This window comes from Catharus ustulatus, chromosome 4 (assembly GCF_009819885.2).
Source record: "Catharus ustulatus isolate bCatUst1 chromosome 4, bCatUst1.pri.v2, whole genome shotgun sequence".
NCBI lineage: Eukaryota > Metazoa > Chordata > Aves > Passeriformes > Turdidae > Catharus > Catharus ustulatus.
Window position 1 is genome coordinate 62,318,657 of NC_046224.1, and position 273,922 is coordinate 62,592,578.

General features: G+C 43.1%; 5 protein-coding genes and 1 long non-coding RNA gene across 28 annotated transcripts; 2 read left to right on the forward strand and 4 right to left on the reverse strand.

Annotated features, from left to right (window-relative positions):
- Positions 1-1,176: 1,176 nt before the first annotated feature.
- Positions 1,177-121,930, reverse strand: LOC116995813 (von Willebrand factor-like). The gene is made up of 52 exons (XM_033058812.1): positions 121,823-121,930; positions 120,259-120,313; positions 119,574-119,738; positions 118,830-118,932; positions 118,532-118,740; positions 110,323-110,447; positions 102,888-103,104; positions 100,746-100,868; positions 98,176-98,287; positions 96,380-96,426; positions 93,343-93,479; positions 91,855-91,993; positions 91,158-91,258; positions 88,466-88,661; positions 87,667-87,882; positions 81,540-81,780; positions 80,668-80,762; positions 78,827-78,987; positions 72,155-72,258; positions 68,901-69,039; positions 67,289-67,423; positions 63,941-64,090; positions 63,189-63,329; positions 61,481-61,600; positions 60,287-60,443; positions 59,586-59,744; positions 58,535-58,670; positions 54,096-55,438; positions 53,217-53,336; positions 51,949-52,092; positions 44,801-44,944; positions 43,503-43,667; positions 41,196-41,239; positions 36,827-37,004; positions 33,729-33,949; positions 32,617-32,809; positions 30,909-31,250; positions 27,545-27,750; positions 25,149-25,251; positions 24,977-25,051; positions 24,349-24,453; positions 23,684-23,889; positions 22,276-22,425; positions 19,320-19,430; positions 17,871-18,054; positions 16,821-16,861; positions 12,044-12,154; positions 9,001-9,099; positions 7,451-7,579; positions 5,827-5,866; positions 2,971-3,068; positions 1,177-1,513 (listed from the first exon to the last, which is right to left on the reverse strand). The coding sequence occupies exons 1-52, from the start codon at positions 121,847-121,849 to the stop codon at positions 1,325-1,327; spliced, it is 8,451 nt and encodes a 2,816-aa protein (XP_032914703.1). The 5' UTR covers positions 121,850-121,930; the 3' UTR covers positions 1,177-1,324.
- Positions 121,931-150,507: 28,577 nt separating this feature from the next.
- Positions 150,508-169,055, forward strand: LOC116995992 (CD9 antigen-like). The gene is made up of 8 exons (XM_033059141.1): positions 150,508-150,659; positions 160,630-160,729; positions 163,452-163,549; positions 164,718-164,792; positions 165,736-165,828; positions 166,341-166,430; positions 167,882-167,965; positions 168,701-169,055. The coding sequence occupies exons 1-8, from the start codon at positions 150,594-150,596 to the stop codon at positions 168,764-168,766; spliced, it is 672 nt and encodes a 223-aa protein (XP_032915032.1). The 5' UTR covers positions 150,508-150,593; the 3' UTR covers positions 168,767-169,055.
- A 16,864-nt stretch (positions 169,056-185,919) lies between these two features.
- On the reverse strand, positions 185,920-200,561 carry LOC116995617 (homeobox protein NOBOX). The gene is made up of 10 exons (XM_042779206.1): positions 200,507-200,561; positions 197,810-198,139; positions 197,531-197,656; positions 197,045-197,151; positions 196,795-196,910; positions 195,798-195,931; positions 189,605-189,878; positions 188,818-189,125; positions 186,494-186,802; positions 185,920-185,945 (listed from the first exon to the last, which is right to left on the reverse strand). Exons 1-10 carry the CDS (start codon positions 200,559-200,561, stop codon positions 185,920-185,922), a joined length of 1,785 nt encoding a protein of 594 aa, XP_042635140.1.
- A 3,182-nt stretch (positions 200,562-203,743) lies between these two features.
- Positions 203,744-237,064, reverse strand: ARHGEF5 (Rho guanine nucleotide exchange factor 5). Of its 8 annotated transcripts, XM_033058928.2 has the most exons (16): positions 235,979-236,435; positions 222,398-222,446; positions 214,812-218,352; positions 213,365-213,446; positions 212,932-212,996; positions 212,392-212,651; positions 211,356-211,516; positions 210,375-210,527; positions 209,605-209,734; positions 208,596-208,670; positions 207,702-207,791; positions 207,232-207,386; positions 206,408-206,569; positions 205,963-206,033; positions 205,528-205,632; positions 203,744-205,320 (listed from the first exon to the last, which is right to left on the reverse strand). In XM_033058928.2, the coding sequence occupies exons 3-16, from the start codon at positions 218,335-218,337 to the stop codon at positions 205,166-205,168; spliced, it is 5,190 nt and encodes a 1,729-aa protein (XP_032914819.1). In that variant the 5' UTR covers positions 218,338-218,352; positions 222,398-222,446; positions 235,979-236,435; the 3' UTR covers positions 203,744-205,165. The 8 variants fall into 8 exon arrangements, with proteins under 8 accessions (XP_032914819.1, XP_032914820.1, XP_042635166.1 ...); XM_033058929.2 differs by lacking the exons at positions 222,398-222,446; positions 235,979-236,435 and adding an exon at positions 237,006-237,064; XM_042779232.1 differs by lacking the exons at positions 222,398-222,446; positions 235,979-236,435 and adding an exon at positions 237,006-237,058 and having other exon boundaries at positions 214,812-218,349.
- Positions 237,065-237,254: 190 nt separating this feature from the next.
- On the forward strand, positions 237,255-259,561 carry LOC116995862. Of its 16 annotated transcripts, none has more exons than XR_004417795.1 (5): positions 237,255-244,496; positions 246,042-246,208; positions 248,696-248,771; positions 251,860-254,912; positions 258,997-259,561. It is a non-coding gene; the product is annotated as an uncharacterized LOC116995862 (long non-coding RNA). The 16 variants fall into 16 exon arrangements; XR_004417802.1 differs by lacking the exon at positions 258,997-259,561 and adding an exon at positions 255,362-255,821; XR_004417804.1 differs by lacking the exon at positions 258,997-259,561 and adding an exon at positions 255,365-255,821.
- A 1,290-nt stretch (positions 259,562-260,851) lies between these two features.
- LOC116995618 (zinc finger and SCAN domain-containing protein 2-like) lies at positions 260,852-266,561 on the reverse strand. Its single transcript, XM_033058473.1, has 4 exons — positions 266,498-266,561; positions 264,211-264,837; positions 262,709-262,810; positions 260,852-262,632 (listed from the first exon to the last, which is right to left on the reverse strand). The coding sequence occupies exons 1-4, from the start codon at positions 266,559-266,561 to the stop codon at positions 262,277-262,279; spliced, it is 1,149 nt and encodes a 382-aa protein (XP_032914364.1). The 3' UTR covers positions 260,852-262,276.
- Positions 266,562-273,922: the final 7,361 nt, after the last annotated feature.

Consider the following 273,922-nt stretch of genomic DNA (forward strand, 5'->3'; position numbering starts at 1 on the left):
ATTGTGGGGGATAGCAGAACACACAGAGATGCATGGAAGGCCTCCACTTCTACCACTGTGCAGCAATAAAGGATGTCTTGAAAGAATAATAAAAACAAAAAGGGCTCACAATTCAGGGTGTGTTGAGTCCACAGCTGACTGGCAAGAGAGAAGCAGCAGGGATCTGCCTGGCTCCTCTAAGAAAGGAGTACAGCTTACCTTTTTAGCACAGGAGTTTTTGTTTCTTCCCAAAGGAAGGTTTCCTTGCAGATGAGGAAATGCTTTGACCTATTTAATCCTGTCACACTACCATTCATTATTTTTATATTGTTAGTTAAACAAGGAGCTTAAATAATTCTTGTCTTTCAAAAACATGCATGAAATAACAGTCCTCCCTCTCTTATAGTATTGAGAAATTAGTACTTCCCAATGAAACTGCTTCACTGATACAAAATCCCTCCACGACCAACAGCACTCTAGAAAATCTTTTGTTTTCCACGGCCCAACTAAACAAAGTAGATTTTAAATCCTTACAAATATATGCCTGGCAGCAGTAACTAAATTAAACCTGCCACTTCAAATTCTGCATCTAAATTAATTCCAACTTTTGGAACAAATGTGAACAAATGCAACAGGTGAAGTTCAGGTACCTGGAAATAAGGGAGATAACCACTGAGCCTTCTCTTCGAGTTGGTCTGGGCAAGGGCTGAAGTAAGAGCTGTCCTTAAGCCCGTACACAAGTCCTGAGGACTTGCAGAATTTACACAGCCTGTCCTCAACACACAGTTTCTTTGCATTCAGCTTCAGGACAAACATGTATAAGCTCTGCAGAAAGACATTTGATTGTCTGAGTCACAACCAGTATTGTTTGTGTACCAGGAACATCCTACTCTTACTCTGAAGCCTTATGCCATAATTACTGTACTCCCTGAAAAAAAATGGGAGGAAAAAAGAGCAAAAAATGATAAGTCCACAGTGTGTCACTAAGGACTGAAGTGGGGAATGAAAGTGTAATGTCTCTGCAGATAATACTAAATTATATGGGAAACGTTCTTCAAGTATAAGCAACTGCTTCTGAGCATGATTTGTGATTGTCCTTTTGGGTTTTTTTTCAATAATGTGGATTAATTTCCACAGTGAAATGAAGGGAATCTCTCTCCTACAATCCACCCCAAGATGAATCAGACTGTGTTCTGTTGTGCTGGTAAGCTTTATTGTTTGCTGTGTCAATACAATTATTCAGAATCCTAATGGATAAGGCAGTGTACAGAGAAAATGAGGCTTGCATTGTGAAGTTCCTCCATCATAAAGCTTCAGATTAAGCAACTGGGCTTCTGGGCAATATTCACAGCGTGCACTTGTGAGCACGGCATTCGCACAGCGAGGCGGAGGGGATGGAGTGCTGCACCACGGTCCCGTTGGGACACCGCAGGGGGATGGTCACCATGGTGGTCTGAGTGGCTGTACAGCAGTTGCACTGGTCTTCCCACTGCCCTGTCTGAGCAGAGTACCTGGTGGTGCTTCTGCACTTGCCCTAAATGGAAAAAAGAAGAGCGCTGAAGTTTGAACAGAGCCTCATCGCACTCAGCATCCTGGTTCTTTCCTTCAAAACATCTGTGGGTGACTTTATCCAGCTTCTGTACTGTGGTGTAAAACATGAACTCAGAAACAGGTGCCTGACCCCAAAATAAACTGGGGTGCTGCTCAAAGAGTAACTTATGAGCATAAGCAGAGCAAAGGAGAGGTGATGAAACTGCTCACCCACACATACAAAAAAGCCTGGAATTTAAAATCTCATAGAGAATGTCCAAAATTATGGTGTTGGCTTCTGAGCAAACATAGTTATCATGCATTCAGAAAGTGCTTTAGCCCAAATTCTGCAACCCACACACCCACTGTTGACCTGCTCGTGCTATTTTTTCTTGGTCTGCTTGTCTGGCCACTTAACTAATTTAGACCAAGCTGTCAGTGCCTGTAGCTATAAGCCTTCAGGATGTAAAAACAAGCAGCCCCACGTAACACTCTGTCAGAGTCCATTTCCTTTGGTGGCTTTGTGCTCTTATTTTCTAGTCTAATTAAATTAAAATATCCTATTATTATCAGGGAGGACTTTAGAAAAAATGTACTTAATACTGTTTATTCCCAATATAAAATCTGGACTTCTGCAGGAGAAACATCAATACTCATAACTTCATGGCTAAGGAGTATTAACTTTGTAGACAGGACAAGAGGTCAAGAATTATTAGTTATGCCATAGCTTGGATTGTACACAAGGGTTGATTAAAATCCTTGTATGTGGCTTGGTTATCTTGGAAAGAGCAGAGACAGGAAGACCCAGAAGTGAAGTTGTGCTCCTGTTTCAAAATGATGCTGCCAGATAAGGTGTAAGCAGTGATGGGCAGGAAATTAAACTTTTAATCTGATTGTGGAAGATACAAGACATGTAGAACACAACAGCTTGGAGCTAAGGCTAACGGAGGAATCCCGGAGCTTATGGGGAGGAATTCCAGAGCTTATAGGGCATGCAAGTCAAATCTCGGCACCCAGGTTTAAAAGCCTTTTAAAATGTCATTTATCTAAATAGCTATTTCAATTCCCCTAATCAACCCAGAGGCTCAGTGCTTAACTACAGACTCAGAGCTGAAAATCAGCTTCACAATGTGAAGAAGATAAATATTCCTTTTATTTTTATGTAGAAAATCCTAACAGAGCTACTTCAGAGTCATTAATTTCTGATGGAAGCAAGAGAGTGGGATAAAAAAAGCCTTTGTGTCTAACATGTGCCTTTTTTCATGCTGGTTTGACTAGGGAAAATTCATCATAATCAAATTACTTCAGGAAATAAGTGCCAATGAGGTTAACACCAAGTCAATCAATGAGAAACTGATGCTCCATTTACTGAAGTGAAACCATGGTGGAGGAAAAGATTTACTTTTGGGAAAGAGAAAGGGGAGGTCTTGGGGCAGAGGGAGGTGGATTTTTGTTATTTACCTCACAATGAGAAATGGGCACCTCCTTTTCAGCCACACATCCATTGATATTCCCATACTGCAGTCTGGTACTTACAGTATGACATTCCACCTCCACACCTACCAAGGGAAAACAAAAACAAAAAAATTGTTTGACACTGCTGCTTTTTGTGTAACTCACTTCCCCTTACTCCTGAAATTGCTGTCAGTGAAATGTTATTCCTGGTAAAATCCATAGCTGGGTGTGATCCTTAGAGTGATTCATGTATAGTTGTATGGCTATTTCACTCTACAGCCCTAAAATTCCACTAGAGGAGGGTTTCCCTCATGTTTCTTCTAATTGACAGTTTTGTTTTAAAGTCACTTTTGCCATCTAACACCAGCCTCTTCCCCGGTCTTTGACAACTCTCCTATTAGCTCTGGTAATGAACAGGGACTCTGTTCCCCAGCTTTCAAAGAGAACCTCATCATTAATATTCTCAAACATAAACTAATCCAGAATATTTTCTTCTGAACTCCCATGTGTTTTGTTCTGCATCCAAAGACTTGTGAAGGAGCCAATGCTTTTTCCAGTGGGTATTTTGGGCACAGACAGCAGCAGCTCTGTGTAGTGTTATTATAGTTTTATGTCTCTGTGAAAAGACAGGCTCCTACTCATACCCATTTCTAGCTACCCAATGAAATTTCCATGTTGAACAGAATATTGGACTGATTTTTAGGTACTACACAAAAGCATTTCAGAACATTGAAGGAATTCAGCAGGGCAACTGCACAACTAAGTACATACACAAAGGGAAGAGAAAGGTATCCTTCTTCCTACCAGCAAACACAGCTTTCCATTGGAATGTTGGTACCAAATTAACTCTGTGCCTTGCTAAAACCTTAAATTTCATTAAAAAAAAAATGTAGCTCGTTTCTGGTTCCAAGACTGGAAATTCCCTTTCTCTTTAAATGATTTCATCACTCATATATAAAAATTGTCCACCTGAAAGGACAGTTGTGTTCACACAATTGAAAAGCACAAAAAAATAAAGGCATCAGCCTCAACTCAGTTTCATCCCCTTTTTGATTCTGACTTATCAACTTGTTCTCTAGTTACTTTACCTCTGTTATTTACTTTTTTTGTTGACTGTGCCTCCTCTGCAAAGGCAAGTGCTTGTGACTTAACAAGACAGGTGAGACTGAGAACAACAGATAAAAGAGGTGAGAAGCAGAGACACAACTTCTTTCTTAAGTGGGAAAATAAGGAATATCCTTTTCCAATTATCAAGCTGTGGTTAATACCACAAAAACCTCATGAGAAAATATGACTGTTCACTTGTGTGCTCCCACAAACTGGGACAATGCCCTCAGACACACTAAAAAACTCCAGTTGTGAAGGCACAACATAAAAAGGGAAACTGGCTCCTCAACCAACTCCTTTGCCCAAGGACTTGTAGACTCTGCTGAGCCAAAGGTTTGAGAGAAGTTCTTTGCCCAACTCTTTATGGCAGAGAGACATCTGAAAGACTCTCTCAAGACCTTGGAAGATAATGAAATCTATGTCCATGAGAATCTGAGCTACATCCAGGCAAAACATCATTGGGAATAAGGATTTGAAGGTCCATCCAATATGGGAGGTTTTAGGCACGCAGTACTGCACTTAGATCAGTCTGCCTTTGCTGCTGCAGGGAGGTATAATTTTTTAATTACTCTAACTGTTAAATAAATCTATGCATTGATCTATGCTCATTTGGAACTAGTTTCTCCTCAATTACAGTGATTGGCACTCACTCACAATTAGTAGAGCTACCCATCACTCTGTCTTTTAAATCTCAAAATCTGCTTTTGTTAATAAATAATTTTGAGTATTCCTTTCTTGTAGCCTGGTGGATTAAAGCTCCCTTAACCAAATTACCTGTTTGATCCATTTGATGACAGTCTTTCAATAGCTTTCTGACTTCTATCTCTCAAGCCAGAGCTCAGTGATTATCCAGATAGGCAAAGGCTGCAAACTCTCTAGGAGTTACCATCCTTCATCAGGGGTATTATTGCAGCAGCTCCTGTGCCAGTGTGGTGTTGGGCTGCTATGCTAGCCATCTTTTATTTATGAGCACATGCATAGCAAAAATAAGAAAATTAAAAGACATAACAGACAAGATGTTGATATTCTGACCTTAAAAGAGAATTTCAATAATTTATTATCTTTTTTAAATTTTTTATAACCCACAGTATCACTTTTTACGACAGAAGAGAAAACTAAGAGGCTATTGCTCACAAATGCATCAGAGATTCATTTTAGAAATGAGAACCCAACCCTGCAATCCTTCCTTATGTAAGCAAACCCTTCCTATTCTCACAGCCTGACTGATATTTGGATTATCCACACAAAGATGCATGAAATTAAGAGTTGCAGGATTGACCCCTAAACTGACAAATTTAAGCAGCAGTCAGGCTGTTCTATAGGAATGGATTTCCCCTACTATTTTTGGTGAATATGTTATCAGTCTCACCATGGTTGGGCTTTTTTGATTAATTAATTTTAAGTTGATTGATTATTCATGAAGTGTTTTCCTCAGTAGTATCGGGTTATGTGACTTGTCTGTGCAGGACCGTTCCTGTGATCACCAGATGAACAATAAAATAAAACATTCATAATTAACATCTGCATAAAATGTGGAGAGTATCTATTTCTTTCTAAGCACTTGGGAATACTGTCAAAACACGTGTTCTAGATGACAAAACATGACAGCAGCATCCCAGAGACAGGGTGGGCTTCTTTGATGGTTTATTATAACCACATTGCTAAGCTCTGTCTCATTACACTGCATACCATGGGAAATGTAGGTACTTACACACTCTGCCTTCTCCATACAAGATTTCTGGATTATTTACTTACATGTGTCACAGCAAGTGTCGCCAATTTTTGCAATTCTGCCCTAAAATTATTAAAAAAAAAAGAAAACTCAAATTTTGGCACAAGTGATAGACTTCTGTTGAAAAAAGATGTATAAAGCAGAGTACTAGGCAAAAATAAACCCCAAACCCAGGATTTCTCTATTATACAGAATCATAAATCTAAATGAATAAGCTTCTCTTTATCAATTTGAAGATTTTGAACTTTTGATGGTATTTGCTGGTAGCTAACTGGAAGTAATTTGCTTATTAGCAAGTTCAACACCTGAAAAATATCGCTCTCACCTTCTATTAGGAGCTTTCTAAAATAAAGACACTAAATACAAATAAATTCCTGGAAACCAGAAGGATAAACCCACTAGCATTCAAGTCTCATATCTGTTTAAGAAATATCACAACTGTCAAGTAAGTTTTAAAAGCCATAAAACTTGATGTTTCTTGTTTCATTGCTACCATCCAGAAAATAATTCTCAGAAATAGAGGTATGGTGCAAATTATTGAAAAACTATAGTGGAAAGGGAAAAAATGAGAAAGACTTACACTGCAGGATGGTGCCATTGTTACACTAAACCCCTGGGCTTACATGCAAAGGTTTGGAGACTTTTTTAATTAAAAAACTAAAATTTTTATCTCCAACAAGATGAAAACCACCAATTTAATAGCTGAAATAGTTCTAGTTGGGGGGCATAGGAGAAGAATAAATGCAGTTTGAGAAATTCTGTTTAAAAAGTAAATTGTTTTTCACTGATTTTCCATTAATATCATTTGAGTCCCCAAGCCTGTGCTTAATTATTAAGTATAATAATGCTGCATTATTTTCTAAATCTTTGTTTGAATAACAAAACTATGCATTATCATTTCACAAAGTGAGAAATGCCCAATTGGATCTTTAGCTTTCCCACATTATAAATAACAAATCCTCCATTTGTTACATGTGTATGAGCTGAGTGGTTTGGCCACAAACTTTACTAAAGTTTCTCTGCCTCCTTCCATGCCCAACAAAATGGGAATAGGTGGATATAAACACCTGTAAGATGTGTAAAACCTGACAGAGAAGCAAAAGCAGGGGCCCATGTGCTACACACACCTCCCTCTGCTCCTCAGTGTTTAATTAACCACCAATCACAAGAAAGATGGGTGGATGCTTCGTGCAGGGTTTTTATTTCTGCTAAACAACTGCAGTTGTGGAAGTTTAGTCTTCCTAGAGGAATGTGAAAATGCCTTTTCCTAACCTCACATCATGGCAGAGAAAAAAACATCCTGGCATTTCATATGTATATTTCTCAGTTTGTGTCACTGTCCACACAGTTTTGCTCTGGATTCCAAACTAAGAACATTGCTAGAAGCATCACTTGCAAAGGTTTGATACTTTAAATATTCAGCTTCATATTCATAACAGAATTATGGTCAGCACAGTCCCACAAAAAGCCAGCTTATATTTTAAAACAGAGAAAACCTACATCTTCCTGAATTTCAGAGAAATTTCCAATCCAGTTAGCCAAGGTGTTGGGAGAGGGTTGGGGCTCCCCACCCAGTACACAGAAATTACCAGACACATGACAGAGTCCATTAGGAAACCTGGACACAGGATCTGTTTCACTACTTACTCCTTCAGCCAAGCATCTTCTGGCATCAAATGGAGGACAGCCAGTGATTCTCCTTTCCCAGATAAATTCCCCTCTCTCATTTACTCTACAGGAGTGACTGTCACAGCCATCCTGAAGGGATGTGTTTGCCTGGAAAGATTGCAGGGCTATTAGCTTTACACAGAAACAGAGGGGACACTTCTCAGGATATTCTTTTGCTGATGTCTCAATTCAAGTACCATGGTGGTGACAATTATAACAGAGAAATCTTTAGTAAGTAGCATTGTTTATCAACAAAGTCATCATCTTCTGTTAGTTCCATGGCCATATTGATCACAGCTCTGCCCAGACTGCCAAAACCTGACCTTTTTCAGCTTTTAACAGGGAGGAAATTTCCATTAACTTAGGAAAAAATTTCTCACAGTGAGAGATTTGGGGGTCTGGGCTATGATCTGTTTTTTATTACATATATACAATTATTTAGCTTCTGGATGAGTCAGGAACTTCTTTATAAAATACATATAAAACCACACCCCCCAGCCCCACACCAAATCTTTTAGGTTGGAATAAACCCTTACGAACAAGTCCAGCCATAAACTTCCCACTGCCAACCAAGTCCCTCACAAAACGACATCCACACATTTTTAAAATCCCTCCATGGCTGGTGACTTAACCACTGCCCTGGGCAGGCTGTGCCAAAGCTGGACAATCCTTCCAGTGAAGAAAAAATTTAATATTCAACCTGAACTTCTCCTGGCACAGCTTGAGGCTGTTTGCTCTCATCCTGTCCCTGTTCCCTGGGAGCAGAGCCCGACCCCGCCAGCTGTCCCCTCCTGTCAGGGAGTTGTGCAGAGCCAGAAGGTTCCCCCTGAGCCTCCTTTTCTCCAGGCTGAGCCCCTTTCCCAGCTCCCTCAGCCCCTCCTGCTGCTCCAGACCCTTCCCCAGCTTCATGGCTTTTCCCATACTCTCCCCATCTAAGACTTCTCACAGGAATGAAATAAAAGAAAATTTTAGATGCTGTCTCTTGCAACAGAGGATGGGGTTTAACCAGAAAAATATCCACTCCTGTTTAAGAACATATCATGCATTAAGGCCATGTTAGATGTGGCTCTGAGCAACCTGTTCTACTGGAAAGTGTTCTTGCCCATGGCACGGCATTGGGACAAGATGATCTTTGAGGTCCCTTCCAACCCAATCTATTCTATGATTCTAAACTGGAGAAGTTTCTCAAAATTCACATTTTCAATTTAACTATTTCACATTTAAAATTAGGGTTTTCATTTCCTCTAAATACCTGTTTGAGGTCATATTCTAGTTAAAGTTCCTTGATAACATTCCTGAATTTAGAATGCCCCTCTAGAATTTTGCACTGTGGTATGAAGTCTCCTATTTTTTCATTTACAAACAAATTAACTTCCTTGATCAATTATTCTGAGATACAAAAAAAAAAAACCCTAATGGTAATGCCATGCTACCTAATCAAAAAAGAAGAAAAATGCACTTCTCTGGGGATGAACAGAAGTTGATGATATATTTGCATTCACTCATAAATAAGAGTGCTTAAAACTTACCTGAAGATATTGAACCCTTCCATCTCTCAGCCTGACGCTACATGAAGTTGGCACGCATTTTCCACAGCAGGAGCCAGGGATTTCCTGCCTTCTGTAGTTCTAGAAAGTGAAGGACATTTTTCTAGGTTTATTTTGTCTTAAGAATGCATCCTATATTTATTTTAAGAAGGTTTAATAAAAAAAAAAAAAAGATTCAGTGGACAAAATGATAGCCAGCAAAATACTTTTCAGTAAAACCAATAAATTCTACACATTGTGAAATGGAAAAGTGGTTGGAAGTGCTGAAACTGGAGAAAAGAGGGCAAAATATCCAGTAAGCATTGGGCAGAGAAAGGGCAGAATGTGACTAAGCTGCAAAATTTGGAGTACAGAAAAAAAAAAATGGCTTGATAATACAAGAGAATAAAAGAGCATCACAGAAGGTACAATATAACAAAAGGGAAAAGGAGATAAAGAAAGCAAAGGAGAATAATGGAGCCCCTCAAACAGCATTGAAAGAAAAACAGTGGCAGGAAAAAGAGCATGGGAAAATGAGCAGCACTACGTGGAGAGGCAGAAAGGCATAGAGTGGATAATGGAAAGGAAAAAACCAAACCAAGCAGAAAGGGCTAACACATGAAGTGTTCCACAGTAACGTCCCCAGCTGCTCCAGAAAACCAGCAGCTGGTTATGATGAGATGAACATTTTTAAGAAAACAAACACTTTTTGGTTTAGTGAAGGCATGCATGTCATCCATATGTTTTTTATAGAAAGAGAATTTGGGGAGGTGGGGGTTACTATTAAATCATTGTGGGGAAACATAGTTTATTGTTATTTAGGTGAACTTTCCCTACTAGCAAAAATATAAGCACCTAAAGCAGGTCATAAAATGACCCAGAAAATGTCCCTCCTGAGCAGAATATCCTGGAGTTGGTTGCACTTCAATTGCCAGAGCTTTTCCTCACACAACTTCAACATACAGGAGAAAGCAGGTGCTCCTGAGAGAATTGGTGCTCTTAGCCCATCTGCACTGTTAAATTTTATCCATTAGCAAGGAACTGCTTTTAATCTGGGTAAACCATGAAGTCAAAAGCTTTGAGACAGGAAAGATCCTGTAAAGTGTGTGAATCCTACTAGCCTTATAGGGATGAAGATATATTCTGTATCTTACTTAATTTTTTTTTCCCCCCTCAAGCTCCACAAATTCATTACAATGGCTAGGAAAGGATATATTCTCCTAGACCTGCAACTTCCCTTGGGTAGCTGCACATCTCCCAAACACAAGTTCACAGTCCTTAATAAGCCCAACTGGAAATAGCCCTTTCTGCAGGGTTTTCTGTCTAGTCTGTACTTTTGGGTCACATGGGGAAAATGAGCTGTTTGGGAAATGTGTGGGTGGTGAAAGAAGCAGGAGAAGAGTGTTACCCTTTTTTTTTTTTTTTTCTAATCATGTATTATATTGATTCCTTTACCTTTAATTTCTAGAGCTGGCTCCTTTCATTGAGCAGCAGGAATGGATATTTGTGTATCTTTGTGTGGGAACATATACATGCACACAAATTCAATCTGTTTGGGTTGTTTTCATGGATATGCCAGGTTATATTTTGTGGAAGTTATATTTTGAGAAAGATGCTCAGCACTGAGGTTGGCCATTTATTTCCCCTTCAGAAGCCTGTGTCTGTAATCAAACCTTACAGTAGGGGTGGTATTAGGGTTTAGAAGCACAAAAAGTAATCCAGATTGTCATTTTTTCACAGGCTACACCACCAAATAAAAGGGGTCAAGGCCATTTTTATGGCCCAGGTGACAAGTGGAACACTTATGAATTATCTGAGCTGCATTCTCCACATGAAACTGGCTGGCCTTGGGTTGTCCTAACCACTGACCTGTCTCTGGATGTCATTTGGAAGTCACAATATCATTTTTCTACTCACAACAGGTCAGCTGGGACACTGTTGATAATTCTTCAAGAAAAAGGGTTGCAGGAAATAATTTGAGCCTGCAGTCTTGCTGTGTTTTTTTACTGGTAGAGAGTACTCTCTACAGAAACTTAACTACATTTGCAGTCTTTTCCAGCTCTACTTCAGGATGGGAGATTTGACTCATCAAAAACTCTGCCCCTCTCTGTTCCAGGAACTCTATTAGTATGTGCCTCTCCTGGACATCAGCCAGGAATCCCTCATGATCATGTTAGGGATGTGGATTTGGGGTGCCATGGCCACCACTTGCAGAGGCCCTGGGTTTGGTTGGGCCCATTGGGTTCCATCCACTATCCAGGGAAAGGATGAAAAAGAGGAAGAGGCATTTAAGTTTTTTTTCTGTGAAACTTAATTGCTGGTCTGTGCTCTTTGGACTCAGGCAGATCAGACACAGTTGCAGCCTCTGCAACTCATTGAGGTCTCCTTCTACTCAAGGTATTGGTGCTAAGCGAGAAAACAACTCAATTGAGCAGACCTAATCAGGCAATCCTGCCACACTGTTGTGTGGAAGCTATATCCCTCTGGCTCTCTCGGCCAAAGTCATTCCTTGCAAGTGATGGCACCAAAGTAGCAGCAAAGACCAAAAACCAGTGAGAACTGATGGAAACAATAACTTCAAATCACCAAAGGCATGGGCTGGGAACCAAACAAATGCTACTAAGCCCAGCTTTTAGACAATTTGAAAGAGTCATAGGAAAGGCCTGAAGCATAGAGATCTGGCTGAAATGTCAGTCCCTGGAGACACAGATAACACTGTAGAAAAGAGAATTCAGCAGTTCCTATTGCAAATTATTTGCCAAACCTTATATTGTCGTAAGGGCAAGTAATCTATAATAAGCAATTAAATGTGCCTGTGAAGCTGAGTACCATGTAAAGTTATCTTTGCTGTGCTCAGGATCTAGATCAGATTTGGTGTTTATCATCCAATCCATGGAAAGAACACAGAGCCAAGACTTCTCAGAAGAACCTGAATAAAGGCCAAAAGCCCCAGAGTTGTACCAGACGTGAGCTGGTGTGTATGTTGAAGAACACGACCCTCACCGGACACATCCCAGAACAGAGCCCCCAGAGGGCTGGCACTCACCCCTGGGCAGGCCTGGCAGTTCACTTTGCTGCACTTCAGGGTGTATTTCCGAGGGGCTGACTGGAAGCAGTCACACGTCGTGCACTGATCCACCATCATGCGCCTCCCGTGCTGAAACACCAGAAACACTTTGTCATTAGTGACCATCTCACCAGCAAAACTCAGATCAACAAGTGACTTCAGGTCAACTCTCCTTCATTCAATTTTGCACTGCGATTCTTTTCTAGAGAAACAAAAAACCCATGCTGCCAAGTTTCCAGAGACCCCAATTTTTTTCATCTCTAATTCCAGACCAAGAAGCATAGCATGAGATTATTTTTCAAGAAAGTCCTTTAGAAGTCCTTAATCTGAGAAATGGCATTGGCATTTCTTTGCTGCTTACAAATCTAGTAAGCAAGAATGGGATCCTTGAAAGTCATGAGGAAGATTTTTTATTCTGACTACATGGTTGCCCAGAGTTCCTTTTTTAAGTGTAATTAATTCATTTGGCAACAAGTTATTTATTCTAGAGCCGTCACAACCACAGATTATGGAAATTGTTTGTTATTAGTTTTGCAAAAAAAGACAAATCTAAAAAATTACTGATTGAAGAACTCTACTTGTCCATAGTTATAAGTAAATCAGGCTGAGCACAATTCAAATTCCCTGAGCTCTTTCCCAGTACCTTGTTTTCTGGACCCCATCACCATTTCAAAGCAAACAAAAATGATATTTAAAATGCAGAGCAGAAATGCCAAACTATTAAGAAACAAAAATATGTGGAGTCAGTAATTGGTTACTCTGCACTGAAAGGACTTCTAAAGACAAATTCTTCCTTCCTCCCAAGTGCAAAGCCCTCCATTTCAACCCCAAAATAACAAACCACAAAGGTTGAAGGGACAAAGCAGGAGCAGCTCATTCAAGATTTTCACAAACTTCTGAATGCTAATAAATAAGGTAAATAGATAAATAAGGTAAATAGACAATTTTGGTAGACTATGAAAGGTTTGAATTGTGCTTCAGATATTAATGGAATGCCACCATTGATTTGACTTGGAGCTGTGCATATCTTCAGATTCCTTTTTGAATTAAATGCTCATGAAACAAATGGAGCAAAAACAAGAGGCTGGCCACAGTAACAGTGTAAAAACAATGCATTTATGGGTAGTTTAGGGCCAATACTCTGAAAGACAAATGTTTTGAGCACAGAATTGTTACTGCATTATTATTCTGTGCCCCAGGACAATCAAGGTCCTCAGGCTTCTCTAACCAGTAACAAACAGAATGACTCCCGAGGTCTAGGAAAAAGGATCCTCCAAATAAAATATGATGAAAGAGGAAATTCCAAGGGGGGAGATCCCTGTCTTTTAATAGCATAGAGACTTTAACATGGGATTCCTCAGCTTTCCAGATTTAACCTTTTGTAGTGACTATCATTAATCTGGAGGGCTAAAAAAACCTCAGTTGATGCAGGCATGGGGATACACTCAAAATTTTCCTGCTGGGAGAGGGAGAGCGAGCTGGTTGTGCCTGGGGTACAGACAATTTCCTTCCCAGGGGCTGGAATGGGGCTGTGGTTTGGATCTGTGCTACACACAGCGCTGATAACACAGAAATGTTGTTGTTACTCCTGAGCAGGGATTACACAGACCTTTTCTGCTTTTCCTACTGCCAGGCTGCTGAAGAGACTGGGGATACATGGGAGGCTGGAGCAGACACAGCTGGGACAGGTGACCCCAACCGACCAAAAGGACATTCCAGACCTTACGGCATCATGATAAAGTGGGGAGAAGGAGGAGGAAGGGAGGATGTTTGGAGTGATGGCATTTGACTTCCCAAGCCACCATTCTGCTTGTCTGGGAAGGCTGAACACCTGCCTAACCATGGCAAGGAGTTAAGGAATTCCTTGGTTTTGCTTTGCTTGCACAGCTTTTACTTTCACCTTCTTTATCCCAACCCAGGAGTTTTCCCACTTTCATCCTTCCCATTCTCTCCTTGATCTTGCAGGTGGGGAGTGAGCGAGTGGCTGCTGGCTGGGGTTACACCACAACAGATGGAGAGAAAGCATCCTATGAAACTCCAGATTTCTTGTTTGATCTCAACACTTGAAAGCAGTCAGACACCAGAGGGACAGTTCTGGTGCAGACCACATGACATAGTTTATCAAAGAATGCCTCTAGGCATCCTAGTGGCTCTAGGCTTTAACATCATAAAGAAAGGGTCTACAGAGCCACAGCTAGTATCACTGATATCATCATGGATAACATTCTAACATTCCAGTCAAGGACAAAATAGATAAAGTTGAATTCATATGACAATCACTGTGAGAGGCAGGAACATAGGGATTACTAGAGACAGGTTAAAATGAAATCTTCACACACAAGTGCCTTGAACTTCTGTGGGAAGGTCTTGTCTCATTCTCAAATTTGCTTAGCACGACAGAACTGAACAAAATCATGGACTGATAATGGGCAATGGATGATAGGTACGTTATATAAAGGGAAAAGATATATAACACACCTATCATGTGCTTTCTTGGCTAGCTTGGAATGAAATGTCAACACCTGCTAAGCCAGTGCCACCAACATAACCTGCATAAAGCTCAAATCTGCTCAGATCACCTTCAAAAACGCCACTCAGTAAAAGCCAGAGAAAACAGATGAGACATAAAAATAATCCTTTTGGTAAATATGGCCACCTGCTTGGAAGTTTGCTGTTAAAACACACAGCATTGTTAAGAGCAGCAGAGTGGATGCAATTCACCAGATTACTGAAATAAAATATTGGTAACCAGATACATGACAATAAAGTAAAGGGATTAAGGATGCAGTCAATTACCAGAAATGCACCAAAAGTCTCAAATCTTGGAATTATTCAGGGAAGGAGTTAATGTAGAAAAGTTTTCCCTTGATATAAAATGAAACTTGAAGCCTATTCTTAAAGGACCCAACATAAAGGGTTGAAAATCCAGGAAGTGTAAACTTCTGTGGACACCACATCTTCCTTCCTGACCAGGACTCTGGAACCAGTCACTGAAGCAGGGAATAGTGCAAGACAAATCTGTAGTGCCTCCAGGTGCTCAAAATATGTTAGACATACAGCTAATTAATTTATGGTAAGTCATTAAATGAAGCTAGTTTAAGAAATTTTAGGATTTTTTTCAATATTGCAGAAGCTGAGACATTTTATTTTGATGTTTTCAAAACACAGACATTTCTCATTTTGCCTTCAACATGACATTTTGTTTCAAAATTTGTTATTTTAGATTATTTGTAAATATTTTGAAATGCATAAAGGGAAAAAATTACTTGACAGATCAGGTGAACATTTTGTTGGAAGAGAAAAAAATTATTTGGTCATGGCAGAACAGCACACAGCTTTGGAAAGAGCTCTGGTTTGCAAACTATATATATCTACACACACACATAAAATTTATATATGTGTGTATATAATTTATATATATAATTTATACATATATATAATTAATATATAATTCAATGTATATATATCTGGAATATATAATCCTATATAAGAGAAGGTGGCAAGAGCTGCTTGACATTCCCTACAAATATTGTCTTTATAGGATGCCAACTAGGTCTGACAATACACAATAGAGGAAACAAATATTCAAAGAGAAAGATTATTCCAGAATTTATCACTTTTAAACCAGTGTTCTGACAAGAAAGCTTTTCTTTTCCAACCAGAAAAACAAGAATTTTTCCTTGAATTTAATTCTACAGGGAAGTCATCTCTACACATAATGATGGATGCTTGATGACATGGCTTTAGCTCTAAAAACTGATAAATTTATGTCTTTGGACTATGACAAAAATATCTAAACCCTAACACATAGATGGAGAAAGGCTATTTCTGTCTCACCACTAAAATATAAAGAGATTTGAGTAATTTTACTTTTAAATAAATGAAAAAGGAAGACACATGTTGACAAAGCAGGAATGAGTAGGTTAAAGTTAGGTTAAATGACTAAAGAGAAACTGTTTCCCTGGGGGATGGTGAGAATATTTAGAGCTCTTTGACACCAGAGGTGCTGCCAGAATATGGATTTAGTGAAACAATGGACAATTGACAGAGCTCTCCAAAGATAAATTTGGCATAAATGAGGTCAGATGCTTAACTCCCATCATTCCCACTGTCATGGGCTGGGTTAAACATGTCTTAATCTATCCATTAAATACGCAGTTGAGAAAAAATTTCCTCACAGGGCATATCAGGAGGGAAGTTGAAAGGGAAAAGAGGTCAAACAGGGAGGAAGCTCAGCTTTCCTGTTCCTGCTAATAGCCAAGGAGGGATACCTCTCCTTCCACACAGGTGGAGGAAGTCTCCATCCTTGCTTTAATCTGCCTTATCCTCCAAACAGAATATGGGAAGGTTTCACTTCCCCAAAGTGGGCAAGGATCACTTGGGAGATTAACCCTCATAGAGAGTTTCCTGTGTGTTTGGTAGTCTGCAAGCCATTACAAAATGCAGATAACCACAGTTTCTAAGCACTCTTTTCAAGCATCCTTCAAGATAAGGAAACATTGCTATCCCCATTTTGCAGAGATGCTCATTATCATAGAGGAAGACCCTGGCAGAGTCAGAAGCTGGACACAGATGTGCTGAGCCCCCTGGCACTGCTCTTACTCGAAGGTCTTGCCTGCAGAGATTCTATATGGAAAAAAAGCTGTCCTGTATTCTGTGTGTGTCTAATTCTGACAACTGTGTGTCTATCAAAAGCTCATTCATATATTTAAATACAGCTTGCTGTCTCAACAAGTAAAAGGAATTTGTGTCTTACCCCAATAACAGTGCCATTCAAAGGACAGCCATTCAGGGGTACTGAAAAAGAACAAAGTATTCCATTTAGCATTACCATTATAATGACAATTCCAAGATTTAATCAACCACAGTTATGCTTTTTTGACTCAATACAGTTTCAGCTTGAAGAAATTTTTATCCAGTTTCCCTGTAAAGAGGCATAACTGAGCTCCCTTACATTATACCTTGAGAGGCATCACTTTGTCAGAGCTATACTTGATGCTACATAAAAATACCTCTGGCTGAGATATTTTTTTAACAAGTACATGGCAGAACATAAACTTTCCCCTCCAGTTTGAGCCTCACACTCTCAAGATGAACTCAGGTTTTCTGCAAATTAGAGAGCATATATCCTCTCCTCCTCCTACTGCTCCCTCCTCACCCTGTGGTTGCACACACATTCATCAAATAAACATCACTGAGAGTCTTCTCTGACTGAGGCCAATTACCCAAATGTTTTGATTTAGACTTTTGAGCCAAAAGGAGGAACATTAGGAGTCACAGAATCATAAAATGGCTTGGAAGAGACCTTAAAGATCATCTCGTTCCAACCCCCTGCCATGGGCAGGGACATCTTCCCCCATCCCAGGTTGCTCAGAGCCCCATCCAACCTGGCCTTGGACACTTCCAGGGATGGGGCAGCCACAGCTTCTCTGGGCACCCTGTGCCAGAGACTCACCACCCTCACAGGGAAGAATTTCTTCCCAATATCCAATCTAACCCTGTTCTCTGTCAGTGTGAAGCCATTGTCCCTTGCCCTCCAGGCCCTTTCCAAGAGTCTCTCTCCATCTTTCCTGTAGGTTCCCTTCAGGCACTGCAAGGCAGAATCCCCACCTCCCCTTTTGCCCATGGGGCTTTGGATGCAGCAGCAGGTGCTTCTGTACTCAGTGTCTGAATTACACAGGAGCCCTTCAAAGTGGGGCTATGCTTCCAAAACACACTCTTTTAAAATTGTTGTTGCAAAACAGAAAATCACCCCACGAAACAATTAATGCTGGAGTGATCCCATTTGTCATCCCCCAAACTTTACCACATCTACAGGAAGGACAGCAGTCTATCACTTGGTCACAGTGCAGCTCAGTTCCCTCTGGACAGTCAGGCACATCCATGTGGGAGCAAGAAACATTCTTTTGCTGCACAAAAACCTCGTTGTTCACCCGGACACACTCGTTGACGACGCAGCGGTTCCAGGGAGATCGCCACTCCGTGCCGACCTGAGGGGAAGTTGTGAGAGGATGAAACACAAGCAGCAGTATTTGTGCCCCTGGACAGAGGGAAGGCCACCCCAGCCAGATGCTGGCTTGCCCAAAGAACATTTGCTGCATAAGGAACAGTGTCACTCAACAGCTCTCCACAAACCCTTACCGTAACAATTAGTTTATAGAGCATGCTGAGTTTGTAGAGAAGAGGAATTACAGGAGCATTCCTCAAATGGGACAGGTCAAATAAGATGTGAAGAAGAAAAAGCACTCCTAACTGGAGTTAAATCTGCATTTATTCCCTGGCTGCACTGCAGCTGAGCAGCCCCTGTTTCTGCTGCAACCTGCTGCAAATCAGCTCTGCTAAGCCCAAAGGAGGCTTTAGCAATAGGCTCCAGACCTTGCAAATGTAGAAAAGACAAGATCCTGTTGACAGTTCTCTTACTATCATCACCCAAGGTCAGACAAAGCAGGAACTTCAAGTGCTCTTTATGGGAACAAACATCAACAGAGGCCAGTTGGAAGATGCTGCCACAGTTCAGTGCTGGGAGGAGCTGCTCACTGCTTTGTGGTTTTATTCCTTCACTGATACCACTCTGATACACTTCAAGAGCAGCAAAACTGAAGATCAGATCCCCAACTGCAGCCAATTCAAACATCTTTGCTCAGAAAGTAAGGGAACACATTCTTCTAGTGAATTAAATGCTTAGTTCTTCACTGATGATGGAAGAGTTACAAGACGACGTAGTAAGGAAGAGACTGCTGAGCATTATTAACGTGTTAGGACAAAAATAAGTCAGAGAAAGACAGTGGGACAAAAATAGGCCTTCTGAAGGCTTGTTTGATGAAGCAGAAAAGAATAGTGATTCATATTAATAAATCCCTTTGTTAAAACCAGGAAAAAGGCAGGATGCAAAATGACACTTTACCAAGCTTTTTTTTTTTTAAGACGGCAGTAGATTGCAATTCAAATTAGCTGGGATATTTTAAACAAATAGCTGACAGCCAGGGAGGCATTATACCCAATGACCATTCTTTCAAGCTACTATGGCTGAAATTAGTAACTGTACACAAAATGTCTGGCCCAGAAAAGAGTGGGGAAGGATTTGCACGTGGGAATTGACTGGGTAGGTCACAGGACACCCAAAACATTGTCGCTCTCAGTGCTGCTTGATGTGTAGAACAAAAAGTTGCTATCATCCTCATCTCCTTCCATGGAACACAAAATAATTCCCAGGGGCTTTTGCTAGGAGGGAAAGTGCATCCCACTGGTGCCTCACCTCATGCAAAGGAGGATCTTCATCACCCCGAGGCCAAAAGTGCAGCTCCTCACAGGCAGTTTTCTGACATTTCCCACAGCACTCCCCTTCTGGCACAATGTACTTGTAGCCCTAGAGGAGGAAAGAAAAGGAACGGACTTTCTTATCCAGGAAGAGGAGGCAAACAAATAGATCAATCCCAGTGTTTTCTTTTAGGATCGATGTTTAATGTTAGCAGCCTTTTAAGAAAAGCAAAGTTTGAAAAACGACTGATATAATCATGAGGGATTTTTTAAATGATTTTTTTTTTATATATATAACAGTATTTTACAAAGGAAAATTGAAGATAAAACTTGCTCTTGTGGAATCTTGGAGGTTAATCAGCACTCACAACTGCCCTTCCCACTCCAGAAAATTCACGAGTGGGATTCAGTCTGATCACATTCATACATCTCTGCTAAAGCAGAGGGAGGATGCAGGTTGCTAAGAGTTATAATCCAGGGACAGGTTTTGACTGATCACTTCATCTTTTCATAGAATGATTTAGGTTAAAAAAATCCCTTTAAGACCAAGTTGAACCATTAACCCAGCACTGTCAGGTCCAACACAGTTTAAGCCAACAGTTTACCTGCAAAAGGCATTTGAAAAAATTCTACAAATTAAGATAATAAAATGAAACTACTATGCAACATTAGAGATCAAGTGTCTTAAAGTCTAACACTTAATTATGGAAAACTAAATAAACAGCATGAAAATTGAATAGTAGGCACTCTTACTAAAGAAAAATCTTACAAATCCAGAAAAATAGCTCAAAAAAAACCCCCAACCCACAGAAACAAGAATCCCAATTCTCACTTTTCATACATATTTATCTGCTAAACCAAGCAGCCAAATACTGAAACAGTGAAATATCTAAGTGCAAGAAAGTTAAAAGTTTTAATCTAATTAGAAATAAAATATTCTATATGTAATAGCTAGGCAGTCTCCAAGGGACAAAACATAAGTCTGATCTCAGTACAGAGCTGAAGGAAAGATTATGTGCCACATAGCATTGTTTATGTGAAAAATGCCTGTAAAATAAGCATAATTTTATTTTGGTCAAACTGAATTACTGAAGGATTCCCAACTGCTCCTTCCCTTCATGAACTGTCCCTGATTTGCAATATGAAGCACATCAGCAAACCTCAAAAATCAATGGACTTTGATATGTTATATTTCATATAACATCCTAAAATGTGATGCCAGACCTTGACCCAGCTTTTTGAGAAAAGTTGTGCTGTTGAGCATTTGGTTTTACATTACTTTTATCTCCTAAATGCATGTCGGAAGCATCAGATGCACTTTCTGCATGGCAAACTCAAGAGAAGGAAAAATCCAAAAGCCAGTATATGCTATGGGGTTTTCAGGGTTTTTTTTTTTTTTGTGTGTGTGTAGCAAGATAAAACAAAACTCCAAGCTGTTATCACAGAAGTCAGATGACACTGTCAGAAATTACACTGCACAACTTTAACACCTGGCAATGAAATTAAGAACCAGGAGTAGCAGAGAGTCTAAATATCATCCTATCAATGATTCATAATTAAAGTATGCATTTGATACTAATAAAATTTATAATGTCATCTACTCTGCCCTAAAAAATAAGTTTAAAGTCAATTCAAACTGGATGACAGTGCTGCTGATGTCCTTGATATGTATATCCACTGAATCAGGAGTAAGCAAAGGAAAAAAAATCTGGGCTATCCAGGTAGTGTAACAGTCACAGTTTTGGTTGTACAGCCTTGAGAACCATTAAAGGAGCTGAAGACAATTTCCCATAAAAAACTGGCATCATTTCCACAAGTCTTTTTATGTGTTTTTCACCAGATTTTTTTTTTTTGATGTTGCAATGTCAGGGAACTGTAACTCTGCATTAATGAGATTTTATTGGAATAACAAATTATTGATAAATTATTGGTATGAGTTGAAATACACCCAGATACTTTAGACCTACTATTGCATAAAAATTGCCATAATAGAGACAAGACTTTTCTACACATGGAAACTGAAGGGATTCTCTTGCAACAGGTAAAAACTCCCATATCCTACTCCCATGGTTTTTATTCCATTTGGCATCCTCAGACTTTCTCACCAAACTCTGCCATTGCTTTGTTGGTTTTTTTCCTAATGGATTGGGGTTTTTTGGTTGGTCCTAAAGAATGATGCAGTATTGAAGATATACAAGGATCATTGAGTCCAGTTCCTGGCCCTTAACAGGACACCCCAACAATCCCACCCTGTCCCAATACACTTCTTGAGCTCTGTCACGCTTTGAGTCATGACATTCCCTGGGGAGCTGTTCCAGTGCATGACTCTCTGGGAGAAGAACCTTTTCCTAATATCTGCCTTAAAACACATTCCTCTATCAACTCTTTGTAGCAATTGTCTGTCTATTCCTGTTTCAAGCATCTAAATCAATACAACAAAGTGGCTCATACTTCCTTTGCAGGCTTCCAAAAGTAAACCACAGGGTTTTATAGGATGTAGCAGATGTCTGAGCACAATAAAGGTCCCAGCATGAGGTGTTATTACTGCTACAATAGGCTGAGCAACAGACAGAGCTGAAATGGGAACTTCAGAAAGTGAACTTGAGCTAGAACAGACATCTGCAATTGAACTTCAGCCATCATGAGCACTTATTGTGCAAGTGGTGTAAATGACAGACACTTCAGGATGCAGTTTTTCTTCTATCAAAATGTAAAATAAATTTGTCACTGATTTTCTTGGCAGCAGGATGCAATCCTAAAACAATAACCCCAAAATAAAGTCAATAATGCTCAGACTCATGCTCTTAGATTCTGCTCCCAAGATAATCCGTTGCTACAACACTTATTTTTCTAATTTTCTGTGGTAACTCTCTAAACAAGGAGGCTCAAAAAGGATCATTGCAGGTCCCCACCAGGGCTCTGCTAGTTATTGCCCTGGTTTAAGCGTTACTCACCCGAGAGCAGAACGTGTCACATTGTTTGTCACGACACTCCATCATCTGAAGTCCTGTAACATCATCCCTCACACCAGTGCAAGAGCATTCCCTGCATCCATCTTCCCAGGTTGTCCCAACAGGATAGACTATGTTGTTGTGCACACACACCTATTAAATGCAATAATTAGTACATAAAAGAGCACGCTGCTGCTGTCAGGGCACACTGCTGGTTCCAAAAAGGCTGCATTTAAAGGTGTGAAACCAACCATAAATTCAATGGAATATTTTGAATCCCTTAGAAATGCTACAGGTCTTAAAATTGTGGCCAGTCTGTTGAGGAACAAAAATAAGTACAAACAAAGCTACTGTTTTATACAAAATAATTTGGAGAGTTTTATCTGCACTTGGTGGAGTTCCCCAGGGTCTCAGTTTCCCTGTAAGTATAATGTGAAATATTTTAGGATAATAAACAATAAGTCCTCTAGAAGAAGCCTTGAAAACAAAACTGCTTCCAGTTAAACCATCTGATCTGAAGAGATCCTACTTGGAGCTAAAAGCTTTCATCCTCTGGTATCCTCAGGCCACCACAGCTAGCCCTAAAAAGCAGAGCCATCCCTTATATTGCACTTTCTATTAGTAAATTTTACAGCTTGGTATTAAAGAGAGAATATAATTTATTTTTATAGCTAGAGCAAGTAAGTCCCAGAGACATAAAATGAATTATGCAAGGTCATGAATTACTTAGAAATGGACAATAAAAGGTAGATGTTCTGAGCTGCAAGACAATATAACCCTATGTTCAGGTTTAATGAAAAAGTTACATTGCCCTGCAACCTGTCCTCGAAGCAACTTTATCTTAAAGGTTAACATAACATAACTTAATAAAAGGTTGGCAAAATGAGAAAAATATACCCTAGTAAAGCTTTAGCAGAGTCATAATTTGTTGAAAACTTAAAAGTGGCAATATAGTTCTTAAAAGACACACCACCTTCTCAGGCAGACACAAAGGAAATCAATGAGCACAAGGGATTTTATGTCTAAGGTGTACCAAATATGTCAGTAATTTTAGTATGAGATTGGAAGAATATATAGTAATGGTAGTGGTCCCAAAGTATCTTTAACCTGAAAACAAAAATCACCTCTGAAATTCCTGATGTTTGAGTGACCTTTAAGTTTCAAATAGTTCTTTAATATTATCTCAAAGTTACAAAAAAATGGACCGGTTATATAAAAATAAATTACTGTAATAAAAGAAGCAATAGTATGAAATAATAATGTGTTTCTTTCAAGCACTTGCAAATTAAAAAAGCCCTGGCATCACTTTCCAGCATCACTGGAGGTTTATTCACATCTAGTTGTCTGCCTGCTGCCACTCCATGTGGAAAAGACACTGTCATCTGTGGAAAAGACATTGCACTTCCCTTACCCGGTCTGGAATGCAGGTGGTGGATACACAGCCACAGTCATTGGTCAGAGACTGGGAGAGATACCCCAGAGGGCAGCTGACTGTGGAGTTCCTACAGCTGCAGGCGCACTCATATTTATCACAGCACTCTGTCTTGACAACAGTCAGCGTCCGGTGCGATGGGCAGGAGAGTCTTGGGGTGGAGCTGCACATTTCCCTGTTGCAGGCTGGCAGGAGAAGGTGGGCACCGTGTCAAGCTCATGGATTTTCAGAGTGCTGCCAGTGAACAGGACAGTTCTCTGGCAGCAAGGCATTAATCACCACCTCAAAGCACTATAAATCTGCTTAAAGCCTGAGGAGTAATGCAGATATAAAAAGCTGTGGTTCAGGAACTCAGAAAAGTCCCCGCCCTGCCAAAAAAAATTCTTGTCTCATACACAAACAAGAAGATTTATAAAATAAGCATCAAGGTCAGAGAACACATGTCCAATTTCTCTTGTCCTTAATTTGAAAGTGTACTCAAAGTGCCAGCAATACACTTCTGCCAAGTCTGGGAAATCATTACATGTCTGCTGGCACCAAAATTAAACCTTTCAGGGGGGGAAAAATAATGCCTAAAGGAAGTTGTCAGTGTTGCTCAAAGGCAGTGTTCCAGTGTCACTCCCTGCTAGGAAAAATGATCTTACCACATGTGTAATTTGGTCTGCATTCTCCAGGGTTGGTCAGGGCAAGCTGCAGGCCAAACTCACAGACAGGGGCAGGAGGCAAATCACAGGAAACCAGGTCACACACTAAGAGCAGAAATTCAGAGAGTGCTTAAAACCACGCCTACTTAGTCCTCAAGAAAAGACACACACACACATGCACACCCCCATTAAACTCACACTCAATTGCTGTCTTAAAATATGAAGTACATTAGAGTTCAACAGGTCAGAGTTTGTTTTCAAAATAGCTTAGAGAAGAGTTCAAGCTCGGGTTATGGGGATTAAGGTTCTAATGTTAAATTTAATGGGCAAATATAGATGATGCAAAAATAAATGCTTGAGAAAAAAGCCATTCTAATGTCATTTAGACAAAAACAAATTGCTCCATTCCTTTCTCATCTACTACAGAAAGAGGGACAAAGTTGGAAGTGAATGGAGACTCCTATCCTTAGGAGCTGTTTCGTTTTCCACATGGATGATTGTACAACCATTCAGTGGTATCAAAAGTGCAATACTGAATTATTTTATTTTTTTTTAAAGGGACTGTATGCTTAGAAATATCTGGTCAAAGTACAGACCAAGAAGATTCCAAGAGTTTACAAGAACCTACCACATTCGTACTCAGGGCAGCACTGGCCAGGGCCCCTGCGCAGGCGAGCGACTTCACACGGACCACACTGGGCAGCTGGAAAAAACACCCATAAAACAAGTTTGGATAAGAACTAGGAAGCCAGGAACCAAAACATCAGTTCAAGTCCAATCACAGAGCTGAATGAATTTACGTTTGACAGTCGGGCAGGGTCGGACCGTGCAGTTTATCTTCTTGTTATCGAGACACGTGCAGATGTTGCAGGGCTCATTCTCGGGAATCCACGTTTCCAAGTGCTGAAGGAAAAAAACCCAACAGAGTGTTAGACAGAAATTCCATGCTCTGGTCACTGATATGATGGGAGGATGGGAGTGGGTGAGGGGGAGTAACATTAACCTGGAAAATCAGAAGATTTATGAGGAGTTATCCATGGAGAGTTGGTTGCTCTGATAACAGTAAAAAACTTAGGAGATACATAATTCTGCAATGATTGTAGTGTGCCAATTTAGCAAAACATGTAGAGAATGTATGGATGGGATAAAGAATTACTATTGTTTGAAGAATAAAAAATGCTCAGATATAAATGCAAGTGCAGGTTATTTTCAGTAACAGTGGGCTGGTGCAACTACATACCACGATTGCATGTTCAGTGGTAATAAGGGAAACAGCATTATTTTGGGAAATACAGAGAAGTGCCTGTTTCCCCTAATTAGTAAGTCTTCAACACAGAGAAATAAATAGTGCATATTTTTATATTAAGACTATTTGGAGTGTCATCACTTGACTCTTTAGTGGACTGAATAGTGGAGAAGCACTATATCACCTCTAAAGTCAAAATCATCACTGTAGTGACTACCTGGGGGTCATGAGCCCATTCAGAAACCACCAGTAAAGAGAATAAGTTTTGAATCACTGCTCCTTCCCATGAGAGCAGAAATCATTGATATTAAAGTTGCAGTTAACCACACAGAACCATGCACATTTAACACCCATGTGAGCAGGGAGGTAAGAGTGAAGGATGCGTTATCAGAGATTTTAATTTGCACAACCAATCCAGGTTCTGGGTGAGAACATGTAGAGCAGGTTAGGATGCCACAAAGAAAATGCTGTCATCTGGAAAACTCTGAAGCATGGTATAAACTAATACTCTGCTGAGTCCTTTAGAGATATGAAGACAAAAAAAAAAAAGATCTATGCATATTGCATCTATACTGAGAGATAGTTTCATGTTTTAAGCCACTGTGCGTGAGTGTTGGGACTAAAATCCCTTAAACCCCAACACAGTCTAGGGTAGAAAGAACAGAGGAATGAACACTAGAAGAGAAGAAGGAGGTTAAGGAAATCCTGACCCAAGTGCCTGTTGTGGTGCTCACAAAGCTAAGCCTGCAATGATGGAGAGGCAGAATGGCTTCATGAGCTGATCCTCCCCTGTCCTCCACCTCCCGAAAAATCTCATTAAGGATCTAAAGCCCATAAAACACTGCAATTAAAGTCTCTTCTTCAAATCCTATAACAAAAATGTGGATTGAAGAGGACTGGCTGATTTTAGAGTGCAAACTTTCAGAGCTGAGTAGCTGGGGGTAAAGAGGAACCACCCCTATTACTTGGAACAGGGGATACAGGGAAGAATTTGGGATAGGGGACACACCCACTGTGTGATGCTGGAATCAAGAGTCTTTAACTGTAGTCTGGTACCCAGCATCCACAGCTTTTCCCAACCCCATGCTGCCACAGAGAGGGCTGCCTTAACTAAGCAAAGTAGATTTTCAGTAAAACCAAAATGAGGAATTTCATCAAAGGACTAATTCTCCACAAAAAAAAAAAAAAATAGACAAATACCATTTGACATAAGGTTGACTTGGTCTCACCCCTCCCCACCAACCACTGGAAATATTTCATACATTAATTGGAAAGGACCCACAAGGATCATCCATCCTGACTCCTGGCCCTGCACAGACACCCCAACAGTCCCACCCTGTGCATCCCTGAGAGAGTTCTCCAAACACTCCTGGAGCTCTGGCAGCCTTGGGGCTGTGACCTTTCCCTAGGGAGCCTGGGCAGTGCCCGACACCCTCTGGGGGAAGAACCTTTCCCTGATATCCACCCTAACCCTCTCCTGACACAGCTCCAGCCGTTCCCTCAGATCCTGTCCCTGGTCACAGGGAAAAGAGTTTGATGCTGCTCTCTCCACTGCCCCTCATGAGGATTTCAGTGAGCTTTGCAAAGACAATACAACACTTTTTTTTTTGTAAAGGATTCAGATATATGATTAAATTGTCATTACTCATAAAAATCTGCTGAATGGAGATGTTTATCTTGGTAAATATTCACTTATGCCATCACTCTTCCTCCCTTCCCTCTAGATCCCCCTCCACATGGAATTGTTATGCCTTGCCAGGTCTATACAGTCCCAGCTGTGATCTTTATATCCAGTCCCAGCCAATTTCACACTAGGGGAGCTAAATGGGGCTGACAGCCAGCAGATTAGGAGGAACTGAGCTAGAAAATAAAGTATCCAAAGGGAGAACAGATTTGCTTTCAAAGGTGTGAACTCCAACCACTGCCAGAGGTTGCTGTGCATGTAGTTACCTGATGGTGTGTGCCATCCTCACTGACACACTGAGTGCAGACTTCTTCACTAACACAGCTGTCACCAAAAATCACCTTTCCCTCTGGGCAGAAGCAGCCTTCCATGGGATAATCCTTGCAGACACTGACTTTGGTATTATTCTCACAGCTCTTCACACAGGTTGTGTGGCAGTGGTCGTACGTCAGATGTGGGGCACATTTCATTGCTGAACAAGACAGAGAAGAAAACACCACCTTTGTTTAAAAAGATCTAAGGAAATGCAGATCAATCTTTCCACTCAAGCTTTCTTTAGAATTTTTCCAATTTTAGAAAGCCATCACCCAATGAATGCATCTGGTCCCTTGCAGCACAAATCAGCAAACCACATTTTTAGGTCACATCAACCAGCAGCAACATATGACTCACCCCAATAATGATACAATAGGTGAGTGTTCACTTGTCAAATTTTGTTTCCAACACTGGGCCACAGACATAAGATTTTAGAACTTCGTCTATGGTAACAGTGCATGGTTAAAAGACAGTCAGGACAGACAGAATCATTGAAGAAAGCTTTGGGTTTTTTGTTTTTTTTGGTTTTTTTTTTAACTTCATAGACTGGAGTATTCCCATAGAACTAAAGAAAATTAACAAACAGAACATTTTGGTACTTCAAAACTGAACCTGCTGGATATCTGCATCTTTTTAACTGAATTGCCTTATTAACATAATTAATTGAATCAAGGAAAGTTGCATAATGTTGTAAGCCAATAGAAAAGTTTTACTGATGTGTTCATAAACCTGAGGATATTATCTCTAAGGGCAAACACAAAATTATGGCTACAGCTATTCAAAAAACCTTTGGACACAGCTTCCATACTATATATTCCCTTAAGTCTATTTTCTCTACAGCTTCAATTAGAAAAAGTGTTTCTTATTTCCCAGCCTGTGACTGCTGTGAGGTTTATAAAACTTCCTTTCAGTCCCCTGACAAAAAACATTGAAAGAAAACCTGAGCTCCCAAACAAACAAACAAGAAAACATTCATCAGCTAAACTGTCTACACACACTCTTCTAGCAGCCAATGGAGACAGAAAAAAAAATACTTTAACATTAACCCTTTCCACGTTAAAGCCAGTTATTTCATATAATCATAGAATAGCTTGGTCTGGAAGGACCTAAAGTTCTACCCCTGCCATGGGCAGGGACACCTTCCACTAGCCCAGGTTGCTCAGAGCCCCATCCAGCCTGGTCTGGAACACTTCCAGGGATGGGGCAGCCACAGCTTCTCTGGGCAACCTGTGCCAGGGCCCCAGTACCCTCGCTGGGAAGAATTTCTTCCTCGTATCCAATCTACCCTCTGTCACTGTGAAGCCCTCCCCCCTTGTCAAGAGTCTCTCTCCATCTTTCCTGTGCTCTCCCTTCAGACTCTGGAAGGCCACAATGAGGTCACCCCAAAGCCTTCTCTTTTACAGGCTGAATACATCTGAATTACAGAGTATATTCACCCATCCAGGAAGAGTAATCAGGAAGGATTTGTAGTGCTTGGAATGTCCCAATATGGCATGACAAGGCCTCAAGTAAAATTCTACAAGAATGACAGGGATTCAATGCACTAGGAGGAAGGAAGCAAGGTAATCCAGAACTGTGCTACTGTTATTAAACATACAGTGGTAGAGTGATTATTAAGCTGTAGTGTCTGCTTAGTGATTAATGCAACTTGGATAAATCAAATGTTGACAATTTAAATTTTTGGCAGTTGCACTTGCTGGAAGAAGGACGATGATGTTTTTGCTAGGACACTTAAGAATTTAATGCAATTAGTGTTAAAATGAGCAACTCTGTCTATCCTTGTACAGGCTGTGTAACCAGACAGGAATTTGAAAACTGCACAGAGTTATTAAGGTAATCTGCTGACATCCAGCTTTGGACATTACAATTTGCAAAGTCTGGCTGAAGCACTGAATTTGGAAAATGGCTGGCAATGTTCTGCTTCTGCTTTCTGGGACTATACTCCAACCAGACTGTGTTCAATAACCTATGATCCTGGAAAGATATTTCAAACATTAACTGGAGGCTCAGGCCAAACTCACACTTCATATCCCATCATTCCTTCAGTCTGTGTTCAAAACATGAATAAAAGCATTTGTTTTGCACATTTTTTGGTAACATGTCTTTAGGATGCTGGTTCTCCAATTCTGAAATTAAAAGTATCCAGGGAAAGAAAGCAAAGCAACAAAAAACAATTCAATTAGAGAGGCAGGAGGTGAGAAAACCAACTGGGACATCAAGGCACTCTGTGAGAAGGTAGCTGAGAAAGAAAATGCCTACACACATCCACATTTAAGGCATTTGACTAAAGCAGACATACTGTGGGACAACCTGAATGTCTGCAACCATCACTGCAAAAGGTTAACTAGAGAAAGTGGAGAATAAGCCACCTCAAGAGTTATTTGTTTGTGCTTAACGAGACCTCACATTTTTGGTAGATCTTTAGATATGCCTCCTAATAGGGTTTTCAGGAGAAAAAGGGACCAAAAAAAAGGGAAAAAAAAACAGGAAGAGAAAGCAGACCTACTTGTCTATGAGAAGTTAGGAGAGAAGATACACAAAGCAATAGCTGTCTGGGTTTGGCTCTGGCATGGGGGTATTGCTTGCCTTGGTTGGGTTCTGGTAATGTGCAATACACTCTCTGCTACACTGCTTTCCCACAGCACAAGCTTTATACCTCCAAAACACAAGTAAAACCCAGGCAGAAGGGGAACCAGATTTGCAAAGCAAATTACAGCTTGTTCATTTAGCCTAGCTGGCATGTCCTGGCAAGAAATGACACCACAGAGAGAGGCCTTTCTCCCATTTTTCCCTGTAGCAGAAACTTAAAATCACACTGGCTCTGCCACCACATTCTCAAAATTTTTGGTTTTGAGGGAAATGGGAGGAATTTGTGAAACTGTTACAAAGAAAAGTCTTATTTTGTGCCAGGTATGTCAGTGACAGGCTGGGAAGCAGTTCCACTAGTCCAAAGCACGAGTTTCTCTGTCCACCTCAGAAAGGTTGCATCAAAGCAATGATATCTGCTGCTAAAAGAGCCCTGCAGACTCTCAGCTCAAACCTGATGCCACAAAGGTTCAGTGGCTGCAGAGCCAGGCCCTGTCACATAGCTGCGAGTCCCCTTCACAGTACCTTTATTCCCCTTTAGCCTGCAATTCCACCAGTTAGCAGTTTACCAAGAAACACTTCCTTCATAACTTCCAGCTTAGCAGGTGACCAACCAGTTACTCGTACAACAAACCTGATCTGGAACATTCAAAAAATTAACATTACCAGATGAGATGCCCCAAAGCAGGGCAATTTCTTTATCATTTTTAGCACAGAGTGAACCCTTACGGCAAAACTCAGGCGTTCTCCAGTCCACACAGACGCCGTTCTCCTGGCAGATGTGAACGTAGGACGCGATAATCTCGCAGGCCTCCTCCTCGTAGCAGCTATTCTCCATGCAGGCCTCGTAGAACAAGCTGGGGGTGAAGATTTTGTGGCACTCCTCAAAGCGGTCCGAGAGCAGGAGGCGGCAGTGGCCGGGCACGTGCTCGGAGCAGCGCTCGTCCCTGCGGCTGTCACAGACCTTGCCCGGCTCTGGCACTGTCCAGTCCTGGATGAACACGCTGCTGTCCGCAGTGACCGAGCCATTGCGCAGCGTGAAGTCATTGGCATGGTTCTGGTCACACAGCCCTGGGCGAGTAAAGGGAGAAAAAAATCTCTGAGTAATCAGCACTAAAATAAACCTAGAGGAAAAACAGGGATGGGATGGATGACGCTGGTCGGGGCAGCTTGAGGAATTCATTATACGCCTTATAGCTGTTGTCAATAGAGACATAAATACCCTGGGTCTTGTTTCACATTTCCTCACTAAAGGAGGTACAGGCTATGCCACAGAGGTGCAATCTCTATATAGACTACACCACTGAGGGTGCTGTAGAATTAACTCACCCAGGTAGCACTTGCCCCCTCAAATTTTTCACCTTCACTGCAAGCACTGGTCATACTTCTCACAGGGGGGAATTTGTAAGAATGTAAAATTAAACCCTCATCTAAAAAAAAAAGCACTGTCTTGGGCTACAATACAGGGTGTGATAAAAGGTTTCTATTCTATCACCATCTGTTGAGGGTGGGGGCAGTGATCCTTATCTCCATGGCAGATATTCTGCTAATGGGCCATCCATTGAAACCAGGCAGGGCATTGTTCTTTATCTTTTCACAACCCATCCTTCCTCCAGCCAGTCATTTTCTGCTAATGGCCCATTGAGTCCCACTGTGGGACTGATAAAATTACTGCATCCCATTGGAAGTTGCTCCAGCCAGGGGGAAGAGTCCAACATTTCTTACCAAAATAAAAACAGAGGTTTTGGGACACTAAGGGAGCCCCTTTCTCCACTGGACGCCAGAGGAAAACCGGATTTCTCCACATCACCACTGGACCTCCGGAGGGAAACTGCACCTTGTACAGGAGCACTGCTCCAACTGAGCCACATCTGTCACTGCAGGAGGATGCAGCCACCATTTAATGGGACTGCTACCAACACCCTGCCTGACGGGGTGTCAGGTTGTACTCTGACTTTGTCAGGGCTTGGGGTTTGTTTCTTTGTAGTGCTGTATTTCTATTTTAATTTCCCTAGTAAAGAACTGTTATTCCTAATTCCCATATCTTTGCCTGAGAGCTGTTTGATTTCAAAATTGTAATAATTTGGAGGGAGGGGGTTTACATTCTCCATTTTCAAAGAGAAGCTCCTGCCTTTCTTAGCAGGCACCTGTCCTCCAAAGTAAGACAAGCACGAAACTCCTTGAAAAGATAACTTGAAGCAAGAAAAAACAGAAAGCCATCTTTGCTGTTCTTTCTAAAGTATTACTGGGCATCAGTGGGTTGTGACATTGGGGATGAGAGTAGAAAAACTTAGACAGATTTCCAATATTCCCCCAAAAGCATGAGATCAGTTCATCCAGAGAGTTTACAGACTTAGAGATTCACAAATAGCAGTAAAATAAATACAAGTTCAAGCCCAAGTAGGAAGCTGTTAAAAGTGCTAACTTTCAAACTTACCACAAAGCCCTTTCGTTCCCGAAGAAAAGCTCTTTGAATTAAGTCTAAGAATAAATTCATTGTTTCTTGGAGTAAATGTGAGATTATGTCCGAGATGAGAGAACTTGATTTCATGCATTATGTCTCCGTAGGCAGTGATTTCAAACAAGCTGCTGGAATAGGGGATAAGAACCCTTTCACCATTAACAGCCACCTGTTTAAGAAATAAAGGTGAGATGGTCACATCAATTCTATCAAGCAGTTCCAAATCGAGCCAATTTTACAGCTGAAGCAGATTTTGACTTGACAAATACCTGAAGATCCAACTGAACATAAGAAATAATTTTGCCAGCTGGAGGTTTCTATTGAGTCTAAAAACATACAGAAGTACTTGATCTTCATCCTGTGAATTGCATGAAAAACTCTTCCAACATTTTCTTATATAAGTGCCCTCTTTGAGCACCACATGTTTATAGACTAACAACCTCATGCTGTGAGGTGATGCCTCAGTGGAAGTCAAGGCTGTCCAGCACCATGCAGAACTTGATGTAGGTGTTTTGGTCCACTCTAATTTGCTACATGATTCAGAAGAGATCATTTTAGCAAGCTGGCTGACTCTTGTATGTCTGAGCAGCCAGAGGCTGAAAAATGGGTTGAGTTTTAATATTCTCTGCCTATAAAACCGAAGCCATGCATACTAAGCTGCACTTTCTTCTAATGATGAGGTCCAGTTGCATAAAAAGTGAGAAGCAAGACTTAGACCTTCAGCTGGCCAGTCAGGCACATCTCTGTGAGGAACAGAGAGCTCTCCCATGGACCAAACATAGCATGAAGGACCTCTACCAAAAGAGGGGAATCAGAGTGCAGTATGTCCTGTCTGTAATCCTGCCTTTCTGGGAGAAGTGTCAGGGACACACAGCCAAATCTCACACTCTTGACATTGGCAAAACAGAGAGAAAAAGATGAGAAAAGTTTCTGGCTCATTCTGTGAAAACTGATTGTATCTTAAAATGGAGATGTTAAAAACAGGTTGAAACTGGATCAAGGGAAGAAATTCTGCCCCCCGCCCCCCATAACCTGAATTCTGCAGCAGGAGCAGACAATGCACAGATGAGTTCCTGGAGTTTGCTTACTGCCATGTCACTGAAGAGCTGCACTGCCACACCACGATGCTTCACTTCGATGGAGTCCATGCAGTTCATCCTGGGTGCTGTTCTGCACGACCCTTCATGGAGCACGACTTCAACATCGTGGTGCAAGTCTTCAAATAAGGTGTAGGAACAGTTGCCAGTCAGCTTAAAATTCAGCCCATCAAAAGTGACAATATGTTGAGATGAACTTCCTATACAGACACCTAAAAATAAAAAACAAAAAAACATGTAGGCATTTGCTTTTAAATTTTACTATTTCCTCACAACTTTTGTGGGCATGGGGAACCAACTAATTGGGAAAGAGGAAGGTAATGAACTGCAAATGCTGTAGCAAACATTAATAAATGTATAAACTTCATAATATGTACATAAATGTAAATACTTCATCATGTGTGGAGGTTTTTTGCAATATCTTTTTCTGGGAACAGTTAGTATTATAAAAGATTTGGATAAACTCGCAGAAAATCCCTTTGCCTGAAACTTATTCCCATTCAATATGATTTAGCAATAGATTTCATGCAAAAATGAAACAGGGAAAATCCCTTTCCTGTTTGTAGAAAGATTGGAATACACTGTTCAACCTTTATATTGCATTATATATTATATAATTAATATAATAATATATTATTATATATTGTACAGTGATTCCAAATAACACTATTTCACCCTGCTCAGACACATCACAAGTTGATACCCAGGAACTTTTTTTCAAACAGGAAGAAGGGAAACTGCAGAAAAATAAAACGCACAGGATAAAACAATGGTCAGCTGACAGCCTAGTCATTGGGTTATAAACACTTCCTCATCTTCAAAAACTGGAAAACAAGGAAGATTACAATCCCAGAAGAACCGAAACAAAACCTGATGCCTCTAGCTCATATTTTTTTTCAAATCTGTTGCTTAAAGGATAATAAGGACAATAAAATCAATGCCAGCAAAACATGTAAGGAGGAGGATTGCCATTGTTAATAATTCAGTACTTTGCTTCTAGCTGAGAATAATCTTTTTCTTACTCAATGACCTTCAAATTTAATTTCTGAGGAAAAAACAGCATCCAGAGGGAGGGAGGGAGGGGGAGAGGAATCCCTTTGGAGCACAGGAGCATCTTCAGCTATTTTACTGTAAATGCATATAAAGTTCATATATAAATAACAATGAAATGAGTTAGCAGTAAAACCACATTTCTCAATCTTTACTCGTTCATGGGTATTTAAAAAAATTAAGGATAATGGGAATCCTTTTAAATTTCTCATAGGTTTCTGTAGCACAAAATGCACTAATGCGATCCATTTCAAAGTAGTCCAAGAGCACACAACAGCCATGAATCACATTGCAAATCATGCTGCTGTTAAAATATGAAACTAGCTCAGCAAGCAAGCACCTTTGCAGGGTAGCTCCTGAACCATCCTCTGAACTCAGATGACCCAAGAAGACTTTTTCAAGGACTTCCTCTTTGTTACATCACCCACGCTGTCAAGCCATGGTTGGAAATTATGTTTTAGCTCTCTAAATGAGTAAATAATGAGTCAATTTAGCAGCATTTTCACAGGTGGCCTAACCAGATGCTGCCTCACACTGAGTTCCCATTCAGCACCACCTCTGTTATGCCCACCTCTGCTTCTCTGATTGCTGTGAATTTCGTTTCACACAGCATCAGAATCAACCATTCCAGCTGCTACAGATGCTGCTTTAGTTGGCACAGAATCACCATGGTTGTACTGAGTAGACATTAAAAGAGGACTTGTTTCATGGGGTGTTTTAATCAGCTGGGGGAGGGTGGGGATTTTTTGTTCCCTCCCTCTGCAACATGAAATCTTTCTATTTTTCCCTCACAAGTTGTACAACATTAGGGAAAAAAAATTGAGGTATCATAGCTCATTAAATTCATAAAGAGATAAACAGTTTTCAGCTCATCTTTACTCAAGTGAACTATAGGACTCTTCATGATAATCAGGTAATGGTATGAAAGGTTCTTTTCATTTCATCCTTTTAGAAGTTTTTTTTTTAATGAAGGTATGTCTTGCATCCCAAAAGTAATGGCCTCATGTTGCTATCTATGTGTTTAGGATCAAGAAATTTAATAAAGATGCACTTCTTATGGGTAGGTATCATTAAGACTATCTTTTAAACATTATAAAATAGCTATGACTATCCATCTAAAATATTTCTCCTTTTTCAAAATCCTTGTAGCAAAACCAGAAATGTTAGATTTGAAGTGTTTAGGTCATCGAATATCCCTTTAGAAAATGCTAAAACTCAGGGTATAAATAATTTTGTATGTCTAAGAGTTCAGGGATCAAAATCCAGCCACGAGCTTTGGTATCTCAAGCAGAGGCTGGTACTTAAATCAGCCAGCTCAGCAGAGAACATTTTAAACTGAGATCAGATGTTGTGAAGAAGAGGTGTGTGTATACATACACAGTTCTGATCTACTTTTAAGAAGTAAGCATATGAATTTAGATTTAAACCCACTTATGTTTTACTAAATGGATCACCAACCTCAGGGCTGCAACCCTGAAACCCTGTAAATGTGAGTGAATGCACTTAATTCCTGTTCCAGTCATCCCAGCCCATACACCACTCACACAGTGTTCAGACTTTCTGCTCAGACGCTCTGGATTAGGTTATCTGGAGGTAGGGAGAATTTCTTGTTGATGTTTTTGTACTACACTTGCTTGACTGAGGGCAGGCCAAACCCTCCAGCCCCAAGATGGATCAAGAATCCATGGCTTGCTTACAGCTTATCGAGATAAATTCCTGGTTGCTCCCACACTTCCTCCTTCCCAGCTTTGGAAATTGAGTGTGAAATTCCCTGATAAAACACTGTCACTCTAGAAATGCAAAAAATAAGCTCAGAGTGGCCCTGAACTTGGCAAGAAGCATTAGGCATTCCAGCATCAGTGAGGCTCTCACAAGCCTAATTATTTGTTTAAATCACTGTACAACAATTAAACAGCAATTCCTCCCATCCTGGTCAGCTTTGAAGTGTTCAGTGGCTGAGAAGCTCCACACAGCAGTACATTTGTGATCAAACATTTCAGGTGATGGGGAGGGAGAGGCACACATGGACAGATACTCACATGGGCACATCCATCGGCATCCGCACGTTTCCTCCACCTTAACAGCAGGGAGGTTGCTGTGACACACAGGCTTTGGCATCCTCTCACAGTTGATGTGGTGGCTCTCTAAAACTGTGTAATCTCCTGGGAAGCAGGTCACAGTGTGGCACTGGTCTGATAATGTCCATTTATCACCAGGCTAGGGAGAGGAACACAGATATGCAACAATTGAAACCAAAAATGCAAAGTTTGGCTGGTGTCATGGAGCTACAGCCAGAAAGTGAAGTGACCCCAACAGTAGTGCTACTCACATTAGCCTTGGAAAAATAAATAATGGAATGCACTGTATTAAGGACTTCATGAGGATGAGAAAGTTTAAATTAGAAACACTAAGAAGCAGGTTGAATTCCAAGCTAAAGATAACAGTCTACAATAGGAGATATTTTGTTCCAGCCACCTATAGTTAGAGCTTAACCATCATACAACATGCACTGAGAGTAGAGTCAATAAAGAATTGCCCTCAGCTTTATTTTAAATTTTAAATCCTTTAGTTTTCATTAGCCACAGATGGTCAGAGCACTGCAGGAATTAATATTTGTTCCAAACTAGGAAAGCATGGCATATTGCAGTTGTTTTATCAACAACTCTGAAACTTTAAAACAGCTCCTTTCTTCCCAAAGCGAAATTGCTCCTTTACCAGATCAGTGTTATTAGCTGTACACAGTGGATTTCTAGAGTTGAAGAATTAAATGTAAAATATATTCCTGTTTTCTAAAGGACAGTCTGAGTTCTAAGGCACCAGGATTATGTACTAATAAATGACAGAGAAATAGATGTGGAATATCTCAAGATTCCTGCCTGCAGAAAGCTAGGCTCTCTGGTCTCAATCCTGCAGAGCTCTAAAGTCCATGAGTAGTCTGAATGAGTTTTAAAACAGTGCTTAACCCTGAGATGTCCATTCCCAGGAACATCCCCAAATGTGGGAAACAGCACTCCCAGAGCTCCCTCTGCAAAGGGGAGTCCAGAAACACCAGTACAAGTGAAACAGTGCTTCTGTGAGCTGGGTAACATTCCCTGCTATTCACAAGCAGAAATGTAGGGAAGAGAATTGATACTGGGCATGGCCATCTCCCACCTGCCCTTCAGAGCTTAACCATCATTCCCATAGAAGAGAAGGAAAAAAGGGACAAAATACCTAGGTAGCAACACAATTCACAGATTATCTTGTCATTATGAGAGTATTTCTCTATATCTCTGAGCTATGGGATGCTATCAAGTCTAAACAAGAGCTGCCAGATTTGCAGCCACAAAAAAATTACATATTAAATACAGGTTGATTTACTTGTTTTATATGTTTCAGGACTTTGAGTAGGCAACTGGAAGTTGCTTAATACTTTTTTCAGGCTTGTGAGCCTAGAGGAGGCTGTGAAAAAGAAACAAGAGGAGTTTTAAGGACAGCCAAAGTATTTATATAGGAAGAGATAGAATGCTTTTTAATTACAGTTGTCTCTCCTACAGCTCACTGAAACTGGAGCACCTGGAAGGGTACATATACAGCTGTGCAAGTCTGACTTCCATACATATTTAATTGGTTTTATTTCACTCTTTAATAGGACATTTATTAGAAAACATCTCAGACTTGGACAAGAAAGGCAAAGCACAAGACATTAAAAAAAAAAAGTTGAGGGAGGAAAAAAACCCCAAGAATGCTAGTGCAGAGAAAACACAGGGACTCTAAGACAAAGCCTAAATCCCAACTGATATGAAACTGTAGGAACAAAAGCAGGACAGAAAGGAAAGCAAAACCAGTGTTTCCAAGCTGTGAAGGTTAAGTCTGCCAGGACACTGCAGGAAGCCTCAGACTTCCTCTCTGAGGGAGCTCTGAACCTACAGACCTGGATGTGCACACTCCATGTCTCACTGTGCATCTGCAGGAGAGAGACCCACGCACCTCAGCAGCTCCCTTGGCTCCTAGCTCATAGATTAGGTTCGGTTATTTGTTTGTTTGTCTGCTCTTTAAGCCAAGAGTGGAACAATACTAGAAAAGCCATGGTAATAACTCAGGAATTTGGGGTTTGCCACCTCAAACAGCCTAGAAATGCAAATTACTCTACAGATCACTTCTTGGGAAAAAAAATCACTATTGTAAGACAAAAACCTACACTTTTATTATCACCTTTATTCCTGCTTCTAAATTTTCAAATTTAAAAAATTTCAAGGCTAATGAAAATTAACTATGCTTTAAAAAAAATTCTCATAATTTCTCATAATTGTTCTGATATTCTCCCAGGTGGCAAATTAAAATATCAAACCAGTGGTTCTTTACACATCCTATGTTTGGCACTCCTGCAACCCTTTGCCACTGTATCTGAGGAGCACTAAAAACTTCCAAGGATTCAAAGAACAGCTGAACAAACTCACAGAGGACAAAACTGCACTATCAAATACACAAAGGTGTCACTTGCAGCTCAGGGTGTCCCTGAGTAACAAATTGTTTATGGCCAGGGTAATTCAGGGAATTTTTATATGTATTTATTAACATTGCTTCCCTGGTTCTTATATTCAGCCACACAATACAGGGGATTGGACAGATTTTTGGCCTGACCCAGCACCTTTGATCTGCTACTAACAATGACCTTAATCAAGAATATTCCTTCTACAGTCGCTTGCAGGGTAGGGTAATAACAAACCAAAACCTGGAAAAGTAACAAATCATAATATTCCCCACACTGATAGGATTTAGACTGAGATTTTTTGATCCTGAGAACTCAGATTTCCTTGCAAACTGCAAGAGATCAGTTCCCACAATCTCCAGGTGCATGACAGACATCCCGGCTGGGGAGCTGAGCCTCCTGCAAGAATTCTCTGAGCAACGCCTGAAAGATTATGAAGCCGATATAAAAGGCTGTGTTTTCTGAATCAGGGAAGGAAGAGCCTTGATTCTTCCTCCCTGTGGATTTGTGGGCTGTGCTGGAGGAGGGGAACAGAACGGTGGCACCTAAGAGCCAGTGAGGCACAGCAGAGGATGCTGCACCACAGAGGCAGGAATTTCCACAGTGAACTGTAGGTTCCATGCGATGCTCCAGAGGCTGTGGCCTCACAGTGCCTTCTAACACCTATTTTTCCTGGCTGACAGAAGAGACAACTCCAAATCCCCCTAAAGGTTGCCATTTGAAAGTGTGGTTCATTTTTATATGGACTGGAGCCCGGTCTGTTTCCTTCGAAAAGCATTTTAGCCAGAACGGAAATTGTGCTTTAGGTTTATCACCCCAAAAATGAAACCTGACATGTCTGAAATTCAAGTTTACTTATCTGCATGTACCTGTGTCTGCTGCTAGGAGCCCAGAGGCCTGGACACATGCAGTAAAAACTGCAGATAAGAATCTGATTTTTTTTTTTGTTTTAATAAAGTTTTTCAAGTTTAGCTTTTGTTTGTTGTTGTTGTTTGGGTTTTTTTCTTCATTAAGCTGTCAGCCTCAAAGCCATGAGATTATACTCAGTGTCTAACTTAGCTAAAGCCTTCCTGTGTTCTGACCAGCTGATTGAGACTAACCATGTAAGGCAGCTTTGATATACTTCCTGTGTTCAGATAATTTGTATTTACTTATTAGCCACCCCCTTCCTCACATTCATGTCTTCACAAGGGAAAAACCAAAGAAATATGGAAAATGCAAGATAAATCCTAGAGCAGAACTCATAACTGATCCCTACTAGAAAACATGGCACAAGCTTATGCTAATATTTTTAAATGTATGAAGTATCATACACTCTGAAAAACCCTGACATTTCACTTGAGATGAAGAATCTGAACCATTTACAATACCTGGAACATCAATTTCTTAGAATGGGATCACTTTTGAGAGATCAGACAAGTTCACTAACATTTCTGAGCATTTTCTCAGGACTAATGAGAATTTTTGCACATACAAACTCCAAGAAATTTTATTCCATTGCTAAAGAGATGATTTTCCCTAGAGGCAGACAATCACACAATAATTATCTTCCTGTAAAATTTTCACAGGGACAAGATATTTGTAATTTCAGCAGAAGGACAGGGGCTGGACAATGACCCTGTACATGCACCTTTATTTTGGCCATGTGTAGCTGTCCCAGAAGTCCTCTCACCAGGAGATGGAAATGCATTTTTGTTGTCAGGGAAGACAAACACTGTCACAACTTTTGGTTCTGCACTGACTTCAGTAAGATTCAGCACTCCCCAAGATGAGGTGATGCTAGAGGAAAGTTATCCCACCAGTTCAAAAGCCAACATTTTCCTCCTCCAAGATAATTCTTTATATTGTCCCACACTTTTTTGTTTCAGGTTATCTGTGAAGAAATTCATGTTTTTGCAACTTAAAAGCCAGATGGTCAATCCAGGCAATGTACTTACTCTCTTTTTGTTTCCATCCTCATCTATGCATTCTCTGACTGGGTCTGAAAGAGAAGCAAACTTGCTTTAGTCATCCCACTCCCTTATCCAGCCTTTTAAGTGGTGGTCACCAAAATACAGATTGCTTACTTAAAAACTTGATTTAAGCTGTGAGAAGTTAGGGGGTTTTTTATGCTAGAGTGTGTGAATCCTTACCTGAAGTCTGCAGACCTTTATCCAAAGGGTACAAGAATAAGTCACAAAAGGCATAAACATTGACCATGGTCCCAAAATACCCCGTGAGCAATAACTGGGTGCAATTCTACAGCACTCCTTGTACAGACACAGCTCTGCCCAGATGGTGCTTAAAGGATGAGCTTTGGCTCTGAGTCACAGCCCAGCCTTACCTCAGAATCTTGTGATCAGTTGAGAATATTCCTGGAATTTGGCAGGTAATGAGAATTTCCACACCCACACCCATATTTATTAAATGCAGAAAGATCAGTAGAGCATACCTATGCAAACAGCAGCAATAAGAACACTCAAATTCCATTTCCTTACATTCAGGCATTACTGTGATGAGCATTTTTTTCATATAATCAGTTAAATGGCCACAGGGTACCCACTGAATTGCAGTTTCTATTTTTGTGTGCTCTCACTACACACCTAAAGATCTTTTGGAAGCAATTTCATTTCTGTACTGTGGCATGATGAAGTGTCTAGGAAATTAAAACACTGACTAGCAAGTTCTTCATAGATACCAGACTATGCTAGCCTATATACACACTGTGCTCTGTCTTTTCCTGGATAAGTAATGTATTTTAAAATAATTTAGGAACTCTTTTAAATCTTTTTTAATGGTATTATTTTTGGTATACTTCCATACAAAAAGCAAGACTCCCTCTGCACAAGAAATCCAACTGTATGAGTCTAGTGGGGAAAATAATACTTTACAGATTGTATGAAATTTATACAAAACAAAACAAACAGAAAAATATTCCAAACAAAAAATAAATCCCCACCCCCAAAAAAAAAAAAAAATATATATATATATATCTATAGAGCTTTTCACCCCCTGGCAGTCTTCACTATTAGCACAAGGATGAACTAAATTTCTCAGATTTTAGGTGTTGAAGACATCTATAGTTCAAGGCTTTTTGAGCTGTTGGAAAAGCTTTCACAAAAAATGCAAAGCTTTTACCTCTAGTACTCATAGGTTATAGCACAGATTGCAATAAGAAAACAGTTACTGGTTCCAAATTCTTGCTCCCCATCCTATATCTTGGATCAATGTAATTTACAGCAAGAAAAGTCACATCTTTTACAGTGTGAAGAGAGGAAATGCATCTTTATAAGCTAATTTTAAGAGAGGAAAGAAAATGGCAGCTGTTTAAATCTAGAAAATGGCAGCTGTTTGATGCTCTGGAGAGATTTTAAAACGCCAGAAGTGATCCCAGAGGAGGCTGATCGGATATCTCCAAGCTGGGCTGTGAACACTCTGCAACTTCCTCATTCTCAGAGGTCCTTGGCTCCACAAAAAAAAGTCCATTTATTGTAGTGGAGATGTAACTAAGCCCTCGTAATGCTGGCAAAAACCTGTGCAATGACTAACACCATGAGGCAGTGGTTTGTGGTGAGAACGTGTGGATGTTATTGGAAAAGGAATAAGAACTAGATGAGGTAAAATTGTCTATTATCCAGACCAAGGAGATAAAAGAAGTAAAGTCCTGGTCAGTGTTGAAGCAATGTTCCTTAGAGGAAGAGTGTTGTCATCTACAAATAAATGAATGCTTCTTTCAAACATTTTACACCTTTCTTCCCCGTATCTCTTTCTCCAGGAAAGCAAATTCTTTATTATTTTACTTTTTGCCTTCTATTTCAGCTTCTATTCTGTAGACATACACATAACAATGTCTGAAAAAAACATAACTTGAAATCTTTGCTCACAACATTTCTGAAACATGGCCCATTCATTCATGACAGCTTCAGCTTTCCTGGTGTTCTCCAGCTATTGAGTACTGATTATCAAAGTTTTTATCAAGATTGATTTTTATTAAGATGGTAGCTCAAAAGTTCAGGCCTAAGAAGTTCTAAAAACCCTGCTGGAATTGGGCTAACTAGAATAGCAGTTGGATACATATATAAAGGGTTCACATTTGGTTTCACACCTAAGTGATGGTCTAGGTCAGCATTTGCAATAGTTGTCAGTGGAACACTCACAGCAGAGCATCTGATTGCCTTCTAATATCAAGAAAAATCATTCTACCTTTGCATTTCGATTTTTGTGTTATGCTCCAGATGCAAGGTCTTTTGGACTTTTGGACTTACCCATGCACACTTTTTTCATAAATTCACCGTTCAATTTGATCATAGTGGATAAATCTTCAAAATTCTGGAGCTTCATGATTCTGTTAGCAGCAGATGGCCCAGCCAAAGTCCTCAGCTGGCCTTCATCATATCTGTTCCCAACACCAATTGGGAACAGGGATACCCCTAGGAAAGGAGAGGGAAGGGTTTGAAATGGGCAAGGCACAGGAGAAAACCATTGCTCATAGATGTGGAGTGTTCATCCCTGGAAGTATTTGAAGGATGTGGCACTTGGCAGTGCTTGGTTAATGGTTGGACATGATGATCTTAAAGATCTTTTCCAGCATAAAGATTATATCACTTTTATTTTTTTCATTTGCTTCTTTAAAAAAAAAAAAAAAAAAAAAACTGGGAAGAGTTTTCTCCAACACTTAATTTTCATGTGTTATTTGCATCATTCCCCCCACGTTGGCTAAAGGCAACTAAGGGCTGAAATGGTGCTGCTCTAATCACACTGTTAGCTAAGATGAGCTCTATTACTCCCAAGCATAATAAGATCATTCATGGGCAACAAAACACAGCTGCAGACTTAATGACAACATCTTCACTCTTTTTAAATGAAAAAAAAAAAAAAAAAAAGGAATCTCAATATGCTGTTTTCTTTCTTCAGTTACATGGCAATTGGATTATTTTCAAAACATTTAATTAAAAATAGTGGTTGATAGTTGTTATGCAGTCCACGCCTTATTCAATAACTCCCAGAGCAACCTTCAAATGAAGTCAAAGCTCCTCAACTGAACACCTGAAGAAGCTGAGGTACAGAAACAACAGCCAGAAAAACTTGAAAAGTCTTCAGGCAGCACACTGATAGCAAGAATATATTCCTGTAGAATCAGTGCAGAACCTGATCAAAACCACTAATTATTATTATCATTATTAACTTAATGATTTTTTTTTTATTTATCATTATTATTATTAGAGTGAACCTTTCAGGTTTCACTGTACTACAATGGTATTGAATTTATTATATTAGACCATATGTCTGCCCATAGGATCTTAGAAAATGAAATGCCACTAATTTGAGAGTCCTGGGGGAACTGTCAGCTTTAATTGCAGATTGGTCCTGAATTTCCCAGTACCTCAAAGGCGTCTTCACAGGGCATGTTTTATTTGGGTCTGTTCCCTACCACAACACTACACAGAGTAACTCCAGAACTCACATGAACACACCAGTTCTTAATTTTCCATCTTTTGTTCTAGATCATTACTTAAAAAGTAACAACTCTACTTATAAACAGTGGCAGTGAAATTAGGTTTACTGTTCACTCTTGCAGAAAGGGCAGCAGCCTCCACAGCATCTTGTGAGGTCCCCGACACGATGACGATCGCGACCTTTGATGCGCTGGGTCTGCCCCCATGAGATTCTGACATCGCATTCTGGACCACAAAATCAATGGCATTTCCTAGCAAGAAAAGAAGAGAGAAATGAGAGATGTAATAGAAAAGTCACAGGAGGGTATAAAAACTAAATCTTATATTGCTGTAGTGTTTTACACTAGTAGGTAGTGAAAAATATTTATCCTTAATGTCTGATTTATTCCACCTACATGAAAGATGTCAGCTATTAAAAACCTTCCAGCATTTATTAAGACATCCAAACATCCTTAATTCCATCCCTAGACTATCCCAGTCTCTGCAGTGATGGGAATTCTTTTCCCTTTCCTTAGCCACGATAACAAAGCACTCCTCCCTTTCCTAGAAGTATTGCCATCCCTAAAGGATAGAAGACATTGAGGAGTTTAGATTCCTGCTTCGAACTGCCGAGCAACACTGACATCCAGTGGCGAGCTGCTCCACAGCTTGGCATCACCCTGAGCTGTTCACACAAGTTGTTCTCACTCCTATAAAAGATCTAGTGTTTCTCTAATTTCATCACCTTTCCCTATCTTGCCTCCACACTACCAGCAACCTCTCTTAAACTCTCTGTAATCCATAATACAAGTGGGTGATCCATATTAAAATAAAACAAAAAAACCCCACACCAAACCCCACAAAACTTTGAAATAAATTCTACCTTAGCTACCAAATCGCAAACTGGCTTAGAAGAGGAACTGCTGCCCCTTCATTTAACATCTGTGAACACTCCGGCAAATTTTTGTTGATAATTATGACCTCAGCAAGAGAGCACTTTGTTAGTACTTGCATTTAGACATGTATTTGCACAAATATTTACACTGGGAATCATGATATGCAGCTTTCTTAAAAGCTCCTTTGGGCTTGGAAGTTATCAGGTCAGGAAGCAGAAATGAAACCAGGTGACTGATGTGACATTTGGGGCAAACAGTGACCGGTGAATAATAAACACTTGAAAGAGTATTTCCTCTGAGTAATCTGCAGTAACTGTAGAGCAAAAATAGGTTTGCCTGAGGAATTCATTGTACAATTTATAATAACAAATGCATTTGTAAAACACTGGAAGTGAACCTGTAGATAATTCACCAGCACAGTACACCTTAGCACACCTCAGCACTTTGTACACTTCCTGTCTTCTTGCACCATGTCACCCACACCTTTTCAGTGAGAGAAGCAAAAGAACCCTTTTCCCAAGCTGCTGCAAGTATGGACAAACTTTAGAAATCCCACTCAGCACACTGATTATTGATTAGGCTTGGAGAGGTGGGATTGTTCAGCCTGGAGAAGGCTACAGGGAGAGTTCACTGCAGCCTTGCAGTATTTAAAGGGAGCATATAAAAAAGAATGAGTGCAACTTATTATAGTGGCAGGCAGGGATAGGACAAGGGGAAGAGTTCTAAACTAAAGGAAGAGAGATTTAGATTTGATGTGATGAAGAAATTTTTTACTCAGGGTTCTGAGGCACCAGTGGAACAGGCTCCCCTGGAAGCTGTGGTTGCCCCATCCCTGGTAGTGTTCCAGGCCAGGTTGGATGGGGCTCTGAGCAACGTGGGATAGTGGAAAGGGTCCCTGCCCACGGAAGGGGTTGGAATGAGATGATCTTGAAGGTCTGTTTCAAACCAAACCATTCAGTGACTCAATAACATAGCAACAGCAGCTGGGCATTCAGTGAAAACCTCAACATTTTGAATGTTTTTCTACTTGCAACAAAATACATTTTAAAACACCATTATTAGCTGGGTGATGGTGATTCCATCTCACAAAATACTGTTCCCGACCACAAAAAATAACTAACCTCAGGTATTAACTCAGGTCCCACAATCAATCCCACAATCCCACAATTAACAGCTGTCCCACAATCCTTTCTACAAATGGTTTTGTGTCTGCCAAGGTAAATATTAGATAGAGAATGGCCCATTAGCAAGAAATAACGAAGGATAAAACAAAACACAGCAAATAAATGCGACTGTATTCAAAGTCCCTGAGATTGCTCTAGGATGGTCACTGTGCCAGAAGATTGACTCATTTCCCTTTAGTCCTGTAAATAATTACCAAAAAATTATTTCAGTTTTTAACTTTCAAATAGATATTTAGGTTAAACTTTTGCACAGTAAGAATCACAAGAGATTTTTCATTCATTTGTGAAAAGTACTTGAAATTTCTGTATTTGTTTTCTTTAATGACCCTTTGACTTTTGTGTGGTTGGTGTGGTCAGCAGCCATTCCAGATCCATTTTTCTCATTCTCACATTAATTTAAAAAATGTTCAGAATCTCCATATGTATTTGCAAACTGGAAAAAAAATCCATTCTTTTTATAATTTGTCATAAAGAAATCAAGAATTGTTGTAATAGAACCAATGACTATTTCAAAGGCCCCAAAAGCAGTTACTCAATTTAATGCACGGAAAATTGGATTTAGCATAGTAAAAACTCTTTGGATTTGTCCCTTTATTTTGAAGCCAGCTCTAGAGAAAAGAGCCAGGTGTCTGAAGACATGATCAAATGAACACTTTTGTCCTGCTAGAGGGATTCACAAAGTCCCCATCCCAAGCTGGAAACTGTCACTTCTCAGCTCTTTGTCTCTCCATCTCACCACGGACGAAAATACCAAATCCCTCAGAGGTCACAATAAAAACTATTCACTGCTAAAAGCAACCAACTTGAACATTTTCATACTGTGAGACTGCAACACAACAGGAACCTGACATTTTCATACCAGTAAAGGCAATATAAGTATTTACACTGAATTAAACAACACCATGCACAAGGCTTAATTGAGACTGGAAATAGTGTTCATGAAAACATAAAGACAATCCAGAATGGTTTGGGTTGGAAGGGACCTTAGAGATTATCCAGTTCCAGTTTCCCTGTCATGGGCAGGAACACATTCCTCTAGCCCAGGTTATTTCCAGCCATTTTAGCCCTTTCCTCAGCCCTCCAAAGGTGGTGAGCCCCCAGCACCCTTCCAGCTCAGTCAGCAGGGTATGACTGCCACTCATTGGGCATGCCCAGGGAAAAAAATGAAAATAAATGAAGAGAGAAAACAAAACCCCAACTGAACCATAGAAGATACTTTAGAAAGGACAGACCAATCATTTCAAGCACAGAAACGCATCTTCTCCCCATCCTTCAGGATGGAATAATCATTAAATGGAATAATGGAATAATCATTAAATTATTTATTATTAAATTATTCCAGTAAATGGAATAATCATTAAATAATGACTATGAACATTTGATGTCACAATTTTGAAAGTCAGAACTGGCTTTTTAAGAACCTTTTCCTGGTTGATTTGACACCTGATGGATTTTAAAGTTAGACTTGTATTCTGAAGTAACAACTCAGAATGGTTCACACAGAGGTTCCTGCAAGGACTGCAAGTTGATTCAATGGACACAAACACGCTTTAAGGACAAAAGACAATCTGTTGAATAGGGTTGGAGGTGTTTACTAGGAGTCTACAGGGATTCTGCCTTATTGAATAGTTTCATTAATGATTTGGGTGGAAGAGTTAAAATGTGCAAAAAGGCATGTTAATCTGAATCACAAATATTGAATTGGGAGCAATCATGGACATCATGGAATTAACTGAATGAGCACAAGGTGCCCAAGAAATATTTGAAATATATCCAAGAAATAAAAACGAAGATTCATCCCAGAATTAGCCAATGTGGAACACACAGACATTGAATGCTTTGGTGAATACCTCAGGGAAAGCAAAACCTTCCTAAGAGCAACCTTTGCAATTATTTTTTTAATTTTGTCTGATACAAGGAAATGCAAAGCCCCTTGAGGGTTTGTGGAGTTGTGACAGTGGGGGGAATCCAATTAGATGGAGGTTCCTGCTGGGAACTTGTGAATCTGCGCCTTAAGTGGTCTCAGTGGTTTCTCTAACATTTCTGCAACGTTTTGACCAAAAATAGTACAAAAAAAAAAGCAGAGATCTCAATCAGCCACAAGTCCTGAAAGCTGCCTGGGAAAGAAACAAAAAAGGAATGGTTCCTCAGAACCTGAAGTGATACAGAAGCAGCCAACACTGTCTGATGATGGGTATTCCAGACTCCAACTATTTAATCAAGGACCTGTCTGACCAGGAACAACTCCCACCATGATAATCCTAGAATCATAAGATCGCAGAACGGTTTGGGTTGGAAGGGACCTTAAAGATCATCTCACTCCAACCCCCCTGCCATGGACCAGGTTCAAAATCCTGAAATTGTATCTTTGTATCAGGATCTTCACTTGGCACTGAATTGGGATTTTTCACCGAAAATAGAAGATTATTTTAATCCTGAAACAAATCAGCTATTGAAAGTTGATCCCACAGTGCTTTAAGTGGTCAGTTCTTTGTACATGAATATTGATATTTTGGCATTAAGACACGTTGATTGACATGTGCTGAACTTTTCATGAGCAGCCCAAACCTGTCAGTCCAACACCACTGAATGGAACAGTCCCTAAAAAACTCTCCTCTGCATTTCTCTTACTCTTAGGTTTGCAATGAACCCAGACTTCCCACCAGGAGCTCATTTAACCCACAAACATTCAGTTGAAAGTCTCTGTCAGTGGGTGGGAGCCCTCCAATTAGGACAGGTGCTGGCCTTGGGTGATGTGGGGCAAGATTTTGGAAAGTCAGTATAGAGTGCATCATTTGGGGAGAGATATGAAAAGTGCTATGGGGGGCCTTTGCTTCCAAAACCACAGGTGAGGTTTAGAAGACAGACATGCTTTCTTAATCCTGACAGCAAAGCTGAATGCTGCTAATCAAACATGTTAATAGTGATGGAAAGTTGGAGGAAAAATACAAATTTAAGATTTTTTTTTTTTTCTGGGTGAGGTGGAGGGGTGAGGGGAAATATTTCTTTCCCTAAAAATGCTTTTATACAGCTGAGCCACATAGAACATACTTCCTCTAAATTTTGAGGCTGAGGCAGGAAAATGTCAGCCTAAATGAACAACTTTTACTAGGGCTATAAGGAAGCAAAATAATGTTTTTATAAAGTGTTAAGCAGTATTTACTGTAGGGATTGCTCAATCTGCTCCCTGTGACTCTCCTAAACACCCACAAATGCTGAACAGAGACACATTTACGTGATCCTCAGTTCTCTTGCACACATCACTTTAGTGTTTAGCTAGTTTCCTTCTTTTTTTTCTTTTTTTTCCAGTTGTTTCTTATGTGAAGTTGTACATGATTTCATGATGTCTGAATAGCCCCAGAGCTGCTTCCTGATAGGTTACTTGAGCCAAAATTTGCCTGATGTTATTGAATGGCCCCGCTGCACAAGCATGGGAAAGATTTGTGGTATAGGCTGCTCTTTCTATGCCCTCACATACTCAGTAGTTTTTCATTATTTCTTACAACTAAAATATCTCTCTCCCGGAGTTTCTTTATGGTAAAATTATGGCAAAATGATGCAGGAAAGGGAATGCTTTCTACAGTAAGATTTTTGCAGTGGCAGCAACAGTTGCCCTCTGCACATAGAGCTTTGTGGATTAAAATAGCACAATTTGGATCAAGATGGAATAAAGATATCACTGAATTGTTCTTCTACCACAGGACAGTCAGTGCAAATAAAATAAACAGCTCTGATCTGATAGCAGTGATATTTTTTAATTGGTAAATTCAGATCAAGCAAAGGGTAGAAAAGATTTCCTAAGAAAATGCAGCATCCAGACTGGGCCATCTACACTTGTCAAGCTCCCAGTGCATTTCCAGAGGCCCAGGCACAGACAGAAGGGCCTGAGTGACCATGCACTTCCCAGGAATGCTGTCTCCTACACAGCCAGCCATTCACACACATCACAAGGAGCAGGACAGCACCGCAGTGACTTATTTTCATTACTTCATTTGGGAGGAACTACTTCTACTCTATTCCACTTTGGTTCATTATACCACATCCCTGATCACAGCCTCTGAGCCTTTTCCGAGGAGACATAAACAAATCACTAACGAGGATGTCATGTGGCTGCCTCTCCCATTTCATCTCCCAAAGGCCGTGTTTGCTCTGTTTATCCTGCAGTTCCGTGTGGCTTTCTCTACACATTACATGGAAGGCTTCACAAAACTTATCTATTTGTATGCAACAATTCATCCCACAACGAGCCTATAGAAGTCTCATCAGCCATCTGGTATTTTTATTTCTCCAGGCTGAGAAAGCAATCAGAGCTAATCCTCCTGCGAACTATGGAAGTCAGGTTTTACTTCGCACTTTTCTGTACAAATAACTCTTTATAGTCCAAAGACACCAAAAATCTGTGTATTCCTCAATTCTTATAGGATCCTGATGCTAGGTGGCTGCCAGAGTAAATGTGGTCCCAATCCAAAAAAACAAAATTTGCAGGGTATCTGGTGAAAGATGCTGGAGGAGAATCATTTTTTTGCCAAACCCTGCAATTGATATTTGTGTGTGCACCAAGCTTCCACAGACCCAGTGGAAAATCCCTGATGTTCTAGCACATGAAAACTGAAGTGGACCTGTCTGCCTGTAAGAGAAGATGGCATTTCACAAGTAACTCTTCAGCTGAGGTGTTGCCTTATGCAATCCTTGTTCCTGGTTCCCTGGCACCATCCCCAGTCTTGTGCCAGCCCAAGTCCCTGTGGAACCAGCATGACAACTTGGATGAACACAGAATGTAACTTCTTTTGCTATTTTTCAACCAGATGGGTTACACTGGCTCAGCACAAACATCTGGCAAGGACAGCTCCTGAATTTAGCATGAGCAGCTCTGCTCCTAAATGTCTAATCAACTAACCAGCACTGAAAGGTCAATGATCAAAGTCCTTACATCTTAATTATACTTTGCTTGCTTGAAAGATAATACTGAGCATCACTTCAAGGCTTCTTTCCAAAATACATTAAAGACAAACCATAAAATGTGTTACCTATAAGTACATTTTAATAGAGAAAATTGAACCATAACAAGAGGTTGAACCTTAACAAGAAGTGCCACCACAATGGCATAAATTGGTGCTTGTAGCCAGCCTGTATTTAGCATTCCTTGGGGGTTTGTTCCCCCCTTTTTTAAACACCAATATTCACAAAATTACTCACCCAGTCTGGTAGGACCTTGCTCCCTTTGTTGAATGGATTGCACCATCTCTACAAGCCTATCAGTCTCCTGAGGCATGTTCCATGAAATTTCTATATTATTTTCCCTGGCATACTGGAGAACCGACACATGAATTGAAGAATTGCCTGAAGCAGAAAATAAACACTTTAGGCAGTGCATGTGAATGTCTTAAAAAAAAATCTAAAGAAGACATTGACATTGTGATTTACATTAGGCACAACTAGAAAGTGGTTTTCCATCAGAGTGTGAAAAGATCAAAACTGAACTATTCCCTGGTGAAAAAAAAAATGCAAGTATACTGCTGGAAACAGTTGTTTTTCTATCAGGAGTCAGTATGCAGTATTTTAGCCCAAATCAATATGACAGTAACTGGAGAATTTCATTTTATTGATCTCCATTCAGTATTATTCCTTTTCCATTTTAAAATTGTCTAAACATCTCCCTCTTTTTTAGCATGCACCCTGTTTTGCACAAGCAGTAGATTGAGACCTCATCTGTCAGATGGGCCAAGCCCCCTGGATCATTTCATTCCCAATTCCCTCTCTCCCACAGCACTGAAGTGATGTGCATGGAACAAAGTGAATCCAGGGAGCTTGACCTGTAAAGGGGAATAAAGTGAAATTCCAAATTATGCTGCTCTCTGACACACTGATTATACATTATGTAAGAAGTACAAATAAAACTGCTAACAGAGCATTTATATAGATAGTTAAAAAATACCAGATTTCCAAAATTGAACCGGGCAATACGTTGCTTATAGAGATTGGTTGTACTTCTCTTCATGACCTCCTACTGAAGATATTTATGAATAGAGCACAATGATTCTTTATCAATGTTTTGTAAAATATGTATGAACAGTACCAATAACAGCAGTTGCTCCATACAAATGGTTTAATGCTGGATCAAAAGAACATAATTCTGATTTTTAAAAAAAATCTGTGTTTGTTAAATACTGTTGGGAAAACACAGGATCCTGTGTAGCCCCTGGCATGCAGATGGACTTGGTACAACCCACACAATGTCTTGAACTGCTCCCTGTGCCCCATGATCCCTTCACATACGTGCAGGATATACAGTGTCAGCCATCCCACATGCGTCAGTAAATAAACATTGAGCAGTCAGTGTTTAGAGGGATTGGAATGAGTAAAATTAAGAATTGGAAAACCTCCACTGAGAAGCTGGTTTGTCCTCTACAAGTAAAAGAATCCAAAACATCTTTCTGTGTCTGAGCTGAAAGGCAGATACATACCAACCACAACACTTCCAATAAATGCCTGGACAAAGTTTTTCATTTCCTCAAACTCTGATGCTCCAACATTGGAGCTTCCATCCAGAAGAAACATGATGTCCATGGGTTTGTTGCACAACTCTGAGGGTGAGAGTGGGAGGGGAAAAAAGTTATTTTATATATAATAACCAAAAATAACATCTGCTAATGTGGTAGGAGAAGAAAGGGTAGAATCAGTTGCATTTTGGGAAAACAAAGCAGAATAATGACCAGTTGAAACAACAAGTGATGCCCCTTTAATGAAAGCCTTGAGATTCATATCCAGTGGAGTACATGGATATTTCAATTCCTACTTTTCTACTGAATCTGTTTTACTCTCAGGGGACTAAAACAAAAACCAACAGCAGATGACAACAAGAAAAAAAAAAAAACCAATCCAAACCAACAAAACAAAAATGAACAAAAAAAACACAGAATACCCTCCTCACCCCGAAGCAAACAAAAGGAAAAAAAAGTATGTGAAAAACCCAATAATATCTCTTCACAAAAGAGGAAATCTAATTTTACATTATTCTAAGCAGAGAAGAAAAACTATAAAGATAGGAGAATATTTTTCTTCTGGTACTATCCAACCTGGATGAAAGCTGCTGTACTTTGCTGACAAAAGGACACAAGGATTTTGAGCCTACAGAAAACAGACTGCAAGGGCTGGGGTCAGTTCTGCTGGACTGGGGCAGCATCCTCAGCCCTCAGGGAAGATAAACAGTCCTTGCTTGGCTTACAGCAGCACAACACTAAACCAGATAAGGGAACCCTCCAAATTCCAGTGATACACAGGATAAATGGAGGAGACCTGACAGACAAAAGATGAAATCACACAGAAAATTCACCCAATCTTACCTGTGATTTCGGTCCAAAATCTCGTCCTATGAGAACAGCATGTCTGCAGCACTAATTCAGGTGCCTCTTCAATAAGTCTGTTGTAACTATTCAAGATAATTGGGTCATTAGGATGACTGATCTTTCTGAGCTCTTGGATGTTGGCACTGGGGGTTATTCCTATGGGAATAACATTTATGCTCCTGGGAGGTCGTGTGATAACATCAGTGGAAGGACTGGATGACACCATATATACCAAGTGAGGAACATCTTGCCTGCCCCCATTCACTGATGCAAATGTGTGTTTGGAAATATAATCGAGGGCATTGCCAGTGTTGGTAGCCCTTCCTCCCTGGTAGGGTATACTCCTCACTTTCTCAATAATTTGTTCCTTTGACTGTGTTTCCCTAAAGGAATACTCCAGACTGACAGTCTCTGAATACTGCATGACTGTAATGTGAATATTTTCCTGTCCCACGTTCATTCCTGTAACCACCTTCTCAATGAACCTCTTGACTTTATTGAAGTTTTCCTCCCCAACTTTGTTGGAGCCTTCCACAATAAAAGCAATATCCAGCCTGTTGGGACGGGACTTTTCTGAAAGAGATGGTGGGGCTGTGAGTACCGAAGGGGGAAATAAGACACTGGATATGGTTGGAGCAGATGTAGCAGGCAACAGAAGACTTTCTTCAGGTCCAAGATCACACAGATGATCAATGAGGAAATCTTTATTATCCATGAGCTCCAATACATTGCTCACTATGAGGGCTCTGCTACCTGGAAACGCCTTTGCTATGAAGTTGACTTGGCCCACATCGACATGTGGCTTAATCCCCACGGGTACTACTGTGATATCTCTATTCTTCAAAAACACAAACGAGTCACGGATTTTTTTGGTAGGCCTGCTTGCTAAAAATAACACTGCAATTTTGGCAGCGTTGGTCCTTTCTGTTTTTCCAAACACATGCATTGCAGTAAATTTAAAGACTTCAAAGACAGATGCTTCTTCATCACCTGTGTATATTATGTTCTGGACAATTCTTCTCATCTGGGATTTTGTTTTGACATCCTTAAGGTGAAGATAGACAGTGGGACCCTTCCTATACACCAGAACTGACACTCGGATCTTTTTCTGGGAGATGTGGAGTTTTTTCATCACGCCAATTATGAAAGTCTTCAGCTGTTCAAAGTCCTCCTCTGAGAGTTTATTGGAGCCATCGATCAGGAAGGCCAAGTCCATCATCTTGCTACATGAGTATGCACTGGGTGGTAGCTCAATGTCCTCCTCTGGAATAGGTGTTGTCAGAGTTAGGGTCTCCATGGGCTCACAGGCCACACAAGTTAAGTTCTTCCCTTCACAAAGACTACAAAAAATCATCAAATCAGAAAAACATCAAATTTAAGTGTAAAAGGCAATGCTTGTAACAAGTCATCCACACTTTATAATACAAAGAATGCCAATACAAAATCAAACATCTCAAAACCACAATGAAACCAAAACACGATGTGAATAATTTCTTTTCCCCCCTCACCCCAATTCCCCACAACTTCCCACATGGCAGTGAACACCTAAATCCCCTATGTTAATGGATGTTTGTTCAGATCCAGGAAACATGACCAGCTACGGTGTGTTTGTCAGAGGAAACTCCTTGGGATAGTCTTTGACAGAAGGGATAAATCTGTGTCTGGAAACTCTTTGGGAACCACTGATGTTCAGCAGTACATCAACCTACAGGCCACTGGTGGACTGAACTGGTTGATCTGGTTTGCTTCACAAGGAACCAAAACATGAGGCAAACTGCAGGCAGCTAACACCAAGTAAAATCCTAGAGTAGGAGAGATGTTTTACATCTGATATGACTCAGCAAGCTATGTGCAGGGCCTTACTGAAATTAACAATCTTTTTTCTACCTCTAAAGTGCTCTACATTCCTGGTGGTATTTTTTTTCCTGGTTTCATTTTGGTTTGGATACAGCTTTGACTCATGTTCATCCTCCACTGTTTCTTATGTCTCTTTTACCTTCCTATTATTTACCATAATTTCTTTTTCAATCCAGTTTCTCATATTAAATGCTTTATTTCAACCATAGATGTAATCTCTTTTTAGTCCTATGTCTTCCCTCACCATTTCCACTCATCCCATTAGTGCATTTTTCCCTTTCCATCTCAGCTCCCAATTTTCTTTCCCTCCCCTATCTGCCTTCTCCACTATTCATCCTTCTGCACCACCATGAGCTTTTTCACCTCTGTCACCCTCTACCTTTTATGAAGTAATTTATAATTCATCCATCTTTAGCAAGGCTTTAACACTTCTGCCTCTCTAAAGCCTGGTTGCATGTTTCCCTTTACTTCCTAGAATCACAGAGGGATTTGGGCTGGAAGTGTATGTAGTCCAACTCTCCTGCAATGAGGAGGGACATCTTCAACTAGGTCATGTTGCTCAGAGCCATGTCCAGCCTGATCTTAAATATTTCCAGGGATGGGACATCCACCACCTCTCTGGGCCACCTGTGCCAGTGTTTTACCAACCCCTTTGTAAAAAACATCTCTCTCATAGCTCATATAAATTGAACATTTTTCAGCTTAAGAACATCACCTCTTGTTCTGCCCCAACTGCTCCTACTAAAAACTTTGTACCCATCTTCCTCACAGGCTGAAGCACTGAAAGGTCACAATAAGATCTCCCCAGAGCCTTCTCCATCCTGAACAATCCCATCTCTCTCTGTCTTTCCTCACAGGAGAGGTGTTCCAGCCCTCTGACCAGCTTCACTTCTCAGAGAAAAGAACGTGACTGCTCTCAGGCACAGGGTGGAACAGAACCAGTCCATATATTCTTCTCCTTGTCGTACTGGACAGTCCAAGGAACAGAGTAGGAAAAGGTCACAAAAGAGCAACCAGGAAAAAACGCTTGATTTCACTGCCAGAGAAAATCCAGGATGTACAAACTACATGAGTCAATACTGGAAGAAGGTGCCATTTTCCAGGAAAATAACTTCACTTTACGAGTGGCACCTTTGTTTAAAGTTCTCTTCATTTAAGTGTTACATTCTTTTCAAGCTCATTTTAGCATCTTCCTAATTGCAGAATGCACAGCTACTTTTGGCATTAACATACAGCAACAAAAGATTTATTATTCTAATCCTAATATGAACGAGACTCTTCCAGTTTCCAATTTCCTTTGGATGTTTGCTATGAAATTCATTTTTGTCCAATATTTTCTATTGTTTGTACAGATGGTGTAGGCATCTAAATTAGGTGACAGCTATGCAAAAGGATGTTTCCCTAGTGAGGTAAGTTTTCCTAATGTTCTGAAATCTTTTGTGAGCAGCAGCCAGTGTATCAACATTTAAGATAAATTATTATTAAGAATTACAAAAATTAGAGAACAGAGACTCATTTAAGAAGACTCTTTTCTGACCTTTTGGTGGAATTCAGAGCTCTTCACGTATATTGTTAAAAAGTATGTATTTAATTGTTCAGCCTAACAGTCTCATGTCCTGGGTTTATAGCTCAGTTGCACACTAGCCCTGGCTAGAGATCAGGAATTTTAAGTTTGTAGCCATTCTGAGCTTCTGTGAGGTTCAGAGCACTTGGAGCTAAGGTGTTAGTCTGATCTAATAGCTGCTGCAGTTTTACAACTCAGTTTCCATTAAATCTGATCAATTTACAAGTTGGAAAACACAGCATTATAAGTCATTAGTGAAAATAGCCATCCAATGTCCAGCTATCCAGAGAATGACAAATTTTCATAATTCATGGCATTATAAGTCACTATTGAAAATATCCATGGTACAGACATCCAGAGAATGACAAATTTTCATAACATGCCATGGGGCATTAAACAAAATGCAAACAGTGTCTGCTGCATTGCAGCTGAAGGCCCTCATCCTGCCTGGTGCACAGCATCACAATCCCTGCCATTCATTTAATTCCTATTTGGAAACTCCTGTATGCAGGATCAGACCATGGGTATCACCTCAATATCTCACGGAAATTGGTTTTCCAGTAATGGGACACAATTCCAACTGCTAATAATCTCAGTAAGTTCTAGACTGAGTGCACATTCAGACTTTGCTCTACAGACAGGAATTTTTTACTGCTGGCAGAAGGAAGTAGTCTGACAGCTTTACTGATGTTGAATCACACATTGCACAAAAAGAAGTGGAACATCTGAAGCCATTAGGGCCACCTACACATGGGAAAAGGCCTTTTTTTGAAAGGAATTTATGGATTTCACTTGCAATTCAATTGACATCTTATAATCCCTATTACTGTCACTGAAAAACTTCAGCTCTGGGTTCTCTGTGAAGGGATATTGACATAAAAGATGGTTTCCAAGCTTCTTTTTGAGTGGTATATTCAAAGTTACATCTATAAACTCATTCATGAGGATGTACTTCATCCCTGACCATTCATCCTACACAAGAGGGATGATGATTCCCTGCACAACCCCATCATACCAAGATTGGCAGTGCTGTGGATCATCTCTGTTCAAAATTACTCTCCTTCCATGTGGGATCCTGTCACCTCCAACTGTACACACAGGACAGTCTTCTAGAGCAACACAATCCAGGGACAGCTCATCAAGTATTTTCCCTGTTTCAAAACAGCAGAGCAGTGTAAAGATGTCAGTTATCATGAACTGTAAAACTAATCATGGGGTTAAAAACAAAACAGTGCTTCTGAGGTGGGCTCAAACCTCCTGAGTAATCTGCTTGGTGCTGCAGCCACTGCCAACTTGACAGAGAGAAGTATCTTTTTCCCTCATAATGGCTTTTATTTAGATATTGAAAGCACCAAACCCAGTGTATAGCCTTCAAAAGCCAGAAGGTAAATGTATCTTTAGAACAAAGCATGGAAGATGTCAGGGTATTGGTAACATCACAGGAAAATGGCATTTTCCATTTCACGTGTATAATATTTATTTCTCCCCCTAACCTCTACCTTGTTCTGATCAGAAATACTGGGGCCCAAAATAGTTACTTGGGGTCTTTAAATGCCTTCTGCTCCCTTCTTCTCTTTTTTCTCTCTGTCCCATATTTCCTGTATTTTTTTCCTTTCCCTTTTCTACAAGGTTGTTGGAATAGTTTAGCTGGAAGCTCATGGGAAGATGCCAGCTGGGCACTCTTAGGAGCATCTTGGAGGCAATAAGCAGGTGAAGGCAATGGGTTTCACTGCTGTAGCTACTCTGAAGCAGAGCGTTTTATCAATTTCCAGCACAAATTCATACTCTACTTTAACCACAGAGTCAACAATCTCTGTTCCCACACATCCCCTAATCCTCCAGTCTCATCAAGCTGTTCCCATCCTCTCTCATCCTTGCTGGCACGGGGTCATCCTGCTCTTCTGGCACCACTTCATGCCCTCCACACACTGTGCCCATTTCACAAACCCAAACTGAGATGCCCAACCACCTCCCTCCTCAGGCAGTAAGGAATTGTGGTAAAAACACATCAGTGAACCTGTGAAGAAGAAAAAAGGCTGTTTAAATAAATCAAAAGATGGACTTACCTGCAGGGCAGTGTACGTGGCACCCTTCCACACACTGCAGAGGACACTCCAAAGCCTGGGAGTGTTGGCATGTGACAGGACAAGCAGGTCCACAGCTGTTATATCTCCATTCACACTGATAATCTAATTCCTTTTTATTCAGGTCCTCACAGCTTTGTGCTATGCAAGACAGAATCAGAGGCAAAAAAAGAAAAAATTCAAACCAGAGTGTATATCCACCATGCCTCTCAGAATTATGGCACCAAACATTATACAAAGTGAACCACACACATCTAGAAAGATTTCCACTTTTAAATAAAGATTTTTTTTTTTACTGCATTATTGTTGGACTACAATCAGGGCAGGCCACCTCTTCACACTAACATCGTTTTTCACACAATTAAACACTTGCTCTAGACCAGAAATTCTTAGGTTTGATAACAGCAAGAGCAACACAACCCCAAACCATAAATTAACGCACGTTAGATACATATTACTGAAACTATTTCTTCCTCTAGATTTGTACCACAGGCTATTACATCCCCTAATTGATGGAATGCCAGAAATAGAACAGGGGGTGGGAGTGTCAGAGAGAGCTGCTAGCCCAGTCCCATTAACATGAAATTCTCTGGGTGTCAGCGGCAGCAGAGCTAAATCTGACCAGCCTGGGCCAAAACCTGGCAGGTTTTCAGCCAGCCCTGCCTGAGGTTTTGTGTACTTACGGCACAGAGTGGGCGACCTCCAGTGAACAGTCACCCCTTTCTGCGCGCAGGCGTGCGCGTAGGCAGCGATGGTGTCGCAGAAACACGCGCAGTCCCCGACAGACTCGCAGGCACAAGTGTCATACAGGCAAATGTCAACGTAGGGATCTGGATTCACCTACAGGAGAGAAGAAACACAGGGCACAGGACTTGGAGTCCCTTCATCTCCTTCCTGTACACACCGTTAATCTCCAGATGGTTTGGCTGCTCCACTTGTCAAGGGTCAAGGTGCCACATAAATCAGCGCAAATTATGTCAGCAAAACTGAAGTTTGAGATCACTTAATATTTTTAAGTCTTGTCCTCATCCCTCTCGTGCAGCAGCTTGGGTATAACACAGTCTGAATGGCATTGCATTGGCTCAGCTCCCCCTTCCCTCAAATCTCAGCTCTTAGGTTCCACTTTGTGGGAAATAGGAAAGGTATAAAACTCTCAGAAAACTGTGTGAAAGCAAATCTCAGGATGGAGAAATGCAAGAAAGTTAAAGATACAAGATCAAGAAACAATAAAACCATGAGCTGTGTAGAGACCGACCTCAGGAAAATATGTTAAGCAAGATAGTAGAAATATGTAAGCTTAATAATAAACCTTTATCCATTGGTTTTAAGCTATTATAAGCAAATATTGTTCAAAGCAAGATGTACATGCAGCTTTATTAACTGGCTTAAGCAAACACTTGTCAGCTTTTCACATTATGCTATTGGCTAAAAAGCTTTTAAAAAACCACATTACTAAGAGAACTTTGCTGTTGTAAGCAGCTGAAGCTGTTTCCATCTCCCATGCTTGGCTGTGTAAAATAAGATTGATGATTATGATGGAATGAAAGCTTTAAGACAGCCGCTCCAGTAGTCCCATCCTGTTGTTTGTGTATATATATGTACATACAAGAAAAAAATTACAAATATTCCACAACACACTTCATGTGCAGTCTCTGGACTATACAGTAAAATTTCCCTTGGGAAAGTTACTTCACAGCTTAAGAGGTGCATTTTCCCATAAAGCATCAGCTACAGGACAAGGTGAGAGATGAGACCAGCCAGCCTCCACCAAATGCTATGTGCTGTCAGCACCAGCACACCTTTTCCCTCAGCTGTAATCGTTGCCAGCACAGACCATGCAGCATTGAAGAATGCGACACACGTGACCCAATACTTACCAATTTTGTGCATTCTTCAAAGATACTTCCATACAAAATGCTGCAGGATGTTTCTACCATCACCTGCTTCGCTACGTTTCCATTACACAGTGGAGTCATCAAAGTCTGTTCCAGGTTGGGCTTAATATTGTGAGAGACAAGGAGAGGTTATATTAGTCTTGTCTTTAGGACCTTGGGACTTTTCAAATTGAAGAAAGAGACTCACTAGCAAAGGAAATTGTTTGAGTAAAGTTTCAACCTGTTGTACAACACACACAGATCCTGTTGCAGCAGAGCAGATCACCTCCTCGATTTTCTCCAGCTCTTACTTGTACCCTGAAGTTTTAACTCGGGCATTTAGATGACAGGAAGACCCACTGTACCAAACACCAATCCTGACAAATGATCATCCATAATTCCTCAGAAGGTCCATGAGACTAAAAATATTATCATATTTCAGCAAACAATACCCGAGGCTGCTGCTGAATAGAAATAGCTCAGTAATTTTCCCTCCTCCCATCTAATTTATCTAAGAACAAGGAGCACCAGTATTGATACAGAATTTAACACAGCAACACCCTGCAGGTCCTGTCCTGTGCCCATCACACTGAAATGAGAGGCTGCTCCTTCTCAGCCTAACCCTGTGGCTTCACTCCTCAGTACTGCAAATTTTCGCTGCACTTCAACCAAGTCAAATGAACAAAAAGTGACATTCAGCAAGGTAATATTGTGGCTATGTCACACTTGCACATAACTAGCAACTAACCCAGAAGACTTCCTATGATCAAGAGTAAAGGCTTCAGTGTATTTTTCTGTTAATTTAAATCTTGTAAGAGAAGATCTTAAAAAAGCTTTTTCCACCCACCTGCCCATGATTACTTGGACAAATTTTCAAGGAAAAAAAAAGCATCAGCTGAATGAAATGTTTTGTTTTACAAACGTCAAAACAAGTTGTTTTCAAGGTGTTTCCTTGCACATTTCATTTGGAAATACTTTGGGCTTTATTTGTCAGCTACATACAAATTTATTATTCAATTTTATTCTTTCAAAACTCTGTATTTGGAAAATAGGAAATAGACTCTTATGTGTAATATAATTAGTACCTCAAGAGATTTCCAGCACTAGGACATAGATAACACTTTCAGAAAGCAGCTACCCTCCCAAAATTCACATGCAATGGTAGAGAGCAATAAGGCAATAGGCAATAACTCCCATCACCTCCTGTATCCTGCTTTTTCCGTTCAAGTCTTCCCAACCTGAAAATAAAAACTGAATGCTCTTTGTTAAAAAAAAAAAAAAAGAGAATACAGAAATAAATTAACCTGTGCATTCCATGGGCAAAGATTTGGGATACAGAAATTTGAATAGGGAAAAATGCAATTTTTATCTAAACTCCTCTGACTGAAAATTACAGCTTTTTTTAAAGATTAAACTCTAAAATGAGATTTCCAGTGACAGCTGGATTTCAAGCATCTGGGCTGGATAACTGTAGGAACAGTCTCTACCATACGAATTGGCTATTTTAACCTTCCTCTGAAGCCAGGCAGCCCAGAAGCTTTACATAAGCTAATTGACCTTTTACCAGATTTAAAGAAATAATATTATTTGGCAAAAACATGGGGGAAGGAGTTAATTTCTACTTAATTTTAATCCTTTCAAAGCTCTTTGTCCACTCTTCAGTGATACTGTGATCCACACTAATTAATTTTCACAGTTCATTGACAATCACCTTTTCAACATCAGCACACTGGGGATTAACTTTCCAAGAATTCCCAAAGTCAACTGGATCTATTTCAAGATGCTCATTGCTGCTGATCAAATCATTGTTTTGGATTCCATCAAAATTTCCACACAGACCACACACTTGATCCTTGCAGGGAAAGAAACACAGAAAGCATTAATCTTACATCTGTAGACGAGCTTAGGGTTTTGTTAAGAAGTCTTTACCCTGGTGCTTTAATGCCATGAGGTTTAAAAACTGAATTACCTGTGGCCTTGCCAAGGCCACTAAAACAGACACAGTCTCTCCCAGAGAATGTGCACCTCCCATTCCCACCCTACTTTGCTGAAAGCAGGACCCTGCTCTCCCCCAAGGACTTCAGAAAGCAGGACTGCTCTAATCAGCAATCAGTGTTTGGAATGTGTCCTTACAATCCCATTTTATTTTTGGAGATCACTGCCCTATCACCATCACCAGTAAATTTGGATCCTTGTGCTGCTCTTCTTGAATGCAGTGGAAATCACGCAAGGCATGGTTATTCTGAGACCCCACAGCACCCATCCTTTCTGACCTAACTCATCTCCAATGACCCAGGATTTGGTCCAAACAACAGCCAAACAACAACCCCTCAATTTTTGAACAAGTGCCTAATACTCAGTGAAAATCTGCATTTAAAAAATATGTATATAAAAAGCTACTCCCCAGGGACAGGTTAAGTGCATTCCTTAGTGAGAATAAGAAGTGAGGCAAAAACCACTTACTTTGAAATTGCCTTTTAAGATAATGGAGACTCCCATGGCCAGGTCCCAGGTCACAGTGATGCCTTTGCCCAGTAAAATGATGTAATAACGGCCAGACTTGATGACATCTAAATTATCATTTTCACCCCTAGGAGGTACCCTGATGTTCACCTGAATGAGTAAAACACATGGTGCTATCAGCAATGTCTCTAATTTAAGATAAGTGATTTTCCCAGTGGGACATGCTAACAGGTGCTTCCAATCATGCTGTTCCCCAGAGAGTTTCCATACACCATCCCAAGCTCCAGAGAAAACCAGAAATTGGGGATACAAGTACAGTATTTCAACCTCATCCCATTTCCAGTGTCTTTGAATGTGGTCCCAGGGTATAACACACAGATGTCGACATATGAAGCAGGGCTGATAAAGAGAGGGTATACTCAACGAATTACCAGTTGGTCACTGGCTCACTGAATAATTACATGTTGGTTTGGGCTTTTTTTATTTCAGCTTTTCATGAAACTTAACAATTCTGTCCTTCTGGTTCCAGTGTAATGAGAACTGGGAGGATCACACATATCAGTGGCCTCTGATAGACCAGTCTTATTCTGGAGTCAGGAAAGACTTTCTTCCCTGCCAACTACACCAACAGGAAAAATCCACAGAGACTCCTTTCAGTGTCTATAATTTCTTCCATCACCTTCCCTTCTCCTGTGTGCTTCTTTCTTTTTCCATCTGGCTACAAATTCACTGCCTCCAGCTACCAAGAATTTAAGAGATTAATTTAAAATGCTCTCTTTCATACCACAATCCCCTTTCAATGGGAACTCTAATAGGAATATTAACCACATTTGGAAGGAAAATTGTGGCATGGTTCATACTTTAGGCACCATTAATGCATTAACTGCTTAGTTCTGGAAGAAGCAGATGAAAATTTTCGAGCAGTAACAAATAGCAATTAATGTAAGGGAGAAAGAAGAGCCCAGAAAGCATTTACCCATTCCCCTACTTTGAGGGCCAAATATTTCCTTAACCCACTATTCTTTCTTGATTAATTCAATAAAAGCCCAGAAATTCAATTCTTTTCATCTCTGAGTTATTGTCAGAAACATTTATTCCAGAGAATATAGTTTAAATCTTTCATGGATTTCCTAAAGAAGATCTTCAATGACTTTAGGGAATATATGAGATATTTTAGGTACTGAAAGCTTTTTAACTTTTTCCTATGCCCAACATATTTCTACACAGTACAGTCACTCGACCACTTAAAATTCTAGAACAGTCTTTGTCTTTCCAAATTCAGAAGGTTCCAAAAAACAGAAGAGGACAAAGTTGAGCTGGGAGGTTGACCTAAATTACAGAATTTTTATGTTTATGGAGGCTTTTTGCCCAACCATGAAGTCATAAACTTTTGACCTTGCAAACTTGCAGATTTGTTTCAGAAAAGCAAAAATTATTCAATTTTTTTAAAATGTCAGCCAGAACTGTAACATGTCAATTAAACCCCCATTTACCAGCAGCAGTAGAAGCTGCTCTCAAAACATACCATCTTAAAACAATTTAAATTTGAAACATTTTAATGGCCAAAAAAATACCTGATTCTTCTGCTTGCTTCTAAGGATTCTTGGGGAAAAAAGAGTGCAGAAAGTCATAACTGAATAAGAATTTGCCTAAGAGTCTACATATCAGTTGGTTTTCCTTAGTGCCTCTTTTGGTTGCTGTTATTTCTAAGCAAACCTGTTCTAGATACTAGAAAAACTCTCTGGAAAGACAACTAAAAATTCACTCAGAATCATGTGGACAGTGTTGTAATACAGAGATAAGTCTTACAATGACAGACTCTCTCAGGAACCAAACACTCTCTGATGCTGGTGCTGCTGGATTCCTAAATCACCTGCTGTTTTCTTCTGGCCCTTTCTTATGTATCCAAATGAAACCACAGCTTTTCTGAAAATCTGTCACCTAAAGAAGCTTCCAGACAAAGTCCAGCAGGGATGGAATGATCCCTGCACTGCTATTCACCCTCACCCAATCCAGGGACTCTCTAGCAGTAGTAGTAAATAATTGGACAACCAATACGTCTTGTGTTCATTCCTGGAGCAGCCAAAAGCCTGCATGGATCCTGTGCTGTCAAGGTGCACTACACAGACACCTTTAATAAATGTTTTTATGTTCCTGCCAAGGCTCAGTGGCAATTTGCAGGCAATTGCAAACCTGGCACAGCTTTGTCTGTTAACCCAAAACAAAACGTAGAGTGGTTTCACATTTCACTGGGAACATTCTTGCAAATCTCTGGTCCAGATGCCAGCTCAGAACAAAGGGCTTGTGAAAAAGGCAGCAAGTGAAGCAATAATCCACTGCAGCCCTGCAATGGTTGAGCTCACAGGCAGTGTGAATTGTTACAGGGCTCAAGGCAAAGGGCTGAACTCTGCTCTCTGGAAAGCTCATTTCCTGCTGGGAAGGGACATGGAGGGTAGAAGTGCTTCTTGGTCAATTCTTACATTTTTGTTAGTAGCAAAAGGGAAGAAAAAGAAGAATAGAGCCAGGTGGATGATCCATCCAGCAATTTAACAGGGCAAAGGACAGCTGACATTTCAGTATCAACTTGTTTGAGCAGTGATTCTTTTCTTTTTTGTGCATGTGGGCTCAGTCCTTCAGATTGCTCAATTAGCTCTGATGTTTTACTAGCCACAGGTCAGTCATTTCTTAGCCCTTCCTTGAAATCAAATTGCTGGAAACAGGTTTTGACAAACCATGTTTAGAAAGGATTTGGGGTGCTCAATAGAAGGATATGGAGCTGTTGGAATGAGTCCAGAGGAGGCCACCAAGGTGATCAGAGGGCTGGAGCACCTCTGTTGTGAAAATAGACTGAAAAAGTGGGAATAGTTCGGCCTGGAAAAAAAGAAGAGAAGGCTCCAGGGAGATCTTATTGTGGTCTTGCAGTAGCTAAAGGGGCACAAAAGATGGAGAGAGACTCTTGGCAAGGGCCAGGAGTGACAGGACAAGGGGCAATGGCTTCACTCTGACAGAGGGCAGGGTTGGATTGGATATTGGGGAGGAATTGTTCCCTGTGAGGGTGCTGAGGCCCTGGCATAGGTTGCCCAGAGCTGGAAGCGCAGAACTGGGTAATCTTTCAGGTCCCTTCCAACACAACCATTCTATGATTGTCTGAGAGAAACTGATTGGCATCAAGCAGAAATACCAAAATAGTATTATACCTCTGGAAGCAAAATGGATAAATATAATCCTGCTAATTTGTTCATTTATGATCAAGAACTCCTGAGTGTGAGGTCATTCATGCCTCAGCTTATTGAGCAACCTGAAATTCTTTTCCTAAAAAAATAGGAAGGAAAGAGAAAGAGTACATACATTTCCATTAAACAGCTCTATTTCTCCTCCTGCATACATAATGATAACCCTTTTGGCGCACTTCCGTCCTGTGAAGCCACAACCTTCATTTGAAACGAGGATCTGGAATGTTCCAGAGTTACCCTGGCAGAAATCCTATCAGATAAAAAAAAAAAAAAATCAATGAGTCAGTAATGCAGATTATTTGAAAAACCACATACAGATAAAACACAGAAAAAAAAGAAGCCTTAAACAACACTGTGTAATCTGTGGTCAATAGGCTATAAATTGGTATGCCAACTGTTCCCATGCTCATTTAGTTTATGCTTAGCACTGATATTCGTGTGTTCCATCCCTTAAAGGGTGAGGCACACTCTGCCAGTGACACACACATGCATAATTTAGAGAGTATTTTTTGGCAGGGAGAACCCACAATGTTCCAGTATGTGTGATATTTAAAGATGCATGATGGGCACGGGGCCTATGTGAATACACAGACAGAAGAAAATAAATACATTAAGTTAAGTCCAATGTTTCTGAGATCCTTGGAGAGTTCATATTACATTTATATGAGCACTCATATCTCTCTGGTCTTTTAGATTTTATTTTTTGGTTGTGTTCATTTTTTTCAGTACACACCTTTTAAGCTCTCTGTGTCTGTCATTTAAGAGATCTAAATTCCATTTTAAGCAGTTTTGTACTAGCATATAGTATTGCTGCCTGTAAGGCCCTTACACAAAGTTCTCTTCAGTGGCAAAGCAATTGCTCCTCAAACATATAATCCACCTAGCATCAAGGTGAAGCATATTTCAAAGACCTAGGCAGAGGCAGGTTATCACAGGTTCCTCCCTAAGGAGAACTGCAAGGAGACTGTGCCTCCTGAGGACTCTTTGGGGGAAATAGTAGCCCACCCAAGAAACACATCACACTGTAACTGCAGAACATTGTTGTTACCAATCAGCAGTGAATCCATCTAGTTTTAGACCAAATTTTCAGATAAATCCTTGTTTGCACAGGCATTTCTAAATACGTGATAATTTGCATGTAGATGACCCTTTATCTTAGCTAACTCTAAATTCTAGCTGCTTCCACAAATCAAAAGTTGGTTTAAGCGTGCTCTGCCTTTATCCCCCTCTCCTCTTGCTGTGAGGAAAATGTCAGGGGATTTCAGGTAGGTGGTGCATGGAACAAGACAGGGACCATGCTGAAGGGAATGGGCAGAGCCTGTGCTCTGGGTGCATTTAGAGAAGGTTTGCTGAGCATTCCTTCCCTCACTCAGCCAGAGAGCAAGCTACCACTACAGGATGAAGAGAAAAAGAGGAAAACATTGATTTTATGGATAGCCACAATTCCATTTTGGAGAGAGATTCAGACAGCTCTGCTCTGTACCAAGGTACTCTCATAAGGTTCAAGATGGCCAGCTGGACATGTGACAGCCTGATTTTTATAGAACACAATGCACTCTTCAAAATTCTCAAAACATCTCTGAAGATATTAATAAGCTCTATTCTTCTCTACTATACATCTGGCTTAGTAATTAGAAATAGTTAACTGTGATTTATCCAAACAGTGGGTTTCTCACCTGGTGTGAAACTCTCTTTATATGATCATTAGACATTGGACATGCTCTTACCTGAGCTAACACATATTGGCAGTCTCCTGGAAACTTGTATTTCAATCCATCAAATGTCAAGTAATGAGCTGTACCAATAACAGTGCAGGTGCCATCACACAGCTTTTTGGTGCACTCCCACTTCCTCCCCTGGCACACGCTGTAACAGAAAAGGGGACTGTGACAGTTGTCCTTATTTCAATGTAAATAACAAGCAAGAGAATGCAAAGTGCTTCAGGCAAAGTGAAAGTGCCACAGTCTCTGCCTCCAGGAGCTCTCTACCACCAGATGAGAGTCTCTCATTAACATAAATCAGCATCTGTTAGCAGTGGGTGCATAAATCCAAATAGTGCATTAAGATTAAATGAATATGGGATTTTTCTCACTGTTTCTTACTAGCTGTGTAGAACTCTGCATGGTTTGAATTTCCCTGTTACAAAATAGGTCAGGACAGAGTCTGCTGGAATATTCTTTTATGCTAGAATTTTATATAGGATATGCTGCTTTGCTCCAACTACCCTTTCAGCAAAACAGAGCATCCATCACTCTTTCCCTTTTCCAGAGGTATCCTGAAGAACCACAACATCACTACAGAAGCTGTAAATATGAAAGGGAACTTTTGCTTGACATCCACAGGTTTTTGATCAGTGAAATAAATTGATTTGATAACTAGCAAAAGACTGAGAAAATAAAATCAAAAATCAGTGGAGAGTTAGAATACCATTTGACACAATTTCTAATAATAATTTAATAATTAAAAAGCAAGATGTTGCTGGAGGTTGGCAAAACATTCATCTACTAAATGATCCATGAATGTAGATGAACATCATCACTGCCTCAGGAATTTTCTAATCAAGCCCTGTGAGGGCAGGAAAAGAGGAATTTTATCCATACTTTACAGACATAAAAACTCAGAGATAAAAATCCTGAAGTACTTTCCCAAAATCAAATTGCTACCCAAAGGAAAAACCAGGCACTGAACTGAGTTCTCTAATAATGCTTTAACCTGAGCATAGATATTATTTAATCTTTTTTATTCTTTTTACAATAAAAATATTGTGCAAAACACTTTCTTGAAAGAATGAAATTTCAGTAACATGAAACCTCTTGCCCCCTCTCCTCTATAATTCTCTGCTAACAGTTAGACAAGAGCAAGATTTTATAAATATGAGCATGGACAGATTATAAGGGACGTGGGGTGGTTAAATTCAGATTAGTAAATTTCTGCTGTGCACTGTTGCACAAATGTGACTCCAAAGTTTTCATTGAGCTCCACAATGAATTCCCAGTACATTGCATAACAGAAGGTTTGCCACTGGCTTAGGCTTGGAGACATTCCGTTGTTCATGAATTAGGGTCTCCCATATGTCAAGTCAGATGGAAATGCCAAATCTGACACCTCTGGCTCATATATTGCCTTTGCAGGTGTTCACATCTGGCTAAGAACAAGTGAGAATGAGAACTCCTGCAACAGCAGTACAAAAAGAAAAAAAAACAAAAGAAAAGGAAGATCTCGATCTCCAAAATGCAGACTCTCAATCCTTATTAATTCTCAAAGCAATAGTAATTTCCTATATCACTTTCTAAATGACATTTGACTTGATATTTGCTGAGAACTATCAGGAAACTTTTCAAAGTCACATAGTTCAAAAAAGCCCTAGTGACATTTTTGAAGGGACCTTGTTTCCAATTTTACTTTCACATTCATGAAAAACTGAAAATTTGAGGAAGAACTTTTTATCAATGAAAAAAAAAGTCTGATTTCTAACATTTCCTTGACCCAGATATTGAAGGAAAATCTATGCATTTGTGGAAATATAATTTACAATGGTATAGCCAGAATTAAGTGGGCAGTTACAAGAATGAAACAACATGGTTATGACTACTTTAAGATCAAAGATCGCAAGAATAATTGAAAATAAAAAGGTTGATCATGGTTATTGTGAGAAATCTTGCAAATTTCTTAACACTGAGGAGTTTCATGCTGTACTCTTGTTTCAGCAAAATTTTCATGGTGCATGTTTTTCAGCTGAGGCACTTTTACCTAAATGCAATGTAAGCAGGTTATAGAATATATATCTAGACAAAAACCATCAATTTCTCCTCCATCTTTTTCCTTTCAAGCCAATTTTTCCACAGGTTTAATTACAGTACATTGATTCACAGTGTTGTATGTAGCTGCAAAGTAATGAAATGAAACAAAACACTGGGAGGTGAATATTTCCACATGAAACCTTCATCCAAGGTTAATTTAACAATAATTAGGAGCAGTCCCACTAGCTAAAAATGCAAAACTTGAAATCACTGTCATTCAAAGAGCAGTGTACCTAAAAAAAAATCAAGCCTGGGACTCTCCAGTGGTGCTGACTCTCTGACCCAACTCTATCCAGTCATAGAGAGGATGACAAACATTGCTCCAGGGGCTGCCACAGAGCTGGGCAGGAACATTTAGAATGCACAACAGGTTCTCAAGTCTGAGTTCAAAACACCCCCAGAATTTTCACACTGCTGCTGACTGAATGTCCTACACCCTGGACTCTTGGAGCTCTGAAGGAAAGAGCTATCATTCCCCCACATACACATGGAAAACAAAGCACCGCCAGTCCAGCCAACGTGCTGTGCAGGAAAATGGCCCACTGTACTTTACCAAAGCCCTGCTGAGGGCTTCCCTCCATGCAGATTGAGCAGCCCAGAACTCCCCTTTGGACCTATAAATCCTTTTCTAGCAACCAAGCAGGATAATGGTGATAGACACAGACCACTTACTCTTCTCTTCTTACAAAGTACCAGTTTCCCATCTATTTTCATCATTTTTAATATATCAATGGATAGAGCACTCATTTAAGATATAAGAGGTTGACCCTGTCTCTTCCTAATTCTTTATCACATGCCTGAAGAGCTCCTCTCATAGCTGGTGCATCACAGCCCTTCTGGCAGAAAAGGGCTGATTTAAAGGGCCCCAGAGAGCCAACAAAAAGGGAGACACAACAGCAAAGCTCTCTTCCTCCCACCCCAAAGCACAGAGGTCCTTGCAAAATCCACTATCTAGTGCCTACAAAGGAGTGGCACAGACACACAACAATTTGTAGGGAACAAGGTAGAGACATTGCAAGGAATTGTATTGGATCTTTATGCAACATGCAAAGGGAATGTGCTGTCTGTGCAATTACTGTGCTGGAAAAACTATCTTTCTATAAGAGAGATCTGTAAAGCAAACAATATTTGGTTATCAGAAACAAAGCCCCTTAAAAAGAAAAAAACACCCAGTGGCTCACCAGGTGTTGCAGTCCTTAGTCACAGTTTCTCCCTTGGAATATTCTCTTCCATTGTGGAAGCAGGGGCACCTCTCAGGAGCAACACACTTGTTTTCATGCCGCACCTAAGCATAATACACAATTTTTCACCACATGGGGCTGTTGGTACATGATCATGTGCAGGGTGAGCAAGCACAGAATGTGGGGATGAAAAATAAAAGAACAGTTGAAAGTAATAAAAGAAAGCATTGAAGGCTACCCAAAGTAAGAAAGGTACAATACTACTAATACTTTTAGCCATTAACATCAATAGAGTTATAGGTACATAAATCACAGCTTGCTCCCACCATCTCAAGCTGCTGGGAGAATAGATGATCTTATAGAAAAATGTCATGGTGAGAAAGTCTAGAATGCAGTGAATCAGGCTAACCTGAGTATAGAGAGAAGATGAATAGCTTCTCACACACAACAAACTGGAAAAGAGTCTACTAGAAAAGCAGACAAAGGGCCCAGATGGGCTAAAAATAGAAATAGGAACATCAAGGAGATCAGAAGCCACAGTGCCTGACCCACCCACATGCAAATTCAGGTTCTGTTGTCACAGACAACAGCCCTTTAACAAAGCCAATCCTCTATCAACTCTCCTCTGAAAATTGCAGTAATCACTTTTTTTCTTTCAAATTCCTATTTATTTCCAGGACAGCAGGATAAATACCAGTCCACTTGAGGTATTATTCTGCTCTCTCTCCAGACCCTGTTGCTGGGAAATAGAACATTATGTTCTACCTATATTTTCAGTTTCATCCTCCTGACCTGAGTTTCTCTTTGTATAGCAACAAATCATTTGTCCCATTTAAACAAAAAAAAAAACCAAAAACAAAAAAAAAAAACTACAACCAAAGAAAAACAAGTAACGCTGTTAGACTATTCCTTTTCTGTGATTACTTCTCATTTTGAAGACCCCCAGTTTTAGAGAATTAAACAAAATCAAAGCTTGCTATGCTGACTTTTCACTCAATAGCAGTTCTGGCAAAGCCAGAATAGGTTTGGCTCTTGTTTCATGGAATACCTAAATGGAGAACCATTCCCCTTCTCACTCAAAAGTCACAAAATATCTCCTTCCCACTTAAAACGCTTTCTGCAAAATCATTAAAATAGTTTAATTTTTACCATTAAATATGGGCCAATGAAATCAATGTAGTCTGAACGCCAGGTTAATAAGGAAGAACAGCTTTGCCTTTTCCTATGGGGACCTAGCACTGCCACATGGAACAATTTATAAAAAAGATTTCACAGGCCAGAGACCCTTCCTTCATATGTAGCTCCATTTGCTCTGTGGCTTATGGAGAGCTGCTTTATGCCAAATAAAATCACTTCCATAGAACTAACATGGAAACAAAGAAATGCTTTTCTAGACAAGGGAGCTGCAGCTCTGCCTTCACCTTTACAAAGGATGGTGAGAAAACCCAGAGAAGACCAGAAAGAAGAGTTTAATATCTTCTTTTCTTCCTTCCTGGTGGCATTTAGGAAATAAAACAGAAATATGACCCACACTCATGGCTACATTTCTAAATTTTTGCAGTGTTCAGCAACACAGTTCACAATACACTTGAGGGTTTACCTCTGGATACAAAACTTGGGATTAGACATCTGGTTAGTAAAAAGAGAATTAGAACATCTTCTCCTTGCTCCCTAAAAGCTGGTAGACATCGGTATGAGCTTTTTTATCACAACCAGTGCAGCAGTTGTAAAATCACCAACAAAGAGGGAAAAGCACCTTGTCTTCAACACTGGCAGAGTGGGTAGGTGGGATTCAGCAAGCAGGACACAAAAACCCAAAGTGGACTTTGACCAGAAGAATTATCATTTTCTTCTGCAAAACTCAATGAATTATGACTTTGTTAATAGCAACACACAACCTACTGGGCCTATTAACGCCCCATCCAAAATCTGGAGCACAGCTGCCATGTTGCACTACAAGAACCATGTGGTACTCCACTACAAGGCCAGGAGCACTATTCACAAGCAGCTGCATTCTCTCTGGAAGTCTCTCAATCCATCAATAGACTGCAGTTAACACAGGAGATTGAGGAGTCCTGAGTGCTTGAGATGACAGGAGGCAGAAGCACTAGGGAGGCAGCCACACAAAAAGACAGATTTGTCATGGAGATAAATGCTCTGCATCCATGGGATTACAAGTGGTTGACTACCAGCTCTCCCATTACTTGGGGATCAAACAGAAATGTCCACCATTTCCTTGCTCTTATTAATTGCTGAACCTTTAAAAATCTTGCAAAAGGAAGGGCAGTATTAAAGGTTTCAGAACCTTGAAGATTCTCCTTACCCACACCCATAGCAGGGGATTTTGATGCTCTGCAATGGTGCAACCTCACCTTGAAACCTGGGGACAAATTTGGGCACTGCAATATAAGAATCTAAAGCTGTTAGTGTCCAATGAGGCTACAAAGCTGGTGAAGGGCGTGGAGGGGAAACCACACAAAGAGTAGCTGATGTCACTTGGTGTGTTCAGTTGGAGAAGAGCAGACTGAGGTCAGAGCTCACAGCAGTTCTGCAGCTTCCTCACAAGGGGAGGAGGGGCAGCTCTGATCTCTGCTCTGTGTGACCAGGGAACAGCTGGAGCTGTGTCAGGGGAGGGCTAGAGTGGATATCAGGGAAAGGTTCTTCCCCCAGAGGGTGCTGGGCACTGCCCAGGCTCCCCAGGGAATGGTCACAGCCCCAAGGCTGCCAGAGCTCCAGGAGTGTTTGGAGAACTCTCTCAGGGATGCACAGGGTGGGATTGTTGGCGTGTCTGTGCAGGGCCAGGAGTTGGACTCAATGATCCTTGTGGGTCCCTTCCAAGTGAGGAGATCCTATGGTCCTGAAATCCATTTCAATGAACCTAAACCTTGAACTCTCTTGGTCAATGCAATTTGATGAGTATCCCTGTGTCAAGGGAAGCTCTGTTCCTCCTGACACACATGTGGACTTCAGTGGAAAGTCAGCCAAAGGTATGAAGAAGCATGGGATTTAGTAAAGGAAGTGGGTCAGACTAGAACCCTATTAGGTTCTAGCTATTAGGTTTTAGAATAAGAGACTGGTTTGTGGAAGAAGGGACCTTAAAGATCACCCAGTTCCATGAGCAGGGACACCTTCCACTATCCCAGGTTGCCCAGAGTCCCATCCAACCTGGCCTGGAACACTTCCAGGGATGGGGCAGCCACAGCTTCTCTGGGCACCCTGTGCCAGGGCCTCACCACCCTCACAGGGAACAATTTCTTTCATAAATTTTTGTTTTAACTAAAACATCCTCTCACCCTTACTGTGCAAAGACAAGTCAATAACATGCTAGAAGAACAAAATGTGCTGTTTTGCACTTGACTTCTCTTTCTTATGTTAGCTGCATGTCTCTGATGTTTATTTGACATGCCCCCTCCTCAAGAAGACATTAACTTAGCATAAGCCCACACTGAAAAATATAACAGAAATCAAAACAGGTAAATTTCACCTGAAAATAGTTAGCAAGAAAAAAAAAAAACACCTTCCCAACCTTCCAGACTTTCCTGCTTAAGATGTTTAGGGTATGTATTTTTTTCCTTTTTCTACTAACATAACAAAGTTTTTTAAATAGTTTTGTTTCAGCAGTCAGAATTCAACAAAATATTACATTTAATTTTAAAACCTTAATTTTTGTCAGTTGTCAGGAATAGAAATAAACTAATTTTCTACTTTTGGAGTGTCTGGATTTTGTGCTCTCTGACTGTTCTGCTCCTCTCTTTCCCCAGAAAGGTGGTTAACACTCCATTTGTATATTTATTAATATTTTCCAATGGGAAAAGCTGAAATGCAGTAAACTAATCTGAGAAAGTATATTTTCCCCCACACTTCTGCACATATGTTATGATTTCTCTTTTCTTCTGTGCAAAAGTGTGAGAAGTATGGAGAATTTCCCACCTTCCAGACGATCAAAGACAGAAGAATTATTTTTATGACATACTGAACATTTTTATTTGCTAGAAATCAAAACAATGTAAAATACTAAGTCAAAATGAACTAGAAAACTAAACTTACTTTTCAGTTGAAAGAAATTAGGATTTGTTTTCAAGCTAATAGGTTATCTGTGAGCATTGATAATTTCCATGTGCAACTGTACCACAAGTACAGTAAGAAGGAAAAAAAATCTTCAGTAAGAAGGCACAATTTCTTCCAGTATGATAATATGTGCAAATATTTATGGGAACACATGTTGAGTAATCTGTTACTTCTCCCAGACCTTCCTGCAAACAGCAGCTCACCTCTGTGAGTGCTTGTAAATTAGGCAGGATTACAGAACACCAGTAAGGGACACTGACCACTAACATGGTATTCCTTTTTCCAGTCCCTTTATTGCTGACCTCTGTTGTACAAGCCTGGAAAACACAGTCTTGGACTTTGATTTGGCTTTGAAGAGCTTTGTCTCTGTGCTCTGTGTTAGAAAAGGACAGGATGGAAAGGAGATCCTGGTCACCATCCCAAATGCTTCTTTAGTGGGGGAGCACAAAACCTCATTGCAGAGCACAGAAATAAGAAAAAAAGGCTCTCCCAAACCTCATCCCATTAGATGAGGAGGAGGAAACTGCTCTGTGAGAATGGGCTGGCAGCTCCTGTGGAGCCAGGAGTCAAACACGGAGCAAACAGGACACACCTGAACAGGGACTGGGCTTGACCCTGTCTCTGCATGGCAGTGGTTACAAGATCATCTCTACAGGGCTTCTCCCATCGTGGCTTTGGTGCATCTCAGGATTTTTATTCTCTGCCACATGAGAAAAAGTAATTCCAGGCTGAGTTTAGTGAAGACTAAACCATACTGTCATCTAGTGGACAGCGAATTTATTTTACTAATTTTTTTGTAATTTTTTTTTTTAAATACTGAGCTGATTCTTCAATTCAAAACCTGACAAATCACCTTGTTGAACTCGGGGGTGTGTTTCACATCACTGCAAAGTAAACTGGAGTTTCCAATTCCAAAAGGCCAAAGACTGCTGTCTTGGCAACAATTTTACAAAACAATTGTTTGTTCCAACTTACTGAACAAGAATACGAAATACTGTACCAAACAGGAAGGTTAATTACTAGGAAGCTGGTTCAGAGGTTGGGATTCTTTTTCTGTGGAGTAGTATCTTTTTATTTTTTCCACAATTATGTCAAAAGTATACTCTTAACATATCCCAGAACTGAAACAAAAAATCTCAGGCTTCTTCACTGAATCAGAGGTGTGAATGTTAGATGCAAAGAAAAAACTGTTCACCCTGGAGCTCTGGGAGCTTTTCAAGTATAGAAGCTTTTCTAAGTTTTATTATCTCTCTACTATTTAGGAATAATTTTCATTTAAAGGATAGACATTTACAGACTGAAATGTGGAAAGTAATAACACTTTTTTTTAAAATTATGGTGAAAATTTATGGGTGACTTCAGATTCTATTCTTTTTCACCTGCAAGACATTTCATAAGCCTGAGCTTTTGCCTACAGCTGGCATTTAGTCCTGGAGTAGAATCCATTTACATAAATGTGTGTTTATCAGCACAATACAGTAGCAATGTTCAAGATATATGTTTGTATTGCTGCTAGAAATTACTGCATAATGAGAATTTGGGTGGAGCTGTTCTTCTAGTAAGATAATTAAAGGAATTTGGGGGTAGAAAATGCTTAAACTATTAATTGAATTTGAGGTTGCAGTGGGACATAACACTGGACTCCAGAAAGCCTCTTTTCAGTTTAAAAAAACCTAAAAAGTGTGCTTAGTACAACCTGCAACTCCAAGATACCCCCTGGCATAATCTGATCAAGTTTGATATCCCACATTCTTTCTCACAGGGAAACTTCAGTTTGGTACAACCCACAGGAAGGAGAGATGGAGACTTGACAAGGAGGAACCAGTCTCAGCAGGAAGGATGGCTGGATCAGAGAATCCCAGAATGGTTTGCATTGGAAGGGACCCTAAAGATGATCTTGTTCCAATCCCCTGCCATGGGCAGGGACACCTTCCACTATCCCAGGTTGCTCAGAGCCCCATCCAACCTGGCCTGGAACACTGCCAGGGATGGGGCAGCCACAGCTTCTCTGGGAAACCTGTGCCAGGGCCTCCCCACCCTCACAGGGAACAATTCCTTCCCAATATCCAATCTAACCCTGCTCTCTGTCAGTGTGAAGCCATTGCCCCTTGTCCTGTCACTCCAGGCCCTTGTCAAGAGTCTCTCTCCATCTTTCCTGTGGCTCCCTGCAGGCACTGCAAGGCCACATTGAGGTCACCCCAAAGCCTTCTCCTCTCCAGGCTGCACAATCCCAATTCCCTCAGCCTTTTTTTGGAGGAGAGGTGCTCCATCCCTCTGATAAACCTGGATATGGGTATACTTCTGTCTCTCTGACAGAGAAAGTTCAGCAAGACTGAAGAGGGGTCTAGGAAAAGAGCTGAAGGAAAACATAAACTGGTCTTCAAATCAGGCTTTAGAATTTTGATTAATAATTCTTTTTACAAGCTAAAGTTCATCTTCAATACAGATATACTAATACACATTCTTTGAGCCAGCCACACCTTGACAGTCAATACTTCACAACCACTTACTCCCAAGCTGCAAGAAGGCAGGAGAGGTAGGAGAGAATGAAGGCAAGGAAGCAAAGAGGATCTGATTGTTTCTGCTGTATTGAAACCTGCTTACCATCCCTTTTGGACAAAGGCATCCAGATATGCAGCCATGGCTGATGCACTCCAGGTCATAGTTCTGGCAGGTCTTGGTGCATTCCACTCCTTCTGCTCTTGGGTTGTCAGCAGGACAGACAATTTTTTCCATGGGGAATCTGCACATCAAGCTCCTTTTTACTTTAAAAAAAATGAGTTAACAAAAAGTGCAATTAAAACTCAGGTATTCTTGGCACAGTATTTTTCTAAAAGGTGGATAAACTTTGATTAGAAAAATAATTCAGAACATAGCCTGGAACAACACCACTACACATGAGATGGCAAAGAAAACAGCCCCTACTTCCCCTGGAGTGACCTCAGTTAGGCTGTCATGAAAGCAGGTATTTAATACTGAAGAAAAAATGCTGCACTAAATATAAAAAGTGCAATTCCAGGCTGCACTGGGGCTATGCAAACACCTCCAGGCACTGTACAAAGTCAGCAGAAAATTGATATTCTGAGAAGTAACAGCATCATATATTGTTGTATTTAGACCCATCTCCCACACTGAATAGAACTACATTGGTGACTGCAAATAACAGTGCCCTGAGCTTCAACACAAACTCTTTGAGACTTCAGGATCTCACAGGGGATCAGAATTTCCCAAGAAACTCCTGGATATTATATCAAGTGGTACTAGCAATATGCCTCGCCTCTCTGAGGCTGTGGAAGTCTTGACATCCTATTATCAGGAAAAGTATGTCTTAGGAGCATTAAGGGAAGAGTTTGGGGAGATATTCACCTGGAAGGCTTCACCTGAAGAACAGGTGACCCAACCAGTGACACTGCCACTGGTGTCCTAGCAGCAACATTAAGCAAGTCCCTGCCTGTACCTACAGAGGCATTTATAGAGTTTTCCTCTAGAAGGTGATTTACCATGAGAAGGTGCAAAGACAGCAATAACCCTTTGTCTCCAAGGCGCTATAAATTTCATATCAAGCCATAAATTTCCTCCAGACCCCATGTACAGGTGCATTTGTCAGTGTGCCATGGAAGACACCGTGTTTGGTTCTACTGGTGTTTCCATGGGGATCATAGGTTATCCTGAACTGGAAGGCATCCACAAGGATCACCATGTCCAAATCCTGGATATTCCCAGGCCTCCCCAAAGCCCCAGTAACCCTGCCCCCTCTGAGACACATCCACTCTCAAACCCCCATCTATCCCATGACAATCCTATAAGCTCCATCCATGGATCAGTGGGAAACCCCAGAAGATCCCAGAGTACTGCTGGCCCTTCTCCAATGCTGCAAACCCCAGGTTAGATGCTACAAGTGTTCCCATGCACCTCTCACAGCCTTCAGTCATATGTTAGATAAACCTGTCCACTGATGGGAAACATGGCAGCAGTCAGTCTCCAGGGGGTTTCATGGAGATTCCTGCTGGCTGGAAGGTACATGGAAACCTGGCAGCAGTGTAATCATCAGGCCACTAAAAGCCTCATTTGCACCAGAAAAGAGGGATTGCATCCCACTAGTGAGAAGCAGAAGGTATAAAATTGATGAGTTACTGATGTCTTGGGATCCTCAAGTAGCAACTGGGGACCTCAGATCACTGCCAAGGCATCCTTTAACCTTCAGCTCAAGAGAGACTCCAGAGGCTAATTATAATAATAATAATAATTTTTAGAGGTGAGATTCAGTGAGTCCTGCCTCCCTCCCACACATCCCTTTTGCTGCTATCCCGTTAAAAAAAATTAGAAAAAATCTCACAATATCACAGTTGTTGCAACCTCTGGAATTTCTTCTCCAATCTATACTACCAAGAGACTGAAGACAAAAAAAATCAAAATAAAATATTAACATTTTAAGGCATACTAACTTCTGGGAGATGGCCTCTCATCAGCAAAAACATCAGCCAGGAAGGCACCAGGAGCTCTGTTTGTACTGCAATGCATGTATCCATTCTCACAATAGCTAAGAAGAACAAACAGAGTTATATTTAATGAAATGGCATTTAGCTTTCACTCATGCTGATGTGCAGTCAACAGGGAACTTTTCAGAATACAAAACTACCCCTCAGTGGGGCTGAGCTGCCGCTCTCCATCCACTATGTCTACCAACATTAAAGGTAAACTTCCCTTAAGGGAGTTGATGGGATAGAGTGGCATGGCAACCCAGCTGCCTGCTGGCCCTGACTTGCTGGGTCCAGTGCAGCTGCACAGGGATAAAGCTAGGCAAGACAATAGTCAGCTTTGCTGTGCAAAGAGGCAAAGGACCACCTAGATCCTGAAACTTGCGATTTTTGTGGTAGAGAGGAAAAAAAGAAGACACTGTTCCCAAAACTGGGCTTGCTCAGTGATTGCATTCCCACTCCAAGTGTATTGCTACTCAATTTAACAATTAGAAATGCTTTTTAATACTTGTATCTTTGACAAGAGGTAATTAGGTTTTAACAGTTAAGAAGTGTAGCACAGTACATTAAAGTGACATTTTAAAAGCCCACAAAGTAGCTCTTGTCAGTAATTAAGCTCCATTTCAAACTGGCAGGAACTGTTCATAGAACAGGGTTTAATACCAAGTAATTCTGAGTAAGGTGGCATTTGAAATTAACTGCAGAGAGATACAACAGCAAAACTCACCATTTAGCTTGTTGGAGGCAAAATCTTACTGTTACTGACCCAGTTACCAACTCAAGCCATCCAAAAACTCGAGTGACAGTGTGTAGGGAAGGGCTACGAACAGCACACTTACCACATGGAGTAATGATCTGAGAAGACATCCTCTGGCTGGAAGATCTCCCCATCATAGTAACAGGAGCACTGGGCCTTGGGCACACACTGCTCGTGCTCGTCCAGGTAGTGCCCAGGGGGACAGTAGCAGCCCTCCAGGCAGAGTTGCTCACAGTCCTCCTCCGGGTAGGACAGCGAGCGGCACGTCTGGTTACACGGCATCCCACACTGCTGGTACACCTGGCCTTCAGGACAGGCCATTGCTGGGGAAACAAATAAGGGAGAAGGGCATTTGATCCAAATCCAGCCAAAGGAAGGGCTGCCTAAAACAGACTGGGAGTTTTGGGATTAAAAGGTATTTGCTCAGTTTACTCGCCAATGGAGTGTTACGCCGTCCTCCCTTAACTGCAGCACCAGGGCAACCTAAGGCACTGCTTATATATACACACCAACAAAACCTTACTAAAGGAAGGTACCAATAAATGTCAGGACTGGATTGCAACCTCTGTGATGGAAATCCAGCCACAAAATTTCACCCAGAACATGAAACACAAGCTCTGTCCAACCTCTGCTATTCTCTGGATCACAGGCTAACCTAACTGAAGCTCTCCGATACCTGAAGAGAACCTACAAAACAATGAATAGATACTCTTGACAAGGGCCTGGGGTGACAGGACAAGGGGGAATGGCTTCAAACTGACAGAGATGACGGTTAGATTGCATATTAGGAAGGAATTCTTCCCTGTGAGGGTGCTGAGGCCCCGGCACAGGTTGCCCAGAGAAGTTGTGGCTGCCCCATCCCTGAATGTGTCCAAGGCCAGTTGGAACAACATGGGATAGTGAAGGTGTCCCTGTCCATGGTAGGGGATTGGAATGACATGGTCTGTAAGGTGCCTTCCAACCCAAACCTTTCCATGATCCCATGCATTAGGAGCATTAAAAGTGTCATGAACTCATTTACACCTGTCTTCCTTTGCAACATCTTGAGGGACAATTTGGTAAAATAAGTAGAAAAGTAGTAGAAAAGTACTTTTCTACTTTGGTAAACAGGAGTGCTGCAGCCTCACATCCCAGAAGTACCCCATGATTTCCACAGAAACAGGAGCAAATAATGGAGTAATTTAGCAATCATGGAGTCAAACCTTGATACTAATTATTTTTGATGATGAATTCTTTTAAATAGAGGCTAATTATGGCCTTTGGAGCAATTTTGTCATCTTTGTTTATAAAACCTCCACTTCTACAGGGCTGATTTTGAAGCATTCACCTCTGCACACATCAGCATCAGCACTAGGTGGCAGTTATGACAACACATTGCAGAAGACAAGAAAAGGAGATTGTTTTATCAAGAGTTTGAATTTAACAGGCCTCCTGATAGCCAGGATTTACACTGTCGTTTGTAGCAACCTTCCACAGCAAACAGTTGTAAGGTGATGAACGATGTTCAGGGAAGCAGCTGCAAACGAAAATTGGCACATTTGTACCTTTCTAAAACCAAGATCAAAGGGTTACAGAGAAAGCCCTTCCTGCAGGATGATGTGATAATCCCTACTCTCTTCTGTGAGCACACATCCCTGGGAACTCCAGCAGCCATGGAATAACAGGATGGGCCTGCAGCCTCAGCCAGGTGTTCACTGGACTATCAAAGCAAGGCCCATGTGCTGACCAGTGGCCTGTGGTTCTTCTGAAATGAAGAATTATTCCTGCCACCTGAAGAGAGACATGGTTGCACCAGCTTCTCTTGAGGCTCCTGCAGCCTCATATGTGGGAAGGTAACACCCTAAACTGAAAATCCAGCCCAGAAGCATCTAAGATGACTTGAACACTTCTTAAGAGCAAAAATCTCCCAAGTCCAGGACTTGTACCCAAACTGCTTAATAATGTACCTTTCCAAACACAGCCCAAGAAGTGTGTGTTCATCAATACAATGCTTCCTAACTCTGGACTGTGCAGAACACAAACTCATACACTGTCACAGGAGTCTTAGTCATTCACAAAAATGTGCTTCTAACTTACACAGACCTGATCTTTGCAGTAAATCAAACCCTGACCAGGCACAGCCCAGGATTGAGGACCATTTAAAAAATAACTTTCAGCGCTAAAGGCACATCCCAGCAGGACAACTATGAGGCCTCAGCCAAAAGGATTATTTGCTACACACTAATCTCTGGAAATATGGAACTGGCTTGGCAGACTTCAGATGGGTACATCAGTTTATGAGTTTCAAGATTCAAAAAAGGATGGGATAACCAAGCCCAACATCCTTTCCTACTTTCTAGTCACTCCCTGTCCACAGGGATAAATTTGCAGTAGATTCTTTTCTTAGACAAAGCTTTGTAATCCGTGTGTGGGAATGGCTTCAAACTGAAAGAGAACAAGTTTAGATCAGATATTAGGAAGAAATTTGTCCTTGTGAAGGTGTTGAGGCTCTGGCTGAAGTTGTCCAGAGAAGTTGTGGGTGCCCCATTCCTGGAAGTGTTCAAGCACAGGTTGAAAGGGACTTGGAAAACCTGGTCTAGTGGAATGTGTCCCTTGGAAGAAGATGATCTTTAAGGTCCTTTTCAATCCATACCATTCTATGATTTTCCTTGCCCATGCACCTCCTAAATTTTTTAACATCTCCTGTTTTTCCAGCTGTGTTTCCCCAATGTCATGCTTATACTCCACATCCCAATACACTGCTCTATCCCTTCCCAGCAACATCTGTTTTTAAAAGCAAAAAGGCAAGACAACTGACCTGGGAGAGTCCTGTTGTCTGTACATTGTATAATACACTGCCACTTAAAAAAAACCCCACCCCATTATTGAGAGAAAAATGAGAGGACAAGGCAAGGTGCATCTAATCTCTGTAGATGGATCCTATAAAACCAAAATATCTCAGTGCTGTGTTCTGAAGCACAGCCTATCCCAGGAATAAGATGAGAAGCAGTGGGAAAGTTTTTGTGGGCTGGTTTGGAAATCAGAGTGAAAGAGACAAACCATGACCAGTTCCACAAGTAACACAAGGTAAAAATGTCCCCTCTGGCTGAAGGTGCACCCTGCCAGGACGAGATTTAACACAGCTTCTCCATCATGCTGAGCCCACCATGCACTGTAGCCATCCTCAAACGCAGCTCAGAGCTTGTCCTTAATTCCCTACTCCAGCACTCTTGGATTTATCCTATACAAGTCCTCTTAAACTAGGCATACAAAGCCACCAAGTGCCCCAGCACTACCACATTGAAGAAAATAATGGGCTTAGCAACATGTCCTGAAATCTGCAGGAAGATCTAGGAACCTAGATGATTCTGACTGATTCCCCTGTGCCACAGAACAATACACACACGAGACAGGCAAACAGAAATATTTGGGTTGGAGAAGACCATAAGATAACTGAATACAGCCATTAACCTCACACTGCCAAGTCCACCACTAAAGTATGCTCCTAAGCACCACATCCACCTGGCTTTTAAATACCTTGAGGCATTGTGACTCAACAACTTCTCTGGGCAGTCTGTGCCAGTGCTTGATAACAATTTCCATGAAGAATGTTTACATAAAACCTAATCTGAACCTCCCTGGTGAAACCTGAGGCCACTTCCTCTCCTCTTGCCCCTTGCTCCCTGGGACCAGCACCTGATCCCCATCTAGCTACCCTCTCCTGTCAGAGTTGTAGACAGTGAGAAAGTTCCCCCTGAGCCTCCCTTTCTCCAGGCTTAATCCCCTCTCAGCTCCTCCTCATCAGATTTGTGCTCCAGCCCCTTGCCCAGCTCCGTTCCCTTGCCTGGACACGCTCCAGCCCCTCAGTGCCTTTCTTGTGCTGAGGTTCCCATGTGTGCCCAGGCTCTGAGCTGTGGCCCCAGCAGTGCCCAGCACAGGGGACAGTCCCTGCCCTGGCCCTGCTGCCACCCCATGGCTGGCACAGCCCAGGTGCCATCGGCCTCTGCCCCCCTGGGCACACCTGGGCTCATGTCCAGCGCTGTCCCCAGCACCCCCAGGGCCTTTCCCAGCTCTGCAGCCCCTCTGCCCCCCTGGGCACACCTGGGCTCATGTCCAGCGCTGTCCCCAGCACCCCCAGGGCCTTTCCCAGCTCTGCAGCCCCTCTGCCCCAGCCTGGAGCTGCAGGGCTTGGGGTGACCCAAAGCAGGACCGGGCCCTTGGCCTTGCTGGCCCTCAGAGCACTGGGCTGGCCGTGGCTCCAGCCTGTGCAGATCCCTGAGCAGAGCCCTCCTGCCCTCCAGCAGATCCACACTCCCACCCAACTGGGTGCTGTCTGAGAAATGACTGAGGATGCACTCAATCCCTTCACCCAGATCCTTGATTAAAATATTAAACCAAACTGGCCCAACTACTAAGCCCTGGGGAACAGCACTGGTGACCAGCCACCACCTGGGTCTAACTCCATTCACCATCACTCTCTGGGCTCAGACATCCAACCCAATGTTTTACATGCAGCTTTACAAGAGACACAGCCCTTCACAGCACGGTCTGTCTGTTCCTCCATGCAGCATGAAGGGATGGGCTCCAGTGCTTATTCGTGGTGGGCTACAGGAGTATGAGTCAGGTTTTAAATAATCAAACTGCAACTAAAATAACATCAAAGATAGGAGAGCTGAATGCACTTGATAGCTTGCCACACTGCAATAATGCTGTGCTACACTAATGACTTTGCTCCCTGACACTTACCCACTCCAAATCAAGCAAACTAGCTCTGTCAAGTCATTTCCCAAGAAACCAAATCTCTGGGGATGAAGGTGGGGTGGGGCACACACTCAGGGCTCTGGGCCATCAGCACAAATTACACAACCTGCACATTCACATCTCAAGTGCATTAAGAAAGAGGGATTGCTCTCCTTCATGTGATAGGAGATGTCTAGGGCACCAGGATTATTTAATGGGGGCTGATGGATCTGCAATCAGGAAAATCGTCACTTTATGAGAGCACAAAGCTCTCTGTAATGCACAAAAAGGAAGAAGCAGCTCTGCACTATTAAAGATTAATTGTGAAAATTGACTTGTTCAATTACAGAAAGAGCAATGGGGCATTATCGCTGCTCTTTCTTTCAGCCTCCAGACCTGTAGAGTTCTGAAAGGATTTTTATTACATTACTGTTCCACTATCTGAACATTTACATAAACTAGGTAAAATATTATAAAATCAGGCAGCAGTTTAATATAAACTGGGTATTTTCTCATTCACAGCAAACACTCTCCAGCCTGCAGAAATTGTGGTTACTGACCTTGCAGACCCTACCAGGTTGAAGGCCAGAGACCTCTCTCTTTTCCACCTTCTACACACTCAGTTTATAAATGTTTTTCCCACCCTCTGCTTGGGAAGAAGAACAAATCTGGAGAGTTGCCAAGTACACATGTTTTCCCCCAAATTTTTCAATTGTCTTCTTTCCTTAATAACAAAGTTGCTCAGGAAAATGGAAAAACATTCACTTCACAAATATTTATGGGAAAAGTATGTCTGTGCTCAATCAAAATTACATGGCAATGGATTTTTTCCTACCACATTGACCTAACAGAGAAATAAAAGAAATGAAAGGTGTTGGATTCTTCTGCTGCAGCCTCTTGGCAGTTTGGCTATTAATCTTGCCCTGGATAAGAAAAAGAGATGTTGGAGAGGCTACAGTACCTCTGCTTTTGGGGATATTCAAAATTTGTTTGGACAAAACCTCAGGCAATCTACAGTAATTTAGCCCTGCTGTGAGCAGGGGTGGTGCCACAAGAATGCCAAAATTCTCTTCTGATACAAGTTTGTCTTGCCCTTTCCATAACCCCACATTCAGCTAAAGTCAAGAGTTACTGATGAGGTCAGGACCTAGGAAGTTTGGGCCTCAAAAACAGGCAGTTCAGGGATTACTACAAATTACTTGGGAGATTCCTACCCTGAGACATTCAGAAAGTTTCCAGGTGAGTAGCTGAACATGGAAATCCAGGCAAAAGTTCTATGGTGCTGTGTCAGATCACCACTTCTCTCCCTCACTGCTGAGCACTCCCTGAGAACACCTTTTGCCTCCTTACCAGTGTGGAGGACAGATTTACTGTCATCATCTGCCATAAGGAAAACCTGGTATCTCATTCTACATCTTTCATCCAACATTGCCAGAAAAAATTCCTTCAGGATGAGGAAAATACGAGGGTTTGACAGGCATTGCACTTACGGCAGAAGTCAGGTTGTCTCCACTGGACCAGGATGTTCTTCCTGGCACATGCTGCTGCATAATTAGCGATGGCAGAGCACAGGCAATCCTTGCCACTGGAGCAGGAGCAAACATCAAAGCGGCAGTTCTTCACGTAGGGAGTGGGACTGACAGCATGGTGACAAGGTTCAAAGGCAGGAGCCATCAGAAGTGAGCAGGATTCCTCAGCATACTTGGCTAAAAAGAGAGAAATTACATGGTCACACTGAATCAATCGATCAAAGTGGCTTTCAAGGAAAGCTAGAGGAGTCACAGTGAGCATTTTCTTTTCCTTTTATTAAAAAAAAAAAAAACCACAAAAACCAAAAAACCTAAACAGAAAAAAAACCCCACAAAAATAAAACAGGATCAGGCAGGCACAGATAGCACCATAGCTCATATGTCATGAGCTCTACCGAAAGAGTAATGTTTCACTAGTAAAACAAATCAAGGAAAAGCAATGTTTTTTATATTCTGTTAGCACTATTTCTGGTGCTGTAATTCCTTTTACAGAGCCTTTTCTTTCTGCTGCCTTTTTATATTTGCAAAATTAAACTAATTTTTGTTTTCAATTTTCACAAAATTTTCCTTAGGAAGCCTGCATCAATACAAGTCTTTCTGTGTTTTTTTCATTGCTGGTGTTTATTGCGTTTTTAAAAATATGTATTACAGCCACTCTGGTGCCAATGTAAGCAACATTAGCTTCTTATACTTTTCTTTCTTTTCCTTTTTTATTTTTTATGCAAATGAAAGGTCTATAATTTTGGATAGAGTTCAGTACCTAAATGAGGATTGAGATTGCAGGGGTCATTGTCTTGTTTTAACAAGTCCTGGCAGTCTGCATTGAGCTTCCAGGAGTTTCCAAAGTCTTCCAGAAGGGATTCCACCATACCAGAAGGGGTAAGAAAATCATCCCCTCTGTTCCCATCAAAATTTCCACACAGCCCACACATCCTTTCAGAGTAGACTGGAGACACCTAAGGAACAAAACATTCGCCTGGTCATCTTCCAGAACTGGTTACCACTGTAGAGCAAGATTTACTGGTTTTTTTTAAAGAATTAACCATGAACAGTTTAATAGTCAAGAAAATTCTCAAACACCCATCAAAATACTACAGACTCAATACCATTGTACTGTATTTTCAAACTTCTAACAAAAATAGCAGCAGGAGACAGTTTTTACACAGTACAGTGAATTTCAGAGGGTGATGAGGAAAAATAGCTCATTTTTATGCCTTGATCAGGAGTCCAGTTTAGTCACCTGTTCTCACTCCTAATTTATATAAATGAGAAGGGAAACAGTGGGGGTTCCATTTTTTTTTAATGCAATTCCAGTAGTACTTTGGGGAAAGACACTGCACCTGGGAGCATTTCACATTTTAAAGGAAAATTGGTTGATGAAGGAAATTTAAGGAAACTGTTTTATCACAAAATTGAGAAAATATTGGAGAGGTTCCCCTCAACACTGAGGACTCTGGATAAAATAAAGAATAAACTAATATCCTTAAAGCTACCCCACATTACAGATTCCTCCTGCCTAGAGGAACTTCAGGCATACTAAAAGCAGAATTTCCAACAATCCACAGAGCAGGTGCACTTTTCACCCTGTTTTATTCCTGCTGCAAATCAAGGGGCAGCTGAAAGATGACCCTAAACCTAGAGGTAAACAGGGAGAAATCTCCTAAGCAACATCCGCATCACAAAGGCACCAATACCTTTTATTTTAGTAGAAACTGTCAGTTTCTGTTAGGAGTAAAGCTCCTAACAGTTTGTACTTTACAAACACTATCAACTGCTCAGGAGCTCTGATGCTACATTAGCCCTCTGTATCCATGTAGTTGAGTTCTAGTTCAGGCAAGCTTGCAAAAGTAACCAGTGAAACAACAAAAAAAAGCTAGAAAAATACACATTTTTAATGAAAACTGCTTTTCTGTATAAATAAAAAATAAAAAACATACTCCAAAATATAACTTAATAGTAGCCAGCATGCAAACACAGGGGTCAGAGAATAAATGCAGAACATCAAAAAGAACAATGAGAGGATAAATAATCTTACTACTAAGAATATTACTACTTTCATGTAATTTGCAAATGGAGCAATGACTCACACAAGTCCAAATTGTGGTGTATTTTGGAGTAGAAGCTCAAATCACAAATATCAGGCAGTCACAGAAAGGGGAGCCTTCTTGAGGAACACAGGAAGAATTTTTGCCAGAACAAGGTAATGGAAGTGTATCACTTCCTCCAATTGTCAGCAATATTTGGCAACAGGTCAGTCTACAAATCCAGCATAAAATAACTCTCCAAAAGCAATTAAAGAGATGCTTTAGATGCCTAGGAAGGGAAGGAACAGACAACTGGAGAAACTTCCAGCTTTTACGGGTAGAGGATCTAGAGCAGAAAATTAGGTTTGTTTTCAGTGGGACAAAAAATTTATATGGGTCTCTCACCAGGCAGAAAAACACTTTGAATACTGAGGAAAGCCAAAACTCCTGATATGTGCCAAGGGACTGAAGTGAATTTTTTGGGACTGAACTCCAAAAGAACTTTCAGATTCTCAGAGCATAGAGATACAGGTTAAATCAAAACAACAACCACAAACACCCATTTGCTTTCTAAAATTATTCCAGACCTTTCTTATCTGGTGTTTTTTCATCTCTTGAACTCAATTCTGAACTGGTTTTCATAACCCTTTGCACTGTGCCAGACATGACATTTAAGCCAGATTTTGGAGCAGGCAAGGAGAATGCAAAAACAGTGCCATGGTTCAAGGCAGGCAGCATTTACCACTCAGCAGAAAATCCCAGGAAAACTGGTTTTCTTGGCAAAACTCCTCTCAGTGAGCAGATCCCTGTTGAAAGGGGGGTTCAAAGACAGCAAGGTTGTGGTTACAGCTTCCTTAGAGAACATTTCTGTTAAACCTGGCTCGGGTATTTCTACACTCTGCTGTGTCTGCAGCACCGACAAAACTTAATTGTTAATCAAGGCTGACTTCAAATATTCCTCACGGTAGAAGGAGCACGCACCACATCTATGAATTGCTTTCTATTTCCTGGAAAATATGAGTAACTGTGTCCCTGGAGGCCTTTTCTTCCTTTATTTTAAGTCATTCACATCTGTTGGTTTAGACAGGGCAGTCAAAGCAAATAAAAACAAAACTCCAGTTTGGAGGGTATCTGCTGAGCAAAACACAAAACTGCTCGTGGTTAATAACAGCTGTCATTGCACACACACAGGAGAAAAATAAAAATAAAAAAAGGAGGAGAAAAAAGCTGCCAAGCTGCTGTAAGATGAAATGTTTGTTTCTGGAATACAAAAGGACCTGTATATCACTCTGGGGGTAGCAAAAGAGAAAGGAATTTCTAACATGCAACACAAAGCAATTTTTTACTTCAGACAAGAAAATCTTTGTACATATTTGGGTGGAATGAGTGAGGGGGCAAACAACAGAAGTAAAACAGACAGAAAAATACCTTCACTATGAGTTCTCCATGACCATCCCAGTCAATCTGCAGATCTTCCCCATAGGTGAGGTGAACTGAACTCCTCACCACACGCTGGATACGGAGGGCACCTGAAGGCAACCACAGGATGTCAGTGAGCTTTTACAAGATGTAGTAACAGGACAAGGGGTAATGGCTTCACACTGACAGGGAGTGGGTTTAGACTGGATATTGGGAAGAGATTCTTCACTGTGAGGGTGCTGAGGCCCTGGCACAGGTTGCCCAGAGAAGCTGTGGCTGCCCCATTCCTAGGAGAGTCCAAGGCAAGGTTGGATGGGGCTCTGAGCAACCTGGGCTAGTGGAAGGTGACCCTGCCCATGGCAGGGGGATGGAATGAGATGATCTTTAAGGTGCAAACCAAATCATTCTGTGATTCCATTATTTCAAGCTTCTGGTTGAAGAATAGTAATTTCAAAAAAATATATACCAACAGTGATTTTCACAAATGTCACAAATGTAGACGAGCTTAATTCTCCTGATTTTAGAATAGCCAAGTCAAGATGTGTCTGCTGCATGGAGAGAAGTTAAACACCAGAGCTTCTGGAAGAAACTACAAGTGAGAGTTTGGCATTGAAAACACTGATTAAGCTGGGCTAAGGCATGTCTAAAACCACTACTAAGCAGGAGCCTTTCAGTGGCTGGCCAGAGTCAGCCTGTGTGAACACACCTTGCAGCAAAGGCATCTGTATGTCCTGTCCATTCAGCGAAACTCCTCCTCCGTGTTTCATTTTGATGATGCTGTTGTCCATATCGCGGATCCGGACAGAAGCTGAGCGCGTGCACACGGCATCAGGATCATCTGCACACTGCAGAGAAAGGAAAGCCTGCCTCAAACCTCGAGTTTTCACTTTCTTGGTGACTTAGTCCCAGAAGGCATTTTGGCATCGAGTTTGAGAGGTGTTGAGTGTCACACTGGTTTCATCGATCTAATTTCTGCATCCCACAAAGAGCAGGCTGGCAGCCTTCCCTCCATTTTCCCACTAATCACACACCAAGGCTGAGCTCCCTGTCTCAGAACTTGGAAAGGGATCTGTGAGTGTTCCACCAGACCCCTGGGAGTGACCCATGGCAGTGACCAGCCCCACAGCTGTGGCAGGGGCAGGAAGGCCACTTGACCCACACAGCCTGGGCAATAGGTACACGGTCCACGTTCCCAAGACTCCTGGAGTGTTTATTTGCCCGGCTGTGGGATACCCAGATGAGGAACAGGGATTGCGGGGGCCCCACTTCTCCTCCCTGGTTTTGAAAGGGAAGTTTCAGTGGAAACCTGTCCTGCAGGTTCTCAAGTACCAATGACCTCAGAGTTGCACTATCAGAGCTCTCTAATGCAGGAGACAGATCCAGATGGTGGGGAGAGTTGTCACAGCCCATTTCTCCAAAGCCTGCAACTTCCCTGGTGCTGCTGGACAAGCTGATACTCCCCTTCCCTCCTGTCAGTCTCCTGTCTCTATTGCACCTTTCCCTGCCTTCAGCTCCTCTGTCCCCATCACCTTTCTTCCTCTCTGCTTCCTTCAGGGTCCTTTTCAGTCTCTGGGTTTGTTGACGAGTTGTACTTGGGAACAGGTGAATTAATTTCACGACTGAGTTAACCTCCCTGTGACGTCTCCCTTCAGGAGATTCTCCATCTCTTCCTGCACAAGCCTGGCTCCCTTTCCCACCCCTCTGCAGCTCTTCTCCCACACCCATCAGGGGAGACAGCAATGAAAGTCAGGACCTGCTGTCTGGGTACAAAAACCACCAGTCAGTCTGACTAAATGGGAAGCAATACAAGGCACTGCTCTGCCAGTGCACTGTCCTTGGTGTCCAATGAAATGTCCTTTCCCACTGGCACTAGGGAGGCACCAGAAGCCAGGGTGCTTGGCAAGGGGTGCAGCCTCACCTCTGTTTGCTTGTTCAGCTGGCAAAAAGCTGGCAAGAGCCCTTTCTCTATACCTCATCAGGAGCCTCCATCCCCAGGCAGGCTCCTGGGAATGGTGGTGAGGAGAAGCAAAACACTTATTAAGTAAGGAGAAAGACTGCATCTGTTATTTAAACTAATTATCTCACAGGGAAATTGCTTCTGTTGGTCTGTGCATCTGCAATTCATGTCATAGCCCCACAGCCCTGCCCTCTCTCTCAAGAGCTGCACAGAGGCACCAGCCAAGGCTGCTGTTACCTGCACTGTCTCGATGATCACAGAGAAGGAATTTTCCACGCAATCCTTGGCAAATAAATACTGGCAAATACCACTGAAGGTGAAATACTTGTTGTCAAAGCTTTTAAAATGGGACTGGCCAGTGACAGAGCATTCCCCTGGAAAAAGCAAAAAAACATTAATCATTCCAGTGCCAGTTTTGATCAAAATCCTGCTCAGCCCCCACAAGCCTCTGAGGGGGCAGAGCAGCCCTGGTGGAACAGGTTGTACAAGGCTCAGGCTCCCCACAGACCAGAAAGCACCAGCAAGATCTTTATCTCACTATTTATTTCCATAAGGTATCACCAGTAATAACAGAGGAACCAGCAACAGCTGGGGAACACAGAATAAAGTGCAGTCAAGAGCTGAAATGCGTGCCTATGGAAAAGCCTATATTCTTTTGTTGGGATGCCTTAAATACCAATAAGTTATTGTGACATGAAATACCTTATGAGAATGAAGAGCTGGAAGATAATGTCTCTGGGAGTCTTTCCAAGGGTAGAATTTATGTTGGACTTTACCCTGAACAATCATTTCAACTAACAGAAAGTTAAAAATAATTCTATAGTTACAATAGCTACATCTAATGTTCTCACAGAATAACGTGAAAGCTCAGCTTGACCACCTTTCTACTAGAAAAAGGAGCTGTTTAAACATATCAACATTTGAAGGCTTTATAGTAAGTTGTGGCTTTTCATTTCCAGGAAGGCAGTATCCAGATACCACTGCTGGGATTCAGTACCCTGTCATGCAAATACATGCAAAGGTTCCAACCCCACAGAATTTGCAGAGAAAATCTTCCATATGAAAAGACCATCACACATCCCATGGCAAACAAGGTGGGCAGCCACTTCCTCATCCACAACAAAATTCAGGTGCTGGGCCTACAGTGACCATCACCAGCCCAGGGTTGGAGAAAGGTTAATGTTACAAGCTGGCAGGTAAGCTCCATGGTTATTCTCTCTTCGCTGCCTTTGAGACCCACAGAAGATCTGTCTAATGAACAGTATGTGGAAATTTCCCTCTTCAGCATATTATTCAGTGTTTATTATCTTAAACCAGCTGGTGCTAAAGCACAGATCTTTAGGATTCCCAGCCTTGCACAGCTCTGATTCACCCTAAGGGAAGTCCAGCACCTCCTGGATGTTTGTCATCCCTCGGAGTTTGATTTCCAGGGCATTCTCTGCAACAAGGGAACAGGAGCACAGGTTTGTAGCACAGAGAACTGGGGGCTGCTATCTAAGACAAATCCCAGCCTTTGGCATTGCTCCTGAAAGGGAAATTTCTTTTCTGTGGCCAAGTCTTTTCTTATGGGTCCCTCTGTCTATTCCATTTGATGTAATGCATCCCATGAAATTTCCTGAAACCTTCTGCTTTCATAATTATTTCCATTATGATATCAGCTTGAAAGCCTCTTGGTAGTGCCAGCCAGCTCCAGCTGTGGACTCACCTTATCACCAAACTTACAGCTGGGCAATTCACTCCCACAATATGAAGCAAGCTTTCCTGACAAAAACTTTGATCAAAAGAAAAACAGAACTGCCTAGAGTTTATACCAGTAACTACATAAATTTTCTGCACACATGATTTTAGATATATTTGTGGTAACTAACCAACAATGAAAATATGCTGCAATATTACTTCAAGTAGCGACAAACAGCACAGGTAACAATATAAATTTGGCTACTCTGGGAGGTTTTGCTGCCTTCCCATGCTGTCTCAGTACAGTTTATAGAGTTTTTAGCAGGCATATGTACAACAGCTGCAGGTATACAACATTCAGTCTTTAACAAGCCTAGGAGGAAACTGATTTAGATATATTGGCAGAAGGTATAAAAATAAGCTGCTTTCTTTTCCACTTCTGCTCATTTGGGACAGCTTCCCAATTCAGAAAAAGCCTGCAATGTTATATTGCCTCTTGCACAGAGATAGGTATCAATATCTGTTTGCAAGCCTCAATACCAGATTTATCTTCACTTCCGTAACCACTAGGAAGAAAATGTGGCCAGAGTTAAGCACACAAATTTGGCCCATGGAGTATTCATCACAGCCCAGAGAGCAAGGACCTAAAGCTGTAAAAGCTATAACCTAAGGAAAAAAAGAAGTTAGAAAAGCACCTATTTCTTGTTTGCAATCATGCTGCTGCCTATTAGCAAAAAGATGCAACAAATCAGCCTAGAATGTGTCCTTGAGGCTCTATTTTAGACAGTGAGATTCCCTGCACTTGGAGAGATCCTTAATCAACAAGTACGGGGACAGCTCACTAAAAATGTCATCCCCATTTTGAGTATTTTCATACACCACCCCCCATCCTCTTCTTTAAGTGCTGATACTTCAGGGGAAGGGTTCTTTTGGTCTAAAGCAGGAGGAAATAGAGCATTGATGGGCCAAGCAAGTTTCATGCTACTAGAAAAAGACAGACTTTTGGACAGAACACCTTAAGACTGTTGCAATTCCCCTAATTTGTGAAAGTTGCACAGTCTCATCTCAACAAAAACCACCAAAGCCTCCAAATCTGCTCTTTACCTGTCCAGCCATAACCCTGGTCTGCATCTGCAGAGCTGCCTCTCCAATCTGCCAGCACCCATGGAAGGCAGGACAGCCACTTTCTCCCTGGGGTTGTAGCTCCCACAACATGACCATGAGGGAATTGTCATGGTCAATAAGGTACAATGAGGAATTGTTCCTGGTCAAAGAAAGCCAGGAGTGTTCCTCTGCCTGGAAGCCAATCCTCTGAACATACAGGCCCTTATAACTGGCAAACTAAGTAATCAAAGCAGGAACTGGTCTTCCCATCAAACAGGATTTTTCATTGCTACACATAAACCACACAGGGCAATGTCTGACTTGTCTCAGGAGAAAAACTTTAAAGTAGGATCCCAACTGGATTGTACTGGGGCAAGCAAGGAAGAACAAAGATTTGCTTTTTTGGGTAAAAAAACAACATGAGCAGGGTGAGAGTGGGAGGGTTGTAGGCACGACTTACTTGTCAAAACTGAAAAGAATAAATCCAACATACCTGGGCATTCCCCATTGCTGCAGATCCATGTGCCACGTCGACAAATGCTAGGAAAGAGATAGTAGTAAGTTAGCCAAGAGTACATGAATATAAATCTGCTGCACATTTTTCCCAAAAAACTGAAAATGGTCACCTGTCCCAGGGAAGTTAAATCAGTCCCCAATATCCCTTCCATCTCCCATAACCTCATTTCTTAATGTATTAATCCCTTCTTCGCATCATTTGACAACGACTGCTGGTAATATGAACGGGTATGGTTGCAGAACTCAAGGACTTCTGTTTTTCCCTGCTAAAGCTCTGTGTTTAATGGAGCTTTCAGCTATATCACACTGATGTGGAATGAGTTCAATGCAGTTCTCAAGGTATATCTATCAATAACACAACAGAATCACAGGAAAAAAATATTTGAAGGGACTTCTAGAAAAATCATTTGCTACAATCCTCAACTCAGAGAAAGGAGTGACAAAGCTGGATCAGCTGGGTGAGGACCTTGTCCATTTGAGTTTAGAAATATCCAAGATGAAGTCCCACAGCCTCTCTGAGCAGTTGTCCCAGTACAGCACTGGGGAAGGGAGAAGAATTTTTCTTTGTGACAAAACAATTTCATTTGCAGCTTGGGTCCATTGCTTCATAATTTTTTGCTGTTTGTCTCTGAGAAGATTTTGGCCCCATCCTCTTCACAGCCCTTCTTTAGGCAGTGAAAGTTCCCTCATTAGCTCTTAAACAAATCTATTCAACTTTGCTTCTTCTTACATCAGATTCCCCTGCTGTGATCACCCTCAGTGTCCTCCACAAGCCTCTCTGCACTCCTTGTTTCAAGAGCTACTATATTCTTCTCATTCCTCTAGTTATCCCAGCTCTTGAAAATTATTTGTTGGGAGGTAGATTATTGAGTCAATGGAATGACGTTCTCCACAGCAGCATCGTTTCAATAACAGGAAGCAATAACAAAACACAAGCAATAAAAACCCCAGCCTGTCAGGCTACACTCATCTCCCAAGAGCACCAAGGTTGAACAATGTGGCCAAGCTCCAAGCTGCAGAGGACTCCAGGGAAAAAGACAAAATTCTAATATCATGATTATGGTTTGTGTTTTGGGACATGTGGTGCAGGTAACAAAAAGCTTCTGATTAACAAGGACGATGCACAGACCACCTTTCTTCTGCATGCCATAGTCTTCACTGAGTCCTCCTTCTGTGCTCTAATTGGAGACCTCTGAGTAAAGAGTTGTCTGAACAAATACATCCACACTGAACACAAAACCAGATCAGGAATATGTGACTAATTCCCCTTCCTTTCTTTAAAGTGCTGGTTTTCCCCTCCACTCTCGTACTCAGGAGTGAAAGAAAAATTGTGAGCCAAGCTAGGAAGACTCATTAGCCTTGTGACAAGTTCCAAGGACGTGCCTTAGGCTAACTCCTCTTGGAAAGAAATGGGATTTAGAAGTTAAATACACGTAGGAAGTCAAAACAAAGACATCGCTGCTGACACTACCCAGACATGGGAACCTGCTGATCTGTCTTATCCACAGGAAACAGGTAGGTCTCCGCTCTTTGAAGGAGTGTGACCTTCATGTTGTTCTATCAGATCAAATATCCCTTTAAAAACAGAGCTGATTTTGCTTTTGTGAGCAGTTGACTTCTTGGAAGGGGCTGGCAATTCCAATAAGAGACCAAGTCCTTTGCCAGTGAAAGGAAATTTTTTAAAGTTAGAGAGATTTCTAGAAAGATAGTGCAAAACAGTCACTGAGCAGTGACTTATCTACAGCAACCACACCAGAGCAGCACAGGGTTTACCATGAGTTGCAGTCCTGGGAGATGGTGAAGCCAGGAGGATAATGTTTTCCAGAGTGGATGCAGGAGCAGTCAGAGCTTTCAATGCAGCGATCACCATCAAGGAGCAGCCCCTCTGGATAGGTCAGGCAGCATCAGACACCCATGTCACACACAGGGACAGAAACACAAATGCAATTAGATTTTCTTGCTCTTCATATGCTTTGCCAAGACTTCATATGCATTATTATCCATACTTAGTCACAGACAGCAATAAAAAGGAATGAGGCTTGCCAAAAAGCTTCACAGGGGCAGGTGTCTGCTTTTCTTCTGGTGCTGCCTCTCCCTCAGATGTGCTGAACAAAGCATTCCTGGTGCTCTCAGAAAAGTTCCTTGCTTAGCACATCCTCAGCTCCAGAACACATGTTGGGACATTGACAAACAAAACATAGGGAGCACAGTCACAGTTGATAGGAGCTGGTCTGGGACCTGACTGTTGGAAAAACCATGAACTTCACTGGCTGCACCAAAGGGTGTCCACAGAGGTCTTGTACTTGTCATAAGACACCCAAAGATGAGACAAAGTGGGGAATGAAGAAACAAATTTGGACACCATGTAAGTCTAGCAGAGAGGGTCTGAGAGAAAGAAGCTGCTTCTGAACTTCTGCAAAGGTAAAAAGCAAAAGGGCCAACTTCCCAACTTAAGTCCAGCTGCTGAGGTTTCCATATTACACAACTATCATCACCTGTTCTATAGAGAGAGTTCTTTATCCTCCAGGGATAAACAGGGATAAAAAGAGACTTTTCTAAGGTATAAACTTGCTTCTATTGCTAGCTTATAGTGCTTCCTATTCAATCCCAGTATTGAGAGAGAGCTGATATTCCCCCATATTCAGAAGAACTGCTGTGGCAAAATATTTCTTTTCTTGAACAACTCTCTCCCTTCTCTTTGAGGGACTCCTTCCAATTGCCTGCAGAGATTTTGTCTTTTCCCTGGCAGTACCCATCATCACATCACTGACAGTGAGACTCAGGTAAGTCTCTTTTCTCCTATTCCATAGAGCTGCCTGGAAAGATCTTGGCTGTTGAAAAAATCCCTCCAGTGAGAGAGAATCATAACAAGATCTGAGCATTTAAGAGTGCTGCGGCTCTCCAGAGAGCACAAGAAAACAGAAGCCTGCTTTTTTTCCTGGCAAAAGTAATTCCATTTACAGCAATTAATGTAACTGTGAAGGGCATTTAGCAGAGGGGAAAAATAAAAAAATTTAAAAAAAAAAAGAAAGAAGACATTTGTCAAACATCCTTCAGATCCTGTTTGCTCTTGGTGTACTGGAGGGGAGCTAAGTGAAGGTAGAATCCTCATCAAAAATCCCTCTGTCAGATCCTCCTGGTTTTCTATCAAACTCAAATTCAGCTTCTTCCCTTCTGGCTCTGCAACACAGCAGTAAAAGTTTTGAAGTGCTGATTGTTATTCTCATGCCCTTTACCCTTTCTGTGGAGCTCCTGCTTCTCTGCTCCTCAATTCCTCTCTCCTTAGATCTTTCCTATGCTGAACAGACCAATGCATCTACCAAGGGAAAAATACAGCAAGAGCCTTTGTGCAGCCAGTGGATTCATCTCCTTCAGCTCTCTCCAACACTTCCAGGACTGCACAAATACAGTAGCTGGACCCTTCACAACAAAATAATCTCCAGATTCTGGTTACATCACCTGTGCAGGTCCTGCCACTCCTTTGAACCTTCAACAGGGAAGAAGCTGGCAGCTGAATGGGAAACTATCAAACCCTGAATGCAGTGACTCCTCAAATGAGGCTGGCATTGTCATTATTGCCTTGTTTTGGCAAGCAAAGCTCTGCAAACCTCCACTGCATTTAGCATCATGTACAAGGGGACAGTAAACACCTCTGTGAATTCACAATGCTCAGACAGGGTGAAATGCAGAGATATTCCTATGCAAAACAAGCAAAGCACCTAATGAACAAAATCAAACAGAAAAAAAGCAGCTAGAAATGGAAGCATATGGGGCTTTGGAGCCAGGAATCAAGCTCTCCTCCTGCAGTTGTTTTAAGTACACAGGCAGAAGTGGAAAATTAATGTGGCTCGGCTGTTCCCTTTAATCCAATCAAATCTCCTGGAAGATTCAATAATAAATTAAATTATTACCTAAATCATGAAGACCTTTGAAATTGCAGTGCAAGTTCTACATGTACAGTTTTTCTGCAAGAAATTCCTTCAGTGTATTTATTCTCTGCTGTTTCTTCCCCTAACTGCTTTTGCCTCTAACCCAAGCAATTCAGAAGGAGTACATCAAGGCAAGCAGTTTCTCACCAAGAAATAAAGGCAATCCTGAAATATTAGCTGGTACTGATTTTCACAGAAACATTTACTTTTTAGTTGGCTCTGAAAAATGGTCCTTTCATGGAGTGAGCATACTGGCACTACAGAAACTGGATTATTCCAGGGCATGGTCCCAGAAAAAAAAAGTGTTTCTGATTTCAAGAAAATTTAAGGGAAGACACAGCTTTCCTTCTTCTAATAAAATAGGTAGCCTGACTGCCAAATGTTTCTCTGTAAATAACCCAGTAAATAAATTACCCGGGCAGCTGCAGCCATCAACACATTGTCCATGACACACTTCATTGATATTCAGGCTCTGGCAGGTTTTGGCACATGGTGATACACACTCCTTATATTCCATGCCAACTGGACATCTTGGCCCTGAAACAATTAAAAGAAATTAGAAATGCAAATTCCTCAATAACTCTTAAATCAACAAATCCCTTCATTATCAAAGGATGAACCACAGAGACACAAAAGGTCATGTCAGCTTCCAAATGATAATTTTTTTTTTTAGAAGCAGAACATTTTAGAAATACTTACTTTTCAGTTTGCTGCAATATCATCATCTGTCAGATAGCATAATAAATACTCAGAGGTTAAAGCCAATCTGTATTCTAATAAATTGAGTCTTAATAACCAAACCCAAGTGCATTAAGAATAATCAAACCCGAGGAGAAGTTTTGCCACAATATCTAAGCAATTTGTAGAGACATGGTAGTTTTGTACCTTTAAGCCATGCACTTACTCCACTAATTTGTAAAATTCTCCTTTGGTGTTTCCAGGGAGAACCAGGAGACAGTTAAAACTCTGAAATCCCATCCTCCTTCTTCCAGAGGAGCAGCAGCTGAGTATAACACCCATGCCATGGTATCTCCACTGCTGCCATTATCTAGGCCAGGCCATTATGCAAACCTACCCTATTATAGGCATTCCTTCTCTTCAATGCATACACACATCATGCCCTACAAGGCTGTGGGGGCATGGAGTGGGAAGGAAGGGTCAGAGCCTGCCCTTTTTCCAAGCAAATCCTCTGCTGAAGAGGTGGGAGGGTAACGAAGGAATGATGGTGCCCTGGGCTTGAGCACCAACTCGCACAGTGTGCCCAGCACTAGAGCCCTTCCCACACAGCACAGCATTCCATACCCTCCATCACCATCATCATCATCTCCTGATAAAACACCATGGCAGAAAGAGTGATAGAAAATTAAGCTCCTGCTGTGGCAGTGGGATGCTTCTCCCTTTCCAGACTCAGGAGAAAAAAAAACGAAATGTGGCTTGTGAATTCAAGGGTTAGAAATGAGCTCAAAAGCCCCTGGGATCACAGAAAGGCTCATTTCACTTGAGTCTTTTAATCATACTTACAAAGAGCCCCAGCAAAAATGGGTTCTCTGGCTCACACACTGAGCAAGGAGATGAGCTTTAATAGATGCCTTTTATGTCCCAGTGGAAAAGTAATAAATTACTGCTAGAACTCAGACTGTACAATCCCTAGAACAAGTGGCTGGCGGCATCTTGCTGCCCTAACCACAGTCTGAAGGCAGAGTTTTCTTCAGTGGCCAGTAGCAGAATATCTTTACCAGAGAACCAAGTTTTGTCAGTACAAATCAGACAGTTTACCCCATGAAATCAATTTACACAAAGATGCCAAGGAAATTGTCCTTTTTCTTAACAAATATACATGAGAAAAATCACCAAGAACATTACATTAGTGGATTTTTAATTTTTAGTGCTCTGTATTAAACCACTGTTCTCCAGTGGAGATATCAGCAGTAGGTGCAAACATCACTTTTCCTCTATAAACACAACCCCTCTCAGTCTAGGCACATCCTTAATACAAAACCTCAGCACAGATGCAATCAGGACTTCTAACTCAGCAAAATTGGGCTAATAAAGGCAGCAGTTCAAAGGCAATCAGGATCTCCAACCTCACAAAAATTGGCTTAGAAAAGGTAACATCTCAATTTCAAGACAATTGATTCAATCAAATAAAGGGTGAAGCAATTGTCTTTATGCAAAAATGCTAGAGAATATTTCACTAAGATGCTGACTTAAAAATACAGACTGGAAAATGCCATACATCTGAACCCTATGTGAAATAGCACCTAAATCGTTGTCTATACCTTGGTGTATCAAATAAGCCTTCACTGCCTGTACACTGTGATGGACATACAACAGCTCAGGCTCTTCAAACTATATTGCCTTGGGGACAAAAACTTCTAGAAAAAAGTGGGTGATGAAGACCTGAGAGGGGAAGTGAGCAAGGCACTTCCTATAAATGAACCAGTTTTTTTTTTCCTAAAAGACACCAGCTGCTTTTAGCTGCAGGACATAAATCTCCAAGACAGGCACGATCTTATTGGGGAAGAGCAGCATTTAGGAATAAATGTGCCGGCTTACTGCAGGAGCTCTCTTCAGGCCAGCCCTCCAGAATGACTCCTTGGTGAGCACAGCTCCGGGCGTACTCCAGGAAGGCAGGGCAGTGACAGTCCACACCCTGGGGACAGGCACACATGTCCCTTTCACAGAGGCTGACGTAGGGCTCGGCATCCACGCGATGGTGGCACCGGGAGAAGGTCACAGATGCGCTCAGCAGCTGGCAGGTTTCCAGGACGTCCTGCACGAGAAGTGAGGGGCAAAGGGACAGAGAGAGAGCAAAGGGGACAAAATTACTTCCTGTGGGAAAGGAAAACTCAACTTTTCCAAACACACCGTCAGCACTGTTGTTGAACATCACAGCTCTTATTTAACACCACCATGCAGTTAATAATAGTCAAGAGCTAATAGTGAGCTCTACCCAATTATTCAGAACATCCATGGATACATCAATATCCTGATCATTATAGAATGAAGCATCACATAAAGGATGTTTCACACAGAAACACACAAAAAGATGGAGGTATTCTGCCTCCCTTGGCTTCCCAGAAAAGAACTAGGTGGTGCCTGGATTCCCAGGAAGATGCACACAGCAACAGAGAGGAACTGAGGTATGTAGGAAAGAAAACAACCAGACAATCTTTTGGATAACAAGCGACCAGAGCAGGTGTCAGAGGGAAAGATTGAGTCTGACTGAATTCCCAGGAATGAAATTTGTTTTCCACTTCTGGCCACACGTTTCCCATTGCTCCTGCTGGCTTGTCCAAAGCACAACAGGTCAATTTAGCTCAGATAAACAGGAGAACAATAGCCCAGGGAAGAAAAGCAATTTGTTCTGCTCTTCTCCTGAGTGAAATCAGCATGGTGACAGTCAGTGTAAGGGGAGGACAGCACAGGGAGATGGGAGGAAGGTATCAAGACCTCTTCTTGCAGACAGCAGAAGCATAAGAGGAAACTTAACTTTATGTGAAACAAAACCTAAGGAAAACTTAGTGTATTATTAAGCTCTCCAAGGGAGGCTCCCAAATAAACTCTTTTGTGCAAATTATGTCTCAATGAGTCTGAGGTCCTCAGTGCAACTTTCTGAAAGGATGGCACTGAGTTTTGCTAAGTAAAAAAACTATTTTCTGATACAAGCCCAGAACAATGAGTCGGAACATAAGTTTCTTCTACTTATTTGTCAGTTTTTTTATGTAAGCAAATATAACCCTGGTGTATTTTGCAGGTGTTATACTCAATGGAGGTGGGAGGGGGGCATATTTTTCAGAGTGGATCACAGTTACAATTCACTACTTCTAAAAAGCTTTACATGTATGTGAGGTGACAGCACATACAAGCTGCTGTGTAAAAAATTAAAAATTTAAAAAAAATAAAAAGCATCATGTTTTCTCATTTTCTGGGAGATGAAAAATGGAGAGTAAAAACACCCCACAAGAAAAAAAATCTAGATGTCTTCTCTGAATGGAAGCTGTGGTGCCTGTATAGGAAAACTGCTGAATAGAAAATACCTTTTTATTTTGGCTAAAGGGTGTTTTGTTCAGGTGATCAACTCAAGTTAGTACATGTCTGAGCCAAGACAGAATTTCTTGCTTGTGAAAACAAACCAACCAGAAATACCTAGTCCATTGGGAATGTATTCCAAGTTTAGCAAAGGGCTCAAGGAACATGTGCAAAGAGGTTTTGAGCTTTCTGAGAAAGGACTCAGGGAACTTAAACACTGCCAACTGAGAGATGGACATGGTGAAAATCAGAAATTTAGCTCCAGCCTGGGATAGCTCTGATGCCCTGACAGCACCTACCATGTTGAATCAGATGGGAAAAAATACAAAAAGACTAGAAGGAAGGGAGCAGGAACTACATAAATGGTGGTTGGTGCTGCTCTAAGACTCACAGAAGTACAAAAAAAGCTGAAAAAGTGCCCTAAGGGTGGAAGTAACACCAACAGAAGCAGCCAAGAAAACTATTAAAGCAGTACTTGGAAATGAAACTGATAAAACCAAAAGTGAGCACAGGGCCATTCAGAGGATGGAGGAATACAGCAACTCCTGGATCAAAGCCTTGATCCAGATAGTATCAAGTGCAGCAGAAAACCAGTATATCAACAATCCCATTTAGGGGCTGAGCTAATGAAGTTTCTTAAGGTAATAGCCCGTTAATACAACTCAAACAGCAAAACTCAAACTGTATATTCCACCAAAAGAAACATTTAGATGGGAAAGTGACTTTAAAAATAAAGGAGATTACACCCAAAAAAAATTAACCATTTTTCCTTAATTCTTTGGTCTTGGATTTGTTCACTAACAGCATAGATAAAGGCTGAGCTCCAGTTGATTACCTAGAAACCAAGTGATATATGTTGAAAAGTAACAAACAGTTCATTTTCTCTAGGTAAAGGCTTTCTGCCATTCAAATTTCATCAGTGACTTTATGCAAAAAAATTATAGCTGAAATTTTCCCATCTTTCAGACATCTCAACTTTCATGACAAATAAGCTGAAATATGGGTAAATTCAAATATATAGAAACAAACAAAACAAAAATTCACCATAAGGGTGGTCAAAGAGACAGTATGGAACCATCACCTTTGGAGACATTCAAAATGTGAGTGGATAAGCAGCCTGGCCGAGGATGACCTAGCACTGAGCAGCCTGGCCCTGTTGCAAGCAGGGAATTGGACTCAGTGACCCCTTCCAACTTTAACCATTCTGCAAATTATTTTTATTTTCACTCCTTCCTTTCTTTAAAACTCACTGGTCAGGCTGGACTAAGAGAGGTCTTTATTCTTTAGTTTAGAGGACCGTGGTGAGTATTAGATATTGGCAGCCTCAGCCACTGCTGTAACATTCCTGCTCATAGAAGCTGCTCCACACAAAGAAATATTCAAACCCAACAGAATGCAGAGCGAAGCCTCAGGCAGAAACAGTGCTTAGGGTAAAGATGGCTGCAAGATTAAAATTAGCAAGACCAACTGCAGTATCTGAAATGCAGGTGAAGGTCGTAAAATTTCTCCTTTCCCTTCTGCACTAGTCTTATTTTAAATGTTTCTTTAAATAGGTTGGCGGGGTCCTGGCACCGGTAACCCTCAGCAACCACAAAACTTGCTGACCTTCTTTCTGCCCCAGGCCCACCACACAGAGCTGGAGGTGGAATTTTGTACATTCTTCCCATTTCTGTGGCATTTCCTTCTGCTGCTGCATGAACTGCGTTTGTCTACAACTTAACAATTAGCATTAAAGAGAGAGAACCTAAAAATAACAGAAAAATCAAAGACACCCTCTCGTTCCCTTGAATTTAAACTCTATGGTGTGCAGATAGGGTTTCTCCAGAACACTCAGGAAGGGTATATTTTGGTGCCATAACTGGGTATAATTTTTCAGAAAATATATTTCATGGAGAAAGATCTCCATGTTTCCAAATTAAAAGAATCCAAACCCAGTAATACACCAAACACTGGCTGTATGTTTGAGCAAGACTAAGTAACAACTGAAATAAATTGCTTCCCTTGAATGATGAATAATCTGATGAAGAAAAATGAGATTTTAGCAGCCTCATTTTCACCCATGTAATGCAATATTGTGTAGAATGATTTGGGTTGGAAGGGATATTAAAGAGCCTCTAGTCCATCCCCTGCCATGGGTAGGGACACCTTCCACTAGACCAGGTTGCTCCAAGCCCCACCTAACCTGGCCTTGAACACTTCCAGGGACAGGACTGGACCTCTGGACCTTTGCTGGACCTGCCTCTGACCCCAGCATAGCAAATTATGGTCTAAAGCTGAAAATTTCTACTCTTTTCAGATCTGGGAATGAATGCTACTTCTTCATTACATATGGAAGTATTCTATGGGATAATGGGGAACTGTTTCTTACCAACTGCAGTAAGAGCTGAATTTCAACAAAAGCAGAAATTAGATGAATTGTAATTCCAATAATTTTCACATCTAGCACACTATAGGTATAATTTCCTACTAAGAGAAGAAAAAAGGAAACAACACAGTGACATTTGGCCTCCACACACCGTTTCTATTAGAAGTGAAATCTAGGAAATAAAGGCAATGTAAAAGAACACAAGAATCAATTGCAATGCTTTAAACCATACACATTTTTGTTTACAAGGCTGCCTTGCTGCTATAGTTTTCCAGATCACCCATTTATACTTTCAGATCGATGTTACCCATGTTGTTGGGTCAACTTAAAGCCTGTTAAATTCCAGAACTTTGTTGAACAGCCTAAACTAGTGAAAGATTTGATCAGATAATGCAGCAAGGCTCCTTTTTGGTAACTAAACACCAGCTACAGAGGGCAGGGCATGGTAGGAAGGCTTTCCTCCTCCCTCCAGCACTGCCCAGTTTGGAATGCTCTCTGGATCCTGAGGCAAGGCAGGTGATCACACTAAATGTGTGTTTTAGAGGTGGAGGGCAGGGAAAGGCCCTGACAACAGTGGGGTAAGAGTGCAAGCTGCTTCAAGACTTTTCAAGTCACACTCAGAGCCATTAAACAAGACAAAAACTTCCCAAAATTTTTTTTCAACACTTTTTAGGATTTGAAGATAAAGGAGCAGCAGGGCTTTCTGATTCTACTGCATAGAATCATGGAATGGTTTGGGTTAGAAGCGACCTTAAAGATCATCTCATTTCTACCCCCTGCCATGGGCAGGGACACCTTCCACTATCCCAGCTTGCTCAGAGCGCCATCCAACCTGGCCATGGACACTTCCAGGGATGGGGCAGCCCCAGCTTCTCTGGGCAACCTGTGCCAGAGCCTCACCAGCCTCACAGGGAAAAATTTTCTCCTGATATCCAACATAAATCTGCTCTCTGTCAGTGTGAAGCCATTTCCCCTCATCCTGTCACTACAATTCCTGCTGAAAAAAGCCAGAAGCCATCTCTGCAAGGATGCTGCTGGCCAGAGAGGGGGGTAGACAGAGAGGGTAAAGAAAACCACAGACCTAGCCAGTGTAGGGACCCTGAAGTGGGGAGTGCCTTGAAGCAGAGCTGTTCACCTAACAACTGACTGCCTGGCAGGGAGGGAGCCTGGGACACCAAGGAGATTTACATTCCTGAAGCTGAGGCAAGCAAACAAAGCAGACTATTAAAAAGCCCTACATTCTTCAGCAGGCACTTGCTTGGCCAGACTTCTATTAATAGTGCTGTGTATATTCTTGCATAAATAGTGAATAAATTAAGGCAATGTTAAATGGTGTGAGCTTATGAACTCACATGAGAGAGAATATAATTTCATTCAGTGTGTAGGAAACAAAACTTTATCCACAAAGCATCAATATTTAACAGCATCTGCATAAAGCCCAAATGAGTCATACTCAACCCATCAGACTGGTTTTCACACTGCATGCCACTCCCCAACCTCAGCTGCAATGTTGACACTTTCTAAATATTACATTCATCTGAACAGATAAAATTCCAGGGACCACAACCAGTCACAAGAGTTGTAACTAGATTTAAAGAATCATAGGATGGTTTGGGTTGGAAGGGACTTTGAAGATCACATAGCTCCACCTCCCTGCCATGGGCAGGGACACCTCCCACTATCCCAGGTTGCTCAGAGCCCCATCCAGCCTGGCCTTGGACACTTCCAGGGATGGGGCAGCCACAGCTTCTCTGGCAACCTGTGCCAGGGCCTCAACACCCTCACAGGGAACAATTCCTCCCCAATATCCAATCTAACCCTGCCCTCTGTCAGTGTGAAGCCATTGCCCCTTGTCCTGTCATTCCAGGCCCTTGTCAAGAGTCTCTCTCCATCTTTCCTGTGGGCTCCCTTCAGGCACTGCAAGGCCACAATGAGGTCACCCCAAAGCCTTCTCCTCTCCAGGAGAATTCCCAATTCCCTCAGCCTTTGCTCCCAGCAGAGCTGCTCCATCCCTCTGATCCCTTGGTGTCCCTGCTCTGGCTCCAGCAGCTCCCTGTCCTGTTGAGAAGCCCTGTCCCTAAAAAGCCTCAGCCAGGTTGGAACACCTCATGCTTTGATGCTTAGCATCACACCTTCACTCAAGTCAGGTGTTCAGTCTGCCCCAGCCATGACAGAAATACCCCCCACACACCATCTCTGCCCAAGCAAGAAAACACTGGAGATTTCCAGCCTGAAATCACTGCTCTAATTCCTCAGCCTGTTTGGCAGGTAGTGAGGCTGAAGTGCTGAGGGGCATGAGCATCCTTCACTGAATTTCACAACACATTTGAGGCATCCCCATCCAAAATCTGAATGGAAGTATAAAGAGTCAGAACATTGCAACTCGTCCAAATCTTGGTTAGCTTTTTCCAGTTAGCTCAGAAGCCAGTACTCATGGTAGCTGGAGAGCAGATATATTTCAGGAAGTGCTACTACTCTTGAGAAACTATTTGAGTCTAATTTAGCAAATACAGGACTTTAATAGTGAGAAACTAACAACTACATTTTGGCCCCAGTTACTCTGATGTAAATCTAAACCTGGCACCCAGGAAATCATTCTGAGTTACAACAGAGTACATGGAATACACTGTAACCCCTCAAGGGATGAAGGCTCAGTTTACCATGACAGTCATAACCTGTTAACACCACATGCTTCAGTAAATATTCAAAGCTACTTTCTTCCCTGAGCTGGTGACCACCTGCCTGCATCCACATCCTATATAAAGAAAACAAGAAACTTGTTTGTACTTAGAAAAGACAAGATGAAAAAGGTTGATGCAGCAAAGGGGGCAACAAATTGGTCAAGGCAAACAGTTCAGTGTTTCTTCAATAGATCAGCACTACATCTGCACATGAAGCTGAAGGAACTTCCTCCTGGGAACAGCCTGGTGACACAGAGTTTTTGGAACACTGACAGAAAACACCTCCTCTGTCAAAAACAGCCTGGCTGGAGCATCTCCCTCCTCTGATGACTCAAGTATACAAACTGCAACAAATTTACAAATACTATTTGGGGAGGCAGTGTCCACAGAGGCTTCAGAACTGATGCTTCCTTGTGCTGACACAATCAAAAAGGGAATTAACTACCTCATTCTACAGGAATCACTGAAACACACCTTTTTCCAGGTAACATCATAATTTCCTTGGCAGTAAGTTACACTGCAGCCTCAAACAAGCTGTTGTTTTCTTTGTTTATCTATTACCCCCTTCCCTGCCCCAGCCATTGGATGGATGGATGGATATTACAGGTTTAGACTGGATATCAGGGAAAGGTTCTTCCCCCACAGAGTGTCAGGCACTGAACAGGCTGCCCAGGGAATGGTCACAGCCCCAAGGCTGACAGAGCTCCAGGAGTGTTTGGACAATGCTCCCAGGGATGCACAGGGTGGGATTTTGGGGCTGTCCTGTACAGGGCCAGGAGATGGACTCAGTGATCCTTGTGGGTCCCTTCCAAATCAGAATATTGTGTGGTTTCTGTTCTTCTGCCAAAGGGCAGGCAAGTTGCCTTTCAGGTAGGGGAGGACTGAAACCAGAATGGCATCTTGCAGCACCAACCTTCTCTGCCATATCAGATGAAATGTTGCAGGTGTTGCTCGGAATCTGCACTCTCTTGCAGCGCTTGTTTTCACTGTGCAAAGCCCAGGAGTTGGCAAAATCGTAACTGTTCCCCACCAGGGTCCCTGGGAATAAAGAAGAGGAGAAGCAACATGGCTGTTTGAGGGATTTTAGCAACAAGTGGGCATTATTGACTGCTATAAAGGTGATAGTCTGCTGAAAGTTCTCTTTAAAAACACAAATTGTTGTATCAAATGGATTTTTATTCCAAACGGATTGACTGCAGGAAAGCCACTGTCAGTGATATGGATTTACTTCTGCTAAGGATGCCTCTAAGCTCAAGGACAGACTAAAGCCTGCAGAAGGCAGCTCCCACCCTCCTCACACCTGCATGAACATGGTAGGAGTTGCTGCTGGTCAGCTATAATCTGCAGAAACCAAAGCACGCCTGCACATCTTCCTACCACTTTAAAGTCGTCAATAAAACACAAAACACATTAGAGAGGCAAACAAACCCAGCTGCTTTCCCTAACTGAAAAAAGCATTTGCACTCTCGATCCCAGTTAGCTTTGATTTTTCTCCTATCCAAAACTAGATCTTGTGTGCAAAGAAGCTTAACGTGCATCATCATGGTTTGGGCCCATCATCCTCTTCCTGGGTAAGGTGTCCTGAAGCACACTCCTCTGTCCCAGGACAAGCAGCTCCTGAGCCAGGCTTAGCATGATTTGCATCCACTCTGCATAAAAGTTTGTATGGCTGCAACTTCCCAGGAGATGCAAACCACCTTTCTGCTGCTCTTGCTCCATCCTTCTGAGTAGGGGAATCCTCCCAGAGAGGGAATGTTTCCTCCACCCTCTTTTGCCACCCATGGCCTTGATAGTTCCAGGACTATCTCTGCTTCCTATTGTGGCTACCTCTACTAAACAATTTTGTCACCCTCAGTTGCTTTTAAAAACTCTGCTGTGGTGCCTGTGAGAATATCAATTGCCAGTGTTAATGCATTCCCAAGACCTTATACAGAGGATGTATTGAAATACAAGCATGGTTGGATCTAAAAACCAAAAGAAACTCTTCCCAAATATACCTATAGAATATATACATGTAGAGATAATAAAGATTCCATTGAGCTCCCTATTTAGTACAAACACAAGGAATATACAGACCACTAAAACTCTTCTTAAACAATGAGGTAGTCATGAAACCTGCACTGAGAGTACTAAGGCAGAGATATTAAGATTTGCAGACTTTTTTTGTAAACTAGAAATTAGGGGCTTTTAAAGGTCACATTGATTAGGCCCACATACCAAAGGAAGAAGACTCCTACGGAAAGGAGAGAAGACACACAATTTTCATTTATGCAGCCAGGACTTGGCACAAGAAAAGAAATGCAGCAACAAGAAGAATACAACCCTTTATCTTACTATGTATTATAAACATTAGAGCCAGCCTGAGGAGGAGCAAGGTGCCAAATTCCCTTTTGTTTGCAGTAAGGCAGCCTTGCCCTAGCAGGTGTGAAACAGGAGCTGGGCTCTGCTCTGAAGCAGTGTATCTCCAGCCCTGGTTGCACATCCATACCAGAATTCCTGCTGGAATCCAGCTACTCCTGGGGGCTCCTTCACCCACAGGCTAAGATTTGAAGGTCAGGGCAACTGTTGGCCCTAAAATATGGTCACTTGTTTATTAATTTCTCTCCTTCCATTATTTTTTTTTCTTCTGTGGTGCTTGTAAATTTATACCTCTTATGCAGTTCTTTTACGCAGATCACTTATATGATTTTAATTCTTTGTTTGCTGTATTCTATGACTCACACTTCAAGTGAGTGAAGGGTCTGGAGAGTCAGTCATGTGAGGAGCAGCTGAGGGAGCTGGGAAAGGGGCTCAGCCTGGAGAAAAGGAGGCTCAGGGGGAACCTTCTGGCTCTGCACAACTCGCTGACAGGAGGGGACAGCTGGGGGGGTCGGGCTCTGCTCCCAGGGAACACGGACAGGATGAGAGCAAACAGTCTCCAGCTGTGCCAGGGGAGGGTCAGGTTCAGGACACCAGGAAGAATTTCTTCATGGAGAGAATTGTCAAGCATCAGAACAGGCTGCTGAGCAGGGTGGTGGAGTCACCACTCCTGTAAGTGCTCAAGGAATGACTGAACGTGGCACTCAGTGCTCTGGTTCACAAGGTGCAGATTGCTCAAAGGTTGGACTTGATGATCTAGGATGCCTTTTCCAACCTAAATACTTATTTGATGAAGCTCCAGGAAGAAAAGTAGGGAGAGAAATATCTCCAGTACATCTGACTGCTCTGGGTAAAGAGCAGCTGCCAACATCCCTGCTTTTCCCACCTGACACCTCCATTTCCTTTTGCTGAACAACTTGAGAAGGGAGAAGAGGAAAGGCAGTGGAAGGGACAACACAACAGCCTAAAAAATAATCTGGGGTTTTAGTTGGCAGGTGATGCTGTCAGCATAATCTGGCACTGCAATCCCGCCACACAGCAGGACTGCCCTTGTCTCTTGCACAGAAGAGTTTTGTTTTGCCTTCTGCCCCTTCTGTGGTCACCTCTTCTTCCTGGAAGCACCCAAGATTCCGCAGAAACCACTCCCTCATAGGGCTCATGAGAGCCCTACACTCAGAAATCCTCCATGAAGCCAGGGTGAGCATTGGTTTTGCCTAACACTTGCAGGAAATGTGTTGAAAATAAAAATTCACAGAAAAAATAATGAAAACAAGGGATTTGGAGACAAGTGCTTGAAGTAGTAGTGCCTGATGTGGACCACAGTACAGATCCCAGCAGGTAAACTGCAGGCTGCTCAAAAGCCAAGACCCCCAGGCAGCCAGCTGGGCTGAAATCTCCTTTTAGCATGCAAGAAGGGTTCAGGAGGCAGGTATTAAAAGGAAAACACAAATCCCTGCTCCTGAAGTCCCAAATACATCAGAACACCTGTGACCTTGCAAAGATCTTTGAGGAGAAGGCCACTTCCTGCCCACCTGAGCAGCAGGCAGGGTCACCAGGGGTGTCCTGCTGGACTATGCCTTTGTGCCAATTGCTGCCCTCACATCTGTCTCCCTTCAGAAAGACTTTCAGATTGCTGATGGCCACTCTTCACAGCAAAATCCTTGTTCACCATGATTATCTGAGGCTCCAATCACCAGTTCCTTCTGAAATCTGAAGCTGACACCAGCTTGTTTACTTTGACACTGATGATCAGGCAAGCAAAGCATCAGGAATAGCCACCTCATGCTCCAGGCACCAAGTGGGAAGCAGGAACTCTGACCTCCCTCCATGGACCTCCTGCAGATTTTCCATATGGCCATAGGCCCATCAGATAACTCTCCCAGGCTCTGTTAACTCATCTATAAAATAAATGCAAGAATTTGGTCAAGACATCACAGTCCCTTGACTCGTAACTGGTAAATAGAGGCTCAGTTGGTAAATAACCAACTTTCACATGTAGGTTATTTATAAAGCAGTGAAGGGGGGGTTTTGTTTGTTGTTTTGGGAGCTTCTTTTTTACACAGTTTTACATTATTCCAAACAAGCAAAACTATTGGTAAGGCTGCCTAAAAATTGATCCACAGTTTGCATCAAATTAATGACATGAAATAAAGTCACGGGCTTTAAGTTTTTTCCTGCTCTCTCCAGCTCAATGAATATAAAATCAATAATATTGAACAGGAGAGGGAAAGAGCCATCTCCAAAACTCTACAGCCTAATGATGCAGCCACACTCCTCACAACAGAAACGTCTAACTTCAATGCCAGATCCTGAGTAAAGCACAGAGGTTAGGAGTGCAGGCTGCTGGCATCTCAGATGAATGCCCTAGAACAAAGCCTCAACACAAGCCACCTTCACCTGTACCATCTGTAATTCCCTTGGGAATCCACTCCCTTTGCTTCTAATTGAAAATGCAAGAAAATGGGATTACTGACTCAGCCTAAACAAAAATGAACAAAAATGTTCAACTTGCCTAAAATCAAATTACTGTTATCCTTTAAAATGCCAAGAAATTTATATTTCAGAATGACCTAAACTTGTGTTTACTTTCTTAGGCAAACAAATAAAATATTTATTATCTTCACTACTATCACTGTGAGTTTGGAATGTGCTTTAAAAGCTTCTGGTGCCAGGTGCCACATGCTGAGAAGTCACATATTCAGTCATATACATCTATACTACTTCTGAAATTAAATCATTACCTGAAATATCAAGTTGTTCCTTAAAGATACTGCCTGCTTCTATGTGTTTAACCTTTATTGACTCTCCTGTTAATACATATATTCATCAAGTATTCTGTATTTCAGGAGCTTAAGGCTGCAGATGTTGCTCACAGCTGGAGCAGGCTTTATCCACAATTCTTCATGGGTATTGTTTTATCATAAACATCTTTCTAATTTGGATACCAGATTCCCAGAAACCTGCTTCCTGCCAGTGCCAAGAAAAACATAATGGGATGCTAGATTAATTTGGGTTGGATTTTTTTTTCCCTTCCACTATGCTAAGTGTGTGTGGCATGCACAAAGAACAAAATTATGGAGTAGCATCCCTGTGTTGGATTTGAATGATCTCTTTTGCACAAAGAGGCTTCAAGGATGAGCCAGACATCCAAGCATCCATCACAGCAATACCAGAAATAGCTGGATGTGGCACTTACTGCCCCAGTTTTGTTGACAAGGTGGTGTTTGGCCAAAGGTTGGGCTTGATCTTGGAGGTTTTTTTCCAGAGGCACAGACTGAGGCTGCAGGTACATGGATAAGCTTTGGCAGCTTTGTGCTGCAGCCTCACTCACTGGGGAGAAATTCCCTCACCATTTCTGCAGGGAAAGAACACTCCCTGAGATCACTCACATGGCACAGGGCTAAGAGGATTCACCAGCTTGCTCCTGTGTGCACATCCTGAGGAGCTTCCAGGATCAAATTGCCTGTGCTGCATCAGCTTTCCCCATGCTATGTAAGTCATCTCCTCTAGCCTGTGCTCTCAATCCCCAGTGGCAAAATGCTTGTGACAATGGTCAGAATGGTCACAGCCACGGGCTGAAGGTGGCCAAATAAGTATCTGAGCATCTAGAAAGAACTCAGCTTCATGTTTCTGATATGAGCAAAGGCTGGCAACCAGCTAGAAGTGCATGCTGAGGTCGGAAAGCAGAGCCTGTTCAAGTATCAGAAGCCTTCACAGAATGGCCATAAAGAGCCAGACCCTATCTGGCAAGAAAAAGCAGAGGGGAAACCCTTTGCTAGGGTCTAGGAGAAAAAAAAGAGACAAAAGACTAAACAAAAACCCTAGAAAACTTCCGAGACATTTCTTTTTATATTTTAGTTATGTTTGAAGTGTGAGAACAAACTCTCATGGTTTGGCTTGGTTTTACTTCCTATCCAATAAATAAGCAAGCCCATAGAATAAAATCAATGTTGTTTGTCAGTCTGGACAGGACATGAGTACTTCTCCAGAGGATAAGCAATGGCAGTGACTCAGCACCCCAGCCAGTCTGAAGGACAGTGTGTCTGCAACTTTGGGAAAAGGTTCTTTCCCCAGAGGGTTTTGGGCACTGAACAGGCTCCCCAGGGAAATCATCACAGCTCCAAGAATGCCAGAGCTCAAGAAACATTTGGACAGCATGAGTGTTGGCGTGTCCTGATCGTTGTTGGTCCCTTTCAACACAGGATATTCTGTGAACCCCAAAACCTGCTGGAGAGGTTTTTTTGGGGATTCAAGGCCTTCAAGGCTCAGTCTCACCAGTGTTAATTTACTAGAGTATCAATTTTATTCTTATCATTCAGAGCTCCAGAACTCAATAGCTGAGCATCCAAAGTGTACACAGAAACAATGTGTGCTATTCTCTCATCAGATTCTCATCAATTCTCCATTTCCACACTAAAAAACACAGTGAGGAGTCATGAGAGCATCATGACAACAGCATGTTTGAATAGATTATAGAATAGGAGTATAAATATATCAAGATAAAAGCAATTACAGTGCTCATTAAGTTTTAAATACCCTTCTGTTCATGCCTCCTTTATTTACTGGCTGTAAGTGATAATAGCCACTCACAGAGCAGGTGCTTTGCCTCTTCTTTCACCACCACCCTAAAAACAACCCAGATATAGTCAACAAAGTTCTATATCATACTCCACTTCCTTGAGGGAAAAATTAGACTGTGTTATTAAACCACAATAATTTCTTTCCCTAAAATAGAAAAAAATCTTATTTTTGTTTGTTTCCACTGCATGTTATTCTGAAGCTCAAAGATCTTAACACATCTCTTATCAATATAAATCCATCCCAGAAATCTGATTTATTATAAGTGAGGCCCCAATCTGATAGATTCCAGGTTTTAACAGGAAACAATGGACGCACCAACAAGACAGTTCAGTCTGCTGGCAACCTTAAGGCAACCCTTCATTGGCCTCTGATCACTAAGTCCTTACACCAAGCTCACATCCTGGGATAGGCTGACCTTCAGGAGATCTAGTCATGCTGAAAGAACAGCTAAAAACTTTAGTGAAAATAAAAGGGCAAAATGCCTCACATGCTTCCAAGAGGCTGCCTACTTTTTTTGTTTAAAGAATATTACCTCTCCCAGCTGTTTGTGTTGCCCCCCACCAGGAAGCTAGATTCAACAGTATATTAAAAAACAAACCAAAAAAATGTGATCTGAATTACTCCGTAACTGATTTACTTGAAGCAAGTAAAGAAATGCTCCAGTGAACCAGCAGAGCTGCCAAGGAGACAAACAGTGCGTGGGTGTAGTGACGTCCCTCACTGATACAACAAATTCAAGCATAATTCAGTCTAATTCCTTCTAAATTAGTTTAAATGAAAGGTCTTTTGTATCACTGGAAAAACTGGCAGAATTGCTGACACATAGTTCTATTCTTCAGGCTAAAATCACAGATCTGTGTATCCACACAGGTGAATAAACATGAGGAAATCCATGACTTCTACAAGAGACGCAGAGAACACATTTTCTCTATCACCTCTATCATTTTACAGCTCCTCCAAGCAGGGACCCTGTCATGGATTTTATTACATTCCAAAATCTGTGACTGTGAAAGGACTGCTTTTTTTAAGAGGGAAGACACAGCCCCCAGCATGTAAAACAAATGCAGCATGAAACACATTTAAACATGAGCAGCAGAGAGGCCTTTTCTACATTTGAACAATCCAAAGCATTACAGTCTCCTTTGCTCACACTTTTTCTAAGAGCCTTACTACTATTTACTGTCTCAAGAAAAAGCCATATACTTCCTATCTCATCTCATTCAGGCATCAAGGGATCCAAGCCCTGGCAAGCAGTTCTGTGACTAGGGTTTGTTTATTGTTTACATTGCAGAAGGACAGATTAATCATTTTAACACACCGTGAAATTTTTTTTTTTTACTGTATACTGAAGCTATGCTTATGTATCCTGACTGCCAGTAGGACATATCTCTGGAGCACTGCCAGGTTCCTTTCCAAACTGCTTTGCCTCCCTTTCTATCTTCTGAATCATTCATTTTTCATGCACACTTCATATTACCAATCTAATACATTAATGTATTACCTAATTCAAACCTCTCCTCTTTAGGTATGCGCTCAGAATTAAAAGACACTCTGAAATACCGCAAATCAACACCAATCCTTCAAAGTCTCATTCAGGGCTTTTCAGAAACTCTGAGTCTTCACACAAAGGTGTACTGAGCAGCAAAAGCAGTCTTGCCTCTCGTTCTCACTAGGAACTGGTGTGATATAAGGTGCACCCCAAATCCCACAGCTCTTACAGTCAGGGAAATGTCATTAAAAGGTAACCCCTTTATAGAACAGCATTTCATCTTCTGCTTTTGCAACAGTATCTATTCTTACTACCTCTTGTCTAAATCATGAAAATTTAGGAGTTGACTCAATGGATATTTGACTCAGCTTTTCTGCTGGGTCTTCTTTCAGCCAGTCTCCCCACATGAATTAACCTGTAGCTTTATCTTTGCGTTTGAAAGTTTCCAGGTTTCTAAACATGCTATGTTCAGATGCCTGGGTTTTCCTCAGGAATGAGATGCGACAGCCATTACCTTTCAGGAGAAAGGAAGATGAAAGAACTTAGTCAGACAGCTTTTCAGCACACCAAGTTGAGGTACCTGACAGGTTCTGTAGAAACATTTTGCTGGATCAGCAACATCTTTGTTGAATCACCCAGGAGGGAAAGTGTGCAGAGCATCCATTAAAATACAATCAGTTAGTGGTAAGCTTACCTTCCCGAGTTCTGAAGTCATCCTCAAGGAATTTATTAAAATTGCCACACAACCCACAGGTCTTATTATAGTGCTTTTCTTGAAGGAGTATCTGAATGTTTCCACTGGCATCAATCTTCACCACAAAGCCATGCTCATCGCTGGATATTTTATAATAACCTGCCTCCTTCTCTATAAATATACCATTGGAGGCAAAAGGTATGGAAACCCTGCGGAGGAAAAAACAGGAAATTCTCAGCATATGACACACAAAACCCATCAGGTTGTTTTCTGCTAGAACAATAGCTCCTACAGGTACCTTTTGTCTTCCTGCATCACAACTCCATCTAAAGAGAGGTGAAGACTGAAATATTCTCCGAGATACACAGAGAAACCAACTTTGTTCCCATCCTGGTAATCTCCTAAGGAAATGAGACACAACCAAATACTCTTAGTTCTGGGCCTCAGGAGGACAATTTGTAGTCAGTAAAAAACTTATTTTAAACTATGACCACCACAGAAGTATTATTAGTGAATATAAAAACATCTACCATAGCAGTTGGTATGGAAGTCACATCAGTTTTAGTACATATATCATCACTTCTATTCCCAAGAATAATTCTGCAGAGACCTGTGCTAATTCCAAGACCTTCTGTCCTAGAATATGGGATTTTTTCTTACTGGTGTGGTTTAGAATACAGATAAAATTAGTTCTAAAGGGTTGTACAGCTCTTATTCCTGGGCTCAGCTTTAACTTAGCCACATCTCCCTGAAAAATTCAAAATTAGTAAAGGACTTCTTTTTAGTAGGAGTAGTAAGAAAATCCCTGTTTCTCAGCAGCTTATTTATGTGTGAGCTACATTACCAAGGGATAACAGAAGCCTCAGAAGTAATCTCACTTTCCAAATCAAGCCCCAAAAACCACAATGTGATCCAAAAAAAAAAAAAAAAAAAACCAAAAAAAACCCAACCCCAAGACCTTTTTTATGCAGTGGTCCATCCTATCTGACAAAGGGCAACTCTTTGTCTTTTCTTCCAGTGATGAAACCCAGCTCAGACTCACCTAAGAGTGTGAAGGAGTGTTTGTGACAGTCCCCAGCAAGGAAGTAGCTGCAATCCCCAGCAAAATTGTACAAGGAACCATCAAATGTTTTGATGTGATCATTCCCAAAAAGGCTGCAACGGGCAACTGAAACTGATGACTCCTGAAGTGAAGCACCTGATAACCCTGGGTATCAAAACACAACATTAACTTGCAATTTAAAGCAATCATTTTGCAGTTCAGGAATTTCTCTGCTGGAATTTATCCCCACTGATGTCCTGATAGTTTCTAGACAGACTATAAGTCTGGCATAGCAGCCCACAGGATCACAGCTTTTTATTATTATATGCATTACTGAAATGCCTTTTTTAGCTTTCTTTCCACCAGCCCAAATCTTGCATGGGTAATTTAAGTCCTGATCCTTCAAGGAATGCCATATGTTCATTTGTGCCTGCCTGCAACCCCACTAAAGCCTGTAGGGCACTAGGAAAGCTCCATATCTTGTTCAGACAAACATCCCTGACTTCAGGGAGTGTTTGGGACTCAGAGTACCTGTTTCAAGGTAAAAAGACAAAAGGAATTACTTCATTGATGCCTTCAGCATGGTGAGAATAATCCCCAAGTCAATACAAAAAGGGGAAAGGGGGAGCTCATATCTCACCAAAAAATAGTGAAAATATATTATGGTCCAAACCTGTTTTCTTACCTGTGATTACAGTGCCCAGCAGTAGGTTTGTTTGCAGTACTGTCAAGAGGAGCATCTGTTAAAAATCAACAGGTGACAGTTTAGAATTGTATTAGTTTGAGACACAGTCTATTTCACAACTCTTCATCACTTTCTATCCCTTCTTTACAAAGGAAATTATTATTGAGGTTCTGCAACATTTCAGAAAGCCATACTCCATCCATACAGTTATGGTAATTCAGCTGCCCTCCATCCTGCTTTAGCTAGGTAACCTAGGAGAGTTATTTATTATTCTTCACCCCCATTTTCACTTCTCATTGCAGGGGAGTGAGCTACCGCCACGGGAAATGCAACCCAACACAGACACATATCCCAGTTCTCCTGTTAACACCCTGCACACAAAGCTCTTCAATGCACAGCATTATTTCTCAGCCAGCCTGATGTGAAGAAGCCCCTCAGACTGGCTCAGCCAAGCTGGCTCCAGTAGAAGTCACCTCTGCAGCACAAGATTTGTACCCTGCCCAAACATCCACAAAGAGAAAAAGAATATACAGATTTTGCACCAGCCAGCAGGTTTGCTTGGCAGGCCATTGTAACCACATCATCCACTGATTTTAGAGTGATAAGGGGCAAGAAGCAAAGGGAGGAAATTGCCCAGAGATTAGAGACCCAGGGTGAAAAATTTCATTCAACAAAATCAGTTTTAGTGTTGCCTCCTCCTTTCTACAACCAGAACGTCAGCCTTTGTTTCTATATGTCTATGAACTACCTCCAGGACGACCAGGCCTTTAAAAATAATTAATAATGGTTTAGGAGGGTCATGCAGATGGTGAACTACCTGGGTTCTGTGGCAAAACATCGACAGTTAAGGCTGAAAGCTGCAGGGAGCTCCATCTAAGGGAATTAATTTCAGTGATCATATAAGCAACTAGAGCAGCTTAAATATACCAAAGTTATTAATATATTAATTCCAGAAGACGTGACACACCTTTTCCTAAAGGAATCCTCTAATTGAAGACTAGGTTGCATTTTGCAACGACAAATTGAGATTTCAGGTATAGACACACATTTCTTATTGCTGTTAGTTATGTAGGTCCAACTTGTAGCCACAAACACTTAGTTTGACTTATTTACACAAGACAGGAAAAGAAAGCTCTATTCTAGAACTCAGTCTAATACCATGCTGCAAATCCCAAACTGACAGAAGGCTGCAAGATAGCTCAGAAAAGGCAACTGCATGGGAATGGCACTACAAAGAATGGTGAAGAAAACAGTAGGCATTATTCTCAGATTACACACTTGCTACTGTATTTCTGGTGCATGCACAGTGTTATTGTGATAAATCAGATACTGCTGTTCATTGTTAATCCTTTTGTTTTACAAGGCAGGCAGAGAAAAAAGGCAAGGTGTAAATCCCTTCCCATGAGTCCCCTTCCACCTCCCACTCTGTTCTGAGCTGCAGATGGAATTTCCCTCAATTCTAACAGAGCAGGTGCCACTAAAAAATCAGAATACAAACCAGTAAGATCTGCCAGCATAAAACCCTTTGCAGTTTTATCACTGGCTTAATTAGAAACAAATGTACCTTCTGTGCGAGACTCCTCTTGCGCATGAGCAAGAAACTCCTCCAGTTTCCACCTCTAGCCTACAGCACCATTGTTCCCTGGTGCTTCAGAAGTCAAGACTGGAATGGCTTTGGTCTGAAATCTCTTGTTTTTGTACAAGCCAGGAACTCTTGTCCATTTAAGAGGAAAGATAAAAACGTGGACGTCACATCCGCCTGATTCTCAAGACAATAGATTAAATTGCTATCGTGGAAATCAGGCACTCTTAATTGCCAGGAAGGTACAATGAGGGGAAATAGTTTTAAAAACTGACAGATAAAGTCTTTGAAATACATTTCACATGTGTATGTGTGACAAATCTCACTGGTTGAGCCAACAGGCAGCATATTTATTTCACAGAATGTTAATCAAAAGGAATAGTAGGATGATCCACACCTCACAGGCCATAGAATCACAAAGCCTTTTTTTCTAAACAACTGCCTTAAAGAAGAGAAAAATTCTGAGCTAATAATGCCCTGGGTTTATTCTCTAGGTGCAAACATATAGAATTTTGCCACCTTCTCTCAGAGAAATGCATTTGAGCCTTGAAATGTCCCTTTAGAATAACACATGGTAACAAATTAATCCTGCTCTGACTTGTTTGCAGAGTGGGCACCAAATTTATGGGCATATGTACAGCACTGAACAAAACCACACAAAAACCAGAGTTTGTCAAGTCTTACTTGACTTTCCATGTCCCATTCCACATATTTTCAATAACTACCAGGATTAACAAAGGCCTTAGGAGGCAACACATTGCACTGCCTGGGAATTGTTCTCTTTTCTTGGATCCAGCTGCCACATCTCAGCAGGTCCTTCCTAGCCCTGAGAGCCTGAACATGAGTGACCCCAGAGAGATGTTCCCTAAACCTTTCCTTATGGAAATGCCAGCACAACTCGGGACAGGGGGAGTTAGATCTTCTATCACCATGGTCTCTTGTCATCTTCTCAACTCTAATCCTTTCACTTCTTGTGCCCCAAATAAGTCCCTTCGTTTGGCATCTTCCTCTTGCAAATCTAAATCCAGCAGGGCTTTGATTCGCACTTTTTTGTTTAGCATAGAGAAAAGGTAGAGTGAGAACACCTGGAAAAATACCTTAAAAATAAGAACAGTGCTGGTTCAGATAAGCCAGACACTGTAACACTTGTTACGTGTGTTAGTGACCTTGGAGAACATAACAAACAAAATTAATTGAGACGGACACATGAAGAACAAACTTCTTTCATCTTGTCTATTTTTTCTCCTCAAAAATATAAGGAAATGGTAATTAAAGAGAGCGTTTATTGCTTGATATTGTACATTGTTCCTGCACAAAGCTTGGTGATGGTTGGGCAGTTCTGACATGTAGCTTTCTAAGTTGTACACTTGAGACACAGGAGAAAACATATAAACAGCTATGAAGTGCTGCCAAAAAATCTATAGTACATTCTTGGAAACAGCACAGTAAGGACTTCTGAGAAAAATTATTCATAAAACTGTTTTTCATTGCTTTGTTCAAATACCAGGTTGCATGCAACGAGTCCTGACCCTGCTATAAGTACATTTGAATTTAAGGACTCTATCCTGGAAAAGTCTGTTTGCATGAGGATCACTTAATTTCTACAGGAAACCGCACTGATTGATTTTATGCAATCTAAACAACGTGTTCCTGGCATCTGGAGTAAACAGAAACTCCAAACACCACATCCTCAGATGCCACAAAAAAAAAAAAAAATCAAATTAAGGAGGGTGCACTCAGAAATGTAGGAAAGAAGAGAAAGAGAAAAGATAAAATTACAATCAAAGGTAGCGAGCAATTTTTCTGCATGCAGAGGAAACTTCCAGTCTTGGAAAATTAGACAAATTATAGAAGGTGCTTGTGTGCCCTATCACAAGTAGCACAGAGAAGGTAGGAAATCAGTGCTCCTCCTCTTCTCCCAGGGTAAAGGCTGGGAGCAAGCATTGAAATCCTCAGGGGGTTGGCTGCCTTTAAAACACATAACTGGAAGATCTCAGCACAGGTCACTGTGTCAAAAAGGAGTCAGATAAATTAATGAAGGGCCCCTGCCTCACAGGGATCAGATCTCAGGGATCAAGTGATGAATCAGAGACAGTTTTTGGCTTAGAAAGTTTTTACCCTGCTGTGTATTAGAAGCAGAAATCCCATCCTTTAATGGTACACTTTATTTCATACTTCTCTTTTCCTAAGCAACTGCTGCTAGCCACCAGAATCCTACTTACGGGTCAATAAACCCTAAAAAACAAACCAACAAAGACAAATCAAGAAAAAACACACAAATAAAATAGATAGCTTTCTTTATCCTATCCCCATCTGCAAGAAGATATGTTTCAGTGTTTTTCCACAATTGAGATTCAAATGATCATTCCCATTACAGATCCAACAGTGAAACAGTGCAAAAAGGACCAACAAAGGGGCAAAAAAACCCCACAAAACAAGGAAGGGGGGGGGGGGGCGCGCGGGGGAAAGGACTAGGAAAGGGACAAAAAAACCACCAAAAAACACCCCACAAAACCAGGAAAGGGGGACTTAAATAAACCCAAGACCAGGAAGCATGGGGGAGGGGAAGGAAGGTGGAAAATAAAACAAAAAAAAGACCAGCAGGGAAAACAAAATAAATGGCTAAAGCTCTATTTCCTATGAATTTCAGGGGCTTTAGTGCGTTTTGGGGGTCATCAGTGCTCAGTTCCTTTTTTGGCATAGTTAGCGATCCATGGTTTAAAGACAGACATGCTCAGAGAGGATGGGAGGCACTAAAACCCCTCCTTTGTCATTTGAAAGGCTCCGGACATCCTTCCACAGGCTGGGAAGTTCACCAGGCAAAGCAAACACTTGAACACTCACTCTCCCTCCTGCCTGGGCAGGGAAGGGCATTATCTGAGATAATTCCAATTTAATACCAATTTAACTCCTCCCCTGGCGGCAAAGCTCCCAGGATTTCCAGACTTCCAGCTCCACAGCCCTTGCCAGAGTTATGATTGGAGCCACAATGAGTTCAGTGGGTGGGTGAGGCTCTTGGTGCTGCTCTTCAGGCTCCAAACCTGCCAGGCAGCATCCCTACCTGGGAATAAGGATGCTAACGCTGCACGACAGCATTTTCAGATGCTGCCAGCTAGTACTGTGTTGGAACCCTAGAAACTGGGAGTTTTGAACCCTCTGTGCCCCCAGGGGAACACTGCTTTTGACTTGAAGCCTTGGAGAAGGCTTCCAAAATTGAATGAGGGGACTAGAATCAGTGGTGTGTAGTTTGAATAGAAGGGTGCAATATCACATGGTGGAGAATTTGGGGTTTAGGGGATATAGTAATAGGTATAAAGTAAGATGGAGATTTTAGGGTGGAGATTTCTTTCTTTCTTCACCTTCTTCTTCATAGGTATAGGTGGTACTTTTTAATTGGATAGAAAATGCTGCACTGCAGGTTACGGGTGTTTGGTCATGGGGTCAAAAGTAAAAATAATTTTGGTGTCAGTTCTTAATTGGACAATTAAGCCTTAAAAGATTTTGTAATGAGTGAGATACACTGCCATTTCACCAAGTCTGGCTTGTTACCTAGAAGTGCTGTTACACACACTGTAACATAGATAAGAATTAATGAACATGAAATTCCATCTCTCATGCCTTTAATCCCAATCTTGGTTGAAGCAATGAAAAAAAAAGAAGGAAGGAAAAAGGAAAAAAAGAAGGAAGGAAGGAAAAAGGAAAAAAAGAAGGAAGGAAGGAAAAAGGAAAAAAAGAAGGAAGGAAGGAAAAAGGAAAAAAAGAAGGAAGGAAGGAAAAAGGAAAAAGAAAAAATTTTAAAAAGAAAAATGAAAAACAAAGAAAAATAAAAACTGAATCTAAAAATAAAAAGCTATGCTGAAGTCAGTGGCACTGCTCTGTGCTGGCTGGAGAGCCCAAAGCCTCACAAATGTGCATTGCATTACAAACAGCCACCAGAAACTCAGCAGCAGCAGGGAGGCGGGGAGATGATTTTTTGCCCAGTCCGTGGGCAATTTCTGCTTTATCTAAGGCATCAGCCCGCCGAGACACGCCCGAGTTCCACCCGGCTGCAGGCACTCGGCATTCCCGGGAAGGGCGTGCGCTCCTCGGGCAGAGCAGCGCCCGCTCCAGCCTCCTCCTAGAAGGGCTTGGAGGCAGCGCTCACTGCTCTCTCTCTTATTGTTCCTGTCTCCTACCTCCACCCCGGGCTGAAATTCCCTGCATACAGCCAGTCAGCCAAGGGACAGTCCAACGATTTCCTCCCCCACCCCTGGAATTGTGTTTTTCCTATTTTTGCCCCCCCCCCCCCACTCCCAACTAGTTAAAACTCTATAATCTTATTGGTTTATAGGGTGTATCTATAGGCACAAGATTTTGTGAGCTGGGTACCCAATACGTGCATGTTATTCACAATTACCCTGTGGGAGGTTTTCCATCCACAGAGCCTGTTCTGAAGGGAGCAAAACACTTCAGCATCCTTGTCATAATTTAACATCAGCACTGACATCAGACACCACCACCAAACACCATCAGACTGCTGAGCAAAAAAAAAAAAAACCAAAAAAAACCCACCCAAAACAAAATACAAAGTAGTTTTTCCATTAATATAATAAGAGCAAACGAGAGCCTGTGTCATGCAGCCTGACACCCAGTCAGTTTTCCAACTCTGTGCTTTAAAAGCAGTTCATCCCTCCCTTTGGGATTAAAATTTGTCCAAATCCAGGGCTGCTGAAATGCCTTCAACTGAAATAAAATAATGAGTAGCCAACACTTCTGGGCTGCAGGTCTGTAAAAGAGTTGCAGTAGCAATTCACCTTGTGACTCTCTAGATTCAGTAAAATAATTAATTACTAAATGAGCCAGTCACCCTCAGATACACAGAGAGATCTCCAAATTTCAGCTATGAAAAGTGTCCTCAGCAGGGCTTTTCATTTGTCATCTGAGGTTTAATCAAGCATAATAAATGCATGCATGTGCAGATGCACACCAATACATGCACCCAACTGCATGTATCCACTAATTAAATTTGTCCTGACAGGAAAATATTAATATATGAAAAAGGAGGAAAAACAAACAGGAACAGCCAAAAGACAGGAAGTATCCTCTTAGTGTGGGGAGACAGGTGAAAATAAATAGAAGAGGGAAGCCTTCTTTCTCATGTGTGCATTCTTACAAAAAAAAACCCCAAAACCTGATTTTGAATCACCTAATCTCATAAATACATGTGATTTTAGTCCTAAATCACAACTGATCATCTATATAAATCCCAGAATTTCAGCAGTTATGGCAACTGAAAGAAGAGCCACAGCTACCCAGATGAGAATTAAAAAGCCTGAGTGGTTATTTTTGCAGAGTGAGGCTTTGCTATTATACAAGGGAGCAAACACAGACCCTGTGCTGTTGAGAAGCAATTTCACCTTTGTGCAGTACGACAAACAATACTTGGCGTATTTGCATTACAAGCGTGTAAGCAAGGATAAATTAATTAACATCCTCTGCTCCATGCACAGGCTGGTCTAGGGCCCTGGGAGATTTACTAATTAAGAAGTTTACTAATGACAGACTTCCTGAGATGCTCCCAAACGAGCACAGGTTTCCTTCCAGGGTCACAATTGTTATAAAACGCCCAGCTCAGGAGCCAGCTGGAGCTTCTGTGTTCAAGGCTGACCCCTGTAGGTTTGTCCCAAATTAATTATTTTTCAAACAAGAACAGCACCAGGGGCTCATTTAACATTTCAACACAACTGTTAGCGAACTGTTCTGACAATTAAAGCCACACCATGTTAAACACACTTGCTGGAATTCAGGTTTCTGCTGAAGCCCAGGTTCCAGACAGCATGTAAATAGAAATTTAAGAATTTCTATTACCATGTTTTCTCCACACGTCCCCTTCTGGACACAATGAATTTAGGACAATTCTTCACCATCCCCTTTAAGCTCAACTGAGCTCCCAGGCTGCCTCTCTAAAGTGCATTTCTCCCCTTTTTATATGGTTTTCATAGGTCATTTCTAACTCCAGATACCAGAGCTAGGGCCAGGTTTAAATATTTAACACTGCTGCTATTCCTAGAATGCAGCATCATCCATATCCCTTGCTCCCTTCACCAGCATCTCCTACCTCTTCAGCAGTTTAAATAATATAAAGCAAAGATAGATACTAACAACAATCAGAAACAAAACACCTCAGAAGGGTAAATTATCAATTGGCAACATGTAATCAATATGATGAGCCCTCCCTTGTTGGTGTGTTTTCTGCTCACCCAAATGATGTTATGTCAAATCTTAAAGGCACCTAAACACCTTCAGGCACATAATGCATACATTATTGCACTAATACAATTTGCCAAAGTTGTGATCTCACTACAGATTTGTAAGATTTGTCATACACTCTGTTTTCCATAAACCCATCAAAAGTCATTAAAAAACCTTCAAGCAGCATAATGCAAATACTAATCTATCAAACAAACAAAACAGCTGAAAAAACTTGGGAATAGAGCTATGAATTCCACTGAACTGCAGAGATGCCAGTTCCCATTGAATAACAGGGTGTTTCTGAAAGACTTCACCAGGAAGGATGATCTTGGTCTCTTAAGGCTGAAATTTGGAAGTTCCTTGCATTACCTTTAACATCTATAACATTATCTTAATCCCTTTTGGAAAGGAAAGAAGTGGCATCCATACAAAATCTATTTCATTTGGTTTTAGACTGCCAAGAACCAAGGAAGAACCAACTCCAAGAAAAATCTAAGACAAAAATCACGTGTTCCTCCTCTGAAAGGCTGATTTACCCCAGTACAAGACAGAGCATGTTACTCATTGTGGAGGACAATTAAGTCCCAGAAACACTCACTGCTCTGCTGGGAACAATTGACACCATTATGTGACCAACAAATCTGTGTCTTATGCACATTCCCCACTACCACCCTTTTCTTCCTGCAGTCATGCAATCTAAGCACAAGGAGTGGGGGGGGAAAAAAAAAAAAAAAAACCCCAAAAAAAGGCAAAAAGCTCAGATGGTGAAATTTTCCTCCAGTTTCTGCTTTCTCATCTATTAGTATACAATACATATCCTAAAATCACAACCCAAGATATCAATCACAAGACATCAACTACAATACAAGGACTCTGAAAATCTAGAATATTAATTGGTTCTCTCATATGTCTTTTGATTTTTTCTACTATCAAAGATTAGCATTTATAAGATTTTCTCCAGAAACATGAAGGGTAGAGACTTCAAGATGAAAAACAAAGCTGAGTCATTCACAAGAATTCCCAAATTCCCCACATTTAACATCCAAATAAAAGATAAAAGTCATCAAATACGCTACAATTTCAAAACATCATCAAGCAAGTTGACAAATCGGATAATACACGGGTTGGAATCATAGAATATCCTAAGCTGGAAGGCACCAAGGATCATAGAATCAGCTTGATGCCACCCTAATAACTCCCTACAACTCTTGTGCCCAACCCACAAGACAGGTACTCAGGTAATGGAGAGTGTGTGTGTGTCTCTCCACTGGACTGCTCCTAAAACTGTGGAACTTTATAGAAATTGCAATAAAAATTTAAAATATCCTCTAAGTTTGACTTTATTTAAAATTTTTAAAAAAGCACCAAGTAGTCCAATTTTTTCCATTTGCCGTGGGACAACAACTGTACAAAACTGCATCCTAATAAAAATTTAGTTTTTGAACATCTCGAAGCTGACAGATAACTTGAGCTCACTATTTTATGAGCCCATTGCCAAAGCTTTTTTCTTTAGAAACACAATAAAAAGATAGGATCTTGTTTGTGTGTTTGAATAACAAAATCATGGCCATAAATTGTTCAGAAAACCCAAAACAGGTAAAAATTCCTTTATTTGTCCAACAAAAGTAATCAGAACATATTCCTTTCTCCCTCTCCTGTTTAGCAGAAAAGTGCACAGTATTCAAAGGAATAGTGCCTGAGGATATTTGCAAACACTATTATATCTGTATATTTTATTGGGTTTTTATTTTTGTTCGCATCCTTCTGGTTCAAACTTATACAGGTCTGGAAATCCTCAGGCCCCAAGGTATCTACACACCTGAGCTATCAATTCCAGCATCTGCCAGGCTTTTAGGAAGGACAGAGTCACACACAGATATGGAGAGCTCTTGGGAAGGCTAAGGCAGAGTTTACAGAATACACACAACGGCAAAAGTCAGGTTTAATCTGGAGCTGGTAGGATGAAAGGAGAGAGCACCCATCCTTGGGACTTGGTATTCTGGTGGATTTACCACAGTGGCTGCAGTGCCTTCCCTGCTCTTTCCCATCCCACCTTACACACCAGGCAGGAAAACCATCTTCCCTCAAATTTCCTTCAGAAAATCACCACCAAAGGTTTCCAGAAGTGAAGTCATCTTCAGTCATTTTTCTTTAACACAGACAGTTTAATTAACATGCTGAGACATCCATGCTATCATCATCCCATGTATCACTGCAATTTTTCCTCTCCTTGTTCCCCTGATTTAGGAATCCCATCCCAGGCCATGTCACCACTCTCAGGTGACAGGAGGCAGAGATGCACAGTAGGCACTGCTGGAGCAGGTGCCACACTTGTTGCATAAGACAATTTCATAGCTGCTACAGTGATAGCAGAAGTGCCAAAACTGCTCCCAGGAAGTATTTTTCCTCCCTTACAATGAGCAGCTACTAGTTTAATTACAGCTGAAAGCCATAAACTAAAACAAGTTTCACCTCAGCACGAGGGAGAATTTCTTTACCTTGGGGTGGCAGAGCACTGGAACAGCTGCCCAGGGAGGGTGTGGATTCTTCGTCTCTGGAGGCATTCCAAACCCACCTGGATGTGTCCCTGTGTCACCTGCCTGGGCAGGGGGGTTGAACTGGGTGATCTCCTGAAGTCCCTTCCAGCCCTAACTATCCTGTGATTCTGTAAATAAACTACTTTCTTTAACATGTAGAGCCATCAATTACAACATACAGGATGGTGGCAAAAACAGAACAACTTCTCTGTAAATAAAAACCATTGAAAACCCTTTATAGCCATTATGAAACATTATCATACAGGCATTTCTTTGGGGAAACAGAAAGAAAAAGAAAGAACAATACCTTTTAACCAGGACCACAGTCACATCTTGTTCATTGAAAGATAACATGGAGCTTAGCTCTCATAAACACACAGAGATTTTCCTGCAGACTCAAAAGCATGGAACCCTATTGCATAAATCTCAAACCTTCCACATTACATTTTATTTCAAGAGAAGAAAGAAAATTAATAAAAAATAATAAATGAAACTAAAGAGTTTTATTTATAAAGAAGAAATAAAAATACCTCGATTTTAGACCCCCAGGAGCACCTACAAGACCCACAGCCCAGCATCCCACTATGTTAAGTGTTGCACAAACTTAGGACAAAAAACTGTCCAAACCATCAGTAGGGAGAGCACAGAAACAAGGCTTGAGAGAGGAAGTTACACTAAAAAAATTATACAGACCATTGAGCAGGGCTCAGCATGGCTTGAGAATCTACTGGCTTTACAAGTAAATTAAGCTTTAAATATTTTAACACCACTTTCAGCTATTTGTAGTTTCACAGTCTAAAATGTGTAATTTGAGTTAAAGCAAAAGGGGCTGTTCAGAGAAGGCAAAGCAAAGAAAGCATTCCTCAAGGAAAAGCTGAAGAGCACTGGAGTCTGAATTTCCAGTAACTAGCACCAGCAAGAATCAGACTAGCTTTGGGAACTACAAAATCACTAAATCACAGATTAAATCCCTCCAGAGACTTAAAAACAACCAGCTGCCATCTTTGTTAAGCATCAAACATCTCATGAGATGAGAAAATATCCATATGACGTTTTATCATGTCCAAAGCTCTGCATGCTACTAAACTTTGGAAGGCTCTCCCTTCAGTTCTGGGGCACTGAACTCAAATTCATGCTGAGCTCCTCCCTCTGGGACCAGGTTCTTTCAAATCTCTTGTATCCTGGTTGACAGCTGGGAATTAACAGCAGTGGAAAGGAAAATCCAAAATTTCCTAAATATATATAAATATATTTAAGGACTGTTTTAAACTTTATTTATATACATATTTTAATATGTATTTCATTCTTCAGCCACTTTTGACCAAATCAGGGGGTTTATGTGCTCTCTCAGCAGCCTTGGGGGAAGACAGAATCTTGTTCCCAGAAAAGGGAAACTGAAGCACCCGCTCAGCAGTTACCAGCATTGACTCACTACAAACCAGTTCATGGTTGGGTTTTCTCCCCCAACTGTAGTTTGTAAACAAAGAAGGGCTATTTATCTCTGCTGCTGTTCCCAAAATTATTTTTATATAAACAGACATTTTTCTAATGCTCCATCTGGAAAAATCTGACATGGGATTTGCAAAGTTCCTGTCCTGCCTCTTGATGAAAGAGGAAGAAGCACAGAAGCACAAAGTCTGGAAATTCCCATTAGACCTGTAAAACTCCACAATCTGGTGATAACTGACCTAAGTTGGGAGGGTAGGGGGGGAAATTAAATAATTTTGCATTTCCAGAAAGTTTTAATCCAGTTTGGGAGACCTCCTGAGATTCCCTAGGAGTCTAATCAAACTGTGTGCTGAAAAATAAGTGAACTGGGCAAGGGAACAGATGGATAGCTGAACCAAAGGTGCCACAGTCACATTACACCTTCTGAAGATCTAGAATTTTCCAGTGATAATGCTAGAAAGCCTCTGACCAACTCAGGAACCACAGCTCCTGTCAAACAATACCACAGTGTCCCTTCTCATCAATTAATTTGCTTAACAAGTAATGCACCAGGAGAACAAGGAGGCTGTTTGAAGGACTCGTGGTGGGGACAAAGGAAGGCTTGTGAACTTCCCCAGAAATGCCACTCAGCCATGCAGGAAGATAAAGCTGACATGGATGTTCTGGACAGAATAATGCTTACAGCTGTTCTCAGTCTGGTTTTATCTGGTCACTGCTGAATTGTAACAGAGCTGAGCAGTTCAGCAGCACCAAAAAATGCAAATACTGCTCACAACATTTATGCTGACAAAGATTAAAATGTGTGATGGCAGGGTGATCTGCTCAGACCATCACCTTGTCAGGGAAAAAGGGCAAAACAGGATTGGGGTGGTGGCTTGACTGCAGGGACTGCCAAGGACATGGCCAGTATTGGTCCACAATTTCTGTGCTCCTCCTGACAACCAGGAATTTTTGTTTCATGTTTTTCATACATTGCAATTGATTTGGAGCTGGCACCTTGGTGCTGTTTTCAGTTTGTGCAGTGCTTAAAGTGGGGACTGGGTCCACAACTCTGTCTTACAAACAGCATCAGCACCATGCCATGTGGGGAATACAAAAAACCCCAAAACCAAAACAAATTCAAAACTGAGCTCTGCTACATGCACTGAACCTGTCAAGTTTACCTTCCCTCCATTCCACGGGATTAAAGCCTTTGCAAGAGATGAAAGACACATTCATACCTAGGCTGGAGTTTACAGTCACCAAGGAGCTAATCATACAAGTGACATAAATCCTAGTCTAGACAAAGCTTTGTACACTGAAAGGAGTAATAATAGTGCCATGGCATGAAATACAGCTTCACACCCCTCAATAACAGATGTTGGGACTATTTCAGGGAGGATTTTAAGCACCAGAGGTTCATGCTGGCTTTCTCCCTAGTCAACACACCAAGAGCCCCTCAGATAAGAATCTAACAAGGCCATCTGAGATATTTACAAAGGTCATTTTGTGCACTTGTGTCCCAGCATTTCAGGACAGTGTATTTGTTAGCTATTGCAGTGAAAACATGATGGTCCTCAGCTGTATTTTCCAAAAGTCTCATCCCCAGACCAGCCAATGCCCGTGATTCTTGTTCTGTCTGACCAATTAACACATCCTTGGATTCCCCATGTGGGAAATAATCTGTTGCACTAAGTGAGGAGAGGGAGCATAGCAGATCAAGAAACAGGAAAAGAATGAACACAAAGTCAAAGCACTGTGTCCCCCACACAGTCACTGTCAGGAAGCCAAATAGAATGCAAAATAGTCAGCCAGGGTTAAGGAAGTATCCTGAAAAACTCTCTTGAAGAAAATGCACGTCTGTACAAAACAGCAATTTTCAAAAAACCTAGATCACAGAAAGGTAAGGATAGAAAGCAAAATGTTTTTCCCAGTGTTAAATCTCCAAACCCAGGACCTAACAAGGTACTATAAATGCCATGTGCTGAAAAGCAAGAAATGTGGAGTTAGAGATTGCTTTTTGGGGAGATGGATACTTTAAATCTATCCTGCTTTATGGGAAGCAGGAATAAATCTAAACTTCTCTTGGTGTTAGAGAGGCTGCCCAGCAGTCATTTCTAACCTTAATGAACCATTTCTACCAGAGTAAGAGCAGAAGACAGAGCAGGAGGAGCCCAGCCCTAAGCACCCAAAGTTTAGGTTTTCTTAACGAGAGCCAAACGTAACTCACGGTCCCTAACTCAGCACACAGTTTATTGGGCAGGGGAGTTCAACCCCTTGGAAAGAAAAGACCCTGTAGCTTTAATTGGTATCTCCAACCAACTCATAGAAAACTTTCACAAAGCTGCCTGCTTGCAAATTATGCTTGAAACACAATTCACTGCTGGCTATAAATCACTGGTGCAATTACCTGTAAATGTAAAACAATGCCCTCTTCCCTCTGGTGCCAAAGAAGGGATCAAACCTGTTATACAGGATTTGCAAGACCAAGAAACAATAATTAATACTCATTTTCCTTTCAACTCTCCTGTATGGCCAGTCCAAAAACCCAAACCTGACAACATGGCTGTTTATCAATTTATTAATGGTTTTCCTGTGGGAGGAGGTGAAATAGAAGTAGTGCGGGATACTGAACAAAAAATAATCTCCCATTTGGAAAGCCTTAATTTGCAAATTGCCCCAGAGAAAATTCAAAAGCCTTCTTAGAAAGTGAAGAAAGGGAAGTTTTTGAAGACAGTCACTACTGGAACCCTCCCTGCTGATGGGGTGGCCCAGAGCTCCTCAGTAAGGAAGTGGTATGACCTGATAGAACATTACTGTAACACCTTCTCAGTGACAAAAGGAACTATAAAAAAATCTGACCATTCAAGAAACTGAGAGCTTGGCTAGTAGCCAAAACAAACCTGCCTTGGTAACCAAAGTAGCCTCCCCTTTCTCTCCCAAACAGCAAATCCTTGGTTCAAGAAAAGGATAAGAGATGGGGAGTCAATAGTAGTTTGGAGTGTGCTCATAGCTGTTTGGGGTTTTCCAACTTGACGTACAGATTGGCTCTCTTGTTTGCATCTACACTGACTCTTGTGCTGTGTTTAAAGGAGGAACAGAGTGGCTCCCTTTTTGGCAGCAAAATAATTGGGAAGTTAACAGAATTCCAGTCTGTGTTACATGCTGGATAGTTCCATCATTTTAACCTCCTGCCTCTTTATGGCAGATTCTGTTGTGTTTACTTTTCACCGAAGAACACCGCAGGACATGAAGATTAATTGCTGAATCCCTCATCGAACCTGTATACAGTCATGGCACAGGACCTCACTGTCATGTTTTATATTGTGAAATCCAAAATCAGAGTTGCTAGCTAAACTTAGCTGTTGTACAATTTTTCCCATAAAACAGTAAAAACAATACAAAATACTGGGGATAACTTGATGTTAATTTTGTAACACCTATCACCCAACCATTGGTTGGGTGAGTCTGAAAATTTTTGAAATTAAACCTTATGTAATTAGAAAAACTGGCCAGCAACAATATTGTTTAATTTGGCATAGTTTTTCAAACAATAATTCTTTTAAGAAACGAAAGATAAGAGACATAAGTGGTGTTGTAGGAAAAAAGGATTAGGAATTTTGAATAGCATTGATTCAGAAATACTGATGAATAAATTGGCTATAACCCTCAATTACAAGAGGAGGTGAGGAATGCACCCTTCCTACTGAAATTCGGAAAATAGTCTGGGATAGTGCCACTAACTTTGAAAGAGAATTCCAATCCTGGTGGAATCTGGTAAATTTTACCTACAACCCCAGCACAAACACAGCCACAGCCTTTGTACTGACGATATGCAATGCTTCAGTGCATTCAATATTCCCTCTCATTGCTTTAGGGTTGAATCACGACGGAGCTGTTCTCTGTCCTTTGAGCATAGAGAATGGGCCCACCAAATTGGTGGGAAGTGGTAAACTTAATTTGGAAACTTGCATTGCCTGGGAAAAACAGGCGTTTATCTGTGAAAGTAACACAATCAGAGCTCAAGATATTTGCTTAGACACAGAACAGAAGGTCTGTAACTTTGAAGTTCATCCAAACAAGATTCCTGAGACAGTACTGGTGTATATAGGCAATGGGTGTGCATGCTTAAAAACCACTTGTGATAGTGTTTTCATAGAGAATTTAGTAGTGAGTACTAAAAATCATTCAAATCTTTGTGTTTGTAACTTTACTAAAATTGCAGGATGTGATTTTTCTTTTGAAGCCCCAGCTACCTCTCATCCCCTTCTACAGTCCAATTACACACTGATCCCCCATCTACTGCCTACTCCCATTGGGATGAACCTCTCTCTGGTAAAGCAATTACTGTTTCACCAAGACTTAATTGACATTTTGAAAAAGATTAAGAAAAATGGACAAAAAAAACCCCCTTAATAACTGTCCATCACAATGTGAAAGAAATACATCGTGTTCTGGAAAGAGTAAAAAGAGTTGCTGAACACAGGTGGTAGGATATTCTCTTTGGGTAGTCACCTACTGCTACAGGTGTCCTAAACAAATTGTGTCATCCCATCATTGCCCTGTTGATTTTGGTTTTGATTGGTTTTGTTTTATCAGCAATCCTCTACATTATGATTTGGAGAATGATGAAATAGTTGACACAATTGACATCTACATCGGATATACACAAATCAGTCACTGCTGACATCCCTAAGGTTATTGACACAAAGGGAAATGTATGATTTAAAATAAAACACATTTTCAGTTAAAATTACTTATTTTAATTGCCTTGGTTTATTAGTATTAATTAAAATTGCTTATTTTTGTTTGTGCTGCATTTTTTAATATTGATTAAAATTATTTTTCTTATATTTTGAAAATTAATTTAAAATTGCTTAGTTTCATCATACTGTATTTTGAATTGAAATTTATTATTGTCTTTGTAATCAGAAATTGATTGTTTCTATGCAATGAAAAAAAAATTGAATAATTGAAAATTGATTATCTGTTCGTTTTCTTTTTCTCTTTTTCTTTCCCTTATCTTTTTCCTACTTTTCTATTCTGTCCATCTTCCTGTCTCTGTTTTCCAGGATATACTACCAAATCGGATGAATCCTGAAGACTTCAGAACAACGCCATGAAGGAGCGCTGCTGACAATGATCGTGAGTCACAGGGCGGTGTAAGGGTCGGTCCAAAGATTCCCTGATCTCCCTCACGAACATCATCAGAGACCCTGAGACCCTTGAGACCCCAGGACCCCACCTCTCACTTTGGACAGGAGTTTTCTGGTCTGGCCACGGTGGATGCTTTCCAAGGAACTGTGTACAGGTGTGCTTGCCTGAGCTTGCTGCTTCCATGGTACTCTGCTCTCAAGCAGAGTGCTGGTTCTAGTGTTCTGTCCTGCACCTGATTATTGAAGCCACAGGCTTCTGAACACAATAGGTCATAACTCTCCCCACCTTTTGGCCAGTGGCCATTCACGTTGGAAATGGACTATAAAAACTATTACTTTCTGAAGAGACTTTTGAGATCTTTCTCCCCATGGATGGAAGACATCAACGGGTGACCCGAGGACATCCCATCTGTTGGTAGCTATTCCCCCCATTCTCTCCCTCTCTCTCCTCTTTTTCTTCGTTTCCTTTATGTCTCTCCCTCTCCCCTCTATCACAAACTGAGTTGTTGGCACTTAATAAACCACATTGCTGCCTATTGCTGAATAAAACTTTAGTCCCTTCTCGTTTGTCTTTTGCACCCTGGGGTCAAACGAACCATCACGACCCCCACTCAGGTTGTGCAGACTGTGATACCAACCCAGCTGTGTTCACTGGCAGAGGGAGGAGAGAGGGCTTTCCCCTGCCAGGTGCCAGGACTTTTCTCCCCGTCTCCTCACTTCTCCTACTCTTCAGCCAAGTGTGGTGTCACCCTTCTGCAGCTCCTGCTGCCACAGAACCAGTCTAGCTGTGGGAAGTATCTTGGCACATCTTCAGATACAAGCAAAACTCCCTTCCTGACAGGCATGAGCCCCTGCAGCATCATGAGACCAAGTTCAGCAAGGGCCAGATTAAATCTGGGATTTATTCATACTGATTTTGAGCAGAAGCTTTGCTCACTAGACAGCACTAACTTTGCCAGCCCAGGATGTGTCAGGGTGAGGTTGCTCTGAAGCATGACTATATTTGCTATAATCCCAGATCCCATGCTGGTGTATTAAGATAAAAACGTGTCGGAACTTTTAAATTTATTTCTCTGGATTTCTTTTCGGTACTGATTCAACACCGATACTAGGATTGGTGTGATAAGAGAAGGCAAGTTACATTATTCTAACTGTGCAAATACAGTTCTAGCTGGTTTGGGGGATTATTTTTCTCTGCACTTTTAACTGTGAAGTTTTAACACACCTGGAATTGCATCCAGTGGAAAAGTACCTACTGGGCTGCTGCTAGCTGTGCTGAGGAGCCCTTGAAATGAAAACAAACCAACCACAAATCACACTAATGGGAAGGCTGTCACTTCTGGATTCAACCCTAGGAATGAAATATAATAGGAGAAAATAAATATTTGCTTTAGGCCCAGACACAGAAAGTAAATCATCTGCGGAGAGAATGACATTCCTCTCCTCCCCTTCATCCCAAACTAGAGATCAGGTCTATTGACGTGAATGAAAGGAAAGAGAAAGGAAAGAAAAGCCAAATCCATAACACAAAAAACAGAATAGCTGTATATTCCTTGCAGACTATACATACCTATTGTATCTATTAAATACATGAGACAATTATCCAGAAAATCAGACACCTCAATTCAGCTGCAAATTTTCCACAGATTCCTTGGAGAAACGAGGGTGGGGCTGTTCCATATAGAAGGTATTTTGTAAAATTATATACATAAACATCTGAAGATTGAAATACTCTGTTTCCTGACCTAGTATCTCAAGCTGGACACCTAAGAAATAGAAAGTCTCCCACCTTGGGCTTGAAGCTCCTCAGAAAGCACAACTCCCCCTCTCCATTCCCCACAGGTCACAGCAGCCAAGGCAAGGCAAAGAGCTGCCCCCACTTAGGTGCACAGCCCCTGACTTTGAAAGGATCAAAACATACTAAACAGCAATAAAAACTACTAATAATATCCATCACAAACATCACATCATTACAGTGGGGGTTTTAGCTTCGCTTTTAGATGATCCAACCCCAGGCTTGAGCCCGGTAGGACCAACCACTCAACAACACATATTTAGATACCAAAATTAACAACTTTGAATTACATGTTGATACTTTTTGAAATACACATTTCTAATCCAGGTATTCAAATAGGATGTGGGACTTTCCTCAAAGTTTTGCTTTCAATGGAAGCTGAGCAGTGGAAAACCCAGTTTTGACACACTTGTTAGTTCTGTGGTTAGAAAAGAATAGCTGTATAGTTAGATCTCACAGCCTTCTGAAGAATATATTCCAGTCATCCAGAGCTCTGGTATCTGGCAAATCTTCAATATCACATACTTGCTGACTACCCTAGTGTGCTCCAGGATAATGCTGAATTATGAACCCAGCCCTTGGCACAAAGTGTTCCCATATTCTTTTCAAAAGACTTCCCTCCTCCACCCAGAAAGTTAAAGAAGCGATTCAAGGCCCACTGTGGAAATACAAAGTTTGTGTTTTAGCTAAGAGGAGTGAAAAGCAGGGAGAACAGAATTTTATAGAGAAAAGGGGAATAAGCCAGTAGCTCTGATGAGAAATTAGAGCAGGGAGGGTGCTGAGGCGACATGGAAAAAAAAAAGCTGTCTCTTATCCTTTCCATACAAAGAATTGAGAGCAAAATAACACTTGCTATGCCCTAAACTGCTACCTCAAGCCATATCCACAGGGAATATGCCTACTCCTGGCAGGTGACAGGCATCAGGATATCCATGCCAAGTAAAAGGGTGCCATTCTGTGGGGAAAATTCTGCTGGTCTCTTCATTTCAAGGTGGAGCCACAGTATTGTTACAACTCATACCACACTCTATTGGTTTCTGATCTACTTCCATTCCTGTCTCTCCACTACCTTTTATGATTGCTAAAGTCACAAAGGTAATCTTAAAGAAAATCAAACAGCCTTTTCAGATCATTTTCTGTGATTTTCTTCCGAATAAAGACACTTGGCAGAACCTTCAAGTTCAGTATCTCCAGTTAAGCCCTTAATTCCAAGAATAGAAACTTAAATTCAGATATCCACACACCTGAGCCATTGCTGAGCATTGTTAAAAGACCCTTATCTTTAATTAGAGAGCAAAGCCCTGTGATTTGAGGCATCTGAGCACTAGAGCTTAAAGTCGATACCAAACTCTGCAACTGAACAAAAGGACCCTTTCTGGCTTAATATAGGGCTGGCAGGTTGGAAATTCCAGCCAAACATTCCCTCAAGTTTCTATAATGAGTCACACCAAACACTGGTTACCTTCACGGCAACAGGTTCTTATGCAAGAAATGGAAGGTAAAAACAAAAATCACTAAGACATCACAAATCCACAGTATTTGTGCAAAACCTGTATCCATGCTCAGTATTAACTAGACATGTCAGGTTTTTACATCATATTAGAGACCATACCTAGACAGGCAGAACTGAGGTTTCATTTTGCATACAGGTGTGTGTCCAGGTTCAGATATACAATAGGTTATTTTTAATTTTCAGGAACAAGTTGACTTGCTATAACTCAAATTCTAATATCAATGTACTCACAAGGAACCACACAAAGCCCTCAGACAAGCAGGACTGCAGTATTCTATTAGAAAGGTGATTTATCACTTTGGCATTTCTTGATGTTTTGGAGCCCTTAATAGACTGGAACAACATGCCAGTTTTGAGACACCTCACAGTCTGCCTCTGCCCACTAGCATTTAAAGACTTGGTTGTTAAGAGTTAAAAATTCCACTCCTCTTTTTCCCCAAGACTCTCTAAAAGCTCTACTGCTCCTATATTTTTTCCCTCAGGTCTGGAATATCCAGGTCTGGATCTATTTTATTTCAAACCTTTATCCTCCCTATGATCTGAAGAGCCTAGCCCTCCTTCCTCCATAAGGATTTTTCAGAGGCTTTATTAAAGCAGCTAAAATATTTTTAGAAAATAAGGATGCCTAATCTAGCTCTGAAAAAGCACATCTTTAACTATCTCAAAAGATTTCTGAAGAGGAAATAATCCCCCTTGCTTCACTTATACTAATTAGTAACCTCTCACCCCCTCACTATAATGGTTATGAACAGCATAAATATAATTTAAAATTTAGTAGCAAGCTGGACAAGATAACGTTTTAAATCAAACCCAAAGTACTTAATTATGTCAACACACAAAGAACCAAAATAATAGAATGATACTTATTTACAAACTCTTTAACCTCTCAGGTAGCAACTTATTTCAGAAAACACTACAAGAATTAAGGCTTTTCTTAAGAAAATAAACAACACTTCAAACATAGAGAATGCAAGGCTGCTTCCTTGCAAAAGTGAAAAAAAAATCCACAAATGCACATACCATTTCTAATGAGGCTTTCAGTCCTTACCTCATTTGAGAAGTATGAAAGAGATGATGTTCAATTATGCCTTATCTTGACCCTCGCTTTCATCCATCAGCTTCATCAGAGGTTTACTCAAAGGAGGTTGTAGCACTGCCAAATTTAAATCCCTCTATGGGCTCACCAAACAATCAAAAATTTGATTTTTTTGCTCCAGAATAAGAATGTTTCACATATTATGTCAACATAGAACATAAGTAGAATAATAGCCTTTAAACTTTCAGTTTTATTCTCTGAAAAGTACTCCACAGAAACAAACCTTCCTGAGGGATACCAATAGGGTATGTGCTAACCCAGCTCCCTTCAGGAGGGTTTAAGTAATCATCATTTAATTTGGAGCACTTGGAGAACTGTGGCCATCATTTCAATGCATTGTGATTCATAACAAGAAACACATGACAATAATTGTAAGCTTTAGCATAATGAAGTAAACATGTTTACATTTACTTTATTATCAGCATAGTTACGTTCCTATAAACTTTACCCACCACATCTTGTTTTTAAGGAGAGGATATTACTTCACCTCTGATGGTAACATATAGAAAAGGGAAAGCATATTCAGCAATCTGGTAGCATATGGAAAAGGGAAAGTATATTCAGCAACCTATTTCTTCTTGAATGCCATGCTTTGTGGCTGGATTTAATGAAAATACACTCACTAACAGGATACTGAGCTATCAGCTCAAATTTGGTGCGACCTCCCTTGTCTAAACTGTATCACAACATCTAAAGTTTCTCTATCTTGGTTTTTACACCTTTTACCTATTCTAAAGAGCAGCCCCAATACATGATGTAATGCTTTTCCATGCTATTTGCTGAACTCTTAAGATTTTTTCCAGGAAAGGTGAGGGTTGTTTCCATTCTACAATGCTTGAAAGTCATAGATTGATTGTAGCAGCCTTATTTCTCACTCCTGCTCTGGAAGACACAGATTGGTTTGCCTCAAGCAGGTCTTGGTGATCTATGCTTCTCTGCTTCCATCAGTGAAATAAAAAAATAAATGCCCAAGGAAGCACAGGCAGCAAAGAATCGAAGCAGATGGATTTCCGCTCCCAAGACCACATCCATCACCTGTACAAAGTCTCCTGCAAGAGCTTCCCGGCTGATTTACATTTGACAACAGCAATTGTGATTGCTCAAAGGCTCTGAAGTGCTGAGAGCAGCAAAGGTATCCATCATACCATGCTTTTCATAGCAGCTGGGGCTAAATAAATTACATAACATGTTGCATATACTCACTGGAGGCCTGCCCACTACACTTTGGCCTCCACTCTGACAGCATTAGAAACAAAGAAAGCTAAATATGGCAGCACTGTATGACATTGGCATTATTCAGCAAAGCTTGAGAAGATCCTGGTAATTTCAGAGATGAATGCTCACCTGCACTTTAAAACATGGGTCTGCAGAAAACCCATTTTGTCAGCTGATTTTCAGCATGTAAAATAGGTGAGATGGTTAGAAGCCTCCCTTGCATTAAAAGACAAGATGCAACCCAACACCACTGGCAGTTAAAGCCCTGTTAAGAGTTTTCTCATGGATAATAACAACAGGCCTCCTGTGACACCAGCTGGGATGACCCATACACTGTGGTCTCAAGCAGCAGTTCCCACCTATAAACCCTGTACATCATTCCAGGACTGCAGGAAAGATTTTATTAAGTAAAAAAAGAGATGCTGGTGGAAAAGGGAAGTGATTTTTCTCAGGCTTCCCCAGCTATGGAGCAATCTATGTCACGATCAGCAGGAAATGACCAGAGACCTCACAAGGAGACAAAGAGTCTGTAACCAGAAATATTTGGAAACCCTCCTCTTACTCATTTGACCATCTCACAGAAGCTATTAAAGTCAATGATCTCACTAGAATGGCAAAAATAGACAGTTCATTTTCAAATATAGTTCCATATATCCACTTTTTTTCTCAGGGACCTCACACGACATCTTAAGAACTGACAGCTTCAAAGGAGAAATATTCAACACTGCAACTTCTATTCAGCACTATTTCCTCCTCAGTTCTCAAGGCAATCAGAAGAAACTGAAGGGAGAAAAAGAAAACCACCAAGAAAATATGAGAAGAATTTAAGAACTGAATTAGAGTGGGGAGGGTAAGGAGTAAGAAAGAGAAATCAACAGAATAAAACACAAGATTCAATCCTACAAGCAACTATTTTTTAATTCACACACTTTCAGCAATGCATAGCTGCTTTAAATACCAAAGAGTGAAATGCAGGCTTAAAACCAAATCCATGTTTGGAAAATGAAGTTGAAAACAAACCCAGAAAACAAAATCAACCCTATCTAGTCCAACATTATTGAACCCGCGTTGAAATATATGTTTAGATCAGCTCCCTCAGATGAGTACTAGTTCAGAATTAAATATTATTTAGCTTCACCTCAAGTGCTGTGTGGTTACCCAGGAATAAAATCCTCTCCCTTGCAGACAGGGCACTTAGGGAGGAGGTTACTCTTCGACAACGTATCTGAAATAGCCACTAAATAATGAAGTCCTGCTAATTTCCAGCGAGGAAAATAGGAAGCTTTTTTGTGTACCAAAACAGATCCTAATATTAAACCACTACTGCTAAAACTGAAAAGTATCTTGTAATATTTTTTTTTTTTTTTTTTTTTTAATTTTCATGTATGACTTTTTGGGGGTTTGGATAATTTTTTTAATTCTTGGAATTTGCATAAAGAAAGCTTATTTTCTTTCTGAGAGTACAGGAGGAAGAATGTCCTGAAATACTTTTGCACAAGTGAAAATTTGGGGGGAAACATTCCCCCTTTCTCCATTGTTGAATATTAATTTTCCTGCTTTCTTAAACTGACTGAAAAGTAACCCCCCAGCATTTCAAAGCTCAGTTCCATAAGTAATGTTTCTAGCTAGGTATGAAAAATATTTATACTTATACATAAAAAAGGATTTATAAATACAGTTAATCGAGATTCTGTCAGAGTGTTCAGATTACTTTGCACCAGAAATTTAAATTGTAAAATCCTTAATGGAACCATGAATCTGATTAAAAATAATATCTTGACAATTTCCTAGTCATTCACCTGACAGCACTGGGAAGAGCAGCCTGAGAACCCCCCTAACCTGTGCTCTGTGAACCCATGAAACTGGCGGGATTTGAGGAAAACACCTGGAAATCCACCTCTGGCTGATACAGAACAAAGAGCAAAACTATTTTCAGATTTGGGACCATTGTTACTAGTCATGTTTAAGAGACATTTGGACAGGACCCTTAATAGCATGCTTTAATTTTGGGTTAGCTCTGAAGCACTCAGACCAGATGGTTGTTGTAGGTCCCTTAAACTGAAATACTCCTATTCTATTCTATTCTATTCTATTCTATTCTATTCTATTCTATTCTATTCTATTCTATTCTATTCTATTCCTTTGAAGGGGGAAATAAAAGCACCTAGAGAGACTATTAAGACTGTCAGCTGTGGCTTTCTTGGCTGTCAGACTGACCTGAAGCCATCTCGCTCTTTTCTGATGCTGCCTGCATTTCTCTCTCATGTGCACTGGGAAAACCAGGATTGTTTTTCCACAACAGTCATAGCTGAGCCTCACATACCTGATTTTTAATCTGCCACCTAGAAAGGTTAGCTCTAAGTCCCCCCACACACCACAGTGCTGTATTATGGCAAGGGAGATGTGTCACATCTCAGGCCCCTGTGCTCAAGAACCTGCCGAACCTGCTGAACCTCCCAGCACCTCGACAGCAGCCCAGCCTCTGGCCCCACTCCTGTCCCCTGCTCCTAAAATAACTTCACCACACAGAAAGGTCTGACACATGCAAACAGCAACAAGCAGTTAGATGAATCACCCTTGGAGCTGCACATGTCACAGTCATGATTTCCAAACAGGAATTTTGCAATCTTTCAGAGTCACAGCATTTGTTTGATAAAGCTTTGGTCTCCTGTCCTCCGGTCATGAGCCTGCTCTCACACTGGAACCAGGGACAAGCACTGCTGTCTGCAGCCTAAGAGGCTTAAATGGTAATTTAACTTGGAAAGGAGTTAAACCATGGGCTACACTTCCAGTGATGTCAAACTGCTGCTGTGAAAAATTAAGAGGCATCCAGACTATTTTTTGTGTTTCACAACAATTAAAAAACCAAGTGTGTTTTCTTCTGCCTAAGTAAAATGATGACATACTCCACATCCAAGGATGGGTCAGGCTGGAAGGGACCACAGTGACTCATCTGGTGCCACCTCCCTGCTCCAACAGGGCTATCCCAGAGCACAGAGCACAGCATTGTGTCCAGAGGGGTCTGGAATATCCCCAGTGAGGAGACTCCACACCCTCTCTGGTCTCTGTTCAGTGCCAGGGCACTGCCCAGGGAAGAAGTTCTGCCTCATGTCCAGGTGGAACTTGCTGGGCATCAATTCAGGTCTATTCCTTCTTGTCCTATTGCCTGGCACCACCAAGCAGAGCCTGGCTCCATCCTTTTACCACCCATCCTTCCTGAAAGAGTCTACTTTCATCATTGGTAATGGTAAGGATGTCTGAATTATTTTGAATGGATGCTTTTTGGAATTCTTGGAATTTTTGCTTTTTATCCCACACATTTTATCTTAAAATTTTAAAATTGTAACTGATTACAACGCAATTTCATAAGGGTTCTTAAGTTCACATTGAGATTTTCCAGTTGCTCTCTTGACATTATCATTACTCATGCATCATACACAAATGTCTTATGCCAAATATTTGGGAGGATGTGCCCAAATCTCTTCTAAACTTCTAATATCAGTTAAAAACAAAAAAAAAATTGTTTTAAAAACATATAAAATGAAGAAGTCTGGCTTTGGGTTTTCACTTCCAGATACACCTCCAGTTAGAGCAGAAGACCTAATTTCTAGTGAAAACCTCCAGGGTTTTGTGGTTTCCTCAAAGCCTTTCTCTCGGGGCAGAAAGCAGACACGCTTCCAGGATGCACAGATTTACCCCCAGCAGAAGTTCTTCCAGAATCTATCTGCTATGGATACCAAACACCAAAAACATTTCTACCACCACTGGAAAAAGGCCAGTGCCTTCCTTGCAGTGTTATCAGCATGACTGACCCTGTGAGTCACTTCTGCAGTCACTCATTCCATTTTGCAATGGAATGCCAGTCTTGACTCCAGCTCCTAGGTCAGCCCCTCCCTCCCAGATGTGGAAGGAACCACTCACCCATCACCCTTTCAAAATATTGTTGTGTTGAAATAAACCAAAGTAGCATAAAATGGGTTTGGAAAGGTGAGACCAGAAGGCACGTTGTGTTTCATGGATGAACTCAGGAGTTTAGGATGACCCAGATGACATCATTGTAGGGTCTGTGGTTTCCTCTTTCCTCTCAAAATCCATCCCTAACTCCCTGACAGCAGAGGAGTGATGTGTTTGTACAGCCCCACCCCTCACCTGATGGACAGACCCACCCCAGCATCACAGTCACTGCAAAAAAAGCAATCACTGACGCTAAAAAGTAAGCAAAACAACCTTTAGGGTTTTTCTTTTGTGTCTGGTGTGTACAGTCAGAGATGTTATTTCTCTACAAAGAACAAAATGTTGTTATTATATTTCTCCTTTAACCCACAGTCAAGAAATCTGTTAATCCCTGTCCTTTGGTGGGGAAAGCTTTGTACTTATCTCTCCGCTGTCCTAACCATTTATGCCTGGCTTTTTAAGGGAGCTGAAACCTTTTAAAAGACCTGGAATTGTTTATGCAAAGAAGGCTAAAGGCCTCAAGCTAGCTGACACTAGTCCTTCCACATATTCTTAAGGTAGACATATGGGGAAAACAGGTCAAGGAGGATAGAAATTCTGCAGTACTTTCCAGAGAATCATACCATCCTTTAATACAGTCAGGAGAGAAACCCTGAAAAATCTCCTTTGCCTTCCTCTATTAATCAAAGCATCAGGGTCCTTTGGATTGTGCAGTCTGATGAGGAAAAATTTTCCTGGTGAGAAGCAAATGCTTCTCCTCTTCACTACTGGCCCAAACAAGACATTCAGTTTCACATTTAAACAGGATAAAATAATTCAGCCTACCTATAGAGAAAAGTTTACAGATAGTTAATGCTGTGTCTAGATTATTAGCAGGGTAATTCTAAAAGGCTTCTGGTAAACTCTGTTTTCTTTTTATCAGCAATATCCTGGATTTGCTTTTCTCTGTGCCGGTAGGACAAAACAACACTTTAACCACCCAGCACAATTTTAAGTGCAAATAATAAATATTTCATGCAAAATGCCTATTATCCCATGCAAATACAAAGTTTCAAGATAATAAATCAGTTTGAAGTACTTCTACAAGGGTCATGAATTTCCATTAGTGATTTCTATTACGCAGAAATTCGGTTGATTGCTATCTCATTCCACGAGTCAGAGAAGTTCAGGTGTGGTCAGAGAATTGCATCTACTAGATTGTCACACCCTGGAAGAGTGAAACATAAATGCTCTCTCCAGATGTTTCCTATGTAATGGGAAAAAAAAAAAGCTACAGCATTATTTTCATTCCATATTCTTGAGAACATTAAAGATGGACAAATGCATTTCACTTCCTCATAATTTAATTTGCAGGTGAATGGGGAGAGTTTAATTTTTTACAAACTTACAGGAGGTTTTTTTTTCCAATAGGTCCATTTTTTGCCTCTGATCAAAAGGTTACCGCCCATGAATTTTAATGAGAGTTGCTTTAACCAGTATAAGCATGAAAAGCTTAACAATACAAAGGTAGAAGGGGAGTTACCCAAAGTTCTTCCGTGATCCTTAATTTTAGAAACTTAAGGGAAGCCACATTACTGATGCTAACTAACAGCACAAATGCTTAATGGCAAAGTGACAAAAGATAACCAACCCAAAAGCTACACAGAAAACCAGCCCAAGCTCACGACTGAGACACAGGACCTCCTCTTGCTCAGTTCCCAGTTACCACGAGAGTGTAGTCACATGTATTTATCAATTCCATCCCTGTTGGATCTATATTGTTGTGGTCAGCCTCCACCCCTCTGCTCTCTTTATTTTATAGGAGAATCTGTATTCCTGTTTTGTAACCTGCTCTGGGAAGCAGCTGCCCAAGCCAGGGTCTCCCCCTCCCTGTTGCCTCTGGAATGTGCTGTATTTTATCATTTATTTTGGCAACAATACCTCCAACATGTTTTTATTTGCATTTCAGTATGGCTTTTCTGGTTTTACTGTTCTGCTTGGGTGGTTTTTCGACTCTTGATACCTGATGAATTTCTGATCCCACTGAAATATGAAATTAAGGTACAAGCCCTTGGTTTTCATCCCTGAGCTAAAAGGCTCAGAAGCTGAGTGCTGAATGATCATGCTGAGTGCCCTGTTATGATGAAAGGGAATTTTTCTCACAACTGGGGTGACCTAAGGGCATGTGCACAACCAATTACCATGGATCAGCTGGCGGACTGAAACTTATCCCACCTTATTTTCTTAAAGTGGATGTTTGTAACTTCATACAGACATATTTGAAAGATTAAAGGAGTTAAACTACAACTAAACTGAGAGTTTATCTTGTACAGGAAAACACCCATTTAAGTGAGACTGATGCATTTATTTTAAACAAAACATCCAGCAGCGGCCACAAAGGTGATGAGAGATCTGGAGCATCTCTGCAGGAACTGGGCCTGATTAATTAGAGAAGTCAGAAAGGGGATCTCATTCAAGCATATAAATATCTCAATCAAGCAAGTGTCAAGAGGATGGTGACAGACTCTTCTTCTGTGGTGCCCAGTGACAGGAAGGGAGCAATGGCCATAAACTAAAACAAGAAGTTTCACCTCAGCACGAGGGAGAATGTCTTTCCATTGAGGGTGGCAGAGCACTGGAACAGCTGCCCATGGAGGGTGTGGATTCTCCATCTCTGGAGGCATTCCAAACCCACCTGGATGTGTCCCTGTGTCACCTGCCCTTGGTGACCCTGCCTGGGCAGGGGGGATTGAACTGGGTGATCTCCTGAGGTCCCTTCCAGCCCTAACTATCCCGTGATTCTGTAAATAAATACTTCTTTAACATGTAGAGCCATCAATTACACCATACAGGATGGTGGCAAAAACAGAACAACTCTGTAAATAAAAACCATTGCAAACCCTTTATAGCCATTATGAAACATTATCATATAGGCATTTTTTTGGGGAAATAGAAAGAAAAAGAACAATACCTTTTAACTCTTTAAATCAGGACCACAGTCACATCTTGTTCATTGAAAGATAACACGGAGCTTAGCTCTCATAAACACACACAGATTTTCCTCCAGACTCAAAAGCATGGAACCGATTGCATAAATCTCAAACCTTCCACATTACATTTTATTTAAAGAGAGGAAAAAAGTAATTAAAAAATAATAAATGAAACTAAAAAGTTTTATTTATAAAGAGGAAATAAAAATACCTCAATTTTAGACCCCCCCCAGGAGCACCTACAAGACCCACAGCCCAGCATCCCACTATGTTAAATGCTGCACAAACTTAGGACAAAAATCTGTCAAAACAAAGCATCAGTAGGAAGATCATAGAAACAAGGCTTGAGAGAGGGTTGGACTGGATGAGCTCCAGAGGTCCCTTCCAATCCTAAGGATTCTGTGAGCTGTACAAGAGCAGGGCGGGTTGGGCTGGAGGGTTGGTCAGATACCAGGACGAAGTTTTTCCTCCAGGCTCCCCAGGGAATGGTCACAAGCCCAACCCCGCCAGAGCCCCGGGAGCGCTTGCACAAGGCTCCGGCCACAGGGTGGGATTGCCGAGGCCGCGCCGTGCAGGGCCGGCAGCGCTACCCTGACGTTCCCCGAGCTTCCTTGCCCTCCATGCCGGGACACGGGCCACTCGGATCGCCCAGGAGGGGCGGGCACGGCCCCGTGTGGCGCTGGCGGAGCGCTGGAGCTGGCCCGGCCTCGGGGCGGAGCGCGGCGGCCGCAGGTGCGGGGCGCGGCCGGGGGCGGCCCCGGGGGCGGGCGGGGGAGTCCCCGAGACACCCGGGCAGGGCCGCATTTAAGGAGCGGCGGCGGAGCGCGGGAGCCTCGTCCCTGTGCCTGCAGCCGCCACCATGCCCGTCAAGGGAGGTACCAAGTGCATCAAGTACCTGCTCTTCGGCTTCAACTTCGTCTTCTGGGTGAGGCGCCCCGGGCCGCACTGGCCGCGGGACGGGCATGGAGGGGAGGGGGAGCGCCGGGAGCGGCATTTTGTTTGTTTTTCTGCTGCGTGGTTTTTGCTGTTTTCCCCCTTGCTGCCCCCTGGAAGGCGAGGGCTGGGTGCCCCAATGCTCACCGCTTTATTTTTCGCATTTTTCGTGTTTTATCGTAAGGCAGGTAGAGTGTGGTGCCAGGCGGGGCGGGGGTGCTGGGTTTGTGGCTATAGCGTCCCCCAGCACTGCGTACAATCCTCGCCCTAAAACTGTGCGGCTCGGGCTCCCGGGATGAGCCGGTTCCTCGCAAGTTGCACCCTGTGGTTGTGGTGTGTGAGAACTCCTGGTGTCGGTGGGAGCTGTGGCTTCCCTTCGGGTCTGATCTCTCGGAGCAGACAGAGCAGCACCCGTGGCTCTTAGTCTCCGGTGTGGTTCCCGGCCCCGCTACGCCCTGTTGGCCAGGCAGCGTGGGAATGGAAGGCATGGCTCAGCCGGGAGGATGGGGCTCTTCTCAAGCACTCGGGCCGTGAGCACCTGGATTTAGCGCTGGCTCCTGCATGGAAAAGTACCACGAGAGCTGCCTGTGTGCCTGATGGATAGGTGCAGAGAGTGTGGTTCAAGAAGTTGGGTTTTCGCTGGGCCGTTTGCCACGGTGGAGAAGTGAGTGTGCGGCTCGATGTGGAGGAACGAAGCTGGAGCTGCGGGAAGAAGCCGCGTCTGGAGACAGCCGCAGCACTGCCCGTGGGACGAGTGGAAGTTCAGTGCTCGTGGGTGAAGCGCTTGGGATGTCTCCATGTCGAGCTGAGAAAAGAACTGGGCTGCACTTGAGGGAAGCTGTGCAGAAACTGACCCATGAAAGCACATGTTGCCACCCGGGACTCACCTGGACACTGAGCAAGGCTGTCGAATTCGCAGGGTTGGAGCTGATAAGAAGGAAGAGCCTAATAAAGTACTGCCTGAAACTTACTGTCAATGAGTTTCTAAGCCTCTTGTTAAAAGAGACTGAATTATTCATGGTTTGCCTTGTGCTTGTTTTGTTAGTTTCAAAGCTGCCGACTTTCTGCAGAATGTTTTATGGGACAGAAATTCTTGTTTTCACAGGCAAAATCATTGCCTCAAAGAAGCTCTTAACTTGCACTTTACCACCTTGTTGTCTGGGGCCCAGGGCTGAGAATAGGGAGAGAGGTTTTGTTTAGCTTGGGATGTACCTGTTGCTTGAGAATGCCATGGTGATGAATTACTGAGGCTTTACTCTTAGCTTTGGGTGCTGGTGGACACAAAATTGTACTGGTGATAGTGTGGATGGAAGAAGAGTGGTGCTGCTTCCCAGAGGAGCTCAGAGATCATGGCTTTTCAAGGATATGGGAAAGAGAGGAGAAGGAAAAAGGGAGATAAATGCATCTTGGAGATCCCCTTAAGTGTCTGGAGGCTGCAAGAGGCAGTGAAGGGCAAGCAGCTTTTGTCAGCCAGAGATGAGTGTGTGTTTGGCCACCTGGAGTGGTCCTTGGCTCTTGGGGATTGCCACATGTCATTGTGACCTGCTGAAAACAGTTGGAGGGATGTTTAGGGGGTATGGTGTTAGCAAACCTTATGTTCCCTGTGGAAAAATAAAGTAGCTGTGTCCTGGGTTATGCCACACTGAACAGCGTAAGAAGAAAGGTGTTCTGGGGCTGCCAGCATTAAAAGGCAAGACCACTCTAATAAGAAAAAAGGCTTTAATGTTTCTTACGGCTTTGCAGTTGTGAAAAGCCTGTGAAGTAATGGAAGTATGTTGGCAAAACCTGTTGTGGCCAAGTGGAATTCTGTACCTCCTTTTTCAGAGATAAGCTGCCTCCAAAGCATAGGTGAGGTGTTTAAGTGGTCTGCAGCAAACCTGCAGATGGCTATGGGTGCCATTAGGTGGAATGTATTTGCTTCAGTCTGAGGCTTGAGCAAGGGTAAGAGGAAGCAGAAAGAAAAACTCAAACAACTTTATAAAGGAAGTTATTGAAATAAAAAGGGAAACTCCTCAAGTTGAAACCGTACCCAAAGGCAGGAGATAAAGGTTCATAAGTGTTGGTGAGCCAAATAAAATACACAATAATATTAGCCAAAGGAAAGCTTTTAGGAGTAATTTGCAGAAGCAAACCCAAGTAACATACCCCTCTTCAGACATGTGAGGGAGAAGGGAGTTTCTCAGGGAGTCCTTCCAGGCAGTAATAGCTCCAGGTATAAAAGTCTTGGGAGCAGTGTTTGGCAGGATTTTATTTTACTGGGGAACATTTTAATGAAGTTCTATAGCATAACCTATCTTTGACTCTGAACCCTGCACAGGCTTGAACTGACCTCTTGTTGCAAAGGAGGCGAAACAGGAGGAGCAGCAAATGTTTGATTAACAATTCTCCAAGGTCACACAGCACTTCAGAACTTGGAGTTGTGATTAGGCAACTGCCCCTGCTCACCATCCCTCTCCGTGCTGGAGGGCTGGAATGCAGCTTATGGTAGTCTGAGATGCCCAAAGAATGGCATGTATGGAGTATCTGGAAAAAGCAGGGGAGAAGATTCTTTAAAAGCTGGTGTACATGTGGAGATGGGACATTGGCTACTGCAAGGGGAAGTCAGACTTCATGAAGCTACCTTGGAGCCTTTAAAAGCCAGAATGTCGGAGAGGGCAAGGACTGGTTGGTGTTGGTTCACTTGTTCAGTGTCTCCTGCAATCTCAGGCCTCTTGTGAAAACCAGGCAGTCCTGGAGGAAGATCCTGGCAAGGAGGCTGTTGGAGTGGAGGCAGGGCTGTGGGGAGGTGCAGCTCTGCTGTTGTGAAGAGAAGCAGTGGTGCTGGCACAAACTCTGTGGCGGTCCGTATAGCCCTACCACATGTGGAGAAAGAAGCACAGGAGGAACTGCTGGAGAGCTGGCTGGCACCCTCAGTCCAGGGTGGTGGAGGTGATGGCAGTGTGCTGACACAGCAGTGTTCATGTGTGACACAGCAGGATGAGACTCTGGACAAAAGCAGGCATCAAGGGATTCCCTGGGAGGCACCAGCAGGAGGCTGCCTGGACGCAGGAACTAAATGGTTCAGGGGCAGCTGCTGCCATGGAGCAGTCAAGCCTTGGGACAAAAGGATTCTTCAGCATGGAAATGTGCCAGAGATCCTTAGGATTTTTCCACTCCCAAGGTGCTGTCTGTGTCTTGGCACAATCTTTAAGCACTTGACATGTAGACCAAGAGGTTGGTCCTGGGAAAGGCTGCTGTCTGTCCTGTTCTCCAAACCCTTCCTGAGAAGCTTGTGTTTGATCTTTCTCCAGTTGGCAAGACTGGGCATTAACGTGTTGTTCTCTGAAACTTTTGGGACTTCAGAGTTTGTCTTAAAATGTGCTTGTGGCCTAAATGGAAGGAAGAGGACGTCTTTGGATGTTTGCACCAAGTCAGGTTAAGCACAGATCAGTAAGTTTTGGGGTTCAGTCCCCTCTCTGAAGTGTAGAAATTAGGGATGGCTATGTTTCCTCCAGTGATGGAGTGCTGCAGCAGGCTCCTTGCTGCTGTTATGTTGCCCTTGCTGGGGCTGGTGCTCTCCCACCCGGGTTTGCAAACAGCTCTGCTGTCTTGGCATGGCCAGTGCTGGCCCTGGCACCCTTTACAGTCTGCTCTCTAATAATAGAAGTTTGGGGACTGATTTTAGGGGTGGGAGGGAGGGTCAAGCCTGATACAAAACTAAGGGAGTTTTTTTTCCAATCAGACAGGCTTGAGTTTATCAAGAATTCAATGGAAACAACACATTTTGTGCCTTAAACCTGAGCAGTGGAATGGTCTTTGCAAAGTTGGCTTGGACCAGCCTCAGTGTGAACAGTGCTGGATTGCCTTGAGTTGTGTGAAGAGTGACTGCCTTTAGCTGTGATCCCTTAATTCCCTGTGTTTGCTCAGGCTTGTTGGTCCTGGTGATGAAGTATTTTCCTAGGAAAACTGGGGGCTCCTGAGCAGTACTACACCAGGCAAGTGCTTGCATGTCCCCCCCGGCTTCCTGCTGTTGAACAAAAGCAAGGCCTTGCATTGTTAGACTTCAATGCTGGGTTTTCCCCTTGTGAATTTTCTGGAATTTGAAGACATCTGCTAATATTTATGGTTTAATGTGTTTTAGGCAAGCAAATGCTGTGGCACAGAGGCAGAGTTCATGTTGAGGTTTTGAGCAGTCATGTTCTTGTTCCTTTCCACTATTAGGCATCATTCTTGTCCCGATTTCCCACTCTCTAGAGCACTGTGTGTTCTATGAATAAATGTGTTTGTGTGTGGTAGTGCCTGCTAAAGTAAGAGGAGCAGAATTAGGCCTGGAGAACTCTTTTCTTTCTCTAGCTTGAAGATATCTGTGACTGTTCTGAGCCATAACCTCAGCTGTCTTTGTGTACCAAGAACAGCAATTCAGAGGGTCTTTCCTCCTCCAGTGGAGCAGAGGACTTGCAGGATGGGCAGGGAAATATGCATGTGTCTGTTAATATATATGCAGGAATGTGTGAAAAACCCAGAAATTAGTTGCTTTTGCTTTCTGTAGTGAAACCAGCAGTTGCTGGCTACAGTGTGTGAATCTAATACTGCTTGGGCTCAATTCAGTATGTTTTGACTCCAGTAAGTTCTGTGAAGTCAGGAATAGAGTTTGGAGTATGTTGCCTTGAGAAACCTGATGTGAAGCTACTTAAAGTAGTCCTAATAGTCCAAACAGGGAGCAGTCTTAGGTCCTATTTGCAATTCTAATTGCAAATATAGTAGACTGGCTTCTGAATAGGAACTTGTATGAAATGGGCTCTAGTCTTGGCAGTAGCCCAGGAATTTTGTAATGCTGCTCCTTCTTTACTGGAACACCATTTTATTGCAAAAAGTGCTGTGACATTAACATAGGCCACAACGTTCTTGAAACTAGCTAAGCAGAAAGAAAATACTTCCTTTCCAATCCACTATTTTCCAAAATTAATTTGAGAATAGCTGCAGTTTCTTGTGTAACTGCAAGCCCACATGGCACAAGTGTTAGGGGAGCTTTTTGAGAACTCTGAAAACCTGTGCTGTTGTGGATAACACCAATTTGGTAATTGAGGGTTGAGAGTGATGTTGAGCCTCACCTGTACTTACTGTTTATGGGGTTTTATTTATGGAGTACCGGCCACTAACAGGACAGAAACAGTTCATTACTACTCATAATGCTCTCAGTTTCTTTGTAAAGTTCTAGATCTGGTCCTGGCTTTGTTAATTCAGTCTAAAACAATGAGAAGTAAATTGTCTTAAGCTGTAATTTTTAGCTTGCAGTTCAAATATTTATTAAATTAAGATGGTGACTTTTTTGATGTCTTTTTGTCACATCCTGGGGTAAACCTATATGTAGAACAGTAGTGTAGAACCTGACATATCTTCTCTACTTCAAGAAAAAAAATAAGCGTTCTGTTAGATGCCATTCTTAGCTGGCAACGCTGAAAGTAGTATTTATTTCTGACTGACTTCTTTATGTGCACGTAATGACTTGCTTTCTGCTGGAGGTAATGCCATCAGCTTAGTAGAAGTTGTATGTGAACTTGGCCTGAAGGTGTCAAAATGGCAAAACCCACTTTTTTTTTTTTGTGCAAAGGCTTTTTGTACAGGTTTTGAGCCACTTACCAGATGCTCTTGAAATGTCTAGTTTCTTCCCTATCCCTGCCTCCACCCTGTCGGAATGGAGGAAGGGCTGGTGGAGGGTGTTCCCTTCCCAAAGCTTTGTCTGCCAGGACAAAGGACTGTCTAATGACTTGTTAAGTGCTTGGACCTTGAGCTCCTTGAGAGGTGATGCTGCCTAAAGAAAGATAAGATGCTCTAAGGTGTCTGAGGCAAGCGGGTTGCTTGTCCCTTTTTTAGGTGACAAGGTCAGAAGACGCTGAACAAAATGGACTTGCAAAATAGTGGCTAAATCCAAAATGAACTTTCCAGGCTTTCAAAAATAGTGTCACACATTGCACTGCTATGGGATGTGTTAACAGAACTGGTGATTTGGGTTAGATTCTTTTATTATTTTTTAAACCTCAAAGTTTTAACACGTGTTTATGGCATTAAATCTAACAGTTTCCTGTGCAAGCCTTATCTGTGAAACCTCAGGTGTCAGAGTAGGACAAAAATCCCATGGGAATTGCTGGGTAGCATTCAGTGCTGGAGCACACTCTGAGCTTATGCTCAAGTTAGCCAGGGATGGAGAGGGGGAGGAAGGCAGAGTGTCCTGTGTGGCTGCTGCCTCCAGGATACACAGGCTTTCTCATCTTAAGTGCATCCTGAGTGGTTCAGGTCCTTTCTCAGTTCTGTCTTCTCACTTGGAAGGCTGGGGACACACCCTTGTATATACCCAGAGGCGAAGCAAGGGGGAAGGGGTGACTTTGGAAAAGGTGTGGGATGGGATGGGTGAGAGGAGGGAAGTCCTGCACAGGAGGCTCACTAGGAAAGCTGCAGGACTAAGAAGGTGTAAGAAAGGAAGACAGACCAAAAAAACTGGTTTTCCTGTTGCAACAGGCAGAAAGCTGCATGCAGGAGTGAGTTTTAGAGGCAAAGGGGGTGTGTTTGTGTGTAATTAAAACAGCCCGAGAAGCCTCCACGGGAGAGGAGTGGCCTGGTAGTTTTATTCTTGTTGCAGCAGTAGAACAGCCAAGCAGGGCAGGAATGAGCTGGGAGCAATGGTTAGGGGAAAAAAGGAAGCCTGGTTATCTGGAGCAGGGAAGTCAGTAGTGTGATTGTGCCAGGACATGCTGTTACTGGAAAATCACTGCCCAAAACTGTTCCAAAACAGTGAGTGAGCAGTGTCCCTTTAGCTTCACACTTTGGTCAGATTGGGGAAAAAAACTCCAACCCTGTCTTTTGAGCTATTTTTGTCACTATAGAAACATACTGCTTACCTGTCTGATAAGGACACAAACCTGCTCTTTTCTTTGTGTGTGTGAAACCAGGCAAAATGGTTTACTTTCAGGAATAGACTACTGTTCTTTTCCTGCTAAATTTCTCTTTCAGCACAGCATAGAGCTACTTAGAAACCCACAGTATTGCTCACCTGCTTTGACAAAATAGGTCTGTTAGATGGGGAATCTGCTTGGATTACCAAACAAAAACCCAACCATTAGGTTAATTTGGATCTGTTTCCACTCAGCTGAGGTTGGGGGACTTGCACCCCTTTCCTAGGAAGAAAGAACCATCTCCCAAACCATCCCAGCAGGGCTGCCCGTCCTGCTGGCATAGCATGGGCGAGCAGGGAGGTGACAGTGCCTCAGCCTCTGGTGTGCCACATTGGCCAGAGGTGCTGCCAAGTGCCCATGGGGCTGTGCTTTTCTCCTCCTTGGCGGCTGGTGTTGCTGTGTCCTCATTTCTCCCTTGTTTTGATGGAAACTTGAAGCTTTAAGTTTCTTGCCTCCTGCTTTAAAAGTGCCTTTTTTAGTTCAGTGGTTGCTGTGGGTAGGAAAAGCACAAACTGGGAACATAAGTCTGCTTTCCTTAACAAACTGAGACAAAAAGTCTCTTATTCTTGCATGAAGGAACTGCATTTTATTTCTAATCCACTATGCAGAGAATTATCACTGTTTCAGTTCTACCACTTTTCTTAGTGCTGTGCAGTAGTTCACTGGCATGAAGTGTTACCACTGTTCTGTGATGATCCTGTAAGTCTGTCTCCCTGGCATCTTCTCAACCTTTCTCCAGAGACTGTTTTTCCAGGGAGAAAATGTGCCATGTACCTCTGGGTGGTGGTGGGGAAGGGTTAAATTTGTCTTTTGAAAGGAGCTGTATTAGATACATCATCTCTGCCCAATGTGAACAGACTAGTTTGTTTGTTTGTTTCTGGAGGGCATTGACTGAGCCTTCTCCTTTACTTGGAATTTTAAGATCCGTGTAGTTACAGTATGGCTTAGGTGTTTCTTTAACTTTGCAGTCCTTTCCTGTGCCCTGCTCCATTTGTAGAGCTCTCTTCTCAAACAGTGGAGCTTGTCAAGCTGTGAAGAAGTTTGGTAGGTGACAAGAGCTGGGTGTTCAGGCTTGTGGCCTCACAGTTTGTGAGTTCCTGGCAAAACCAGCAGAGGCTGTAGGTTTCTTCTAATGATGGGTACCTGGATCAGCTTTGAAAGCTGAAGACTACTGGGTGGCCCAGGAATGGGAGTCTCAAGCAGAGTGCTATTAAATACTGGGTGACTTAACAGCAGTCTCAAGGCAGAGTTTTCTCCATCACTAAACCTTTCTTATGTTTGAACTGAGGCACTGGGATGAGATGGCAAAACCTTTTTTGAAGTGATGCTGCAGCCAGAAGAGCAGGTAGAGCAGCAACTCTTCTCTCTGTCAGCTCTCCTTTGTGCCTCTCCCTCCCCTCGGGGTGCATCTGTGGCACAAGAAATTGAAATAAAGATGCTGGTGTGAGTTCTGTGTTGTACCAAGGTGCTCCAGCATAACTTAATCATCTTGTCAGGGTAGCCCTAGCAAGGCAAGCAGGAGGTGTGTGCAGGTGTGCCTTGGGAGTAAGCACCAGAAATGCCAACAAAGGTCTTTTGCTTGGGTCTGGAAACCTCCAGGTGGGCTTGGCTCTTTGGGTTGTGTGTCACTTGATCTGTTTTCCCAGGTACAGCCCTGCAGCTCCTCTTGGAGGCACTCGGGTTCCTGCCCTACAGGAAAAGCTGGTTTAGGAGAGCTGGAGTTGTGTGTGAGCAGGAACTCTCCCACAGAGGGAGAAGGGGCTCTCAGGCTCCCACTTCTCAGGTGGGCTGGGTGTGGAAGGGGTGTGCGTGTCCCTGGGTGCTTGCCAAGGGAATGCTGCCCATATTCCCACTGAAAATTGACATTATTTAACACTTCGCAGTTTCTTAGAGGCCAGTCAGGCATGTTTCCTTCTACAAGGACCTTCTTATCAGAGATCAGGCTTTGAGAATTTTGGTTTTGCTTTTCATGCATGGTTTACCTGACCACAGCACCAGAATTTATAAACTTATTGCTCACTCTTAAGTTTAAATTTTTAATGTCTGCTGCAATGTTTGGGATTTCTGTCCTCATCTTGCTTTTGTAGAACTTTTTTTAATAGTTAAATGATCTTCAAAGGAAGAACTGAGAAGCACACTCCAGCTTTCTGGCTTGTCCTGGTTTCTTCATTTTCTTACATGCATGAAAACTTAATTTTTTTCTTTTCAAAGGATTCAGTCTTCAAAGCAAACTGTTGCTATTGGCCTTACCGGAGTGCAATTCCCTCTTTCTTGCAACACTTCCTATGGCTTTTGCCAGATGTTTCATCCAAAGGCTAATTTATACACAAAGTGATTTGCTGCAAACACAGGCACCAATGTTAAGAGGAACCTGGAGGCATACAGGCAGAGATTATAATGAAATAAAACTAAATATTACTTAAAATTCAATTGTATTGCTCCAGATCAGCAATGTTTCTTCTTCTGCAGCTGGTTTTTGTTTTTTTTTTTTTTTTTTTTCTGTCAGTGTGGTCACTTAATGGGTTGGTTTTATCTTGTTTTGCAAGAAGAACACTCTTCCTGAACTCCCTTCCATGGCACACTGAACTCTCAGCAATCTGTTTACTACACTAAAACTTCCAGCTGGCCTTACAAGGCCCTTTTCCTTGTGATAAACTTGCTTTCCAGTGTGAAGCTTTAAGGTCACTAAGCCATGCAATCAAATGCCTGCAGCCACCCAGAATAAAACAATGTGTGGAAGGATGAATGGAAATATTGACTATTGGCTAGACCTTGGATATTTTCAGAAAGGAACAAGAATGGCATTGTTCTCCTGTATCACTGGAGTTTATATTAGTAAATATAAGTTAGTAAATGTCAACAAGGTGCCTCATGTCTGGAACTTTGTGTGTTGGTATCCTCATTTTTTTATGCTTGTCCTTTGTCACCTCTTTAAATAAAAGCTGTATCCTGTGCTTTATTCTGATTTTGTTACTAATGCAAGGCTGGGTGGATTAGTTGGTATTATTTAACAAGCCTTCCTTGTTCTTACAGCTTGCGGGGACAGCTGTGCTTGCAGTTGGATTATGGCTTCACTTTGATTCACAGACCAAAAGCATCTTTGAACTGGACAGTGACACAAAGTTTTACACAGGTGAGCTGGGGGATCACTCAGGGGATAGGTCACACTTCTGTGCCCTGATTTCCAGGCTGCTGAGAAGCCTTGGCCTTCCTTAAAGGGTAAAAAGGCAAAACAGCCCTGAACAGTCTGAGAGTAGCTTCCCCTGGATGGTGTTGGGGACAGCTTCTCTTGTGAGCTCTTGTGCAGACAGCAGTGCTGTCATGTGAGTGGTTTCTTGGCTCTTCATGTTTTTTTCTTTTAGAGTAGTTTGTGTTCCTGTCAGCAAACATTTTGTAATCCCGGAGGCTCCTGGAAGACACAGAGGATGTTTCTTCCTGATGCTCATCACCATACGCGTCAGCAAAGTTTCGTGCTAAACTTATTGAGTAATTAACTTTTCTCCAGAGTGACCAACCTGAGCCACCCAAAACACAGCTCTGTTGCCTCATCTCTCAGAAGGAGCATGTGAACTTCTGTCTAACTCTTAAAGCCTAAGTCATACTGAACTGAATGGGAAGAATGCACAAATATCTTGGTACTTACGAGAATTATTCCAACCAGCATGGATCAATGTAGCTTTAGCTAGACCATGTGGAAGGTGTTTTTAAGATGATTAATTAGGGCACACACATTTTTAGTTTATGCTAATGTCATAGGAATTAGTAAGTGAACAACTGAATTTTATATGATCTTTGATTTTGATCTCTACACTTGCTTTTAAGTTTGGGCAGGAGAACACATGTAGTTTGGTTGTTACCTATAGGTGCTCAGACCCTTGGAGCAGCTCTGCTTGAGCTAAGGCTGAGGGAATTGGGATTGTTCAGCCTAGGGGAAAAAAGGCTTTGGGGTGACCTCATTGTCCCTTCCAGTGCCTGCAGGGAACCCACAGGAAAGATGGAGAGAGACTCTTGACAAGGGCCTGGAGTGACAGGACAAGGGACAATGGCTTCACACTGACAGAGGGCAGGGTTAGATTGGGTATTGGGAAGGAATTGTTCCCTGTGAGGGTGCTGAGGCCCTGGCACAGGGTGCCCAGAGAAGCTGTGGCTGCCCCATCCCTGGAAGTGTCCAAGGCCAGGCTGGATGGGGCTCTGAGCAACCTGGGATATAGAAGGTTCCATGGCAGGGGGTTGGATAAGCAGTCTTTAAAGGATGGCTTTGTCTTTCTCTTGCCAAAAAACTGGCTCCTGTCCTAAGCTAGTCACTTGTGGTAACTCCCAGGCTGGTGTCTGAAGGGTCACTTGCAAGGAGGTGCAGCTTTTGTTGCAACCTTAGTTCTAGGGTGGCCTGTGCCTACAGGGAATACTGTTAGGAGTGGTGTAGAGGCTGTAGTTGGGTAGTACTGAGATGCTTGTGGGACTTCATAAAGAAGCTGCAGGCATGCAGACAGGTTATCTGTGAGAAAATTCGTGGTTTGCCCTTGGTATGATGGCATTTCAGCAAACTGGGTGATTCTTGGAGCTGCTGGGAAGATGCCCTGATGCTTTTATGTGGATCTCAGAATGAGAACAGAAATCTGAAGTTTGCCATTGAGCTGAATGTTTAACAAGTCTTTTTTTCAGTAGTCTAAAACAACTTTCACCTCTGAAAACAAAGTTTATGGTATGATGGTTAAGCTACTGGCTAGATGTAGCCAGTGAAACCTGCTTGAAATCTATGTTAAATGAAGTTTTAAAAGGAAGCTCAATGGGAATTTCTGCTTTAATGTAATTTTCTGGGAGTACTTACTGACTGCAGTAAGTTATGAATCAAGTTACCTCAAAGGCTTTCTGTACAACTCAAACTGGCATATGAGGTACTGATGGACTCTTTATTTTAATTTTTCAAAATGGAAAAGTTTAAGCTCTGGTTAAAAAGTCCATATTGGAACTTCCTCCTGATGAGAAATGTCAGGCTTAATCCCTTACAAATGATGCATCGAGTAGATGTTTATTTTGGCAGCTAATCATATTAATTTGCATCAAGAATATATCATTTGCAAAAGCTTACATCTGGCTTCCTTTAATTAGTATTGATTGGGTCTCTGAGCTGTATTTTTGTCCCTATTGCTAGAAATGTCCTGCTTGTTCCACGTGCTTTGTGCTGATTCTTTGATGCTTCTCTACCCTTGTAATATTCCTTGCCATCCTTTGGGAGTTTTCTTGCTCACCACATCTTGGTGCTGTCTCCTCCTCACAGCTATGATGATTAGGCTGGTTGTTCCCAAGTTTTGGAGCCAGAGGATTTGGCATAAATGGAGCCTTTTACCTCAGAAATGTTTGCTCTTTCTCCTTCAACATGCTCACTACCTACTTTCTGGGCAGAGTAGTTTACAAGCTCTGGCTCTTTTTCTGATTTGAAGTAGTACCTGCTTCAAGACTTTGCAGTTGTTAATAAATCACTATTCCAGCTGTCTCTAACTCCTGTTGTCTCTGTCTTCACCTGAAGAGAAGTTGATAACTCTTGGCTCTGAGCCTGTTTTAAAGAGTGTCTTACAGCTTCTTAGATGGCTTTATCTTGCCCATTTTCTAAAACTTGTGAAACTGCAGTAGGGGTACACATTGTGTCAAATTGAAGGGTTTATTTATCAGTTTTTCAGATATATTTGCTTTGAAAATTAAGCACACACACCCCCCTTTTTTTTTTTTTTTTCAATTCAAACACCTTAGTAAAGAAACTTTGCAAAAGCTACCAATGCTATTTGTGGAGCAATTAATTGCATACCTTGCTGCTGAGGTCTCAATGACCTGCACACCTTTGTTTTCCTCCTCTCTAGGTGTTTACATCCTTATTGGAGCTGGTGGCCTTATGATGCTGGTTGGTTTCTTGGGATGCTGTGGTGCATCACAGGAATCTCAGTGTTTGCTTGGCCTGGTAAGTGCTCAGGGTAATGCTGAAATTTTTGACCATCATGATGAGAAAGGAAGGAAAATATTGTGTAATTCAAGGACACCAGATTGTGGACCCAGAGCAATCAGTGCTTAAACTCATGGTCACCTACATAATGCTAAAATGTTAAATATAGCTTTCATTTCTGGCCTGAAATCCAGGTGCTCCTGCTGTATTTGAATACAGGATGACCTCAAGAGGCTCAGTATGTCTGACATACACTGAAGTGTCAAGACTGGAAGTATTGCGAACACAGAACTAAAATATTGATAAGAGCAGTGCTATCATTGCTAGACAGATCATCCTGGACTCAGAAGGGCAGTTCTTAATCTCTGAGACCAGACCTGTGGTATTTGATGTTTGAAACAACAAGGTTCTACTGTTCATAACCACAGAATGAGTTTTTCTAGTTGACAGCTGCTCTACAAGCCAATTACTGGAGAGCACCCTCATTGTTTTCAGACTGCAGGGGCCCATAGAGCTTACTGGGTTTGTGCACATCTGTACACTTGCAGGACTACTCATCCAAATAACCAGAAGACTTAGTTAATAAAAGACAACTACTATAGCCACTGAAGGAACAATTCTCCCTTTGTGTCACAGAAGAACCTAAATTCAAGTATTTCTTGCAAGATTATGCCTCTAGCCCTTTGTAATTCTGAGTATCTCCTTAAAGTGCTGAAAGATAGTGATGTTTCAGATCTGGTAGTCAGTGAGAGAACACTTGTGTTTTATGGGATATACAACAAAGCAACCATTAACTCTCTGGGAGTTGGTGGCAAGCTAGGAATTAAGTAATGACTCCTAAAGCAACAGGAGTGACAAACCAGAGGAAAGAATTGGTGTCAGCTGTTGTGATGTGTCTGAGTGACTTGGACAACTTCAAAGTTGGAGTTAGCAGATGATTGGCTTTAATTAACATGGATCAAAAAGCAGGACTGGTGCTTGGAGAGCACTGCCAGACTTTCTGACGCTCATGGGAAGAAGTGCTGACCCAGTGTCCTTTTTCCTGGTGTTACTAATGTCTCAGACTTCTCACTACAACCTGGTTGAATGACACCTCCTACAAGTCCGGATGAACTTGCAGTTTATGTGTTTGATGCTGGTTTGTGGTGCTCTGGCCTTCCTGAATAATGTGATCTTTCTTTTCTAGTTCTTCTTCTCCCTTTTTGTGATTTTTGCCCTTGAAATTGCTGCCGGGATCTGGGGATTTACAAATAAAGAAAAGGTAGGTTGCTCTTGAAAATTGGGAGTGGTGGGATGCTGGAACAGGTTACCCAGAGAAGCTGTGGCTGCCCCATCCTTGGAAGTGTTCCAGGCCAGGCTGGATGGGGCTCTGAGCAGCCTGGGGTAATGGAAAGTGTCCCTGCCCATAGCAGGGGAGCAGGACTTAGGTGATCTTGAAAGCCCTTTTCTGACCCCAAACACTCCATGAGTCTATGAATGTGCCCACAGTCAGCAGTCTGCTGACATCTATACCAGTACAAATCAAATTCTTGTTACCTAGGGAATTTGTGGGAGTGGAAAAAGGCCATACAAAGTCCAACTGCAGTATTTAAAAATGAAGCTGTAGCAGGGAAGCCAGAATCCAAGAGGCTGTTGCATGCTAGAGATGCCCTCCAGACAGTACCTGGCTGAGCTGTGAGGTGAAGCAGACTGGCTGGGAAGCTTTACCACTTCCAGAGAGGAGTTGGGTCAGCTGAGGGCTGAGTGTTTCTGCACCTGAAGCATGACTGCTATGCCCTGTCTTTCTCAAGCAGTCAGGATTCTGTCTTGTTTCAGATTCAGATGCTTGGGGACCAGGGTTGCTTTTCTGCTCATGTTGTATTATACATTGGGGAACCTATAGAAACTTCTGGGGCACAGTAGACTAGCCAGTATTTTTGGGCAGCCAGTGGGCAAAGACTTGGTTCTCTCACTCCTCTTAGAAGCTCAGATTTGGAAGGGGAAATAATCTTACCTGTTTAGGTGTGGCTATTAAAGTAAATGTACAGTTATTTCTCACCTGAAACTGGTGAGCCTCCTGTCCACTCTCTGTTTGTACATGGCAGAAGAATGGGTGTTGTAGGCTGTAGGATTTTTGATTGACTTGCTGAATTCAGGTTTTTCATAATTAATACAAGGTATGACACTAATACACCATTAATAGGCAACTCTTTGCTTTTCCTTAGATTACTGATGACTTAAAGGAGTTCTACATGGACACCTACAGAAAGAGAACTCAACAAACTGCCAAAGACACCCTGAAAGCATTTCAGTTCACTGTAAGTACATGGTTCTGCTTAACCTGGACAGTAATGCTGCTGCTCCATGCCAGCAAGGACTGTTCTCCCTGCCACCCAGTCCCCTGTATTGCTGGTTAGAAGAAACCAAAGCTTGCAGAGATTTTTGTATAGTGTAAATGAATTCAGGATGCCTTTTTTTTTGTTCTTCTGAAGTGTCTAGAAATAGTTCTTGTTTTTCTAAAACTCAGCAGCAGCCTGGGAATCCCTGGATCTGAACTACTGGCACCCTAGTATGCACAGCTGCATATCTGTGAGGGGTTCAGCTCTGTGTCTGTAAGGAGCTGTGTGTACTCAGAGATCTAGCTCTTCCTTTCAGAACCTTGTCCTTTAATTTAATAAAGACTTGTTAAAATTAGGTTTATAGCAGTCATGTTGACAAGACTTGGTCTGTAGTAAAAACTAATGTAATTTTCTTTTACCAGATTATTGAGCAAAAATAAGGATTATTTAACCTGGGTCTCTTTTTTTTTTTTTTTGTTTTTCTGTTGTAGCTAAACTGCTGTGGCCTTACTGGAGTTCTGGAGCAGCAGTTCATGGACACTTGTCCAGCAAAGACACTGTCTGAGTCATTCACTATCAAGGTAAAGCTTACCTTAATTCACCATCAGCCCTGCCCAGTGGGTAGAGTGAAAAACACTTTAGGAAACCCTCCTAGTCTGTGGGAAATCCCCTTGGCACAGTGGTGTGGCAGTGTGTCTGTGATCAGGCTGGTTGTGGAAAACAAACCTGCTGTCACCGTGGAAAAAACAAGCCGGAAATCTGACTTTGCTCAGGAAATGTGCAGTCTGTGTGTCAGACTCACTGGTGAAGTGGGCAGTGGAAAATCAAAACTTTGCCCTAAAAAAAAGCCTCTCTCACTGCCTTGAGAGCTCTGTTCTCTTCACTGCGTCTTCCTGGTGCTTTCTGGGAACTGTCACCTCCCTCCTGGGAGAAGTAGAGCTTGGGGTGGGAGCAAGTCTGAGGCTTCAGCAGGGACAGGGAAGGAGGGGTAAGGCATTGGTAGCCTGTTCAGGTGAGTTTGTGACTGTGAAGGCAATTTTCTGAATCAGGTTTCCCTGTTGGAATATTGTTGCAGAGGTGCCTGAATGCCACAAATAACAGGAGAAAACAGCTTGTATAGTTTTTTACCACCCCTCTTCTTCTTTTCTTTACAACCATCCAGTGCTTTTGCTTTATGCTCCAAGACAATTTGTATGAGTCCTTCTATGGTTCTTACCATGCGGGAATTCAACTAATAACTTGGGGTGTTTTCACTTTGACAGCTTCACACATCTGCCCACATGAGACCCTTCAGTCTGTGTCTTGAGTCCTGTCCAAGCAGTCTGAGTCAGAGTGTATGGGAGTAGCTGAGACTGCATGCAGGCTTTATTGTTTGTTTTTATTCTACTGTGTTTTAAGCTTCATCTGTTGACTTTATCTTGTGATGCCCATTCCCAATTGTAGAAAAACAGTGGATGGACTGAAGGATCAAAGGAATGTAATGGAGTGTGTCTCTAAGAAGCAGTGCTGTTATTGGTATTCTGATTGAACCAACTCATTCTTGCCAGTGTACCCATTTAATCACAGATTCAGTCTCCCTTCCTAGACTGGATAAGGAACAAAACAGAAAAATGTAGCCCTGGCCCTTCTATGAATCTGCCCTGGCATGGATCCTAGCCTAGGATATCCTGCCATTCCCATGCACTGTGGGTTCAGGAGGGGTCTGCAAAATTATGGTAGCAATTGGCAATATCAAGAGTGGCTTTAAATCCCTTTTGCTAAGGGATGAGCAATGCATCATCTGAAGTGCTGACAGCCATTAGTAACAAGCCAAGCCTGATAAATGGCATGTTCAGATTGAGAGGTACTGTTAACAGGTTTGAGATACTTGAAGAGTAGATTTAAACTTCTCCACCAGCTCTTATGTAAGACCATCCCTGGTTCTCTTTAAGGATGTGACAGTAAAGGCCAGATCAAAGCAGCTTTTAAAAGACGAGTCTTCAAATGAACCTTGTGTGTGTAAAACACTAATGAACCATCTGTTCCATTTCAGTCCTGCCCTGAAGCCATTGATGATGTCTTCAAATCCAAATTGAATGTCATTGGAGCAGTTGGCCTTGGCATTGCTGTGATGATGGTGAGTTTCCAGATTATTTAGAGGGTGCTCAGAGGATACTCAGAGCAGAAGTCTTGTAGAGCAGTGCCTGGCCCAGCAGCCCACAAGGCTATTCCACTGAGGACAAGTCCCAGCAGGATCAGGGTGTTTGCTGCAGGGCCCTGAGGCAGTGCAGAGGCTGGGATGTCTCAGGCCTCCCTGGTTCTGCTTTGGATTAGGACCTGCCTCCTTGCACTTTCAACAGTGGTGAAATCTTGCCAGTGATCTGTGTATATATGGAGTGATGATGTATTGGTCATGTTGCTGGCCCACATCTTAGTTGTAATATCTCTTGGGGATTCTTCTTCTTTATAACAATTACAGGCTCTGCTAGAGGGCTGAAATAACAGGGCTGCTGGAAAAACTTGTATTTCTGTGTTTGACTTCTCTGGAGAAAAGATCATGCTGGGATGGTCAGAGATTTCTTAGGAGATATGGAGCTTTATAGCTGCTCATGCTGTGCAGGGCCAGAAGTTGAACTTGCAGATCCTTGTGGGTCCCTTCCAACCTGACATATTCTGTGATCTGTTTTCAAGTACTGAGGTGAATGGGATTCCTGGGAATGAACTTTGGGGATTGTGGGATGGGGATGGCAGAGTGAAGTTTAAAAATACAGAATACATGTGACTTCTAGGCTGGGAGGAGCGGCTTGTCCTCATGCTAATAAAAGCACATGCTTTGGTTTCCTGCTTTCTAATCAGTTTGCTTTCTTTGCAGATTGTTGGCATGATATTCAGTATGGTTCTGTGCTGTGCCATCCGCAGGGAAAGAGAGATGGTCTAAGAGCTGCAAACCCAAGATTCCTGCACTATAAAAATCCTCACCATTAACTTTTGCGTTCTAAGAGCATTTCTAAAACGTTATATATTTGTTACCTTTTTAATGCTTTATTTGGTACTGATGTAGGTTTGCTTTTTACGTTACAGGTTGAAACTATAAAGGTTTATCTGACTCAATACAAACATTGTACATAAAATATCTTTTCCTGAAACTTGCATAATTTGGATGTAATTTATGTTGGAGACAATTTGATACTTAATAAAGAGTAAGATGTATTGTTTGTGGGGGAGAGATGTTGCTATGTTGATTAACCCCACTGTTTAATGCATAACAAGGAGTTGAAGTTGCATAACATGTTAAGTGTTTTTTGGGATAAAGCAGGAAATCACTCTTATGCCAGTGCCCCATGTTGGAAGGGAATGGGAGATGCTGTCAGAACATGTCAGGGAAGGTGTGGTCATTCTGCTTTCCTTGGTGTGTGTGGATGAAAGCAGGTCTTAAGTACATTCCTAAAATGTCACTGCTGTACCACTTTTACTGTTGCCTCCCTGGAGGGTGGCAAAGGCTGGCTGTCACACAGGTGATGTGCAGGCACTGGTAGCTCCATGCAGCCAGGCTGGGCTCTGCCTTGGGTTTAGCTGGGCTTCCTGACATCAGCCTGTCTGCTGCCACAACTGTCCCCTGGCAGGGCCTTGGGCCTTGACAGGGCACATTCCCTAGTGTATGCTCAGGATTTTTTCACTGGCTGGCTTGGGGCTTTGTGTCCCCAAAGCCAGCAAGGTGCAGTCTCAAGGGCTTAAAACACGTGTGCCAAATCTCAGGTTTCCAAGTGGAATAAATGTAAGTTGCATGAGCAGTTAAGGGTCCAGCTCTGCAGTTGCAGAGTTGAGGCTGTCCTGTTTCAGTTTAAATATGGATATGGGAGAGAGCAGAGATGCCAGTGTGGAACCCTTAGCCTAAAGAATTACCGATTTGTCCAGTATTTCTATGGTAAATGGCTTTTCAGTGTTTTCTTTTGTCTCCAAACTACATTCTGGTGGGGGTTGCCTATGGACTTACCAACAGGTTGATGTGCTGTTCTGTACCTGGTGCTTGCTTACTGTACAGTCTCATCTGTGTGCTTGGAAGCTTCTGGTTTCTGTCTTCTGGGTAATACAGGTGTCTGTGAGTAGTCCTTGCTTGTCCCCCTTTTTTCCAGCAAGAAGGTTGGTATTTATTACAAGAAATACCAGAATTGGTGGGTGTCAGGCTCTGCTGATGCATGAATGTATTTGTCACCTTTGTGTTACCTACCCACTGTCACTTGTCTAAGGGAACCATGCAGCTCTCCTCTGTAACATGTTGCACTGTTCTGTGTTCATGGGCCTTCTTTAAAAAAAGTGATTTAAAAAAAGTCAAATGGTAATCATGCTTTTGTGTGTCTTACAGAGACTAAAATTACTCCAGAAAGGAGTTGATCTAATGTTCTTTTGTAGCTATACATAACAGCCTGGAGGGGAAAATCTCTCATGGGAATTTGAGAGCAGCCATGCTTCCACTGACCACTTGAAGAACTGAGAAGTAGTGTTTTTGTGAGCTGGGTAGTTCTGGACATGAGAATGAACCTGGCACATGGAAGAGCTGGAGTGAATTGCTGTCAACATCAGGAAAGTTTACTGCTGCCTTCTTGTGCTTCTTGTCCACAGATCAGTGGAGGTTGGAAAAGCCCTCCAAGATCATAGAGCCCAGCCTTTGACCAATCACCCCCTTGTCAACCACACCAGAGCACTGAATGCCATGTCCAGTTGTTCCTTGGACACCTCCAGGGATAGGAACACCACCTCCTCCCTGGATAGGCCCTTCCAGTGACTAATCACCCTTTCAGTGAAATTCTTCCTGATGTCCAACTTCCAACTCCCCTGGCACAGTTTGAGGCTGTTTCCTTTCCTCCTGTCCCTGTTCCCTAGGAGCAGAGACTGACTCCCTCCAGCTGCCCCCTCCTGTCAGGGAGTTGTGCAGAGCCAGAAGGTTCTCCCCGAGCCTCTTTCCCAGCTCCCTCAGCTGGTCCTCAGCAGAATTGTTTTCCATCCCATTCCCTAACTCTTTTGCCTTTCCCTGGATATGCTTCAGCACCCCCATGTCTTTATTTGAACTGAGGGGCCCAAATGGGTGTGGAATTTGAGGTGCCAAGTACAGAGGGACAATCACTGCCCTGATCCTCCTGGCCACACTTGGATGCTGGTGTGTGTGTTCAGTTTGCCAGCATCTGCTATGGCTGCAGTCCAGCAGCTTTTGGTGGAGTCTAAGGAAATCTAGCAGGTTGTAACTAGGGAGAGGAGGGCTCAGCTGTAGGCTCAGCACCCCAGGTTGTGAGGTTTGGACAGTGGCTGCAGGGGCAGCTCTTGAGCTGGGCATCCATGTCAGCTGAAGATTCAGAAGTGAATACCTGTTCCTGTGTTCCACAGAAACTGGAGAGGGGTTTCCTGGGATTTAGTCTTTAGCTTGCACTGCTGCTGCCTTCCCCACAGTGTTTATGCCACACTCTGCCTCTTTAATGCCTACCCTCAATCCACATGTGGTTTTTTAAGCCAAATCTTTTACCCTTCTTTCAAACATCTGCATGTGGGTTGGTGTTTTCTGAGGAATAGATGGGTAAGTTGTACTTTACCTGAGAGGGAAGAGCTGATCTTTACTCCTCAAGTATTACCTTCCTCCTAGCAAGAACATGGACTACAGATACAAAACCTGGTTGCACTCAGCCTCAGACTTGCAGGTTAGTCTGGAATGAGTACTATTTCAGGAATGAATATTGATGAGTTACACATCGAGTTTCACCTCACTGCAAGCAGTTGTGATAAAATTTCCTGAAGAACTGGGTTCTAAGGAATGGCATGCCTGAAAATCTGTATGTGGTACTGACTCTAAGCCAGTTCCTGTCTTTGAATTAGGTCAGGAATAGAATGTACTTGTGAGGTTAATACAGAGAGGCAAAAGGGCTAACAAATAGATTGTTCTGGAAAACAGAAATGGGGGATTGCAATACTGAAGGGGAAGCAGTGCTTAGGACAATGTCAGAGCTCTGACAGAAGTGACTGATGGGTGAAATACTTGTAGAGGGAAGGAGAGAAGGATCCCAGTGAAGAACATGTCTGCCCGGCTTCAGAGGGTCAGTCAGCAGAGAAGCAAGTATTGATGCTGGGGGAAAAAGGAGCAGGGAAACATTGCTCTAGAGATGGCATGTCTAGTGGGAGGAAAAGATAGAATGGAGGAAAACATACAAAAGTAAAACACTTGATCTTTTCTGTCATCCTTCCCCATCAGGAAACAAAGGTGTGGCTATGTTAAGACCTTAAAGCCTGCCTGGAATGTGAGAAACCACTCCAGAAAGAAAAAGGGGCTTAAGCAACTTTGTTTCCAAACAAAAGCAGATTTCTTCTTTACACCCAGGTGCTGCTAATTCTTTGTTGTAAATATGCTTAAAAAATAGCTGTGGTTTGTGGCCACATGTGACACTATATATTATAATGTATCATCTATGGGATTTGTATGTGGATAGCAAAGAGCTGTGGCATCTGAGCAATCCTGGATAAGATATTTTCTTGGATTTGGATGATTGAAGAGATGCTAACTGGTAATGTTTTATGCTTTATATTAAGGACTAAAATAGAACACTGCCTGTAACACTGTTTAATCATAAAATCACAGAATGGTTTGGAGTGAAAGGGACCTTAAACATAATCTCCAACCTGGCCTTGGACATCCCAGCCAGGGATGGGAAGGGCTCTGAGGCTGTTCTCAGCTGTGCCCCTTAGCTGCTGGGAGGAAAATAAGGACAGATCGTGCAAAACCATTAAAAGATGTGCCTATCTATTTGTAACAGGGCACCATGCAGAGTATGGGCATTTGTACCAGGACACAGACTGTTAAAATCTTAAGAAAATAAGTGTTTGACTAAGGGAAAGGCTGTTTGACTAGCAGTGAAGTCCTGAGGAAGGCTGTATTTGGTTATCTACAAGGTAATTTTGCCAGAAGAAAGGTTTTTGGATTTGCTTTGGAAAACTGGAGCTAACCTGCCTCAGGAATGGAGGGAGTCTCAAGCTAGCTGTGTGGTCAGCTCTGTGAGAAGGTGTACCAAGATGGGGAGAGCCTGGTTTTCCAAAGGGATAGAGTTTATTGCTGGGAAATGTCTTCCTCCTTCACAATGAAGCTGGGAAAGTCATCTGTGGTATAGCATGTCATTTTACAGAAGCTCTGGCACACGAGCACCATAATTGAGTACAGGGAAAAAATGACTGGGCCCATGAAGAAGTGGAGAAAGGGTGTGGGAAACAGCTGGCTGCAGTGGAAAGAGAGTAGGGCTGACACATTGGGAGGGTTGGAATAAATTCTATTCTCTTGTACACTTCTACAACTTAAATCCCTATGTTTCAGCAATTATCAGTCTTACTCATAAAGGGTGCAGAGATGTGTTTGCAGAAGGGGAGGGTGTCATTACCTGCAGGGTGACTTCCAAAAGAGTTCCTAAAGGAATTGCTCCAGTCAGAAAGAAAAGCCTCGATTTATTTGACAGGCTCTCTAAGTCATGACTATACTTCTTCCTCTCCACCCATCAAGAGAAAAGAATAGCAAGTGCTTGCAGACAGTTTTTGAGAAACTACCTGTACCTTTCCACTGTTTTTCTTCAGATGAATCTCCAAGCCCAAGCAAGCCTTGCAGAAGCTGGGATCAGAGCGATTGTCCTGGGGGGTGGGGGGGAGGAAAGCAATGGGGCTTAAAATCCCAGTGATAAATGTGAGTCAGATGCTGTTTCCATGGGGGATGTGCCGTGAAATTCAGGCTGAGCCCTGCCCTGTTCTCTTGCAGGCACTTGCAAGCCTGTGCAGGGAGCTGCCCAGCCAGCCTCCATCTGCAGGCAGTGATTAACACACTGCCAAGGCTCCCTCTGACTGCTCCAGCATCTTTTTCCTCCTGAACTGCCTGAGTGGGACCTGGAAGTCCCATGAGGGATGTCCCAGTGGACCACTGTCTGCTGTGAGAGATGCTGTTCCAGCTGCAAGCACAGCCCAAGCTGGGGTTTGTTGGGTTTCTATGTTTAGGGGGTGGTTTATGCTTATGGCCACTGTATAATTATGATTATAAAATAGCCACCTCTTCAGTTTCTGCCTCTTGGCAGCTCTTAGGAAATGACCTAATTTGAACTGCCAGCAGTGAGGACCTTGAACCCTATCAAATGTCACTTTTAACTGAACCTAGAACCTCTAGACATTTGCCAGGCTCTGCTGCCAGTGACAAAAATAGTTAAGTGAGATTTTTCCACTGCTGGACACAGCCTCCCACAAAATGAATCCACAAGGCAGCCATTCATGGCATGCTGAATGCCTCCTCTTCTCTCACTGCTGACTTTGGGATCAATAGGAATTCAGGCTGGGGCTGAGAACTGATCTTTTATGCCTTGTTCTAATGCTGGCCTTTAGTCCTCGCCTTGCCATGCATTGGGTGGCTGCGCTTCTGCTCTGCCCCAGCAGCACTGCTGCTCCCTTTCCAACACCAACAGGGCAGGTCCTGCTGGTTGACAGGAGCTGGCATCTCCAGCTGCTGCTCATGGCTGTGTGTGAGGAAAGAGCAGGGTGGAGAGCTGGGGAAGCTGCACCACAGGACAGGTTTTTCAGCTTTGGGCTGGCTGTGCCTCCAGCTTATGCCAGCATCGCCTCTGCTTGTGGAGAGCTGGGGGAGCCCTTTCCAGACCCACAGGCTCACCTCAGCTGCAGCTCTGTAATTAAAAGGAACAGCTTTAAATATCCTGGCAGTGGAGACGCAGGGCAGAGCGAATTCTCAGCAGGGACTTTGACGTGACCATAGCTCAGGTGATGTCCCACCATCATCAGCAGCACAGCAGAGGCAGAGGAGAGGTGGGGCCAGCCTTCAGCAAGCCATGATTCATGGCTTGGGCCACTTGCACAGTGTGAGTGCAAACAGATGGGGAAGGTTGGGGTGGGTGTTCAAAAAAGTTCCTCTTCTTTTGTGGCATTAGCCACTCCTTTGCAGCTCTCTGTGACTTTATTCTGCATGGGGTGACTGCAGAAAAATCAAGGGTGCCATGGGGTCTGTCACTGTTTTCAGCTAGAAGCAACACAGCTGTGCCATGGGGTGGGGTGGCCGCTTCACAGATGAAGAATGGCCTTATTTGCAGTTTGAGGGGCAGCTGCTTTATCCTGATTTTTAATACCAGGGGATTGTGCCCTCACAGTGTGGCTGCTCTATAGCATGGGGCCATTCTGATCTGTACACTCTCAGTCATTAACATCACTGCACTGCCAAGTAAAGAATTTTTTTTATCGTGGTTTTATTCCTATTTTCCTTCTTTTTAAATTTTTCCTGGAAGACCTATAAACCTTTTAGGTGAGGCACAGAAAGGGACTTTTTCCCTTATGCACAGCTTGTGGCTGTAGCCTTTGTCCTCAGTGCTGAGCTGAAGGTTTTTGCATGGTGTGCACATCAAAAATGCTCTAGGAAAGAAACCAGGGTGCAAATCCAGTGTAAAAAGATGGAAGAGGGAAGGCTGAATCAAGCTGCCCCTACTGATTGTGCAGATCATGTTTTTATGGCAAGTGTGTGAGGTGAATGAGTGAGGCCTTTCCTCCTGTTCACAGCAGGGTCAGCAGTGAAGTCAGAGCAGGTTACTCAGGGCTGCACCTAGCCCCATCTTGAAAACCATCAAGGATGGAAACTGCACAACCTCCTGGTCTCTTGCTGGGCTGCTGTCCTGACAAGTTCCTCCTCATGAGTTTGAACTTCTCTGGTTTCAACCTTTGCCTGTTGTCTCACCAGGGTGAGCAGCCTGGGTCTTTCTGGTTGTCTCCCCACAGCCCCAAGGCTGCCATGAGCCCCCTCCCAACCAAACCCCCTCTTTCCAGGCTGCACAAGCTCTGCAGCCTGATCATGTTAGTGCAGCCCAGGCTGTCATCATTGCATGATGGCCCATTAGTAGCCAAGGTAAGAGGAACTTTATCAGTGGAAAACAATATGCAGTTCCTTTGGTGAGGGACAGTGCGGCCTCTTCCAGGACTTAATTGTGGGAGAAAGAAACAAAACTCGAGGTAAAAACCTTGAGGGTTTCCTGCCCTTAAGGGGCAGGAAAGCTGAGCAAGCAGCAAACACCACTTGGCAGGTTGTCCCCATCAAGGGCTGTTAATCCATGTGCCCAGGTCCCCTGCATAGAGTTGAGCTGCTCCTCCTTGTCAGGGCCAAACTTGCTCTGCCCTTGGCTTGGCACTGCACTTAGGAAAAGCTGATTTGTGCTGCCACCAGTTCCCCTTCCTGAGCCTGTCAGTGCATCTCGTGAGCTGCCACTTCTGCTTTTCCAGCCCTGCAGACAGCAGTGAGCACATCCCTTCCCAGAAGAGCCCGTGCTGATGGCACCTCTGCCCTTGGGGCTGCTGGCACAGCTCCCATCTCACTCCTGGGGAAGATTTCTATTAAACAGTGCAGGTTTTCCTTCTATAAGTGGTTTGTTTTACAATATGTCACATTTATGTGTAAAATTATCCCTGAGCTGGTCCTAGCAGTTCCTCACTACTTTTTGTGATTGGACTCTGTTGTCATCACCTTGTCTTTTCCAGAGTTCAAGTGTCTGGGCTAAGACTTTCTCTGCTGTCTTCTTCAAGGTGAGTAGAGGATTTTTTTTTGTATGTACTGAAGTATCTTTGGTTAGTGCTAAAAATTATTTTAGCAGAAAAATGTTGTTTTGTCTGTACTTAGAAAAAAAAATCGTCAGCCATTCAACTCCAAGCTCAGTCTCTGTTTTGGAAGCAGTGCCTGAGATTTGTGGATAGTTTCTGCCTTTTGTTAGAGTGGTGCCCATGGTTTTTAGAAAGGAAAAGTCATGGAAGTGCGAGCTTCTGGAGGACACCTTCATCCATAGAGTCCTGATAGACCAGTAGAGGAAGTCACTAAAATGCCTGGGTGCCTAAGCTTGTCCTTGGGACTAACACTCATCCCCCAGGCCCCTGGAATGTGCAGATAGTCATCAGGCTCTGCCTGGGAACCTGAGCTGTTCCCTAATGCAGAACGAATTTCCGGAGCCTGGCCAGGGCTGAGTTGAGTGGCTCTTGCCTCAGGCTTGCCCCAGGAGGATGTGCCCTCACCTGCCTCCCTGGGAAGGTCTCCCTGTGTAGGAAGGTGCTTCCTAGATGTTTATGGACAACTACAGACTTGCCTGGAGGATGGCATGTGGTGTAGGTGCTCCAGAGGCAAATTTTCTCAAGGACATGGCAGGAGGAAGGGCATTTTATAGAGCAGATTCCCCCGGAGCCCCCTGTCTGCCCAGGGAATGCATCTCCCTCACCTCTAGCTGAGCACCCAAATTCCTTCTCCATATGCAATCAGTGAGGGAGACCAGGCTGTTTTTTCCTTTTTCACAAGGCTCTGGTTCACCCATGTGCCCTGCATACCTCTGCTATCAGCTGTGTGAGGAGGAACACAAACACTTCTGGAGGGACACCGTGATCAGCTACAGCCAAGCAGCAGCAGACCTGGCACAGCCCTGAGCAGCAGCCTCCTGACACACATCCTGAGGTGCCAGCCTCTCAGGCACACCTGGAAAGAGCCCTCTGCCCTGGGACAACACCCTGTGCATTTGCTGGTTTCATTTGGATTCGCCCATTTTCCCCTCTGCCACACCCAGGCTGGTGAAACACGAACAGAATGGATGTAGCAAGATTTAAAGCAGGGATTTGTCTTTGGGGGGAGTGTGGGAACATGAGGGTGCAAGTGAGAAAAACATAGAAGACAATCCTGATCGATCACTAACCTGTCTTTACCTCCTCCAGTTGTCCCAGCCTCTCCTGGTGCCCAGGCATTCCCCCAGACCAGGGTGCCTCATTCTGGGGTTTTTGGAGCTAAGGCCATCAAGTAAAATGGGCTTTGGGGATCCTTACTGGTATCCCAAGTGCCCAGCTCTCCATCTCAGGAGATTCATCTGCTGAGACAGACTTGCTGATCTGGTTTCAGGGGACCTGCAAGTTTCTCTGAAGTCAGCCCTCTTGGTTGACTGGTTCATATCGTTCTCTCAGCTTGAGACCAAACACTCCACAGCAGCTTCCCAGAGGGGTAAAACTCTTGTTGTTTTTCCACAGAAAAATGCAAAATCCCATGGTAACCAGTGACCTCCTTCTTTGTGCCAGTCCCTTGAGCTACCAAGCATGGCAGGAACCATCCCAAAAATCCTGGGAGAGAGCCTCAGCCATTGTAACCCAAAGAGAATGAGTAGGGGCTGAGGGCACCACATTCTCCTCCGACTCGTACTCCCCTTTCCGGCACCATTTTAAAATACAGTAATACATCATTCCCTGTGTTTGCTAGGAGCAGCATGGAAAGCTTCCCTCAGGTGTCCTCTGCTGGGACCTGGAGCAGGATGTGCTGGGAACAAGGTGGGACTTAGATCAGGGGAAAAGAACCTGAAGATAGGGGCTTGGAAAGGAAGGAAAGGGAGAAAATAGGAGAGAGTCAGTGCTAGAAACACAGCAGGGAAGGCAAATGCAGAGCACAGATAAGAGGATGAAAGTGGGGGGAAACAGCAAGTTGTGGGGAATAACAGGAACAGGTAATATTTGGGATAAAATGTAATGGCCTGAGTATACAGGAGGTCAGACACAGTGTAAAACATACAAAGGACTCTCCCAGCTTGAAATGCTGGCACCACAATAGGGTCTAGCAAGTGGTTCTTTAGTTTTGATGATGAAATCAAAGACTCCAGCCTTCTGATGGTCAATATGTGGCAGCACAACTCCACACCACAAACTAGCTTTCTCCAATTATTGAAAAACAGAAAAGCAAAAAAAACCAAAATCAAAACCCAAACAAAACCACCGAAAAACCCCAGAGAGAAGCAGAGCACAACTGAGATTAAGACTGCAGTCTCAGGTGATGCTGGCATGAAGAGGAACTTGCATTGCAATGAAGATCTGCAAGATCATTGGCAGGATCTTGGAGCTCTATGGAACAAATCTAGGAATTCAAGGAAGAGATAAAACAGTTTTGTGATGAAGGTACATTGATGTTGTCCTGCTTCAGGCCCAAAGCGATGTAAGGCATGCCAGAGGTTTTTGAGCTAAAAATAATCTTTATTTACCAGATCAAATGTGCATAGGCACAAAAGAGGCTGAATAATACATAGAAAGCAGCCCTTCCTAATTTTGGAATTATTGAATAATTTTCCGTATTTTTTTGGAAGTGAAACATTTGCACTTTTCAAAGTGCCGTTTTACTCTCTAAAAATGGCTGTGTTAGGCCTTTCTGTCACTGCCTGCTCCATGAAAAGTCTCTAAGTTGGGTTTTGTTTGCTGCCTGCCAGCTCTGTTCCAAGCAGGATATTTTCCATTTTGCATGCAATTGCCAGTAAAAAAAGTCCCAGAGAATTCCACGCGTGCCTCTGCACCTCTCCAGATAAGAGCTCCTTTTTATGTTAGTGCAACTATGTTATAGCTAATTTTGTGCAAATACCTTTGAGGCCAAAAGGTGCTCCTGAACCAGAAACTTAATTTAGTCACTGCTGTGTGGGCTCAAGAGTTTCTCACTCATTTTCCCCTGGCTAGGTTGGGTCTTGCAGATCCAAGAAGTTAAACAAACAATTTGTGTTTTAGTATTTTATTTGGCAGCATCCCATTTATACAGTCACTTCTCAGAGCAGAATAGGGAATTCCCTCTTTTCTTCCTCTTCCTCCTCCTCCTAACATTTTTTCCTGTGCCTAAAGTCCCTGAACCAGAGCAGGATGGAGGGTGTTGGTCCAGCACTGCATTGACCAAGAGTTTTGCCCATGGGAGGAGTCTTGCCACCAGCCTGGAACCTGCCCAGGCTCCAGAGCAAACACTGCTAAAAACAGCTTTCATTAAACCCAAGCCTGCTGAAAATGCCATTGCCAAAACCAGCAAAAAGATTCTTTAAATCCCTGTAGGACTTGGCGACCTCCCTCCGGCCTGGAGGGCAGCACCTCTGTGCTCTGTGTTTTCACAGGCACAATCATCTTCTTCTGCACTTGCCAGAGGTGCTGCTGGAGACCCTCTGGCTCACAGCAGCCAAGCAGAGGAACAATGTCACTGCAGTCTGCACCCACACCTCCACAGAATCCCAGGATGGGTCAGGCTGGAAGAGACCACAGTGTTGTCAGCTGGTGCCACCTCCCTGCTCCAGCAGGGCCATCCCAGAGCACAGGGCACAGCATTGTGTCCAGCTGGCTCTGGAATATCCCCAGTGAGGAGACTCCACAGCCTGTCTGGTCTCTGTTCAGCACTGCCCAGGGAAGAAGTTGTGCCTCCTGTGCAGGTGGAACCCCCTGGGCTCAGTCCCTGCCCGTGGCTCTGGTGCCATTGCTGGGCCCCCGGAGCAGAGCCTGGGCCCTGCTCGGAGCCCTCCCTGCACACAGGGACACCCAGGGCTGAGGGCCCCTCTCAGCTGGGGCTCCTCTCCAGCCTGGACAGCCCCAGCTCCCTCAGCCTTTGCCTGCCACAGATGCTCCAGGCCCTAAATCATCTCCACAGCCTCCGCTGGCCCCGCTCCAGGAGCTCCCTGTCCCTCCTGTGCTGGTGATCCCAGAGCTGGACACAGCTCTCCACATGTGCCTCCCAGGGCTGGGCAGAGGGGCAGGATCACTCCCTGACCTGCTGGCACTGCTCTTCCCATTGCACCCCGGGCTGCATGTCCTATGCACCCACCCAGGGAGGCTCAGCGTAGCTCAGCCTTGGGACACAAATTATTTCATTGCACAAGGAATTGTCAGAGAGGAACTAAACCCATCCCTGCATTCCTAATTTGTACCCTCTATGACCAGCCACATGCTGCCCACTTCACCCTCACTTTTCCACCTTTACCCAGTTGCATCTTAGCCACAGTAGAGAGATACATATTCCTTCAATTACTCACTCTTCCCCAATGGAGAGGCTCTCCCGTGGGAGCAGCTCAGCACAACAGGGCAAGTCTCACCTATAGGGAGGCAGGGAGATGGGGATTCTCTTTCCATTTCCTCCCTTCCTGCAGACAGAGTTCGAAACAGTAGAATGACTCAGGAAAGCAGCTCTGGCAGGGCAGGGAGCCTAATTTGAAAAAAAATATTAAAAATAAAAGGCAATGACTTTTGCTTTATGATTCACAGACTGACATTCAGCAATCAGTTCACAAAGGGCTCCTGAGCCATTAGCTAAATGAATCAGCAGAGATTTCCAGCAGTGTTTCTCCTGAGTCCCATCTCCTGTTCTGCACAGGCTGGGAGGGCACGTATCCCTCTGCCACTGCAGGGAGAGACAGGACACAAACAGGAAGGTGCCTTTTCAAAATGTGAGGTTACTGTACAAAATAAATCATCACTCTTCTGCGGACAGCAGCACACACAAATTACGGGAAATATTTTCAGCCTTTACCATTGCAAAGGGAGCGAATGTAAACAGCCCAGCTGGCACAGCAGGCTGACACTGGGTATGGCATGGCTTGCAACCCTGCAGCTCCAAGGCTGCCATAGCATTCCCAGTGCAACATTCCCAGTGTTCGCAGTGCTGTGGTGAGGAGAGGACAAGCCCCTGTGCTCCCTGGGACTCTGCTCCAACCCGCCCAGCAGCCCAAAGCATGGCACCCAGACTTGGGGTGGGGATCCCCCCGTTGGGGGTCTCCAAATAACCTTAATTTCAGTTCCTTCATTCCCAACAGGGGCTGAATGATGCAGCTGTCCAGAAGTCATTGGAGCACCTTCCCTATGGAGACAGGCTGGTAAAGTTGGGGCTGTTCAGCCTGGAGAAGGGAAGGTTGGTGTGGGGACATCTCACAGAACCTTCCAGTAACTGACGGGGCTACAGGGAAGCTGGAGGAGGAGTTTTCATCAGACCTGTAGTGAAAGAACAAGGAGAATGGCTTCACACTGACACAGAGCAGGTTTAGATGGGATATCAGGAAGGAATTGTTCCCTCTGAGGGTGGGGAGGCCCTGGCAGAGGTTGCCCAGAGAAGCTGTGGCTGCCCCATCCCTGGAAGTGTCCAAGGCCAGGCTGGACGGGGCTCTGAGCAACCTGGGATAGTGGAAGGTGTTCCTGCCCATCGCAGGCGGTTGGAAAAAGCTCATCTCAGAGATCTGTCCTGACACAAACTCTTCCATGTTTCTGTGATTCTAAGGGTCCCAAGGCACCAGGAAGGATTTGGACACCTTCTGGAGCTTTGTGTGCTGCAAGGAAGAGGCTGTGCCCAAGTCCCCAGGGAGGCCAGTGGGATTGGCACAGGAACACACAGGTCTGCCTTCCCCCATTCCCAAAAAAGCAAAAAAAAAAAGGCAACACGCAACTTCCCAAAGCAGCTGGGTTGAGAAAAAGTGGCCGTGTGACTTCCCTGCTAAAGGTGAGAGAGAAAAGAAAGCATGAAATCTTCCCACAGAAGAAAGGGAGGTTGGTTCTCCTCCCCAAAAACTGTAGAGAAGCTTTTATCAGTCAAGGCAGGGAGTGCTGGAGGATCTGGGTTCCCTCTCTGCCCCAGCACCAGAAGGTGAGATGGACCCAAGAGGCACTTGCTCCAAATCCCTGAAAACAATTAAGGGATAAATTTCTCCACCTTGTTTAAAGTACTGTAAAAATCCACAATGAGCACAGAGGGCATGGGAAGTATCCCAAGGGGATGGCTTCTATCCTGTATATAACTGGAACTTTTAAACTCCTGGCTATTTACAGCTGCCTTGCTGTAAAATCAAACACCTCTCAGCAGTTCTTTTCTCCAGCATCAGCCCTGAGGAGACAGCTATCACAGCCCTGGGCTCTGAAAAGCTGTTGCCTTAATGTTCAAAATTTACCCACCCATTTCTCTGATGGATCAGGCAGTCCTGGGATGTGGGACACACAGGAAGATCAAGGAATGTGTCCCTGAAGTTGGTTTGATGATGAGCCGTGCAGGCTCACCTGGCAGCTGCATTATCAGTGCTGAAGGTGTGATTATCATTAAGCTAAATGAGGTCTCACAGGTGTTTCCATGCTCAGCACTTACCTATGAAGATGGAGGGCACTGGCAGGGGATTGATTTGGGCTTGTTTTGTTTTGTGGGGGTTTTAATGTGTTCTGCTTAGCATAGCTGCATGAATGGAAATCAATATTTACCACCCAGCAGCAGATGATTGTCTCATCTGATTTGTGGCAGTCTTTATAATAAATGCAAAAAATTATTCCTGCTGTTGAACTGAATTAATGCTAATACTTTCTAATGTATCCCACCTTACAGAAACTAAGAGACCTGTAAGAAAAGGTTTATCTTGTTTACTAAAACTGAAGAGCTAGTTCATACAAGCTCATGTACTCTCATCACATAAAGCAGGACTTGTTTGTAGAAAATACAACAAAAAATTGTCTTTTTGCTGGCCAAGGCACACAGGAAAAGGTTAATATGCCAAATTTACCTGGTTACACATAGTTTATTTAGAAGTAGCAGAAGTTTAAAAATTAATTATGCTAAAATATGCAAATAGAGGATAGACACGCACATATGTGCACTGTCAGCTGAACAGCCACACTTTGGGCAACTGGACAAAACCTTACTGTGCTTTTCTTCTGAGAAAATAAGTTTGTGACAATACCCTCACTCCCATATCCAGTCTTACAGCCACGGTACTGCATGAGTCCAATAGAAATACATCCACAGTCTGCCTTGTCAACTCTAAAAACAACTCAAAAAAACGCCAGTAACACTTGATAACACACACAGCTTTCTCTATTTGCACCAAGTCTGACTCACTTCAAAATCCTGCTTGGCACTTCCAGTTCAAGTAATAACAACACAGAGGCAAAACAATTCTCCACACTTCAAAGGAGGTGCCAGTCAGGCAGCCATGGAATTTGGAGTTTTGATCCTGCCCACCCTAACAAAATGAGCCTTCTTGAGACTTAACATGAAAAGGGAATAGCTAATGAAAGCACCCATGGTGTCTTGTCCAACACGCACCTAATTCCATGACAAATTGCAGCAGGGAGAACAGCACGAGAAGCCTGGAATGCTGGGATTCCAAGATACCAGTGCAGCATGGATTGAAGGTGCAATAGGGAGGGCTACATGAGGGTGGAAAGCTCTTCACCTTGGTGGGACACTTGCCACATGGGCAAGGGTTATCACTGTTTCTGCCACAGGCAGCACTGGGAAAAGAAATCCTGCCTGTGGTTAACCCTGGTTTGGTTCCAAAGCCAGCAGGAGCAGAAAGAGGATGAATCTGGCTATCCATGATACCCACAGGCACCCACCCTTTCCTCCTCTATCTAATAGGAAAAAAATCTCAGTTTCAAACTACAAGCCCAATTGAACCTGGCAAGTTTAACATACAAGCACGGACACAAAATCGGACCATTCTCAGAAAAGTTTGTTTTACCCAAAAGCTTAAACCCAAAGGATTGGCCATTTCAAAATTTCACTGTGCTCATTCCCTAAACCTTTTGAGATTGCAGCACATAAAACTCAGTGCTCAGTGTCACATTTGGACTGGGAATGCTGTTGGCAGATGATGCGAGCTGGGGTGGGGACTCTGCCATCAGACCACATCCCAAAAGCCTGTTTCTGAAAATGTGCATTTCTCAAAAAGCACACTAAATTATTTTCTTCTTCAATCCATGAGAAGGAGCAGGTAGGGCTGAACAAGCTGGCATTCTGTTGGTTTTGTCCTCCTCCAAACCTGGAAGGGCTGGTTTGGGATCCAAGCAAGATTCCCAGCCAGCTCTCACTACGATGAATTTCTCAGTCATCACCACGAGCAGCTTTCAGAGTGACTTGTAATTGCAATGAAAACTCCTATTCACACCTCTTGGAAATATTGATTTAGGCTGTTCAGCTGAGGATGAGTGAAACAAGTGTGAACTAATGCGCATTCCCAACCCTTCTCAGCTTATTACAGGCAAGAATTAACGTTTGCTGTAGGAAAAGCAAATTCTGGAATAGCCACACAAAGCTGTAGTCTCAGAATCTGTCCCTGTCTATACAGCTTATTCCTTCAGCAGTGTTCAGCTACTGCCAGACATAAACCAGTGTTTTACAGGAGGAAGAGAAAGGAGAGGAACTGTAGCATCCAGCTCCTGCCAGACACTCCATGGTCAGACTGCAGAGGAACTGAAACAAAAGACCTGGTAATGCCTAACTGCACAAGGTACAAGAGGGGCACCCACATCACAGTAAATATAAAAATGATTTAGGCACTGTCTGTGTCTAAAAGCCGGTGGAAAGACTCAGGGTTAAACACAGGAAGAAACAAAGGAAATGCATGTCCCTCTTCCTACAGCACACTGGTCTTTCCTCACAAGAATAGAGCCTGACATCCATTTTAGCCACTACATACATCCTACACATCCAGATGGTTACAGCTCCTCAGGGAAGCACAGTTCCTGGGGACTGCAGCTCTCAGAGTGAACAGTCCCTTCACTGGAGTCCTCTGCTCCTGCTGCTGACCACTGATTTTAGAGACACGTTTCATCTGTTTCTCAAGCAAAGCAGGAACTGAGATGATCAAGCCAAGTCAAAGAGATCAATTCAAATGTGATGCTAAAGTAATTAATGATAGACAGGGATCCAGTTAAACTGTCAGCATTTATAGTTACACTCTTGCTGCTGTTTATTGCTTTAGTTTTACAATGAAAATAATTTTTTTAGAAGTAATTCAAGGCTAGCAAACACCAAATCACTTGTGGACTTCCAATGACACTTCTTTTGCTGTCTGGAGTCCCTAAAGTCAGGTGTAGCTGCTGGAGTTTCTCCTCCTGCTTTGCATGTATCTTACTCCTCCTGGTTTCTCTTCCCAGATAGCAGCCAGACCTTCTGACACTTGCATGATCTGGAATTTTCATCCATGGGATTCTGGTTCCTGTATCAGCTCTTTCCTGTCTGAGAGCTGGTCAAGATTAGAATTAGTTAAGAAGGATAAACCAGGAGATTTGGGGGAAAAAAAAAGAAAAAAGAAAAAAAAAAGACAGTAAAAGTTCCTGCTCTGAGTGAAATATCCCTGCTTCTTTCTTCAGCAAGAAAATAATCATGGCAACAAGAAAAAAAAAACAAAAAAAAAAGAAATAAAAAAGTGCATCTGTTGCAAATAATATAATAATATTATTCTTATCTCTTTTTGTCTCTTCTTATTTAGCAGAGTTTTAAACAACAATTTTTCCTCTTCTTTTCTTTTTCAGATTTCAACATCAGTCATTGGTTTCTTCTTTAGTTTCTGCAAAAAAAACCCCAAACAGATTCATAAGAAAATGTGACACAAAATACGTTGAATTTTTCAACTGTTTTAGATCTCAAAATTAGATACACACCCCCCACACAGACATCCTTCCAAAGAATATTTATGGCATATGACACCTTTCAACAATTCTAGAGTAAGGTAATTCTATTTCCAAGACAAAAGCCTGAGAATCCAAACAGAAAATCCTCCCTCCCCCTTCTCCCTTCTTGGTGAAGTTCTGCCTTGAAGAGGTGTTTATGTCTCTGAAAGTCTTAGAAATAATCAGTTCTGTGTGGCCATACAGCTCAGAACAAATGTTGTCTGAGGAATCACTGAACTTTGCAATCTATTTTACTGACTTTTCTGTCCTCATTTCCAAAAACAGATGGATCTAAGAACTAGGTATAGGATCATGGGACCTGTCCTGGGCAGCAGCTTACAAAAAGAATAATGCCACAGTTTTCATCCTGCATTCAGGGGAGCTACTGCTGTCTTGGAACTCTCCTTTCCCCTCCTCTTCTCCAAGAAAACAATCAGCTGGTTACCATCAGCAGTCTCTCCTTTCTTGCTGCTGCTCTCCACATCCTCATCTTCAGTGGGTGCTGCCACCTCTGGCTCTGTTTGGTAGCTCTGGTAGGAACTTTGCTCTGGTGGTGTCACTCCCTTTTGTTTTCCAGTCTGTGGCATGGATTCCAGTACTGTTCCATTGGGCACTTGAAGGAGATACGGCTCTGTGAAGTACTGTCCTCCTGCCATGCTAGAAAATGGCACTTGGGAATGCAATTGATTGGAGAAAGGAGCTCCCTGCATGTAGAAATCACTCCAGGGCACAGCTGGATAGGCAGGGATGTCTGCTGAGGGAAAAGCCACAAGAAAAGAAGAATAATGAAAATAATGGAAACATTTCTATGTACAAGATGTGTGCATTGTGCTTTGCTCAGTGCAAACACAGCACTGCAGTGCAGCAGACACCACACACACATCAAAGATCACTTAGCTCTTTACACTGCAGTATATTTAACCAAAACATGGTTCTTAGGAAGAAAAGCTTAGGAAGTTCATAGCATTGTTATAATCTAAAAAAAAAAAAATCCATGTCACCCAGCACTGATCCTGAGTGTATGTAATAATAGTAGAGACACTCCCCAGTTGTTTTTTTTTTCTATTCCCATTTTCCAAGTTAGCTCTGCCAGGCATAAGACAGATGCTTAATCTTCACTTTCATTTACAAAAGCTGCAAACCAGGAATATTTTGTTAATTAATATCCATAATTCAACTAGGCTGCTCACTTGCTTATGTGCTGATGTAAGACTCAGAGGTGTGTCTGCACTGATAGACCGGTTTCCAGCCCTACACTTTAGGAATCCTGGAACCTTTTCAGGAAGAAATTCCTCCCTTGTGAGGGTGGTAAGGCACTGCAACTCAGAGGAATTGTAGCTGCCCCATCCCTGGAAATGTTCAAGGCCAGGCTGGATGGGGATCTGAGGAACCTGGTCTAATGGAAGGTGTCTCTGTCCATAGCAGAGTGTTGGAACTGGATGAGCTTTAAGGTCCCTTCCAAACCAAGCCATGCCAGGATTCTATGATTCTGTGAACTTGGTCATCCCCACTGCATAACAGAAAAGCCATTCACTGCTGATTGTACTCTGGACAGAAGCATGGAGTAAGAGAATATCAACTCTGCCTCTGCTCCTGCAACAACCTTCCAACTTCACCACCTTGCACCTTTACATACCCCTTGATGCTCATACATGTCCCAAGGAATGGAACACACATTTGTGTATCAAGCTAGAAAAACATTTAATTTGATGCAGTCTGGGGCACAGCCCTCTCATTATTTCAGGCACTTCAGTCTGAAAAACCACAGAAAATAATAATTATGCCTTGGAACTAGAGCAGAGCCAAATGTGTTAGATAGCATGGGTGCTGCCAACCTGTCCTGCACAATGTCAGCTGTGAAGAGTGGGGACAGGAGCCAGCTTGCAGCCTGATGTGAGTCAGACTGAGTCAGACTTCCCTCCCTGACAAGGTACACAGAACTGGTACAAAAACAGCAGCAGCATCTGTGGGTTAAACCTCTTTGTTCTCCCATGACATAAGACAAGGGATGGAGCTTTTGGAGCATGACCTTAATTTAACAAACCTGTCAGTCCAAATGAATTAACTACAACAGTTTGTCATTTGATTATACTTGGACTTGAATAACTTCAAAATACAAAGCCCGGAACAAAATGTCATTTTTACCTAGGCTTTTTTTTTGTTTGTTTTGGTTTTTTTCCAGAAAATTTTGCTGGTGTGCCTCATCTCAGTGCTGCTGCAAATTCAAGTCAGAGGAAGAATCTATGTCCATACTTTGCTGGCTTCTGTCTCTCTTTTTACACTACTCCAAGATACATAATGTGATTTCAAACTGGTTTCTGCAGAATCCAAACAGTGAGGAGGCTGTTTTTCCTCACTATCTCCAACTATCCAATCTGCTGTGGCACCTTTTCCACTTTGCACCCTTGACTCCCACCACATGCAACAAAGGGATGTTTGTGTACACGACAAGACATTACTGGAAAAGGAAAGTTACCTTCCAGTCCAGACAAAACCTCTGCACTATCTGACACTTTCACATTTAATGCTCTTCCTGATGTGTGCAGTTTGGGCAGTAACTTTTGATTCAAATGAATGGGTCACTCAGCACTTTAAAAAAAACCAAGCAAATCAAGTGAAAAAAAGATGGGCACATCTATAGATTTGTGTAGGTATGTGAATGTTCCTTCTGTCACAGTCATCAGTAAACCCACTGATCATGCCAAATGTTTCAGGGTATTACTTAGTTACTGCAGAGGAACAGGATGCCAAAATATTTCAGAAATTTACCTGAATTGCCATTTGGCTGCTGTGGCATGAGTGGTCCTCCTGTGTGGTTTTGTACATAGTCTTGCGTGGCTCCATAGGTTATGCTTCCACTGTTGCCAGGTAAGTCAGGGAAAGCTGGATGGGACTCCAGGGGTATTGGAGGAGCAAGGTGGTCACTGGAGAACATATTGCTGGCCAGGTGACCTTGGTGACAGAACTGGGAGAGCTGATAGACTCCCCCCTGGCTGCTGTACTGACAGTAGGTGGCCTCCAGGCTGTCTGCAGGCTCCAGCTGCTCGGAGTAAGGGCAGGAAACTGGTGAACTGAAGCTGCAGAGAGCAAGGAGAGAGGCAATCCAGAGATTAAAGGAGGTTCAACAGCTACACCAACCTGTCCAATGAACAACTGTTTTATTGCCAAACCTTCCTCCCACATGCCAGGCACAGGACAAGGGCAATAAAAGCCACTTGAGCAAAGTGCTTTCACAGCAGGATTCTTGAACCACTTGTAGTAAGTGGGGATTATCTTTCCACACTCCAAAGCACGCCCCAAATCTTAGAACACCCTCACTTTCACTTGACAGGAGTACAATCCTGAGAGCACTCTGAGTACAGGTAGCACCTGTCTCATAGCAGGCACCCTGTCCTATTAGACACATTATACAGCTTTCCATTCAACCTTTAAAGGATATTGTCACATCTGCATCTCACTCTTCATTCCTCATCCCCTGTCCCACATTCACCCACCCAAGGCTTCTCCCAGGGGCTGCATTTTCATCTCCCTCACAGACACTCTCATCTGCTCCTACCCTTGATTCCGGAGGCCGTAGGAGAAGGCTTCTGTGGAGCCATTTTCCTGAGTCGCCAAGCTGCATTGGCTGCTGGGTGTGTCCAGCATCAGGGGAACAATGTGGCTGTGCGGGTTGAAGGCCAGGCTGAGCGGCAGGCTGGCCCTGCGGATGGGAGGAGGGCTGGGAAAGCTAGGGAAGCACTCCCCACCGCTGGGATTGAAGGGCAGCTGCGACAGCGGCTTGCTCGGAGCTTGTGCTTCACAGGGTGCCACCATTCCTGCCACCGAGGAGGCTGCAAATAGAACACAGGCTGTTACACTGTGCACTGGGAATCTGCAGGAGCAAGCAGAGGGAGCAAGAAAAGCAAGATGCCAGTGAAAGAGTGGACGTTAATTGATGGGAATAAAAGTAAATGAGTACCAGCACTGCTGTTGAGAAGCAAAAGGGAGAAGTAGCAAGCTCTCTGGAACATGATGTTTATTGGTTAAATAAAATTACCTTTGTGATTTCAGTCTCTGCATACTATCTTTATCCAGCTCTCAAGAAGGCAGGGAGATGAAGTAAAGTACTTCTTGGAAAAGAGTCGGGAACAATCCCCCAGTCATCTTCCATTTCTACTGTCCTCTGGGAGGAGTATGCTGCACAGATCACCCTTTTGAAAAAATGAACGTGCTTTGAAAGAAACAAAGCTGTGCCTTTACAAATCCACTGTCCAGGGTGTTTTGAAACATTTTCACTCCTGTTTGGACTCTGATGAGTCATGCCAAAAACAAAAATTAAAAAAGTAGAGATGGCAGCAGAAGGTCCTTGGGAAAAAGAAGACAGGAGACGGAAAAGGAAACCAACACCTTTTGGTTGCTAGAATCTTGTTTGGTCACCTGTCTTCTCAGTCACTGCTGGAAAAGGAGAGAGGAACAGTTTCCTACAGAACAGCCTCTGTAGAAAGAGGACAATAGAGAAAATTAAAGGTCAGAATCAGATATGCTGGTGATCCCGAGTAACAACTATACATGAAGCTCACGAAGCTTGGGCATGGTGCAAGACAATTAGTTTCTCTCTTACTGTGGTAATTAGCAAATGGTTTTTCTCTTCACAAATGTAGCCATCACATGTGCAGGAAGGTGCACAATGATTTCTCCAGTCCAGCTATGCTGAACCAGCACAAAGATGAGGAAGAGAAGAGAAAGTATCACCAGCTGCTCAGATGAAGCTCTCCCACACATGGCAGAGCTTTCAGGGAAAGTCTGCAGCTGCACTTCACCTTTACAGGCATAGAGAGTAACATCAGATGCACTCCACCAGGTGTGACTCAAAGGCCTTAAACACAAACCTAAAGATGTCACAAGTATTAGCAGCCTTTAGAGAATTTTGGAATGCATGTCCTGAGAGCTGATGAGGAGTTTCCACTTCTTGCAGCACTGTTTCTCAGATCCCCCAGTGTGCTGGGCAGTTTTGTGCCTCTTACTGCATCTTCCCACATTCTGCTTTTTCTAACTTTCTGCAGCCATGGAGAGAAGGAATCACAATATTTCAATGAAAACTTTTCAGGTTCAGCCCCCTGATTTTGGGCTCAGTCAGAAAACTGAAGCAAGATCTAGGATGGCATCTCTAAAGCATTCACATGCCCAGGCAGTTCTCAGTGGTTTATTTTTTCTGTTTGAACACACTGTTTATCCCTGTCAGGCAGCATCTTTGATGCACCTGTCACATTCCTGGGCTGAACTGAAGATCTCTTCTGATTTTTTTCCCTTCTTTAGGGTTCTCCTGACCACTGTGCCCCAGAATGTTCACACAAACATTATGGAACAGCAGCCATGGGGGACACAACTTACCTGAAAAGCAATCTATATCCAGGTAAAGCTCCAGTTCAGTAATGACAGCTGTTCTGCAGATGGCCCTGCTCTTCCTCAGGATGAACACAAGCAGCCCAGGAAATCACTTCTAAACCCATTTTCACACCTACTAAGATTTTTTTTAAAATATTTGCAATGCTTAGTGCAGATAATCTTTGTGGATCATGGCAATAGGACCCCCAGGCAATGAGAGTGTGAGACAGGACCCTCCATCTCCAAAGAGCTCGTTCAGCCTTTTCTAAAGTCAGCTCTGCTTCTCTGTCCTTTCAAAGAGACACTGAAATTGTGTCTTCTAAATAAACTCCCAAATGCAGTAAGAAGAAACAATTCCCAGAGAAGTCATATCTGCTGAATCTGACTCATCTACAGAAGATTCCAGAGTTGTTCCATGAAGAATTCTGACCCCTGGCTTGAGATAATACTTACATTGTACAATTCTGTGGCTTTTCCTGACACTGATGTAGAAAGAACCTCAGAAGGCTTTCCAGGGAATACAGGAATGTAACAGTAGGATTTTTATTTCTTGTTTCCATTACTTCTGGATTCTCAGTCCACGAGACAATCTTAGGAATTTTTGGAGAACAATTTAATAATTTACAGCTTCAGATCTCTGAATCAGTCCTGGCACTACAGTTGACTTAACTCTGGAATGGTTATTCTGTTTCCAGCCTTTACTGGAACATCAAGGGCCATCACAAAGCTTCTGATAGACTCGTCCTCATCTTGAAATGATGAGAAAACAAACTTGTTCAAAATTTGTTTGAAAGCCAGAGTTGTATAAGTGAAGTCATCAGAGCTTGATATTTATCTGCTGTTCTTTGACAGACCATATCCAACTTCATCCAATTTCTCCCAAGAGTTCCATTACAGCCACATCTCTGCCAGTGAATTTAATCACCTTGCTATTTGCTTAAGAGTAACCAGGCTGGGCTCCTGACAGGTGTCCTCAGCAAGGCAGACAAAGGATTTCCTGCAAAAGCACCAGTGGGGCAGAAAAATGTCCTCCCACAAACCAGAGGCACAGAAAGGAACTTTACTTTCTAATAGGTTAACTCTAAAGAAAACATAAGCCAATGAATCCCAGATATAAATGTATCTGTAAGAAATGTCAGAAGGCCAAGAAAAGCTTCAAATAACTGCCAAAAAAAAAGCTATTCATTTCAACCATACTGTCTAGCAAAAGTAAAAACAAAAACAACAACAAAACATTTCTAAGATCAAAGCAAGCTCAAATTTGAAGTTTTAAGGCACAAAAGGCTCTTATGGCAAGTAGTGGGGCTACTCTATCCAAATCAGAAGCCATAACTGCCAGCAAGGTAACACACATCTCAAATACAATTCACTGACATTTTTAATCAGCTTGTTTGGATAACTGGTGAAAACATAAAAAAACCCCAACAAATCCACAAAACAACAGACAGTACTGGCTAGAGCAAGGAAATTGCAGCACTGAACACTCTGCAAAGTCTCATACACCTAAATAATTTTCTTGTCCTGCTGAAAGTGGTTAAAAAGCAAAGTGCCTGAATAGCCACTCCAGCAGGTCACACTGTGGGCCCAAATGCACCACGATGCACAGATCACAGAGGCTTCTGCTGAAACCATCCATGAGCTGTTTCCACAAGGGACACCATTAAGCAATTGGTTTTGCCTTGTAAATTGATAACTTTTTATATTAATCTGTTTCCTCTTCTGTTTTGCCCTGTTTAATTTGGATATTATCCTTTCCAGGTTTTGTTTCCTTCATTTTCTGAGATATCCTAATAAAGAAAACAGGTGGTCCATGGATTGCTTTATTTCTAGGCAAGCTTTTTTCTCTGAACAAGGATGCTGAATGGATTCATATGAAAGTTTGCTTTCATTTCCCTTCCATTTCATTTTTTGCTTTCATTCTTACAGAGAAGAAGTCTGAATTTGCAATGGTAAACAACAACAAAAAAGTGAGTTTCGTTCCCCATAGCTGTGTTATCCTGCACCTCCGTAAGGCAAAACTGCAACTGGAGCTTTCCAGGTGATTGTGCCATGCAGATTGCTCTTCTACAAGGACTCTCCACATGTAGTATCAGTCTTTTCCCTCAGAGAGGACACTTGCCCTTTTTCTTCCTTACACATTGCACCAAGAATTCAGATGGGACCTTTCTTTCCTATCAGAAAGAATTGGTTGTGTTTTCCACATGGAGAGCTGCATCCCAGTGTGCAGATCCCCAGAAAGAAATGGCTCAGTGCAAGCAGAGGACAAGATCATGTCCCTGAATGAAACTTTATTTCCCTGACAGATATTATCTAACAGGGCAAATGGCTTCATGCTGACAGATAGTAGGTTTAGATTGGCTAGTAGAAGGAAGTTCTTCCCTGTGAGGGGAACTTCAGGTTGCCAGAGAAGCTGTGGCTGCCCCATCCCTGGAAGTGTCCAAGCTCAGGTTGGATGGGGCTCTGGGCAACCTGGGCTAGTGAAAGGTGTCCCTGCCCATGGCTGGGGGGACATATGAGAAGATCTTTAAGGTTCCTTCCAATCCAAACCATCCTGTGATTCCCTGATATTCTCTCCTGACTAAATAGTGTGTCTGCAGAGGTACTTTAGGAACCAGGAGAGGTTCCTAAAGCATAAAAATCAGAGGATATTTGGTTTGTTTTCTTTAAACAAATTCTTTGCAAAACCTTGGTTTCTATCCAATACAGGGCTCAACAGACTACACCACTTTGTCACTCTGAAAGCAGTGAATTACTCACTTTGACTACATTTACTCTGTTGCAAGAAGAGGAAAAACTGGAACTAACTGAATTACAATCCTATTGGTTAAAAAGGTCATTGGATTGACTAAAGGAGCCCTTGCCTTGAGAGGATGACAGGCAAGTTTAAATGACAGAAGTACTAGATTAGGTTATAAAGAAACTATCTCAATTACATACTCTTAGCAACACATGAAGCATTCTAAGCTTATTGATGCAATCTTTCAGTTGCTTTCCACTGCACCAAAACCTTTAAGGTAAAAGCACTATTAAAAAATTTGAGTAATTCTTAGAAAATGAGTTACAGGAACTGGCCTTAATACTGATATCTAAATACTGATATTTAGAATACAATGAGGGGAAAAAACATAATGGCATGAAATTCCAAAGAATTAATTACACTGGGAAGCAGGAAAACACACACAGCAGTACCATATGTCAGCACATCTACTCCTTGGGATATCCATCCCTAGGGAAGTGGTGGAGTCCTCATCACTTTGGAAATCTTTTCATATTGTGCCAACTTGGAAGCACAAACATATGTAGGAAATGCTTTAGGGAGCACCCCTGACTCTAGAGAATACTCTTGGAGTGCACACATCAATTAACAATTAGACAAATCCTCCCTCTTTCACTGCCATCAATCTTTCAACGCAGCTCAGGTAGAAAACTGGTTGAACAGCACACCCCACTGGCTTAAACTTCCACTGCAACAGTGATTCAATTCAGCACTCAGCTTTGGAACTCAGCTACTCTCACTGCCTCAAGGTCTTGCACAAATTGGAAACGTGCCCTGGCTGGAGAAGCCAAGGAAGCCCCTTTGGATGTTTTAAGGTGTGGAGTACCTGATGGAGCCCCTACAACACCAGCAGTTCACAAGAGTGCACCTTCCTTATGCAGCTCACTTGGCTCAGGCTGTAGCCAGAAAGTTTCCAGCTAAACTAGAATATGGGGAGTGTGTATCTGCCATGGAGAATATCAGAACCAAGAATTCCTTGCTGGCTTGTGCTAAGACAGAAACAAAGAATGCAAATCTGTCTCCAGAATTAGCACAGAAGCACCATGGTGCTGGTACATGACTGGTAGAGACTCAATCAGCAGTGAGTTGCTATACCTACAATCACAGAATCATTGGAAGAGACCTTAAGGATCATCTCATTCCCTGACATGGGCAGGGACACCTTCCACTATCCCAGGCTGCTCAGAGCCCCATCCAGCCTGTCCTTGGATGCTGCCAGGGATGGGGCAGCTGCAGCTTCTCTGTGCCACTGCCTCATCACCCTTACAGGAAAGAATTTCTTCCTAGTATCTAATCTAAATTTCTCCTCTTTCAGTTTGAAGCCATTCCCTCTTGTCCCACCACTACAATTCCTGATGAAAAGTCCCTCTGCAGCTTCCTTGTAAGGCCCTTCAGATGCCAGAAGGTTCCTCTGAAGCCGCCAAAAAACCTTTTCTCCTTCAGGCAGAACAGCCCCAACTTTGTCAGCCTGTGGAGTGACCTGGTGTCACTTTTCTGCACTGATGGCATAAGGCTCTGACACAGCTTTTCCTAAAGCATTTGGGTACCTCCCAGCTCCACCAGCTAATGCTGCAGCTGTGCAAAACCCTCGTGCTGGTTGGGGTCTCACCTGAGGCAGAGGTGGGGGATGCAGGGTGTGTGCTGAGCAGGCTGGAGGAATTCCCAGCTCCAGGGTCTCTTCCCAGCCCGGCAGGCTGGTCTCCAGCAGCATCAGGCAATGGAGGCACAGGCAGAGGACGTGCCCTGCAGCAGACACAGAGACAAGGCAGGGCATTATGACCAATCATGCACTCTTCTATCTGACAAGGGACTGATCCTACATCACCAGCAGGTGCAAAGGGAAAGCACTGGCTGACTACAAGTGCAAGGAATGCTGTATCAAAAGTCTTTGGGGAAGCAGCCCCAGGTCACTGGTATAGGACAGGCAGCAGGAACAGTGCAATGAAGTAAGGTGCTCTTCAATTTTTCATTTTAATTTTTCCTCTTTTAATTGTTTTCTTCATAAGAAGACACTCACTCCCTATAGAGTTTGATTTCTCCCCTCACACATTCACCATCCCCTGAAAGACTATCTATCCTCTCACATATTCCCTTTCCCCCCCATAGGTGTCCTCTGCTCACATATGGAAGGTTCTACCTTGAATTTCTCCAAAGAAGTCCACAACTTTCTAAGACTGATCTAAACAAGCAGCATTTCCATCACCAAGTGAAAATCCGTGGAAATGGAAAGCAGTGGTGGGAGAACTGGGTTAAAAGAATCCCCAAGAACACCCAAAGCACCTGGCCAATGCATTCACAGAAACTAAAACTGAAGAGGTGATTCCATGAACTTTTCCATCTCATCCCTTGCTCTCTACATGATTTCAGCCAGAGAAATTTCAATAGCTTTATTTCGTAATTAATTTGATTAATCTGTGCTACAGGTTAATCAAAAGGACTTGTAAGAGGGTCTACCACAATTTGCCCAGAAATCTGACAGGCTACCTAGGTCCAACTCAACGCTCAGCTCTTCACTGTTTAAATGTAAAGGAGAAATGGCAAAAGAAAATACTCAATTTCTTAGGTATCAGTTGTGGAGAAATGACAAAACAGTGTAAGTTCCTCACCCACAGCCCTCTGTTCCAAAGGGGACTGACAGAGCTGATGCTGGATATTTTCTGTTGTCTTTCGTACTCAACTTCTGCAATTTCCGCCACTTTGCCCTACGATTCTGAAACCAGACCTGAAAAATGGGAAGAAAGGAATGCATTCAGGGAAGAAAGGATCTACACGTGGGGACACTGGCAATGTCCCTGTCCCTGCCCATCCCTTTTCTGCACAGAACCCACAGGCAGCACAGAACCCAGCAGGCATTACCAGGATACGCTGTGGTGTCACACCAACTGCAGCTGCAATCTCCCTCCTCTTCTCATTGTCAGGATAGTGGTCTTCCTGGAACATCTTCTCCAGCTCTTCTACCTGCTCTAGAAATGATGCATTGTCCAAAAAGAGAGAGAGATGGCAAGTATGTGACAAGAAAACAAGAAAAAAAATTAACAAGAGAGGGAAACAGAAAAAAAATTAACATTTTTACTATCTTTAGAAATACATGAGTAACAAAGGATTTTTTTTAAAAAATAAACCACAAAAATAAACAAAAATCTTCTTTTGCTGTTTCAAAAGGAAAGAGCATTGCTAGCCATGCTTCAAACAAAAGACATTCAGCAACCTTTATCAGTGGAAGTCTTCACACATCTAATGGTGTGGAGTGCAGTGCAACACCAGTTAGAGCAGAGCAGCACAGGGAATGGAACACCAAGTGCCACTGGCACCACAAGTGTCACTGTGTGCCCTGGGATCTACCTGCACTGTAGAAGGTGCGCGGCTTCTTCTTGACAGGTAAGGATTTCTTTCCCTTGGCCACATCACAGCTGCCTCTGGACTCCAGGAGTGAAGAGCCCTTGTAGGAATTCTGAGCTGCAGCACTGGCTGGAGCACCTCTGGATTGGTGAGGGGCTGGGCCGATCTCCTCCTGCCTGCAGGGAGCTCCAGCCACTCCACTGGATGCTTTCTTAGTTTGTTCCTTCTCTGCCTCCTTTTCAGTCCCAGCACTCTCAGAGTGCTGTTGTGACCCTGACTGACCTGTGGGCTCCTGTGCTAATCCAATCTTCGTGTTGTCACAGAGATCCAATGGCTGCCCACACCCAGAGGCAAGGTTGTGCTGGCCATCAAGGACTGTGGAGCCTTGGGAGAACAACCCAGTTGCCTGCACGGTGCCCAAATCTTCTTCCACCTTCTTTACAGGGCTGTTCCTATCTTCTGTTTCCAAGTTATCCTCAACTTTTTCTTGTCTGGCTGTGCCTGGGAGTGAAGGTAGCACACTGCTCCCTGCACCATGGCTTCCAACAGCATCAGCATCCACCACAAAGTGCTCTGTATTCAGCAGCGTGTTCTCCTCCTCCTCCTGGCACTCTACAAGGCAAAAACGGGGGAAAAAATACCCAAACCCCACTCCACATGCCCACTGCCCAAGCTGGATGTGCCTGGATCAGGAGTTTCAGTTATGGAGGAAGGAAAAGCCCACACATGAAACCCAACAGTGACAAGAACCAGAGAGCTTAAAATAAAGACAGGTGCTGCCAGGAAAGCAACAGCAAAGAGCCTGCTATGGTCAATATGGGGATATTCAAATGTGTGATGAGAAAAGCCTCATTTTAAAAGCAAACTCTAAACTACAGAAGAGAGTAATTGCAGACACAGAGAATAGAGGGAAACTTGCAAGTTACAAATACAGTAGTGGAAAAACAGCCCCAAGGATATAACACAGGTCTCTGCACTAAGCAACAGAAAAAAAAAAATCAATGACCTAGCAAGATCCTGTCACCTTATTAAAATGAGCAAAAGAAAGACAGAAGTGAAATTCTGGTCTACTGTATCAGCAGGGATTACCTGACAAACGTCATCACTTTTTTACTTTTTATAGAGTTCTATCACACCAAAGCTGGCCAAACAAAAAAAAAATTAATTGTACAAACTTCTAATAACTGCCTTAAATTATTTCTCTGTAGTTTCAGCCACATTTCTGAGTAACAGACTTACAAGACAGGAAACAAAATAGTGGGATAAAGACAAAATTAGGAACAGAAGTCTAAGTTTAACAAAAACTACAATCTGTGTTACAATAAGAGAGACTGAATAGTAGAAGACAGGTAAGAAAGAACGCAGCAAGAGAAAGAATTGAAATAGGTATCAGAATAATACAGAAGCTTTATACTTTCCTAGCTGGCACATACATTTCCAAATAAAAAGTTCCAAAAACCTCCCAAGTAGCTCAGAATGTGTGAGTCTGCGTGATTTCTGCCACTTGATTTTTTTTTTTTTTAAGTGATTGTTTCATAAGATGGGAAGTAGAATAATAAACCCAAACCCATATATTTGCCTCTGTCTGGAGAGAAGAAAGTTTGAGCAGACTGTTGGCAGCATTTCAACAGCATGTGACAACACAGAAACTTGGTAGCTTAATTTTTGGGGGAAAATGATAAAATAATTTCATTTCACTGTGCTCTGCTTTTGATATATATTAGTTCAGTGCCAAAGTAAAGGATTTGCTTCTGTTTCAAAGTCTCTTTCTGAAGCAACTGTTAATCAAGGAGGAGCCCCACAATTCCAAGCAGACAAGAAAAACTTCATAGAAGTATGAGAAGATGGCAGGCTGCTCCAAGAGCATCTAATTTGCTTTTTTACAGGATTAAGAGAACCAAATTAGTTGCAGGGGAAAGAAACAGAGGCAGGAAACTACGCAGCTATAATAATTTGATCTTGTTAAGAAGCAACAAGTTTCCACTGCAGTTAAATGAGATTAAATATCCTGATGGGGAGGGTCAAGAACTGAATGAGGCAGAAGATGTCTCTGGTCTTTTTCCACCATCCTTCTGGTTGCATCTTAGCTTGTCTCACTCATTATGTGGAAAAAAGGGGTATTTTCACATGGTTTGAGCAGGGTTTTTACTTGTTTCTATGCAAACCCCAGTATATGTTTACATCACAAAATAAGCGACCAAGTCTTATGTGGGTAAGCAGAAATGGACACCAGGGAATTAAATATTCTCTACAGAAATAGTCCTCCAAGTGAATGTAAACTGCTATGTTTTATTTCTAGAACAAATAGGAAAGACCTCACAACCATTTGGGACTGCCAAGGAAAAGAGCTGAAAGAAAAACCAAATTTGGAGAGAAATATGAGCCTTCCTGGTAACAAAGAGGAGTTACAAAACCACTCCTTTCTCCCATCATTCAGAGACCAGACTGGACATCACTTTGTCCCTTTTTAGACAAACAGAACGCTAAACAGAAGGGATTTTAACCAAGTGGGAGCACCTGGTGCACTTGCAGCAATCCAAGCCCCCTTCTCCATCTCCCAATCACCTCCTTAAACATTCCTCGGAACAAGGCAACACTTGAACTGCAAGGTTTTTAGGATTGTGTGGGGCGTTTGGTACAAAGCTACCTGAACACACACACAGGGCAGGGGAAAAGGCTTCAGAGGAGGAAAACTGGACAGCAGGGGAAGGTGCAAATGAGAAACCCCTCGCAGCGGAGCCCCTCGGTGTGGCCCAAAGGAAAGAGCCCTGCCCTGGCCAGGTGCTTTTACAAGCCAGGGGACACGAGGGCCGGGGAATCCATCAGTGCCAGCACACGGCGCGGCTGAGGGACGCTAATGAGCGCCCAAATAACATCGCTGAGGAGCATTACCCTCCCCTGGGGCTGCTCATTAGGCTCATTGCCGGTGCCTCCCCCCGACCATTAACGCGGGCCGGCATCCCTCACCGCCATCCTTACCACAGCCCGTTCCCAGCCCTCCGGCCGGGCGCTGCTGCTCGGCCGCCCCGTCCATGCCGGCTCGGCGGCGGGCCCGCTCCGGCCCGGCCCGGCCCGGTTAATGCCCCGCCCGTCCTGCCCGGCCCCGGCCGCCTCATCAAGGGCACCTGGGCACGGCGGGGGAGGCCGCACCAGCCCCGCACAGCCTGGGGACAGCGCTGGGCCCCTGCTCCCCGCATGGAGGGAACGGGAGCGGTCCAGCCGCGGGGACAATGCTCCCCGTGAGCAGCTGGCTCTGGAAATACCCTGTGAACCTAAACACGCCACCGAGGGTGAGGGGGACCTCGCAGTCTGGGCTGCTCAACCCAGCTCTGGGCTCCTCAGTACCAGAAGGACGAGGAGCTACTGGAGAGTTTAGGGAAACAAAGATGATGAGGTCTGCAGTGTTACAGGGAGAGACTGCCGGGGCTGGGCCTGTTCTGAGAGGGAATCTCATAATCCATATAAATGTCCTTAAAGGGGTGGCATGAGGATAGTGCCAGACTCTTTTCAGTGTGGCCAGCATGAGGAGCAATGGCCATGAACTAAAACACAGAAAGTTTAATCTTGATGACGAAGAACTTTTTTCCATAGAGTGGCAGAGCACTGGAACAGCTGCCCAGGAAGGGAATGGAGTCTCCCTCTCTGGGGACATTACAAACTCATCTGGACATGTTCCTGTGTCACCTCCTGGGTCACCCTGACTAGAGCATCTCTAGAGGTCCCTCCCAACCCCAGGGAGTCTGTTATTTTCTGGTGGTGTGGAAGGAAGACATTTGTTTTGTAACATGCTCTGGGTGCAGGTGTCCAGCAGCTTCTGGTTCTTCAGCAGCTGGGGAGGTTGCAAGGAACAAATTGCACTTCCTGACTTTTGGGCACTGTAATTTGCGTCGTTTCAATGCTTAACAATTCTTAGCAAAAAGGCCCCTAAGTGCTTCATGAAGAATGAGACTCGCTTGTGTTCTGATGCACCAAAATAGAACATCCTTCATCCTTCTCCTGTTTATTGGCTCACCATCGTGTTGCTGCACAGCACTGTTCTCCTCCTGAGGGTTTCCTCAAACTTCCTGTCTTTGTTTCGAGGTTCACCTTTAGCTTCTAAGGTCTTGCTTCTGCACATGCTTTCACCTGAGCGTCCTTTCCATCAGGTTAAACGAGTGTAAGCTGAAACATCTGTGCCAACGTTTTGGAACCAGTGTAATTGGTCTAACAGTGCACCTGGCTCAGCCATCAGTTCCAAGAAGTTTGGGCTAAAATGGCATTTAATTAGTTAACAACATTCAGCTGACAAGACATAATGATCTTGGAGGGTCATGGGACCTCTTCAATATTAGAAAAAGTGCAAATATAAAAATCACTATTTGCTTTAAAAGTTGTTTCTGAGCAAAGTTGTGTTTATTTACTGAACTCTGGTCCTAGTGCCACTTTTTTTTTTTGTGAAAATAGTAAGTGTGGAGAATGCTTTCATTTATTTTCTTTGAGGAGGGAGCGACACAGGTCTCCAGCACTGGGAGTTTCACACATATATGTGTGTATTTATAGACATATACTTCTATATTTTAAACAACTTTATATCTGTATTTTAAGCTACTTTTTATGAAAAATGTCAGCAGTCATAAAATTTGATTTTCAGACATACACCATGACTTTCTCAGCTTCTCAGCAAAACTTTTTAAATGCAGCTCATGCTTGTACTTCATTGCTATCCTTGTCACAAAAAGAAATTAGTAACTTCCCTCTGAGGGTTGTCTTTATTATTTTTTTTTCAGTGTAGAAATCCTGAATTTATTTTGTCCAGATACACTTTGTATCAGTCTCCACAGGTTCCTGGTGAAGATACAGTGGCACCTCTCACAGAGTCTTTGGGAATAGCAGGAAAGGGTTAGGATTTGCATGACATACCCTATGCTTCTGTTTAATACTGATTTTCTGGTAAATCAGGTTATCCACATTATATAATGTGGGGAGAAATCCTGACAGAATTAAGACTTACAGGACACTCTGAAAACATGATTCCTGCATTGTGAATGTGCAGTTGGGAAGGATATTGCACTACTTTCATTAAGTTTGTACAAATCAGAGATGTCAATCAGTTTCAAAAAGCACTTCAGTGCAGATTTGTTTATGGATTTTGGTGGCAGGATGGTGCTGTGGCTACAAGTTTAACTGAATAGTGAGAAGTTGAGGCCTATCTGAAATACAGAAATCAAAGTAACCTGGGGTATAAGCACTTGTTCTTAGAAGTGTAAGCTGACCTTTGAATGCTCCTCAACATACAAAGGCCTGACATCAGGAAATAAAGGCTGTACCTGTGACAGGGACAAGTCAGCCTTTTATCCAACTAGTTAAAAAAAAAAAAAAGAGTATAGAAGTGCTGTCAATCATGACAGCAGTACCCTAGAAGTTTCCTATGTCAAGTGGAATTTTAACAATATATGGAATTTAGCATAGAAACCACTTTGGGAGACTCTAATGAACAATCTGCCTGCTTGCTTTCAAGAGCAGAAATTGAAAGAGCAAAGAAGTCTCAACTAGAAGTGTTGAACAAGATGACTTCTAATTTAGAATGGGAAAATGTATGGCTGGCTCCTCCTGGATGAAGCTGAAGTGGATGTGGGATGCCTTGACTGTCTGTGTGAGATGACCTTACACGGATATGCCAAATTAAGCCCATGACAATCCTGGGGACTCGGGAACTGCATAAATTCATGACAGCCTGGGACAAGCAGGCATTTGGGATATCTGAACATTCTGGGTCTTCTGGAGGATTATAACCCTTCTTGTGTGAGTCTGAGGTGGAGCTCTGCTTTGGGTCTTAGCTCAGGACAAGCTGCAATCCTTCAGAGGGGGAGAAAAAGTGTTGGCAGATTGTTGTCTGGACCACAGATTAAAAGTTGAATAACTGGGTCCTGTCCTTCTGCTCTAGTAGGCTGGACTCCCATTTTCTGTGGTTCATCCCTTCAGCTTACCTTCAGTTATGGATGAGTAACACCACTGTGGAACCTGCAGCATCAGCTCTCCAGGGCTGGGGATAACACTGAAGAATCTTAAGCTTGGATAAACCCAGCTTTCCTTGCTGCCTCTTGCTAAAGAGAGCTGTTTGTACTTGACAGTCACTTAGAAAGGAAAGTTATAACAAAAAAAAATACTTCATGTATATTCAGTAAAATGAATTACATACATTTGAGAGGAAAAGCTAAGTAACAAGGCAAGCAGAAAGGTTTTTAACTGGAGAAGTGCATGAGTTTATTAGGACTAAAAGCAACTCTTTTTTCTTTTAATCCAGCTAAAATTATTGATATAAATAGGCTGTAATAGGCTATTCTAGATACAATGTAAGTGGGATTTAAAGGCAGAATGTTACAGAGACAGAAAGCTGGAGACAGGATGGTAACTAATTCTTCAAATATATTAAATGCAAGAGGCTACACGTGGCTTTCTTTGGTGTATTGATTCTTAAGCTTGGTCTTGCATTGACTGAGCTGAACACTTTAACACAGAAACAGTATTTTACAGTTGAAGGCATATCCTCAAACAGACAGGTTTTGCACAAATGCATGTAAACTGGAATTAAAACCAGAGAGTTCTTAAAAAGTGAACAAAGGCCACAAAGGCCCTGGTGCATATTTTGACTTTATCTACAGTGGCTAAATATCTCAGTGTTCTCCGTAAGTGTGCAAAATGGTGCATGCAATACCACATCAGCAATCAGAGTAAGAGCAGCAGTTAAGTGCCACTTCGTTACATGTGCCTAGTCCTGGTTATTTTGTACGGGGCAGACGTGTACCAACACGAAATAGATTTCTATTTCTTTGTCACTGATCTAGTTCCAGGGGGAGGCAGAGTTTAAAAAAAAAAGGTCAGTTCAGATGGCTTGTTCAGAAGAGAGGTGACCTTTGTGAAGCAGATTCCTCAGCATGATACCTCTTATGTGGGGGAAATCATCACAGTGGCTTCTGAAAAATCTGCTTAATTCCAGTGGATTTTGTAATGCTGTCAAGGACTCTTAAGAGCATTTCAGTACAATGAAATATTTGCCAATCTGAACCCCAGTAGACTTGCATGATCTAATACATAAATTACCCTAAATGGAAATTACACTATGGAGATCAACGCCATGAAGGTTTCCAGAGGATATTCAAACGAAATATTCTTCTCAGCTCTGTTGTGCTTTGCACTTAGCACCTTCCTTCTCAGGAACTCGAAGCTCTCAGGCTGCTAATACTAGTGAATTTAGCCTCACAACATGCAGTGAGGTAGGCAAATTTACCCCCATTTTGCAGATGGCAAAACTGAGGCAGAACTCTGAAGTGACATGCGTAAGGTCCCGCAACTTGTCAGTGGCAAAACAAGGAATATGTTTTCAGAAGTCGAGACCCCAGACCTCTGTCGGATTTAAGTCCCTCCCTACTACCACAAAGCAAGCAATACATGCAACCTTTCTTCCTGCTCTTGCTGCCATAGTCCTGCTGACACAGAGGAAGTTTTTCCTGATTGAATTCTCGCTTTCTTTGGCAAAAAGCATCCAGTCCTGTCAAAGTGCTGTGTATTATGCTCTTTGCAGAGGCATTTCTTCTGAGGCACGATAGAAAAGCCATGGTTTCCCCATGGCAGGGAGACTGTACAAGTCCAAACAGAGTCTTATTTCTTGCAGAAGACCTGCTGCTTGGCATTCTTCACCCGTTGCTCCTCCTTCAGGTTCTTCTGCCGCACGTGTTTGCTGGAGATGTTTTCCACGTGTTCCGAGGGGAACCAGCCTCTCTCCCGGTCTGAGAGTTTTACTCCTTCTATCCACCCTGTGGTGTGGGAAAAAGTACAACATGAGGCAAAAGTCACATGGTTTTTTTCATTGTTTCCCAAAAAAAAGCCCCTTCCAAAAAGACCCCAAGAGCAAAGGAAAAGTTCCCCTTTCAGTTTCCAAATGAAGTGTCCTAAAGAAGATGAAGAATCCCTTTGTCCTCTCAGTCCTACAGTTTAAGAGAGGCATTGTTCATTCTGCTCACCATCATTGCTGTACTGCATAACCATGACGATATCTGCCTTCTCCAAAGCCAGCTCATCGTTTTCCCGAGCCTTGTAAGCCTTTATGCACTGAACCTGTGGTGCATCTGCAGGGGAGGAAAGATCACATTGATATACTGGAAAGCAACAGTAAACCTGTGGGCATCAGCTCCAGAGGAGGTGGAGAATAAGGAGCTGCCCAAATAAAAAGCAGAGAACTGAGAGGATTACTACAGGTCTTCATCTAAAACAAGGAGTTAAAATAGGTAAAATAACTGGCAGCACCTGGCACTGAGGGAAAGCCCATGAATATGTTCTTTATCTACAAAACCTTGAGTATTCTGCCTTGGAATCCTTCTGGGGTGTCCCACCTCATAGTGCCTGTGACTCCTGCCAGCCAGCCCACCCCCACTGCTGCAGCAGCAGAGCAGTCTCACCAGGACATTCCAGGAGATCTGGTTCTCCCCGTGGAGGAGCCAAAGCAGAGATCCACCTCAGCTTCTCACTGCTGAAAAACAGCACAAGATAGGTGTCAGCATTCAGTGTGAGGGACAGCAGTCTGGTGACTGAAAGGAGGTGGGGTAGGTGGGTGTTCGGTCACACAAAGGGAAGCAGAGAAGGGAGATGGGAAAAGGCAACAATTCCCATTTTTGGAGGCTGATGGTATGACAGTGTGGTAGTATTCTATGAGCAGCTACGATGGGAGAGGAAGAAGATGTTTCACAAGGAAATAGTTATAGCAAGAGGATGCTTTTCAAGACTTCTGCTCAGCAGCTGCATCTGGTATGTCAGCATTTGAGCAGCTGAGTGACTACTATTAGGCTACTAGGAGGTGTCTGGCCATGGTAATGGGAAATACCAAGGGTAAACTTGAGCTCTTACTGTGTCTCTGTCCGAAACAAGAACTCCACTCTCTTCCCCTGGTTATTCTGAAGCAGAAAGAGACGGAACAGATTCTTGTTTGCCCCATGCAGTTTCATCTCGCACTTCTCCCCACGCACATACGAGAAAGCAGCGTGGTCAAACACAACAAAGCGTCCACCCCTGCAGGTGAGGAGGAGGAACAAAACAAGGGGTGAGTTTTAAGGTGATGAGGGTTACAAAGTGAGTCCATGTAGTCTGCAGGAAAGCAAAAAGGTTTTAATGAGTCTTTATCTGCTTCAGACATCCTAAGCAGTGCTCTTGTGAGATGTCTCAGAAGGCCAGAGAGAGAAGGGATTTAATGAAAAGGGTAGAAATACTAAGCTCTGTCTTGTCAGAATTTTATTTGGTAGCTTACAGCTTAAAAACAAATCCACCATCCTCAAAACCCCAACACAACTAACAAACAACTCTCTTGACAAACCAGGGATTTGCGCATTTACTAGTCCTCATACTCTGCTTTAGGAAGAAATTATTTACCAAGTAAAACTAGAATAAATGGTTATTGTTCAAGTGTTTCACATTACAGAGATGCAAAGGTAGAATAGAAGTGTTGTGCTAGGGAGCACAAGGTTATGTTTTGATATTATGATATGTAATTAAGAGTTGGGACTATCAATTTCCACATACTTGCATGATACTCACATCAGGTCTGGACAGGAGAGTGACTTGACAAAGGCTGCCACTTGCTGGCAGGCAGAGGGAAAGGACTGTCACCAAAGCACAGACCCCGAAAGAGACAGGTATTTTAGAAGGGGCAGGAAGAATTGTGTTGAAGCACTCACTCCTTGGGCCGAGACAGGAGCAGACAGTCATTGAAAAGGTGCAGGTAGATGGGTCGGGAGGTGACTTTCCATTTTGGACTCAGGTTGTTGAAGTCCAGTGCTGTCAACTCACCACGCTTCACAAGTCGCCTCGACTGTGAGATGAGTGGGAATATCTGCAAGACAGAAATAAATACTTATGCACAAGAAAATGAGTCCCTGTGAGTTGTGGATTTGCATTTTTGCCTTTCTCTTGAGGAACTGTGCTTTCAGTTCTCCAGCTGGAGAGGTGTAAGTCACGGCAGGCACCTTCATGTGAAGGCTGATATAAATGACTGGGCAAGGGAAGCACTGATGAAGAGCTGGCCTGTGGATGATGCTCTAGTTCAACAGCTCTGTGTACGCTGAAGAGAAGAACAAAAAGGGGCTTTGTGGACAAAGACAGAAAATACATTAGGCTGGAGCAAGGCCCAGGGAATGGATGAGCTCACCTTACACTCAAATTCAATCTTCTGGCTGAGGTAGATCAGCTCTTCAGTGCTCTTCATGCGCTGGACATTCTCATTGCAATCCTTGATGAGCTGCAGAGAAAAACAGATGAGCAGTGAGGTGGGAGCAGAACTGCCTGCTGGGATCAGTACTACTCCCACGAGCTCCTCAAGAATCAGCATTAGTGACAGTTCCTTAGGCATCCTCCTGCAAAAAAGTATATATTACAATCAGAGAATATTCTGAGTTGGACAGGACACACAAGGATCATTGAGTCCAGCTCCTGGCCCTGTGCAGACACCCTAACGACCCCACCCTGTGCATCCCTGAGAGCATTGTCCAAACACTCCTGGAGCTCTGGCAGCCTTGGGGCTGTGACCATTCCCTGGGGAGCCTGTTCAGTGTGCCCAGCACCCTCTGGGGGAAGAACCTTTCCCTGATATCCAACCTGACCCTCCCCTGACCCAGCTCCAGCCCTTCCCTGGTCACACAGAGCAGAGATCAGAGCCTGCCCCTCCTCCCTTCGTGAGGAAGCTGCAGAACTGCTGTGAGCTCTGACCTCAGTCTGCTCTTCTCCAGCTGAACAGACCGAAGTGACATCAGCTACTGCTTTTGTGTCTTTACCTCCAGACCCTTCACCATCCTAGTGGCTCTCCTTTGGAAGGTCAAATCATCACCAGACAGAACAATCCATCTTATGAGGCTGTACAAATTGTAGATAACTATCTGTCCCAGAAAACTTTAAACCTTGCCTCTATAATAAGGATAAGAGGAAGGATGCAACAGAGTAATTCTGTGGGTTTTTTTAAAGCATGATTTTCTTGCAGGGGCAAGGGTGGGAGTTGATGATTAGTTAGAGACAAAGGTAAGGCTGCAGAAAGAGAAGGCACCTTTACCTTTTCAAGTGCATCATAGGCTTGCGTTGCTTGCACTTCCTCCTCAGACCCGGGCCGGGTTCTTTTCAGGATATTCTGTGTGAGAAAATATGATTTTCATGATGCAAACAGGGAAAGGTGGACATTACCACCACTGAAGAGCAGAATAAATAGTAAAGCAGAAGTAGCTGGTGACATGTGGAAACAAGAAGGCCAAAAATCTGAGATGCAGAATGTCACTGATAAGTCACACTGACCAGAGCATTCCTGTAAATTTAAATTGTATTAATTATCACATAGAAATCACATGGCATAAGAAAGCAACCACTAGCTAAAACAGAAATGGATGTATGAACACAATAGAATTGTCCTTTTCACCTGTTAAAAAGAGGCTCAAATAATCAGAAAGAAGAATTTCATAGAAAGAGCTCAAAATTAAGTTCTTTAGGAACTGGCTGGTTCCCTGTCTGGATGGCTCCTTATTAGTCAACATTGCAGGCAAGGCATAGACAAAGTCTGCCTTCCAGAGGGCAGCCAAGAAACCCTTGCTTTGTTTTCCTAGCAGGAAGCCAAAAAGTTCAATAAAATGTAAATCAGCATGTTCTGAGAAGACTCCATGAATTCTTTATTGGAGTACAATTGAAGTAGTGTCACAAGAAAGCTCTCAGTGATTCACAAACAGCACTGCCTCATGCAGTGCTACATCCATCATTTCCTGAACACCTCCAGCAATGGGGACTCCATCATGTCCCCAGGCAGCCCCTTCCAACGCCTGCCAACCCCTCCTGGGAAGAAATTCTTCCTGATGTCCAACCTGAACCTTCCCTGGTGCAGCTTGAGGCCATTTCCTTTTTCCCTGAGAGCAGAGCCCAACCCTCCCAGCTGCCCTCTCCTGTCAGGGAATTGTGGAGAGACAGAAGATGCCCCCTGAGCCTCCTTTTGTCCAGGCTGAGCCCTCCCAGCTCCCTCAGCTGCTCCTAGACAGAGCTTCAGGGAAACTCGAGGGAAGGCAGAGAATCACCACAGTTACCTGTAGGAGGAGTTTGAGTCGAGTGATGCGCTGGAAGGGGAGGATGAGGAAGGATTTAAGTGAGAGGCGCTGGCACACTGGATCACTTTCCAATCTCTCCAGGACTTGCTGGAACCCTGCATTTCCATTTCTGTGGGAGTGGCAAAAAAAAAAAAAAGACATCTAGGCATCAGAATAAATAAATAACCTTCCTAGCATCAGAGTATCAGATTTCAGGGAATGTTGGAGTACTCCCAACAGTCAGGTTTTGTCCCTGGGGGATGAGGTGTCAAGAAATTGCACCACTGCTGCTGAAGAGCAGCTATGGGTTTCTAACAGCTACAGGATGCCAGTACAGCTGTTATTATCTCTCTCCTCTTTCCACAGCCCTCTGGACTAAAAGCCAGAAGTAACATCTACATTTCAACTCCCTCTATCAGCAGTGCTCCTTTCATGGGGACAGTGGTGGTTTGCACTCCAGTTCTCAGTGATCAAGACTGAAAACCATTATGCAGGATGGTCATATTTGCTCTCTTCAGTAGAGGGCAGACAGAGAACAGCCTGTAACAAGATCAGCTATTACATGTTCTTTTCCTTTCCAATGCTGTGGCAGAGAAGCCTGCAGGAGCTCTGTCCTGCTGTCCCAAATGCCATTGAAATGAGGAAGGTTCTGGGGACATAGCAAGAGCACTGCTCAACAGCCCATTCCTGCAGCATTCCCCCATCATCTGAAAGAGTCCATATTCATGGGAGTAAAGGGGAGAAGGGTGCAGCAAATGAGAAAAACTTACAGTAGCCTCTGGAAGGTTTGCTCCTGATATGTCTGGTTTGTCACGTATGGCAGATACACCCGGCGGAAGTCAGGAGCGTGCTTCAGAGCCACGTCACACACATGGAAGGTGAACATGTCCTCTTCAAATTTCTCCTCCAAGTCAAAGAGGAAACTGCAGCACATGGATGTGGTGCCATAAAAGGAGAGGGAAATATCAGTATCATTTAGTCTTCTAAAACCCTGACAGCCCACAGATAAACACAAGACAGCTCTTTAGTTCTAGAGAGAGTGTAAGGTCAGGACAATGACAATTTAGGGCTTGGTATCAGCAAGGAAAAAGCAGAGGCAAAAGATCTCTGCTCTTGAGAGATCATGCTTCTACAGGCATGGTCAGGTAACAGCTGGAAACTAAGACCTCACCAGAACAATCCTGCTGGTAGAAATGGAAAAGGTAGCAGCAATCCTTACCAGCTTAGTGATTTATGTAGTCAAGCCTTGCAGGAGGAAAAGCAGAACAGAATCCTACCAACATACAGGATTCCTTGCATGTGGGGTCATGTCCACATTTCATGAATTACGCTCTATTGATTCACATTAGCTTCTGTCAAGTGATGGTTGTAACTTTTTTTCCCTTTTTTCAGGGCTCATGCAGCTGCCCCTTTTGTCTTGTATTTGGCAGGAGCTGGTTTGGGTTGGGGTCTAGTTAGTCAAGTTTAATTGTAGTTGAGGCAGTGGCACAAGGCTACATTACCATTTGCAACTTTTTGATCCCCTGCAACGAGCTCTGTGCACAACTGAGCCATAACATCGGAGATTTAACACCAGAATTTATACTGCCCTGTCACCTAAAAAGGTGAATATTCCTTTCCAGGCAGTGTTGGTGTCATCCCCAGGCACTATATCTGCCTTGAACAGTGAGCATGCAGAAGGAGAGTGAAAAATGTTCCTGCTGGAAGCACCACGTGCCTATTGGGCCTGGAAGCAAAGGGCCATGTCTCACCTGGCGCTGACATCGCGCACATCGGAGAGGCGGGAGAAGAGCCACTGGCGCTCCTGGTTGGTGAGCATTGCCTGGAGCTCTGCTGAGCGCTGGAAGTGATCCACGGCCACGTTCAAACTGCGCAGGTAGGAAGCCTCAGACATTATCAACTCAAACTTGGCCTTGGGAGAGAAAACAGAGCAGCGCAGCATCAGTACACTGCACGAGTCTGTGAGGAATCTTACGGAGAGGAGATGGGGCAAAGCAGGAAAACATCCCAGCACAGGATGCAAGGAGTGTGTAACTACAGAAGAGAGGTCTTAGAAATGAAGAGCAAGCATACTATTATAGACTCTCTTTAAAAAATAGACTTGTGATGTAACTTAAAAATCGCTACTTGCTCTCATTTTACTTTTTATTTCCCCTCAATACCACTTTCACAAGTTCCCCATTTTACAAGCTCAAATAAAGTCCAGCATCGGTACCACACACATTTTTCTCCATCACCACAGTTTCCATGCTGTTGTTTTCACCTCTTTCTCTGGGTCCTCCTGTCCACTTCTCAGATCTTCTCCTTTTCCTCACCTACTTTCTCTGTACCATTATGCTGAATCCATACATCTCCCTGCCTCCTCTCAGCCCTGCAGCTCACATGGGTCAGTCTGCTAAACTCTTATTCTACCACAGAAAATGCACTTTTTTGTTAGCATCTCTCACAAGCTGGTGTGTGGGAGAATGCTGCAAGTCTACTTTTATACACCCTTTTGCATTGAGTATACTCCTCAAAACGCCTTCTCTTGTTCCCACTTTTCCTCATGTTTTTTTGGAGTTACTGATAAGGTGCAGAGTCCATCCTTCAGTGCTGCTTTTCTCTAAAATTCAGCACTTCAGCACTGCTCTACTTCACACCCTATGCTGCTTCCAGGGGTAAAAGTGACCTCTGCATCAACCACCGGCATTCCCACATCACAGCTTTTGTTCTCTGCTTTAACCCCTCTTCCAGAGACTCTTTCTTGATTACAGACCCTCCATTTACCATGCCACATCTGCCCCTTACCTCCTGCAGCCTCTGCTCCTCACGGGACATGTTGAGCAGTATTCTGCTGCCCCGCACCATGGGGATGTCCTGCCAGAGGGATGCATTAGATGAGACTGACAGACGTTGCAAATATGAGTCCTGGGGAGACAGCACTTTCCTCCGTAGCCTCGGGGAACTTGGGAAACTTGACTCTATATCCTCTGGATAATCCACTCTCTTCTGGCTTTGGATGGCCTTATTCAGAGCCACATCACTGTACTCCTGATACAGCAATCTTGCTGTGAAGAAAGACACATACATTTATCTTTCCTGTATTAGCAACTCACCCTCTGCTTCAGGCTGGAGAAAACTCTGCCCCGCATTGGGACAGCCAAATTCAGGCAAAGCTCCCTAGCTGCCCAAGTCTATGGCAGGGTTCCAGCTGCTTTCCCTGCTTTCTAACACTACATCCTCACAACCACCACGTGGCAGGAGTCCCTCTCCTTTGTGCTCACTGCAAGGGTGAGAGATGCTGGTGGAGAGAGGACTGCCACAGCACCCCAGGCAGGAGGTACTTACAGGAGTTGATCAGTTTGGAGTGCCGGCGCTTGAAATTCTCTGTTGTGTCTGCAGGTTTCTTCTCTCTGCCAGGGGAAAAGGATTTCAAAACACAGAGTGAACAAAGGGCACAGCACCAGAGATGGCTTATCCACACCTTAAAATCTACTCTGTTACAACAGGGACCTCTCCTTTTCCAACAAGCTCAAGCTCCATAAGCTTTATTTGACACAAAGGGAAAAGTCTGGCTTAATGGAAAGGCTGTCCTGAAGGCACAGAAATACCTCTGTTGCAGTAGGGTCCTCTTCAAGAGAGCACAGACTGAAACAGAGGTCTAGGGCATTTAATTAAAGTTTTCCACTCCTTATCATCATCTTTGGTAACTCAGAAACAATGGAGGTGCCTGTGCTGCAGAGGGATTTGGGCAAATTCTAAGGGTTATTGAGAGACTCACCGCATTATAACTGTTTCTGAGCTGACTGGTGGCTCCCTGTGTGCTTTGTGAGCTTCTTCCTCTGAAGGAACAGAAGAAACCTCTGCATAGAAGACAATTGGAAAGTAAAACATCAATCCACTTTTAGACTTAATCTACAGTCCAAGTGATACACAGATATCACTTACCTATACCCCACCTAAGTGGCAGTCTTGAGTTGGAGTACAGGTGCCCTTGTGACATTTATTTCTGGGTCAGAAACATTCTAGTTTTAATAATCCTTGACATTACTTACACTTTACATCTGTTAGCCACGTTCACTTTCCACACAAAGAAAAAGGCTGACATTTTAGGCAGTGGCAGTAACTCTAAGAGCTTCCCTCTCTGGTTATGCAAGTAAAGACACTGCCTGTGTGCCCTGTTTGGTGCTGTCCTTACACTTTCAGCTATTAGGGTCAGGCATCAGGAGATCAGTGGAGCCAAAGTGTAAAATTGGAGAAATCCTTTTGGTTTTTGAGGGATTTAATCAAATAAGGTATGAAGAAATTCTAAATCTGAAATAACTGGAAGCAGAAAATGGAAGAGGGCCCAAAGACTGAGCTGCATTTAAAGGTAAGGGGAAAGACAGTACTATTGCCTTGAATATTTTAAAATTTGGAATCAAGAAATTATAGGTCAAACTTATGAACAAATCTTGATTCAAGTTCTGCCAAGCCTGTCACACCCTTCCACATCCCCCTCCTTTTCCTCTGTACCAAAAATCCAGTATGTTTCAGAGCTTCAAAAATAGACTAAAGTAAGAGCTAAAAAGAAGTAACTATGTAAAGTCTACGTAAGATATAATAAAGAACAAACATACATCCTGATAGCAAGTACTGCTGAATGAGCTGCATTACAGAAGATGCATGTTTTCCACTTGTGGTATCAGTGATTTGACTTCTGTGCAAGCTGGGACCTTGGGTTTGACAAATTTGCATTCTTATCTGTACTCTCAAATCCTGTGCTTATAGGAAAATCATCTTTTTTAGAAGGTCAAGTGGGAACCTAAAGTTCCAGTTGCAAAATAAGGGGAGGCAGCTAATAACTGATCAGAGATATGGCTACTGAGGGTATGTGCATGGCTCTTACTGACTGCCTCAGGAATCCCTGAAATAAGTTTATTGTTGCAGGTATTAGTGTGGAATGGGGGAGACTGAGCCCCAGAGTGCATCCCTACTCAAGAGAACAAGCAGGATACACAGAGCAGCTGAGAGGAAGGAGGGGACAGCTGGAAAGGGAAGCTTGGGGCAGGATAGGAGGGGGCTATAGGGCTGGAGCAAGGAATATCACCAGAAAGGCACAAGAGCCATAGTAAGCTCTCAGCTTTCATGCCTCTCCATCACATTGTCTATTTAATTTAACCCTACTTCTTGAAAATTACACTAAGTTGGAGGGGGAAGGAGGAAGGGAAATGGAAGAGAGGACTTACGCTGCAAGATGTCTGGTGGCACTGACATCCTCTTCAGGCCTTGACGGTGCCAGTCCTTGGATTTTACTCGGCTTTTAATTGTGTTTTCTTGATTGGCTGCTGGCTCCTGCACAGCTACCCCAATATTTTTTTTGTCTGGCCAACTTGATGATTTTTCCAGGGGTGCATGTTTGGCCATTTCACCCTTTGGCTGGTGTTCTCCTCCTTCCAGCCTTTGCCTGACCCTCCTCTCACCTTCTGTTTTGTCTGTGACTGCCAGTGGAGCCTGGATGTTCTTTGTGTCCACATTGAAGCTGCCTGCAGGCTGCTCCCATCGCAGCTCCTCGTCCTGGCAGGTTGTTTTAGTGGTTGGGGGTGACGGAGGGCTGAGCTGGAGGAAGTGGATTGGATTGGTGAATGCAAGCATTGGAAGGAGCTGTGCAGAGTCTCTGCTCTTGGAGTCTGGGGATGCTATCAGGCCTTCCAATGAGGGCCAAGAAGGGTGGTCAGGTGAGGATTTTCCACTCTCTATATCCATGTGGTGATCTGCTGTTTCAGGGCTGGCGTCAGAGCAGCCAACCAACATTTCATTTCCAAGAGCTGAAAAACTTTTGGTCAGCAAACTGACCCCTGAGTCATCAGAAGTCTCTGTATCATGAGGACCTGAGTCTCCGAGATCCCACTCTCCACTCGCTGGAACAAGGCCATCTCTCTCTGCTAGACTTTCTCCATCAGAAGCAGAGGCCAGGGAGTTGGAATCAGCTGCAGAGGTGGCAGTCCGGAGAGGATGGCTTGGAGTGGGGTGAATAGCTCCCAGCTTACCATCATCCATCCCACAGCTGAGGGAGGGCCTGGAGCGCGGTCCAGGAGCCAGTGGCTGGTAACCTTCAGGGGCTGGAGGTGGAACAAGGTGATTTGCGTGGAGTGCAGGGGCCTGAGTTTGACTGGGCCTTTGGACGTGGGAAGGAGGATGAGGAAGCTGTTTGGCATCAGGCTCAGAGACCAGAGGTAGGCTTGAGTGGGACACAGGGGACAGAGGTTGTCCTTGCTCGTTCACAGCAAGGACCGTATCATCTTCGGAGGGCCAAGTTAGGGTGCTCAGGATACTGGAAATTCTGGATCCAGGCTCTTTTTGGTATAAACTGCAGTCATGCTCATCAAATAAAGGCACTTGTGCTTTATGATCCACATTTTCTCCTGTTTCTTTTTCTTGGCTAATGGCACTTTTTTGGGGAGAGTTTTGCTGAATTGTCTCTGGGTGGCTCAGGGGAGTGGAAGTCCTTCCTGGTGTTTGGGATGCTTCCAGAGGCCCTGCAGTACTAGCCACAAACCTCCTATCCCCAGGAAAGCTCCCTTGTAGAGGAAGGGAGCTCGTGTACGTTACAGAGAAAGAAGATGGGCCACTAAGGTCCTCATGAAAACCCTCCTCAGAAGTAAGGAGTTCATGGGAAGTCTTGGCCTCCCCTGGAGGTGTCCTTACAACAGCAGTTTCTGCTGGTGTTGGGTCCCACCCTCGTGCAGGAGCAGCTTGGTTGGGTGGCTTCCCTGCAGAGTCTGGCAGCTCATTCAGGCTGGTGCCAGGACAGTGCTCAGGGGTCACAGAGGCTGTTCTGGCATCCTCCTGCTCTGGAACACATGTTGAGGTGAGCTCTGAGGGGCAAGCTGGAGTGGAGTCCCACAGCTCAGCTTCTCCTGTAATGGGATGAAGATCTTTGGGATCAGGTGGCTCTAAGTTACTGGTACCAGAGGAACGGTGTGCTGGAACAAGAGCCTCTGGGTTCTCTGTGCTAAAAGGTGCTGTCACCCCTCCACAGAGTGATGCATCTCTTATATCAAACCTCTGGACAGCTTTTCTGTGGCCATCACTGTGCTCATTCTCCCTGTTCAGTCGTGTCTTATCATCCCAGTGAGCTTCTCCAATATCCTGACCACCGATGGAAAAGCTGCCAGAGTCCTCCAGGTCTTCTGCCTGGTCAGAGACGTGGCACAGGTGTGGAGCTTCCCCCCCTGGGTTCAGGTTATTTGAGGACAGAGGGCTGACAGCAGGTGGCTGACATTCAGAACCCGCTTCTGTGACATGAGCTTTCAGCAGCACGTCCTCACCAGGATGCTGTTCCACAGAGACAGGTTCCCCAGGAGGAAATGCTGATTTTGTTTGCTCAGACAAGGACGCATACTCCAAAACACACACATCCACATTATGCCTGGGAACAGAGGGTATCTCTGACTCAAAAGCTGATGATAGAGCCTCTAGTTTGAGCTCTTCCCCTGGTCTGAGCTCTTCCCTCTGCAGTTGTTCCTGCTCATTTTGTTCCTTGTTTTTCTGATCTTTGATCTCTAAAGGTTTGCCTTCTTCCAGCAGATTCTGCTCTTTGCACTCTTCCTCCTTCTCTTCTTGCTGAAGTTCAGACACTGCCTCCTCCCAAGCTGACTCCTTATGCCGTGAAACATTCACTTCCTCTGTCCTTTTAGCAATACTCTTTCCTTGGACAGCACTCTCTGCTGAAGGGCCGGGTTTGCCCTCAGTTTTTCTGTGGTCATCTTCTAGATGAAGGCATTTGGAAGTAGATGAGTTCTCTTTAGAAACCATTCCCTGGCCTTTGACCATGCTGGTATTCCCTGTTTCACCAGCTGAGGTGTTTCCTTCTGCTTGTAGTGAACTCATGTGGCTGTCACGTGTTAAGGCGAAAGACAGCTGATGTGAAGTGGAAGATTCTGTATTCTCTTCCAAACCCTGGGGTGCTCTTAAGTTTTCCTGAACATCTTTAGAAGTGTAAGGTTTAGCTGTGTCATTTACTGCTCCTTCTGAGGTAGGCTGCTCACCAGGTTCTGGTGCCAACTTTTTGGTGCTTTGCTCCTGCTCTACACCAGCATCGACCTCCTGCAGAGAATCCTTGGAGACATTATCCAGAAAGGGTTCAGCCTTATAATGCCCTTCTGAAACAGTTTTACACACCAAAAAGCACTTAGGTGTCTCTCTCTGAGAGGAAATGGCATCAGCCAAAGGGGATCTCGTTTGCTGGGCCTGAGGGTCTGAGCCACAGAAAGTCAGTTCTGCCTGGCACTGAGAAAACTCAGTGCTGAGGTTCACAGCCAGCAGGATGGGGCTGCCAGGGGCTGGCTCATCCTGGACTCTGCTGTGAGAGGAAGGGTCCTGGCTGCTTTCCAGGCCAACCAGTTCCAATTGCCTAAGTTTCAGAGAATAATCCAGTCCACCCTCCTCTAAAAGCATTTCTCCTTCTAGTTCTGAGAGTCCCTTTTGAGGCTCTGTATCTCCTCTGCCTTGTTCCAGTCCTGCTGGTACTTTTTGCATAGAGTTAGAGGGTCTGCCCAGCATCTCTGCTGCTTTCCCTGGAGCAGTAAGGCAGTCCTTGGGCGTGCTGAGCTCTGCTCCCTCTGCAGAGTTAGATGGGCTGGTGCTCATTTTGGCTGCTGTGTGAGTGGCATGATGCTCTTCTTCCACGGCTGAAGAATCCCAGGCTTCCCCAGTGATGCTGCTGGCTCCTGGGGGAGTGGTAGCTCCCTCACTGGTTTCTTCAGACTCCATCAGTGACACATCCTACTGAAGAAAAATGCATTTTTCTGTTACTACTTCACAATGATACAATGGATCTAATTCAATGTTTCTACTGCAGCTGATAAAAACCAAAACCAATACCACATACCCAGTGGGTGATCAGAGCTGGGAAACAAACACAAAGACTGAGAATAGACAAACATCACATGGAAGCTTGCAGTATAAGAGTAACACCAAAACAACCCCACTGGTGTCTTTTTAGTTTCACATGCGAGTGCAGAAAGTAACTTTGGTCAAAGAGCAGAGGTGCTGAGCTCTCTACAATAGCCACAGGACAACTTATAAAAAGTGATGGCCATGGCTGGTTATCTCAGACCCAAAAGGGGGTACCAGAAGGCATCCAGAGAACAAGAAAGTTCTCAAAAATCTCCATTGATTTTCATGGGGCATGCTGGACAAATACTCCTGGCCTCTTCTACCTGAGTTTAAAAGTTCTCTGTGATTTTTGCCTGTTCTTTGGAGCTGATGGCTTTCTTTACAGATCTCTTTGTAGGTCTGGACCTCATTGCAAATGATCACAGAAATTAATTAACAAGACATAGGAATATAAGAAATTGATTAACAGGTAACTAGGACATGACACAAGAAATGAGATATTTGAAGGCTGTAAACCACATGGGTTGAGAGGAGTAGCTCTGGTGTGTGTGGACTAATCCATAGACTACAAAGAGAAACTACGTCATCATTTAGTCTACTCTTTTAGGGAGGGGGAATGAAAAGAAAAAAAAAGCTATCTCAGGATTGTTGGACAGTTTCCCAAAGGATATAGTGGAATTTCCCATCCACTGCTGCATTTGAAGTTCAGACATGACAAAGCACTAGGGAATGCACATTTGGGATATGTCTGTGAAAAGGACGGAAGAATCTTACTCACCTCTTTTATCTCTCTGGCTTCTACCATGACCCAAAAGCCCTACCTGGAAAAAACCTGAGAAAGAGACAAACCAATGTGGCTCCCTCTCCTTTCTTCTGTGCTGATTTCCTTGTGCTAGAGTGGCTCTATAGTTACAAGTACCAACTTCTTCCCACACAGAAAGTAAAAGCAGTAAGGGCATAATTACATCTGAACTAAATGTCCCAGTTAGCTCCATGGCCAGGGCACGCCTGGCCTGGAAGCTGGTTTACCCTCTATTTTCCCTTACGTCAAGTGAAACAAAACACCTGCTCTGAAGGCAAGGAACACATGCTCTGGAGTTAGAACTGAAGCATTTTATGCACCTTCATCACAGGTATTGTCATCACAGAATCATAGAATGGTTTGGGTTGGAAGGGGCATGAAATATCATCCAATTCCAATCCCCTGCCGTGGGCAGGGGCACCTTCCACTGGCCCAGGTTGCTGAGAGCCCCTGAGCAAAACGTGGCCTTCAACACTCCCAGAGAAGAGCTTCTCTGGGCAGCCTGTACCAGTGCCTTACCACCCTCATATTAAAGGATTTATTCCCAGTATCAAATCTAAATCTCTCCTCTTCTGGTTTAAAACATATCCCCCCCCATGTCATATGACTACCTGCCCATGTAAAAAGTACCTCTCCCTATTTCTATACAGCCCTTTTAAGGCTGAAATGAGGTCTCCCTGGAGCCTTCCCTTCTCCAGGCTGAAAAACCCCAATTCTAAAAAAAACGAGGAAAATAATTGAGTTAGCTAATTGAGTTAACTCATCAGTTAACTACTTCCTGTGTATTTTTTCTCATGTAATCTTAAATTTTTGTTTATAGTGAAAAGACAGCCTTTCTTACAAAACCAGGCCAAAACCACGGTTTTTCAGCAATTTGGATTTTCCCTCACAAGCAGTGAGTAGTTGTAATAGCTATAATTTTAACAACCAGTTTGTTTCAAAGGGATATGTCCATTCAGGGAGTTCCCACGGGGTTTCCACCAGGTCTTGCTGCTGTCAGCTGCTGCTAAACTACCTGGATGCTGCTAAACTGTCTTTTCAAAGGTTCTGCATCAGATCACTCTTGTGCTACACTGCTTTTGGCTCTCCTGGTTTCCCCGAGTCTCCTCAGCTCCAGGCCTAGAAAAGTACTACTTCTCACACCTAATATACACAGATTTCAAACACAGGCTCCCCAGGAGTAGAGAAACTGTTTAGGAACACACAAGCTACTGGCTAAGGAGGATTTACTATCACTAAAGCTAGGATGGCTCATAAAGAGCTGAATAGTAAGGTACTCAAGCCCACACTTTGACAGGAGAACTCTTGCTCACTGTGCTGTTTCACAGATGTACACAGCAGTGAATTTCCTCTTATTAAGCTCAAAATCCCAGTTTCCACTTCCATGGCTCTGTTGCAAGGGATTTGGATGGGCGAAAGGACGAGTTTAAAGCTGCATTTGGAGCAGTTCCATGATGATACTGGGAGGCAGGGTAGAGGGAGGCGCATGGCACATCAACACTGGAAGCTGCCAAGTGAGATTTGTCTCATCATATTACTGCTGGGTGTTTTGCACACCTCATGGAGAGCAAGAGAGGAGCTTTGGGAAGTGAGGCAGAAGACAGAGCAGGCAAACTTTCTGCAGAGACAAGAGGGGAAGACTTAAGCATCTCTCCAAGGAAACTGTTAACCTCCTGGTCAAAGGCTGGGTGCACCATAGTAGAAGACATACTTGCAATAAGGATTTCATGGAGATGAAAGAGGAAATAATAGAACAAGACTGACAGCACCTGTAGTCTTCACATGCAGAGCAGCTATGTACAAGAGCCCAGTAATTACCAGAAGAGAGTGTCTGTGGAGTACTGCCATGTTAAACTCCCAGTTCAGGACTGCTCCATCAGAGGAGGGTCCAGGAGACCTCCAGGAGCTCAGCTACCCAATGCAAACTTCCAATCAGCATTTTCAGCAGGGCCAATAACATGACAGAGCAGCACACAGGACCATTATAGCATCTGCCACTAGGAGGATATGCAAACTCTCAAAGATAATTCACTGTTTCCTCTTTTGGGTCTTACTGATCTTTCACATCTCTCACTGGATCAGATGATGAGCTGGCCATCACTCCCTCATATGCTCTGTCTGTGGAACAAGGTAAACCAATGTTCCCTGTTGAAATAAAGCCATTCAAGCTCTTCTTCCAACAGGGCCTGTAAACACCAAACTTCAGCTCCTATGCACCCAGTTTTTAGGTGATTCTGGGTGAACAGAACCCCTCCAAGCTGGAACAGTGAGAGGCCACGTGCCAGCATGAAAACAGAGGGGTGATGCTTGGTCCTGCTGCAGTCACAGGCAAAAAATCTGAGAGGAGAAAGTGAAGGAGCTGGCCTGGTGAGCAGAAAAGGACAGCAGTGAAAGCATGGGGGCACAATCCATCCACTACTTTCCCAGATTACAAAAGGTGATGTGAATGTCGTACTTCCTTCCACTGCGGAATAATTCACCTGGACAGAGATGACAAACACTTCTGGTTTTAAATAGAAAGTACCTCACCTTCCCTCTCCCCTCCTCCAACAAACAAGAAAGGAGCAATAACAAGTGCTATCAAGCACAGACAAGCCCTTCAGCTAGCCAGGAAGCAAGGCTACACACAAGTGGAGCCCTGAGATCCTCCTCCTCCAAAAGCAGAGAGAGACAGAGCTTTCTGCCTGCCACCTTGGCCCTGCCCGCGTGGTGCCGGGTACCGCCCGGACACCCTCACTCCCCATCCTGCTCCCCTGCCCCGGGCCATGGGGCAGCCCACATGCCCAGGCTGCTGCAAGCACACTCCCAGCACAGAAAAGTCCTGCCCTGCAAGGTGGGGATGGGGCTGCTCCGGCCCAGCTGCAGCTCTGAGCTTCTGGCAGTGAGAGGAGAAAGCCGAACATGTTTGAGTGGCATGGGTGAAGACATCCTTTTTTCTAATTAAAACAATGGGTTTACCAAGTAGTCCCTAGTTTGGGCTTATCCTTACTGGTGCAGCCCACAGCCTCGTGTAGAAATGGCAAAGCTGACTTTAAGGGCTGCAGGTCAGACAGGAAAAGAGTTTCATGTTTGGCTCTAACACTCACCCAAAAAAACAACAAGGCTGCCCTAAGCCTGTTCCTGTTATCTCACCTTGGTTTAATCATCTTGGTCCCACAGTTCAGGTACACTTTGAAAGGAGCTGAAAGAGGGGAAATTTAGGTTAGATATTAGGAAGAAATTCTGCTCAGAAAGACTGTGGCTGCCCCATCACTGGCAGTGTCCAAAGCCAGGTTGGATGAGGCTCTGAGAAACCTGATCAAGTGGAAAGTGTCCCTGCCCATAACAGATGAGTTTGACACTAGGTGATCTTTAAGGTGACTTCCAACCCCTTAACATTCTATGATTTGAAACAGCTCAGAGCCAGTCTGAGCTGAGTGCACAGGACAGCACCATCTCTCCCAGGAAGCCACACACTGGACTTCAGTTTGGTGAGATATGCAGGAAACCAAACACAAAGCCTGCCCTGCCACAAGCCTCAATTTTTATATTTCTTCAGCTAGTCCTGCCATGCTTAGGCTGGCTTCCTCTGCTGCATGTCCCTCCATGTGAGAGATTCCCACTGCACATATTCCCCTGCAAAGAAACAGTCACCAATCTCTACACACCACCCTGGGCTGCTCTATCACTGTACAACCCATCAAGGGAGGTGAAGGAGGGGGGTCAAAACTCTTGAGTTCAGGAAGAGATAACACAGGGTGCTAGAGATAAGAAGGAAGAAGGGAAATAATGTAACATGGAGTCAGCTTTGAGGGCGTGGAGAGCAGAAGGGACTTGCTGAAGGAAAAGACTTAGAGAGAAAAAAAGATGATCTAAAAAAGCAAAATAATGTAGAGTCTACTGCTGTGCTACACAGTGGTGGTAATGTTCTGGGAACCAGGAGCTGCTTCAGGTGACTTAGGCAGAGGAGAACAAAGCAAAGCTGCCAATAGCACCTGACCTGCTGGAAAATGCATCTGAGCTGCTACTGAAGCTTGAGAAACACAGGTAAGACCTCCCAGTCACACCGGTGCAGAGAGTTTGCCCGCGTTTTTAACACACCCAGTTGCAGCTTTCTCTTGTCGTAGGCACACTCAAGATACACTGAGCCTATTAATTATCTAATGACTCACTAACTGAAGGGAAAAACAAAAGGGATAATTTTCCATACTTTTCTTACATTGTTTTTTATTTAAGTAGATTATAATACTTAATGCTAACAAAAAAAGAAAAAGTGTCAGAGAAACTTAATTTTGGGTTGAACACAATTTTATCTTGGAAATTGCTACTGAACATTTGGCAAACAGCGAGTGAAGAACACGGTTTGGATTGTACATTGCACTTCCCAGAGATGCAATAAAAGTGATTCATTCTTAAGATAAAATGGGATCACCTGTAAAGCAAAAAACCCAGTTCACTATAAGCAGAGGTTAAGTTTGTAATCATAAAAGTAATGGGTGAGCCTTGATATTCTGCAGTCCTCTCACATGAGAATAAACAAGAATAGTGTGTGATTCCCACTGCTAGAGCTCAGTAGAAAGAAAATTGACACTCCTTGCTGAAGAGCAGAATTCTCACAGTGGAAGTAATGTATTGAGTCATTGCAAATTGCTCTGTGCAAGTCTCTCTACAAACTCTGGGGACGGAAACACAACTGACAGAAACATCTGGAGCACAAAAGGAGGTAAGACCTTCCCAAATCACTTTTCCTATGACATTTTATGCAGAGGTGGTTGTGAGCAGCATGCTGCACACATTCCTAGATGGCCTGTCTGCCATGAACTTGAGGAGTTCCCAGTTCCTCTCTGAGCAGGATTATTCAGGACCTTCATGGGGCAGATTCTCCAGTTAGCAGCAGAAATCTAAGTCTCTCACTACGCTTTGGACGCATGAGCCAGAACCACACTGCTGTTTTTTGAGTCTCAGATTAAAGAACACTCATGCTTGCACCAAACCATTCTGACAGATGCAAATGCCCTTAAGACATCAAAGGACCTGGAAACACACTTGAAAGCTTGGCCTTGCCCAGCCTGCACAGTGGAACCATTTCTGAGCACAGCTGCTGTCACGTTACCTGTACCCATCTTGAGCACAGTTAAGCTACAGGCAGATAAGGATGAACAATATTCAGCAAACTGAACTGGGACAAGCTGTCCTGCCCTGGAGAGAGGGCCTCCAAAGTTATCTTGACTGATGCAAACATGGAATACAACCTCTTTCACAAGTTCCATCTGGAAAATTGTCAGATTTCTGGTAGCTGTCAGAGCCCCACAGAAGATAAAGCTGGAACATCTTAGCAGTGTGGGATAAGTGATGAGCTACTGATATACATACCCAGCCATAAATATACTGGCAAAATCCCGCTTTTGTTTCAATAGATGAAGCACATCCTATGCAACTAAAAAAAAAAAAGCTAAAACACCCATAAAACTGCACCTGTATATCATTCCATGGAAGTGACAGCACAATGTCATCAGCCATAACAGCAGAAATTTCTGTCATACTCAGCTTGAATACTGTATCATCAATTGGAGAGAACAGTAAAAAATTGTTGGATTTAGAATCCCATGAGATAGCAACCACAATAACAAAAATCACACATTTATCCTTGTGTAGTGCCCTCAGAATGCATGTTTTCAGCCTTAGCTCCCCATATCAGTTTTAATTACCTTATGACTCCAGCAATGAGATTATTTTAAAAAGTGATGAGATTTGTATCACACTTGGAAGTACTATAATAGTGATGGAGCTTTGTGTAGAATATGCAGCTAAAGAAAGGGAAAAAACAACAACCATCCAAAAGGGATGCAGGGATTTATGTGGGAAAACCAGGTTTTGGTATACCCTCCCCTAACCCAGCTTCTTGGGGAACAAACCATTTTTTTCTTGGGAATTAAATTGGTGTCCTTAGATCGAAAAGGCTACCATGAGACAAGTGTACTACTGGAATCAAAAAGTATTAGATATAAAATAAAATGTTATAAGAAATGTAAATGTGGGAAAGCACCAGCAGGGACCCCTTCCCTCTCCCTTGTGGAAAAATAGCTTCACACACCCAAAGCCACAGGAATTGTGTGGGTGCTGAATAGGAAGGTACTAATGCGAACACACGGAAAGCTTGTTGTTACTCACGGCCTAAGTCTTGTATGGCCAACTGGCACAGGTTTATTGTGCACATCACAATATTATCTGTTTCTCATACAGTCCCACTTCCTAGAATCATGTGGTTATGTGAGCATTTTGGCTTACAATTAAGAAAAAATGCATGTCTTTAATGCGTGTGGAAAAGGCCAGAAGAACTAAGTATGACTCAAAAATCAGATCTCGCTGTCTGGGTTTATCTTAATTTCTTAATCTTAAACCTTAATTTGTAACTAAGGAGAGGAAGGGCAATTCCCCATTCCCTCTCTGCCTGATCCATGTTTTTCAAAGGTTGGGACTGATGATAGTGCAGAATATTCAGGCCTGATACAGTGAGTTACGTGAGCTAGCAGAAACTAAAAAAAGGGCAGTGAAACACTCTCATATAACTGGGTTAACAAAAATGAATAACCCATTTTGACAGGGCCAATTTGCAGATATCCTGCAAAGTTCATTTGTTTATATTCCATTCATTAAAAAAAAGAAAAAAGAAAAAAAAAGAGATTTTCTTCAATTCCTTCTGCTGCTGACTGTACAAACCATCCACATGGAATTGGATCTTAATAAATCTCGATTAAGACCTGACATGGAACCCTGAAAATCCAGAATACCTGAAATCCAGAGCAGACCAATTTGCTATGCATCCAGGTTGCTGCCAACATCTCCCCTGTGCCAGTGCACACATGACTACGTATGAGCCATCCCAGGGAGTTGCTGAGCCAAAAAAAAAAAACAACAACCCAGGAGCAGAGAGGAATGCGAGCAGCCATAAAAGTATGACACAGGAGAAAAGATAAGATTAAGTCAAGGTAAATCTGACAGCTTCCTGCAGTAGTTGTATATGGAGTCAGAGAATGGTTTTGGTTGGAAGGGTCTTTAAAGCCCATCTCATTCCCACCCCCTGCCATGGGCAGGGACACCTTCCACTATCCCAGGTTGCTCAGAGCCCCATCCAAGTCAGCCTGGAACACTTCCAGGGATGGGGCAGCCACAGTTTCTCTGGGAAACCTGTGCCAGGGCACCACCACCCTCACAGGGAACATTTTTTTCCTAATATCCAATCTAAACCTACTGCCAGTTTGAAGCCACCCCCATACCCCTTGTCCTGTCACTCCAGGCCCTTGTCAAGAGTCTCTCTCCATCTTTCCTGTGGCTCCCTTCAGGCACTGGAAGGCCACAATGAGGTCGACCCAAAGCCTTCTCCTCTCCACGCTGACCAATCCCAATTCCCTCAGCATGTCCTCATAGCAGTTCTCCATCCCTCAAAGCATCTTGGTGGCCTCCTCCAGACTGGCTCCAGCAGGTCCATGTTCTCCATGTGCTGCGACCCCAGAGAGGCTGTACAAGCTGCACAAGAGGACAAGAACACGGGGCTGGGCAGCAAAGCAGGAAAACCTGGACTTAGCCCTAGGCTCTGGTGAAGCCACACCCAGTGGCACAGGCCAGTCCCTGGCACTCGAGTGTAGGCGTCTCTCGTGTGTGACTGCCAAGCACTCGGCACACAGAGCCAGACGCTCCCTCAGCAGCCCACACACACCAGCAGCACAGCAGAGAGCTTTTACACCCTCAGTCCCGGCCCTCTGCTAGGAACACGTCTGCTGCCCTCCCAGGTGAGAAGCGGGCACCAGGGGAAGCAGGATATCCTAACTGGATTTACAACCATTTCCAAATGAGCTATTGTTTTTATGGTTTCATGTTTCCCTCTCTCGGTGTTGCCGCCGACTGTGCCATTCCGGTGGAAAGGGCTGGCTCTGAGGGGATGTTGCATGGAAGAGAGGTGAATTAGGAGACAGCCCCTGTGACCAACTCTGAAAACAAATAACACCTAGGGCATGCTAGGAAAAGCCCTGGAAACCTCCTCAAACCATCTGCAATTCTAGCAGGGAAGCACTGTAAACAGAAGGGAAGGGGAAGACATTCTTGTGACATTGTCTTTCAGATCAAGCTGTGAAAAGTTGTATAAATCAGAGGTTTAAATGGTGTAACTGATACACATTAGTCTTCGAAAATGCTTTATATAACCAGCTTCACCAATTAGTAATACTAATAAGGTACTAATACTACCTTCTTTCAAGGTTTATAGTAGTAATTACAGCCCATAGATGTTGTAGTTAAGATTTAGCACTAGTTCCTAATACTGTCATTAACACAGCATATTATAAAAATTAAAAAAGAAAAAAAGGTAGAGCCCTACAGGTACAACCCTTAAAAAATTAAGAAACAGCACACACAGATGAACAATACTGATATTCTCTATTTTAGTATTATTTCCCCTGCTTTGTCAATGGGCAAAAATTGCATGCACATACTTTCATGTCCAGTACACCTCCAAGTGTGGATTAATTTAAAGCATTCATTTTATACCAGCTCAGAAATATCACTAACATTTCTTTGATGCATTAATTAAAATATTTTCCCCATTTTAATAATTAAACAAGTTTCAATGCATAAGGAACAACTAGAGATATTTTAATCCTTCCTCCCTCAATTTTAATTTTTCTGCATATGAATGAGAGGGCGGGAGTCTGCTTCCCACCACCACCCTTCCAGATTTTCTAAAACAGCACTCCTTGATGGCTTCATGACTCTTCAGTGAGCAATCAGGATCCTAAAATTCCCTTTGGGAGCCTTTGAAGACATCAACTCTGACTCTTCTTGACTGGCCTACGGCTTCCTTTTCCTCAGCCCTGTGGCATGTAACACCACCTCTCTCTTTCCCCTCCCAGGTCCCACATTATCAGATGGCAATGCTGAGGAGTAAAATAAAGTCTGTGTGCCTCAAATTCACCCCAAGAAACTGGAGGATGAGGCAACTTAACAGCGGCCTGTGAGTAACAGGGGGAAATCGAGCCGGTAAAATCCCCTTCTCCTTTTTTATGATACGGTCACAAACCGACAGCTCTGGCTGAGGAATGCAAAGTCCTCGCGTCCCCTGGCCTACGCAGGCGTGCATGGCATATTCTAATTGGACTGGTGCATACCTTCCCATCCATGAGAGACTTCCCTTGGGAAGCCATAGGCACCAGGCAAATGAAATCAGAGACTCGGCTCCTTCGCCTTCCCATTACCTGCAACACGCTTTGATCAGCGGGGCATAAATAAACACGTAAACGTCCCAGCTCTGCCAAGGTCAACGAGATGCAGCAGAGCTCCTCCAGTCACTTCAGTTCTTTGGACTTGGGACGGTGCAAAATGCTTTGCTGTGCTTGAAAAAAATCACTGGATGTAACAGCAGAGGGTTTGATGCGGTGTGACCACTGTAGTTTGGGAAAGCCAAGGGTAAAAGAGAGCCTGAAGGGGGAAGGGTGGGGATTGTCAGTGGAATCATGCTCAAGAATGAGGGAAGAGCCAGAGCTCTCCTTCTTGGAGTCCTCTTCCCAAACACCTCCAGTATGGAAAATCTGGTCTCTGTCAGACTGATGCACCTGAGGAACCCAGCTTTCAGCACAGATCTTTGCTGCCTATTACTGAAGCCAGCAGCTCACCTCTTCCATTTGTGCCAGCAAAGGTGCAATTACAGCTATCCCCACAGCAGGACATGCAGCATTGCTGCTTTTGATGCAAACACGGGGAATACCCCAGCATTCCAAACCTTTGGCTATTCATGCACTTGCCCTAACAGAAGGCAGCAAAGATGCACCCTGCTGTTTTAAGTCTTGCATCTCCTCATGGCTCATGAGCAGCTCAACATGGGTGCAGCCACTAGACATTTCAAGCCAGTGGGGCCCACAAAGGATAACTGTTATCACCAGTAACATAATCCAGGCTGGAGGGGGAACTCACATCAGGATACCGAGAGCTCTCCTTCCTTCAGTGCCCCACTGCAATCATTCGCTAAAAGAAGTCTCTACAGAAGACATAGATTGTATCTGGTTTTGGCATAGTTTTAGGGCAACCAAGAATAGTCCCATCCAGCAGAATTTCCAGCTCCTAATTCTAGCTGTTTGCAGCAGTTTCTGCCTGTCTGAGGGTCATCTGTGCAGCTGGGGTAATAGTAACCCCCTCCTACCTCACAGCCATGCTCTGAGGATTAGGCAGGGAGTGGCTGCTCAGTGTACTGAATATGCAAAGGCCTGTTATAAACCCCATATCTGATTGCAACCATAAGCAAAGTCTTATTTAAGCAATCCCTTCCCCAACAAAAATATATATCAGCTGCTCACTCTGTTCTTTCCTTCCGTGTCTTTTTGCCTCCAAGTTCTTCCAGATAACAAAACACATTGCTAAATATTTTCCTTTTGCGCTGTAACGTTGTTTACTACAAATGATAGAGATTTTTCACACAATGTAGTGTACATAACTAGTTGTTTTGACTCATTCTGATATCACACTTGTACTGGAGGAGTCTCACTGCTCAGTCAGTGAAAGCCCCACTCCCATAACCTCACACACATCAGATATTCACAGCTGTCTATTTCTCACTGTGCCCACATTCAGGGGAGATCCCTTTTCCAATTCCATCAATTTTATGCACCTGGGACATACAGCACAGTTATTTCTTGCTCCCACGAAACACAAAACTGTATTTCTCTACCAAACCATAGTTTAAAACCAAGCTGGTATTTTTGCACATGCTTTGCACACTTCCGTATTTGTCTCCCACATCAGTTAATACCTTTCTTTGCCTTACAGAGCACTTTGTTCACTCTTGTTAGCAATCACAACAAAACCTTTTACAATGCCACTTTTTAAATTAAGCTTTCAAAGGCAACATTCTAGTAAAACACAATTATAACATATTTCAGGGCAGATTTGCTTCCATACTGCCTCACTGAACATGAGATTTCTGATCACGCCAGTTTTTCCTGCATACACAATGCAGCACATCTCGCCTTTTCTTGTTCTGGTCTCTTCTAAAGTCATTTTGCTATTACTATCAGAGTCAGAATCAATCCACCTTCCCCCTTTTACACTCAGATGACTATTTTCATGTGTGATATTACTGTTATCACACATTCAGCAACTGGATAGGCAAAAATGACACTGGTAGGAAACAAAGGAAGAAATGTCTGTGGTGCATCTGATAACACTCACTGGGCAATTCAGCCGTCATGATTCTTCCAGACACACAGACACAATTTTTAGCTGCTTTTCACCGTCCTGACCCTCCCTTGTGACAGAGCACACACTACAATGACATAACTAGCGTGCCTGGCCTTGCTCTTCCAGGATAAGGCACATTTCATTGCTCCACCGTACCTCCAAATTGCTCATCTTCCTCTCTCTGCCCCTCTCTGAAATAAAACAGCTCAGTTTACTTACTGTGCAGGGGCAGGAAGACAAGGTGAACTGTAGGAGTAATGTGAGAGGATGACTGCTTTCCCAGATGGCACCGAAACAAGCAGTGTTCACCCTCTGCCTACAGAAAAACCTTACAGCCTCCCTTTCACCTTCCCCACATGCTCTGACAGAAAATTCCCTCTTCCCAGCTGTGCCCAAGGATGAGAAGAGAGTGACAGTGCAGTCATGTATTCCCTATACACATCACCAGTTGTTATTAAGAAATTACTGGGTGACTTGAGGGGTAAACCCATCTCCCTCAATCACTTGCACATTTAAGAAAACATGCCACAACCCATAATTTGCTGTAAAAATAGTGGGATAGCCCAACTTCCCTTTGCCTGTCTCCCCACAGCATCCTCTCTCTGCCCCAGGGTTTGGCACAGCATAGAGTCATGACAGGGCTGTGTGTTGCACTGCAGCCTTGCCAGTGCTATCCCCCTTGCCCATCCTGAGATTCTGCTTGCCTGTACCTGGCACGTGCCTTTCCAGGAGGAAACACCTTGCCTAGGACTTGGACATCAGTGATCCTTGTGGGTGCCTTCCAACTCAGGATATTCTAGAGTCTTGTGGGGAAGGGTAAAGAAAGGAGGGAAAAGTGCATCATTCTCAAAGCACTCTAAGATACACCAGCTCTATTGTATCCAGACTCAAGCCTGAAATATCTTCATGTGCAAAGCAAGTCACAGAAAAAGACAACAAACAATGAGAAGAGTTACTTGAACCATGCATGAGCCATACCAACCATCAGGACTGAATCCTCACTGTTTTAAATACTGTGCTCTGTTTCTGTCCTGAAGAGCTGGTAGCATACTCAGAACACCCCTTCTCCTCTAAATCCAGCAACAGAATGGAAAGGGACACACTTCACCTTCTCAACTTCACTAGCAGCCGGGCAGCCCTCACCTGTAAAACCAGACAGTGATCTCGGAGCACCTCAGAAAGGAGAGTGACTCAAATGTTGCAGCTGGATGACATTTCATAGTCTAGAGTTACCCTTGGATGCCTGCACTATGGAATACCTACCTGCATCTAAACTCAGGCTTAATCTAAGGATTCAGCCTGGAAACCAGACCCACTAAAGACCTTCTATGCTACAGCATCAGAGCTTTGCTAGATACTGGCGTGGCATCTTTTCCTGTGAAAGCTATACTCTTCCCATCTAGTCCTTCCAGATTTCCATCACAGACAGCAATCTGTAGTGAAGATTTAAGGGCCCAGGTAAGATTTAAGCTAATCAAACAATCGTGTAGGCATTTTTGATCATTACACTGTATAGGTGAGTGTAAAGCACATACACCTTTTAGTTTTCACATCCTGATTTTTTGCAGCTGCCTAGCAAGATCACAGGCAAAGCATCTTCCTCTTCTACTCCTCCCAAAGTGGCCTTGGTGTTAGTTTAACGCTGCTTTGTGAATCTATTTCTATTATCAAGTGAATATGCAAGTGCAGCCAAGGCAGCCACTTTGTGGCAGATGTGAACAGGGACCACGTCCAACTAGTTACAGATCAGCTTGTAACCCACACTCCTGTCCCCCTGATTATCCCTGAGCTTCCACAACCTGAACAAATCAAGCCCTAACATGACCAGAATCCTAATCCCCTCCCCTGGCTCCAGAGGGGTGTATTTTGGATTCATAAACTCTACTGCTGGATTTGTTGATGAAGCAGGAGCTTTCCCTCCCCTCACCTCCTCCAGTCACACACCCTGTGTAAGCTGGGTCTGCTCACCAGTGCACAGCTCTGCTCTGGCCATGGAGGAGATCACTCAGCTCTCGATCCCACAGGGCACCACCCCAGCCTGGCCCAGGTAAAGATTTGGGAATTTCTGTGTATGATCAGCATTAGGAAACCCAGTGCTTAGTAACTCTGAGCATCAGCAATCCCACAGGCAGTGAATCTCACACTGAGCCCCTGCCTGCAGCTGGGTGTTCAATTTGAGATCACAAAAAGGTGGACTGGTGTCCAAATGTCACACACTTCTCCATGATCCTGCAAATAGGATATGTTTTCAGGAGGGGAACTTACGGCCATCTCTGTTTTAATGCAGTATTCTCCTGGCAGCAGGTTCCTGTGCTTCCTTCTACCTCAGTTCCCTCCTCGTGGGCTATCCAATTACAGTTTCTTCAGCCACTCTTCCTCAACCTCTCCTAGCATCAGAACACCCTCTATTTTGTATACATTTACATATGTGTGTCTGTTTATCTATGTACATTTGTACACATGTTATGGTAATCACCTTCCCTCTTCTAAATTTTTCCCATTATCAAAACCAATAGCCCTCCCCCTGACCTTGCACTGAACTTGTACTAAAGTAATGGGATTTTCTTCTTTGACTTCATCTCACTTTTAATCCAACCCCACAAACATGAGGTCAAAACAAGTCCCCACTACAGGCTCCGTTCCTCATCCTGCAGTGTTCTGCATGGGACTTGAAGGAATGGTGTCTAAAATAATAGATGGGGAATGGATTTTGTCTCACAGACAAATTCTACTCAAAGGGCAAGAAAGCTGGAGTCACTTTTTAATGTAAGAGACAAGATTAATGAAGCTTCCCCAAAAGGGCGCCCCACCTTGCTCAGCACTGAGCACCACGGAGAACTCACATGTAGAACGCATGAATGCATTAACTTGGAACTTTTCTGCACCACTGAGCCCTTCATAGGTAGCAGTGTGTCACAGCCAAGGCTCAGACCTCCTTCTTCCTATGTTAAATGCTCTTTCCCACACAACAAATTTCAGTACACCCTTCTTGACCAAAGACATAAAAGCAGCTGACCTAAACCCAGTCCTGGCTAAACCCAGTTCTCCCAAGTTAACCTGCACTACTGAGTAAATCAGGGCAGCTGCTCTCACATGTCAGCTGCAGAGGGAAGGTAAAAAGACACACTGCCTTCTATGAAGATTTAAGGTAAGGCGTGCTTGTGACAGCTCTTAGTTTCATCAACTCTTCACTTTGCCAAAAGGAGTTCCATCCTCTGCCCTTTCTCTTCTGGTGGCAGAGGTGCATGTGTGGTCTCACAACAAACCACAGCAGAGAACCAGCAGAGATGACAACAGGCAGGCACGACGGCTTCTTTCAACAGCAGTGCCAGCTGAGAGGATTTGTGCAACCACAGCCTTGTTTATCCAAGCACAGAAATGTAGGAACAAAATGTGTGATTCCCTCTGGCACTTAATCCTGCTGTTGGAAGAGGTGGTCCCTCACCACGTTTCTCATGCCCAGTGTCACACTACACTTCTTCAGCAACCTCTCTGGCCACAAAGCAGGCTAATCCAACTTCTGTACTTTTTTCTTTAGGGAAGGAGGTCAATATTCAGTTGGAGCTGTGACTGGACTAATCTGAGGCCGCTTGGTCACCAGAGCCGATCCTAGGGAAGCAGCAGGAGCTTGCAGTCAGGACTGGATGAGAACTGGATCGTTCCTTCAGCAGCAGCCTGTTGTGCTGCTGGGTTGCTCATCATGTGAACGTGCCATCTCCACGCAACACGAGTTATTCAATCGCAATTCCTGGGAAGCCCTGCCTGCACACAGACACCAGGCCAGGCACCCTCCACCACTGCTCTAAACTACACTGATCACCCAGACTCCAGTTCCACAGCTTCCCAGAAGGAAGAGCTCAGCACAGCTAACAGCCATGGGCTTGCAGTACGACAAGCCATCTTTTAGCTGGAACGTGTCATCCTGGCAGCAACAGGCTCTGTCACCTGGTATGAAAACTTGCAGCAAGACTTTGTGGTTAGGAGCCAGGCCGGACAGATGGAGATAAGAAATTAGCGAGGGTAATCAGCCATTGGAATAATTTACCTGGGGAACCAGTGCAGCCTATCACTTGATATCTTGAAATCAAGACTGGGTACTTTTCTAGTAGAATTTTGGATTCAGTGCAGTGATAACCAGCTGGGAATGTAAATACCTGCCAGGGGTCAGGTGATGGTATCTGTCCCCAGCTGGCTGATACTCTGAACATCGACTGTGTGATTGCTTCAGGAAAGAGGGAAATAACCTCTCTGTAGAGCCCAAGTGCCAAAACAATAGAGCACAACTGCATTTGCACTGAAGCTGCTTCTGAGTACTTCATTAAAAGATTCAACAGGACTTCAGTGAGGAGCTGCAAAGCGGAAAGGAATTGCAAAACTTCCGAGGCATGACTACTGAAATAAACTAGCTGTGGATAATTTAGCCAAACAGTAACTAAGCAAACAACATCAACTGGAAAGATACCAGATGACAGAAAGCACAGTAAACTCTTAGAATCAAACATCCTTGGAAAAAAATGTGATTTCAATTAAGAATCTGAAATCCCTTGTGGGCTGTTCCTCAAATTTTGCCTGGGATAACTATGGAGAGGGAATGTAATATGAATACAAACTAATTAAATAACACGGCCCACTTTAAACAAGACTCTAAAGTAGATTAACATTAAAAAGGGAAAAAAAAAGAAAGAAAAAAACCATCAAAAACTATAGCATAATTTAGCTCTATCCTGCTAGAAAGCACATGAAATAAGCGAACCATATGAAAAGATAAGATTCAACACAACGAGCACAAGAATAACCATCCAAAGTTAGCAGGGTGAAATGGAAAAAAATAACAATAATTTAAAAAAAGGCCTGTGGAACAGACTCTTACCATCAAAGTCTATGAGGATGCACAAGAGGTTCCCAGAGGAAGTATTTGTGTCTCACTATTTCAGAGAGCATCAACCTCAAGCCCAGTCACCTGCTGTCACAAGCAACTGGACCGCATAAACCCACTGAGATCTACCCAGACCACGGGGCTGCTGTACAGGCAGGACGGGACAAATGCCACCCTCAACCACCACCAGGCAAAACGAGGCTCTACACAGAAGCCAGCCGAGCTCTTCCTAACATTAACAAAAACTAACAAGAACTCAGATTTGTTACAACTTAAGTCTGATTATGGATGCCTCCTCCTCGCCCAATTCAGGTGCAGTTCTAAAATCTGGGTCACCCATACATTATTCTTCCAACCCAAGCCACCTCCCTCCGGAGCAACCCATTAAAAGGACTCTGCCCTTATCCAAGCCATCTCCAAGTCATTTAGGTTATGAGAAACTCCAAAACACCAAGGAATCAGGTCACAAAACTTCCAACAACCCATTACACGCGTGGCTTGGCCCAGGAGGAACAGGCACCCAGCTCCAGGAGAAGCCAACACACGGGCATCCATATCCAGCACTGCCCTGCCAAAGTCGGCAATAAGTCAACACCGATGAGCTGGGCTCAGATCGCCGACCCCATAATTCCTACCAGGTTTGATGCAGTCTTAGCCAATATCTGGGAATAAACGAAGCATCAAGCAAGGACAAACACGGGTGCTGGGAGGACGGTGGGTCAGGTGAGAGCCGTGGGAGCTCCGAATCCCCCCCGGGCAGGTTGGCTGGGGCGCTGGGGTTGCCATCGGAGCTGCTGCGGTGGCCGGGCTGCGGGAAGGAGGCAGGAAGCGAGCAGCAGGCAGGGATCTCGCCTTTCGTTCCTCTGCCTTCCCTCCGTGACAGGCCATGAAAGTCACGAGGCAAGGAGGAAAACAAGGAGGTGTCCAGAGTTCAAGCACAGCACCCCCGCGAGTCCCGGGCCGCAGCTCCCGGCGGGAGCCGAAAACCCGGCGAACACCGTGGGATCTCGCTCCTGCGTGGGAGGCACCATTTCTGCGGGAAGAGGCTCCTGCTGCTGCTTGGCAGCCGAGCCTGGGACCGGGCCTGTGCTCCGGGCCCTCCCTGAAGCCGGCAGCGGGCGGGGGAGCGGGGGGCGGCGGGCGGGACGGGCGCTGCCGTCGGGGCGCGGAGCCCCCACCACGGATGCGGCCCCCGACCAAGGCTGCGGGCCCCCGGCACTGCCCCGGGCCGGGCGGACCGGAGCCCCTTTCGCCACCCCCTCGGGGGGCACCGGGGCTCCCGCGGGGCTCCGCACCCCGATGGCGCCCGCACCGCGCACCCGCACCGGGCCCGCCGCGGGAGGAGCGACTCTCTCCTTCCCCGGAGATCCCTCCTCCCGTCCCCCTCGGGTCCTAAAATGGTGGGTCGGCCGCCCTCCCTCCCCTTCCTTCTCCCCCTCGTCCCGTCCCCCCAGCCCGTCCGCCCCGCGCTCCCGGAGCCCGCCCGTCGCCCCCGCCCCGGCCCCGCGGGGCAGCCGCCCCTCCGTCCGTCCCGGCCCGGGCTCCGCGGGGATCCGGCGCCAGGCCCGCGCCTCTCCCGGGAACACGGCAACGGCGATCCCGGGAATACAGCAACGCCTCTCCCGGGAATACGGCAACGCCGCCCCCGGCGGCCGCCCTTACCTGCGCCGGGCTCACATCGCGGGGCCGGGGCCAGCGCTGCCCCCCCCGGCGCCCCTCGGCCGCCGCCTCGCCGCCGCCCTGCGCGGGGCCGCAGGTATGTCATGAGTGCCGAGCGCGGCTCCAGGTGAGCCGGGCACACCTACAGGAAGGCAGGCGGGCCGCCCTGATTGGCGTGCGGGGCCGGCGGCCGCGCTCCGACGGCACCGCGGCGGGGCAGGGCAGGGCAGGGCGGCCGGGGGGCCGCGGCGGACACGGCGGCCCTGGCTCCGCTCCTGGCCCGGCCGGCCGCAGCCCCCCGACACGTCCGAGCGGAAGGTATTTTCCTTAATATTTTTTTTTCTTTAATTAAGTGGTAAGAATATGGGTGAAGATCCAAGAGGGAAAGCTACTCGAGGAGCGGCTGAAGTCGCTGGGTTTGTTCAGCCTGGAGCAGACTGAGGTCAGAGCTCACAGCAGCTCTGCAGCTTCCTCGGGAGGGGGGGAGGAGGGGCAGGCTGTGATCTCTGCTCTGTGTGACCAAGGGACGGCTGGAGCTGTGTCAGGGGAGGGCTAGAGTGGATTTTAGTAAAAGTTCTTCCCCCAGAGAGTGGTGGGGCACTGAACAGGCTCCCCCGGGCAGTGGTCACGGCACCCAGCCCCACGGAGCTCCAGGAGTGTTCGGACAACGCTCTCAGGGATGCACAGGGTGGGATCGCTGCGGTGTCCTGTACAGGGCCAGGAGCTGGACTCAGTGATCCTTGTGGGTCCCTTTCTGTTCCAGACATTCAGTAGTAACTGTGACCCTCTCAGATTTGGACACAGCGCTTGTTTGCCTTGCCTCTGAAGTGCTCCTGACCCACCAGCCCTGGTGTCTGGACCAGCTTAAGAATCAGAGGTGCTTCTTATTTTTTAAGCTCTCTTCATTAACTGAGTGTTTTGTTTTTGCACTCCTCAACTTCACATGCATGAGCCCTTTGTGTTTCCTCCCAGCAGGCAGCTGGGGGTTCAAGGGAAAGTGTTGGGTTGTTCTAGGCTTTACAGGATTATAAAGAACCCCAGGCAGGATTGCATCCAAGATCATCAGATAAATGTAAGTTAATGAAACCTGAATTCTGAAGAAATTGATCAGGACGTGGGCAGAAAAACTCTGTGGGCTGCATTAAAAAACTGAATCCACAGCTACAGTTCCTGGGTGTTCCGTCTCTTCTAGGTACACAGGTGCTTAAAGGGATACAGGAGTTATATACAGTGAGGGTGCATTCTGCCATGGTATGTTATATAGATCTTTGCTCACCAAAATTACAAAGTGTGCAAAGCATTATCTTAGGTGGCTGAGGAAGGCATTACCTATATTGTATATTCTGTCTCTTCAAACTGATATCCAGAGTTGTCTCTTTGCTAAGTCTGTTTTTTTCTCCTAATCGTCTCCTGAGGCTTGCAGGTGTATATCCTCCAGGATGAGTTCTGAAGATTTCATCAAAAGAGAGAGAAGGAGCTTGGCTCAACCACCAGAGAAACCCTGCAGCCCACTCCTAGGCAATCCTGAGTCCTCTCTTCCCTGTGAGACCCATGTGGAGTCTCCCAGGAAAACTCCCCTCAGAAGTGGCGCACTGAGAACTCTTCCCCAGACAGCCACAGAATCACCCTCGTGTCTGCTTCTGCCTTCTGATTCAATTACTCCTTTCATTCGTTTGTGTGGGTGCCTTTTTTCAGCAGGGTGGATCAGCTCCCGCAGCTGAGATTCCCATTCCACATCACTGCATTTACAGTCAGCAGCGAGGAAAGGGATGCTTCAAATTCCCGGAAGCCGACTCTGGATCGTGTCTCTCTTAGTTTGGTGTCAGACCTCTGGGACATTATATAAATAGCCAGTGCATCTTCCCACTGCATTTTCTAAGTTCCTAGCAGTTGGCAGCGGGTTGGAGTTGATTATCCTGACTGGAAAACTGCTCCTCTTCTATCCAGAAAAGGGCAACTTGTTGTCTGAGGTGGGCTTAACCTCTCCCTGTCCTTGGCACCTCCAGCAGCTGCAGTTTTCTGTTTTCTGTTTGGTTTTGTGAATCATACCTTGAGATACCTTGCTTTCTCTGCCTACTGCACAGAGTTTGAGTGCCCGAACACATCTGGAACCCATCACAGCGTGAGCAGGAGGAGGGCTGTCCCATGCTGTGAATATCCCATGTGGATTGGGCTGCAGAGTCTCAGCCCACCAAACTCTGGGCTGCAGCAGCTGAGTGCCTGGTATGTCCCTTTCTCTTCAAGGACATACCTCCTTGGGGTGTAGACATATATATATGTATCTCCTTGGTATGTCCTTTCCCTGCAAAGAGGCCCAGCAGCACCAAGAGCAGGGCCCTGTATCCTGAAGTGCTCCTGCTTCCTGCAGTGCTTTGTGCTATCGTGGGGCTGAGGGGCAGCTGGGACATTAACCTTCCACTCCTCCCACTCCAACATCCTCCTCGTAAACATCCCGTCCTGCTCAAGTCCTGTGCTGTCACATCCTCTCTGCTCTGCCCAGACGCTATTCTGGGCTTAGTTCTATATGCAGAGCACACAGCTGGGCATGCCAAAATCCAGGCAGGCAGCAGGACAGAACAGTAACTTGGTTTAGCTGCTAACATATCACAAATCAGAGGAGGGGAGTTGTTTAAGGGTCTTCTTAAAATTAAAATCTTCTGCCTGAGCTCTCCTTGGAAAGCCAGTTTGCTTCCCTAGGCGTGTTCAGCAGCTGTACCTTACTCCAAGCAGATGCAAACCCGTGCATATGGCATGAAAAATTCTGGTAATAATGGAAGGGAGCAGAACAGAGAGCTTGGAAGCTGCAACACAGTAAGTTTACACAAGCAGCAAGTAAAACACCCATCCCTGGTGAGTCAGTCCTGGCCATTTCCTTCATTTCCTCCAAGGCTCGCTGGGAACATCAGCGGTAGCGGCCCTTCAGTCATCTCCTTTCCTGCCCCTTGTTTACAGCTTTCCTTCAGCAGGGAGCACAGTTCCAACCTCCAGCACTGCATTTTCACTGCAGCAGGCTGAGAGAAGTGCAGACCTGGCCTCAGCTCAGCTTTGGTACTGCCAGTGCTCTTGTTGCTTTTGTGGGTGCCAGCACCTTCCTTAGCTACAGCAGGTGCTGAGGTAAGAGAGGAAAGAGTGTCACAGTTGCACAGTATGTTTTTTTAAAATCTTGAATGCAGCTGTATCACTGACAGAGGTTCTTTATCCCTACAGCCATACCTTTGGATTCAGTCTGGTAGGGCAGAAAGGATGCAGTGGGGTGTTGTGTTGTTTTAAGTGCGCAGACCATCCCTCAAAGATATGGGTTGGAGCTTCCCTGCTTCAGATTGAGGTGTATCTCATGCTCTGATTTCCCCAGTAGCTAGGGAGGAGGACTATTTATAGCTTTTGTTTCTTGGTTTGTTTACAGGAAGTTCTTCATTTGTGGGAGTGAGCTTGGGTCTGTCTCAGTCTGAGAATCAGCTTCAGTGCCAGTTGTGGATGCAGTTACAAGGGTGAACTGCTATTGTCTGGGAGAGGCATCATTTATCCCAGGTGTTCAAGAAACTGTGGGCTTCACACAGACAAATACTCATTGCTGGGATCTTTCCTGAAATTTGTTCAAGGAGATGTTCCAGGTGGCTGTGACAGAAAAGTTTAGGAAAATACAGAGCTGGGAAATTCCTTCGGGTGATACAGTTAGAAATGCTTTTCTGTGTGAAACTAGTTAGAAATCCACATTGCTGACACAACCTGAGTTAGTAACAGTAGCTCTGAGACAAAACCCATGTTGTCAAAGAACATGAACATCCCAAGACAAGAACAGACCAAAATGGGCTTCCCCTATTTCATTCTCAAGTGCCTTTTCCTGGGAATTCCAAATAGCCTGCAGTCAACAAGTGACCTAGATACAATGCAGTATTTGCTCGTACAGAGTAAAACCAGGAGCAAAATAATCCACCCAAATTATTTATCTTTATAATCCTTATTCAACTTCATGCAGTTTTGGTTTTTTTTTTTTTCCCCATATAAAAAGCAGTAAGATTTTCATACAAATGGATACCTGCATATGAGCCATAAAGGGATAGGGGTTTTTTTTGTCATGATGAATTATGTACCAGTTACAGTGAAGGTCTACATTGGATGGATTAAGTATGAATGGCCCATTTAGTGTGTTGTACAAATTTTTTCCAAAGTAATTGTGTGGCCTGGTGTGCAAGTCAGGCCATTGTCATACACAGCTAAATTCCCCTTTTTAAACAGGGTCTGCCAGGAAAATTTAAACAAATGGAGTGTCTTGAGACAAAGGCTACTTTTAGGGGCATGAGAGTAAGGGATGGTCTGGAGAGTCCCTGCCTGTCAGCCACAAAAGGTGGTGCAAGAATGTTTTTGTTTGCACACATCCTGTAGCCTGACATTGCCCAACAGTTTACTTGATTATAAGCTCCTGCCTGTTCTAAAAGGGATGAGGTGGTTCTGAACTTGAGGTTGTCGGCCTTGGGGAGGCTGATGGGCTTTCCCAGCTCAGTTTACAGCTGCAATCCAGACTGATACCAAGGAAAATGACTGCTCATGCCACAGCTTCAGAAAGGTGTGGGCTGCACACGTGCAAATGTTGGTGTCATTTACCTTCCCTGATTTTGATGGAATTGAGGGTAGGAATGACCAGTTTCAAACAGCAAAAGCAGGCAAGATCGCCTGAGATGTTACTTTAGTTTTGCTGGGGGTGTAAAAAATCTGCTGGGCAGAAGGCAAGACAAACTACTGCTCAAAGCATAGCTACAAACCAAAGAAGAAAGAAATCCCCACAATGTATCTCCTGCTCAAAATTTCACATGATCAACTGAAGCAAAATATGACTCAAAACTTCACATCTATTTGCTTATACTGTTTTTCAGAAGACAGAAGGAAATACCTTAAAAGCTAGTCCAATTCCATTAAAATCCTTTTATTTGGGATTAATAAAATATGGATTCATTTCACAAGCAAGAAGCTCCTTTGAATAAATATTGAGGGTGAAAAGAAGCTATATACTGCAGGGGTTATATTCTCTGAAGGAGTTGCCCAACCTTTAATGATACATACTGTGGTTAAAGCAACCTATCTCCTGCTCACCAGTAGCATTTGGCAATTCAGTGATGGAATTCTCAGTATATTTTTAGAAGGATTTCCCTCAGCCAAACTTGCAAAAATTACATTTGATACATAATGCAGTATAACATCACATTCCCACCTGATTGGAATATGGAGATTTATATGCAGGTAAATAATATGAACTTGAATTTAAAGATTTTTTTTTTCCAAAATATATAGTGCAGGGAAAGGGTGGTTTATGACCAAGAACATTAATGAGGGTATTTTTTTGTACTTTATATTGAATGTCAGCAATGTCTTTTACTGAATAAAATTATTGCAGTAATTTCTGGCCTGGAGTATACACATATCAGGAAGTCTTACCTGAGGAGAATTCACCAAAGATACCCAGGTAACACAAGGTAATACCTGTAAACATGGATCCAAAAAATAAAAGCAGTTTGAAAAACCCCAGTGCTTCATACTATTAAGATGCCTCCAAAAGGGCAGAAAGACATTATGGAGAAAAAATGTATACTTGGGGAATAAGTAGTCAGACAAAGAGGAAGATAGCTTTTAGTGGGCTTTGCCTTTTCTCCATCCAAAGTTTTAGTTTTTGGTAATCCAGGATGACAACATTGATATATCCAGAAATACCACACACAAATTTTGGAAAATCTTAATGAGAACCAGTTATGCAAACATTTCCAAACAGCTGTTCTTTTATAGCAGTCGATTTAGGTAATTCCTAGCTCAGTTACAATTTCAAGGAAATCTTTGGGCTTATTCTTTTTGTGTCCTGACATGCTCCATGCAAAGGGTGCCCTGAGTTGCTTGTTCCTAGCATGTGCCTTTCCCAGATGGAAATTCCCAGTGGCAGCTCCCAGGGAGCCTTTGGGAGGCAGTTCTTGGTTTCTGTGGCACTTTCCATTTCTGTGTTGTGGGATTCTGAACTCTGCAAAAAGCTGGATTTTCCCCCAAATCCTTCTGTGATTCTTCTGTTGCACCTAAATCCTTGTGTAGATCTGAAGCAGAGCCCTCATGCTGCGGTGAGTTACTGCCCAGCCCATGCTACCTTTCACATCCATGTGCAGGTAACTGCTGGATTGGAGTCTCAGCCTTGCCCTTTACCTGCACCTCACACATTGATGTTTCCCTTCCTTCCTTAGTGGAAAGAGAGAGGATCTGGGATAATGAGCATTGTCTGCTTTTCCCCTTGGAGAAGTCCTGCAGAATGTTACTGGGACTCTTAAAATACTTCCACTCCATTTGGAAATGCTAAAGCAAGAACTCCATCAGAGTTTTTCTCTGTACTTTTACATATGGGTGTGGATGGCAATAACTTAAGTTGGGCTTGGGTGGGGATGACATTCAAAGGCTTCTGTAGAAATGATTCTGAACAAACCAATCAATTCACTACCAGAACATCTGGAACACTTCATTCTGCCTTTCATGTTTTTTTCAGATTCAGGTAGGCCACTTACTCTGTCGTCATTTTTTTCGGGCTTTCTGCTCCAGCTATGAACTCTAGAAATAAATTACTGTAAGGAAAAGGTGGAATATGGACAAAGTCACACTACTACAGGTAATCTCATTCTAGTCCAGACATGCTGAAACAGTTGGGACCTCTACAAAACTGAGCATGCAGAGCAGAAATGAAAGCAGCATGCTGCCTTCGAGGGGCTTGCCAAATACTCCTCTGGTTCCAGCTGAAAGGCAGGATATGGCTGTGTAGGAGCTGCAGGTGTGCAGGCTTCTCCCCATACAGGCAGCTGCAGCACCTGAGTGTGTGCAGCCAGGTGGGAGGATGACCCTCAGCAGCTTTCCCCCTGCTCAGAACAGCTGCCTCTGCCCCAACCCCCTCCTGCCCATCCCTCTGCACTTGGAAACCACTGTGCCAGGAAGTGGCTTCTTCCTAGCTGAGATCCTCACATGATAATGTCCATTTAAGTGTTGTTGCTTGTGGTGTAGGTCAGTAGTAATGACTCGGGCCCGCCCTTCACTTTCCTTCCTTTTGTTGGCTAGACACAGAATCCAGCCCACAAATTAATCTGTCCCATTCACCAATACCCCTGTTCACTAAAAAACTGCACACAGAAGTCCTTAGTTTGTATTAAGGTCCTCTTCAGTAGCTGTGAAGTCAAGCACTTAAAAGTTCAGAAATCCCAAATTCTCCCTGCGTTCCAGATGTAGTTTTTGGGATTTTTGTTTTGGTTCTCTTGGTGGATTGAATTGCACATAGTAGTGTAGCTTGTAACGAGATAAACAGTAATTTTTCATCATCTTAGTTTTTGCAGAGGAGGATAAACAAAGCTGAAATGTGCTTCCCTCTCTGTTCAGTGTCTTTGCACAAGTCGTGGAGGTGGAGATCTCCGAGCCTGGATGTGTGATAGTGTAGTGCCCCCTCATGGGAAGCTGTTCCTGATGCCGATTCCTGGCTGCATCCAGGTGAGAGAACATGAGCCCAAACACCATTCTGTTTGCTGTACCTGCTCCTCTGTGTTGATTGTCACACCAGCAGGTTTAGAGAGCAGCTTCCCTTTTCCACCCTCAGGTAGTTTTTGTTAGGATTGGGCACTTGATTGCAGTTAAGGCTTTCTGTCAGAGTGTTCAAGAAACAGCCACCATTTTATTGTAGTTTCACCTTTTTAAAAAATAAAATCCCTGGGATTTTAGCCACCCATGGTGTCTTTCCTGGAGGCCCTAAACTTACGTAATCTGACTCCTGTAATTAGATAACCAATCTCCTAATAGAAAAATGAGCACAGATTCCTGAATCACCTCCATGATATTGGCCTGTTGTATACTGAGAGAGGATTCCCTGTGCCACTCACTCCCCTCAGTTCTGGAAAAATCAACCTTTCCCATAGGATGGATTATAAAGATGGATGTGAGTTGCACAGAAATATAATCGTGCACGCTGGGTGGGGAAGCATTGTTTGTTTGGAGTTCTGATGCTGTTGGAAGGGCAGACTGAAGCAGGATTGTTTCCTTTGAGCAAAGGCACATTTTTCATGAATTGAGCTTTTGTTCTTAACACACAAAAAGGGTCTTTTTTGTGATTCACACTGTGTGATATTTTTAGTTTTCTTTGCATTTAGTTAAGAACGGCACAAGAATAATCCTGCAAATAAAACATATAAGCAGAATGGCACTATAAAAAGAGTGGAGTTTCTGCCTCAGCAAAAAAACTTGCTGCATTACTGTGGAGGCTCAGAGTGTAAAGTGGCTGTGGTAGAGGCCACATCCTTGTCCTGTGGTCAACGTGCATTGTCACAGACTCTTCTTTCCCTTCTGACATTTTCACACCTCCTGAGACATGAGAGTTGAAGTCCCCAGGGAATCAGAAAATAAAGAAACAAAGACCACAAGGTTGTTTAACCTTGTCACAGCTCTAAGTAGAGGTTTGATGTTCCATTGCCAGGACCTCCCCTTCCCTTGTTAGTGGTTCTCAGAAAAACCATATGAGGCTCATTATCTTAGTAGGATACTCACATCCGACCCCTGCTACTCCTGTGCCCTGGACATTGTCAGATTGTTCTCTGTAATTCTGGGAGTTGTGCCTCATATTGCCTGCAAGATTCCCAGCAGTGGCTTGGATATCCTTGCCTTTATCCCAGCTCTGGGGCTGGAATACCTTCCTGGCAGGTCTCACATTGAGAATGTTTCATTCAGGGGCTGGTTTCCTACCAAGGTGCTTTCATTGATGCTGAGTAAGGAAGGGGTGAATCCTGGCTCCAGCTCTTCTCACTAGAAGCAAATAGATCAGGCTTTTCTCTGGGGTCAACCAGCTGATCCTGAGTCAGGTCAATTACCATCAAAACCCTTTTCACATATATGCCCTATGGGAATCTGCCTGGACTGTTTCAGCTTAGATGTCCATTCATCAACTTAAAAAACCTCTAACTCCATGTCCTTTAGGTAGTCCATTCCCTTGGGACTATTCTGTGCAGTGGATCCCAAAAGAACCATATGGTCTGGGTTTTCTTCCAGTGCCTGAGGTATCTTATGGCCTTATGTCATCAGATGGTGGAGAGATGACTCTGTGATCTTGCTGAGACTAACCCAGCCCACAGACATTTCAACAGCAGTAAAAGTGCTCCACAGAGTATCAAGTGGCTGCTGCTTCTCTACATGGGAACAGGAGGTAACAGAGAAAGGTTGGTTGCAGGAAGGAGGTGCCATGTGACAGAAATAGCACTAAAAGGTCTTGGCAGCATTTACCTGCTCAACAACTGCAGGTTTCTTTGAGGGGAAAGATCAAAGTTTTCTATCCAAGTAATATTTTAAATTTAAATGCCTGCATTGAAATCAGGATTTGTAAATCTATAGTAGCTTTGTTATCCAAATGTGAAACTTTTTACTCATCACCCATATGTTTAATGATACATATGACATGCATGGATGGTTTTTGGTTTATTCTTGAAAAGGGTAGATGGATTTTTGCTTTCCAGAGGCTAGCTTGGAGGATAGCTTAGCAGTCCATCCTCTACTGAGAGAGCATGGTGATGTCTGGTTAACTTCTGGTGCTGATGGTTTCACAACCTCACAGATAATCTTTTTCAGCTCTGGCTTAAGCAGAGAAAGTTTTTGCAACATCTACTCTTGTTCTTTATCCTGTCTTCTTTTCTTTCCTGGAAATTAAGTTGGTTAGATCTTATCTCTGTCCTTCCAGCAGTGTAATCTCTGCCTCTCTTAACAGCAACCTCTTGTGTACTGCAACTGCACTATCATGTCTTGCCCTATTTCCAGCCTTCTCTAGACTCAATAAGCCCAGTTCCCTGGTTTCTTCCCAGAGATTGTTTTGCAAACCTCTTATCGCTGCAGATGTGTTCCCACACCCAACCTGCACCAGCCTGGCTGTTTGCTGTTCCCTGTCCCGTGCCAGTGGTGGCTTCTTGCTTCTCCCCAGCCGTGTGCTGCTGCACCCCCTTCCCTGTTCCCAGGGGCTCCCCGCAGTGAGGTTGGCCAGGATTCCTGCGTGGGTGTGGGGGGCCCTGTTGGGCCAGGTGCTGGGAGCAGGTGCCAGGCCCCCAGGCCCTGCTGAGCACAGGAACCAGCATGTGCAGCTCACTCCTTGTGCATCTGCCAGGAAACCAGAGTCCCTGTGGGACTGTTGTGATGTGTCCTCAATTGCCAGGTTCAGGAATGTCACCAGCTCTCTCTTCAGGGGCTCCCAGATCACAGAATCAGACAATGGTTTGGGTTGGAAGGGGCATTAAAGCTCATCTCATTCCATCCACCTTCCACTATCCCAGGTTGCTCACAGCTCCATGCAACCTGGCCTTGGACACTGCCAGGGATGGGGCAGCCACAGCTTCTCTGGGAAACCTGTGCCAGGGCCTCAGCACCCTCACAGGGAAGAATTTCTACCTCATACCTAATCTAAATCTACCCTCTGTCAGTTTGAAGCCATCCCCCCTCATCCTGTCACTCCAGGCCCTTGTAAATTGTCTCCATCTTTCTTGTGAGATCCCTCTGCATATTTAAAGGCCACATAAAGTCTCTTCTCCAAGCTGAACAACCCCAACTCCCTAGGCCTGTCCTCATAGGAGAAGTTAATTAATTTCTGATTGATTTCTGGAAATGTGCTTTGGTGATTCCTAGGGGGAAAAGATTCCCATCTTCTAAGGAGTGTGAGCATTTCAGGAACTCCTGAGGAGGAAGAGCTGCCAAAGAACAGGTGTAAGTTGTCTCCTTCATTTTAGGAGCAGCAGCAGCTATTCATGGTCGTGTGCAGTGTTACACCACCAAATCCTTCCAGTCTAAAGAGCATAAACAGTATCTAGAGAGCTCATTATTACCAATATTCTAATTAATACTTTAATATAAAATTGGCACATTATGCTGTCATTTATTTCACTCTCTTCCCAACCCCCTTCTCCCCCAAATTATCCTTATATCATTCCCATGTTCCCAACAGATTCAGTGACCCCAAACCAGGTATTTTATCCTACTGCCTAGACAAGATACTGCTTAAAATGCCAAAGAGCATGGACAAGGCAGGTTCCCCCTGCTGATCCTCCCCATGGGAATGCCAGTAAGAGCTCTCTGCTTCACCTGGCCATTGATACCTGGCTATAGGAGCATTAATCCCTGGCTGTAGGAACATTAATCTCTGGCTGTAGGAACACTGATCTCTGGATGCAGGAACCTGCTCATCTCTGATTCCTCTATTTGTATTTTATTGGAATGAGACAATTGGTTCCTAATGGGCAACTGACAGAGGGACAAAAAAGCTGTATTTCCTTCAGAAATTAGAGGGAAAAAACATCTCCAGGCCTGTCAACACTACACCATGAAATTAATCTCCAAATCTGAAAATATGTATTAGGATCAAAGAGAGCTTCTGAACTGTTTTTGATTTTGAAACTTCTTGGGAGAAATGGACACTGCTAAATGGTGATTCATCTGATCTGTTTTAGGTGTCTACCTTAGGGATAGATGAATCATGCCCTAGAAATGCTGCTTCAATATTTGAAAAAGGGGCTTTTCTTATTTTGTTTGATGATCTACTCTCAGTTTGTTATTACTTATAATAACTTACCATTTTTTAAATACTCAGTTAATCTTCACTCAGGATGAGGATGGGCTGACTTCTCTGAGAACTCACACTTCACAGCAGTTTCACTCCTGTGATTTTGCAGTTTGTCTTCTAGATGTGTGGAATAGAAACAGTGAAGTTGTAAGACCAGAGAAGACAGAAGCCCAGAGGGGAAGAAGGTGAGCAAGTCAGAATCTGAAACAACAGTCAGGAAACGCAGATGATGTGGTTTCTCTAAAAAGCTTGTTGGTTCAGTTAGAGGGAAAGGGAATTTGTGTATGCATAGCTGTAGTTTTACTAACTGTATATAAAAAAGGCAGATTAATTTATTGCACACACTATCCAATATTGTTACATTAAATATTATACAATACCAGGATATACTGTTAGAGATTTTATATGTGTGTGTTCTGTCGTAAACTCCAAATCTATGTGCAGAGCAGCTTTAGAGAAAAGGGCCTGTGTGTGGAAAGTGGTGGAATAATTAATTTTTTTCTTACACCCAGTGATGCAGCTTTTTAAAGTTGGTGAGACAATTCTAACCCTTCAGTATAGCTAAGAAACACCTGCAGATGGGACCTCACTTAAGGGATGGTCCCCTAATGTAAAGATTAACTCAGCAGGACATAGACTTGAGCTTTAATTTATGTTCCTGTGGTTGTCTCCGCACCTTAGGCCAGGTTTAGAGGTTCTTCATCACAGATACTTTATTCTCTCTGTTGTATTTGCTTTCCCCTCCCACTGAGCCTTTGTCAAGAGCAACTAATGTGCAGCAGTGTCCTTTTTCACATATGGGCTTTTATGAAAGCTGGATTTAAAAGCAGAAATGTGTTCATAAACTTTAATTATGAAAAGGGTGATAGATTGAGGGATAAAAGTAATTTCGTTGGGTAAAAATTAATTTACAGAAGATGAAGACACTGTTACTCAAAGTAAGCAGCATCCAAGCTATTCATGGAATGGCATTTGTCTTCAATAAATATTTTACATAATACATGCAAGTTATTCATGGAATGGCATGCATTTTTCATATAAGTTTTATGTAATGCTGGCCACCTGGGACTCCCAGGAATTAAAGATTTAATAACAACATGGTCTCTCATCTTACTTTTCATGATTTTAATCTCAGAGCTACAAAAGTGGTTGTAATGTGAGGGTTTCTTTTTTTAAATTCCAGACCCCTTGAACATTTCCAGTCAACTTCTGTACATACAGGCATACTAATAAACCTTTGCTTTCCTTTGTGATCTCTCACAGATCACTCAGTATTTGTCTTAATGCCCTCCTACAAAAAGTCAGCAGCTTGTAAATTGGGAATTTGCAATGTGTCTGTGATGATTTCAGTTTTGGGAGGTATGGGATGCTATTTTAAAGCATAACATCACTAGGTGGGCTTTCTTTGTTGCAGGTACTGATGACAGATTCCCCTGGAAGCTCAGACATTAATCCTTGGGGAAAATGAGTGTCAGGAGCCTGGTTATGGAGCCATGGGGCCATTTATGGACAGCCTTTGCTGGAAGTGGGCGTGGCCACAGCAAAATTTAGCCAGAAGGGGCAGGAGATACTTTGCCTACTGAGTCATGGGACTAAATGTTCTTTTTTACAATTATTAACAGTGAAATTCAGTGGAAGAATGAATCAGGTCATTGGTATTTAGTCTGAACCAGAGTTGTGAAACTTCAAGTGACTGTGCAGGGAGGGAGGTTACCATGATCATGTGCATCATCCAGGGAAAACATATCCTTGTGCTTACACCTTTCTTTGTGTTTCTTCTTGCTTATGTAGAAAACCTGTATATCTTTCAGGTATAACCTGAAAGATTGAAAGGCTTTAAAAAATTTCCTAAATGCAATTGCTTCTTGTCATCTCTGGATATAATTCTGAGATTGAAAAAAAAGCCAGTATTTGTACAGATTTGTAATTTTCCAGGACAACCCCAAAGTAAGTGGTGGCTTTATCCACGTTTTCCGAGTGCTGCTGCAGTCATGATCATCATAAAGAAAGGAAAACATACAAATGAACCATGCAAAATAAGATGGTCAGTTGTTGGACTTAATGACCTTAAAGGTCCTTTTCAGCCTAAAAGATTCAGAGTAGTTTTGTTTGATCTCACTGTGGCCTTGCAGTGCCTGCAGGGAGCCACAGGAAAGATGGAGAGAGACTCTTGACAAGGGCCTGGAGTGACAGGACAAGGGGCAATGGCTTCACACTGACAGAGGGCAGGGTTAGATTGGATATTGGGAAGGAATTGTTCCCTGTGAGGGTGCTGAGGCCCTGGCACAGGGTTCCCAGAGAAGCTGTGGCTGCCCCATCCCTGGCAGTGTCCAAGGCCAGGCTGGATGGGGCTCTGAGCAACCTGATAGTGGAAAGTGGAGGTTGGAACCAGATGACCTTTAAAGGTTCCTTCCAACTCAAGCAATTCTATTCTGTAAATTCTTTCTCTATTTCTGCCTTTGGATGGACCAAAGTCTTCATGGAACAATATTCCCACCATTCCCTGCCCAGAGCAGCAGTTGGTCAGGTACCAAGGAGTATGTCATATGCATCAGTAAGTGATTTTAATTGACTAAATAGATTTTTTTACTTCTGAATAAATCTCTAAATTTTTAATTATACTTTCCATCTTTGTGTCAGAATCACTGTCTTTTGGTAGTGGCCAGTATTTAGCATGTGTCTCAGGCATGGTTTTTGACCTCTATAAACACATTTTGCACAGTTCTGGATAGCTGTTCATGGCTGATGTCCTGGCAAACTTTGGTCTCTGCAGGACTTCACCTTGCCAAAGGACTTAACCTGGCCAAACTGCAACAAGTAAGGAAGCTGTGGGGAACCCTGGCTGCTTTGCCTGCCAGCAGACTTGTTCCGGCTCCCTGCATTCAGCTTGCCTTGATTCATGCAGAAAGGGGCAGCTATACCAGACACAGAGCCATTTCCTTTCTGTGGCACTATCTTGGGAAGATCTCTAGGCTTTGTTTCTTACATGAGAAGTAAGACAGGGAGCTGTAGACAAGTTTAAATAACTGCTGCCAGGCATTTAGAGCAATCATTCATGATTGTGGTTTGCCATTTGGTACCAGTGATGATTAAACTCAGCTAAGCCTCTCCTCTGCTTCCCTCAAACATTGTCCTCCTGTCACACTGACACAGCTGTTTGCGTGTCTGTACAATGGAGTGGATCAGGAACTGATCCAGCTAAAAATAACCAGGGGTAGAATGGGAAACTATTACTTTTCAGCCACTTAAATTTCAATTTGCATCTCTCTGCAGCTGCACACAGAGCTTCACTGGCACCACCAATAGAGCTCAGGAGGAAGTGGTCACAAGTATACACAGAGGAGGAGATGAGGCTTTTGGAGAAAAAGGAGGTGGAACCAGAGCTCCAGTGGGAAGAGCAGAGTAGTACAAAGCTGGCAGCTCCACTCCTCAAAGGTACTTAGCAAGAGATGAGCACTGATTGCAGCTCTGTGACATCCACTTGGAAAAGATTCCTAAACTGAACTTCCTCTACAGATATTCATCGTGTGCAAAAAAGGGCACACTTCTGTTTAACGCCTTTGTTCTTCATTGTCTTAACCACCTGCTGCTCCCCCCAGGCTCCTGTTTGATGGCATGGATTGCATGATGGCATTACCAACTTAAGGAAACCTGAGATATTTGTTACCACCAACCCCACACTGCAATTTTTGCCTCATTTGTGCCAGCCGTGCGGTTTGTGGAGCTGTGCTGAGCACTGGATCAGGGAAGCAATCCCAATTAAAAATAACCCAGTGGTGTGGCTGGGGATGGCAAGAGCTTTAGCCATCCAGGATAATCTGCAGTCACAAATCAGTGAGAGCTGTTTGCCATTTCAGGATGTCATGAAAGCCCAGCCCCAGAAATACCTATTTAATACAAGGAATATGAACTTTTCAGCGAGTGAAGGAGCTGGGGGAATGAGGAGGCAGAATACTTTGTCCAGGTTCATAAGGAATACAAGAGCAAACCTCACTGTGCCCAGATGGCAGTACAAAACATCTTCACACAGGCTTTGCTTTAGCAGTCCTTCACATGACGCTTTTGGAACAGAAGTTAGTGCCAGTGTGTGCTGTTCCATTGATGGATATTGTTTTTTCTGGGGATTAGGGAGAAAGCTATCCGGATTTTTAAGGGTACTGCAAATATGGGGGCTGTGCTATCACCAGGAAAGGGAATAAAAGAGCCTTCTTCACAGACAGCTTCATGGTACAGAGTGAAGTAACAATTTGTGGATGCATTCCAGAAGAGAAATGTATTCCTCTTCTCTGCTCTAGAGAAACAAAGCCACTGCTGTGATGCACCAGCACTAACATCCATGATCACACCAGCAGTGACATCACTTTCACCTACTCACAGACTTGGAGGAAGCATCTGTAATTAGTCATTCTCTCTTGTATTCCAAGCCGTGTCTGGGTTTCTTCTGGCATCTCTCTTCAGTTCATGCCTCCTGGGTTGAGTATTTTTAAGTACCAGTCATTTCCTTTTTCTTTCCCTCCTGCTTCTGACTTGGCACTTCACTGCTTCTCTCCCCAGGAATGCTCCTGCTGGGAGGTGACTAACTTGAGCACTGATGGCAAAGGTGCTGAATCCAGAGACTCAGAGCCTGAGGAGTTTCAGGATCTCCTCAGGTTACATTTCTAGAGAAAAGAACACACTTTCTCTCCACATGCATTTATGGCTGTGGTCACAACGAGGTGGAAGATGGAGGTGAAACCCACAGTCACATTGGCAGCTGCATCCCTAATTAGCCAAAGGAAAGCATGTACCTGAAGCTTAGGGGAGGATGTGGCTGCCCTGAGGTAAACTGAGTGCTTTCACAGCAATCCCCATGTCCTCAGGACAGCCCTGACAGGTAACATCAAGGCTGACCATGCCAGGGAACTTGGATTCAAGGGTCCAGACCAAATATCATCATGTTTTACCATCTTTTTTCACCTCTCCAAGAATAGGAGGAGTTGTGTTAATTGATCTTAATTCTTCCTTCTCTAGACACAGTGAAAATGTTCTGTTTCAGCTCCTTGTTCCCTGCGTTCTCATTGCTACTTCCCTTCTCCCAATAATTTAAAATACCTTTCTTTTTTTTTTTTTTTTTCCTGTTTTGCTTGGTATTTCTGCCTTGAAGGCATCAGGAGAAATCCAAAGGTCACCTGTTAAAGAAATCAGACAAGAAAAGAAAGCAGTTGACCAGCAAAGAGGCACCTTCTTAAGAACAACACCCAGGTGCAGAGCTGTGGGAAGAAACTTCCCAGTACTGGAAAAATCTGCCAAGGCTGGGAAAAGGGAAATGGAAGGACACACAGAGGCCTGTCAAAAGCTCTGCCATCTGTAAAAGCAGGGGCACATTGGAGCTTGGAGGTGCTCTGGGGTAAGCACCGTGAGGCTGCCCTTTTGTGAGGGGAAACACTGACAGAACAGTCTCCTCTGTGGCTCAAGGGAAAGCACAAACAGCTCAGCCAGAGTCAGGCAGAGTTCAGCAGTGTTGGGGGGAAGGTCAGCTGGAGGGAGAGCAGAGCAGAAAATGGCCCAAGGCAACACATGAGCAGCAGGGCAACTGCAAGAGCTCTGGAAAGCAAAAAAAAAGCAACTCCAGGTATGAGGGGTCAGTGGCTGGTCTGGAAAGTGGTGACCATTCTCCCATGAAGCTGCTATCACCCCAAATTACATCTTCCCAGCAGCTCCAGAAAGTCCAACCCTCCCCCAGTCTTCCTGCCTAGTTGTTCATCTCATTTCAATTCCTTCCACTCTGCCATCCTGTAGTGGCCTGGTGCCACCATTCACCACTGCAATGGCAAAATGCTTTGGGACACCTTGACTTTGGCTCTGTTGCCTTTTCTTGCCTCCCTTTGCTCAACTTCCTGAAATTTCCCGTATTTCCCTTTTTTTTTCCCCAGAGAAGGGGGCTCTTGCTGATGTGTCTCTGGTTATTCAGACCAGTGTGGCTGAGGTGAAAAAGAAACAGAGCCTGAAAGAAAAGTCTCCCATGCATGCAGGGACAATTTTGTTTGATATATCTCAAAAAATGTTTCAGAGAATAGGCATAAAATACTTCTAAAAAAATACACAAAAGACATCTCTTGTCAAAGATAACAGAAATCTGTTTTTCCAGTCACAATGAAACAAAGAGTGTAAAAAGCTCTATTTCAGTCATCACTATTACATGTATTTTTTTTCCCCAGCAGTGGACTGGATCCTATATAACCCAGGTGGTACTGAGAAAAGCTCCTCAGAACGAGGTTCTTCTACCAGCAGGATGGAATGTCACAGCAGAGAAAAAAAGACAAACCACTTTCCCTCATAAAGGAATGGTGAGCACTGAGTGCCCTCCTCTGGCTTTTCAGATTCTTTCAGAAATCTGAGAAAATTAAGACCAATTCTAAGAATGTCCCTCAACTCCAAATTCTTTGGGCTGAGCAACTGATGGGAACTCACTCTGGAGAGAAAGAAAGAAAGGGACAAGTGAGGGAAGGGAATAATAAAAAGAAGGGAGGGGAGAGGGAGAGTTGGGATAACAACATCAGGGTGACAGATTTTATTTCAGAGACATCAGTCATGCATTTGTCTCTCTCAGGTATTTCTAAAATGCCACACAGTCCCACTGCAGGATCAGAGCACTGTTAGCACAACAGAAATTTACAGTATTCTACATCCTGCAGCTGGCAGGAGCATTTGGGCACCAGCTGGTGACCACAGGTCTGGGATGGAGCACACTAGGGATGCTCTGCTGGAATTAGAGTAACTAATTTGCTTTTTCCAGTAGCCTCCCACTGGTCCTGAGGAAGGAGCTGGCTGGTGGAGCAGCAAGGTGGCTGCTGTCAAAGTGAACCTTCTGGTACTTTTCTTTTTGCACATCCCCCAGCACCTTGTGAATTTGTCTTATGAGTTCCTGCTGCCCACAAAGTGATTAAATCATGGGAAGAAGAGGAGCATACCCTGTAATTTCTGCAACAGCAAAAGAAGGGTTGGTACCCAGATTCTCCTCTCCAGCTACATGACCACAAAAAGTAAAGGGCAGACAGGCCAGGGGAAATTAATTATTTCAGCCAAGTGACACGGAACAGGCAAAACTAACAGTGGCTGTGGAAAGGAACTCCAGTTATGTGCTTAGACTGGTGAGCAATTCCATCCTACGTACTGGGGAACAGCTGTGAAACCTAAGGCCACTTCAATTTGGCATAGTTCAAAATATATTAATAAAGATCTTAGAAATAAATGCATGCCAATCCTTTTAATTTATAGTGCATTGCTAAGTATACACAGCACTTCACAAAGCATGGAGAAAGGAAAATAAATGCCCTGAGGTTTGATGTGAAGGAACAGACACCTGTCATGAGAAAGGGTGAGAAAACATTCACACCTTGGCCACATGGCAAATGGCATCTGATTCTAGTACCAGGGAAAGAGGATGACTGAGCTTTGGGATACAGAACTACCTCTGGAAGCCCCTGCACAATTCCAATCTATGCCTGGGCTGTGTTGGGAGGAGGTGACTGAAAAATGCAACATGGGCCAAAGGCATCACTATGTCCAGCTGTCTAGAAGCCAGGAGACCTGGTGTGATCACACACTTGTACCCCTCACCTTGTACCTCTGGCCTGGACCAGGAGCTGCACCTTGGATCATGCCCAGACCACACCCAGGGATGCTGCCAGCACCTGTGCCCAGCTGGTGTGCCATAAGGAGTGGTGTGCCATAAGGACTGAAGTCCTGCAGCATCCCTACTCCTCCCAAGCCTTTTGGGACCGTGTCTCCAGGAGAAGGGAACACGTCCCTGTCACAGCCTGGAGGAGAAGCTGCCTTCATGAGAAAGTCCCCACAGAGCTCTGCTGCCCCAGGCCATCCCACTGGAGATCAGGCTTTCCTTAAACACCTCCAGCTGACTCCAGCTCCTCCCTGGGCCACCCCTTCCACTGAAGAAATTCCTCCTGATGTCCGACTGACCCTCCCCTGGCACAGCTGGAGGCTGTTTGCTCTCACCCTGTTCCTGTTCCCTGGGAGCAGAGCCCGACCCCCCCAGCTGTCCTCTCCTGTCAGGGAGTTGTGCAGAGCCAGAAGGTTCCCCCTGAGCCTCCTTTTCTCCAGGCTGAGCCCCTTTCCCAGCTCCCTCAGCCCCTCGCCCAGCTCCGTTCCCTTCCCTGGACACGCTCCAGCCCCTGAGTGTCCATCTCTGAGTGAAGGGCTCAGAACTGGACACAGGATTTGAGGTGTGGCCCACAGGGCTGTCCTGCAGCCCCTCCTCTGCTGCACAGCCTCCACAAGCTCCTTGCACTCCCACATTCTCCTACTGTCTCAGTTGTTCTCTTCACCCAACACTCCAGGGCATCTCTGTATCACAATTGTCTCTGATTCTTCCCTCACATTCCTTCATTCCACCCCCAGAAAAAAGAAAAAGCTCTAGGGAGACTTTATTGGGGCCTTTCAAAATAAACAGTTTCCATCTTTCATGCAGGCTCCCTTCAGGTACAGCACAGGGTAAATCTTACCTGTCATTTCAGAATTTGCCAATGTTTTAAGAACCCTCTGGCTTTTCAGGTGGGACATTTTGGATTTATCCCCCAGCGTGAGTGGGTTTTATTCTGCCAGCCAGCCCTGTCATGACTGCGAGGGATGTCTGCCTGCATTTGAATGCAGTGCAGTTTCCTTGAGTACCCAGGTGGTGGCAGATTTGGAGTATAGTAAATGAGTCCTTTCAACCTAACTGTTCCTACACAAGTTAAAGATTAAATTGTTACTCTTTCATAACTCTGACACCATTTAAATGGCTTCAATTTAAAATAGAAAATCTCTGCTTTCAAGCATAATTAGTCCCTAAACCCAGGTTATCTGCTATTTGCTGTTCTTATTCAATTTTTGCTAAATCAAACTTCACTGACTAGACTTGTTGGGGAAGGGCTATTTATAATTGTGTCTACTTATTTAAACGAGTTAAGTGCTATTGATTTAAAGCCTGTGAGTGTGGATTTAATACCTATGTCATCTGTACCATGCAAAATATCCACAGTATTTATTAAGATTTCCATAGAATTTAGGGGGGTACTAGCACATTAAATGACATGGGGCTTTCCAAGGGAGGGTGAGCACAGAGGATGCCTGTGATAGTCTGGTTTCTTGCTTTCATACATGCCAAGGAACTTCTTGGGTTTTGTCCTTTTTTCAAACCCAGGAGCTAATCTGTCACTGCTGTACAAATTTTCCCGAGTGATAAATACAGGGTGAATATTTTGAGTCTTTTTGGGTTTGTGCAGCATTCCCTCTCTGGCTTTTGCTCCTGTGGGCATCCCAACATCACCAATGTTGTGTTGATACTCACCATGGCTTTTGAAGCCTTTTCCTGACTCTGTGCTTCCCATGATCGAGTCTCTATTCCTGTAAGCATGGTCTACAATCACAGAAAATTAAATTCTCTGCCTCTGAAAAATTCAATTCATTATCCTTCCTTGAAAAAACAAGAAAATCCTCAAAACCAGGGAGCCTACCAAAGTGCAAAACGCACCTACAATATACTACCCAAACCAAAATGCATGGAGTAAAAATAACCATGGTAAAAGTAGCTTTAATCCTAGTCTTAGACCCTTTTGATGCTTTTCCAATTGTTTGTTCATCACAATTTTTCAAGTGTTTCCAGGAAGAATTCATTCCAACAGCCATACTGTGTGTAATCATACTTTGTGCAATTCCTTAGTTTCCTTGGGAATGCAGTGGGCTCTCTTTTTGTCCTGGAGATTTTGGAAAGCTGAAATTTGGGCCATATTCAATTACAAAAAGGCAAAAACCATGCAATAAATCACACTAGAATTTATTTTCTATAAAAGTGCTTCCCATTTGAGGGAATTGCATTAATGCTGCTCTAGACTGAAAGTTGCTGGTGAGAGGAAACACCGTTTCACTTTGTATTTGTACAATATCTAAGTACAGTTGGCTCTGCCCAGTTCAAGGTCCCTAAGATGCTGCTGTGGTATAAATAAAACACAGTTGTAGATCCCCACCTGCTGGGTTTTTCACACATTGCTGCTAAAATTAGACTAACTACTGATTTTGAGAAGAAAAAGTTATTTTGGCCATAACTCCTGCTTGTTAAGGAAAGAAAGAACTGTATGTAATACTCGAGCTGCTGAATTTGTTATCCTCTGGTGACCAGGCCATTGAGATCTTGGGCCACCTGCACATTCCAAATAGCTCTGCTGAGATAGAAAAGCAACCACTTTGGCCTCGGTTGGAAGGGACCTCAAAGAGCATCAAGATCCTGCCAGAGGATCTTTCTTCATCAAGGAAGACAAGTCATAACACAGCCTTGTCTCCGATCTCTGTTTAAGCTCTGTGTAAGTGAAGGGAAAATTCACAGCTCTTCTCCTTGCTGTTGCTTCAAGTTTTGTGATTTGGTCAATTTTTCAGAGGGATTAACAAGAGAAGGGGATGATGAATTAGAAGCAAGGCTGCCTAAAGAAACAACATAACCACTCTGAATTGGAATCCCTGCTCAACCAACTTGACAAAGTGCTCGTTCCACAACTACATCTTATTACCACAGAAGGTACCCCATATACAGCTACTAAACTGTCTAAACTGCAACGGGAATAGAGCTGGGAATGTGCTGAATTTATCTAGAACTGAATGCCACATTACCATCCACAGTGCCTTATCCTCCTCTGAGGAAGCACAAGCTAAGACAAAAGAGGTAACTGATCAAGCTGGAGAATTATTTCAGTCTATGCAACCACAAGCCTGGTTTGATCATGGGTTACAACCCTGATAAAGCCTTTAGGGCTTACAGGACAGAGAAAATGGTTAGCATGAGTTGGAATTGCAATTGTCACTGAATTTGTGTTCTTAAATGTCAGCATTAGCCTAGTTGAGCATGATAACATGCTTATTTATCCTTGGCATTTTCTCCCTTTCTGTTTTCTTTCTTTCCTCCTTCATAAAGAAAAATAAAGGTGAATGATCACTTTGGTTCCCAGATTTTAATCTAATTTGTGTTTTAATCTCACTTTTGGGTGTGTTGAGAACCTAACTTTTCAACAGCTGTGGATTGAAGCACATCTTGTCTTTTTTTTGCCTGCAGAGTACCAGAAAATCCCAAAAGGTAACTGATGCAGAGTGGAGGTGTCTTCCCCATCACCACTAATGAATGATCATTTTCAGCCCTAAACATTTTGGGTTGAAGATCTCTGTAACTTTAAGAATATAGTTAATTAATGTCTTACATGCAACCGTATCACAAAAACCATGATGTAACTTAGCTGAAATAATTATCCTCATTTTACATGATTAAAAAACTAAGATGCAATCCAGATTAACAAGGCTAAAAGCATTTAAAGACTGCTGGCCACCAGCAATATCAATCTTTAAATTCATGGATTCGCATTAAGACCTCCTAAATGTCATCAAGGATTAATATTTCACATTGGCTGTCTCTTTCCAGAGTTATCTTGCCACAATAAATTGTGTGATTAAGGTGCAATACGGGGTTATATGTTAGTTCTTTTTTTATTATTCTACATGCTGACCTCCACACAGCTAACAGCTTTAGAAACTTCCACCCACAACAGAAACACCTCAATTACCTGCCTGAGTGCATGATTTCTTCAGATGCACATTAATCAGCAAACTTTTTCAAAACTCTCCCCTGCTGTCAGCTTAGTAACAACTCCATGAGTTATTTTATTTTTCTCTGATGAAAAGAAAATGCTTCTGAAGACCAACAGGTTAAAAGCAAAATGTGGCACATTAGTGCCAATTTTACAGATCTGGATTTCCAGCTGCTTCTCAAAAAATTGCCTTCCATTTCCTGCATTTTCAGATCATTTCTCATATCTGTACCATTCTGTTGTTATGATTATTATTATTCAAGCAGAAGAAAATGGAGCCAGGACACCTCCAGATTTGTGATCAGCAGAGGAAGGGAAAACCCAGACAAAAGCTGCCAGGACCAACAGCTCTGGCTGGCCTTGGACTCCCAGGGGCCACCTCTACATAATTTTCGGAAGAACAAAAACTCACTAAAGATTCATTTCGAACAGGAGTGGAATGTTTTAATAATGAACACCATATAAACTCAACTGAAACACAAAGTCCAACCATTGATTTCAAGAGGGGATTCTGCTTTACGCAGAATGACATTAAACATCAAAAAAGTTATGAACAGTACCCCTGAGTTTCCATGGAACAGTAGAAACTCTTATTGAAGCCCTGAAGCCTGGAGACACAGGATCCTAAAATGTTCAACTGATGGAAATTACACCTCAGACATACTAGCACAAGATCACATCGAAGGGACATCCCTCAAGGCCTCCTAATTTGGCTTAAATTAATATCCTGATGAGTTAAGACTAATCCAAAATCCCACACAGTAGAAAGGAGTGTGTGGTTTTCAGTCTGTAGTCACACAGCAGAAGTGACATACCTGGCCCCACAGTTTTAGCTTTGTGACAGAATGTGACATTCTGTCAGCAAGAAGACTTGTTAAGAGAATCAGTGTTTCCCATCCCTAAAATCTAAACCTTAGTTTATTAATTATTAAGAGTGCATCCTATTAACAAGGTAACATTAAAAAAATGCAAGCACAAAACCAACCATGCACAAGCACAGCATCAGTTCCACAAAAAGACTTTTTGGCAAAGGTACAAGCCCCAAAGTTTCTTTATCCCAGTTCAAAGGTAAAGGAGATTTTTCTGCACTTTTGAAGCTTAAAGGTCCTGAGACTGTCCCAAGTCTGTCACTGATGGAACAAGGTAGACCAGACCAACGTGTCTTAAAACTCTGCACTTTCCAACCCTGACAGAGGTTGAAATGTCAGAATTTTAAGACATGTTAATGTCTTAAATGTCAGAGTCCTACAGGAAAAAAAAAAAAGAATAGAAAAAAATTATTTCCTTTGCTGTTTTCACAAGATGATGCACCTGAGTTTCTCAGTGTTCATTATTTACCCCAATCCTACCCCTAATTAATACATAACAGCCAAAACCAAGTAACAATCCAAATAGGGTATGACAAAGTAAACCCAGGCTCAATCAAGCTCACCTTTGAACAAAAGAACAAGTGCCCAGTGAACCAATTTGACTTTTCCTCATGAACTCTTGGTAAGCAAGGTAGACCTGAAAGGTGGCATTTTGTTGAGGGTTTTTTGGTTTGTGTTTCTAGTTGCAGTATTCTTGGGTGGTGGGGGTGGTTGTTTCATTTAAGCAAAAAGCAGAAAGTTTTTTTTTCTATTTTGAGCAGTGCTGCTGGTTTGAGAATCAGTTAAGCCAAGGACACCTAATTTAAAGACTTCCTAAAGGAAGGAAGCTTTTGCAAATAGATGCTGGGGATAGGGGTGCTGTTAACCTGAACATCTTTACATAAGCATCTTGCTTTCCTCTATATAAATCAGACTTAACAGGAGATACTTATATCATCCCTGAGGACTTGATCACTAGTTTCAACTCATTAGGAGAGGTACAATTGCCCAAGTACATGCTGAAAGACATATCAGATTAAAAATACTCTAAATTGTGTAAGAACGTTGCACTTCACTGCACCCCTTGACAAAGGTCATTTCTGGCCAAAATCCCCTCAGGCTACAGGACAGGGATTTGATGAACTGTTGCATCTGAATGTACAGTCAGCACCTTCACAGCTACTACAACTGCAACACCACAGCCCCAGAGGTCACCTGCCCCAAGTGACAAAGCAGTCACACATGTTTACAGTGGACACATTCACAGCACAATGCTGAGCGAGCTGCAGAAGCCACAGGGTCTTGAGAGGCTGGGAGCTGAGATGCAGCCAGAGCTCCAGAGGCAGGTGAAAGGGATAAAGCACTGGCACCTTCACAGGACAGGAGACTGCTGGGATTAAGAAGGGGACAAGAAATGGATGCTGCAGCAGCCATCTGCTGTCCTAGCAGGAGTCCTAAGCTATAAACATTGGAATTCAGGAGAGCATTGCCTGGGAGCAGAGTATTCAGTTGCTTCTGAATTTCCTGAAGCACCTGCAGCTGACTTTGTTGATTCAGGAGAAGCATATCCATATTTTCCCTCATTTTCTTCACTGTACAAAGAGAAGGGGATGTTAATGTCTGCTATGTAAAAAACACAAAGCAGTTTAAAAGTCTTTTTCTACTTACACTCTTCAGAAACAAGATTCCAGTGATCCATCTCACTTGCCTCTGGACCACACTGTCGCTCTTCTTTCTGATGCAGAGATGTAAATTCAGGTTGGTTTGCATCTAAAAGGAAGACACTGCAAGTCAAGAGCTGCAAGGTCTGCATTCCAAACATGGCAGCTCAGTAACAACCCTTCCTCCACATCTTAAAATTCAAATTTCCTTCAAGTCACACGGTGGTCCAAACTCAACCAAAACCAAAGATTAGGCAGGTACAGGGTTTTGGGGGGATTTTTTTTAAGGGGGGGGGCACAGGGAAAGGAGGAAGCAAAGGATCTATTAAGGAAAAGGGAAATTGAGATTTAGTAAAAATACCTTTGTATTTGCACACTTTCTTTAGAAGTGGATACAGTTAGACTAATCTGATACTGCTCAGTGTCCAACTGACAGGGCAAAAATGAGACTTTTCTTCAGGAATTATAAACTTTTGTCTCATAAAAGCCATTAAGAAAAAACAAGGTTTAAGAGTGTAAGGGTCCATGCTTAGGGTTCCTAGGCCACCTCCCTGCATGTACAGACTGAGAGGTCTCAAACCCTACATGAAGAATTCAGTTTTTCCCCTCTATCACAAACTTGATTATAACTTCCCATTGTTAAGGTGAAAGGCTCTTTGTTTTTGTTTGTTTCTTCTGGGGAAAAAAAAAAAAAAGTAAAACAACTCCAAATGAACCAACCACAGAAACACCTCACACACAAAACAGCTGCTTCCCATGCCAACACCCACAACGATTCTGTGGGTGTCTAAGCAAGACCCAAGATGAAAACTCAAAACATTTTTCACCAAGGATAAAGGGACTGCCCATGTAAAGGTACAACAACAGGGAAAAACACCCTACAATGCCACATTTTATCCCTGAGTTTTAGGTCATTACTAGAACACAAAATATTGCAAAATCCAGAAAACTCCCTACTTGAAACAATCCCTTTATCTGACAGCCTGTACTGTGCTAAGAATATTCCAGAGACTTCCCACTGCAGACAACAAGCTAGGATTCAATATCCACATATAACAAAAATGAGCTGCTAGAGATGACCAAGGCACTGTTTACAGCCTTTTGCAAGTCAAAATTCCTCACATCTCCCTAAGCTTAGCATTTTGGTGGCCGAGCACCTCTGAAGATCTAAGGCTAGACAGCAGGCAACACTATGAAGCAGGAATTAGTGAGATCTTTATTACTAGGGGGATCTGAGAGCTTTGGGAAATCTAAGGTGCCAGGTAACCTTCACGGTAACACCTAAATTTCAACTTTAGCTTTTTCAAGTAACTTCCTCAGGTGGCAGAGATAAATGCATTATATTAGAGATGGGGGAGGAAAAAAGTAAAAAACCAAATCAACCAACCCACAACACTCATATCCAGAGCAAAGAGGGAGGATTGTTTAGGAAGAAACAGAGACCAGAATATTCAATGTATCCCCCGAGATTCTGTGTAACTTGTAATAAACACAACTTAATTCAGTTACCTGCTGTGTGTTCACCGGCTCTCTCTCTCAGATGTTGGTGTCTGATGAAGTTTGAGCTCACACTGAAGCTATTTCCACGATCTGAATGCCTACAGGGTTTCTCATTTGTATGGACTCTCTGATGCTGCAGCAGAGCTGCATTCCCACCAAAGTTCTTTCTGCAGATTGTGCAGGAGAAGGTTTTTTTCTTCAGATGCGTTTTGTGGTGAGCAAGGAGGCTCGAGGCACGGCTGAAGGTTTTCTCACATTCCTTGCACTTGTGGAGGCTCTCCCCTGTATGGACTCTCTGGTGAGCCACCAGGTTGGCCTTCCTGCTGAATCTCTTCCCACATTCTGCACACACAAACACCTTTTCTCTTGCATGGATTTGCAGGTGGGTCAGGAGCCTGCAGTGCCCCTTGAAGCCCTTTCCACATTCTGGACACTTGAAGGGTTTCTCCTTGCAGTGCAGTTTCTGGTCATTGGTGCCCAGGACGACTTTCCTGGAGTCTCTTTTTTCATGAGGGGAATCATCACAGGCTGTCCCCCTCTCAGGGCTCTGGGCTCCATGTACCTGAGACAGTTCCTCTTGCTTCAGGTCTTCAGGGAAGCCTTTCTCCTCCTCATTGTCCTCCAAAACGCAGTCCCCTGATGGAGTAAGAGACCCATCTTAACACTCCTCTTTCCCCAAGGCAGATAAGCTGCTCCTTGTGAAATAACTCAATTTCTTAGGCCCACCTTCAGCTTACACCAGATTCCCTTTTCCCAAAGAGGAAGGAAATTCTAAAGACTGAGAAAAGAAAGGGGAGAAAAGTGGCAAAGGGAAGACGAGAAAGGTAAGAAATGCTCCTCTTCTCTTCCCTCCTCTTCCCATTTCCTTGTACTTCTTCCCTTCAGAGAATGGCAAAAGGAAGACTGCCAAGATGAAGGAAGGAAAGGAACATGCTGAACCATCTCACCTGTATCAAATATCTACTTCAGGCTATTGGCCAAATAGCTCAAAAGATTTCCAGCCTGATAAATTATCATTAACACACTGCTTCAAAGCTGGGCATTTGGGTGGGGATCTTTCAGTACAAAAAAGTCCACACAACCTTCACTAGGCAAGGCCAGCAGGGAGATTTAGATTGTTTCTCACTTGTGCTAGTCACATTTACTGAAAAAAGTTAAATTATGTCTTGTAGGTTGGCACATTAGGTTTTTTTCTCTATCACAACAACAACTTTAAGTACTGTAAGTATACTGTACATTTATGCATCAGAAGTCAAAGAGCTCTTTATTTATTCTTAAAAAATAAGAATTCCCAATTAACTATCAGGATCTCTTTTAATAGCTAAATCTAACACAACATTTACTTTCCTTGCAATGACAAGCTAAATAAATTACATTCTGAAGAAACTGACCACAAACTTCAAACATGTCCTCTTCTTTCCTAAAGAATGCAACCCATTTATTTCCCAAATGTATATGCACTATCATACACTCCACAGTAACCTCTAGGCATCTTATCCAGATGGGTAAATTTTTCATATACAGCTGTTCAGCATTAACAGAAATATAGGGATCACCTAATAAACACTTAGCCAAGGCTGACTTTTTTTGGGAGCAACTTCAGGTGTTTACTACTAATTCAAGCAGAGGATTTAGCAATTAGCATTTCTGATCTAGCATTAAAATAGTCCTAACACGTTTAACACAATAAAGTTTGTTTAATCCACTAACAAAACCAAAACAGGTTTTCCTACATTCAAGATAAAACACTTAAGGGCAATTTCAGCCCTATCTCTATGATAGAAATGAATAAAATTCTTAAATAACATTGCCACGAAAAGGCAAAATATTCTGTTTACATAGACACGGCTACCAACATCTAAATAGCAGCAATAAAATAACCAAACTTGCTGAGAGAGGGAGTCCTCTTTCTCACATCAGGGAATTACACCCGAGAGGGAGCTTCCTCCCAGAGGGATGTAGAAGGCTCTGGCAGGAACACTCCTTCCTCACGCTACAACCACGAGGCTGATGGTTCCCCGAGAGCTTGAGGGAGAGGGAACCACAGACACCTCCATTCCCACCCACACAACTCCCGTAGACCCTCCTCACCTGCGAGAAACCCTGGAAAAGGGAAATGTGCTGTCACTCTTAATGAACCGTATTGTCTTATTTTAGAAGAGGTGCTGGAGAAAGGAGCAGAAAGAAACCCAGAACGCCACTGCAGCCTTGCCTCGGCCTGGCCTGGCCTCCCGGGGATGGAGTCCTGGCACCAGGCTTCCCTGCGGGATTCAACTAGCACGAGTTCACATCTCACCTGGACACCCCGCAGCAGCATCACTCCTCCCGGGGCTCTGGAAAATGGAAAACGCGGACTCCATTTCGGGCTCCATGTAGAAGAGGAGAGGACAAGGAGCGTGGAGCCTTTCCCAGCAGACACAAAGGGAGCAGGAGGCGAGGGGCGGACGCCGTGGCAGTGCCCGGCCTAGGGACAAACCTGCCGGGACAGCGAGGGCTGGCCTGCACAGGGACCTGGCTGAGCCCTGAGCGTCATCCACACACCGTCCAGGAAGCGCCTCTTCCTAAGCTCAGGCTCCCTGGGAACCACCGACGAGGCCCTCTCACCCTGCTGCCCTTCCCTCGTGCTTCCTGCCACGCTTTAATCCCGGCCCTGGGCGCCGGTTCCCTCCCGCGGCCCGCTCCGCCCTCTCCTGGCCCCGGCCTCCGCAGGGCCTCGGCTTCGCCCCGGGCCCGCTGCTCGCAGAGCTGCCGGCTCCTCCCGGCACACCCCAGGGCTCCTGCCGGGCCCAGAGCGGGCCCGGGGCTCAGGGCTGCTCCTCTCAGCCCGCCTGGGGTTCGCCCTTCGGCATCGGCAGCCCTGGGAATGCGGGAGCGCTTCCTGCGGGGCTCCGTACCCGCTGGGCACCAACAGGGCTGGCCTGGCACGGCGTGGTCATTGTTCTCCCAGAGCACACAGAATTGCTTCCGGATGGTTCTGGACTATCCTCGGTGCACTCTCTGTGCAGTCTGATTGCACAGGGAAGAAGTTCTGCCTCACTTTCAGGTGGAACTTGAGCCCATCAGTTCCTGCCCAGGTGCCATTCCTGCCACATGCAATGAAAATAATGTCTCCCCACTATAATAAAAAAGCACAAGAATGGGATGCCCAGAGAGGTAATGAAGTCTCCATCCTTCAAAGTTTTTAAGACCTCACTTGACAAAGCCCTGAGCAACCTTGTCTGAACTCCGTATTGAGCAGAAATTCCATATTGCCTTGAGTAGGAGTTTGGACTAGAAATCTTTTGGGGTCCTTTCCTACCTGACTGGTTTTGTGAGTCTGTGAAACAGAATGGGAACTCCTCACCTGATAGGTATATCCATTATCAAAGTGTCTTGGGAACCTCTGCAAAATAAACTTGGAGAAGACCTTGTGCAAACTCTTAATTCTGAGAGTGGAAAGCAGCTACTGCAGTGATCCACTAAGCTTGTGCTGACACAGCCTTTCCTGGTGCTGGATCTGTATCCAGAGGGTCATTGCCCAAACCTGGAAAGGGATGTAATAAATCAGGGGCTATTACTGGAAATGCTGTGGGCTACAGAAAATCCTCACATTATCAGGAATACCCAGAAGGTGGTACCTTTGCATCCAGGGGAGACTGAACATTCTCAAAAGGTGATGTAAGAGATTTAAAGGAGAATAAAGGCATGAAAGGCTGAGAAACCTCATCTCCCACTCCTCCCCTAACAAACTGGGTGCAATTACTAATAAACACCTAATACATGCTGCTGGAACTGGGGTAGAGCAGAGAAACAACAGACCATATGTATTTTGAACAGACCCCAGTACCTTTGTTAATTCCTTATAAATCATTACCACCATGCCCAGAGAAATAGTAATTCTAACTCATGCCCCTCTACTGTGAAAGCTACATGTTAGGGACAAAATTGGAGCTATCTGTGGGTAAGAAAACAAGCCTAGGGACCAGAAAGATATTATCACCTCAGACAAGCTTGGGGACCAGAGAGACATCAGTGCCTCAAGCCAGAGATACATTATAAATTCAAGCAGCATAGCTACTGACTGCTTTATCCCAATACAGAGCAAGTAAAACCAAAATGCCCAAGAGGGTGAACATCATCAGGGAAATAGAGAACAGCTGAGCTGGAAGGGACCTTAAAGCCCGTCTCATTCCAATCTCCCTGCCGTGGGCAGGGACACTTCCACTATTCCAGGTTGCTCAGAGCCCCATCCAGCCTGACCTTGGACACTGCCAGGGAGGGGGCAGCCACAGCTTCTCTGGGAAACCTGTGCCAGGGCTTCACCATCCTGAAATTCTTCCTCAACAGGAAGAATTCCTTCATATTATATAATTCAAACCCACTCTCTGTCAGTGTGAAACTGTTTCCCCTTGTCCTGTCACTCCAGGCCCTTGTCAAGAGTCTCTCTCCATCTTCCCTGTGGGCTCCCTTCAGGCACTGAAATGCTACCCCAAAGCCTTCCCAATTCCCAATTCTCTCAGTATTTTCTCATAGAAGAGATGCTCTAAATTTGTCTAGGCAACATTAAATATCTGGGGATTAACAGATCCTGGGGACTCTTCAGAGATAAGAAACTCCTAAGGCAACAAGACCTCTCGGCCAGTGCTGGCTTTCCAGCTGTGTCCTTCTGATTCACTGCAGCTGTTAATAAAGGATTGTGGAGGGACTCACAGTCCTTATTTCCCAGTTGCAGAAGCTCTCCTTCGCTGTGCCAGCCCTTTTCTGCCCTGTGGGATTATGGCTGCTCTTTTCAGACCTTCTCTGTGTTCATGCACACACCAGGGCCATGGGGCAGCTGTGACACACCTGCAGCTGAGGGCACAGGCTTAAGTCCTGTGTGCTTTCAGTAGAGGCCACTCCTTGGTGCTGCCCTAAACTAAAGTGATTATTTTTTTTAACTTCTGGTTTTCAGGCCATTTCTCCTTATTTGTCAGGATTAATTCTGGTTAGGAAAGAGCTGGATTCCATGATCCTTGCAGGTCCCTCCCAACTCCGGATATCCTGTGATTCGATAATGTGACCTTGTTTTGTGGCAGCCTCAGGTGCTGCTCATTGCTTGAGCTTTTCCCTTTCTACAGTTGTGTGCTTTGCAGGAATAGAGGTATCCCATCCACAGTAACAGCCAGTATTTTGCAATAAAACAGGATTATTTTCCCTGGACCTTACAGTCCATGATCTAGATGTGAAGGAGCTCCTTGGAATAGATGCTGTTGGTTGTCAATAGACCCTTATGCAGCATCCTAATAAATCACATTCTAGCAAGGTCTGTTCTTCCCTGCATGGAAAAATGGAAGCCTGGATTAACTAACTTCAATATATTGGAAGTTGGTGAAAGGATTAATATTCCCACTATCTAAATGAATCTGGCTTATAAATACTGAAGTGATGAGAGTCATAGAAAAGAACATTAGGAAATGAATGACTTTCTTGGCTCAGCAGAGCTTGAATTGTGTGGCATGATTGCTTGTAAGGCCACCAGGTAATAGAGGTGCAAGTTCACTGAAGTTCACTAAAGAAAGCAGTGGCTCCTCATGCAAAAATAGTGTGTAAGTAATAAAAGAGCTGTTCTAATACATGAGTAGGTTTGAACACATTGCTATGGCATTTTATAATTTTAAATTCTTGAGTTTGGGAAACTAGTAATATTAATTTATATAAAATCCTTTCAAGACTGTATGTCAAATTAGACAAGTGCCTATTAGATGTCTGTACAAGTATTTTTAACTTGAAAGATACCGTTTTCACTAACTTAAGTAGGAGCCTTGGGTTTCAATGTAACAGGAATATTCTAACTAGCCCTATCCCCTGCACTGCTCACAGCCTTCCCTCCTAGAGGTCAAGGTTTTAAAGAGCCTCCTCTATCCCAGCATTTAGATCCTTAATGAAGATGTTGAATCCTCTCATCTGGGGTTATACATAATATAATTTTCCAGGTTAACACAGAATTGCAAATAAGTATTGTGATTTTCTGTCAGGTTTTGCATTAATTTTGTAGTGTTCTTGCCTCAGTTTATTCGTGAGAATGATCATGTGAGATAGAAACCTTTTAAAGCACAGACTGTATGCCATCTCCAACTCCTCTGCTTTTAACAATGCCTCTCACTCTATTGTAAAAGAAAATTTGATGTGACATAATTTGCCTTTGGAATTCCACACTATTATTCCTTTTTAACTGCTGTGTGACTGCTGAGTATTGTCCTTGTACAGAAGTCAGGCTCACTAAAAATAGTTCCCAAGTTCTTCTCCTCTTCTATTTCATCTTTCTCCAATCTTGTCCATCTTTCCTGAGCTCTCTAGGATATCTACCAGCCTACCTTGGCTTGCTCCAGCCTATAGGTGACATTAAAAATTCTAAATTAAGTGCTCTGTAACCTCTTCTCTGTGTGCTCTGAGTTCTTGAGTTCTTACCCTTTGGATGCTGTCCTTGTGTTTATTACATAATGCTAATCTTCCCAGCAAAGACACAGATTTTTTGATTTTGGTTGTTTGGTTTTTTTTTTTTCTGTTGTCTTCCAGACAATAATATTATAGAATGTTTTTGGACTGTTCTATGTTGCAGTTACTTTGTTGCTTGGCTGTGCTTTATTTTTTAATACATTATTTTATGTAATCTGGTCTACTTGTCACTTCCTGTGCCATTCCTGTTCATAATTTCAGACCAGTAGGGAAATTTGTGGCTGGTCAGATTTACTCTCTTAGCCTTTTTTTTTTTCCTTTCTCTAGTTGGAGACAGTACAATCTTTAGCAGTTTCTTAGAGGACATTTAAGTGCTTATCTTCCAACCAGCTGTTTTCCAGGGATTTACCTGCCTTGGGATCATACTGCTGGTTCTCTGAGACTGCAGACACCTGATTTCTGGAACTACAGTCCTTGCTTTTTTGGTGTGTATCCAGTTGTCACCATTTCTTCAGCAGAAGCGAGGAACAGGATTTTGACTTGCTTTTTGTGCCCTGGGGCAGTGGATGTTGCCTGGGATCTTTCCTCTCAGTATTTTGTCTCACTTCTGATAAGGCAAAATTCTTGTATTTCACAGTTATCACAGGATCACTGATGTTGGAAAAGACCTCCAAGGAAATAAGCAAAACTTGTCAATGTTTCAAATCCATATTTATCACAGGACATAGCACTTCCAAATAAAATGCCAAAGGCTGTAATAGAGCAAGCTGTAAAGAAAAACTTCTCACCAGATAAATTCTTGCTTTACATACCAAAACATATTTGCTATTTTGTATTGCTCATTGACTGATTTTATGCTAAGGCCAAAGAGTATCTTAATCAGAAGAAATACTAATAGAAGCTAGTTGGAATTTACTACTTATTAAATTATAGCTAATTCCTTTGCTTGCTTTCATGTTCTATATTGTCAGTAATTATGAAAATGAAGACTAGGGAAATAAATTAGGTTTTTTTTTCTGGAAATATTAATGTCATCCTAATGCCAAAGATTAAAGAATGAATAAAATAATGTAACTGTTGCTTTTATTATCCCACCACTGGGATTCTCATCAGATGCCTAAACTCACATCCTCTCTCCCAGCTTTGACTGCAGAGTGCCAAACCTGAGCCTCACTTGCCTTTTCAAGCTGATTTACCTCATTAGTCTCCTCACTTCTGAATTTGTCATTGCTGACTAAATCTTAGTTTATTTTTTGGCATATCCTACATGGCAGCCCTTTATTTATCAATAAAGCTTTCCCAGAGGTGTTAAGTGGTGGCAAACTTCTCAGAGACCTCCATGGGCAGCTGACATTTCTCTTTTCCCAAACCAATTGTCACATCAGCCTCAGCTGGGGAGGAGTAACAAAATGTGCTAAAATGATCAATAATCATGGATTGTGAACAGAGGGCACAATTTCCCCTTAAACTCAGTGTTGCATAACCACAGTCACTGTTGAACAAGTTAATGCTGTTCACACTTTCAAGCAGCCAGTTTTATTTGTTACTCTACAATTACAATTGTCTTTTTACTGTCTGTAGTTGTAATTTTTTCATTCACTCCTCAAGTTTCACAATGCCTCCATTTTTAAAAGCCTGAGGCAACGAGAAAGATACATTTAAATTCACCTGCCTCTCTCTGAAAGATTGTGCTATACTATAACTTACTATTATTTTCTGCTCAAAACCTACCTGCCAGAGGCACTGGGGTACTTACCTGAATTTTGGGGGCTCTTCAGTGCCTTGCACAGCAGTGACAAATGACAGTGGCAAAGGATCTGTGTTATCAGTAGCAAAAGTTACCAGTCTTTGTGTGCCTCAAATCTTGCCTATTTACTGATCCAAACACAGATAAAACCTCTTTCTACAAACTGTTGCAGGCATTTTCACCAGCCCTGATTTCTCTAGCCAGTTTCTATACGTTTAATCCAATGTTTCATTTCTTGCAGCAGCTTTTCTCAGGTTAAGCCACTGGTTCTGAAGGGTTTATATTCTCTGGAGTGGTTATGAGCCTCAGTTGGAGAGGAGGAGCTTGCAGAGAGAACTGAATCAGAAATACAGAAGTCAGAGCACAAACTGAGGTGGGAATTCCTGTTTGAAAGCCCTCTGCAAAGCTCTCTGCATACCTTGTTCAGTGAAAGCTGGGAAAAGATGGATCACACTGGCAACTCCAGAGCTATTGCCTTGATCTTCTCTTGCCTAATAGTTTATAGAAGACATATTTCTTTGCTGTGTACTTCTGCTGTGGCTTTTACATCTGGGGCTGGGTGTTATCTGCTGCTTTCCTGGAAGGAGCAAGTCACCTCTGAGAGTGACTGCAATTCACCTCTGGAGTGCAGGCAGCTGCAGGAATTTTTATCATCAGGGTACCTGAGGCAAGAGAAGTAGAAGAGTGAGTGGCCGTTCCCTGGCTCTGGATGGGCTCTGGGCTAATTCAGCTTTCTTTGCTGAATTCCATTCCACAGGTAGGGTGTGAGTGCAGAAATCCAAGTTATTGCTGTTCCACAGCACATTTCAGAGCCAAATAATCCTGAGAGTCAGGAAGTGGGACCTGTGGGCTCAGTTCTTAATGAACACCAGTTGTCCTTAGCTGAGGGAGATGGGGAAAATTGGCTGGGATGCCCTCCCTTGAGATCTGGTGCTTATTCTGTCGTGTGACCTGCAGTGTATCAGCTAAGGACTTGTCTTCCATTACATCATTTTCCTACCCCCCTATTTTTGCTTCCCTTAAAAAATGCATTTTCCCTCGTTTATTTACTTGATTATTTGCCTTGGTAATACTGTGCAATTAGAATGTCAAAAGAAAAGCTTTAAATATTGAAGTCTGTAGGTTGACCTCTAAGTCTGTTCTTTGGAAAGATTTTGAACTTTCTTGCTGATGGCTTTAATTCACTGATTCATCTTAATGGAAAACTGATTTTTTTTTCCTCCATAAAGATTGCATTTACATATAAAAAATGGAAAATCATATTTTAAGGAAAGATTAACTAACAAAATGAAAGTGATACCTTTGAGGTATGCCCTGGGTTTCAGGATTGGAAATAATTTTCATTAAGGAAGGGAATGATAATGGTGTGTCTTTTCCTCTCATTCAAGTCTGCTACATTGCAAGGAAGTAAGAGATAATTACTAGACATTATCTACTCTTGCTTGACAGAAAACTAACATAATTTTTAAAAACTAAAAATTTGGGGTAATATACTCAGGTACCAATGGGATGTTGAGTTCGAGGAAGTTGGCTGGGTCACTCCCAATTTTCCTTTGCTGC

Bases quoted from the DNA above. Each gene is read 5' to 3' on its own strand.
- LOC116995813 (XM_033058812.1), bottom strand. From the start codon at position 121,849: ATGCGCAAGAGGAGTCTCGCACAGAAG. The intron at 120,314-121,822 runs GTACATTTGTTT...GATTTTTAACAG, and splicing joins AGAGGAGTCTCGCACAGAAG to ATGCTCCTCTTGACAGTACT. The intron at 19,431-22,275 runs GTGAGTAACGCT...TTCCTCCTCTAG, and splicing joins GTGACACGTTCTGCTCTCGG to GGCTACAAGTACATTGTGCC.
- LOC116995992 (XM_033059141.1), top strand. From the start codon at position 150,594: ATGCCCGTCAAGGGAGGTACCAAGTGCATCAAGTACCTGCTCTTCGGC. The intron at 160,730-163,451 runs GTGAGCTGGGGG...CCTCCTCTCTAG, and splicing joins TGACACAAAGTTTTACACAG to GTGTTTACATCCTTATTGGA. The intron at 163,550-164,717 runs GTAAGTGCTCAG...TTTCTTTTCTAG, and splicing joins CTCAGTGTTTGCTTGGCCTG to TTCTTCTTCTCCCTTTTTGT.
- LOC116995617 (XM_042779206.1), bottom strand. From the start codon at position 200,561: ATGGACGGGGCGGCCGAGCAGCAGCGCCCGGCCGGAGGGCTGGGAACG. The intron at 197,657-197,809 runs GTCAGTCAGGGT...GAGGTGCTCCAG, and splicing joins ATTAGCACAGGAGCCCACAG to CCAGTGCTGCAGCTCAGAAT. The intron at 196,911-197,044 runs GTAATGCCTGCT...CCCATTTTTCAG, and splicing joins TGACACCACAGCGTATCCTG to GTCTGGTTTCAGAATCGTAG.
- ARHGEF5 (XM_033058929.2), bottom strand. From the start codon at position 218,337: ATGGAGTCTGAAGAAACCAGTGAGGGAGCTACCACTCCCCCAGGAGCC. The intron at 213,447-214,811 runs GTAAGTCCTCTC...TCTTCTATGCAG, and splicing joins GCCACCAGACATCTTGCAGC to AGGTTTCTTCTGTTCCTTCA. The intron at 206,034-206,407 runs GTAAGAGCTCAA...GCTGTTTTTCAG, and splicing joins TTGTTTCGGACAGAGACACA to CAGTGAGAAGCTGAGGTGGA.
- LOC116995618 (XM_033058473.1), bottom strand. From the start codon at position 266,561: ATGGAGTCCGCGTTTTCCATTTTCCAGAGCCCCGGGAGGAGTGATGCT. The intron at 264,838-266,497 runs GTGAGATGTGAA...TTACTCCATCAG, and splicing joins TGCTGCTGCGGGGTGTCCAG to GGGACTGCGTTTTGGAGGAC. The intron at 262,811-264,210 runs GTAACTGAATTA...TCTTCCTTTTAG, and splicing joins AGCCGGTGAACACACAGCAG to ATGCAAACCAACCTGAATTT.